Source organism: Asterias rubens, chromosome 12, assembly GCF_902459465.1.
Source record: "Asterias rubens chromosome 12, eAstRub1.3, whole genome shotgun sequence".
NCBI lineage: Eukaryota > Metazoa > Echinodermata > Asteroidea > Forcipulatida > Asteriidae > Asterias > Asterias rubens.
Window position 1 is genome coordinate 317,586 of NC_047073.1, and position 260,604 is coordinate 578,189.

General features: G+C 38.6%; 12 protein-coding genes across 16 annotated transcripts; 6 read left to right on the forward strand and 6 right to left on the reverse strand.

The window, feature by feature from the left end:
- Nucleotides 1–979: 979 nt before the first annotated feature.
- On the reverse strand, nt 980–9,191 carry LOC117297439 (myophilin-like). The gene is made up of 6 exons (XM_033780475.1): nt 8,995–9,191; nt 4,978–5,117; nt 4,800–4,869; nt 4,107–4,211; nt 3,698–3,730; nt 980–3,116 (listed from the first exon to the last, which is right to left on the reverse strand). The coding sequence occupies exons 1-6, from the start codon at nt 9,040–9,042 to the stop codon at nt 2,916–2,918; spliced, it is 597 nt and encodes a 198-aa protein (XP_033636366.1). The 5' UTR covers nt 9,043–9,191; the 3' UTR covers nt 980–2,915.
- Nucleotides 9,192–12,021: 2,830 nt separating this feature from the next.
- LOC117297661 (muscle-specific protein 20-like) lies at nt 12,022–19,843 on the reverse strand. Its single transcript, XM_033780809.1, has 6 exons — nt 19,754–19,843; nt 16,571–16,722; nt 15,884–15,950; nt 15,230–15,334; nt 13,962–13,994; nt 12,022–13,576 (listed from the first exon to the last, which is right to left on the reverse strand). The coding sequence occupies exons 1-6, from the start codon at nt 19,841–19,843 to the stop codon at nt 13,382–13,384; spliced, it is 642 nt and encodes a 213-aa protein (XP_033636700.1). The 3' UTR covers nt 12,022–13,381.
- A 1,654-nt stretch (nt 19,844–21,497) lies between these two features.
- On the forward strand, nt 21,498–29,133 carry LOC117297593 (mediator of RNA polymerase II transcription subunit 26-like). Of its 3 annotated transcripts, none has more exons than XM_033780703.1 (3): nt 21,498–21,655; nt 25,242–25,316; nt 26,483–29,133. In XM_033780703.1, the coding sequence occupies exons 1-3, from the start codon at nt 21,593–21,595 to the stop codon at nt 27,986–27,988; spliced, it is 1,644 nt and encodes a 547-aa protein (XP_033636594.1). In that variant the 5' UTR covers nt 21,498–21,592; the 3' UTR covers nt 27,989–29,133. The 3 variants fall into 3 exon arrangements, with proteins under 3 accessions (XP_033636594.1, XP_033636596.1, XP_033636595.1); XM_033780705.1 differs by lacking the exon at nt 21,498–21,655 and adding an exon at nt 22,151–22,209; XM_033780704.1 differs by lacking the exon at nt 21,498–21,655 and adding an exon at nt 22,158–22,236.
- Nucleotides 29,134–31,487: 2,354 nt separating this feature from the next.
- Nucleotides 31,488–75,280, forward strand: LOC117297662 (receptor-type tyrosine-protein phosphatase T-like). Its single transcript, XM_033780810.1, has 40 exons — nt 31,488–31,602; nt 36,728–37,087; nt 38,744–38,995; nt 39,308–39,439; nt 40,475–40,630; nt 41,508–41,669; nt 42,063–42,206; nt 43,642–43,953; nt 45,101–45,421; nt 46,321–46,388; nt 46,654–46,891; nt 48,357–48,671; nt 49,544–49,846; nt 50,375–50,683; nt 51,374–51,667; nt 52,283–52,524; nt 54,744–54,813; nt 55,247–55,353; nt 56,221–56,428; nt 56,772–56,868; nt 57,286–57,538; nt 58,904–58,943; nt 59,560–59,707; nt 60,610–60,671; nt 61,762–62,018; nt 62,506–62,593; nt 62,837–62,913; nt 63,690–63,726; nt 64,168–64,265; nt 64,797–64,913; nt 65,332–65,480; nt 66,054–66,189; nt 66,681–66,830; nt 67,324–67,423; nt 68,876–68,952; nt 69,729–69,863; nt 70,149–70,277; nt 71,471–71,625; nt 72,626–72,761; nt 73,829–75,280. Exons 1-40 carry the CDS (start codon nt 31,527–31,529, stop codon nt 73,901–73,903), a joined length of 6,585 nt encoding a protein of 2,194 aa, XP_033636701.1. The 5' UTR covers nt 31,488–31,526; the 3' UTR covers nt 73,904–75,280.
- A 12,317-nt stretch (nt 75,281–87,597) lies between these two features.
- LOC117297902 (KICSTOR complex protein SZT2-like) lies at nt 87,598–104,012 on the reverse strand. 2 transcript variants are annotated; one of them, XM_033781081.1, is made up of 15 exons: nt 103,933–104,012; nt 102,922–103,086; nt 101,642–101,909; nt 101,169–101,248; nt 100,304–100,575; nt 99,575–99,710; nt 98,405–98,476; nt 97,801–98,014; nt 97,018–97,215; nt 96,122–96,406; nt 95,228–95,433; nt 94,566–94,649; nt 93,065–93,234; nt 92,568–92,673; nt 87,598–89,364 (listed from the first exon to the last, which is right to left on the reverse strand). In XM_033781081.1, exons 1-15 carry the CDS (start codon nt 103,951–103,953, stop codon nt 89,221–89,223), a joined length of 2,421 nt encoding a protein of 806 aa, XP_033636972.1. In that variant the 5' UTR covers nt 103,954–104,012; the 3' UTR covers nt 87,598–89,220. The 2 variants fall into 2 exon arrangements, with proteins under 2 accessions (XP_033636972.1, XP_033636973.1); XM_033781082.1 differs by lacking the exon at nt 94,566–94,649.
- Nucleotides 104,013–104,020: 8 nt separating this feature from the next.
- LOC117297664 (KICSTOR complex protein SZT2-like) lies at nt 104,021–171,742 on the reverse strand. Its single transcript, XM_033780811.1, has 52 exons — nt 171,380–171,742; nt 169,832–169,957; nt 169,008–169,184; nt 168,444–168,521; nt 167,735–167,827; nt 167,094–167,193; nt 166,426–166,650; nt 165,448–165,668; nt 164,530–164,626; nt 163,716–163,764; nt 162,860–163,017; nt 161,537–161,633; nt 160,873–161,007; nt 160,073–160,228; nt 159,452–159,517; nt 158,695–158,745; nt 157,997–158,149; nt 157,339–157,453; nt 156,443–156,654; nt 155,779–156,000; nt 154,372–154,450; nt 153,140–153,363; nt 151,644–151,818; nt 150,923–151,157; nt 148,946–150,147; nt 147,605–147,717; nt 146,637–146,880; nt 145,452–145,584; nt 144,058–144,321; nt 143,511–143,778; nt 143,122–143,185; nt 142,640–142,828; nt 130,133–131,147; nt 129,126–129,270; nt 128,534–128,624; nt 127,723–127,852; nt 127,334–127,486; nt 125,631–125,730; nt 125,059–125,156; nt 124,685–124,758; nt 123,317–123,577; nt 120,543–120,804; nt 119,494–119,673; nt 118,860–119,066; nt 118,040–118,152; nt 111,866–111,928; nt 110,355–110,399; nt 106,434–106,592; nt 105,533–105,701; nt 104,744–104,913; nt 104,377–104,566; nt 104,021–104,235 (listed from the first exon to the last, which is right to left on the reverse strand). The coding sequence occupies exons 1-52, from the start codon at nt 171,410–171,412 to the stop codon at nt 104,021–104,023; spliced, it is 9,594 nt and encodes a 3,197-aa protein (XP_033636702.1). The 5' UTR covers nt 171,413–171,742.
- On the forward strand, nt 131,911–139,612 carry LOC117297903 (transmembrane protein 179B-like). Its single transcript, XM_033781083.1, has 6 exons — nt 131,911–132,009; nt 135,233–135,435; nt 136,386–136,570; nt 137,657–137,794; nt 138,183–138,264; nt 139,166–139,612. The coding sequence occupies exons 2-6, from the start codon at nt 135,334–135,336 to the stop codon at nt 139,310–139,312; spliced, it is 654 nt and encodes a 217-aa protein (XP_033636974.1). The 5' UTR covers nt 131,911–132,009; nt 135,233–135,333; the 3' UTR covers nt 139,313–139,612.
- Nucleotides 171,743–174,024: 2,282 nt separating the features above from the next.
- Nucleotides 174,025–185,665, forward strand: LOC117297405 (histone-arginine methyltransferase CARM1-like). The gene is made up of 13 exons (XM_033780422.1): nt 174,025–174,190; nt 175,581–175,712; nt 175,957–176,072; nt 176,774–176,878; nt 177,211–177,321; nt 177,746–177,923; nt 178,683–178,773; nt 179,402–179,483; nt 179,853–180,028; nt 180,776–180,830; nt 181,496–181,578; nt 182,216–182,484; nt 182,977–185,665. Exons 1-13 carry the CDS (start codon nt 174,058–174,060, stop codon nt 183,240–183,242), a joined length of 1,797 nt encoding a protein of 598 aa, XP_033636313.1. The 5' UTR covers nt 174,025–174,057; the 3' UTR covers nt 183,243–185,665.
- A 1,607-nt stretch (nt 185,666–187,272) lies between these two features.
- LOC117297406 (mediator of RNA polymerase II transcription subunit 8-like) lies at nt 187,273–193,600 on the reverse strand. Its single transcript, XM_033780424.1, has 8 exons — nt 193,504–193,600; nt 192,830–192,948; nt 192,276–192,310; nt 192,016–192,125; nt 191,221–191,361; nt 190,706–190,793; nt 190,034–190,210; nt 187,273–188,713 (listed from the first exon to the last, which is right to left on the reverse strand). The coding sequence occupies exons 1-8, from the start codon at nt 193,507–193,509 to the stop codon at nt 188,634–188,636; spliced, it is 756 nt and encodes a 251-aa protein (XP_033636315.1). The 5' UTR covers nt 193,510–193,600; the 3' UTR covers nt 187,273–188,633.
- Nucleotides 193,601–194,159: 559 nt separating this feature from the next.
- On the forward strand, nt 194,160–203,583 carry LOC117298025 (gamma-butyrobetaine dioxygenase-like). Of its 2 annotated transcripts, none has more exons than XM_033781249.1 (8): nt 194,160–194,374; nt 195,725–196,409; nt 197,684–197,853; nt 199,446–199,543; nt 199,908–200,013; nt 200,930–201,132; nt 201,591–201,757; nt 202,706–203,583. In XM_033781249.1, exons 2-8 carry the CDS (start codon nt 195,755–195,757, stop codon nt 202,864–202,866), a joined length of 1,560 nt encoding a protein of 519 aa, XP_033637140.1. In that variant the 5' UTR covers nt 194,160–194,374; nt 195,725–195,754; the 3' UTR covers nt 202,867–203,583. The 2 variants fall into 2 exon arrangements, with proteins under 2 accessions (XP_033637140.1, XP_033637141.1); XM_033781250.1 differs by having other exon boundaries at nt 194,160–194,369.
- Nucleotides 203,584–204,974: 1,391 nt separating this feature from the next.
- Nucleotides 204,975–215,546, reverse strand: LOC117297610 (Golgi-associated kinase 1A-like). The gene is made up of 5 exons (XM_033780730.1): nt 215,332–215,546; nt 213,029–213,153; nt 210,882–212,195; nt 210,464–210,708; nt 204,975–205,447 (listed from the first exon to the last, which is right to left on the reverse strand). Exons 2-5 carry the CDS (start codon nt 213,074–213,076, stop codon nt 205,258–205,260), a joined length of 1,797 nt encoding a protein of 598 aa, XP_033636621.1. The 5' UTR covers nt 213,077–213,153; nt 215,332–215,546; the 3' UTR covers nt 204,975–205,257.
- A 797-nt stretch (nt 215,547–216,343) lies between these two features.
- Nucleotides 216,344–231,446, forward strand: LOC117298023 (cell cycle checkpoint protein RAD17-like). Its single transcript, XM_033781245.1, has 16 exons — nt 216,344–216,548; nt 217,637–217,780; nt 218,279–218,524; nt 219,878–219,967; nt 220,659–220,812; nt 221,466–221,602; nt 221,971–222,149; nt 222,391–222,460; nt 222,875–222,986; nt 224,773–224,973; nt 225,813–225,895; nt 226,949–227,095; nt 227,919–228,065; nt 228,664–228,784; nt 229,963–230,020; nt 230,996–231,446. The coding sequence occupies exons 2-16, from the start codon at nt 217,736–217,738 to the stop codon at nt 231,180–231,182; spliced, it is 1,977 nt and encodes a 658-aa protein (XP_033637136.1). The 5' UTR covers nt 216,344–216,548; nt 217,637–217,735; the 3' UTR covers nt 231,183–231,446.
- Nucleotides 231,447–260,604: the final 29,158 nt, after the last annotated feature.

Here is a 260,604-nt window from a genome sequence, read left to right on the forward strand (position 1 = left end):
TTCTCCATTGTTTGTGCTGAATTATTTTACGGAAATAATGCATTCCTTCAAAAGTTGCGTACAAAAATTGTATTAGAATTTTATGAATGATACAGTTTTACTATACATGTAGCTTTTGTTATAACTCCAGACCACCAGCAACAAAAGTTTATAAAAAATATATTTCAAACAATTTGAAAGCAGAAAAATCATCTAGAAGAGCACTCGCTTATTTTTATATTATACAAAAATATTCTGTGTAATAGTCTTTAAACATTGGAAGTTTAAAAAGTTAATGAGTAAGGAGTCATTTACTGGAGGAATAAGGTTTGGATGAATTTATAATATGTTAAAAATATCCCTTTAACTCACTATCTTAGCACCACTTTCCATGTTAGCAATAAACAATATGTAATCACAGCGGACAGCGTTCATACACCAGGTAAAAGCAGATAAACTGGTTCCAGAGCGTTTACACTGTAGCAAAGGGTGGGGGCCTGGGGGTACAGTGCTCCTCCACAATTTTCCAGCGCCCCTAGGTGCCCCTCTCCTTGGAAAAAATCCCATAACATATATGTAGTGACCTCCAAAAGAAAAGGAAAAAACATACCCCTGCCCCCCCCCCCCTCCCCCCACAGGAAACCGATTCCTCCAGCTACCCAAAACTCTCTTAGTAACTCCTTTTCAAAGTGTAAACAAAGCAAATGTGTTACACCTACTTAGAAACATGGAGTGGAAATGCAATTCTTCACCATATGAAACATGTCATGAAATCAGAGTCATGGATTTGAGCATCTTGAAGATAAAACAAGAATAATCACCAACAAATATATGACATGTCATGCCCATTATTTAGGATCAATAAAGTCTACTCCCCAAACAATTCATAAATAGACAAAAGCAAAACACCAACATAAATGAATAGAAAAACAACACTACCCACATACAAAGGAAAAACAAAGTGAGCCCTACAAAATAAACATCTTTTCAGACACACACATACTATGAATGACTACTTTATGTTAATACCAAAATAGAAACTAAACTACTTCTTGCAAGCACATATTACTAAATAGTTATATTATGATAAAGTTTCCATTTAATCCCCCCAAATAGCTACCTTGATTAAAATCCTCTAAAGGGTCTAACATGGTCCTGATTGGGGGAAATTGATAATTAGTAAAACCAAGTTTATCATCAGCATTTTAATTGTACTTTGCAATCACTCTGGAATCCTTCTCTTCAAATGTGGAATCATGCAAATTCCACAACCTGATTAATAACAGCTTACTTTCCCAATTAGGAATGGAAAATGTGTTTTTTTCCAAATAGGAATATGGTCCATAATCAGGTAAAGCAAACAACTAAACTATCCCAATTGGAAAAGGAAAACTCCCTTCTCCCAAATAGGAATACAGATGGTCCATATTGAAGAAAACAACTTAACTATCCCAATTGAGAATGGAAAACTCCTTTCTCCCAAATAGGATTACAGCTGGTCCTTAGAGAAAACAATTTAACTATCCCAATTGAGAACTTCTAAATAGGAATACAGATAAATAAAACAAACCTAAACAACCCCAATTGGGAATTTGTATCTAAGTTAAAATTATCTCCTTCCAATAAGAGTATAATTTGTTCCCAGCTGGAGATGAAACCTGAAATCTAAAATGGATCCCAATTGGGATTGTGTTTCTACTATTCTTGAACTAGGGATACAAATAGCCCCAATCAGGGAACTGTACCATCCAAAATGACAATGTTTCTTTTCCTCTTGTGTAATCTTCAACCGAGAAGTACGCCGAGCAGAAAAACCCTGGGTAATACTCCCCTCCTTCCATAATAAAAATAAAAACCACGACGACATCACATGACACTTAACGAAAGTTTGGTCCAGTTTCATTTTCCTAATATTAATCTAAATAAAAAACATACACAGTGTTGGAGAAATTGTCCACATACCACTCTATAATTAAGGCATAGTTGAAATAGGCCACTTTAGTCATGCAATAATGTTTATCATTCATTATAATCAATGTCTAAACAGTTTTTCCATCATTATAGAGGCATTATACAAAGGTCCTCTTATGCCATGGTTCCTTTACCCATGGAGGTAGGAATAGACTAATAGAGCCAGTATGTGATGTCCAATGGAGTTCTGCAGGCCTTATACCAAGGAGGTAGAAACCTCCCTGCTTATACCCTGTTCTTGCAAGGGCAATCCAATTAAATGTAAATGTGGACACCCATCTACCAAATCCTTGTACAAGACAAATTTGTACTAATCTTTTCAAAGTCCAAATATTTGGGCTCCACAGAGGGGAGGCCTCAGAAGGATCTTTAGCCAAGGTCACAGTGGGTTGGGGTTCTCAAGGAAATTAGATTTGCACAAGCTCATCATAAAATACCAACATGTAGGTTTGAACTATACTCTGTAACATGGTCAAATGGCAAAATATTGTACAATGATTCTTACATAGATTCATAAGGAATGTCCATTAAAACACAAGTAAAGGTGTTCATTTTTACAATTCCAGTATATTTTCATCTCCAAATTAGAATTGTTTTAAAAATGAACACCTTTACTGAAAATTGTGCAATGATGTTTATAAGTAAATATCATCTAGAATCTTAACTTGTTTACCTCAGTTTTCTGTTATTCGGTTGAAATGAAATTTAAAAATATGCTGAAGAAAGGTATCTACAGTTTAAAATAAATAAAAACCAAATAAATGTTTCCCGCCCGCTTGAGCAAAAAACTATCAATTTAAATCCAAATGAAAATTTCTCTATTGGATGTCAACATCTTTCTCTTTGCACAGTTTTGTACAAAGCATGAACAAGCTTAACACTACACTACTAAAGTAAATGGTTATTTTGAGAAATCAACGTATGTTAAAAACTGATGGCTGCAGTTAGAGAAGAGTTCAGTGATTTTAGTTGGTCCCCGCTTTATGGTCATAGACTTGCCGTCTTGTTCCATAGGACATGCCTGATTGTGAAGCGCCTTGGTTGGTACCCATCTGTAGACCAATTACGTTCTGTCCTGCCTTGAGCTTCTCTTCTGAGAATTCACGCTTGTTTTCGCTAGATTGTTTTACTCCGAAGGTTGGACCTTGAAATTCACATTTCTGTGCCTGGATGAACAAGAAAACAGATGTGGAATTAGAGTAACTATTAATAAAAAATATGAATAGTAGACTTGCGGGTACAACCATGTGTAAAATCTCTTTTGAGGGCGGGTGTGGAATTGGGGAAAATTCTTTTTGCAGGCTTTTTTGTCTTAAAGTATGCCATCTCAGGTCTGGTATTTCAGAGAGGGGCGGGGTGGGAAGGGGGGGGGGGCAAATATGCTCATCTTATCGCTGCCTCATTTCATTTTTAAAAATGTGTTCCAGTAAACAGTTGTTACTCTAATATACGTTACACGTAGAGGTGCCACAATTCTTTGCCCTTAGTAAGGGCCCCTGACTGAGCCCCTCACAAGTATTCAGTATCACAATCAGGCATATATCTTATTCATTATAACACACTGCTTTCCCATTTTTCTACTTTTTTTTATCAATATCCCTATTAGCTATTGCTGAGTTAAGAAGCTGTAATCCACATAAATGTTGGCAATTCTGTTAAAATTTAGCTTGGTCTTCTTTTTTCAGTTGTTTCAAGAAATTAGTCTGGATCAAACAAAAATGTCTCTTTTACAAAAATTTGTACTTACCCTCCTACCAAGAGCTTCCATTCCTGTCAAAACCTTCACAGAAAACAAGAAAAAAAATATTCAACTCAAAATCACAAGAGCAATCACAATAAAATTTGTCCAGCTTACTTCAAAAGCAGAGAAGTAAGCCTCAGCAAAAGATGTTTCAAGAACAAATAAGAAGAAATGTGGACATTTAGGATAGATTTGCATTGTTGGTGCTCTAATCTGCTTACAAGAGTCACAAGTTAAAACAGCTTTGCTTTTATTATGGTAAGCAGTTAACATGAAGCATACATGTAATCTGTTATTGCAGTGCTGTCACTCTTTTGTAAGCACAAAGCATCTGCTTACAGGCTTGAATGAAAGTTCCATTGACATTTACTCTCTTCTGTATAATTGTAGACTCTGAAGATGAAAACTAACTTACCCCATTCATGTTACGTGCTTCATAGAGATCTACTGTCTGGAACAGATCTTGTTTTGGTACACCGTAAGCTTCACAAGCTGTCAAGAAATTGCCAATGTTTTCCATCTACAGAGGAACACAAACAAAGTTCAAACAACTTGAGAAGAATCTGATATTAAAAAGAACCGACTGTAACAACCGCAACGCTACAGATAGAATTTAAATACAGGATCACTGTTTTAAAAGCCAGGATTTTGTAAGCTTTGTGTGAGGGTCAAACTGAAAAAGCATTTCTTACAACTGCTTACAATTGGTATCCACTAATCATTACAGGATCCACACAGGCCTCTTGTAACATGGCAGGCCTCAGTATAGTCTTGGTTCCAAGACGCTCCAGTGATGTACAGTTTGTGGCGTGATAGCGGTTACATAATGAATGATAGCGCCACCTAGTGGCGCAATACTAGTCTCAGTAGCGTTGAGACATCAGCTCTAGAATGTATGTGTGTGGGGGGGGGGGGGGTCAGGGATTTGAATCACAACCAAGTAGACTTTTTTTTTTTTTTTTACAGTTCTTTGGAAAGCTCAGTTCACAGAGCTTATCATACGTTGCTGTAAGGGTAAAAATAAACAATACTACACTTTGTTCTTCTGAGACTGGAATTAGAGGAAACAAATCACAACAAATAATTAAAAGCTGAAATGTAATCTTACCATTTTAAAGGCCATTGTTTTGCTTTCGTTGATTTTCTTCACACTTCCTGGTTGCATGATATTAATCAATCTGTGTATGAAAATATAATGTTTTTTACCATGGAATACTTTGTGTCGTAGAGTTAGATATTAGTTTTAATAACCTGTTTCTTAGTAACAGGTGCACAGACATTCTTACCTGCATAAGACTACCCCATCTTTTAAGGCTTTAGCGAAATTAGACCATCCTAACTCGGCCGGCTCCAGATTTACGCCAACGATGGACTCAATCCAATTTCTACATTCAAGCTCTTTTTCTTCATCATACTGGCCCTTTGCCTGGATACAAAGACACAAATAAATTGGGTTGATCCATTTACAAGTCAATTAAGCAAAACCAAGCACTTAGTTCTTTACTGCCATCTGCTAGCATCAATGAGTGGTTTTTATACACACTTAATGTAAGGGCTAATTTCCAGTGTTGCAGTACTCATGTGTACTCATTGCATACGCACTAGAGTACCGTGATGGTACTCAAACTTGTACTTGGCAGTACTCAAAATTTACTAGTACTCAAAATGTACACTCAATACTGGACTGACAAACAACCAAAGCTCTCGCTTCCAACCACGAGTTCTTATCAGATCAACACTACTCAAAAGAGATTTACACATAATGGTGATACTGCAATCCTCACCTGAAGAATATTAATAGGCAACGCTTAGATGATTCTTATGAAGCCACCGATTGATTACGCTGAAAATAAATATGGTTGAGGCCAAAGGTTGATGGATACACTCAAGCTCAAAGGAAGCCATCCACCTGTACTTAATCATCCATGAGCTTTGTACTAACTGAACCTACATTTGTAGTGACACCTCAGAAGAATTTGCAAAATGCAAATGTAAATAAACAGTACAGTGTACAATCTGATTCTGATAGGAAAACAAACAATCAAAAGCTGACAAATAATTATAAATGCTCTTTTCAGATCAAATGCCATATGGGGGTTCTAAGAACAAAAGTAGGGTAATAGATTGTTTTTTTTTTGTCAACATAATGAATTTTGGCGATTCAAATATGTTGTCATACTTTTATTGACTGCTTACTCCGAAGGGTTCTTACCACAATTTCAATCTTTATATATTTATAAGAAAGTTCTGGTTAAACTAAACAATTCCTTTCAGAGTCATACCAAGTAAAAAAACAAAGCCATTGATACTTTACACATAAGTATTTTTGGATAAACCTCAATTAGTTTCAATCTGCAAAAAACAAACAAACAAACAAACAAACAAACAAACAAACAAACAAACAAACAAACAAACAAACAAACAAACATGAACAGGTTGCTTGTAACATAACTTCATAGTTCATTGGAAATACATAAATAGAGAGAAAGAGTCTGAACATCTGTTAAGATTGGTTTAGCGCATTATAAATGCCAATAATTGTTATTATATTATTATTATAGAGTCAGAAAGCACACAGAAAACAAAAAAGGGGTTTAAGGGGTCTCCCTATTCATTGTCAAATGTTAAAACATTCAACAATGAATAATACTCCAGAGAAATATGTGTAGTCTGAAATACTTACAAAGCTTCTACCATTACTAGGTCATGCCTAAATAATAGATTCAATAACACCACAGGGGTATGTGTTACACAATATCATAGGACTACTAGGGCTTGGCTGAACACCTTACAGCAAACCCCTCCATATAAAGGCCCTAATATAACAAACTTATTATTACACTTCACAATCGGTCCTACTACTTGCCGTCAACTCGCCGACTTGCCGTCAACTCACCGTCAACTCATTTTCGTGCCGTCAACTCATTAAATTTACATGAAAAATCTATAAAAAGGGGGCACGGAAGTGTTAAGTCTGGGCTAAACTACATATTTCTCATGGTTTTCGGTACAAATTCATTCACAAAAACGACTTTGTGTTGATAACAAAAAAGTACCAATCATTGACATCTTGGGCCAAGACTAATCATTGTGAAAAAGCAAGATGGCGGCCGACAGTTTTTTGGCTTTGAGAATTTTTTTTCACGAGAAAAAAAAATCAATTTTTATTCCGAAATATGACCTAAAACTTACGCGAATGCTCTTTGAGCTGATACTTTACAGTTCTATGCTTCTTTTGTGGATTTTAAATGTATATTGGAGGAGTTGACGGCGAGTTGACGGCGCAAGTGAGTTGACGGCGAGTTGACGGCAAGCAGTAGGACCCTTCACAATACATCTACCTCAGTTGTCCACGTGGATTTTGAATGGCTTCTTTTAAGATTATGCTGCTAAGAGAGAAGCCAAACAAACATACAACTCAAAGATTGGGGACAATGCTTGGATTATGTTTTTTTATAAAGAGGATCAAAGTTAGGTACCCGTGCTAAACTTACTTTTTGTGTGGAGATATTAATAGTATACAAAGCTAAAAAAAATTGAAATGCTTTTGCCCTACTGTGTTTAATAATCATCACTGATTAGGGGGTGAGTTCACTCATTCCTACCCTCAAACTTTAAAGAACCATTATTCTTCAATTTCTTTCAATAAACTTGTTGCAAAAAAAAGAAAAAAAAAGTGAAAATTTTGTCCAAATAAATGCTTAATAATTCTGAACACTAGAGTTAAGTGGGTTTTCTTCAGGAAAGTGTAAGAAATAAGACTGTAGCCGACACTTTCAGACTGTGCGTTAACCTCTTGATTCTTAATTGCAAGGAAGGAAATAATTATGGATGTTCCAATTGTCTTTATTTCCTGTCAAAGAAAAAGAGTCTATTCCAGGAAGGTAAACTCAATCAACAATACTGGCACAAAAAGAAAAAGAAAAAAACTTGGCCAGCTGAACGCAATCAACAATCCTTGCATGGCTTTCCTCCCCACAAGGACAATATTTTCACCTGGGCTTTTAATTCACTTCAACTCATGGACTATGTATGTCTCCATGTTGAAAATAACTCTTCATGCACATGTTATTTGGCTGTGGCTGCTGAAATGCACATTGCAAACCCTTATAAGGTGCTACATAATTGGGTCTTAGAATTAAATTCAATTACCTATCTTTCTGTAAACAAGTATATATACTTCTGAGTGCATTTTAGTAGAAATGTGCGCTACATTATTAAAATACTTCAATACTATTACTATTTAATTATTAATAATTTTTGGTTTTTACCCATATACACCGATGTATGAAGCACTGTATACTCAGTACTTTCCCCGAGTCCTGTCTATTTGATTATTGTTTGACAGTGTGAAATTATTCCGTCCCAACTTTAAAATTGTCCCAACTGCAGTTAGGAATGGTCCCAACTTCTAAACAGACATTATTCACAGAGCTGTTTGGGGTTATTGTCCACTGTTGACAACATTCCACATGACTGGCTGTGACAATAGCTCTGAGTAAACCATTGGCATATTTGGGAGAAAACTGGCTGTACAAAAGCCACTTCCTACCTCCATGATGCAGACAATGAGCAACAGGGAGCACTAGATGAAGGGTGGAATGTTAAGAGGCAAGACCAAGGCATCTTTGAACAGATAAAATAACCATTAATATTTATGGGGTTTAGTATCTATTTTCTTCCTCCATGGTTAATCTGATGACACATGGGTGGTTACCTCCCCATGGTGGTTACCTCCCAACCATCAAGAAGAATAGAACAAGGCTGGAGAGGGGAAAACACCCAAACTCTTGAGAGGGGAAAACACCCAAACTCTATAGACCAAACTGTATTATGTTGGTGTTTGTTTGAGACAAGCACAATGTTGTGACTCTGGACGGTCATACCATTTCCTTCCTCCATGGTCATACAGTAGAGGTTTGCTCTTAACGGGGGGGGGGGGGGGGGGGGGTAATAATATAAAAATGTAAGGCTCAAGTGCCCATTAACACACCATATCCTGATATCAGGTTAAGACAAACTTAATTTTTTTCTCTAAAGATATTCCAAATCGGTATCGTTTTTTTGTCCAATCCGAAGGCAGTCCATGCGTGGAGGGAACTCCATGATCCACCCATACCACTCAGTTTAGATCACAACGAGTGATTTACACAAAGTGAACAAAGACAGGCAGGTCATTGTATTGTCTTTCTTGGTCAATGTGTGAGGCTGAAACACAAGTAAACCTTCACATCACTGCACTAGACACCCTAGATCCCTAATCGAGGGAAGACTTATCATTACTACAGAATTTCACAACCTACCTTTCTTTCCAGTTCTGCAGACAACCCATAAGATCTACCTTTATTCATGATTATTTTTCTCGTGGACTTTACAGCAAGGTCTGGTTCAACCCAATCTAAGAATCCCAGCGATCAGTTTCAAAAGCGGTGGTTAATTCCTGTGTTCGGTAGTTAAGCAGTGTGCTTGTAAATGCTGTGCTCTCAGATCGAAATGCAGTCTCATGAAACGTGACCCATGTGTGACCCAACACACACGCCCTCTCAAGATTAAAACCAAGAAACATCGACTGTTTTATGTTCCTTCCTACATAAATAACAAAACTAAAGTGGTCTCTCCTATACATCAAAAGTAACCAAGTTTAGTGTGTTTCTTTTGATCAAACAAATGATGCCTTGTTCCATTATTTTCGTGATGTAGCGAGAGTATAATAACACCTACTATAAAGAAAAACTAAAATACACTCGTAACATAATTCCTCTATGGAGCACCATGGAGCAAGTTTATTGCTCCATGGGAGCACCCAGCCCCATTGTTGCTCATTAACTTACAATTCATGCAACAGTCGTCGTTAAAACAACACCGATTTTTGACGTATGAGGTTAGGCATTTGACCTTCGGGCCCGCCAAATACCGTTCTTTTCTTCAACTGTTTGTACAGCATTATGCAGCAATCTTCACATATTGATGCATACATTTTTGTGTTGCTAGGCTATTCTCAATGACTACTTTGAATTTTGTTCAGAGGCAGCAATAAATCGATGGGTTTGTCGCCTGAATGACACATGATGTTTTTCTCTTTCAAAATTGTTTACTTTACACAAACTAATAATATTTCATAATTGACATTTTTCTATAAGAAAAAATCTAAACATTTATTAGTGTTTTATTCTGTCTTTAGCTTCTTTAGAGAGCCACTTTATTCTTCGTGGCTCCCGGGTGGATGTTTTATATTTCCCCATCCACTTGGGCTTATCATTTGCTGTGTCGTAAACGGTGGAACAGCCCAGAGCGAGATTTGGTAAAGGGGTATTTTTGGGACGTACTTGAAGTCATGGTGCTCAATATTTGAAGAAATTGGGCGTGAAGTAAACGTTTTAAAGTAATTATTCGCTTTATGCAAATCTTTAGTCACGTGAATTTAAAAAGTGAATAATTATTTTAAAACGTTTATTTCACGTCCGATTTCCTACTTGGGGCCCACCATGATTTCAACTACGTACCCAAAATACCACCCTGCCAAATTTCAGTTTGGGTTATTATTTAGTAACAGAACACTAGGTCCAAAAGCCATATAATGTGGATGGAAATCTCTTGATAAGATACATTCACCCCGGGAGCCACGATAACGAAGTGGCTCTCTAAAGAAGCTAAAGACAGATGAAAAACGCTGAAGAAAATTGATACTTAAACTGATATGTAAATATCCATCTTCTGAAGTACGTCTAAAGAAACCATGTCATAATTAAAATCGTAGACAGACGTTTCAAACGAAACGTCACAGCGTGAATCGGTAGAACGTGGGCAACTCTGGGGAAAAAATTGAAGCGACATTCTTATTCCAATACATTGATATCTTATAATAATTACTATAACAAGCCACAATTTTCACAAATCTTATTGCCATTAATTTAGTACAGGGTCACCATGGAAATTTTAGCCATAAAATTGTTACCAATCATTTATTTTTAATGTTTATATTTAACACATCGTGTACAAAACCTTCAAGGAATTAGTAGCCACTTATTTTTTTTACCAATCGTTTATTTATTTATTTGTGTAATAACGAAGTCGTGTACAAAACGCCTTGGGAACTAGGCTACATGGGAAAGAAACACAACTAGTATAGAGACCGTTTGACTAATCACATGATATTAGTTTGTCATTTGTTCTTTGCTCCAGATTATCAATGTGACATCCATGAGGATGTTCAGGAATTTCAATATTTCTATTGATTTGAGTAGCCAGGATATAAATTGAATTTTAAAAACAATAAATAAATAAATGAAATCAATAAACAAATTATTATTTGGGCCATTTTGTACTTATGCTGGTTAATAGTGAAAATCCCAATTATTCTTTGAAACATCTTGTTTTTTGTACCTATACACCGATGTGTGTTAGCACTGTATACCCAGTACTTTCCCGAGTCCTGTGAACAAATATCGCAGGCATGTTACTCGGGTGGGATTCGAACCCACGACCCTTGCAATTCTAGAGCAGTGTCTTACCAACTAGACTACCGAGGTTGCCCAGTAGCTAGAGGCAGTTCGAATCCTTTGTTTTGGCAGCGGGTACCGCAACGATAATAAGAGATGTAAAATTTATGTTTTCAAATCCGTAACAAAAGTTAAAAACGTTGACAGGTCCCCCAGAAGAGAGCGCCAGACCCCGTGCTTTGCGTTTCTCCTCTAGGGCACAACATGCGGCAAATACAAAAAAAATGAATCAATCAACAAAATATCATTTGGGTCATTTGGTATTTAGTGAAAAATCCTTATTGTTGTTAGCATTATCTTCAATTACTAAATTTTCATTAGAATTCCGTAAAAGTAAAAACGTTGACAGGTCCCCCAAAAGAGGGCGCCATATACCCCGTGCTTCGCGTTTCTCCTTGACAGATATGAGGCAATGACCAGGGGTAACACCCCCCCCCCCCCCCCCGTTGTCTTCGAGAAGCATGTGGACCGTTGAGCTGTGCATTTTGGAGTCACTTCCATCCAAAGCACAGTGTTTCATGTTTATGTTTTCAATGTAGTATTTTGAAGGTCCAAAAAAACATTTTTTTTGTAGGCAAATGTTCGTTCGTATTTCACTTTTGATTAAGGTTTTCTACAGGTTTTATAAAAGTGTTATAGAGCTGCTTCAGCAGAAAATAATTGCTTCTAATTAATGTTCTATCTTGTATGTAATGTCTTGACTGGTAAACTTATTCTGCGGAAAAGCATATCTTTGTCAGTGCCATTTTCTGTTTGAAGCAGCTCTATATGAAATTGAAGCTCGGCGGACACAGCAGACAAGTGCAAGATACAAACTTCACAAACAAGACGGTCAGTGTAGAGTGCTTTTTAATGTCGAAAATAAGTTTGTGCATTATTATTCTACAAAAAAAAGGTCAAATAAACATTTATGGGCATACAGTCTGACTGGTATAGCGACTTCACCTGCCCGTTTTGTCCAAAGGTATAAAGGCATAGTCAACGGCAATCTTGGTCTCAAATCCTAGACTAATCCAGACCTTAACATTTAAATTGAAACTAACTGATGTCTTAACAAAAGAAGAATAGAAATAGCTGCAAACTGCCGATTTACAATGACATTTCGTGTAAATAATAATTAAAGAGTCTTTGATAACAATCTGAGGGTGACAAAGGAGTGGTATTTCCAAAACAAAACAAAACTGGAGCTTATATAAAAAACTATAACCACAAATCAGATCGATGACAAATAAATGCAAGTCAGTAGTCTTTTTGTAAAGCTTATGATTTGTGGCATGTTTTACTCCCACAGCCAACGTAATGAGAGAAGATACTGATTTGTTCCTCTCCGATGTGAATCTGTTTGGACTCTTGTTTTTATGGGAAGCCCTTTTGTAACCTTTTCGATAAAACCAAAGATAGTGACACAAGTTAAGGCTCAAACCGATAATATACATTAGCTGTATAAAAAGGTAAAGTTTTGAACAAAATATTTAACATGTTGTATGAAAACAGCTACAACTAACCCAACAAGAAAAATACTATGATATAAATATGCAAGATAATTATTTTAAGGCCAAAGTGAAATCTTTTCCTTTATTTCTAGTTTTCAATTCAAAGTCTGTTCAAAATAAAAGTGTTTGTAAAGAAAGAAACAAATTCGCCCTTTATATTCACACAATCTTGAACTTTACTTGGTGTGTGTTTTTAATAAAGAATACTTTATAAATGAATATAAATGAACCAGAATAAACATTCAAGCATCAGTTAGGTGCAATTGATTTGACCAGAAGAAACAAAATGCCAGCACCGTAGTTTTATTATGCGATTGAACATGTTAAGCTTTAATCATAGAGGGCGCTATGTATATTAATACATCTCCATCAAAATCTATTGAGTTTTGTCGCAAGTCGTTTCGTACTGGCGTGTTGTTTTACAACACAACAACATGAAGATTGTACAGTTCAGTGTATACTCAATAGCAAATAATTATTTCAATTTTATTTATAAACACTCTGAACAGTAGAAATTAAACTAAAACTAAAACAGAAAAACCCTGTTCTCTCTCAAAACTAGAATTTCTTCAACCATATTTCGTATAAACCTAAAATGCAACGCGGTTTAATTGGCTTCAAATGAAAACAAAAAACTATCCTGTTTTTTGTTGTCTCTATGCATGTTTTTTTACTTCTTCTTTTTCTTGAAACACCACTTAATGACGTGAATCTCTGACCTCTCGCGGCGCTCCATATGCCGTCATTCCAGCCTGTGATGCACCCTTATTTGTTCCCATCTGAAGACCGATTACATTTTGTCCGGCCTTTAGTTGCTCCTCTGTAAATTCCCGTTTCTCTCCTTTGGACTCCTTGGGGCCTAAAGTCGGTCCATTGAAACCCTTTGCCTGTGCCTGTTGATAAAAGTACAAAAAGCCATGACGGGGATCAGCAGAGTGCAACCCATAGTGAATTACTTTGTGGGTCATCAGTTATACACTAATTATTATGAAACACCTATATTATTGTATTTTATCATAATGAAGGGAAATGCCTAAATAATTGTTTAATTGAATTGAATTGAATTGAATTTAGGTTAAGTGAAGTTAATTTAAATTAATTTAATTTAGTTTAATTGAGCTCGGACGATTCTTGGAACAAAAATCTGCACCACAATAAACAGTCAACAACAATCCTTTTGGGAGTTTTGGGTTCTGACTTGGAGTTTCATTATAATCAAATAGGATTTGATTTAAAAATGTAAACTTATGTTTAACTGTAAATATTAATTGCACCCACCTTTCGTCCAAGAGCCATTATTCCATTGATTACCTATTTATGAAAAACAATGAAAGAAAACATCAAACAATTTTATGACAATCAATAAAACAAAACTCAAAACTCTTCCCAATCTTTACAATATTATTTGTTATTGTTTTTGAAAATAAAAGTGCAGTATCAACAACCTTGTATGCTTCGGCAGTGACTCCATCTAGGGCATTATAAGCGACTTCAGGTAGGGCATTAAAAGCGACTCCAACAAAGGCACTTAGTTTAGGGAATTATTATGTGACTTTGGTTAGGGCGTTATAAGCGACTTAGTCTAGGGAATTATAAGTGACTTCGGCTAGGGGTCATTAGTCTAGGGAATTATAAGTGACTTAGTCTAGGGAATTATAAGCGACTTAGTCTAGGGAATTATAAGTGACTTAGTCTAGGGAATTATAAGTGACTTAGTCTAGGGAATTATAAGTGACTTCGGCTAGGGTGTCATTAGTCTAGGGAATTATAAGTGACTTAGTCTAGGGAATTATAAGCGACTTCGGCTAGGTCATTATAAGCGACTTAGTCTAGGGAATTATAAGCTACTTAGTCTAGGGAATTATAAGCGACTTAGTCTAGGGAATTATAAGCGACTTAGTCTAGGGAATTATAAGTGACTTAGTCTAGGGAATTATAAGTGACTTAGTCTAGGGAATTATAAGTGACTTCGGCTAGGGTGTCATTAGTCTAGGGAATTATAAGTGACTTAGTCTAGGGAATTATAAGCGACTTCGGCTAGGTCATTATAAGCGACTTAGTCTAGGGAATTATAAGCGACTTAGTCTAGGGAATTATAAGCGACTTAGTCTAGGGAATTATAAGCGACTTAGTCTAGGGAATTATAAGTGACTTAGTCTAGGGAATTATAAGTGACTTAGTCTAGGGAATTATAAGTGACTTAGTCTAGGGAATTATAAGTGACTTAGTCTAGGGAATTATAAGTGACTTAGTCTAGGGAATTATAAGTGACTTAGTCTAGGGAATTATAAGCGACTTAGTCTAGGGAATTATAAGTGACTTAGTCTAGGGAATTATAAGTGACTTCGGCTAGGGTGTCATTAGTCTAGGGAATTATAAGTGACTTAGTCTAGGGAATTATAAGCGACTTCGGCTAGGTCATTATAAGCCACTTTGGCTAGGGCTTTGGCCTTCGTCTGCAGGGCAATGTTGAAGAACATACGAGAATAAGTGTTCTGGCTTAAAAAAACATCAATTCGGACATGACCTTTAAAGGTAATACTTACCTGTGGCATATTCTGCGCTTCATACAAGTCTACTGTCTGAAAAGAATCACTTTTTGGCAAGCCATACGTATCGGTCGCTTCCAAATACATGCCAATATTCTCCATCTAATAAAGTGACAAACGAATAAGGGGGGGGGTTAAACAACTGATCCAGTTTTCTGCAAGAATAGTTACTTGTGGTTTGATTAAATTTCGACGAATAATCAGCCCACTTATATATGCCCCTCCCCTTGTCAAAAGACTTTCCCGATGGGGTTCTAGGTGTACAATGCCAGCTGATGTGTGGAACATGCGAACAAACTAATTCGCATATACATTTATTCAAGATTAGTTTTTAGCTATAAAGTAAAGGATGAACCTATTGAAAAGAATTTGCTGTATGAAATGATCCTCGATCTTTTGAAGCATCTGTTTCTTTTACAGTCTGAATTTTTCGAAATTTACTATCTGGATGTCATAAGCTTTTCGTGTTATCCTCGACAATTCAGGTTTCTTGTCTTTAATTTTTTGTTTTTGTCTACTTGTTTTAATTAAAAGAATTCTGTGAAGATTGTCTAAATAAAAACAACAAACATAAGAAAATCTACATGATTATTTGGGTATTTCCTATATAAAGAAGGTGTATTGTTTTCAAATGAACAAAGTTTGACTCACCATTTTGAATGCCATTTTGCTTGTGTTGATTTTTTTAACACTGCCTGGTTGCAATACGTTAATCAATCTAGGAGAAGATAATAAATAATTGAGACATTTGTTTGTTATGTTTGTTTTCTTCCAATGGAGGTTAAAGATTACATGGTTAGAAACCAAATCTTATTGTTTGTCAAGCACACCATCCAACACATCTGTCCAAATGAAAGAATGATACAAAGGGTCAAATAGAGTTTGTGCAATTCAAATATTCAGCTATGTTTATATGTTCATTGCAGGAACCGAAGTAGGCAGAAAATGATATTTCGTGGTCCTCAAATTATATTGGTCTTGACTTTGAAAAATAGTTTGAATGGCAATGATTATCAGTTACTGTTAGACACAGTAAGTAACTGGGGCTCTGTACTAATTTTTTCTCTTCAAATTTTGACATTTGCTAGTTCAAAGATGCAATTGTCAAAAAGAAGAAAAAAAAGAAAAAAGAAAAAAAAAGTACAGAAGTCCAGTGTAGATTCGTATAATAGAGGATTAGTATAGAGTGACCAAGAAAGGATAAGTAGTCCCAACGGTAATATTTCTCAGTAAGATTGTAGGAACTTTATAACCGTATTGGTTTTGTTTCTCTTTGATTGTTTAAAGATTCGTATGAGATGGAAAGAGATAGAGAGAGTGACAAAGGGACATTCATACTTGCAAAGCATTGTGCCATCCTTCAATGCCTCATGGAAGTTGTCTCCTAATGGCTCGCCGACTACAGCCTTAATCCAAACCCTACACTGGCTCTCCAACTCGGGGTCATACTTCGCATCTCTCTTGAAAGGTTCAACAAAACAAAACGGAAGGTAAGTTGTGTTTAAATGTAGAAATGTGTGCCCATCCCCCCCCCCACCACCGGAGATTCTGCCCCCCCCCCTCCCAAAGCGTACTGATAGCGAGCCTGAACGCCTGAGGTCTCTCTTCGAGGCTCGTGAATAACGCCAGAGACCGGCCTAAACAAATTGCAAAACCGGCGTGTATAGTTTGACTTCTGACCTCGATCATTTCACATAGAGATACGCTGTCAACTTCAATTGCGGACGTGACAGCAGCGACTATTTGGGCATTATGTCACTGCACGTATACAAAATGATGATTGTATCCAATGGAATCACTGGAGATGACAGCGGGGACATGTCTTTATCCTTACTCATATTGCATCAATAGTCGATAAAACTGGCCCTAAAAACAACAATATTGTTTCTCTGTAAAAAAATGTTTAAACACAAAACAAAACTCAGTCAATGAGAGCTCTGGGACAAAACAATAGTATTTAGAGAATGGCCAGAGCCATGCCTAGAGAATTAATTTGCTCTCTTACTGTTTTTACAGTAAATATGCAAATTAAAAGTTGGATCCGACATATGAACGCTTAGGGCACATTCAAAAAAGGAACACAAGTCACATTTTTGAAACTATTTTCAAAACGACTCGTAATGGTAGTGTCGCGTATACGAACATATACGAATATGAACCGCCCTCTCGGAACCGGTTTAAACTGGGACTTGAGAGCCGTGATCCCAAGCGACTGGAACGGGACACCAAGCACGCTCCGTATAAGACGACACTACATGGGGATTGTATATAACCTTATCTAAATTGCACATGAAACATATCTCCTCCCCGTTCTCAACACAAATACCAACTTTTGTTCCACCAAAATATCACTTTGTAAGAAGGTAAAAAATATACAAAGAAACCTATCATCAAAGTTTCTTCAACTCTATTTAAGACACCCTTTGGGGGCTCCATGTGACCCAGTTTGGCAGACGAACACGTACAATGCTTTGAGTCAAAGATCAATCTTTGGGTTTAAATTCATGTGACGCCTAATAATAATATAAAGTATTGAACACTACAGCTTAACTTAAATATATTCTAGAGCTGACAAAATAGTCGTATATAGACAGCTAGTGTTCAATATTATTAATGAAACAACAAACAGGTTAATTTTTTTTTACCAGTTGAACGGTAAAACGTTATTTTTGAGTTTGTTTCCCAGTTATTAGTAAAGCTTTTATAGTGGTTGACCTTGAGTACAATGCAATAATGACCTTGTTCTAAGGTTAAATTGCAGAGTTATCAGATAACAAGTGGATCACCTTGGGAATCCATTGATTTTTCCACTGTCAAGCGACAAGCCACTGATTGTCAGTGTCCTCGTTATCAGTCGCCAAACAGCGTCCGTTGGCTGTCGTGTAGTATAATGAATGTCACAAAAAATAGGCACAACTTGGTGTTAGGCATAGCAGTGGTAACCTGAACTCAAACTACTAATTTTACTGCAAATGCAAGGTTGGTTGTCGATTGTTTTTGAACGTGGTGTAAACAAAAGAATGTCATAATTCAAATAAAAACAGCGATGTATTCAGAATTCATTTAAATATCAGACTCCTTGAAGTCACTTATAAGATTCACCCAATTGGAACCCAATACAGTTGTATATTTAATACCATACAATCACCCCTCTTACAATGAACTTCCCAATAGTAAAAGCAAAGCAAGCATTGTATATATATCTCTTATATTAAATTTACTAAGTTGAAGTCAAAACATTTTTTTATATATAAAATGGCAATGACCCGAAGACTCGTTATACATTTTGGGCCATAATGTGGACAGGTACTTGGTTTTACCATATCTCTCACTGGGCTGTTTCACCAAATATCATTGAACACTTCTCATTGTAACAACTAGCAAAAAGGAGAGACTATTATTACCATGACCGACCGTTCCATTGTGCTGTTGACTGTATGTGTAAGAAGGGACTGCGAAAAATAGCTGTTACTAAATGACCTGTAATAAATAGTAACAATAATAACTGGACTTGAGTCCATTCTGTTGGAATGATTGATTCACTAGTTTCAGCGACCTGCTCTTTATTTTCGGATTCTCTCACGTTGTCATGAAACGTGAATTCCTAATTTGTAAAGGTAACTATACTACATGAAAAGTGACCCAAAAAAATTGTTCGAATCTGCAAAATATTAGTTAGATTTGGAATCTACTAGCTGATTTGAACGTGTTCGCATTTTTACAACTTCAAGTTTAAAACTGTATAAAAAGAACAGACAACAACTAATTAAGCAAAACAACAACACCCGCCAGACAATTACACCAAACAGCAACCAGAAGCTCCCCCTAAAAAGAAAACCATTTATAAAAACATTTAGGAAAAAATACTTTGCGGCAGTACTGTAACATCAGCAGAAAATACTGCCGATTAATATCAACAACGATTATAAAATAACGGTCAACTTACAACTTGTTTTTTAAAACAGTCTATATACATTCCCTTAAAACATCCCCATAATTTGCAAACAAGCTTCAAGTAACAATGCACAGACAAAGTGCAAGTGCATCTTTAAACCAATGGTGAATATCTTATCTTAAACATAAAACACCGGTATCTAAATAACGGACAGCCAGAAAAACAGTTTAAATGTAGATGTATGTCACAACAAGGAAGTGGTTGCCATATAGACACACGTAAAATAACAAGTCTACTTCCTTTGGTAAGTGGTCCAACCTTTGTTTACATGGTGGGATATGTGTATTATTAAAGAGGGGGATGAACTTCAGTTTTCTGTCCGACTCCAAAATAGTCATCAAATTGGTTTATAGAATGGACCTACCTCAAAGAATAGCCCGGTGTCTTTTGGACACCCTGTTTTAAAATGCTGACACCCGTTTAATCTGCCATTTACGTGCAATTTGTAATGTAAGTGACGATTTGGACACCCAGTTTCCAGCCTCTTACCAAATTTTGCATAAAAACCTTGTCCCAATGATCATTATTAAAAGTTGAAGTTTACATCTCCATTTGAAACTACAAACCTCTGGGCAAGGGTTAAACCCTGAAGCTGGGTTCCCAAAGGTGCCCCACCCACTTGAGGGGTTGAGGGTCACAGCGGTGTCCAATGTCATGTTGTTTTTGACTTGGGTTCCTCATCAGAATATTTCGTTTAGTTCAGTCGATGCAGTGACCTTTGCTACGGTTTTTATATTTCAAGTTTTAGACATCAATGTAAACAACACAAGGGTCACGATTAATAGCACAAAATGATCCAATTTCACAGCTGCTTATAAAGCAGTAAGTGTTGCTTTAACAAATTTAAGCAGGATACCGTGCAGTCACAGACTGCACAGGACATAACATGTTGGCTGGCAACCTTATCTTGGTAAGCAAAATTAATTTGCGAAGGTTACTTTTTTTGCTTATTTTTTTATGCAGTAAATTGGACACAGGATCCAAGAGTACACTGTGACATTATCTTAAAATTCTTTGTGATTCAGGGTTGGGGGGGGGGGGTGGTACTGGTGGATATGATTGTACAACCCCTTTAAATCGGTTAAGGGTATAAACCATGCGTGCAAAGCCATGATAACAATTAGCTCCACACCACAGACATGCCAACCGGAAAGTTCTCTCTTTATCGTGCAAAGAAATTGTCGCAAATAAGCTCATCGCTTTACCGAATATCCGGTCAAAATGGGCCAAGTCTGGCTGATCATATTCAGTAAAATGATACACAGACATGACCTGGACAAAATAGGAGCAGAAAGATTCCAGTATTAAATGGACTTTAAACAAGCCAAAGGTCAAGAATCCCTCCCGCCCCCCCCCCCCCCCCAGAAAAACCAAAAAAACATGAAAGTCTTACAAAAAGAAATACACGCAGGCCGAACATGTAACTCTTGAAGATGTTATTTTTTTTAAAAGATTATGTTAGTGCTTTAGAAGCAGTACGAGATAATTAATATATGACGTCTTGGTAGTCAGGCTGGCAAATTACATTCAAATTTAATAACACGGATCACTGATCATAATAATGATCAACCAAACATACGTCCACGAATCGGGATACAAATCTTACAGAGTGACCTGATTTTTTAATTATATAATTATATAAATTAGCAGCTAAATGGACAGTATTCTAACTACTGGTGAAAACTCATGGACAAGCTGCTCAAAATGGATGAGTTGGGACCATAAGATAGTTAACACTAAGACTATATGGCCCAATTTCATAAAGCAAAACATTACGGCATGACAAATTGTTTCGCTAAGAAAATCTGAATAGGGCACTATAGCTATATCAGCAATAACCTAATGTAATTTTGGCTGGTAATCAATACTTGTCTGTGCTTAGCAAGTTTGTGTGCTAAAATGCTTTATGAAATTGGGCCATGTTTGTTAAAATAATACTGTAGCCTTATATATACAAATTTCTCATCCTTCATTACCTCCTGTCGATTGGTGACAGAGGTTTGAGCTAGCCTCATATCCCAATCACGTGTCTCTTTAAAACAACAATACACATGTATCGGCCTACAATGCATTCAAAAGGAAACGGAATTGCAACGGAACAACACTGTTATGTTATCCTCATATAATAAATAGGCGTCGCCGGATTGCCATATAAATGACGGTTTATGAGCGGCAAGCATGTTTACCTCTATCGTGGGACTCAAAATGAAGACCGTTAAATTATTATAATATTCAACCACGAAGCTAGACATTATCCTTCCATGATTTAACAATGCAACATTGGTTGCTGGTATGATTTTGCTTACATCGGGAAATAAAACGAGTTGAGTGTAATATGCCTGTGCAGTGTGTGTGCTGTGGAGGTGCTGCACCTCGGCTAAATTTGACCGGGGATAGACGGTCAAATGCCGCCAACCCCGAGCCAGATCAAGGAGCAGCTGCTCAAGGCAACAGACCAAGATGCCAAAGTAAGCCATATTTTCCATTATTTCGCTCTTCAAGTCCACAAACTGTCGAAAATCAGGATAGGTAGCGAGGCGATTTATCGATGATCACGCTGCACTGTCGCCATGCCCGTTTCAACGTGCATGCGCGCCTTCAAAATGGCCGATTTTTCCAGACGGAGACCCAAATTCGGTGCACGAATCCGCGGCGAGTCGTCACTGTCAGAACCGATTGCCATCCCGATCGGAAAGTTTAACTCCTATAGATCATTCCAGACGCAAAAAATGAAGGACAGAGAGAGGTAAAAGTGGTGAAAATCATCATTTTCCAAATTGTATCTGGAGACCGGCGAACGGTAAGGGGATCTGGACACTTGGCTGGTCCACTGCAAAATGACTGTTGACCGAGCCGGGAACCTATGAGAGGGCAGCTAGCACGCATGCGCTATACGTTTTCTACAACACGTCTAGATTTTCTGTGCATAATTTTTCTGTACATTGTAAATAAAATGGCGAGTATGGAGGAACTAGCGTTGAAGAAAGCATCATTTACTGAATGGAACATACTGTATATAACGGTAGGCTTGCTGCCTGTACAGCATCATGTACGTCTCAAAATGTGCACTGTTACTTTTGATGAAGGGAAATAACAATTGTGACATGATGTACTTTGTCCACTGATTTATGTATACTATATGCAGTTTTATTTACCGGAATTTTCGGTCAGGAATTTGTGAAAATCCTGATATAAATTTACAATTTGTTCTTGCTGTAGATTTGTAAATTGTTGTAGGCCCTGTCAGAATTCAGTCATCTCGTAGTTTTTGTAAAAGAGCGAGGGATAGATAGTCCTTGTATTGTATTTTGTATGGCCAGAGCTTGTTCCACAATCCACTCTGTGCTTGTTGAAAAAGCCTGTACATTCTAACAACCTAGTCTACCATCACTATTATAAGTTAATAACTAGTCCAATAATAAATAGAACTTCAGAATCAGAAAAACTATGGATGACTTATTGAAAAAGACATTGTGGCATTGTTTTGGGCAATTTTCGGGGCAGTTAAAAACATGACTCGAGCATGATAAGAAAGGTTGTCCAAAAGTAGTATAAACATCTACTTCAATTTATTTAACCCAAAATTTCAAAGTCCAATAGCGTGAAAAAGATGGTTTAAAACTAAAAGTAGGATTTAATTATCCACAGCAGTGTTGTAGCTAGAACATTTGTAGTGGTGGGCGCAGCTGAATTTAAACTTGGTCAGAGATTGCGAGCAGTGTGCACGTACTTTGTAGTAAGGGTTGTTTTCAGGGCTAAATATTAACATTCCAATCGTGTCAAATGCACATTATGTAAGATGCAAGATTCACAAGTATAATTACAATTATTATTACAAAAATGTGTCATTACAAAATAATTGTGATGCACTTGTGAACAGACTGTTTGTGAAATAGGTTCTGCTGTTTGCTTGTTGTAATCCCGCCGCGATGAAGTTGAGCTTGAACTTTGAAGGTGGAGTAACTGTGTCGATAGTCTCAGGTACAGTTTCATTCTCAGCACTAACTGCAAGCTGTACGAGATACTGTTATATCATCTTCCAATCTTTTCTGTTTTCCAAAAAAGTCGTCCAGCTTATGTTGCGAGGCCATCTTAAAATTTACACAGTTCTCATTCAAGTTCAAAACCCAGCGCGCTGTGGACGAAGCGAATGTGTTCTCATGCCTACATCCGGGATACGGGAACTCGTACACTAGACTTTACACACCCCTTGTACTGTTGTGTGGTGATGCTGTTTGTGTGTACATGGAATGCGTGAAATCCCTGCGAAAACCTCACGACTAGACTTGTAGTGCACTCTAGGGTCTACCACAGCGCGCGCTGGTGTACACCACATGTGCATACCATACATCGTGTACATGTGCACGGTACCAGCACTACTCAGACTGTATAGACGGTACGCCTTCTACACTGTACTATAGTTCGTTCAATAAAAACGTCGGGGCACATTTCACGAAGAAAACTTCACTAGATGGCAAGATGCAAGTTACGTGGGAAACACGTTTGAGGTTTTTATTGCTCCAAATTCTGGCAAAAAAAAAATACAAACTGCATTTAAAATGACAAAACACGAAAAAACATGACATTTTAGTCTTGCAATGTGATCAATAAAGCAGAACTTTTAATTTGGGGGGAAATTTTGTGGTAGGCGGCAGTCTATTTTTCAGCTGAATTGCCGGGCGGAAATTGTCAGTGCTGGGCGGGCCCACCAACCGCCGCCCACCGTGGCTACAACGCTGATCCAAAGTACACATTAATATGCCTTGAAATTGCACTGTTTTCCTTTTACCTTACAAACTAACACAGTCAGCCATTTTCTGGAGTCACCAATTTGACTCGACAAAATAGCGTGTCATGTTTGTTCATGAAAAAACGGGCAATTTCGAGGCATATTTGTGTGGATCATTATAATATACTTTTAAAACATCTTTCTAATCAAATAATGCATTTTAAAACAAATGGTTTTAAATGCTTTTCATAGACCAACTTGCCCAATCCAAGTCTACGTGTCCCTGTAAACTATGATGATGTTGACTAGCATGATTAGTCACTGACAGAAAAAATCAACAGTCGCTAGAGGAAATAAATTCATATTTCTGTGACGTGTTCCTGACAACAGGCAAGAATCAATCAATCACTTCACATTGTTGTGTAATGATTGCGTTACATGTTATTAATAAGTCTGGGCGAGTAGTACGACAGTTTTGTAGTTGCGACTATTGATTGCTTAGTCGAATTGCGGCTTTCGTTTTTCACCAACTTGGTTAATTATGCTGCCACGACTACTATAAAAATAGTCGCGACTACCTGCTTCGTGAACCACATGAGACAATCAAGACTATTTAATTTTATGACAACATAATTTACCTACGAAGCACAATGCATCCTGGGAATTAAAAATTAGCTGCGATTAGTATTAAAGTCATGAGTTTTTCAGGCGTGACTAGTCGAGTAGTAAATTCCACGAGTCGCCCAGGCATAGTTATATGTGCTACGTAAGGTTGCGCGTCAACATGAGATGGCTATTAATACCAAAATGTTAAGCAATTGGTCCTCATCCATGAGAGACACCAGAGCAAGACGTTGTTCGGTAGAGAGTGCAGTTTCCTCTAGAGGCGGCAGCTCACCCAAATGGCGTCGCAGAACATAGAACGTTCAACATACAACAATGTAACCTGAAAATCTGAGGTAACTCTTCGAGGCTCTTGAATAACGCTAGATAGATACCGCCCTGTCCGTATCTTGACAGAGATTTGCAGTAAATTCACACGCACACGTATAAATTACATGGTAAATAAAATACCTCAGACCAATTAAAACGCAGATATGGAAAGTTATCCAATGAAATCATTGGGCCCGTAAAACCAGTACCTGTCTCTATAAATGCTATGCGTGGTATAGGTAAACATTCTGCCCTTGAAGTCACTTCCTCAGTAAGAGTTCATGAAACTTATCAGCCAGTCCCAGCCATCTTGGATGAGACCAATGGTGCTGACTGCATTGCCGTGCTTACATAAACAATTTTAATTTAAAAATGTTTTTGTTTGATTTCAGGTTACTAACATGGTTAGTGTGTTGGCAGCAATTTCATGTCTTGAGAACACCCAGATTACCAAAGAAGCTCTTGAGGTTTGTATTAAATTCAATGTTTCCCCCTGCCCTGCCAAACCTGAGACACCCCACCTCGCTGAACAAAAATAGCAAAGTGTTTCAGTCCCATTTTTATGGAATAGGGCATGCGACATGTATAGAACTTGTATCATGTTGTCTATGGTAAAGCTACGATCAGTGTGTCTGAAAATCATTGCAAGATGAATGTTACTTTTCGCTGGATTGCTTACGCTATGTGTCTCTCATAATTAGTCTTGGAACCAAAGAGGGACTGCAATTAATAATAATATCAAAGTCTTATATGCGCAGGTATCTACCAAACAAGGTACTCAAGGTGCTGGGTATATATACAAACTTTCAGAAAGAAAGTTTATGGCAGAGATGAATTCTGAGACCCAATTATGTAGCACATTATAAGGGTTTAAGGTTGCTACGGCGATACAGGAGCCACACCCAGGAACACCGGGGCGAACCCCTTCTATACATACATACAACATACAACAAGGTATTTATATACCGCCATTCCATCTAGATCACGGCGGTTGTGATGAAGCAAAGTAAAAATAAAATAAAAATAAAACATCACTGTGTATAAAGATGCGTTTTGAGTCCTTTCTTGAAAGTGTGAATTGAAGCAGCAGAACGTAGAGAAGCAGACAAAGTGTTCTATTATCGATAAAGGCACAGGGTTCTTTTACATGTGTTACATAACACATGGGACCAACGGCTTTATGTCCCATCCGAAGGACAAAGCAATGGTCAAGTGGCTTGCTTAAGGACACAAGTGGTACGGGCTTGGGATTCGAACCCACACTCTGCTGATCAGAAACACCAGAATTTGAATTCAGTGCTCTTAACCGCTCAGCCACGACACTTCCACAAGTTGACAGCTTTTGATACATTTTTAAAACTTGTATATACCAATTCTAAATTTTGTTGAACATCTTTAGATGGGAACGGTAAAGTTTATTCAAAAAGCTGGAAAATGTCTGATCAGAACAAGAGAACAGAATTTAGTGGTAGTCAGCGAATGCTGGTTCTCGACACTCACATCTGTGGTCAGAACCCTGAGCCTCATTGTGTTAATTACTACCCACTTGATAAACAAAACTCGCATCAATTTTCCAAAGTATTTCTGTGATAAACATTCAGTGAAAGCAACTTGTACTTTTATTCAAATGCAGGAAACCCGTCTCGGTAAGATCGTCAATGATATTCGCAAGAACACGTTGGACAGTTCACTTTCCACCCGATGCAAGAAGTTGGTACGTATCTGGAGTAAGCAGTTTGTGCGTGGACCAGCCCCTTCAGGAACACCCAGTAGCACCAAGCAGCCTAGCAGCACTTCTCAAGATGACACAACGAGCCGGCAACCCACTCCACCTACCCAAGGTGTTACCTCAAAAACACCCTCAGGGGGTAAACGAACTCCTAAGCTCAAAGCCAACACATCCACCACCCCGTCATCAACGTCTACAGTGGACAAAAAAAAATCAGAAAACCACAAGCGGAGGAAGGTTGAAAGAAGTTCCCCGGGAGCTCTATCGTCTACAGGGTCAACACCGAGTATCCCTAAGAAACCACGACCGGCAGTTAATACTACACCCACCTCGAATGCAACCAAAGATAACCAACAAGATCTGGACAAAAAAAATGGTATGCCAGTTGAAAAGGATGCAAGTAAAACCAATCTTCAAAGTTCTAAATCAGCTTTTGCCAAGGTGAAACCGTCAGATTCAAAATTGTCATCGTCAAGAACTAGTTCTCCGGCTTTGAAAGCCAAGGGAGCATCATCACCGGGTCTTAGTAAATTGAACGCAAAGACTAGCAAGGTGCTTTCAAAGTCTCCTTTAACTAAGCCAGTGTTAAGTGCAGTTAATAGTAGTAGTAGTAGCAAAGGTTCTCCATTTGTTGTTGCAGCTTCTAAAGCAAGTAGGTCATCTCCGTCAGTGAAGGCAAAACAATCAACTGATTCTAATTGTGTAGATTCCAGTCATGAGGAGACGGATGAAACTAGAAAAGACAATGAGGCGTCAAAGAGTGACTCGGCATTAAGTCGACTACAAAACAAATCTCCAAAACAAAGTGTACATAAAAATCTTTCAGATTCTAATTCTAGTTCGGCGACGGTGAAGTTACGGTCGCCCTCACCGAGCATATCACAACAACAAACAAGTTTTACAATAGCCAGTTCATCAGTTGAGTACGACACTTTACGAGCGGGATCTCAGTCCAGTGAATTAGATCCTTTTATACCAGAATCATCGAAGACTTCCTTCTCGATGTTTGATGATGATTTTGATGAAGAAGGCGATAATCACAGCGATGAGAAATATAGCCAAATGTTATCCCAAATTGACACGGAGAAGGTTCTATTGAGTTTAGCACCATCTGTTGAAAGTGAGCCGACGACACCTGGAGGGAATCTTCCCATTGAAATGACTGATGAGACTGATGGTGGAGTAGATGAGGGGGAAGTTTGTGAGGAGCAAGAGGAGGAGGAGGAGGAGGTACTACCGTCCAAACCAGTTACAGTGGAAGACATCCAAAGAATCCATCAAGCAGAATGGGATGGAGTCAATGGTTGCTATAACAACAAAAGGGAATGGTTTGATTGGACGCAGTCCTTATCTAATGCTACCATAGATGACGAGGCCTTGCATATTTTACCATATATTTGCCTAGATTAGTGTTGGACAAGTGAGAGGTTTCCATTCCAATTTGTCTACAAGTGCCACTCTTTCAATAAGTTCCACAAAAAGAATTGATTTTGGGGTGTTTGAATTTCATGAAGAAACATCTCAATTCTGTCTGATTAATGTTTATAACATGGACAGATTAAGACGTTATGTGTTAATACAGGATATCTTTTACACAAGGTTTGTTAACTCGTACCCAACCAACTAGCAATGTGCAAATATAAGATGGTTTAAGGCTGGAAAATTGATATTAGCTCTGTGAGAAATTAGAAGTTGACGACGGAACTAGTTTTTTAACTGCTCTAGTTCAGGCGTTATTTTTCTGGTAAACATCGTACAAGTTGAAATTGTTCTACTCTTGCGACTGTTAACGACGACTGTGTCAGATTGTCTTAAAATCATCACAGTTACGATCAGGTCATAAATAATCGCCAACTGAAAATGGTCTGAGCTCAGGCGCAGTGTGATCCTGAAAGTCATTCGCCAACTGTTTTTTGTTGACGCTAGGTGGAACTGACGTCGGCTTTTAGGGTTTTGATTAGTATGAATGGATGGTCTCATCCAAAGATGTACAACAGGACTCAAAACTTTATCTGCAGGACCAAAATCAAAATAAGAAAAAACTGTTTTCCACAGTTTAACTTATAAACTGTTTTTATCGGAACATGTCTAAATCTGTTTTGAGCAGTGTTTTTTTCCTGAAAGCGTTTTGATCAGTCGCTCTAATCAAAATGTTTAGTTGTCAACCATTGGTTCTTTTCAGAGCCAATACTACTTTAAAGTGATTCACACATAGTGCTACCACTAACCTCACGTTGTTAGCCTTCAGCACAGTTCTAAGAACATCAGTGTCTGCTATGTACATTCAGCGATTTCCCTAAACAGTGGTCTGCTGGCCAAATGCCAGTTAAAAACACACGATGATCAGTCAAAATGCACTCCAAGTGGTCCTCTTGGCTAGTACAGTGTTGAAAAGCATCCATATTTTATAGTATACAAATATTGACTGCTTTGAGTGCTATGGTTTTAAACTACCCTCCTGAGATGATCCCCGGAATCGGCAGAAAATGGAACGGTCCGGGGATCACCGAGGGAGTCGTAGTTTTAACCATAGCACAACTTAAAGCAGGCAGTGTTTTATAACACCCCAACAGACTATTTATCATCTTAAACACGTATTGTTCGAACGCGCGTTTCAGATACACAGATTCACAATTGATTGGGTTCGAGGTGGGTAAAAAGACGTCTGGGTACTGCACGCCGTGTGATAGTCGTTGGACTATCACACTGCAATTGATGCACTATCACACGGCAAACGATGCACTATCACACGGCCGCGGTCCTGTACAACTAAGACATACCATGTGCAGCGTTTTAAACCAATGAAAAGGCAGATATTTGTAGGGGGTGTTAAAATAAGAAATATAAACCAGTGCAAAGCCGACGGACTAGTGAAACGACAAGCTACTGACAAAGTAAAGGGCAAACTCTGTATACACCAAACAAGGAGAACTATGGGAGAAATATGAATAAGACAAATTGGTTTTTGTTATATTAAAGACTACATGCTGTATTTGTTCTTTGCCGAGCAATAAATTGCGTTAAGTATGTACCGTACATTTATTGTTGAGACAGTGGTTAAATCTAATAAACATGCTAAGCAAATAAAACATGCTTAGTAGAAATGGCTTATTCACCACTATGATGTACATGTTACCTGTTTTGCTTAGGGGCCAAATTTTATGTAAGAAGAAGGTGTCATGGTGAAAACACTGCTCCAAAGGAACCAGTTTAAAAGGTTTTAAACAAATTGACGACCTATTGAATGATGATTTTGTGCTGATTCTGTGCTTATAGTAAGCAGAGTGAAGACATTGGTTTCTTACACCATGACACAATAAAACTTGCTCCCATTTGGTGAGTCAAGTTCCCCGTTTGTTACTGTGCTTGACATGCATTTTGACTGCATTTTGACTCAAAATGGCAGACGATGTGCACATTGTATGCACCTTGGTGTGATGTCAGTGCAAGGGGGCATGTTGTAGCTTTCTTTTTGAAATAATCTATAAAACTGAATATGTTTGTTTTGATTTTCACACTTTTTTTCGATAATGCCTTTCATTTACATGCGAGTGGTACAGTTCTATATAAATATAGTATATAAAATGAATTCTGTGTACAACAAGATAACTTGTTTGGGGGGAAATGTATTCAAGTTGTTGGGTAATTTACAGTCAACTGAAAGTTACTTTTTACGATGACTTGAATTTTCCTTTGGAGTTTTGTGTAATTTTCAGCTTATGTATCCTGTTTTGAAAAAAAAAATAAAACAAACTAATACCAGTGTTACTGTAACAAAAATAACATTTTGTTCTATTTTGGCTGAAGGTGTCCATTTAAATGGAAACAATACAATATAGACTCAAGATGGACTCACTTAAAGGCACTGGACACTATTGATAATTCCTAACCCTCGGAATAAGTGTTGGCATAAAAACTTAATTGGTAACTAGCAATGGAGATCTGCACTAGTACATGTACATTTATAAAACATGAGAAACTGTTCCCTCTGGAGGTAACTTCTCAGTTAAATTTTAAAACTCTTTAGACCTGAAACATTGTTTAGGAATCTTAAGCCACATCAACTTGTGCAACAAGGGTGTTTTTATCTTTCATTTTTCACTTGAAAAACTTTGATGACCAATTAAGGCAAAATTTGCACAGATTTGTTTTAAATGCGTATTTGACAATTGCCAAACGTGTCCAGTGCCTGTAACAAAAAACTAAATACATGTTAGTTAAGAGCTGTTACACGAGTTGTAAATTGAAAGTTGTAATTTTATGGAAATAAGAGAACTAAGTTAATAATGTTTGAATTTGAGCAATAATAAATTCAAAGGAATCTTTCGTTGAAATATCATTTGTATGTACATGTACTTTGTTGTTTGTTAGCCTATATCTCACTGTTCCGGTCGCAGCTTTCTTGTATCTCACACCCCCTTTAAGTAACCTATGATATTGGGGGCAACCCTTATAATACAATTAGTGGGTCTAATCACGCTTTGTGTTTATCAAGTAATCACCTTTAAACATACATAGCGCCCTCACACGACAGAATGTTTTTTACAAGCAATCTGCCCGTGGTCATGCGGTTTACAACTCCCCCCCCCCCCCCCCCAACACACACACAGGAACTTCTTAGAAAGGAAGGTGACGTCATTACAATCTCGTCTATTATATTATGGGCAAGAATTGTTTTTGTCTTTGGGTTTACATTGTTTTTAATACCAAGACCTGTCATTTAATTAATCAACATATATCAGACACTAAATAAATATACTTTTTTGTGGAGAAAATGTAAGTAAAATGTAAAATAACCTAAAAATACAGAATTATTTATCACTTTGATTTTATTTATACCCCATTGACAAAGTTGACTAGCCCTCTTCAGAAAGTTTGACAAACGAGGGGGCAGACGATAAACTGAGCACGCACAATCAACACACTTCATAATAGACGCTGTCCGACTATGGCGAAATACAAAATGAACGGTGTGCTTACTTACTTCCGGGTGGTAATTTTACTTCTTTCGAGTTCTGTAAAAGGTAAGGTTATTGTCGAAAATGATTTAGTTTTCATGACAGAGTAGTTATGGTCATTGTGGTTTATTAACTATCGGTGTTTTGAGACGGTTGTTGACCGAGATACTATCTAAGTTTAAATCACAGGTTGCTATTTTCCCCTTCTTAAAAGTTTTGGCACACACACGTATATGTAGGTACACATTGGGGACCGTCCGTTTCAGAAACGAAGTTTAGTCGGGTTAGCAGCTGCACTGCAGTGGTTTGACATTTTGACTTTAGAGACCTAGACGAGACTTTTAAAAGATTCTGTTTTTTAACTTTACCCTTACACCAATGGCAATCCGCAATGTGTATGCTAATATTACAATATTGTAATAAACACTGTTAGTGTTAGTGTTATACTAGTGTTACGTAAACTCTGTACTTTCCCAAGCCAAGGGTCCTTTCCAAGTTCTGTGAAAAACCTACTAATAAAGGTCAATCACTCGGGTAGGATTCAAACCCATGACCTTTGCATTGCTAGAGGCAGCACAAATGTCTTACCACTCTATAGATGATGCCAAGCTTGAGGCAGTTTGAATTTGCGGGTACAGCAGTTCACGCTGCTAAGGATTTCACCATGCGAACGGCCTCTAGAAAATTTGACAGTAGGACATCAGTTGTAGGTTGTTTACAAAATAATACAACTGTCTTGTTGTGTGACTCCATCTGCTTACAATACACATATACAGGAACCACCAGCAATTTAGCATGCTCTTGCCATGCAGGGCCATGAAATAGAAATTAACTGAACTTTATTTTCAAATCCAAACATAATGGAGGTGTACATGAAATGCATACAGCAAGCTTGGCAATTCTGCTGGAACTACTAAAAAGTCTGGCTTTCACTTCAGGGACTAATTTCATAAATCTGTTACAGAAAATACAATACTTTTTCTGCTTAGACAGATTTTTTATACATTACGACTTTGTGCTCATAGTCTTTATGAACCTGAAAATCTGAGAAGTTCTTTGAACACAAGAAGCATGGACTAAGATTTGAAACCAAAACTTAAGGCCGTCAAGATTCTTAGAATGAAACTGGAAAAAGATAAAACAGAACCCAAGACTGAAGCTGCCGTTTAGAGCATATTATGTTTCCAAAGACTAATTGTTTCATATTTTTATAATAATAATAAAAAAATATCATAATCAACTCATAGAAAGCAGTTAAAACTGGTTTTCATTGTGATGTGTATTACTATACCCAGGCATGCAACTTCAAAAAATGCCTACTAATACTTGTGTGAAACTGTGTAGCTTTTCACTTGTCTTTCTAGGCCACTAATGTTGAGCTACAAGCCCTACGCTCTTGTGGATTTTCCCCTTTTATTTTATAATAGCATCAACCAGGGGAGACACTGATAACTGCAGGCTGGATTTGATTCCATTGTTTTTGGTTAAATACAAAAAAAAATCTGTCTGTTCAATTTGAGACATTTTTACTAATTGAGAAATCTTAAGAAGTTAAAAGAAAACTAAATTGGCACTCTATCAAGTAGTGTTTTTACTTGACAAACTGAAACCCAAAAAATCTATGAACTTTTGCAATCAGCCAACTCCGCCACTAAACAGCAAAGTTGAATCAGTGTTTGTACAGGCTGTACAGATTGATCTCAGGCCAACTTTCCTTCCTGTCGTAAACACAGAATGGCATTGTAATCTGGAAAGAACCAACAACAACTTCCTCCACAAATGTTCTTACTCACTGAGGTTTCCTTTTTGGCCTTGCTATCATTTGCGAGGGGTGTACATGCTTGGTGGGTGTCACCATAGAGGAAGGACAGAGTGTCACCCTCAATGTTATATTGGTAGTTTTTACTATTACTGATCTGAATATAAGATAATACTTTATCAGGAAGCAGCAGCCAGCCAGACTTTGAGGTGGGGGGGGGGTAGGCACAAGTGAGGACATCTATGGAAATATCATGGTTTTTCTTTTGCCAATTTAAGTTTGATGTCTTTGTGATGCCATGTTTTTAGACTGATGTTGTCCGTCTTATGTTCTTAAGAGACTCTCTATGATTCAAAATTATATTTAGAATTAAAAAATAAGGGGCATCAAGGCAATGACCAGGTGCATTGAGGTACGCCTCTGTTACTGTCATGAACTCTCAGGTCTTAGACTAAATGCCCCACATAAAAATATAAGTGAAAATATAATAAATTATTTCACAATATTATTCTTGTTCTTTGGTGGATTTCACAAAGAGTTGAGACTAGTCTTATCTCGAGTTAAAACGAGTTTCTCATAGGACTACCCATGCGTTTTTTTTATCTCCAAGTCCTAGGAACTCTTTGTAATATCAGATACTTATCTTATAGATCTGTTTATGAAGGGCATCCTTATTGTTTCCTGCACTATCTGTATATTACCAAGTTTGTATGCTTCATTATTGAAAGGGAAGGGGCACTAAGACAATTAATTGTACATTTCTACTGAACAATTTCAAGGGCACAAGGGGGCATAAAGGCAAGTATCAGGTCTGTATTTCTGCTAAACAGGACATCACAGAAACAAGACACTAACAAAGCACTTGCGCTTTTCTCTGTCTAGCTAGTAATAGGAAACTTGCTGGTGAGCACGTGAGAAGAGAGAGCAATTTGATGTGCTATCAGTTAGTGTTGTAGCCATGATGTGCAGTGCCGGGCAGGTCTACCCAGAACTAACATCGCCCAGCACTCTGTGCAAAATATACTAAGGTGCTGCCCAGCACAGATTTTCCCCAGATTACACTTCAGCAATCTCCCTAACGTTATCTAAACATGAATAATTTTGTTGAACCGTTTACCTGACTCAATTGGATTCAGAGCCCAACATGGCCAAAATTAGTCTAGCTGCTGCTACCAGTCTTCATGTAGACCTACAAGGGCACTACCTAACAAAACGAAAGGCTAGAGTGTCACTTGGGCAAATTGGAACGAAAGGGACAAGTGCTAAGTACAGAGGTCATACAGACATTATAACTGTTGTAGCTAGTTAACATTACAGTGAATGTGGCATGGTTGGCTTGTGCATAAAGCGCTCACTTCGCACCAAGGTGCCCCGGTTTGATACCCGGCCAGGGCCATATGTGAGTTGAGTTGCGCGTTGGTTCTCTGCTGTGCTATAAGGGTTTTCCAGACCATCCAGTTTTCCTCCCTCAGGAAAAATCAAACACTTTCGATCTTTGGCTTTCGATCCTATTAGTCATTATGGGTTAATATGGCTGGCAGCCAAAGGCGCCCTTGAATGCCAGCTTCTCAAACACTTTGTAGCCGCATCCTTCGCAATTCAGCTCTTAGCTGAGAGTAAGGATGATAAGCCCCCCAAATTATTAAATACTTAGTTGCATTAATTTGATCTTGTGCCCATGGTACACACTGGTAGAATTTATTTTTATTTTTATAGAGATAATATTAATAATATCATTTGTTTGTTTACCCTTACACCAATAGGCCTAGTATCTCATTACTAGAAAAACAAACTTCATCAGTTTTCAAACTGGATGGAGCCAGATTTCGAGCAATATTGTGATTTGAGCAACTTCGGTCATGAAAGGTCACATTTCTGCAATTTCATTGTACAATTTTATTGGTTTGTGTAGGCTGTATGTATCTTCGCACCAGCAAAAAAGATTTGGTTGAATCATAGAGCTATATAAAGCTCTATTGGTTTTTAAAATACAATTATTACATCTATTGATCTAAATTGTTGTGATTCCATTATCTGCTGCTAATTAAACAATTTGACTTTGCCTCCCTTCACTGGGCAATCTGAGTAAGTAGTGGTTGATAGAACATCAGATTGGCTCAGCAGTTGATTTCTCTGTCTTTCACCTTTGTGAAATCCGGTTCGTATCCCACCTCGGACCAGAGCCTTAGCGTGTAGACTGGGTTTTCAGTTCCTACCTGATCGCGTGCGTTTTACAAGAAAATCTTTAACTAAACATTTCTTGTCATTTCCTCACCTTCCTGTTATTGACTCTTGTGCTGTTGGGTGTGTAAGTAAATAAAGAAATAACTAGTTTTGCTCAGCCATTAATACTAATGATGTACCCAGTCATGTCAGTATGCACCTCATAATTTGGCAAACAAACTATAATTGAATTCTAAGCCTACAACCTGCACCAGTGACTAATTATGGTACATGTATTTTATCCTTCATTGATGCTGTAATAGACCGATCCAGAAGGCTCCGCCCACGACGCACGTGTGAACAAGAACTAGTGGGGTTCTCCAATGCCTTTCTGCACAACTTTATCGCGCGCGCCAAGATACGCGCTCGCATGTCGGACCTTATTTGTCGGATCTTCGTTGCGTTGTGATTGGTCAATACGCAATGGGTCGGAGCTTAATGGATCGGTCCATTTTGTTTCATTCAAAGAGCAAATTCTAAAATGAACAACAGGACAAACATGTTTTTGCCAGTTAATGTACAGCATTGTATTTTGAAGCGTAAATCCAAACCCAACCCTCTAGTTTTCAATAACAAAACAAAAGGCACACCTTGTATAAAATTTTATCAATCTTAATGATCAAGTTGTATGAATAGACTAGTATAAAGTTTCAAGGGTGTTACTTTGACTTAGAAGACCTGACCTTTGAACCTTTCACGGGGTAAAAGTACAAGCTGCCACTTTCTCAATCTTAGATAAACATTGGTGTGACATACATCTTAAAGGAAAAATAGGCTATAGAATTGGTTTTTGCCAACAAAACAGTTGCTGGCAGAAGCACTTATCAAAACCCATTACATAAACTGACAAACCTGTCAAAGTTTGAGATCGATCGACCTTCTGGGTCACAAGAAAAATAATGAAAACCTACACATTTTGCATGACTTTGATTCATGTTTAAAATGAATAAAATGCTCACTAAGCGATAAACTCGAAACTGGAAGACAGTTTCATTTACCTCTCATCAAATATGAGATATCAGACAGAAATATTTCAAGGGATGTTTTCTTTTATCATCATCATTAGACCGTGTAAGTTCTATATAAATCTGTGATCTTAGACAAGTTTTTTTTTGTTACGATTCTGTAATGTTCCTTCAGTAGTGGTTTCTTATACTTGTACAATACATTTTACCTGACACATTTTTCTTTTCTTGCTTTTATTTTCAGCTGGACTTGTGGACTTCACATGCTTTAACAGATTCCCAGTGCTTTTAAGTTCTGCAAATAATGATCAATTTATTGGTGGCTACAAAGGGAACGAGGTAGTTAATGCTGATGTTACATTTGGAAGGACAATTAGAACAGGCACTGGTGGCGACCTACCACAATCATCATGTGCCTGTGCATATGTTCAGCAATATTTAAAGTACACAAGACAATATATGAAATGTCCAAGTGGCAGCTGCTCATGTGCTGATAGTCTTGGTGGTACTACAGATTGTCTTTATAGAATCGGTGCTTTCTACTGTGAGATACAAGTTGGGACAACAACTGAAATGATAACAACAATAACTCTGAATGCGGAGGGTAAGTATGTGACAATTGTCAAAATTTGCATAGTATTTTACAGGCCTGGAATTTCATCTTTGAAAAAGCAATTTGCCATTTTCATTTTGCAAGGGGCACTTCTATTTGAAAATCTTAAAGTCAATGGGAAACTTTAAATGAGGCATACCAGCATACCAGCAATTGAACCATATTGTTTATCAATTGCTGCAATTACAATAGACCTAAACTGGTTCATCAGTCATTGTTTTCACTAAAACTTGACTTCTGAAAACACTCAAATTTTTCACATGTAGGTTGCAGCTTGTATGGTGTGTTTGTTTAAAAACCAAGGGATGAGATTATAAATTTTTACTCTTTAAAAAAAACAAACTTATAAGACTCGCTATAGTTCCTCATTCCATAAATATCTCATGCTGTGAAATTATGATCCCACACCAACAATTGAACCAATATCAGAGACACACCATACATTCAACGCTGACCCTGGCATTCTTGTTAACACTTATTGAGATCTTGTTTCATTTCCTGAGTCGTTATAAACAGGAATCCAATCCCCAATCAATTTCTTTAATAAAAAAGAAAGCACAGGTCTTAGTACTAAATCATAGAACAATACACTTTTAAAACACGAAATGTTAACTTAAACAAACGTTTTGGTTTCATTTTAGAAAGTAGATTTCATCAAACCAAAAACATATAGGTCCTATATCCGGGATGTGTCCGGTTTTCCTGTGGAATTTTGTTTTCAGATTTGTAAATAGGAATTCTGGTCTGATGGTTTATGAGTCAGTTTCTGGATCAATTTCACAGTGAGTTGGTGAACTTGCCAATTCAGCAATCATCAGAAATCACATCATTGCGACCCTTCCATGGCAAGAAAACAACCCTAAAAATATGACATCTTGAGAAAACAATTGCAGAGATTTTAGCTGTTTGGCCATAAAACGAGATGATATGACATACTCAAATCCATTTGTACATGTAGTATGCCTTTGAAACTTGAAAATGGAAAAAATGACATAAATTTACCCATGAATGTGATCTATTAAGATTAAGAAAACAAAACATTTTTGGGTTAGGTTGTTTTGCCATAGTAGGGCCGATTGGCTCATGCATACTGACATCAACCATCGAGCCACTCAACTAAGGGTCCCCCATAGTGGCCGATTGGCTCATGCATACTGACATCAACCATCGAGCCACTCAACTAAGGGTGCGTTCGTTTAGCTTCCCTGGGTCGACCCGGTGTGTGGCAGTGTTTTTTTTCCAGGACGAACGTAGGTAATTATCTGCACACGTTCGTCCTGGAAAAAGAAAACGCCACACACCGGGGTTGACCCGGGGAAGCTAATCGAACGCACCCTAAGGAGGCCTCAGGATTGTTTTGAAATTGATAAAAAAAATGTCTGTTCATATTGTTGAATTTGCATCGGGGATAAAGAATTAATTTGGTTTTACCCTCACACCGATGTGTGTTAGCACTGTATACTCGTAACTTGCCCCGAGTTCTGTGGTACCTGCTGCTAAAATATAGTATTCAAACTGCCTCTAGCTACTGGGAAATCTCTGTGGTCTAGATGTAAGACACTGCTCTAGAATTACAAAGGTGGTGGGTTTGAATCCCACCTGATGCCTTTTCACACCAATGTTTATTTGTTTGTTTCACCTGCCTAGCTACCATTGTACCTGAGCGACAGACAATCACAGTTAACTTAGGAGAACCTGTCACGTTTAGCCTAAGCTTCCCATCAGGAGATATCTCAACGCTGCGATGGAGACGGTCAACAGATTTCATACACGCTTGGGACGATAACCCATCTCCCTCTATCAGTGCAGTGACAGAAGAGGATGCTGGAGTTTATGAATGCCATGAAGGTGGTAAAAGGGGTGAAGGAGTCCATGCTATTCTACGGCTTATTGTTAGAGGTGGGTTTGTTATATTTCAATTTTCTCAGTAAAATTTGAACTAAAGTGATGGTCCTCTTTACTGTTTATGTGAAAACTCATTCTTATTAAAGAATGAATCTTAATTTCATATTTCTCGTAATCAATTCCTTATATGTATATATGCAAATGTAAAACCTCTTTTGACAAAATCAAAACACATTTTGCTTTTCATGTATCTAATTTCAGATCATGACATTTGTTGGTTGAGCACTGAGACACTCTTGTGTTGAAACGCCTTTTGATTTTGCTTGGTCACATTTATACTTGTTCAGTACATTGTTTTGTTTCTAGGATGTGCAAGTGGTCGTTGGGGGCCAAGCTGCTGGTCTGTTTGCCCAGTTTGTTACAATGGCGGTATGTGTGACACTGAATCAGGTCAGTGCATATGTGCACCAGGCTTTCATGGATCATATTGTCATATTGGTAAGTACAACCTATCTAGGCCCAATTGCATGGGGCTCTGCATCGCTGAATTCTGCGCTTACGATCAGCTTTCTCTGCTAAATTTTTAATCAAATATGTAATCAAATAATGCCTAGTAAAGAAGAGTTTACACATGCTCAAGCAAAAACACCCTGCTAACCTGTGAAATACGCTTGGCGTAAGCGAGTAATTCCCGTTTTTCGTAAGTGCCAATTCTTTGCCTACTCTAAACAGAGCCATGAAATTGAGTCCTGCATCTCAGTATTGTAGCTGTGCATTGTATTCATGGCCAACTGAGTTAAATTGAGTCCTGCATCTCAGTATTGTAGCTGTGCATTGTATTCATGGCCAACTGAGTTAAATTGAGTCCTGCATCTCAGTATTGTAGCTGTGCATTGTATTCATGGCCAACTGAGTTAAATTGAGTCCTGCATCTCAGTATTGTAGCTGTGCATTGTATTCATGGCCAACTGAGTTAAATTGAGTCCTGCATCTCAGTATTGTAGCTGTGCATTGTATTCATGGCCAAATGAGTTAAATTGAGTCCTGCATCTCAGTATTGTAGCTGTGCATTGTATTCATGGCCAACTGAGTTAAATTGAGTCCTGCATCTCAGTATTGTAGCTGTGCATTGTATTCATGGCCAACTGAGTTAAATTTTGGAAAAACAATGAATGGTGAATAAATTCCAACTATTGAACAAACTGTGCAGTTGGTAGAGCTTCATTAACCAGAGGACCTTGGGTCAAGTCCTCCTCATTTTTCTTTCTTCAATCCGACTCATTAACAAAATTACCAAGTCAGTTTGGCTTGTGGTTCATGACTTAATATTTCAGTATTTTAAGCCCAAGGTTTGCTTGTTGGCTTCTTTTCAGAGTTTAGTCTTGCCCATTGCTTTTGAATATTTTTTGCATTGTGCTTGTAGATAGTGATTTGATGCCTTTTAGGAAATCTTCAGGCTTGGTTTGCTGTAAACTTGAATTTCTGTATCTAAAAAAGTAACATAAAATGAACAACTGTTTGTTTACTTTACAGCTGCTGGAAGTAATAGATGGGGGCTTAATGCAACCAGTTTATGTAGTAGTCGAGAAGATCGCCATGGACACGTCTGCAGGGGAAACCTCCTCTGCCTTCAAGATCCATTTGGCTGCGCTTGTGCCGCAGGATTCAAGGGAATTGACTGCACAGATAGTAAGATGGATTTTATCTTTAACTGTGTGGATATAAGAGAATATTAAGTGTTGCAAAAATAAATGTTGACATGCAAACTTCTTGTGCCGGCTCATTATACAGGGTACTTTGTTTATAAATTCTTTCTGTGTTCAAAATTATGTGTATTTTGTTGTTTGAAAGACACTTGACCCTTAAAGATTATAGGATCAGATACATTTTAAAACTTCAAAAACCTGTAGTTAACTGCAGTCCAATGCTGACACGCTACTTGTAATACCATTAATGTGCATGTACATAATACCTTCACATGTCCAAAGTACCAAAAGAAGAAAACAATGGGGCCCAATTTCATAAAGCTGTTATATGCAGAAAATTCTGCTAAGCAAGTTTCTTAGCTAAGCAAGAAATTACTGGGGTGCCGGTCACAGCAATTGTACACATGTAACTGTAAGGTGTTCTTGCTGGTAACCAATTTTTCATGAGCAAAGGTTTGTTGTGCTTAGCAAGTTTTGTGCTTACAGGTTTTGTTATGCATTTGTGCCAGGTCTCAGAACCTGGGGTCGATTTCACAAAGAAGAGTCCTAACTTAATAGGACCAGTCCTATGAGTTAGAACCAGTAACTCGTCATCCTAACTTGAGATTAGACTAGTCTTTACTCTTTGTAAAAATCCAGCCCTATCATAGAAGGGGAGGGTGCAGATGGACGATTTCTGAAAACAGGGATGACACTTCCAATTCTTTGAGTGCTCCTCTTGCAATGTGGACATAGGCACATTGTATGTTTCCTTAACATTGTAAAAAAAATGGACAATTCTACTCGAAAATGTGTGAGTCACTATGAAAAGGTCAGGCATTACTCTCATTAACTTTGAATGATTATGTACTTGCATCTAGGCTGTCCACCAAACACATTCGGGTCATACTGCAGCCAGACATGCCACTGTGCCACTGGCATTGCTTGCCTTACGGACACCGGTGAATGTAATGATTCATCGTGCAATGCAGACTTCTGTCCACAACAATGTGCAATAGGATGGAAGGGAAGCAACTGTCAAGGTAAAACCACAGGCATACCCGATTTAAATGACAATGCAAAAATCAGACATCAAAACGAAAAAGTTTTTTTTTAAATATTGTCGTTAAGCCTGGACGATATCAACAATTTTGACTGGCGATAAATTGTTGGGTAAATATTGTCGATATGAAGATATATCGCCAAGATTTTTAAAATTGAAAGTTCCAAAAGAATGAGATAATGGCTCAAATGAATGCAGAAAAACAGTTTCACTGCAGGGAGGAAATCACTTTAATGAGCCAAACAAACAAAACATGATTGAAAACAAAAAATTAATCCTTTGTTTTTTTAATATCAATATGCTGATAATCAAAGTGAATTATTATTTGTTCACACAGTTTTGTATTTTTGTTTGTGTGGTTTTGTTTGTTTAGTACCAATGCCATGCCCAGTTGGTTTCTATGGTGAAATCTGTGCACAAGTATGTAATTGCTTTGGCAACGAACAATGTGATGATGCTACAGGAGAATGTGCAAATGGTTGCCAAGAGGGCTTCATTGGGTTAACTTGTGTTGAAGGTAAATCTTTTAAATTCTTCCTTGTAGTCATGTTTCCTGTATAGTTAAAGACACTAAACACTATTGGTAATTGTTAAAGACCAGTCTTCTCACTTGGTGTATCTCAACATGCATAAAGTAACAAACCTGTGAAATGAGCTCAATTGGTTGTCGAAGTTGGGAGATAATAATGATAGAAAAACGACTCTTGCCAAAAGGAGTTGAATGTTTTCAGATGCTTGATTTCGAGACCTAAAAATGTAATTCTGAGGTCTCGAAATCAAATTTGTGGAAAATTTATTCTTTCTCGAAAACTCTGTTACTACAGAGGGAGCCGTTTCTCACAATGTGTTATACTATCAACCTCTCCCCATTACTCGTTACCAATAGTGTCCACTGCCTTTAATAATAACAATGACTGACTCTACACTGAATCCTCTGAATCCATAATAATAGGCCCAACTCTCACATATTTAAGAGATGTTAAATTTGCATTGGGGATAAAGAATATTAATTTTGGTTTTTACCCATACACCGATGTGTGTGAGCACTGTATACTCAGTACTTTCCCGAGTCCTGTGAAAAAAAATATTAAAAAAAATATCACAGGCATGTTACTCGGGTGGGATTCGAACCCACGACCCTTGCCATTCTAGAGCAGTGTCTTACCAACTAGACTACCGAGGTTGCCCGGTAGCTAGAGGCAGTTCAAATCCTATGTTTTGGCAGCGGGTACCGTTAAATTAATATTCTTTATCCCCGATGCAAATTTAACATCTCTTATATCGTTGCGGTACCCGCTGCCAAAACATAGGATTCTAACTGCCTCTAGCTACTGGGCAACCTCGGTAGTCTAGTTGGTAAGACACTGCTCTAGAATTGCAAGGGTCGTGGGTTCGAATCCCACCCGAGTAACATGCCTGTGATATTTGTTCACAGGACTCGGTAAAGTACTGAGTATACAGTGCTAACACACATCGGTGTATGGGTAAAAACCAAAATTAATATTCTCACATATTTATTCAGTCTCCTGACGATGACTAGAGCAAGCTAGTTGAAACGTTGAGTCTCATTTGTATCAGTTTTATTACGGTAGTCGTTGTTTACTATAAGTTTTTACTCTTTTATCATTCAACTTTTTGACATTAACTTTTAAATTGTCCCTGTGAGATTTTTTGTGGTGCACTTAAAACTACAAATGCTTAGATTAGATTAGACCAATTAAGAACTCACTTCGCGGTAGTGAAGTAATCATGATTCACTATTAGTATACTATAAGCTAAAGTAGTAGTTGCATCCAATTTTCGACCTTACGCCCAGGTAGTAGTTAAAAAAGCAGGATGGTTCTTTTCAGAATTGAGATGTCTCCCTTTTCAATCTTTTTGACAAACTCACCAGTTACTACTAATTGTTGAGTTATAAATGTATTGTTTTCGTTTGTTTTGTCTAATTAAAGATGGGACAAGAGCTATAACTGACCTCCGTCAGATGTACAAACTAAATGAAAGGCAACCTGTAACCATCACATGTGAGGCAGTTGGAAATCCGCTTCCAGATCCTTCTCATATCGTACTATTTGGCACCGATAATACACAGATTTTACATGCAAGAACCAGAATCTTTGACAACTTGAATTCCTACAAGAGGACCAACGAGTTTGAAGTGGATGGAACAATGGCAACACAGGGAGCATTGTTTACTTGTTCTGTGTTCTCTGGAACTGACGTCGACCCTGTTCACAGCCAAACACTCTCGCTGGAAGTTTACCGTAAGTTTAATTAAACTTCAGGGCCAAATTTCATAGAGCTTAAATTTCTTCCTTGACAAAAACAGGATTATTAACCAAAACTTCCTCTTGTTGCGTTGCTTGTTACTGGGTATTAGCTGTTGTTTGCTTGTCCTGAACATCACGTGGAAATTTGGTTGGTAATCCCGTTTTTATCAAGGCAAAAATTTCATGCTTAAGCAAATTTCTGTGCTTAGCAGCTCTATGAGGTTGGGCCCAGATCCCCTTACCATTGATCAATATTGTATTTTATCGTGTGACTCGCTTGGATTATATTCTAGTTGATTTCCAAAAAATGTTCTTGCTCTGAACTCCATGTAGTTGAGATTTGTTTAATTTTCCAAAGGGACTCAATAAACCCTGTTCTTATTGGTCAAATTTGATGGCTTTACTTACTGCGTACTACTGCCCTTATGGTACTCTTCTTCTTGTGTCCATGCCACTCAAGTGATACCCTCCAGTATAATGGACACACTGAAGTGTAGTGTCCATACACTCAGCTAGAAACCATTTTCTTAGAGCTGCTTAGAATTACGCTGACCAAATTCCTGCTAAGCCAAACAAGCAGGATACCAATCACAGACTGTACTTATGACACTGTAATTTGGCTGGTAACCTTATTCCGGTGAGCATATTTTTGTTCTTGTGCTTAAAAAAGTAGCTCTATGAAATTGGGCCTGTTGTCTTCTGGTGTTTACTGTTTGAGAATACTGTAGGTGAGGTATGGCGTGTCATGGCTGAGCTGTTTAGAGCACCAGGCTCAAGCTCTGGTATCCCTGATCAGCAGTGTTGGTTTGAGTCACGGATTGTTGCACTTGTGTTCCTGATGTCCCTTTGAATGGGACATTAAGTTGTGGGTCCTTGGTAAAAAAAACAAGAAGTCTTAGGAAGAGTTGGGGATTAACACCGGTGTTTCTGGTTAAGTTGACCTATGAGGCATTCTTGGTTTTATTACCACAAGCTAATGATAATAAATAATTATGATAAAAGTCTTGCATGTACTTGAACTTACTAATTTTCAACTGTTTCCTTCACGCTGTACAAGGAATTTAATGTGTGAATCATTGATTTACCAAAGTGTTCCAAAAGATGCTATACAAAATAAATGGTTCTGTTGTTCATCTTCTAGGTCTACCATATCTCACATCAGCTCCTACAGTTGATGCAAGTTTTGGAGATCCAAACCAGGTATCAATTTCTTGGGACCCCTGGTCATCAGACAGCGGTAATGGTGAAGGACCAGTTGATCGATACATAGTGTATTATCGATATGCGAGTGATGTGGATGCAGCCTATATTTTCAGTGAATCTGCTGGGACGAGTAATTCTCTGGTCATAAATGGGCTGAACATCGACACAGAATATGATTTTGTTGTCGTCGTTGCTAGGGCTGGAGTTGGGGGAGCTGGACGCCCAAGCTCCAAGACCACTGTTAGGACCGAATGTGGAAGTAAGAATTTTAATTTAGAAATTGATGAAATGATAGTTACTGAATTTATAATAATTGGCGGTCATAGGGGCATTTACAATTTGTGGGTGAAAATTGAGAATTGGTAGTTTATCTTAAATTTACCACGAGACTAACCTCTTAAAACCTGGATATGTTAGCTGGAAGAAGACCTCAAGTCTTGGCTCGGCAGCTGTGGCAATCTGTATCACATTGCATGGTTGGGCGGCTCTACGACCCCCATGATAGATACCGCAGAGCATGACGTTGTCTTTAAGTGAAATGTTGCGCTGGATCGGGTGAGTTGAACTATGAAAAGTGTTTATGTTTGGAAAGATGTTTGGAAAGATGTTTTAAAATTAGAATATAATGATCCACATAAAAATGCCTCGAAAGTGTGTGGTTTTCCTTATTTGTTGTAAGCTAACACGACACGCCATTTTGTGTTGACTCCACAAAATGGCTGACCACGTTAGTTTGCAATATAAAAGGAAAAACACACAATTTCGAGGCATATTTGTGAAGATCTTTCCAACCATTGGGATTTTATAAAAAAACAGGTTCAAACGCTTTTCGTAGACCAACTCGTCCCTTTAAATAGTGGCTAGTAAGTAAATATTAAATTTAATACCAATATCTGATATATGTCTTTTTTAATTAAGAAAGTCTTTGTAAAGACTCATCATGTTGACAGTCTTTCAATTTCCTTGACATAGAGATCAATTTCAAAATCAATAGAAGTATCATTAAATTAGCCGTGTAATTATTGAATTTTCTGCTTATTTTGTACATCCTAATCAAACCTTAAGTTGAATAATCAAACCGCTGTCAAATTTAAATGAACCATATTCTTTTTGCTGAAGTGACTAACAAACCCAACCTTTGATTTTATAATTGAGCAGCTCCTTCTACTGGTGCAGCAATATCTTTATCAACCTTAAGTGGTACAGAACTTCAGCTGAATTGGCAGGTAGGTTTAAGACGGGTCTCGGCCCAATTTCATTAAGCTGTTTTGCAGAAAATACTGTAATCAAACTACTTTGCTTAGCAAAAATGAGTTGGGCACCAACCAGTGGCCACAATTGTAAACTTAATGAGTTTTTGGCTGGTTTTGTGCTTACAGCTTACAGCTGGTTTTGTGAATTTAGAGCAAGGTTTTGTGCTTACTGGAAAATCTAAGCTTGACTCTTGATCTGATAGTCGTATTGATTTTGATTGATTTTGCCTACTCACAGCTTCCACCCCAGTCCACCTGGCAGTGCAGGTCTCTTGATAAAATCTACATCTATTCAAGGCTTGAGTCAGAGAGTAGCTACAGCTCATCAATCGCTGAATATGAGGCAGATGTTACTGAAGCCATCATTAGTTCTTTGATGCCATGTACTGGATACAGTGTTGTTGTCACCTTCACTAATCGAGATGGGAGATCCAGTCCAGGCAGTGTTACAGCAACAGAGACTACTGATGCTGCGGGTAAGTGTAGTATAAATAAAGGTTTAATGGTTGTATGGGTAAGTGTAGTATAAATAAAGGTTTAATGGTTATATGGCTTCTGACTGGCACTGTGGATCAAAGATACTGACAAAATAAGGAGACCGCAAACATAAGGCTAGTTTAGCTCAGTTGAATGAGCGCCGGCACGTTAATCCGGAGGCCGTTGGTTCAAATCCTGCTCTAGTAATTTTTTCTTTGTTCACAACCCACAATCAGCAAAGTTTGGAGTATAACTTGAATAATTGATTAATGACAAGGTCTGAACCTGCCGTGGCTTTACTATAAAGGACTGACACAAAGTTGGTATCCATTATCACTATAGGCATCAGGTTGGCTTAAAAAATAATGATAATAATAATAATGCATTTATAATGCGCCATCTATCTAGTGTACAAGACCCTATTCCCAGGCGCAGAACAAAAACCAATACATATACAACAAAAAAAGAAATATATAGAATACAATACAAAATTATACAATGAATAATCTACTGTCAAGACAAGTAACAAGCTAAGTGTATGAGGATTTAAATAAAGGAGTTTTCAGCAAGTTTCTAAACAATGGAAGAGAACTACAGCATCTGATGTTATTAGGTAAAGCGTTCCAAAGTTTAGGAGCACAAGGGGAAAAGGCCTGATCGCCATATGATGAGGAAGTTCTAGGAAAAGTTAAAAGGGACTTAGCAGAAGAACGAAGAGTGCGAGAGGGAGTGTAAGGTACAAGAAGATTTGCAATGTAAGACGGAGTTAAGCCGATCTGAGATTTAAATGCAATAAGTAAAATTGAATTGAATTCGTTGTCGAATGGGAAGCCAGTGAAGCTCCTGCAATATAGGTGTAATATGATCATGTTTTTTAGATTTTGTTAAAACACGAGCGGCAGCATTTTGTAAAAGTTGTAGTTTGTGGAGCTGGTATTCAGTAACTCCGTATAACAGTGAATTACCATTGTCAAGGCGAGAAGTGACCAAAGAATGGATGATAGTAGCAGCAGTTTTATGGGATAAGGTTTTCCGAATGGTATTTACAGTTCTTAAGTAATAATATGTATTGACAGATTCTGCTGACATGTTTATCCATGGATAAGGTGTTATCAAAAATAATTCCCAAATTACGCGCACAAGGTGAGGCGTGAAAGGAGGCACTGTCAACATGGATGTTATGATCAATGATTTTATGACGTTGATGTCTTGGAGTTATAATGGAAACTCTGGAACAATCTACCCCTTGAAATTCGTCAGTCTTCTTCATTGACTGTATTTAAATCCTGCTTAAAAACCCACCTGTTTTCCTCACGTTTTTGTGATTAATTTGTGGTTCTTTTCTTTTCTTTCTTTTCTTTATGTTAGTGCGCCATGAGCGTCAGTCATGGCGGATACCGGTGCCTTATAAATTTTCATTATTATTATTATTATTTTGTTTGTTACCGGTACCTCTATTTGCAGCTCCTGGTCCTGTGCAGTCTTTGGATGTAAGTCAGGATACAACAGGATCTGACATTCAGCTAAGGATTACTTGGTCTGCTCCAACTGAGAATAATTGCCCAGTTGATGATTACATTATTCAACATGGCCTGACCAGGGTTCTGGCCTGTGATGCAGACATTGAGTCCCCTCGTTTTGAAGTTCAGACAACTAGTATCACAAGAATGCATCTTACGAACCTGCTGGCCAATTCAAGATACTTTGTGTCTGTGATTGCTAGGAATACTATTGGAAGCTCGACATACACCCCTATATACAAAACTACAAGTAAAAAAGGTGGGTATATTCAATTATTGGTATATCCCATTGAATTTTCATGGAATATTTTAATTGTTGTACATGGAATTGTTATTCCAAAAGTTGCTGCTTGAAGAAAAAAATTAACCAAATAGTTGGGAGTGTTGTATCAATTTTATACGCCAATTAAAGCACTTTAAACAGAACTGTTTTGCACAAGTGACATCATTGGTGCAGATTGCTGTTGATAGAGCCTGAAAAGGAAAATGTCTACCTCCATAACCATTCTGGAAGTCAAATTGTACCCAAAGCTTCGTGTTCCTGCTGATAGCACCATGACCCTGGAATTCACTTTATGAAGACCTCGCACAAATTCTCTTGCTGCAGAGAAACTTAAAACACACTTGTTCATGCTTGCTTGCCATCAATTTGAGAATACTTGAATTTAACTCGTACTAGACTGGCGCCTTTGAATGTTTTTTTAAAAAGTGTGCCTCACAAATGCTGTATTATTTGTACTCAGTACAATAACACAGGAAAAATGACTTGTAAAATAATGTAAGCAAGATTCATGACCAAGTGATGACATTAGGGCCCAATTTCATAGAGCTGCTAAGCACAAAAATTTGCTTAGAATGAACTTTCTTCCTTGATAGAAACAAGATTACTAACCAAATTTCCACCTGATTTTCGGACTAAACAAACAACAGCTGTGAATACCAGTAACAAGCAATATGCAACAAATGTAAATTTGGTTGGTAATCCTGTTTATATCAAGGAAGAAATTTCATGCTAAGCATTTTTTTGTGCTTAGCAGCTCTGTTAAATTGGGCCCAGATGAATCGGGTCAATGCTTGTGATTGTTGCTTTATATCCAGTATTGATAATACTTTTCTACATTTATCTCTCAGCGCCAAGCTTCGTACCAACAGTATCTGTTGCAGCATCTGATGTCACATCATTCAGCATACGCTTTACATGGAATGATTACAACTGTACTGAACTCAATGGAGAATTTACATTTTACAATGTTATCCTGACTAAAGTTGACCAGCAGAATGGAGAGACAGCTCAAGGTTTTAACTTAAACTCTCCAAGCCTAAGACAATATGGACTGAATCCTTGTACTAGATACAGATTTAAGGTTGCTGTGAAGAATGATATAGGGCTTGGATATTACAGTGATCCCGTTGAAGTCACTACATCCTCCGTGGGTATGTATTACTATGAATACTGTAATTATAGTAATAGCCTGAGGTTTTCACTCTAGCATGGTCTTTTCAAAGGCTTTCCCGAGAAAAGTCAGACCATTAACTATTGTTTGCATGTATACCGTTGGTCCTTTTGGTTGGTAAGCAGTTTGCAACAGCTATAATTCTATTTTAGTACTATAAAAGTACTAATAATATTAGATACATTTTTATAAAGTGCATATATAACTGGAAGAAATCTCAATGCACATGACAAAACTACAAAGACTGAGAGAATGCGATTTCAAAATATTTTTTTTCATGCCTAATGTAACAATTTTAGGGTCGTGGTGTAACATTAGGGTCGAAACGGAGCAATTTTTTCTTGGCCTACCACAAGTGACATTCATTCAGTGGCTTTCTGCTTTTGTGTTTTTTTTTTGTTTAACCACAGTGGCATCTCTGCTGCAGTCAAAGCATTAAAGTGTAGAGTTTCTGTACTTTGTCATTAAACTTTGTAATGGTTTGCATTTTTCACACTCTTTTCTACAGTCCCAAACACAGTACGGAGTTTAACTGTGAATCCTGTACAAGGTTATCCTACAATTCTCAGCCTGCGATGGTCTAAGCCTGTTGGCGAATGCCCAATTGACTTCTATACAATCTCTTACAAACTGAGCTATGCATTCCAGTGTGAGTATACAACATTAGCTTCTAGAAACACATCTGGAACTACAATGGATACAATGTTTAACATCACAGGACTTCTGCCATATTCAACTTATTTTGTTTATGTGAAGGCCAGCACTCCAGCTGGAGAAGGAGCATACTCGTATACGCGTGTTGCTACTGCTGAGGCAGGTAAGGTATCCAATTTAGGATTGAATTCCAAAAGGCTTTATTGTAATTAACCTTGATCCTTCCATATCAAATCATCATGCCTCTCTCTTATTCTTTTCTTATTCTTTCTTGTAAATAGACATGTACATGTATAGATTAATGATTTTAAAGTTTCTGTTATGTATTTTGTAAGTTTTAGTATTTTTATAATGAATCCAACCGTATGTGGTTGCAAACAAAATGAACCTTACCTTCTATTTGACAAATTGAAATGATTTATTAAACCAAAATAAAGACCATTGTAGCCAAAGGATGAACTGTAGTCAAATTACAAAGAAAAGCAACATTAACAACAAAACAATGTTAAAAATCGAGATTTAACAAGATCAATATAACGGTAGTGCCTTAAGAAAGTTTCAGAGACTGTTTTGTCATTCATCATAATGATGGAAGATGTGTATACAATCAAATTTCCAAGGACAGAGGAATAGAGGCCTGATACACTCATTTAAAGTGTTCTTGGGTTCCTGATACACTCATTTAAAGTGTTCTTGGGTTACGGCAGTGGGTATGACACCCTATGTTCTGACACCCAGAACATCATTTGTTTTTGGTTGAGTTTTTGCATAAAAAACAAACTAGCCAAAATAATTTTTGTTTTGAAAGTTATCAACCGCATTCTTTGTCATTAATTGATTTTTTTCTTTACAGCACCGACTGAACCCCCATTGGATGTGGGCAATACTCACGTAGTGAAGAGATCACTTGAGTTTGACTGGAGTCCACCACCATGCCGCAGTAGACGTGGTGACATCACTGGCTACTCCTACAGACTGGTGAACTTAGATAGAGACGATAACAATATTACAGGAGACACTGAGAATATAGGAGTTACAATTGAAAACCTGGTGCCTTATACGCTGTACTCGTTTCATGTGCTTGCCCGTACTGCTGCAGGGGATGGCCCATACAGTCAGGGCTTAGAAGTACGCACTTCTGAGGCTAGTAAGTTGATTTCTTGTAATCAAAGGCCCTTTATGAATTCATGGCTTCAGCTTTGGATTCGGCTTCAGGCTCCGTTCTTTAGTCTGAAGCCCTGAGTGCATCTGCAAAGGATGCGCAATCGCCGTCCAATGTCGTAGAGCTGCTTGACCCTTTGGTGCACAGATTAATTTTTTAAAAACAAAACAAAAAAACATGTTCAACCGTGTTTTTCTCAAAATTTTTCAATAGCACTCCATGTTGAACCTCACACCAAACGAAAGCTAAACAACTGCTTTAAGCAACCAAATGAGGGCCGTATATATGGGGCTTGTAGTTTTTAAGTTATGACTGTTTATAAAAGTCCAACTTGAAGTGTTTTTGGTGGTCGCTAGTGACCGCCTTTGCACCAAAGGGTTCAGCACAAAAAATACTTAGCTTATCAAAATGATTTTTACCAGAATGAGGCTACCAGCCAAACTACTATGTTTATCTACCATTTGTAACTGGTATCCTACCAAATTCTGCTTGTTCTAAGAAATATTAACAGGTTATTTTTTATGGTGAGTTAATTGGAAATTATAAATGCAAATTAATTGTGTTTCCTAAAACCAATAATGTCTTTTTGCATTAATGTAGAACCTCCTCAAGTGATGATGGTCTCCACACCAAGTGGAGATGCGACATCAATCACAGTAGAATGGCACCGACCAGACCCACCACATGGAATAATCATAGCGTACTACGTTAGTTACTCTATGGTCACTCAAGACGGGCTTAGTGATCCTGGTCAAAGCGAGACAGTTACAGATGGCTTGGATCAGAAAGTCCTGCAGTTAGTATTGACTGGTTTAGAATCCAATGCAAATTTCTCCATTAAGGTACAGCACATTAAAGTATAATAATATTATTTGTTTTTTACCCTTACACCGATGTGTATTTAGCACTTTATCCTTTCTCCAGAAGACGATCAGAGCATATGATCGAAACGTCAAGTTGAAACCAACGGTTCTTTTCAGAACCACCCCATCTCATTTAGAGATAGTCATTACATGGTGTTACCACAAACCTTTCCATACTGTATACTTTCCCAGGTTTTGTGTGGAAAAAAAATCTTCAGGCAAATCACTCAGGTGGGATTTGAACCCACAACCCTTTCATTGCTAGAGCAGATACCCGGCGGCTAAAGACAGTTTGAATCCTATGCTATAGGAGGGGAAACCGCAATAATTTTATAGCATATGAAGAACTAGTGTGCATCTGCTCAACGCCTGTCACGGCGACCCGTTCAACACGGGAAATTCCCTTGAAGTTCACACACTCGGGAGACATATTCATCAGTTTAAGAAAAGTTATTTTGTTAAACTTACAAAGTCGCTCGGCATCGTATAGTATATATATTCCTCTTTCGAAACAGTACCCTTTTTATATAAATAAGAGCCAGTAAAGAGGGGCACTTTTTGGTTGAAAAAGATGCATTTTGACTAAAAAAATCAGTTTCCTATGGAGGTCACACCACATTTTGTCATTTTTTGTGGGGGTTGTCCCACTAAATTCAACGGCAAACTCGCTAGCAATCTCGCACCACCAGAAGTCGGATGGTTTATGAAACTAGATAAAATAAGCTTTCCATCCATGTAACATGTTTTGTGATTTGTGGACTGCAAAAAGGGGCACTTTTTGTGTCAAATCATGCAGTCCGTTAGAGAGCTTGCACCCCCAGAGTCTGGACTACGAGCCATATGGATAGTGCATTATGTGGCGGAAAGCTAGACCTCTTCAAACCGCGCGAAGCACAAACATCGTTTAATTGGAAGCAGGAAATACGTCGTTTGGCAAAGCTTTTTGCTGTTTTAATCCATCGTTCTTTATGCCTCAACAATAAATTTATATCTAAGAAGCATTTTGGTTCAATAATGTAGCGTTTTTAATGTCCAAAGGTATATTTGAATAGTGGAAATTTGTGCTTTTCTTCGCCTCGAAAAATCACTCGACGTGGCTGGATTACTACATTTAGTTAATAGGGGTGTTTTTTGCCGAATATGTGGTGGGCATGCCAAAAATGCTAATACTTCGTTAAAAAAATTGCAACATAAAATTATCATTCAACACATTAGTAGAAGGGTCCCATGTCCTTTTTTTGTTAAATGATGTACAGAAATATTGACGAATCAAGTTTGTTGTGTAACATTAAACAATTTTTGTCATTGTTTATGTAAACTATGTTCAATATTTCTGTATAATAATTGTAATCTACTCTACATATGCGACTTTCAATGAAATTGATTTATTACTCCTACTAACTGCAATGTTTTTGTTTTAATTAAACCTTGTGCTTCCTGCCACTTCTTACGAAGTCTAGAAGTTTGATCCCCTAAAATGTAAATGAATTGTTCCATTCCCGGCTGTGCACTCAAGCCGTTACACAGTCGGCTCACACACAGCGTGAGGGATTATCTGCTCAAAACGGTGCCAAAGTTCTTCATATGTGTTATTTTTGCATCGGGGATAAAGATTATACAAACAAAAATACAGTATACAGTGCTTAATACACATTAATGTAAGGGTAAAAACAATGTTTATTCTTTATTCGTGATGCAAAATATAACAATTATAAAATATAATTTTAGTTCATTTAGTCTTAAAATATTCCGTAATATCTGAGAGGCTTGAAATAGACATAGTGGTCCGTTCAAACACAAATGCTGAAGATGGTACTTATACTCAAGTGCCATCTTGGGTTTAGGCAGGTACTATAATAGTACTTTATCTCTGACTATCCACAAACAAGCCATTTGCGAGTTAGATTTTGATAATATCTAGCTCAGTCACAATGTACTGAATTTGAATTCCTCATACCCTATAGAGACAGTCGCTATGTCAAATTAATGGTTGGAGGCAAGCTTTTGTATAGCAACCTCCAGATGAGCAAACCCTGGTACTATTGTGTAATACACATCCTTTCAGATTCGTGTACGGGTTCACCGTCTCCTACGTAAGTAAGCAAAATCTTGCCCCTAATCCTGTGACATAGCAACTGTCTCAGTAGTCTGAGGAATTCAAATGGCTTATTGACAAGTCTTTCTCTGCCCACCTGTAGGTTCAAGCAGAAACTTCTGTGGCTGTTGGAGACCCCAGCACACCTATCTATCGAATTACAAAGGAGGGTAGTAAGTACTATTTTACATCAAAAATTGTTTTACTTCAAACTATTTTCCATCAAGTTACATTTTGGGAATTAAATTGAGACATATGTGAACAGTACAGTTTTGCTTTAGTTTCTTTGACAGTGTGAAGTTCTATCTATTTTGTTTATTTTTTTTTTTTTTTTCATTAAATGTTTTTACTTCAAACTATATTATACTTCTAGTACCATTTTACATTAAGTATTTTTTATGTAAGTACATAATATTTACACGAAGTACTATTTTGCAAACCATGCTATTTTCCACATTTTGCGAATTTTAAAACATAGGTGAACAGTACAGTTTGCCTTTGCTACTTGGACAGTGTGAAATTCTATCTGTTTATTGTATTTTTTATATTTCCTATGAAGGATCTTGCTTTCAGAAATTTAACCTTGAGTGTTTGATATGATTATAGTTCCAGGCCCACCATCATCTCTAAGAATTGGAAATAAAACGGAGACAGAGTTGGAGATAGAGTGGAACAAACCAATGGTACCAAATGGGAGAATTATCAACTACATTGTAAGTGTCAACAACAATAACAACAACAAACAACAACAATTATTTTTGATAAGAGACTCTTTGATAATATTTGTTTTAAATATGTTATTATAATTTGTATCTTAATTGTGATTTCTAAACTGCCATTTCTATATTTGTTGTTGCTTTTTAAAATATTGTTTTTATTTCAGGTTAAGCGCCTGGAGGCCTGGCATAAGGCGCTATATAAATACGCTTTTATTATTATTATTACAAAAAATAACTAGTTCTTATAAAGTGCAGTTTACAATTACTGTATCAATGCGCTTTACATCATTGCACTGGTCATTAGGCCAATTACATTCCCTTAATCTTTCCAAGCTCCCTGTGGAGTATACAGCCTGAGCTGCTGTGGTGCTCTATGGCTTTTTCAAGCACAATATCAACCTCTACCCTCGCAGGTACCCATTTATACCTCTGGGTGAAGAGAAGCACCCAGTAAAACAGCTTGCTCAAGAGCACTAGTGTCAGACCAGGATTCAAACCCACACTCCAATAACTTAACACCCAGGACCTGAACTTAATGCACTAAACCACTCGGCCATGACTCTTGGCTGATTGGTCCATCTCCCACAAGTTTGACAGCAAACGACTCTTGCTAAAGTTATCTCAGATTTACACACAAAACCTTTTATATTTTCATAGAGCACATTAGAAGTGTGATTCACATGTACAATACTATTACAACATCAAGATGATAGGAACAAACATGTCTCCAGCTGTGCTTATTTATAGCGCAGTCACTAGTTTTTTTCTAGATACCTGTGCTTTATGAGATTTATTATTATTATTATTGGAATCACCTTTACTTATTATCATTTCCAACAAATCTTTTCCTTTCACAAACAGATCAAATATCGGCCATCATTCAAACCCTACCAGTTGGATTTTACACCTTCAACATTTACAAGGCTACCAGTTTCCAGTCCAAATATCTACAGAAGAGTATTGCTTGGACTCGAACCCGGAACCCAATATGAAATTGAAGTGTCTGCAGAAACAAGCATTGGTCAAGGAGATCCTGTATCCATCGCTGGTTTCACAAAACCCAAAACAGGTTTAAAGTCAATTCAACTTTCTATTCAAATCACTGGAAAATCTTAAATTTTATATAAAAACTTGAACAAAGACAAATTGACTAGAGCATGGCTTGAACTTGCGATGTCTGGATTTTTGGTTGAGTGGAAGTAAGTCAAATCTTGCCGCTATTTGTGGCTGCTACTTACGTTAGGCACCATTATGTAGCACTCAATACCCAGCTATTTTGATTATCCAGGAAAGTATCAGGAATGAAGTGATATTATTGTTATGTACTGGACCAAAGCAGCGCAAAATGTATGTTAGTATTTTTATCCAACTGTCTATAAATCATATTTCAAAACTTTGTTTCCTTCGTGCAGATATTCCCAATCCTGAGTCTCCTACATTAGATTCGGCCAAGTCTACAGCTACAGCTGTTGTCATCTCAATAAGTAGAGTGGATAACCCATATATAACGTAAGTATCATCTCTCCCTCTGATCCGAAATAATGACCTCCGGTTTTACGTGCCGACACTCTACCAAATGAGCTGTAAAAACAACATTAAACCATAGGTCATTGCTTCAAATCCTGCTCTACCCAATTTCTTAGTCCAACCCCAAATCATTTCAAAATTAACGCAATCAGTTTGCCTTGTGGTTTATAAATTTAAACATTTTATCTGCTTTTTCTAATTTTCAGTTTTTCAAAAATAACTATCCTTGTCTTTTTGCCTCGTTTCCCTAGCCAAAGAATTTTATTTTTGCATGATTTTTCTCCACAGTCTTCTTGAAATTTTATGACATCAACAACTTTAACGTGGCATGTACAAGATAAAATATTTTTGTTTGTGGTCTCCGATAACTAAACTTTAAGTCTCAACTCTGACTTTTAGGTCATATATGGTGTGGGTCAAAAAGGTAGCGTCAAGAAAGAGAAGACAGTCGGGTCCCAATCAGCAAGGTGAATCTATTGGGACATTTGATGAGAACCCCGACTCCTACATTGCTGCTGATATACAGAAGGACGATTTCAAGGAGGAGTTTAAAGTTGGTGATAACGAGACGTATAATGGATATTACAATCCTCCTCTAGAGGAAGGGGCCATGTATGAGATCAGGTCAGGAGCAAGCAGCAAAGCCGATGATGTGAGTATCGTGATGTAGTTTTCCTTACCACATCAGGGCCCAATTTCATGGCTCTGCTTACCGCTGAATTTTGCTCTTACGATCACGATTCCCCGCTTACGTGCAAGCGCCGAATTTCTGTGCTAGCCTTGTAATCGTAGAATGCCTAGTAACGTGGAGTATGCACGCGAAGAAGCCAAAATTCGCTGCTAACCCGGGAAATACGATTGACGTAAGCGCATAATTCCCTGGTTTCGCATGTGTCGATTCTTTGCTTATTGTACATGTGTAAGCAGAGCCATACTTTGTTCTTACTGTAAGCAGAGCCATGAATTTGAGCCCTGGATTGCTGATACATGTTCATTTATAACTGTTCTAAAAACTCACCTTTTTGAAATAAATATTGACCAGTGATTTTCAACATACTTATTTCATACTTCTGTTCTCTTCTTTTGATATGTTTATTTGTATCATGAGCGATAACCATGAGCGCCTTTTTGTGGCAGAGACCGGTGCCTTTCAAGACTCCATTATTATTATATTAGGGTGTCATGACCGTGTGGTTAAGAGCATCAAATTCAAGTTGTGGTGGTTTAAGTCATCGGAGTGTTGGTTCGTATCCTGGTTGTGACAATTGTGCCGTTGAGCAAGATGCGTTAAGTACTATAATAACTGCTTCTCTTCACCCAGGGGTATATAAATGGGTAATTGCGAGGGTAGAGGTTGATTTGCTCAGGGCTGTATACTCCACAGGGAGCTGAGAAAGAGTAAAGGAATGTTATTGGCCCAATAACCAAGGCACTAATGTAAAGCACATTGAGACGGTTATTGTGAGATGCGCTATTATATAAGAACTTGTTTTTATTATTATTTTTATCAGTAACCGAGTCATATTGTTATGTCAGTGAAAAAAGTTTACAATCAGCGAGTTTGTAATTGTCAAAATGCTGTAACTCACTTAAAATAGCCCAGATGTGCACAAAACAAGTAAATACCAAGATTATTATTATTATTATTTTACATTGTTATTGTTAGTTCACAATATATTGCAGCCCGAAGGCTGAATTGCCCAGTGGTTACCGGTACAAGACCTTATGTCACTCTTATTATTCCACTAATATATGTAATTACCCCTTGCACGCATGTCACACGTGGCGACTGTGCCATGCTCACCATTTTGGTGGTCAAGAGGTTTACGTGTGAACACTGTATCGCCTAAAATGAGCACTTCACTGAATTGGGTCAATAAAGCAAGGAGATTTTCTGAGAAAAACTAAAGCTCAGTCAGTAAGGATAGTTCTCTCATTTTTCTGGTTAAGTACATGTACATGTATATAGATGACAATAGGATAGCAAACTAACTGTGAGGTATTTTTGTTTTGTTAGGCGTTCACTATGAGTTGGTCATCACCCCTTGGTTTGACTGGTGAGTTTCTTGTAGTTTTGTTCGCTATTCTTGTTTCTTTAAACCCCAATGCCACATGCTGTATCAATTAAGGGAGTGCAGTTCTTGCTCTGTGCATCGACTGGACGTATGCGACTTTTGTGTGAATTTATATTTCCTATGTGGTATTACCATGTGTGTATATCTACTCTGCTGGGTAGATAATGTTCTTTTTAGAACTTATCTTATTCTACTTCAGCAAAGTAGTTTTCTGGAATTCTGGAGTTTTTCTCAGTTTAACTACTACCTGGGTGGAAGGTAGAAACATTGATCAAGACTACCAATTTAGCTTTAGTGGACTGAAGAATGTGAGAGATGTGGGCTCTTTCTTAGATGTGTGAATACTATGCTAGATTCAAAGCTCTTTTGAGAGATGTCATGAACAAAAAATGCTATGAAATGTTTGTTGGGTACCAATTGAGAAAAAGTTTATTAAAACATTTAATTTAAATCTTTATCCATTAAAAAGCTGATTAGGGGCTGTCAAGGTTAAGCCAAAGTATAAAAAAAACTGTTATTGAAAGATTTGACAACCATAAAATATAAACGAATGTAATTCCAATGAACATGTAAACTGGGATCCTTCTTTTGTTTGCAGTTGGTGAATATTATGTAAGCAATTCGGGACCTGAGTCACCTACAGAAGACGAACCTAGCAGCATTGGAACTCTTGTAGCAATCCTCGTCAGTGTCTTACTGATTGTTGCTGCAGCTGGATTCTTGGCTATGGTTGTGATCAAGAAAAGGTAGGCACGGTCCAATGCAAAAAATTAATTATTTATTAATTTTAATTATAGTTCCTTTAACCTTAAAACTTTCCTTAGTATTTGAGAGGCTTGAGTTATAATTGGTCCGCTCAAGGACACAAATGCTGAAGATAGTACTTAACTCAAGTGCCATCTTGGGTTTAGGCAGGTACTAGTAGTACTTTACCTCTGACTGTATCATACAATGTTTATGCTCAAGGACACAAATGCTAAAGATGGTACTTAACTCAAGTGCCATCTTGGGTTTAGGCAGGTACTAGTAGTACTTTACCTCTGACTGTATCATACAATGTTTATGTTTCCACAAATAAGCCATTTGCGAGTTAGATTTGAATAATGTCTGGTACAATGACTTACTTAGTTGCAATGCACCGCTTACATTTGAATTCCTCAGACTATCGAGACAGTTGCTACACCATGTAGGGGCAAGCTTTTCAATAGCAACCTGCAGGATGAGCAAACCCTGGTACCATTGTTCCATACTTGTCCATTCACAATTGTGTATGGGTGTTCACCGACGTAGCTATGCCTTTCACATCCCCTCACCGTCTCTTACGTAACTACGCAAAAGCTTGCCCCTCATCACGTGGCTTAGCTACAATTTGTGCTTTAGCAGATCTTTGAAATTGGGCCCTGGTATTTTGGAGTATTTGCCTCATTTTGGTCTTGGAATTTGATACCTTTTGGATTTGAACCCCTAACCGTGTGAGTGCTTTCCATGCAGTTTAACCACCTAACCACATTTTTGGGGCAAAAGTTGATCCCTTCAAATTTGTACTTTCAAAAACTGTGAAAAATTATGAGTTCTGTTATATGTAACTTGCTTGCTGAAACGTAAGTTTAACAATACAATTTTTGAATGTTCTTTTTTACCTTTTTAGAAAATCACAGGGTACTGGAAGACCTTTTGACTCCATTGGAATGAGGAATATTGCTAAAGAAAGTAAGTACATTACTGTGGACATTCTCAAAGTCACTAAATGGTCATAATGTGCACAGACAAAAAGAACCATCAAAGAAGCTTGGTAAAACAACCCACTGCACCCACAGCAACTGCCGTGGTGCCCTGTGCTTTTGCTGTTGTGCCCTCTTCAAAGTTCCAATACAAAGCAACATTTTCTGTATAGAATTGCCCCCATTACGAGAAAGAAAATACTGCGCGCCCCTTCATGAACAGAAATCAAGGGTTGATTGTTTAGAGATAGGTTCCCAGTTGGCCTTGTGATTCGTTCAGCTACAGTTTTCACAGGGGCGTTAGGTTCCTTATCTATAGCAAACTATCATGACTGAGTGGTCTAGTTCACAGGGGCGTTAGGTTCCTTATCTATAGCAAACTATCATGACTGAGTGGTCTAGTTCACAGGGGCGTTAGGTTCCTTATCTATAGCAAACTATCATGACTGAGTGGTCTAGTTCACAGGGGCGTTAGGTTCCTTATCTATAGCAAACTATCATGACTGAATGGTCTAGTTCACCAAGCACTCTAGTGTTCAGCAGCAGAGAGCTGGTTTGCATCAGACTTTTTGTTTAAATTTTGTTTATTTTACTTTGCCTCATGATATGGAAAAGGCCAGATTTCACCTTGATTATATTGTGCGACACTGCTCTCCACTCATGTTGCATAAAGGTCATCCCTCCATCTCAGGAAAAAGTTAGCTCACCTTTTTGGCTCAAGTCCAAACCACCACAAGGGACGCCACCAAGGCAAGCCCAAAAAAAACATTGCCCAACAAGCAGCAGAGGACGTCATTATAAAAAATGTCTGAGCCTTAGACTTTTTTGTAAATACCCAATGCGCAAGCGCTAACTGTAAAATGAGATGTATGCTGGTCTAGCTAGGAATCAAACTTGATCTCCAGCTAGACCAGCATGCACCTCATTCCATGCATAAAGCATGGGTACCGGGTATTTGCAATAAGGTCTATGTATTGCAGCATGGGTCTGGTGTACTGCAGAGGATAATGTATTTTATCGTTTAAGTAATAAAATTAAATATTTGTATAACGATGGTCAATGTGTGTGTTTTGCATCAGCTCCAAGATACACACCAGCACCAACTGGTCCTACTCAGTTGAAGCCAGTAGCCTCAGAGGACGCCCTGACTAATCTAAATGATAAGAAACCCTCTGGAGCTTCAACGGTGATGCCAGAAAGCCAGTTGAAACCACGCGTCAAGAAGGTAGATCAGACTGCAACAGGGTCAGCTGGACCCATCAAGAGAGAACAACTCAAAGGGTACATTAAGAAGAAGAGAGCCAAGACCAATGAAGGATACAAACTGGATTATGGGGTGAGATACTTAGCGTAGAAGATGTCTGCATTATTCCTGATTGCAAACTTTGTTCATATTCATTTATGGCGTGTTGTAGCTGAGTGGATAAGAAAACCGGCTTTTCTAGTCAGCAGAATGAGGGTTTGAGTCAATTGTTCCCTTATTCAAGACACTTGACCACTATTGCTGCGTCCTTTGAATCCAAGGTAAAGCCGATGGTCATGTGTGTTGTGTAAAGCATGTAAAATAATCCATTGCACTTATCGAAAAGAGAAGGTTTTCGCCCTGATGTTCCTGGTTTGATTGGCAGCATATTGCGCAACAGCACCTTGTAAACCATCACATGGTTCTATGTTTAGGAATTGGTCTCATTACTTCAAGCCTCCAATTGAAAAAATACTGAATGTTAAAGTGCCTTGAGCATCACAGAGTGGCGGATGATAGCTTTATTTAAAGTCACTGTTAATATGTCATTATTTTCAAATGAAATCCTATTCCTATGTAGAGTCTTCCAGATGGTCAAATTCACTCATGGGATGTTGCCAGAAAAGAGGAGAACAAAACTAAGAACCGTTATGCTAACATTATTGCATGTAAGTAAAAGTACTCTATTTAACTTCATTTATTAATTCTGGTTGTGAAGTCGAGGAGTTTCAGAAATGCCAATTTAAAAACACTGTACTGGCCAAGAACACCATGGAGAGAAGACAACAAAGGAAGATTCAGGGGAAAACCCACACAGTCAGGCAAATTGTTGTGCTTAGCAGCTCTATGAAATTGGGCCCTTGTCTGTACTCACACCACTATATTGATGTTTTTTTATTTTATTTTTTTAGATGATCATTCTCGTGTAGTTCTTGACAAACTTGAAGGTGATGATGATTCTGATTATGTCAACGCTTGCTACATTGATGTGAGTGATTATTTAAACTAAAAGATAGAAACAGCTATCCCTTTGTCTGACCAAAGAGAAAGGTAGTGGTAGCACTTAAAGGCACTGGACACCTTTGGTAAAGACCAGTCTTTTTACTTGGTGTATCTCAACATATGCATAAATAACAAACCTTTGAAAATTTGAGCTCAATTTGTTGTCGAAGTTGTGAGAGAATAGTGGAAGAAAGCCCTTGTTGCACAAATGTGCTTTCAGATGCTTGAATTTGAGGTCTCGAATTCAATTCAAACATTTCAGAGAGAATTTAATTCTTTCTCAAAAACTACTTTACTTCAGAGGGAGTCGTTACTCACAATGTGTTATACTCTAAACAGTTATTTTGAGTAATTACCAAAATAAAACATCACTTTCCATCCTTCGCAGAAGAGTGTTGGTTTAAACCCTGGTCATGACACTTGTGCCCTGAGCAAGGCACTTGACTGTCATTTCTTCATTAAAAGTTTGAAAGGTAGTGCATGCTGCTCTACCAACCAGGCTCCTAGTTGCATGATACTCAAGCCTACATCATTACAGACTATAAAGGGGGTAGACCTATTTCAGCCCAGGAATAGGTGGCAATGTGACCCTGGTTGCAGTTGATTTAGATCGACAGCTCAAATTGGTTAGGCTCTTAGCCAATGATAACCTTGCACGCATGCACATTTCATCAAATATGGCTGTCGATGATACTTTAGTGCAATCCATCTATTCAAACTATTTTGAAATGTTTCATTTTTTTTAACATCTCTTTCTCACAGGGTTACAACCATCCTAACAAATATATTGCTTCACAAGGTATGCCAAATCTCTTCACGGAAAATTTACTAATTTTGTCCACAAAAATATTACATAAATATAATAAGTACATTAATCAAAACATGATGAGGACTATTTTACTGTGAGATGTTTTTGCCTGTATGACTTTTGATTGAAGCCCCTCCAATAAAAACAATGCATCTTAGGGCTTGCTATAGCTCAGTTGGCGGAGCACAGTGATGCAGAATATTCAAATCCCTTTCTAGTATTTATTTTTTTATTCTCCCCTAAGTTGAAAAGGAACTTGGCACGTTAAAATATTAACACTAAATAATGCGGGCCAAAATACTTTTAAAGTCAAGTTTACTCCTGTCGCAACTAACTACTTAGCTTTAAATGAAATGGGAGATGTTATGGTTTTGATCTGGTTTTTGGATGTTGTTTTGGTATAAGATGAATTGTGATTGATATTTTTCTTAGGTCCCAACCAGACTTCTACCAATGATATGTGGCGCATGGTGTGGCAAGAGAAAACCAGCATCATTGTCATGGTAACCCACTTAGTGGAAGGAGGCAAGGTAAGTTAAGGGTTCACCCTTTTTCCAGTGAATAGCAAGCAGCATGACTAGAGCAAGCTAGTCGAAACGTTTAGACCAATTTTAAGAACTGACTCCGCGGTAGTACGATCCTATAAGCTTTTAAAGTAGTAGTCCAAGCCAATTTTCTATACCTTTTGTGCGGGTAGTATTTAAAAAGCAGGACTGTTTTTTTCAGAACTGAGAAATCTCCGGAACATCCGATAAATCTACTCCGCGGTAGTAGAATAAAGAAAGACAGTTCCCTAAGAACAAACTCTACCTGGCAAGTAGATACACACATGGTGTTACCACAAAACCAATATATATTGATACCCCGCACCAAGCAATGCCTCAAATCCTATACAGCATGCAGCTGTCATTTCACTGTACATTGCTTTGTAATGGTGCAAAGACTGTCTAGCCCAAATGCTGTATTATGAGGTAATTCTTGTAATTAATATTACCATCCAAAAGGATTTTGGCATCAACTCTAACCAAATATCCCTCCTTGAATTTTGTTTATTATTTCAGAAAAAGTGTGAGCAGTATTGGCCAACAGCCTCCAAGCATTATGGTGGGATTGAAGTTAAGCTAGATTCAGAATCTAAACTCGCTGATTACGTTACACGTTCATTCACACTCAAGAAGGTCAGTGGTTTATGATGAAAATACTCTTCGAACTAAAATGTAACTAGGAGGAAAATCTCTTTAGGAGGAAAATCTCTTTAGGAGGATCTTGGATGTTCTATTTTAGAAATGTTTGGTAAAAACGGTATTGACTATTAATTTTGGTTTTTACTCTTACACCGATGTGTGTTACCAATGTATAATTAGTACTTTCCCGAGTCCTGTGAAAAAAAAAATCACAGGCATATTACTCGGGTGGGATTCGAACCCATGCCATGCAATTCTAGAGCAGTGTCATACCAACTAAACTACCGAGATTCTAAGATGGTGGCTCGATGACGTCAATCATTTTTGAGTTGTGATTCCCTCGGGCGGGAGGTATAAAGCAAAAGTTTTCCCTGAACATGACGGTCTTTATCTTGTGATCTCTGTTTTACAGGAGGGTGAGACGAGAAAGCTGAAACAGTTTCATTTCACTTCCTGGCCTGATATGGGTCTGCCTAAGTACATCAGTCCACTCCTGTACTTTGTCTACACTGTTAAGGCGTCTATCACTCCTACAACAGGACCAATCATTGTACATTGCAGGTAAGAAACATTTGGGTGGGTTCGAATCCCAGTTTAGGCACGTGTGTCCTTGAGCAGGACACCCTTGTCACACGAAGTTGTGTGCGTTTAGATGGTTGATTTCGAGACCTCAAGTTCTAAATCTGAGGTCTTGAAATCAAATTCGTGGAAAATACTTCTTTCTCGAAAACTATGGCACTTCAGAATGTTTTATACCATCAACCTCTACCCATTACTCGTCAAGAAAGGTTTTACGCTAATACTTATTTTAAATAGGTACATGACAGTTGTTGGTTGTATGGCTTCTGACTGGCACCCCTGTACAAAGATATTGACAAAATAGGGACACCGCCAACATAGGGTTTCCATTGGCTTATCTGTTACTCTGTGTGTCCATGGCAATTCTTTCTGACCCAATTGTATAACAAAATAAATGTCATCCTTTTAGCCACCATTGTCATATTATCCTAACCGATCTTTTTTATAATCCTTCAGTGCTGGTGTTGATCGTACAGGGACCTTCATTACTCGAGATGCAATGCTTGATCACCATTGTCATATTATTCTAACCGATCTTTTCTTATAATCCTTCAGTGCTGGTGTTGGTCGTACAGGGACCTTCATTACTCTAGATGCAATGCTTGATCAAGCTAAGAAAGAGGGAAAGATCGATGTTCTCAAGTTTGTTGCTGATATGCGAGACAGACGAATCAAGATGGTCCAAACACAAGTAAGTCTTGGACTGACACACCTCTTGGTGATAGTGCAGGCAAACCTGGATTGTTGATGTATTTCTGTTGTCCCCAGTCGTGTAGTACTTTACACCTAAATGTTGTCATTTATCTGCTGATTACTCTTGAATTACTGTGCATAAAATATATTTCATATCTCATGCTACTGTCTTTAATTACAACATAGTATTTGCATTCTTGTAATGAATAACAGCATTGAAATAAGTGTTACTGGTGATGATGACTTTGTTTTCTCTATTACTGCTGCCCTCCTTTTTTTGTATATTTTGATGTATTCCCCTTTTTACTGTTTTTCCATTCCAGATGTATATGTTTATGTGTAATGTTTTTAAGAGTTTTATCCTTTTTTGTATAAATTATTTGTAATTTTGTATGTGAAATTGCCAAATAAATATTAGAACTTGAAAAGTGGATTACTTTTGTTATCATTGTGTGTTTGACATTGTTTTGTTTTGACTGTTTTTTTCAGGACCAATACATGTTTATCTTTGATGCACTTCTTGAGGCCTTTGTTTTCGGTCAGACCTGGATTTCTGTCGATGATATAAGGAAGGAATATGACAGACTGAAGACACCTAGTCCCCATGGAAACTCCTCAATACTTGAAGATGAGTTCAATGTAAGTCATCCCATATAGTTTCTTGCAGAAGGAGATTCTCTTTGCAAGGGCATTTTGTATTGATGCAGTAGTAGAATATAAAGCAAGACAAGTTCTCAAAAGAACATAATCTACCTAGCTAATAGATATACACACGGCATGACCATATAAGAAACTGCAACACGATGCTGGCTGGCCAAAGGCTACTTAAAAGCTCTGCGAACGCCGCCTCAAGCTTGCTGGGCACTTTACTCGCCACTGGGAGCTTTTCGCTTGCCTAACCATCCTCTGGGAGCCCTCCCAAGGCAAGGCTTCTCATGGTAGAAGATGTATTTCTGAAACGAGACACCAGCTTGGCCAGCCCTGAGGAACTACACTCCTGCATGCTGGATCGAAACATCTGGACAAAAAATCACTGGGCAGGTTGGAGCTTCTACATGGCGCTCGACTTGATGATGATACACGTGGTGTTACCGCAAACCAAATATAACTTGGTGTCTTACCTTTGTTTCAGAAATTGACCGCACTTCAATCTCCAGCTAAAGGAGACAGATATCGAGGTGGCAAAGATCCACTTAATACAGACAAGAACAGGTTCCCTGACTGCCTCCCATGTAAGAAGTTATCCTCTACTATGGGTGCGTTCGATTAGCTTCCCCGGGTAGACCAAGCAAGCTCACCAGCCCTGACAAGAGCCAATTCAAACGACGACATGCAAAGCGGGCCAGCCCCCAATGACCCAATCCACAAGGAGGGCACTTGGGGCTGACCCAGACGTCAAATTTATTTGGGGTCAATCCGGGGAAGTTAATCGAATGTACCCTCAGTAATAACTCTAAATACAACTTGTCAAATATTGGTTGCGGGCGGTATGTGGAGTATTAGGCAGGGCGGCTGCGGATGAGTGCCAAAGGGTCCGCAGCGAAAGGGTTTTAAAATTATATCAGTAAATAAGAATAAAAGTAGTTGACTTTTGATGACTTGATACAAGAAACTTAACTAGTGACTGTGTGTTTTGGTTTAACATTCTTTAAAGGGAAGGTATCTGTTTGGTAAGCTTAATATTAGTGGCAATACAAACTTTGGTTAGAAGCCTGTAGCAGCTTCTGATAGTATAAAGAAACATTTCACTTCCAAGTTATGTAGTTAACTGAATGTAAACAAAAAAAAAAATTCTATAGTGGATTATTCTTCCTGCGCCGACATATTCACTATAGATTTTCGCCAATATCTCAAAACGTGACAACCTGGTGAAATAAAATGTTCAAAATATAGTTTTATTGAATACAATCAAATGGTTCCAAAGACCTAAGGTATATTTTGCCTAAGCATTGCTCCAGATATTTATGATGTCAGGTGTTCCTGATCAGCTGAGTGTGGGTTCGAATCCCCAGCCATGACACTTGTGTCCTTAAGGCAGACACTTTTAAGCCTTTGCTTTGTCCTTCAGATGGGACGTAAAGTTGTTGGTCCCATGTGTTGTGTCATGCATGTAAAAGAACCCAGTGAACTTATGAGGTGCTACATATTTTGGTCTTAAAATCATCACTTCTATTTTTCTGAAAGCTTGTATATACTCAGTACCTTGAGTACCTTGTTTGGTAGATACATGCCCTATAAGACTTTGATATTGTTATATTAATATTAAGGAACTAATTCCTTGTTTGGTAGAAACATGCCCTATAAGACTTTGATATTGTTATATTAATATTAAGGAACTAATTCCTTGTTTGGTAGATACATGCCCTATAAGACTTTGATATTGTTATATTAATATTAAGGAACTAATTCCTTGTTTGGTAGATACATGCCCTATAAGACTTTGATATTGTTATATTAATATTAAGGAACTAATTCCTTGTTTGGTAGAAACATGCCCTATAAGACTTTGATATTGTTATATTAATATTAAGGAACTAATTCCTTGTTTGGTAGATACATGCCCTATAAGACTTTGATATTGTTATATTAATATTAAGGAACTAATTCCTTGTTTGGTAGATACATGCCCTATAAGACTTTGATATTGTTATATTAATATTAAGGAACTAATTCTTTTATTGCAGTTGATCGATGCCGTCCTTACCTCATGACAATGGGTGCAGACCACAGTACCAACTACATCAATGCTTCATATATCAATGTAAGTTACAATTGTTTCCCTTAGCTTTGTTTCTGTACCAAGCATTCAGAACATCATCCAATTTACGTTATTTTACGTCGTGAACCAACACGGCATGCCATTTTAGGGAGTAAAATTTTTGTTTCCACAAAATGGCTGACCGTGTTGGTTCACAAGGTAAAAGGAAAACCGTGCAATTTCGAAGCACATTTGTGCAATCCTTATAATCTACTTTTAAAACATCTTTCTAACCATATAAACGGTTCCAAACGCTTTTAATAGACCAACTCGCCCGATTGTCCCTTCAACAGAGTTCCTATTTTTCTGAGCGCTAGGAGTGTCTTTGTGATGGCACACTACAAATGTCTATAATTACTTTTATTATTATTATTAGATATTAAATTTGAATCCCATACACCGGTGTGTGTTAGCACTGTATACTCCCGAGTCCTGAGAAAATATATCACCGGTATATTACTTAGTTGGGATTCAAACCCAAGACCCTTGCAATTCTAGAGCAGTGTTGATTTGCTTCAGCTACCGGGTAATCTCGGTAGTCTAGTTGGTTAGACACTGCTCTAGAATTGCATGGTCATGGGTTTGAATCCCACCCGAGTAACATGCCTGTGATATTTTGTTCACAGGAAGGACTCAGGGAAAGTACTGAGTATACAGTGCTAAAACACATCAGTGTAAGGGTAAAAAAAAAAAAACAATTTTTTTAAATGATTGTTTTATTATTATATATGTGCTGAAACCCCTGAGTGATTATTGTTATGTTGATTGTTATGTCTCAGGGTTATTGGAAGCGTGATCAGTACATAACCACCCAGCTTCCTTTGCCTAGTACTAGTATAGATTTCTGGAGCATGATCTATGATTACAAGTCACCAACTATCGTCATGCTGAATCCTTTGGATCCCGATGATCAGGTAACTTAGTTTTCTTCTTTTAATCAAAATCTAGCTTTGGGTTTGAATAAAGACAAGTTTACTGGAGTGGGACTGTGACCAATCACCTTCAGAAACATACCGTCGCTCTAACTAACTGAGCTAGTCAGCCCTATGTTGGCGTTCTCTCTATTAGTCTGTGTCAAGTCAATTTGTCTTTGTTCAAACCCAAAACTAAACTTACCCAGTCAGTTTTGGTTTGATGTACTAAACCACAAGGCCATGGCTTTTAATATTCATTAATGATTGTTTCTTATTGTTTGGTAGACTATGGATAGATACTGGCCAGAGAAGACTATGGGTGCATTTGGTCCATTGAATGTCCATTTGGTTTCTGCTGATAATGAAGAAGGAGTCCAGAGTAGAACCTTTACTATCGACAACATGAACAAACCAGTAAGTCTAACAAGATAATGTTATGAATTGACCTTTATCATGCTGCCAGTGCCTCCATCTTGGTCATGATCCTTGCGTCGAATAACAATAATGGAGGCTAACAATCATTTAGCAAATAGGACTTAGACTATTTTGTTCTTCCAGCCTCGGTTTGGTAACATTGATATCAATGGGGAAACTTCAAGATGGCTGCACCATGATAAAGGTCTATAGACCCCTTGCATAACATGAAACGCTACACGGACGCTGGGTTCACACGCAAGTTTATGAACGGCTATCATCCAATCATTTGCCTCCTTTGACCACAATGATGAGGGCAATTTTGACCCCAGTGAGGGCGCTTTTAGAGCTTGTGATGTCACATGCAAGGGGTCTATACAGGTTACCAAAAGGTCAAACAGTGGTCTTACTGACATCAATGTCTAAGGTTCACACAAAAGGGGTCTATACAGGTTACCAAATGGTCAAACAGTGCTCTTACTGACATCAATGTCTAAGGTTCACACAAAAGGGGTCTATACAGGTTACCAAATGGTCAAACAGTGGTCTTACTGACATCAATGTCTAAGGTTCACACAAAAGGGGTCTATACAGGTTACCAAATGGTCAAACAGTGCTCTTACTGACATCAATGTCTAAGGTTCACACAAAAGGGGTCTATACAGGTTACCAAATGGTCAAACAGTGCTCTTACTGACATCAATGTCTAAGGTTCACACAAAAGGGGTCTATACAGGTTACCAAATGGTCAAACAGTGCTCTTACTGACATCAATGTCTAAGGTTCACACAAAAGGAGTCTATACAGGTTACCAAATGGTCAAACAGTGCTCTTACTGACATCAATGTCTAAGGTTCTCCTTATGATCTTCCACTCCCTGAATGACACATCACCTGATTACATCAATGACTTAATCCATGTGTACAAACCTCCCAGACAGCTCCGCTCCTCCAACAACCTGCTCCTGAACGTTCCACGTTGCCTACAGCGTTCCACTTCAACTCAGAAAAGTAGTTACTTGTTCCAAATTCAAAACTCATCTCAAAACATATCTATTTCGGAAACAATAGCCTTCAAACTTTTGGTTGTCTTGTGTCATTGTGTATTAGCAGAGTTCTTGTTTTTTTCAACATTATTATTATTATTATTAATATAAGATTTGTAATGGACTTTGTGTTTATTTCTCAATACAGAATGACAAACCACACACAGTCAGACAGTTTGACTTCCAAGGATGGTCCTTAGATGAGCATTTACCGTCTTCACCCGTCTCCATCTTGAAATTGATTTACTGTGTACAGATATGGCATGAGAAATCACAAGGTGGACCTCTCACTGTACAATGCATGTAAGTTCAGAATAATCAGCTACCACAAGGGAATGGATTGCACTAACTGCCATTGACCGCCATATTTGACGATAAACAATGCAAAAGTGTGTACGCACAACGCACAGCTTTTAGCCAATGATAGCCTTGCACGCATGCACATTTCATCAAATATGGCGGACGATGACGCTTAGTGCAAATCCATCTTTTACAAATAGTCTTGGGTTGAACAAAGAAACCTTGATTAACCTTAGACCAGTAGACACTCTCTCTAGCTTCAAGACCAAATTGAAAACTCATTTGTTCGGTCTTAGCTTTATAAGTACCGCCATTAGCAGAGTTCTTTTCTATGCGCCAGGAGTGCCCCTCTGCCAGATATGGTGCATTGCGAATGTCCATTATTATTATTATTATTATTAGAGTGAGACTTAAATATGCGATCTCCAGATTAACAGTCTGGGGCTCATCCAATTGAGCTATCGAGCTCTAATATTACAGTCTCCCTATCTTATCAATAAGATCAGAAGCCATTCAACCTGTAACTGCCTTGAAGGCAGAGATCACACCCAAGTTATGATAAATTGGGAGTGGCCAACATAAGGGCAAATTAGCCAAGTTGGTCAATCACAGGCTTCTTATTCCAGAGGTACAGGTTCAAGTCCTGCTCTTGTCAATTTGTCAATGTTCAACTCAATATCACTCAACTAAATTCAGTTCTAATCAACTCACATAATTGTTTAAACATAACATTTTGTTTGCGGTAACACCATGTGTAGATCTACTTGCTTGGTATATTATGTTCTTTGTATTCTAATGCATTGAAGTAGATTTTTCAGAATTCGGGACATTTATCCACTGTCCCGGCTGATTTCATAATCAGAAACCTTCTTTATAAAACTTAGAAGTCTCCAGATTTCCAACAAAATCTTTTTCGCGACAGTAGAATATACAGCGAGACAAGTTCTCACATACACAATTTCTGTAACCATCTTAAAATACACATGTACACTTTTGCCTTCAGTGATGGTGTACGATGTTGTGGGCTTTTCTGTGCCGTTCTCACAATGCTGGACAGGATCAAAACTGAGGAAAGAGTGGACGTCTTTCAAGCTGTCCGAAGTGTCCGCAATAACAGGCCGAGCATGGTCTTATCACTGGTAAGATAATACTGAAATTGTCCATAGCGTGTCCTGGCCGAGCAGATAAGAGTACCAGACTCGAGCTTTGGTGTGTTTCTGAGTGTGGGTTTGAGTCCCGGTCTTGACACTTGTGTCCTTATGCAAGACAATTAACCATGATGATTCGTCTTCCGGATGGGACATAAAGCCAGTGGGCCCATGAGTTGTGTAGCGCACGTAGAATAACCAGTGCACTTATCGCAAATAGAAGGGGTTCACCCGTTCATCCTGGTTTGATTGGCTGCATAATGCGCCACAGCACCTTGTAAACCATTACATGGTGGTATGTGAAGGAATAGATAATAATAATATAATATCGAAGTCTTATATAGCGCACGTATCTACCAAACAAGGTACTCAAGGCGCTGAGTATATACAAACTTTCAGAAAGATAGGTTATTGCAGTGATGAATTTCGAGACCCAATTATTTAGCACCTTATAAGGGTTTACAAGGTGCTACGGCGCATTAAGCAGCCACAACCAGGAACACCGGGGCGAACCCCTTCTCTTTTCGATAAGTGCACTGGGTTCTTTTACATGCGTTACACAACACATGGGACCAACGGCTTTACGTCCCATCCGAAGGACGAAGCAATGGTTAAGTGTCTTGCTCAAGGACACAGTGTCACGGCTGGGGATTCGAACCCACACTCTGCTGATCAGAAACACCAGAGCTTGAATTCGGTGCTCTTATTTCAAAACTTATTTCCATCATACATTGCAGTAAAATACTGAATGCTGAAGCACATTAAGCGTCACTGAGTGACAGATATGAGCACTTCATAAGAAGCCACTATTAATAAAGCAATAAGATACTCTAAAAGTTAGAGTCAAAGATTGTTTTATGTCAGTGTAGTACTAATTTATAACCTGAATTGTGAAAGTTTCAGATCAATTAGCGGATGACACTGGTATCGATATTGTCTTGTATAGGCTGATTTTACATGAACAACAAACACTTGACAACATTATATATTTATAAATGGCTGTATTGTGTCTCAGCTTAAACATTTTAACCAACAAGTTGTTGTGTTTACACTTACAGGAGCAGTATGATTTCTGTTACCTGACTGCCCTTCGTCATCTACAATCCTTTGACATCTATGAGAACTTCAAGTAGAGCATCAGGACCAACAGCCAATACCCTGGACAAATTTTAACACATACATTTATAAAGTACTATAACAATTATTGAATGGATCCAAAAACCAATAGTACAAATTGCCTTTAACAAAGTACTACTGTGATAATTAAGGTATTAGATCTAATCTGGCAAGGTTCGTCATTGGGTTAACACATGTACAGTACACAGCAACCATCTTATAGACCCATGGCATGACGTCACACACTCAAATAGCGCCCTCACTGGGGGCAAAAAGCGCGCTCACTGGGTTCAAATGAGGCAAATGATTGGCCAGTAGCGGTTCTCTGTGCGTGAACAAGTACGGGTGAGCTCAGCGTCAGTGTAGTGTTTTGTGTTATGCAAGGGGTCTATTGTTTGGATTTATACCACTATAACTCTGTTATACATGTAGAAGCTTTATTTCAATCTGTACATAAACTGTAAATCTAATTTGCTTACCTTTCAAAATATAAAAAGCACAAGTAGGTGTGCAAAGTGATCACTAAACAAAAGATAAACTATATGTTTTTAAGGAGAACAGGGACCATGGACTTTCCTACGAGCAAATTACAAAAAGTCTTTCTGATAAAGTATAAGTTAATACCAATAAATTTTTATAAGGATTGTGAGTGCTAATTTAGTATAACGATTTAATGGTTGAAAAAATTAAATGTCATGTTTATTTTTGTATATTTGTAATTTAATGCATCCCACAATGATAAAAGTAACAATTTTTTGAAATAATGAAATAACAATTATTGCATAGCCAAACAAGTAATTCCATGTGGATTATCATTGGTAAAAAAAGTCGCAGTTTCTTTCCTTTTTTTTTATACAAAGCTCGCATGTTTTTTGTAACTATAAACTAAGTATCCTGTAAATATGTCTTTTATAGCAATTTATGCCTAGTATTTATTCAGTATAAATCATTTATTTTTGTTGTACTAGTTAAAGGAATTTAAGAGATTTCAATAATAGATCAGAAGATCCAGGATACAGAAGACAATGGGAGACTTTTGGGTCGCTTTGTAGCAACAGACCTACCAGGTAAACTCCATTGTTCTTGGTAATGTGCACATGCTCATAACTTCGTAAACAAAGGTAATTTACCTGGTGAGTCTGCTGCCACCTAGTGTTCCAAAGTCTCTAATTGTAAGTTTTAAATTTAATAATTGGTGCTTCAATAACTTACAAGTGAATAATTGAACTCCCTGCTCTAGTTTGTAAAGTGTGTTGGTTTTCTTTGTAAGGTTGGCTGATTTGAGGATACATTTAGATCATTCATGGCAGTGTACATGTAAGGTAATTACTCAAAGTATATATTGGCGTAAAAACTCTGTTGGTAACGAGTAACAGCGAGCTGGTGATAGTGTAAAACATTGTGAGGAAACTACTCCCTTTGAAGTAAACACTCTTTATTTGAGAAATATATTTGAATCTGAGAAAGACTTCAGGCCTGGAAGCATTTCTCAGGCATCTGAAAGCAGACAAATGTTCTAAATCTGAGGTCTCGAAATCAAATTTGTGGAACATTACTTCTTTCTCGAAAACTATGGCACTTCAGAGGGAGTCGTTTCTCACAATGTTTTGTACTATCAACCTTTCCCCATTACTCGTCACCAAGAAAGGTTTTATGCTAATAATTATTTTGAGTAATTACCAATAGTGTCCACTGCCTTTAACTATTGTGATTTAACCTTATACATTTCTGATCAAGCCAAATGTGTTATATTGTACTATTCCAATAAACAAAATTACAAAACATTGATAACAAATGCTTGACTTATGCCTTGTGATTTTATTTATTTGTATTATTTGACCACATTTTTGAAGTTCGATTTGTATGCATTAAAATGATGCTGGTTTCTTCAGTGATGGCATGGACCTTTCATTTTTTTCTAAGATTGAGATTTGATGTTGACCAATCTATATCTAAAACCATTCCTCAAGTTGAAAATATTATTTAAAAAAGTTATTCCTCAAGTTAAAAACACATCGGAGTCAGAGGTACCTATCGCATTATTTTAGAGAATAAAAACAACTCTTTGTGTTTTCTTACATTTATGGCCCAAAATTTGATAAACTGTAGGACATCTACCCCTTGTTTTGTTTGTATTTAAAAAAACAATTATTGATGTATTTATTTTGAGGCACAAGGCTCATCTCTTTCAACTTTTTCAGTAAACAAAAACGGTTTAACCCTACAAAAAATGGATGTTCAAAGCCTAGCATTTTTTGTTACAAAAATTAAAATGGTAAGCCTTGCGTTTTAGTAAAATCCTTGCAATTTTCTAACACAACAACATGCATAAGATGGCCATATTTTTTTATTAATATTTATTTATTTTTTTTTTTTTAGGGGGGGGGGGTGGTTGAAGTGTACCGAAGGCTTTAAAAGTTAGATTATTTGGTGTCGCAAATTTGAGTGAGATATTTTCAACAACGAAATAAGGTCACTTTTTAATAATCTACCTACAAGTTATTTATTCCTAAATTAAATATAAGCTGAGAAACGAAGCTGAGAATCATTTCAAGTTAAACAAACGTAAGGCTACTTGGTTTAATTACCACACTTAGTTACAGTGTAAGCGTTTATTCATCACTTTTAATATGATTCAAGCCTTCGATTCTCGCATTTCGAATCATTCCGCGAGATCTTGCGGGAGCCAGTTTGCCCCTTTGATCTTGGACAGGCACCGGTGATTGGAACCAGCTAAAGCAACCGACAGGTACCCGATTTCCACGCTACGCGAAATAAACATCAACAGGGTAGTAGAGGTCTGGGTACTCGACGGCTTGATACCGTGACGCGATATTCAAAATGGCCACCAGCCATGCTTTATTTTGTCAACACCGTGGATATACTTACGATGATTTGATGTGATTTAATGTCTATATGGGTAAGCTTTATCGTGTAGTTTATTCAAGTTCATAATGTAGAATAGGATGAAGGCCTCGTGGAAGGCGTGTAACCACCTAGTTTGTCATAAAACGGGGAATTCTTGTCGCAATTTTAGTCCACCTTCATGCTCAACATAAACAACGGCAATCCGGAAGTAGCTGTAACGTTAGAGCATAGGTCATTGCATTGTCATTGCCAATTTGCCGTCAATCAGATACTGGATGAAGAATTTCTCCATGATCTGATGAAACAATCGACTTTTCTGTGTAGTTCTTATAGATTATCTACTTCAATTCGTGTCGGCCACTCCTACGTGTTTCTATGTCAGTTTTTGTTTACATGTTATGTAACACTGAGCTGTCGTAAACTGTTTACCAACCAAAATGACCGGTGCTCTGACATTCGGAGTCGTAGGCCTACCATCCAAAAGAATTGACACATCATGTTTAAGCCTTTGCAGATTGCCTTTCTCATATCAAGTTTAAAATCTAAAACTGGTTTGCCACCTATACTGCCAAATGATAATGTAAATTTTTAAAGTCTGAACATGGTCTGAATAAAACTGGCGGGTTTTTTATTTTTATTTTTTTAATCGTCTGAAATTTCATCCAGATGTGTAATGAAGGACGAGGTGCACAGAAAAACCTTGGTCTGAGTCGTAGGCAACTTTTTGAGATATTGTCTAGTTTTCGATGCCCCCAAATCAAGATTAAAATTAATATTAATTTGAGGCCCTTCCAATTGTTCCAGCAATCTGTAATCCGTAGAGCGTCTTTTGCACATAAAGAACTTTCTTTAGTTATATTTTGAGGCAAATCTGAGAGAATTTTTTTTTTGAGGGTGAAAAAACGTCAAGTTATACCCCATGCCGTTTTCTCAAAAATCTGCCGAAAAAAAATTGTGTTTTTCAAAATCGCCTGAAAACTTGGGTTTAGTCGTCTACCTTAGTAACTTTTTGATGTAATTGTTTTTATTGCCTGATTTTCGATATAACAATGTCTCAAATAATTATTGTATCAAACTCAATAAAACCAATTGTACCATTACGGCGAGTACCCACCAAGAACACTGGTGGAAATTCAAAGAAGTTATATTCCCGCCGTCATGTTGATCCCAGCTAGCCTACTAAAGACTCAGCCACCCAACCCCAGTGTACCCCGCTACCCTTTCCACAGCGACCGACAATCCCCAATTCCCATCGAAATGCCAGACCAACTTCCCCTGTGAACTAATTTTCTATACATACATCGTGTGCCTTCGACTCAAATAATTATTTTGTAAGTCCCCTATTATGCCTATGTTTCCTTGTAAATCAATGCGCCATACTTACAGCGTGTGCCTTCCATCCACTCACAATTTTTTTTAATCACAACCAAAGAGTCCTCTGTCTACCCGTCAGTAAAGCGTATGCCTTCCACTCTCAAATTATTTACCTAGTCCTAAGCAAGGATTTCCCTATGCCATTGTACCATGCGTACCATTTCCCCATTATTTAAACTAATTGTCTATCTTTGTGCCTACAGCGTGTGCCTTCAACTCGTCGAATACTTTTTAAGTCCGAACACAAGAGTCCCCTATCTACTACCAATATCCGTCAGTAAAAGCGTGTTATGCTTTCCACTCGCAAATTATTTGAGTCCCCTATCTACTACCAATACCCGTCAGTAAAAGCGTGTTATGCTTTCCACTCGCAAATTATTTAAGTCCAAAGCAAGGATTTCCCTATGCCATAGTACCATGCGTACCCCTTTTCCCATTTTAAACTATACAGTGTGTAGATTTTAACTCAAATATGTTTTAAGTCCGAACCAATGAGTTTCCCATGCCTATGTAACCAGCCCACAACTTGTGCATTTCACTCGAAATTACTAAGTATAAAGCACTGATTTTACTATGCCATAGCATCATGTGGAAAGTGTTCCCCTCGCAAATTATATACCAAGTATAAAGTATAATATACTAAGTATAAAGCATTGATATTCCCATACCATAGTATCCTATGATGAGTATTCAATTATATACTAAGTATAAAGCACTGAAATCCCATGCCATAGCTCTCTGTGTAAAGTATGAACCGAAGGTTTATCAGGTCTAAAATGCCAATGATTTTGGGGGGGACCCAAGTGGGTGTCGTGGGTAGGTGTCGGCCTCCCAAGCAAAGGGTCCCCGGTTCGAACCCCGGTGGTGGCAGCGCGGTTGCCGTCCGAGAAGTCTCGACTCACCAGACAGTGGCACACACCGCGCAGTGGCACTCACCGCTAGCACTCGCTGAGGAAGGAAACTTTAAACTTAAAACTTAAAACGAACCTATGCTCTTTTTTATATAAGTTTAAAAAAAAAAAAAAAAAAACATTTTCAAAACGTCTCCAACTTTTCTGAAGCTAGATTCGATCCCGGGACCCTCCGGTCCAGAGACCAGAGCCCTTCCACTGGGCCACTGCTCCTTCATACTAATATGCGTTCGAGTTTTATTTTAAACCTTCGTATGACAAACTTTTAATTAAAACGTAGTAAAAGAACACCCGAGAATCGAACTCCGCACCATTGGGTGTAGAGCCCGGAGCCCTTCCATTGAGCCACGTATCCTCTTACTTTTATGGCGTTCGAGTTTAATGTTATACCTTAGAATGAACAACTTCAAATCAAAACGTAGTAAAAGAACACCCGGGAATCGAACTCCGTACCATTGGGTGTAGAGTCGGAAGCCCTTCCATTGAGCCACGTCTCCTCTTACTTTTATTGCGTTCGAGTTTAATTTTATACCTTAGAATGAACAACTTTTAATCAAAACGTAGTAAAAGAACACCCGGGAATCGAACTCCGTACCATTGTGTGTAGAGCCCGGAGCCCTTCCATTGGGCCACTACTACTCTTACTGCATTTGCGTTCGAGTTTAATGTTATACCCTAGAATGAACAATTTTAAATCAAAACGTATTATAGCTTATGCCTTCCACTCGCAAATTATTTATTAAGTGTAAAGCAAGGATTTCCCTATGCCATAGGGAACCGCGCAAACCAATGTTCTCAAGCATACTAAAAGAACACAGATCGGGAATCGAACCCCGTACCATTGGGTGTAGAGTCGGAAGCCCTTCCATTGGGCCACTACTACTCTTACTGCATTTGCGTTCTAGTTTAATCTTATACCCTAGAATGAACAATTTTAAATCAAAACGTATTATAGCTTATGCCTTCCACTCGCAAATTATTTATTAAGTGTAAAGCAAGGATTTCCCTATGCCATAGGGAACCGCGCAAACCAATGTTCTCAAGCGTAGAAAAAGAACACAGACCGGGGTTCGAACCCCGTACCATTAGGTGTAGAGCCCGGAGCCCTTCCATTGGGCCACTACTACTCTTACTGCATTTGCGTTCGAGTTTAATGTTATACCTTAGAATGAACAACTTTAAATCAAAACGTATTATAGCTTATGCCTTCCACTCGCAAATTATTTACAAGTGTAAAGCAAGGATTTCCCAAGCCATAGGGTACAGCGCAAACCAATGTTCTCAAGCATACTAAAAGAACACAGATCGGGAATCGAACCCCGTACCACTGGGTGTAGAGTCGGAAGCCCTTCCATTGGGCCACTACTACTCTTACTGCATTTGCGTTCGAGTTTAATGTTATACCTTAGAATGAACAACTTTAAATCAAAACGTATTATAGCTTATGCCTTCCATTCGCAAATTATTTATTAAGTGTAAAGCAAGGATTTCCCAAGCCATAGGGTACAGCGCAAACCAATGTTCTCAAGCATACTAAAAGAACACAGATCGGGAATCGAACCCCGTACCACTGGGTGTAGAGTCGGAAGCCCTTCCATTGGGCCACTACTACTCTTACTGCATTTGCGTTCGAGTTTAATGTTATACCTTAGAATGAACAACTTTAAATCAAAACGTATTATAGCTTATGCCTTCCACTCGCAAATTATTTACAAGTGTAAAGCAAGGATTTCTCTATGCCATAGGGTACCGCGCAAACCAATGTTCTCAAGCATACTAAAAGAACACAGATCGGGAATCGAACCCCGTACCATTGGGTGTAGAGCCGGAAGCCCTTCCATTGGGCCACTACTACTCTTTCTTCATTTGCGTTCGAGTTTAATCTTATACCCTAGAATAAACAATTTTATATCAAAACGTATTATAGCTTATGCCTTCCACTCGCAAATTATTTATTAAGTGTAAAGCAAGGATTTCCCTATGCCATAGGGAACCGCGCAAACCAATGTTCTCAAGCGTAGAAAAGTAACACAGACCGGGGTTCGAACCCCGTACCATTAGGTGTAGAGCCCGGAGCCCTTCCATTGGGCCACTACTACTCTTACTTCATTTGCGTTCGAGTTTAATCTTATACCCTAGAGTGAACAACTTTATATCAAAACATATTGTAACTTATGCCTTCCACTCGCATTAATTATTGATAAGGGGTTAAGCAAGTATTTCCCTATGCCGTAGGGTACCGCGTAAACCAATGTTCTTCAACGCAGAAAAAGAACACCCACCGGGGTTCGAACCGAGCACCTTTGGCTTCAGAGTCCAGAGCCCTACCACTGTGCCACTGTCCTTCTTCATAACAAAAGGTTCGAGTTTAAATATAAACCTTAGAATGAATTCAACTTTAAATCAAAACGTAATAGCGGGTGCCTTCCACTCGCATGTTATTTATTAGGTATAAAGCAAGGATTTCCCTATGCCATAGGGTTCCGCTTAAACCAATGTTCTTGCGCGTAGAAAAAGACACACGCCGTGGCTCGAACTCAGTACCTTTGCGCTCAGAATCCGGAGCTCTACCACTGGGCCACCGCTCTTCTTATGAACAATGGGTTCGAGTTTAATTATAAACCTTAGAGTGGACAACTTTAAATCAAAACGTATATAGCGAGTGCCTTCCACTCGCGTGTTTTACAAGTATTTCCCGATGCCATAGTACCCCAGGTAATGTAAAGATTGGGACTGGGTACAACAGAGTTGATGCATGCACAAATTCGACGGTGTTTGAGATAAATAAAATGCACGGGACTAAAACGGGTCTATCTAACTGAGAAAATATCAGCGATTGAAAAAGTCTCTAGAAGCCGGGCAAATCGGGCGAATGGGGGGGGGGGGGCATATTCAAACAAAACCATTTATTATTATATGTAATAAATATTTGATAGTCTAAGGAAATTTAACTCTAAATAAGACACGGGACGGAGTATTCTTTATGTTTTAATTCAATATTTGTTTAATGTTTGAGTTTCTACATTTCACATTATGACTGCTCTTTGAATCAATATAAAAAGAATTCAGACAATAATTGACATACACATTCAAATTTATTTTAAGCAGCAATTTTTTATTTATTTTTATTTATTTAAATAATTAAAATCATTAAACTTAAAATTTAAACGTCAAGTGTTTGTGCATCGTAAAAGAATTTTGTTTTTCTCTACAGGCGATCAGAGAATACTGACCGAAACGTCAATTGAAACCAACGGTTATTTTCAGAACCACATATTTAGAGATGATAGTCATTGCATGGTGTTACCGCAAACCTGTCCATATCGTATTTCCACCATGCAAAGTTTTAAATCCAGGGTACAACATCAAAGCATTGCCATAGATAGGCTGTACAATTGTATGCAGTGAATAATTAGATTGGAACTAATTTACGACCTCACCACCAATTTCTGGCCGTTTTGTTTTAATCTCCGAATAATCAACGGGAAAACAGCAACCTACAGGCCTACTAACTATAACAGAGAATTACATTGAGTAATAACACACCATACCCATTGTGTTGTGCACAGTTAACCAGCATACCAGCTAACGTAGTGTAGACCTATAGATAATAGAAACAAACAAATCACAAACATTGCTTTTACCATGGGTTTGAACGACTTTATATTGATTCAAAATAAACGAGTACACATTAGTCTTGCCTGAACAGTTCCCTGAAGATTAAAACTACATCAAAAAGGCTCTTAATATCGTCCACGGAGACAGCCAGAGTCAACTGCATGGTTGGAGATCATTTTGAAAACATGTATACGCGGTAAATTACTGTGTACGAAGCATGGGTTATAAGACCAACTATAGGGTACCCGACTATTCGTGTTCTTGTCGCAATGTCGCTTACTTGTTGATAAAGCAGTGCCTCCAAAAAGAGAGGTTAAAATGAATATTTGAGACCCATCCTATTGTTCCAGCAACCTGTAACTTGGAGACTGTCTTTTACACATGACGAACTTCCTTTGGTTAAATTTTGAGGCAATTCGGAGAGAAAATGTTTCCGAGGCTGAAAAAACGTCAAACTTACCCCCTTGTCGTTTTTTTCAAAAATCGGCCGAAATTTTTGTCTTCCAAATCGCCTGAAATTTCATACCTAGGTGTAATAGAGGGCGAGGAGCAGGAAAATCTTGGTTTTAGTCGTCTACGATGGCTACTTTTTGAGATAATGCCTCATTTCGGATAGTACGACGGTTTGAAATCAAGGTTAAAATGAATATTTGAGACCCATCCTATTGTTCCAGCAACCTGTAACTTGGAGACTGTCTTTTACACATGACGAACTTCCTTTGGTTAAATTTTGAGGCGATTCGGAGAGAAAATGTTTCCGAGGCTGAAAAAACGTCAAGCTTACCTACCCCCTTGTCGTTTTTTCAAAAATCGGCCGAAATTGTTGTCTTCCAAATCGCCTGAAATTTCATACCTAGGTGTAATTGGGGGCGAGGAGCAGGAAAATCTTGGTTTCAGTCGTCTACGATGGCTACTTTTTGAGATAATGCCTCATTTCGGATAGTACGACGGTTTAAAATCAAGGTTATAATGAGTGTTTGAGACCCATTCTATTGTTCCAGCAACCTGTAACTTGGAGACTGTCTTTTACACATGACGAACTTGCTTTGGTTAAATTTTGAGGCAATTCGGAGAGAAAACATTTCCGAGGTTGAAAAAACGTCAAGCTTACCCCCTTGTCGTTTTTTAAAAAATTGGCCGAAATTTTTGTCTTCCAAATCGCCTGAAATTTCATACCTAGGTGTAATAGAGGGCGAGGAGCAGGAAAATCTTGGTTTTAGTCGTCTACGATGGCTACTTTTTGAGATAATGCCTCATTTCGGATAGTACGACGGTTTAAAATCAAGGTTAAAATGAATATTTGAGACCCATCCTATTGTTCCAGCATCCCGTAACTTGGAGACTGTCTTTTACACATGACGAACTTCCTTTGGTTAAATTTTGAGGCAATTCGGAGAGAAAATGTTTCCGAGGCTGAAAAAACGTCAAGCTTACCCCCTTGTCGTTTTTTCAAAAATCGGCCGAAATTTTTGTCTTCCAAATCGCCTGAAATTTCATACCTGGGTGTAATAGAGGGCGAGGAGCAGGAAAATCTTAGTTTTAGTCGTCTACGATGGCTACTTTTTTAGATAATGCCTCATTTCGGATAGTACGACGGTTTAAAATCAAGGTTAAAATGAATATTTGAGACCCATCCTAATTCCAGCAACCTGTAACTTGGAGACTGTCTTTTACACATGACGAACTTCCTTTGGTTAAATTTTGAGGCGATTCGGAGAGAAAATGTTTCCGAGGTTGAAAAAACGTCAAGCTTACCCCCTTGTCGTTTTTTCAAAAATCGGCCGAAATTGTTGTCTTCCAAATCGCCTGAAATTTCATACCTAGGTGTAATTGGGGGCGAGGAGCAGGAAAATCTTGGTTTCAGTCGTCTACGATGGCTACTTTTTGAGATAATGCCTCATTTCGGATAGTACGACGGTTTAAAATCAAGGTTATAATGAGTGTTTGAGACCCATTCTATTGTTCCAGCAACCTGTAACTTGGAGACTGTCTTTTACACATGACGAACTTGCTTTGGTTAAATTTTGAGGCAATTCGGAGAGAAAACATTTCCGAGGTTGAAAAAACGTCAAGCTTACCCCCTTGTCGTTTTTTAAAAAATTGGCCGAAATTTTTGTCTTCCAAATCGCCTGAAATTTCATACCTAGGTGTAATAGAGGGCGAGGAGCAGGAAAATCTTGGTTTTAGTCGTCTACGATGGCTACTTTTTGAGATAATGCCTCATTTCGGATAGTACGACGGTTTAAAATCAAGGTTAAAATGAATATTTGAGACCCATCCTATTGTTCCAGCATCCCGTAACTTGGAGACTGTCTTTTACACATGACGAACTTCCTTTGGTTAAATTTTGAGGCAATTCGGAGAGAAAATGTTTCCGAGGCTGAAAAAACGTCAAGCTTACCCCCTTGTCGTTTTTTCAAAAATCGGCCGAAATTTTTGTCTTCCAAATCGCCTGAAATTTCATACCTGGGTGTAATAGAGGGCAAGGAGCAGGAAATTCTTGGTTTTAGTCGTCTACGATGGCTACTTTTTTAGATAATGCCTCATTTCGGATAGTACGACGGTTTAAAATCAAGGTTAAAATGAATATTTGAGACCCATCCTATTGTTCCAGCAACCTGTAACTTGGAGACTGTCTTTTACACATGACGAACTTCCTTTGGTTAAATTTTGAGGCGATTCGGAGAGAAAATGTTTCCGAGGCTGAAAAAACGTCAAGCTTACCCCCTTGTCGTTTTTTCAAAAATCGGCCGAAATTGTTGTCTTCCAAATCGCCTGAAATTTCATACCTAGGTGTAATAGAGGGCGAGGAGCAGGAAAATCTTGGTTTCAGTCGTCTACGATGGCTACTTTTTGAGATAATGCCTCATTTCGGATAGTACGACGGTTTAAAATCAAGGTTATAATGAGTGTTTGAGACCCATTCTATTGTTCCAGCAACCTGTAACTTGGAGACTGTCTTTTACACATGACGAACTTGCTTTGGTTAAATTTTGAGGCAATTCGGAGAGAAAACATTTCCGAGGTTGAAAAAACGTCAAGCTTACCCCCTTGTCGTTTTTTAAAAAATTGGCCGAAATTTTTGTCTTCCAAATCGCCTGAAATTTCATACCTAGGTGTAATAGAGGGCGAGGAGCAGGAAAATCTTGGTTTTAGTCGTCTACGATGGCTACTTTTTGAGATAATGCCTCATTTCGGATAGTACGACGGTTTAAAATCAAGGTTAAAATGAATATTTGAGACCCATCCTATTGTTCCAGCATCCCGTAACTTGGAGACTGTCTTTTACACATGACGAACTTCCTTTGGTTAAATTTTGAGGCAATTCGGAGAGAAAATGTTTCCGAGGCTGAAAAAACGTCAAACTTACCCCCTTGTCGTTTTTTCAAAAATCGGCCGAAATGTTTGTCTTCCAAATCGCCTGAAATTTCATACCTAGGTGTAATAGAGGGCGAGGAGCAGGAAAATCTTGGTTTTAGTCGTCTACGATGGCTACTTTTTGAGATAATGCCTTATTTCGGATAGTACGACGGTTTAAAATCCAGATTAAAATGAATATTTGAGACCCATCCTATTGTTCCAGCAACCTGTAACTTGGAGACTGTCTTTTACTCTACCACCTGGCCAAATAATCCAACCTAGTTTGGGTATGACCTACCCCAAGTTCATTCCCGCGACAAGCAGTAAAATCAAGTCTATATAATGTACGGGTACAGGATTCGAACCGGGTGTACCAGCCCTCGGTAGAACACGCATTGGAACTATCCAGTGCACCTAGGTGCCTGTTGTTGTGTCTGGGGTGATTTTTATACTACTTATAATAATCCACTGCGTCCACTCAAGCAAAAAAGAAAAGAAACATACACCCAGTAGAGTTGAACCAGGGTCTCGTGGCTCCCAGTCCCATACGTAGTTAGTGGAGCTACGGCGCCACCTATCATGCTATGAGATTTATGTAATTAATTAAATGAACCCAATTAACCACACCATTAAAGACGTAATTTTTGTTTTATTTATTTGACCTCGGAAGTTTTTTTCTTCTGGACAATTATGTGTATTCAAATCATCTTTCTTTTTATAAACTGAAAAACAAAAGTCCAGCTGCATTCTCATCAAAAATTTGCCTAAAATTGAAGAAAGGCAAGGGGTAAGTCCAGCATTTTCATCACTGAAATCATTTTAAAAAACGACTAAAATTGGCTTTTTGACCCAAAACAGGCCTTTTTAAAATCAAATTTGCATATTTTTTAATTTGCGTTTTTTTTAAAACGATGAAAAATGCTCTATTTTAAATTGACTTTAAACATCAGCTTTATTTGGGGAAATATCGTAACTTAAAAAAAAAAAAAACTTAAAGAAAAAATCATAAGGGGGCAAGCCCAGCATTTAAAAAAAAAAAAAAAAAAAAAAACTAAATTTTTGTAAACTATTTCGCTGCCATTGCGCAGCATTCAAAATTGTAAGGTATGGTTGTTGAAGGATCGTTTTTTTTATATATTGCTTTGACACTTTAAAATTAAACTCACAAAAAACGTCTCCTGACAACTCAACCTACACCTTGGAATAAATTACACAATATTGTGAAAACTCCTGTTGTGAAAAGCCCCATTTTAATACTCAAACATTGTCCTCTGAGCAAGAACAATAATCATTTAACAGATAAAATAAATTGTGGCATGCCACTAAAGTATACACATACTTAAAAGTTAATAAAGCGAGTATTTACGGCACACCATGAGTGTAACTTCATAAACCAGTTTAGTAAAACACTTTATTTCATTTTTTCCCCAAAAGTCATTATGAAAATTGATGAATGAAACGACATGTATGAAAGTACGTTTAGTTAAACAGCTTGTGTCCCAGTATTAGTCATAAATATTTCAATTTTGCCACTTTGATGTTGTTATAGGGCCTTTACACATGAGTAATTTGGAAAACAATGTCTTATGATCCTCAAGAAGAATATTGGAAATTTGTTTAATATGAATGCTTTTCTTCTTGGGGATAGTCTAGAACTGGTTGCTTGTTGGGCTACAATGCCTCATGTTTTTTTTTGCTTAACAGCTCCTTGAAGTTGGGCTCAGATCTTAAAACAGTAACATGTTGGCTGCAAGCTGCCCAATAACACAACTCTGTAATAGGTGAGGTTTGTTAACTCGATCAGTATGCTCTGATTGTCTCTAGAAGATCAATTTTAACTTTATGTGTATGATGTCAATCAATGGTACACTTTTATTTTTAAATAAAGACACCATTTTGAATAAATAAAAAACCCTACATACATGTATAACAGAACCAAACTGGCGTAGCCTTGATTGAAGCTTAACACATCATACACACTAAGAGCACTTTCATTTATTGCTGAAACTCCCAAATTTAGAAGTAAGAAAATATCCCCAAGTACTGGAGCAAGATTTAGGAAAAATTATAACTGAAAAATAACTTTTAGTATTTATATGTATACAAAGGTAGACTTAAGATATACAAAGGTAGATTTAAGTTTATCATAATACACCTGCACTTTTATTTACAAGGTCGCATGATTTATAGTTTCACATAATTAATCCAACAGAAACAAAAATTCCAGATTAGAGTCGAATATTGCTGGGGGTTTTCTGTTTATAAATAACCTCTATTAGTTTTTATGACAGGTTCATGAAGCTTTCTGCTGAAGTTTTCGCAAGACCTTGTTGAAACCAAAGAATATACTCTCTTTTAAAACTAAAACATGGAACTAATCCCTTCATATGTCCTTTAAAGTGGGCCTTCATCATAATCATAGCAGGTCAGTAGCTGTGCATGGAATTATGAACTCTCACCCAGTTTAATGCATGTATGCACTGGCCATTCATATTATACGGCCAGCGCACACTCGTGCAGTGACCAGGTCATTTTCAAAAGCCGTTATCTTTTGAAATTCTTCTTTTAAAAGTTATTTTGTGTCAAACCAACTGCAAACAGTCTACATCACATGATCAGTTTGAAACCAGACATCATGAAACAGTAGTTTACAAAGATAATCCAGCAAGTGAGGAGCACTATTTCTCTGAAGTCAGAGACTGTTTCATGACATGTTTCAATGCACTGACAGCACTTCAGACTTTACTCCTTGACTAGTTTTTGAAGCAACCATGTCTATTCACAAAACAGTTTGTTGTCAAGTCTTCAATGGTAGGGTTGGCGTAGGGATATCTTTCATTGCACTCCACATCTAGGACCTTGCTTTGAATCATGCCGGGGGCCCTGGAATCATTCTCTGGGGTTTTCCTCTCGCATTTAAAACTGAAACTTCCTTCTTTATATTCTCTCCATGGACCCATGAAATTAAAAAACATCAGTGCCCCTTGATACAGTGACTATTTCATGAAGCAATCCTGTTCATTCATATAATAGTTATCGTCATGTCGTTCATAACATCCGGTGAAAACTATCCCCTTGATACAGTGACTGTTTCATGAAGCAATCCTGTTCATTCATACAATAGTTGTCGTCATGTCATACATAACATCAGTGACACTATTCCCCTTGATACAGTGACTATTTCATGAAGCAATCCTGTTCACTCATATAATAGTAGTCCACATATAATAAGTAACAGCATCGATGACTATTTCCATCTGACGTTGAGTGGCCAAGACTTGTTGTCCCTTGGACTCTGAATCACTCGACGACCCTTGCGGCTCCTCACGAAATATCGCAACCAACTCCTAAAAAAAAGAAAACAAAACACACAAACAAATTTATCGTATCGTTCGTATAGACTTTGAGAAGAGAAAATTCATTCATCTCAACTAGCTCTATGAACTGAGTAACTTTATTCCTTTTGGACATTTGGTTTCTATTTGTGATTGACCAAATCTCAAGAAAGTGACCATTGGTTCCAAGGTAGATAGATTGTTCAGCCACTATGTCGGAATTGATGGTTTTGACAGCCGCTATGAATCGAATAATTAAAATGCCCCATTCTTTTATGTTGTCGCTGCAACCAACGGCCATTGCAATAGCTGAAGTTACTTAAGAGCACTCTGCACTACTGCTACAAATAGAAGCTCAGTATAAGGATCTTAGACACTAATCTGGTGCACCAAACCACTCGGCTACAACACATCATGTCAAGACCGGCACTCAAACCCACACTCTACTGATCAGAAACATCAGAGCTAGAGTCTAGTGCACTAAACCACTCGGCTACAACACACCATGTCAAGACCGGTCCTCAAACCAACACTCTACTGATCAGAAACATCAGAGCTAGAGTCTAGTGCACTAAACCACTCGGCTACAACACACCATGTCAAGACCGGCACTCAAACCCACACTCTACTGATCAGAAACATCAGAGCTAGAGTCTAGTGCACCAAACCACTCGGCTACAACACACCATGTCAAGACTGGCACTCAAACCCACACTCTACTGATCAGAAACATCAGAGCTAGAGTCTAGTGCACTAAACCACTTGGCTACAACACATCATGTCAAGACCGGCACTCAAACCCACACTCTACTGATCAGAAACATCAGAGCTAGAGTCTAGTGCACTAAACCACTCGGCTACAACACACCATGTCAAGACCGGCACTCAAACCCACACTCTACTGATCAGAAACATCAGAGCTAGAGTCTAGTGCACTAAACCACTCGGCTACAACACATCATGTCAAGATCGGTCCTCAAACCCACACTCTACTGATCAGAAACATCAGAGCTAGAGTCTAGTGCACTAAACCACTCGGCTACAACACATCATGTCAAGACCGGCACTCAAACCCACACTCTACTGATCAGAAACATCAGAGCTAGAGTCTAGTGCACTAAACCACTCGGCTACAACACATCATGTCAAGACCGGCACTCAAACCCACACTCTACTGATCAGAAACATCAGAGCTAGAGTCTTGTGCACTAAACCACTCGGCTACAACACACCATGTCAAGACCGGCACTCAAACCCACACTCTACTGATCAGAAACATCAGAGCTAGAGTCTAGTGCACTAAACCACTCGGCTACAACACATCATGTCAAGACCGGCACTCAAACCAACACTCTACTGATCAGAAACATCAGAGCTAGAGTCTAGTGCACCAAACCACTCGGCTACAACACACCATGTCAAGACCGGTCCTCAAACCAACACTCTACTGATCAGAAACATCAGAGCTAGAGTCTAGTGCACTAAACCACTCGGCTACAACACACCATGTCAAGACCGGCACTCAAACCCACACTCTACTGATCAGAAGCATCAGAGCTAGAGTCTAGTGCACTAAACCACTCGGCTACAACACATAATGTCAAGACCGGCACTCAAACCAACACTCTACTGATCAGAAACATCAGAGCTAGAGTCTAGTGCACTAAACCACTCGGCTACAACACATCATGTCAAGACCGGCACTCAAACCCACACTCTACTGATCAGAAACATCAGAGCTAGAGTCTAGTGCACTAAACCACTCGGCTACAACACACCATGTCAAGACCGGCACTCAAACCCACACTCTACTGATCAGAAACATCAGAGCTAGAGTCTAGTGCACTAAACCACTCGGCTACAACACACCATGTCAAGACCGGCACTCAAACCAACACTCTACTGATCAGAAACATCAGAGCTAGAGTCTAGTGCACTAAACCACTCGGCTACAACACACCATGTCAAGACCGGTACTCAAACCCACACTCTACTGATCAGAAACATCAGAGCTAGAGTCTTGTGCACTAAACCACTCGGCTACAACACATCATGTCAAGACCGGCACTCAAACCCACACTCTACTGATCAGAAACATCAGAGCTAGAGTCTAGTGCACTAAACCACTCGGCTACAACACACCATGTCAAGACCGGCACTCAAACCCACACTCTACTGATCAGAAACATCAGAGCTAGAGTCTAGTGCACTAAACCACTCGGCTACAACACACCATGTCAAGACCGGCACTCAAACCAACACTCTACTGATCAGAAACATCAGAGCTAGAGTCTAGTGCACTAAACCACTCGGCTACAACACACCATGTCAAGACCGGTACTCAAACCCACACTCTACTGATCAGAAACATCAGAGCTAGAGTCTTGTGCACTAAACCACTCGGCTACAACACATCATGTCAAGACCGGCACTCAAACCCACACTCTACTGATCAGAAGCATCAGAGCTAGAGTCTAGTGCACTAAACCACTTGGCTACAACACACCATGTCAAGACCGGCACTCAAACCCACACTCTCCTGATCAGCACTCAAGACCGGCACTCAAACCCACACTCTCCTGATCAGAAACATCAGAGCTAGAGTCTAGTGCACTAAACCACTCGGCTACAACACACCATGTCAAGACCGGTCCTCAAACCAACACTCTACTGATCAGAAACATCAGAGCTAGAGTCTAGTGCACTAAACCACTCGGCTACAACACACCATGTCAAGACCGGCACTCAAACCCACACTCTACTGATCAGAAACATCAGAGCTAGAGTCTAGTGCACTAAACCACTCGGCTACAACACACCATGTCAAGACCGGTCCTCAAACCAACACTCTACTGATCAGAAACATCAGAGCTAGAGTCTAGTGCACCAAACCACTCGGCTACAACACATCATGTCAAGACCGGCACTCAAACCCACACTCTACTGATCAGAAACATCAGAGCTAGAGTCTAGTGCACTAAACCACTTGGCTACAACACATCATGTAAAGACCGGTACTCAAACCCACACTCTCCTGATCACAAACCTTCCTAGATAATATCATTAAGGAACAGATTACAAATGCTATCTTTATTGCATTAAGGATCGAGAGCAACATTATTATAGTTTAAGATAAAGAGAAGATACACAGATCTTTTTGAGACTAAGAAGAAAGATATCAGGAGCATGTAGCCACTGTGAGGTTCGACACTTACAGACATATTTGCTTGCTTGTCGACAGTGAGTAGCACCATCATATCAGGGTGGTTGGGGTTGATTAAGGCTAAGTGAGTCACAAGGTTGTCCTCGCTAGTGAAGAATCTACATCAAGGAAAAGAATAACAATAGTTAGGGCATTGAGTATAAGCAAGATACAAACACTTGTACATAGTAAAAATTCAGCAAACTTAAACATTAATGTCTATCTTGTCTGCCATTTCTTTGGGGGGTCAAAAAGTACCCAAAGGAATTGCTTTCCAAAATGGCGGACAAGAATTGTACGGAGGGATGTTCCAGCTTGTGTGAGGGGTCAATTCTTATTTTATGTACCACAGCTGGTTCTGGAACAACTTGTGCAATATCCCTGCAAATAAAACCCAAAATGTAAGCCATTTTCTGTTGCTTTGTTCGCATAGGTTGGATGGAGGTTAAAAACATGAGGAAAAAAAAATGTAATATAACCTTAAATAAACTAGGCAATGAGGATAATTACCGAGTCATGTGGCTGAACTTTGACCTGAGAAACCTGAGTAAGCCCTCATACCAGGATATACCATTACTGAGCAGGGGTACAAGTCTCTCATCCATGTGGCTGAGGGGAACCTGGTGAACCATGTCCAAAAGAACTTTGAACTCTGGGTACGTCATGCGAAGTATGCTTGGCTGATGGACAAAGACAAGTCAAGTATTGATTATTCAAAGTTAGTTTTGAAGGATTCAAAAGTCACTAAAGTTTTTGTTCCCCCCCCCCCCATTTTTAAGCACCTTTTTTATTGCCACTCAATGGGTTTTGTGTGATGCAGTAACTAGGGTATCATGTGCTGGATGCACTAAACAATCCAGTATTCCATTCATTGACTGATGACTGATTTTCAAATAAAAAGTTTTAACAATTGATTTTCTTCTTCTGTTTTATAATCTCTTTTAAATCGTTTATGAACAGTAATAAGAGTTGGACAGTGGACTGCATTTATCAACCAATACTCTATTAAAGGCTCTGGACACTATTGGTAATTGTCAAAGACCAGTCTTCCCACTTTGTGTATCTCAACATATGCATAAAACAACCAACCTGTGAAAATTTGAGCTCAATTGGTCGTCAAAGTTGCGAGAGAATAATGATGAGAAAAACCAACCTTGTCACCAAGTTGTGTGCTTTCAGAAGCTTGAATTCGAGACCCCTTGAATTCAATTTAAATATTTGAGTGAGAAATTACTTCTTTCTCAACTACATTACTTCAGAGGGAGCCGTTTCTAACAATGTTTTATACTATCAGTAGCTCTCCATTGCTCATTACCAAGAAAGTTTTTACCTAACAATTATTGAGTAGTTACCAATAGTGTCCAGGGCCTTTAACACAAACAGTTAATATGCTTAGTTCATTTGACTAACTTGAACGCTTAATCATCACTACCACTTGGCGTAAAGATAAGTTAAGTTTTTACAGCATTCAACCAATAACGCTCCAAACAAACCTTTTTAGACAAGCATGAATAAAAGCTTTCATTATTACATTGAATACACCCGTCAGAGACAGGATCACAGGTCATTTGAATCAGGGGCCGATTTCACAAAGAGCTAAGATTGATTTAGACAGTAAATCAATCGTTGTTGCTAAGTTAAGTGTGATGTCACAATGCAAATAACTATGGTAATACTGACAGTTTGTCTTGCGACAAACTATATTTCCAAATCAAGCCACTTTGTCTTGGCTATGACTATCGGCAGAAGCGACACCATCTAGCCAAAGCCTTAGCCACTCGGCGAAGCTATCAATATTTAGACATGACTTAAGTTTCTATGATAATTCCAAAATACACTACATGAACGCATAAAATAACACCACCATTTAGCAGGTTAGACAGATCCAAACTAATCAATATAACTTGAGCAGCCCACACAACAGCACCAAAGCTTTAATTTATGTTAGCAGCATCAGTAAGCATCCAGACCCTGTTGCAAACATAACCAGTTTTAATGAATAAGAATCCACCTTTTGACAGTGGAAGATTATCTCTGGCGGTATCGGTCGATTCTGTGAAGCAAACCTGTCCAGGGGTAACCTATGAGAAAACTCCTGTCGAGTCAAGAGATTAGACGTTAAAAATAGCCATTTGGGGTTGAACAAAGAAAAACTGACTAGAGCAAGATTTGAACCAAAGACCCCTGGAGTGCGTTTTGGCGACCCCAACCAAAGCCCAACTGAGTCAAGAAGTCGGTTACCTGTTGGTCTGAACAGCATCGTCACCGCGCTCAACCGATGACCAATGTTTCTGGTTGGGTCGCCAAAGTGCTCATTTGGAGCAACGAGTCAGCGCTCTACCAACTGTGCCATTAATCCCTTTGTTGGCAGTCTCCATATTTTCTCAATATCTTTGTTCTGGGGGTGGCAGTCAGAAGCCGGACAACCTGAACCAACACCCTGAAAACACCAGAAATTGAGTCCAGTGCAATGCCCACTGCGTATTACGCACATCTAATGACCAATAAATTGATTTCAGGCCAGACTTGTTATAATAATGTTTACTGATACAGTGAAAGACTGTAGGACGCTAAGTGGCAGAAGACATCAAATATTAGGTAATTTTTTTCATTGTTCAAGAACTTTTAGCTCCTCAGGAATCCAACAAAGTTCAACAAAACCAAACCACTTACGTCTTTAGGTTCATCCCCTTCTTTTCTTCTGGTCCTTTTACTGGCAGCTGATGAAGAAGCTCCACCTTCTTCTAGTAATTCTCCCTGTCGTAGCTGATCCCATAGAGTATCTCGTCTGCAGTTATTGGCAGCCTGGCGTACAGTGGTGACGATCCTGTCCTTGGCGTGCTGTACCTCTTCCTTCAGGAGGATGTAACTACGGGTATCTACAAGACATCAAGTCAAAAAAATGGATCAAACTGGGCCCAATAGACCTTTATCATGCTGCCTCCACCTTGGTCATGTTCCTCGTATCAATTAACAATAATGAATGCTAATAATAATTTTGCAATTAGGAACCAGACTATTTTGTTCTTCCAGCCTCGGTTTGGTAACATTGACATCAATGGGAGAAATTCAAGATGGCTGCACCATGATAAAGTCTATTTCATGGCTCTGTTACCATAAGAAAAGAATCAAGGGTTGTGGAAGCAGGGAATTCTGCAAGCGTATTTCACAGGTTAGCAGGGAATTTTGCCTTGTGCGCGTGCATACTTCACGTTTCTAGGCATTCTACGCTTACACAGCTAGGGCAGAAATTCGGTGCTTCGGTGATCATTCTGCAGTTACGCTTCTCAGAAAGGCAAAGGTAAAAAAAATTCAAATTATAAAAGGTGTGCGCGTTTTTATGCGAACATAAAATAAACAAAGCTAAGTGTGACCCGTCAAACACTCCTACGAACCAAATAGATTAGGAGCGACTCTAGTCGTTCCGACCAACTGCAACAGTCAATCTTTCGACTTAACTTTTTCAGACGTCAACCTTTTCAAGTACTTAGCTTAGAATTTGGTACGGCGCGATTTTGGAGCGCCTGTCTGAAGCGGGTGATAAAGGACTTTCTCTCTCAAACTTACTTTCACTAGGAGGGATTCCACCAGTATGCGGGAAGTTCACAAAGGGCGTTTTGCTCTTCCAGCCATGTTGGATTGGATACAGATCTCTCTTACTCGTCACAATCACATAGAAGCAGAGGTTCAGCAAGTTAGGGTTGGTGTCCACAACCAAGGACTGATCCTGGGGGATGTTTGTAGTGGAAGGCTCGGGAGTCGTTGGAGTTGGAGAGTTGGGTCGGGTCTGACTCTGGCTCTCACTACGGCAGATGACCACGCTGCGATCCAGCTCATCATGGCACCATTTACCTAGCAACAATATAGATTTATATTAATTTTATTTCTCTGGCAGATAAATAATACAATAATGGACATTGGTAAACAATGTGGTGGCATTTTAAGGTCCATTCACTTATGTAAGTAAGCTCAACCAAGATTTAGAACCTCTCACTATGGTCAGCGTGCCTTTGCCAATGCTGTAAATTGCCATTTGGAATCAAACAACATCTTTGAATATCTTAAAGCCCCATTTGTTTCGCTAACTATTCCCTTCCCCTATTCAGAACATACATGTAACTATTGTGCCATGCCTTGATTGATTTTCCATGTGATGGTTTACAAGGTGCTGTGGCGCAATATGCTGCCAATCAAACCAGGAACACCGGGGCAAACCCCTTTTCATTTTGATCAGATGGATTCTTTTCAGTGTGTTACACAACACATGGGACCAAGGGCGTTACGTCCCAACCAAAGGACGAAGCATCATGGTTAAGTGTCTTGCTTAAGGACACAGGTGTCAAGACCGGGACTCAAACCCACACTCTGCTGATCAGAAACACCAGAGCTTGAATACGGTGCTACGCCATGACACGCCACAAATGGATGAAGCCACGGGTAAGTCATCATATCAATGTGGTCACCTTTATTGTCTTTATAGACAGCGGAGCGGGGGATGAGGTTAACGACTGCATATTCTTCCTCCTCGTTCTCAGAGACATCTTGGGGGTTGATGGAGCCGTTAGACATACTCAGTTTCTTCATACTTGGTGGTGGGTGATCCATGAGGTATTGATACAGGAGAGGGGCTGGAGTGTTGTGGCTCAAGAATCCCTGATGCTCTAAAAAAAAATAAAAAAAAAAAAAAAATGAAATCATTTTGGAAGAGTTTCAATGAAATACTTAACGTAGTGCATAAAGTACTGCTGACTAATAAGTTCAAGTAAATACAAAAGATTGTGTTAATTTCCTGTAAAGTGTTGTCATCTTATATAGTTTGTCAATGAGCTGCTAAGCACAACCAGTAGCTTAGCTCAACAAAACAATTTGCTTTACCAGAATATGGTTACCAGCTAATTCTTCAATGCAGCTCCTAAGCTTTGGAACCAATTGCGCTGTAACGTCAGAGAAGCAATGTCTACTTTGGTTTTCAAGCGGTCTCTCATAACGTTTTCTTTTCCCACTGAGTGCAACGTGTAGTTTTTTTTCTTCTATGTTTTCTACTTGTTTTGTTTTCTTGTGAGGTGCTGTGTTAATTGAAGAGCGCCACAGAAATGTTTATTATTATTAATATTATTATTATAATTATAATATGCCTTTTCTCATGTTGGAGTGCACAAATGTTAATAGTAATCAACACATTTTGAAATCAAAGTTTGTTTGATATAACTTTGACATGACCCTTCAGCAAACTCTCAGATACTAACCTTGGTGGATATGGTTGCGGCAGAACTTTGGCCTTGGTGTAAAGAACTTAACAAAATCAGCCAAGAACCTTGTAACATGGTAGTGTGACTTGAAGCCCATCTCAGGCCGATGGAAGTAAGATTGAATTGTACGCAGGTGGAAGTCATGAGCAAAGGAGTGCAGATGGATCAGATCCTTGTATCGGTCACAATTATCTGTGAATAACATGGCGAGCTGTAACCAGATCAAGAAATAATCAGAATTATTAGTTGAAGATTAGTTTACCTGAACAGATAATGGTCCGGTCGGTCATCATCTCAATTATCAGTGAATAACATGGCGAGCTGTAACCACATCAAGAAATAATTGGGATTGTTAGATAAAGATTAACCCCTAATAATAATAAAAATAAGAATAACCAGTTTTAGTTACTAACAATATCACGTTCTTATAAGCACAAATTGACTGCACAAATTGCATTTCTAACCCGCCCTCTCCAAGACAGCAGCAATTTTTGTGGGAGAGTACAACAATTCAAGAATCAAGATTCAAGATTCAAGATTCAAGATTCAAGACGATAGAAGGATAATCTCAGAGGAATATCTGTTAAAATTCAGCACTTACTTGTTGGTTGATGTCCACTCCTGGTACTCTGGAGCTCTCGAATGCATAGATACGTACACAGAAGTATGCATGCTGGCGTTAAGATAAGAGAAAGAAAACAAATTATTGTTAATATTCCCAAAATAAGAAAGAAAAACTAAACAGTGAAGAATTTTTGTTAATAATTTTTCAGTAGTTTCATGTTTTTATTTATATTAATTTTATATTTATATTTATTTCATTTCTCAGATAAAAAATACATGATAATACACATTAATTAAGTAAGAACATTAAAAGATACATTGAAATATAATTAACTACATGTATATGTTTTTAAGGGTTACATGAAATTCCTGGTTCTTATTACAGTTGTTTAATCATTTATGGGCATGTTTATTGGCTGCTTGTTTTACATCTTTAAAGGCAGTTGACACTATTGGTAATTGTCAAAGACTAGCCTTCACAGTTAGTGTATCTCAACATATGCATAAAACAACAAACTTGTGAAAGTTTGAGCTCAATCGGTCATCGAACTTGCGAGATAATAATGAAAGAAAAAAACATCCTTGTCACACGAAGTTGTGTGTGTTTATATGGTTGATTTCGAGACCTCAAGTTTGTTCTAAACTTGAGGTCTCAAAATCAAATTCATGGAAAATTACTTCTTTCTCAAAAACTATGTTACAGTGTTTCATACCATCAACCTCTCCCCATTACTCGTAATGAGGAAAGGTTTTATGATAATAATTATTTTAGTACTTACCAATAGTGTCCACTGCCTTTAAAGGCAAGGTCACTTTTTGTACATACTCAAAATAGTTGTTAGCATAAAAACTGACTTGGTAACAAGCAATAGAGATCTGTTAATACATGTAGTATAAACATTGTAAGAAAAGGCTCCCTCTAAAGTAAGGATGTTTTTGAGAAAGAGGTAATTTCTGACTAAAACAAGACTTCAGGTCTGAAGCCTTTTATTATGCATCTGAAAGCACACAAAGTAATAATGCAACAAGGCTGTTTTTCTATTACTCTCTTGCAAATTGGATGACCAATTTATTCCAAATTTTCACAGGTTTGTTATTTTATGTTATGTTGGGATACACCAAGTGAGAAGACTGATCTTTGACAAATACGGATCGTCTTTTTGGCAGATTTTGGCGCTGTATATAAAAACCATTTTATTATTCTTACCTGATATGACAATTCAATCAGAATGATCCCACCAGCAACAGAGATCTGCAAATATTGAGACGCGGATATCCCCAGGGATTTCCTGTGGACTGGACTATGGCTCCGAGCACCATCCTTAAGCCTCACAGTTTTTATCCTAAAAAATAATAATATAAATGTGACGGCAAGTAAAACGTATGAAAAACATATTTTGTTATGCTTTTTCAGTGACTTAATATATTAATTTATTCACACACTTCAACCCCGGATTAAGCGCCACCATTTTCAAATTTATTCAATTTGGTCATTCTACTCTATGATGCCGGGTGAAAGACATGTCTTTACGCTGCCATGTTATTTCTTAGATAGATTTTCAAATAATAAAGCCCAGAGGCATGAGATCTAGAAATGGTTTCTGCGTTCATTCTTTCTTAACTTTTCACAAAGAATAATATTAAAATGAAAATGAAAATTACTCAATGCAGTCTGCAGCACATGTGTGTCATTACAAATGACCGGTCTTGTAGCCGGTCTGCGTCAGACGACGCAGGAGCACCTAAGTAAGTAGAAAGACCTTATACCAAGGTAGTTATTTTCAAAACTAAGAAGTCTCCCGAACTTCAAAAAGTCTACTCCCCGGTAGTAGAATATATAGATAGACAAGTTCTCAAAAGAACATAATCTACCCAGCAAGTAGGTAAACACATGTTGTTACCAGAAACCAAGTATAGTTTTCTTTAGTAAATTTACGTTTGTCTCGGGGAAGACACTTTTGTCTCGATGGGAGTCAACCCCAACTTCTGTAAGAACTGGACATATTGCTGTAAGAAAGATGATCGAAGATCCATATGCCACGCCTCCTCAGCGACCATCCCTCCAGATGAATGGTTGGGGCTGTGAGAGGATGCAGTCTCCGGCATGTCACTCATGACAAAATGGCGCCAGGCGGGGCTGAATAACAGAGGGGTGGCACAGTAGTGAACAAGACGGGATGATTGCTTCAGGAGGTCCAGAGTATCAAGCTGAAAAAGAAAAGGAATAACTGATTCTAAGCCGAGGACAATAATGGGACTAAGACTTGTTGTGCTATCCTTGACATACATATTCAATTTCTTGCTGTTTTTGGGCTGTTTGTCTATTTCGTTAATACTTGCATTTGTTTTCTTTGTAGTTTGCATAATTAATCAGATCCAATCAAAATCAATCTGAATAGATTGTGTGGGGGTGCCATGGCCGAAGGGATAGTATCATCAGACTCAAGTTCTGGTGGTTAAGTCATCAGGAAGTAAGTTGAGACACTTAACCATTGCTTCTCTCCACCCAGGGTTAAAATGGGTATCTGTGAGAGCAGAGATGGTTTATGTGAATGATTAGCTTGGAGCGTTGTAACTCACAGCACCGTCTGTATACTCCCCAGGGAGCTTAGATGGTTTAAGGAATGATTTAAGGCCCAGTGACCAGGGGTAATAATGACAAAAGCACTTTCATACGCCCTTCAGGCTGTAATAAAGCGCTATATAAAAATCAAATTATTATTATTCATGCTGACAAAAACATTGATAAGATGAAAGCATTTTACCATAAATTAAAATGTATATGGCCTTTGAATACTTACACTGACTGGCTGAGTTATCTGGGCACTGCGCTTTTGCCATGTATTGTACAAATTCTCAAGCTTCTTTAAGATTTCAGTTTCTGAAACAAAAATACAAAATTACAACAATTGTCAACAACAAGTAAAAGCATAACACATCGCTCAAAACTACAAAGATTTTGTGAAGGTGACAATATTTTTGTAAAAGTAAAAAGAACACTTATATTATTAAACAAAGAGTTGATATCAGTTTTCTGAGCAAACAAGTTAAAATTTTGGGTCGAACAAAGAAAACTAGAGCGAGACTTGAACCAGCGACCTCTGGATTAAAGTGCTGGTGCTCTACTAGTTGAGCTATCTAGCCCATGTTGGCGGTGTCCCTTTTTTTCGTCAATATCTTTGAGCGAGGTACCAGTCAGAAGCCATTCAGTCAGAAGCCATTCAACCTGTATCATGGGGATGAGGGTTTGAACAAAAAACTAAAAAAGCTTCACCTTTTTTAGTGATGATGCAAACCTCTAAAGCCTGAGTTCCACTGCGCACCACTGGGTCCTTGGCAACATCATAGTTACTCTTCTGTATTGTGCGTCGTATCTTGGCATTACGTAATGTCTCATCAAATGGCGGTAGTCCTCGGTGGAGCTTGCGGGCAGACTTTGGAGCTGAGACGGTCATCCTAGAAGAGAATTCCCTCTTGGGTGGAACGGTGTATTTGATCAGAGACTCTATCTCTTCCAATGAGCGACAAAACGGATTCTCCTTCTGTTGTAGAACGGAAAATATACACAACAAAAGAAAGAATTAATTCTCACCTTCTTGTTTCCAATAAAATCACATTCCAACCAATCTGTGAAAATTTCAAGTTTAATAGTAACTCTCTGTGGTCACTTTCATTGGTAACTTTCAGTGGTCACTTTCATTGGTAACTTTCAGTGGTCACTTTCATTGGTCACTTTCAGTGGTCACTTTTAGTGGTCACTTTCATTGGTAACTTTCAGTGGTCACTGTCATTAGTCACTTTCATTGGTCACTGTCATTGGTAACTTTCAGTGGTCACTGTTTTTGGTCACTTTCATTGGCCACTTTCAGTGGTCACTGTCATTGGTCACATTTAGAGGCCACTGTCATTGGTTATTGTCATTGGCCACTGTCATTGGTCACTTCAATTGGTTACTTTCAATCGTCACATTCAGTCGTTATCGTATTGAAGTAAAGTAAACAAAAACTACTTATGTTTTGTCTGAGATTTTGTGCACATTCTTAATAAGATTACTTTGATCATGGTAACCGAAACAAGCAACATGATTTCTAACCTCATATTTGTCCCCTAAGTTTGTGTAAACTTAAAACAGTTCAAGCCAGTATTATTAAGATCTACCACAGACTGTCCAAGAGTGGCCAAATTGAATATCAGAAAAACTTAAACAGTTCAAGCCAGTATTATAAAGATCTACCACAGACTGTCCAAGATTGGCAAAATTGAATATCAGAAACTGTTAAATGTACATTTTATCAAAAGGATTTGTTCACATGTTTTAAACACAGCCCCCAAAATGTTTAAATATAATTATAACCAAATAAAATTTGTAAAGAGCAACATATCCATCTAACAAGTAGGGGCTCAAGGTGTGGCAATAACAAAAGTGTATCAAAAAAAATCAAAAGAAAGATAAAACAAAAACAAACAAACCAAGAAAGAACATAAACAAGACATTTAAATACTGAACATACATGTATGCACACAAGGTGTAATTATTTAAAAGAGAAAACTTACCAATTTGTTTGTGCCAAAGTAGGTGTGATTGAAAAGTCCCATCTTCTGACTGACGAGACAATCGAGTAGATGAGAACGAGAATTATGCCACATGACCAGACGATGAAGTGTCGTCTTAAGACTGTCCATTAACTCACTGGACCAGTTGTAGACATACAGGGTAATCTAGATTAATGTGAAGAAAGGTAAAGGCTGTGTCACACAGGGTAATTTTTAGACAACTTACACCCGTTTCAGACAGGCACTCCAGAGTCGCCCCCAAATCAAATTCTGAAATAAGTACATGAAAAGTTTGACGTCTGAAACAGTTAGGAGCGACTGAACGTGCTAGAAGTCCAAAGATTGACTTTTGAGCTTGTCATGAGTCAAACCTAATGTAAATGTTATGTTAAATTCGCCTGTATAAAACCAAAATTTAATTGGTTCGACCCAGAGTCGCTCCTAGTCTATTCAGCGCGACTCTGGAGCGCCTGTCTGAACCGGGTAGAGGCAATCACTTGCACTGTATGCCAAAGAAACACTTACATATAAGCCGCAGTGCAAGTGGCATTCTCCTAGCTGTATTACTATTCCCAAGACAATGATGAGAAAACCAAAGTTTGAATGAACTTTGTTACTGGGGATAGACTGGAGCTGGTTGTCTGTAAATTGCCTCATTGTCATGAACTTAAAAACTTCTTAAAGCATTCACACAATCTGAAAACACGCATGCAAAGGAGAGAGAAATTGACCAAAGTTACAAAAGGCATCTGAAGGAAGAACTAAGTCAACTCACTCTAACAACCCCAAATCTTCCAAAAACCTGCAATACTTTTCCTTTGATTTTGATGAACTTGAAAACTTGAAAACTTTTAACAAAGCATTGAAAATTACTCTGTACAACAGTTATGTTTAAAGTGAAGGTAGCAGGGTGACTTAAATATGCAGGATCTCAAATGGCTTGAGAGAAACTCCAGAAACTGGGTTCCAAATCTATAGGTGGTGGGGAGGGGAGGGCATGGACAATCTTACCTTCTTGTCAATGATCTGCATAAGGAACAGTCGCTGTCTGGGTACTAGATGAAGCCCCTGTGACCTTCCTATCAAGCTGGTCAGGGGTCTAAATCTCAAGGTGGTGGGGAGGGGAGGGCATGGACAATCTTACCTTCTTGTCAATGATCTGCATAAGGAACAGTCGCTGTCTGGGTACTAGATGAAGCCCCTGTGACCTTCCTATCAAGCTGGTCAGGGGGCTCACATCCCTGTCGCTGTATTTCTCTGATGACCCATAGCTGTTCACGTCAAGGGGTTTGAAGCGTTGATAACTTTTATGAGCTGCAATTGAAATTACAAATCAGTTATTATAAAATCTGAAAATATTAAAACATTTTTACATCAGAATATTGAATGATGAGAATGGAAGTATGAGAGTTTGAACTGAATCGAAAGACTGTGAGATAAAAAGATTATATTTACTTGATGGGTTGACCATTGATGGCCCATCTACCAGATCTTTTGGTGCAGGGCAATCTAAGCTATAACGCCATTGGTGGATGTTACGACCAATCAAGATGTAATTCTCTGATTTGCCTGGTAACAGCCTGCCTGGTCTATTTTTGCTTGTGGCTGTCTTGTCTTGCTGAAGTTTCTCTTGTGATTTACTCTCCTAGAGAAATGGAGGGGGAAGAAAATGGGTGATTATTGTAATATAAACTGCTAAGTGACTATGTTGACTTAAGTTTTTGTCAGCTCTACCTGTATAATAACTTTAGGATACACTAACATTGAAAAGAAACATCACAAACAATGTCCTCCTTTCCGCGTTGTGGCATCTTTAATTTACCTTGGGATCTACACTGCTCCACAATTGGTAAGCATCTCCCTCTTTCTTGTAGACTTTTGTGGTCAGGTCAGAGCAAATAGTCGTCAACTTGGTCAGGAATTCATTAATTACGGCATCAAGAGAAAAACGACTTGTAAGCTCTTCCGTCAGTTTCTGGACGGTTGACACATCTGTAATAACAAGTTATAACAATAACAATATGTCATATAACACATTCCACAATAACCGTATCAATGCGCTTTTAAAGATAGTGCCCTGGTCATTGGGCCAATAAACATCCCTTTAATGTTTCTCAGCTCCCTAGGGAGTATACTGCCCGAGCAACCGTAGCGCTCTAATGGCTTTTTTTATACACACTATCAACCTCTACCCTCGCAGGTACCCATTTAAGAGAAGTTTCTTGCTCAAGGACACAAGTGTCACGAACCCACACTCTGGTGACTTAATGACTTAACTCAAATAATACGCTCTTGAACCTTATGGCCCAATTACAATACATCTGCAAAAGAAATACAGGTGTAGCTGATTTATGCATTTTAGGGATAAGAGTATTTGCCGACAAAAAGTTTGAAACTAGGATCCAATTTTTACAAGGTATATTGAAATGATGGCATCTCCACCTTTTGGGGTTTTGATTTCACTGAGCCTTTAGAAACAGTGCAGCACTATAGAAGTAGATCAAAGAGCAGGATTTTTTTTAAATGGTGGGCAAAATAATGGCTTATATTTAACCCTAAGCTGACTTTTACAAGTCTGAAATCAGATAAAAGACTGAAATTTCTGATTTACCCAGGCTGTGTTCAAAGTCCATCCAGGTGTGGGCAACATCTTGAAAGAAGTGATGTAAGACGCCAATCTTTCCCTCTTCAGCCTCTCGCTGCCTCTCTCTCATAGCTTCATCTTGTCGTCTCTCTAACTCCTGGGCCTGCCAACCTGGCATGTGACTGCTATCCTTCCTCTGCTAAGCAGCAAAGTCAAATCATTAAAACAGGGCCACGGCACAATTGCATAGAGCTCATCAAGCAGAAAATATTGCTTAACAAATGTCTGAGAAACAGAAATGAGCAGGATACCACCAGTCACAAATTGTATGGTAATTTATTTGGTAAACATATTGTGGTTTGCATAATTTTGTTGTGCTTAGCTATTTTGTTGTGCTTAGCTATTTTGTTGTGCTTAAGCAGCTTTATGAAATTAGGCCCTGAAGTAGGCTTGGGCTTCAGCTATGGCTTTGGCAGCAGTTAAGGGACCCATTGCTTTCAGGAATTTCAACCTCCCCATGTTATCATTTTGTCTCATGAGAGTGGTGCTGTGCACATAGTCTCATAGAAGGCACAATATCCAATTAACCAATGCATTACTTTGAGATGGCAGCAACTACAAAGCTTTATGATATGAGAGTGAAACTACGCAGACTTATGTGGATATTGAGGTAGCATTCATCCAGAAAGGACAATAAAGTCCCCATGTCACAGATCTTTACCTTTAAGTCAGTGATAGTAAAAAAAGAAATACAAACCCTTGGACTCTTCCCCGGGGTGGAGGGGCAATAATTAAAACCAGATAAATCGAGTTTGAAATGAAGACTCTACAAACCCTTGGACTCGGGTCTTTATTTTTACTCTTGACCGGGGTGGAAGGGCCATAATTAAACCTCATAAATTGAGTTTGAAATGAAGACTCTACAAACCCTTGGACTCGGGTCTTTATTTTTACTCTTGACCGGGGTGGAAGGTTGAGATCCCGATGAGCAACCCCGATCCTCCTTCTGTTCCAGACTCAGCTGTTTGCGGATGCGGGAGGAACTCTCAATAGTGTTTGCTCCCGACGATGAGACAGAATGAGAACGCTGGAGTGAAGATGAAAAGATGTACATGGGATTTGAGGCATTGCATGGTAAGGTATCAATATATGTTGCATGGTGAGGTATCAATATATATTGCATGGTGAGGTATCAATATATATTGCATGGTAAGGTACTGTATCAATATATATTGCATGGTAAGGTATCAATATATATTGCATGGTAAGGTATCAATATATATTGCATGGTGAGGTATCAATATATATTGCATGGTAAGGTATCAATATATATTGCATGGTAAGGTATCAATATATATTGCATGGTAAGGAATCAATATATATTGCATGGTAAGGTATCAATATATATTGCATGGTGAGGTATCAATATATATTGCATGGTAAGGTATCAATATATATTGCATGGTGAGGTATCAATATATATTGCATGGTGAGGTATCAATATATATTTGGTTTGCGGTAACATCATGTGTGTGTCTACTTGCCAGGTAGAAGTAAAGTGGTCCCGGCAGATTTTCTACCTTCCGAAACGGTAGTTAAAAAGCAGGACAGCTCTTTTCAGAACTGAGAAATCTAAGAAAATCTGAAAATATACTCCGCGTTCGTAGACTACATGTATATAGCAAGACAATTCTCTTAAAAACAAAATCTACCTGGCAATGAGACACGCACATGCAGTTGGTATGAGGAATGGGTGTCGGAGTTTGGCGTGGTGTTGACTTGGCATGGTGTAGATACCATGGGTTATTAAGGATGGGGGCATTAAAGGCGTGGTTAAAACTGGAGCACCGAGATAAATTGATGTTAAAAGCATATTCCTAACAGTCGAGAACCTTTGATTTAAAGGCCTAGTTAGTCGTTATGTTCACACCCCAGTAATTTATGCAAATTGTGATTCTTTACAATTAGATTCATAGTGAAGTAAAACGCAGACTTTAAAATAACTCATTTTCACATCTTGTTTAGACCATGTAACCTGTGACATAAAATTATTAATAAAAGAGCAACAGAGCCTGGGCTCCTTATAAGATTTGAAGAAAAGCTGCACATATAACAACCTGCTCAGCTGTTATTTAAATAACTCTCGAATTTGTGTAGAAATTATGAAACAAAATATAGTTTCCCAGAGACCAGTGAAGTTACAGTATTTTGCCTCCTAGAAAGGTCCTGGAATGTACAAGGTCACTTGTTTTGTTAACAAAGGTTCTTCCATACTTCTTGTGAGTTTCATGTATCTGTTTGGAGATTGAACAAACTATGGAAGAACATTTTGATAGATTGTTTTGGGGTAAAATCAAAACCAAATGGAACATGAAATCCATTTGATATGCCATAACAAATAGAACAAAAAGGAAAAATAATTGGGGAGGAAAGTTAGAAGAAGTTGTTTAACAGTTTTAAAAAGATGACGGTAAAGGAATGGGGGGGAGATGGGGGAAATTAGTCAAGAAAAATGAGCAGATTCCTTTTTGGTTTGAAAGAAATATTAATAATGATTATTCACTGATGATGAAAGTAAAGAGCATAAATAAAACAGCGTTGTTGACAAGCTTGATGAGTATACAAGGATTAATAGTCTATATAGTATGGAGAAATCTTTTTTGTCAAGACAGTTTAAACAAATTTTATGTGAGAAATATCACATCGACGGTTGATAGAAAAATCTTTAAAATGTACGAAGCGGTTGTCGCTTTACATGCTGTAGCAAATATGAGTGCAGATGTGCGTAGCCAGACTCTCACCGAATCTCTTGCTAGTTTTGAAATAAAATTTTGAGGTATAAGGTATCAATCTTGCAAACTTTCCCTACACCTTCCAAACTTTAGACTCTTTCCCTTTTGTTTATGTCCAAAACAACACAATCAAGCCAAAAATACAAGGCAGTCCAATACCTTGTTGTTGCTAGGATAAACATGGACAAGTTTCATTTTGCATCTGAGTGACTACAATTTTATCTTTCGACATCATTTTATGAAACAGATCAAGGAATAAAAGTTCTGCAAGGTTTTTTCAATAGTTATTAATTCTACATAAATGAACAGGAAACTTAAGTTCTATGTCAGGTGTTTGCATTTACACTCTTATACACTTTTACAAGCTTGTATACGCTTGCAACCGTGGACCTCCTATTGTCCCTCTTTTGTGTCCCTTTTTTGCAACAGCCCCCATTGGTTTTGTACACGTTTTCCAACTGTGGACCTTTCCCAAACCCTGGACCCTATTGTCCTCTTTTGTTATAGGTCCCTGGTTTGAATGAGTATACCTACTATAGGAATTAAACAAGTCTATTTGTAGGTAAATATATGCCTATTCGTTGAACGAAATCTATACTCCAGTGAAACAACATAACTCTCCACACTTTCAAATTTGCTGCCGTCAAAAAAATGGCAGACTTTATCGCTTAACTGGTTCAGCACAGCTAATTCTTTTCTACATTGGTCATGTATAAACTAAATTAATTATGACAGATTTGTCAGTTTGTAATCAATGGTGAAAGGTACAATGGGAAAAAGAAATCCCTACGTCCCAACATGCTTTGGTGAAATTGACTCAAATGTTGAAGGTCAGAGGTTACTAAAGGTCAAAGGTTACCTGGTGGTGAGAGGACCAATAGGAGAAGAAAGCTGTAAAGGGGCTTTCTGGAGTGGGACCTGGTGACACACGCTGAGGATAACAGGTTTAAATACACATGGGATTTAATGATAGTCTGGTTTCTTGCCGATAATAAGTAATCAAAAAGAGCAAGTTCCTGAAAGAAAAAGTTCATGCTGATGGGTTGTTAATACCATGGTGATTGCAACACGTGTAAATGAGGTCGGTGATAGGGGGCCAAGATGCTGGGAATGCTTTAGGGAGAGGTTCGATGGGACAATGTTATAGTGTTTGGTGGAACGATTACATGAATGAAATAGCTTTTGTTAGCACATTGCTTCTGCTTATGGATGATGATTTGGGGTTGAACAAAGACAAATTGACTAGAGTGGGATTTGAGCCACTGACCTCTGCATTAACCTCTACAGCTCAGCTTGCTAGCCCTATGTTGTCTAGATTTTTCTTTATATGGTTGATGACATCATGTTTCAAGTAAAACTATTGAAATTAATGCAGTAGGCCTACATTCCGGTTGAACTTTATTTGTCTGAGCGCTCTTTATACTTAAAACCGAGTCGAGTTGAACCTGAACATGCTGAGTGAGTTAAATCAGCCAGCGAGGGTGGTTTAACACTAAACCACGCCGGTGTTATCTTTTAGCATAGGACATGTTGCATAACAGGCAACAGATTGTGAAAGAGTGCGTCTTTTGTACACGCATGTAGCGGATGTTGTTGTGGTTGGTGCAAGTTTATATTGATGATTTGTTTCCATCGTGCACAACTAACGTGATTATATCCAAGATGACCATGTTATGAACCTGGAACAAACCCAAGTAAAACAAAACTAAATCAATAAATCTACCCATCTACCCATGTTGTCTTTAGGAAAGGTGAGAAGTTTATGAAGTCAGTAAATTATTAATGAATTCTTCTTAGCTAATATCGCACCATTTCCTACAGACTCCTTAAAATTCAACTCAAAGAAATGCAACACTCTTTTCAAACGATGCTTATAAAGAATTATATCAAAGAGTTAGTATCCTACAAAACACTCAGTTACTAAAAGTGCTGAACAAACTGAATTGAAACTGGTGCAATTAGTACAAAGGTGACTTTATAAAGATTAAGGGTGGACAATGGTTAGGGGCACAGTGAGCTGAGGCATGCAAAAGACGAAGCATGCCTTTTCTTAATACCTTGAGCCATTTCGTCAAAGCAGGTGGAGAAAATGAGCCAGAGGACTGAAAGAAGTAACAAAATGTGGCAAACGAAAAATGGTTTATAATCAATTCAACTGAAAGCAAAGCAGGAAACATAAACTAACACAAAATATACAACAAGAATTACAAGTTGAAGAGAAATTTCAGAAGTGGAATGTTTCATTTTAGGAAAAACAAAAATGCTAATTGTCTATTTCGTTTTAATGTGCTTGAAAAGAAAAGAACAGTGCTATTAAAAATCTCTGGAACATAATTTTAGATTTCCTGTGATCTTTTGTTTAAAAGGAAATCTCCAGTATTTGTCTGTGAGTTTGCTTGTTTATTATAGTTAAAGAAACTAAAAAATACTTGCAGGAACAACCATGTGTAAAATCTCTTATTTGGAAGAGTATTGGCTCTGAGAAGAACCGTTGTGTGGTCTTGACGTTTGGAGCAGTATCAGAGTAAACTGCTCCAAACATTGAGAAGGGAGATCAGAGTAAACTGCTCCAAACATTGAGAAGGGAGATCAGAGTAAACTGCTCCAAACATTGAGAAGGGAGATCAGAGTAAACTGCTCCAAACATTGAGAAGGGAGATCAGAGTATAATGCTCAAAATGTTGCGACTGTACAACAGCACTTTTCAGAGCCGAAACTCCTCCCAAAAGAGATTTTACACATGGTTGTACCCTCAACGTTACTAGGTATAGTTGCTTTGTGTTTATCTTGTAGTGTGCCACGCAGAGATGGGTATGGAGAGATTTGGAACAACTTGCAATTAGAAGCCATTTTTTTTGCACACATGGTGCCAGACTGAACGTTGAGTTGTGCTCATAGAAATAGAACCTGGAGAACGCTGACCTCGACCAACCAGTGTGTCATCTGTGGGAGCGGCTTATCGCACCACGTGACATGCGTGTATGGTAAAATGATCATCACATGAGCGCACATAGATCATTTCTCCGTGTTTTCATTAGTCAATATTCATGACGCCTACTATACGGTAAAACAAATAGCTACGCGCATTGATAAAAGTGGTCTCACATTGAAATCACACACCTAATGTAGTGCTCGGCATTTTCGGGTTCTATTTCTATGGTTGTGCTGCACTTGGAACGTAAATGGCGTCCAGCAACCATGTGACCAAAGAAAACAGGTCCCTCCATGTCACAACTCTCTCCATATACAGCTCTTGCACCACGTACTGAGGGGGAAAAAACTTTCAAAACATTGGTAAAGATCAGGGCCCAATTTCAAAAATTTGCTTAGCATGAAATTTCTTCCTTGATAAAAACAAGATATATTGCTTGTTACTAGCATTCAGCTGTTGTTTGCTAATCCTGAAAATCAGGTGGAAATTTGTTTGGTAATCCTGTTTTTATCAAGGAAGAAATTTCATTCTAAGCATATGAAATTTGGGCCTTGCACACATAAAAACACTGCAAAGCTTTTACAACAAAAGATGGCAGCAAAAGCTCTTTAAGGGGGTGAGCAGTTTCTTCTTTACCTTTCCTTGGCTTTGGGACGATGAGGAATGCACTGGCGGAATATTAGCTGACTTTGGATAGTGCTAAAGTGCAGAATAAAAAAAGCAACAGACAAAAGACAAAAAAAAAAAAAAAAAAAAAAACTCTATTGATCAAATAAAATAAAATAAAATGTTTGTCCATATCAAAATTGAACCAAGTGCAATGAGTGAGCAAAGAGTAAGGTACATGTACTCTATGGAGTGAGAAATTGTATAGTGCAGTGTCAAGTTCTCTTTATAATGCAGATGCAAATATGAAAACAGGTAACATTCTCAAAATAATTGGAGCTAGACATTAAAAACATATCATAAGCCTTTGTGAGGTATGGCGGACGTGATAGGAGTGTACTGTTTGGTTTGGGTGTATACAGACAAATTTACCCAAACCTTATAGTGTTGTCGCATTGTGTCCGCCACATCTCTTTTCCTTCTGTTTAATTTTATTCGTCATTTCATGCAAGAACTTGATCTTAAAAAAAAAAATTGAAATCCTGTTTTACCCCAGTGTATGTAAGGTTTGTTGTATGTGAAATTTTGAAGGGTAAAAAAACAAAAACAATTTGAGTGAACAATTTGAGAAAAAAAAATCCCCAATCACAACATCACCCCAAAAATAAAAAATAAAAATCAGATTTTTGTTTGCACTTGAAGTATTTGGGTTTTAAATCATTCTTTGAAAAATACTTTTACAAAAAAGGAAAACAAAGCCAAACAAGATGCTTGCGAAAAGCACAAGATGCTTGCAAGAAGCACAGGCATAGATAGAAACAAACTTAATTCGCTGGTATAATAAGCAAAGCTTGCAGGAAATTTAGCTTACATACAAAATTATAATTCCAAGAAGTAAGCAGAGTATTGGTTTCAGCTTACAAGTTTCATGAAGATCTTGGCTTTCTCAATACACTACACCACAGACAGTGTTACACCACAGACAGTGTTACACCACAGACAGTGTTACACCACAGACAGTGTTAAGGTGGTTTTATCTTGGCTTTCTCAATACACTACACCACAGACAGTGTTAAGGTGGTTTTATCTTGGCTTTCTCAATACACTACACCACAGACAGTGTTAAGGTGGTTTTATCTTGGCTTTCTCAATACACTACACCACAGACAGTGTTAAGGTGGTTTTATCTTGGCTTTCTCAATACGCTACACCACAGACAGTGTTAAGGTGGTTTTATCTTGGCTTTCTCAATACACTACACCACAGACAGTGTTACACCACAGACAGTGTTAAGGTGGTTTTATCGTGGCTTTCTCAATACACTACACCACAGACAGTGTTACACCACAGACAGTGTTAAGGTGGTTTTGGGGTGTCACCATCAATTATTCTGTCATTCTTTCTTAATGGATCTTGCTGTTGATATTTGAAAGTTCTGATTGACACTTTCAATTAATTTGGTGGATTTTTGTTTTTCCAAGGGTTACGGAGAAATCTGATGGATGCAGTGGTGCATCTGAGAGGCATGAGGGACTCCAGCATCCTAAAATAGTAAACAATTGTATTTTCTTCCAAATCATTGATTGAGTTTGATGTTGTCAAAGTGTTTTCTGCCTCTTTGGATTAGTTGCTTTCTTGTTTAAGATAGGGGGATTTCCTATTATTAATGCGATGTAGTGCAGCACATAGCTATGTTAGTTTATGCTCTCTACTGACGCATAGATTTAAAATGTAGATCGGGGGGCTACCAGGTCCTGAAAGACCTGGGTCAATGGGAGATTTGGTAAGTAGTGTGTCATAACACACACAAAGTGCACAGAAACAATGAATTACGTAATTCATCAATGCTATAAGTTTTAAATTACAACCGCAATTAACAAAGAAAGTATTGGGAAACCTCCGTCACCACCACACAAATTAACCAGCTCATGGCTTCCACAGAACGCCCTCTATTGGTGGAATTGTTGCAACGTGTATGCAGTGTTGATGAGAGCGCTGCGCATGTTTTCCAAAACTCAACCAAAAGAACTTCTTACACCAAGACTTTCAATTAAGGTAAATTTATCATGCCAGAACAGTCTTTGAAGTCTAATAAAAACCTTCTCCACAAAGTAGACCCAAAAGTACGAAGATAAACCAAATCCATATGTCAAAATCGAGGAAGCACAAACCAGGCGAGAGGTAAATAGCCAATCAAACCAGGCGAGAGGTAAATAGCCAATAACTGATCAATTTTATTGCCTTTCACCAACTCTTGTAACCAATCTTTACTCTAAAACTAAATTGATTCAAAACGATAGTTGTGTAATAACGCCAACATATGAAGGGCTCCCTCTGCTGACCAAAGTCTGCTCTACCTACTTTTGGGTGGAAGTGTTAAAGCGCAATGGTTAAACGAGGCATAGCGTCTTGAGGAAAAGCATTGAGCAAGCTTTGACATTGCTATTGTTTGATTTATTTCAGCTAAACCCTGTTTAGTTAATGATGATTTGTCAAATTTGTTCAAATGACAGCAACCAAACTCTTGAGGACGCTTTCTTCCTTTGCTAACAGTTGGTTCTTTGTGTATGAAAACCTTGCAATGCAGGGAATTTGATAACTTGTTGATGTAATCTCTTTGGCTTTAAGTCAAGGGCATCCATATTTACTAAACCTTGTCCTTGTAGGCCTGGAAGAACATGGGGGATGTCATCCATGGTCGCCCCAGTCTTTGTGCCCCTTAACCAAATTCACATAGACTTTAACATCTTCTAGTGGAAGTGCCCTATGCAAAATGAAAATGGCCTTGCCCTCTCAAAGATGAAATTCCAGGCCTGCCCTTGTTAGGAGCCACATTCTTGCAAAAGTCTTAAACCTAAACTTCAATTAGTTGCATTCACACTGTGTGCATTGGGGCCAATTTCATGGAACTGTTTAACACAGAAATCTGAATTGTATGGGACATACATTGTAGAGCCACAGAATTGTTTTTTTTCCAGGACATGAAAGCAAATTCTACATTTTGTAAAACGTTGTGAGAGCAGAATCCAATGTGTTACTGGTACATGTGGGCACAGAATTCTAAGATTTCCCAATACATGTTAGCACAGAATTCTGCATTTTATGGTAGCACAGTAGGCACAGAATCAAATGTTTGACTGTGACAGGCAGGCATTCTGTATGGGGCGCTGTAAGAACATAACTCTGTGGCTAAGTCGAGCTGAAATAATTGGCCCTAGTTGTCAATCATAGTAGACCAATGATAGAACACGAGAGACGTGTCAGAGCTTGCTCAATAATGTTGTAGCAATGAAGCAGATGCATGCTGTCAGGCAGACTGAACACCCGTTTCAGACCAGTGCTTTAGAGTTATGCCAAACCAAATAGATTAGGAGTGACTCTAGGTCGACCCAAATATACTTTGGTTTCAGACAGGCGAACTTAACATAACATTTACTTTGGCTCGGCTGACAAGATCGACCTCTGAAACCAAGACGCTCCAAAGTCAACAGTCAATCTTTCAATTTCAAGCGCGTCCAGTTGCTGTTAACTGTTTCTGACGTCAAACTTTTCATGAACAAATTCAGAATTTGGTTCGGCGTGACTCTGGAGGACCTGTCTGACTGAAACGGGTGTAAAACGATCAAACTGCGATAAAAAAAAACAAGTCAACAAATTTTCCTTGACATGCCCCCAATACAGACAACTACAGAGTGTTGTAAGAATTTATGCCCCCAATACAGACAACTACAGAGTGGTGTAAGAATTTATGCCCCCAATACAGGCAACTACAGAGTGTTGTAAGAATTTATGCCCCCAATACAGGCAACTACAGAGTGTTGTAAGAATTTATGCCCCCAATACAGGCAACTACAGAGTGGTGTAAGAATTTATGCCCCCAATACAGACAACTACAGAGTGTTGTAAGAATTTATGCCCCCAATACAGGCAACTACAGAGTGGTGTAAGAATTTATGCCCCCAATACAGGCAACTACAGAGTGGTGTAAGAATTTATGCCCCCAATACAGGCAACTACAGAGTGTTGTAAGAATTTATGCCCCCAATACAGACAACTACAGAGTGTTGTAAGAATTTATGCCCCCAATACAGGCAACTACAGAGTGTTGTAAGAATTTATGCCCCCAATACAGGCAACTACAGAGTGTTGTAAGAATTTATGCCCCCAATACAGACAACTACAGAGTGTTGTAAGAATTTATGCCCCCAATACAGGCAACTACAGAGTGTTGTAAGAATTTATGCCCCCAATACAGGCAACTACAGAGTGTTGTAAGAATGTATGCCCCCAATACAGGCAACTACAGAGTGGTGTAAGAATTTATGCCCCCAATACAGGCAACTACAGAGTGTTGTAAGAATTTATGCCCCCAATACAGACAACTACAGAGTGTTGTAAGAATTTATGCCCCCAATACAGACAACTACAGAGTGTTGTAAGAATTTATGCCCCCAATACAGGCAACTACAGAGTGTTGTAAGAATTTATGCCCCCAATACAGACAACTACAGAGTGGTGTAAGAATTTATGCCCCCAATACAGGCAACTACAGAGTGTTGTAAGAATTTAGTCAACGAAACCAGGCTTTTGCATTTGCTCGGTAATTGCAGTAAGTTGAGCAGACCTATATCAAAATTGAATTGACTTTATTAAAATCTTCTGCCTCTAGGTACCGCGCAATATCCGAGGTCTAGCTGGTAGGATTTGCAAAAGTTGCGAATCCCACCGAGTAATATGCCTGTGATTTCTTTCACAGAGCTCGTGCAAATACTGAGTATACAGTGCTAACATACGGTGGTGTTGGGTAATACCAATATGTATATTCCTTATCCCTAATGCAAATTTCCATCTATTAAGATCATTAAAAAGAGTCTGTCATGACAGATATTCTTTGATCGCAGTTTGATCTTGTGTAACTGATAATGTCCCTTAAGTTCCAGAAGTCCCCCTTCACTAAAATTGCATTTTCTTGACAGAATTTTGTCCCCAATAATTTGATTAACCCCCCAAAAATTGGTTTCTCCATATGTTCATTATAATTGTTGTAACTCATGTATAATCAAAAAAAATTTTTGTTATCAGCTTCAGAAAATGCAAATTTGGTTATTCCCTCTGATCGAGCAATGTGGTTTTAGTACAAGGCTTGGGATGCGTTAGAGTTTGGAGGCAAACCTTTTGCATACGTCTCATGAAATGTCTAATGTCGCTAGCAAAGAACATGGGAGCTTCTCCCATAGACAAGGACCTCTGTGGTTGGAGGAAGGAAACAAGTAAGGTCAAAACAAGTCAGTCCAAATATTAATAATAATAATACTTGGTTCTTATACATGTTATAAAGCACTTTATCACACCCCTAAGGGGCGTATCAAAGCGCATAGTATTTTTTCCTGCAAGGTATTTGGAGCTACTATTTGAAATATGAGACCCACAGCTTAATGGTTTTCAAGGTGCTGTCGAGCATTATTCAGTCAATCAAACCAAGAACACCTGGGCGAACCCATTCTCTTTTCCATTAGTGCACTGGGTTCTTTTACATGCATTACACACACACAGCTTTACGTCCCATCCGAAGAACGAAGCAATGGTTTAGTGTCATGCTTAAGGACATAAGAGTCAAGACTTGGACTCGAACCCACACTCTGCTGAATAGAAACACCAGAGTTTGAATTTCTGTGTTCTTAACCGCTCGGCCACGACACTTTCAAATATTGCCACCAAAACATACATTGAATGTAGTTTTAGTTTGCTGGACCATATTTTACGGAACAATCTCCCTCTACACATCAAACAAGCAACCACCATCTCACGTTTCAAGAAGCTTTTCAGAATATTCCTTTCCAATTCATTGAATATTACTTTTGTTTTTCCGAATGCTTACAGACTTTCTTCTGGACTGGAGGTGTTAGGCGTTATTATCTACAGCTGTCAAATCTCCTAATGGATCAAAAATGATGTTAAGCAATGAATAAACTAAGCAGTTTTTTTGCGTCTAGTGCTTCATAAATTGATACAAAAGACAATTGGTAATTGGGATTTTCAAGGCAAATTGAAAGGGATGGACTTGAGCATTTTATGACCCAAGCAATCATTTAGTATAACATTCAGCATCTTTAAGCAGCTTGATCTCTACATAAAGAGAATCTAAAAACTTCACAGCAGATAAAACTACAAATAAACAACTAGCGGTCAATGTGACTGAATTACCTTGATGCTGACTGGTGATGATTGGTCTTTGTCCCTCTTCTCTTCGCTTGAATCCCTAAAGAGTTGTCTGACTCCCTTGGAAGGGACAATGTCCATTGGGTTATTCCCATTCCCTGTGACAAGTAAATACATCAAAATCATCCAATGTTACAAGAGAATTGGGCCCAATTTAATAATATTAATTATAATTATCTTTTTTATACCACGCTTTTCACACCCAAACGGCTTCTTGAAGCGCTTCAACATCATTACCCTGGTCCCTGGGCCTTAAATTCATTCCTGAAACCATCTCAGCTCCCTAGGGAGTATACAGCCTGTGCAACATATATTGAAACCATCTCAGCTCCCTAGGGAGTATACAGCCTGTGCAACATATATTGAAACCATCTCAGCTCCCTAGGGAGTATACAGCCTGTGCAACATATATTGCGCTACTCGGCTAAATCAATCACAAGAACCATCTCTGCCCTCACAGGTACCCATTGAGGTTCACAAAGATGGCTCACGAATGGCTCACGAACATCTGCTTATTTGCTGAGCAGTTCTAGAAACATGGCGCATACATGGACAAAGTAATGTTGGTTCTAAGGGTCATGTCACACAAGGCAATTTACAGGCAACCAGTTTCAGGCAATCTCCAAGAAGAGAGTCCATTCACATTTGAATTTTCACATATTATTCGTGGGATTGTAAGACATGAAAATGACTCATATGCTACCAAAGTGGTCCTGTAGCATGAACTGCAGTTGGTTGCCTCAAAGTTGCCTGTAAAAAGTGCCTTGTGCGACAAGGCCCTGTGAGCCCTGGTTGGAAAACTTACTCTCTACACCCTTAAACGGAGATGCAAATGGGGTGAGGCCTTGGATGCAATCCTGGGAGACCACACCCATGGGTGCGGTCAGGATCCTATACTCCATCATCACATCACAAAGGGAGTGTTGTACTGCCCTCATGAGGCGGTTTGTCAGGTGCGGAAGATCCACGTTACCTCGTTGCCAGATGAGGAATTGAATCAGAGCTGTGGGCCCTACAGAAATTACAAAATAATAATAATAACTGGATTTTATATTGACCCAATTCACCTGAAGTTATCACTAAAACAATTTTGGATGCTCCCTTTTGGTTGGCAATGTCACTGTGTGTTATTTAGTGAAGTGCGCATTTTAGGCAATGCGGCGTTTACACATAGAAATATTGACCACCAAAATGGTGAGCATGGCACAGTCGCCATATGTGAGGTGCGTGCAATATGTGAGGTGCGTGCAATATGTGAGGTGCGTGTTGGGAAAAAGAACAGGAAATCTGGATTAGAATGGAAAAGACAGACACTAAACAAAACTTTGGTAAAAAGTCTATAAAGGAAAATGAGAAAGTACTAGTAGAAGATATACATTTTTGTTGGTAAAAAGAGCAGGAAAGAAATGGACAACCCTTCACCATGGTTGGAATCTTACCTGGTTTCTTAGGTGACTCAAGATTTGCATAATACCTCTCAGTGTGTGTGAGGGCGACAAACTCTCCGGTGTCTAGATGATTAATATGAGCCATTGGAGAAGGTCTTGGGCAGCTGAGTATGGTGACTGGGTTACCACGGCCATCCACTAAACCCATAGAAATACAGGCAAGACCAATCCCTGTAAGAAATAACAGAAAACACTGAACACAGAACACTGAACATAGAACCCCTGTTAAGGACTGTCCTTAAAGGGTCCGTTGCCTTGGAACGGTCGTTGCCTTGGAACGGTCGTTGCCTTGGATCGGTCCAGTTGATCCATGAAAAGCGTTTGAAACTGTTTGTTATGAAATGCATACGGTTAGAAAGATGTTTTAAAAGTACAATATAATTTGATCCACACAAATATGCGTAGAAATTGCATAGTTTTCTTTATACGTCGTGAACTATTACAGCACGCCATTCAGTGGAGTCAAGTTTTTGCCTCCATAAAATGGCCGACCGTGTTACTTCGCAAAGTAAAAGAAAACCAACGCAATTTCAAGGAATACTTGTGTGGATCATTATATTCTACTTATAAAACATCTTTCTAACCAAATGCATTTCATAACAAATGGTTTCAAATGCTTTTCATGGACCAACTCGACCGATCCAAGGCAATGTGTTCCTTTAATGTTGACTGGGAACAGCGATCGACAAACGCAGAGCTGTATGAAGACTTGCCTAGATTGAGTGATAAGATCAGAGAACGATGAATGAAATGTGCTTGGCACTGTAATAGGAGCAAGGAGTCTGCATCAAAACTCATTTACTGGGAACCAAAACATGGACGCAGGAAACGTGGTAGAACAAAATTTACCAACTTACATGTAGATGCTTTGAAGAAAGACAGCGGACTGGAGACAGCAGAGCTATGGATAGCATTGCAGGACAGAACCCTACAGAGAGCCATCATAGTTCGAGAACACCACCCCAAATAAACTAAAACTTGAAGGCTTATTTTGAAATATCAAAGAATTATTTCTTTGTTAATGTTTCAGTCTTGTTTACCTGTGCGTCCTGCCCTCTGGTGACGGTTGTACAGATAAACTTCGTTATCCGGGAGCTCAATCCCTTTGTCTCTCTCGGTACCAGCCACAGTACGGTCTTGGAAATGATCTTCCGATCTGTTGCTGCTGTACTTGGGCGTGTGGAGAAACTGCCTGAGATTCTGACCGAGATAGAAGGCTAGAGAGTAGAGATGTTGCATGGCTGACTGTGGAATCTTGAAGTGTACAGTCTCTGTAGGGGGCTTCAATGGAGGCTGAATGAACTAATGAAAGACAACAACAAGAAAAAGAGGGAATCAAAAAACAGAAGATGGCGAGATGAACTAAAAACATAGGAGCATTGCTTGGCAACAGACAGCTCATATCATAATTTCATAGAGGTGCTTAAGCACAAAATCTAGCTAAGCACAAACACAACAAAATTATGCTTACCACAATAAGGTGGTAAGCCAAAATACCATGTTACTTGTGCAATTTGTCACTGGTATCCTGCTCTTTTTTGCTTAGCAGAAACTTTTTAAGCAATTTTTTTTCAGCTTAAGCGCCTCTATGAAATTTGGCTCAGGTGGGATATAACTGCCACAAGGGGATATAACTGCAAAGCTGGCAACAGCCAATCTCTGTCATACAAACTTTGATTTAACATCTATGATTATGAACTGCACAAATCAAGAAATTGTGATTCGGTAATTAGACAAAATATTTCTTCTAGTCATTGTCAAATCAGGGGTTAGCTTTGATAGGATTCAAACCAACAAGTTTGTGATTGCAAGTCCTGCAGGCTAACCACTGGACCACAGTGAAGACAATACTTATTGTAGTCATTGTGCAATCAGCGGTTAGCCTAGTAGGATTGGAACCCTAGTACGATAACAAGTCCTGCAGTCTAACCACTGGACCACAGTGAAGACAATACTTATTGTAGTCATTGTGCAATCAGCGGTTAGCCTAGTAGGATTGGAACCCTAGTAGGATAACAAGTCCTGCAGTCTAACCACTGGACCACAGTGAAGACAATACTTATTGTAGTCATTGTGCAATCAGCGGTTAGCCTAGTAGGATTGGAACCCTACTAGGATAACAAGTCCTGCAGTCTAACCACTGGACCACAGTGAAGACAATACTTATTGTAGTCATTGTGCAATCAGCGGTTAGCCTAGTAGGATTGGAACCCTAGTACGATAACAAGTCCTGCAGTCTAACCACTGGACCACAGTGAAGACAATACTTATTGTAGTCATTGTGCAATCAGCGGTTAGCCTAGTAGGATTGGAACCCTAGTACGATAACAAGTCCTGCAGTCTAACCACTGGACCACAGTGAAGACAATACTTATTGTAGTCATTGTGCAATCAGCGGTTAGCCTAGTAGGATTGGAACCCTACTAGGATAACAAGTCCTGCAGTCTAACCACTGGACCACAGTGAAGACAATACTTATTGTAGTCATTGTGCAATCAGCGGTTAGCCTAGTAGGATTGGAACCCTAGTACGATAACAAGTCCTGCAGTCTAACCACTGGACCACAGTGAAGACAATACTTATTGTAGTCATTGTGCAATCAGCGGTTAGCCTAGTAGGATTGGAACCCTAGTACGATAACAAGTCCTGCAGTCTAACCACTGGACCACAGTGAAGACAATACTTATTGTAGTCATTGTGCAATCAGCGGTTAGCCTAGTAGGATTGGAACCCTAGTACGATAACAAGTCCTGCAGGCTAACCACTGGACCACAGTGAAGACAATACTTATTGTAGTCATTGTGCAATCAGCGGTTAGCCTAGTAGGATTGGAACCCTAGTAGGATAACAAGTCCTGCAGGCTAACCACTGGACCACAGTGAAGACAATACTTATTGTAGTCATTGTGCAATCAGCGGTTAGCCTAGTAGGATTGGAACCCTAGTACGATAACAAGTCCTGCAGTCTAACCACTGGACCACAGTGAAGACAATACTTATTGTAGTCATTGTGCAATCAGCGGTTAGCCTAGTAGGATTGGAACCCTAGTACGATAACAAGTCCTGCAGTCTAACCACTGGACCACAGTGAAGACAATACTTATTGTAGTCATTGTGCAATCAGCGGTTAGCCTAGTAGGATTGGAACCCTAGTACGATAACAAGTCCTGCAGTCTAACCACTGGACCACAGTGAAGACAATACTTATTGTAGTCATTGTGCAATCAGCGGTTAGCCTAGTAGGATTGGAACCCTAGTACGATAACAAGTCCTGCAGTCTAACCACTGGACCACAGTGAAGACAATACTTATTGTAGTCATTGTGCAATCAGCGGTTAGCCTAGTAGGATTGGAACCCTAGTACGATAACAAGTCCTGCAGTCTAACCACTGGACCACAGTGAAGACAATACTTATTGTAGTCATTGTGCAATCAGCGGTTAGCCTAGTAGGATTGGAACCCTAGTACGATAACAAGTCCTGCAGTCTAACCACTGGACCACAGTGAAGACAATACTTATTGTAGTCATTGTGCAATCAGCGGTTAGCCTAGTAGGATTGGAACCCTAGTACGATAACAAGTCCTGCAGGCTAACCACTGGACCACAGTGAAGACAATACTTATTGTAGTCATTGTGCAATCAGCGGTTAGCCTAGTAGGATTGGAACCCTAGTACGATAACAAGTCCTGCAGTCTAACCACTGGACCACAGTGAAGACAATACTTATTGTAGTCATTGTGCAATCAGCGGTTAGCCTAGTAGGATTGGAACCCTACTAGGATAACAAGTCCTGCAGGCTAACCTGGTAACCTACCTGTACATCACTTGGTGTTAGCTTACACATTGGATTCCTATTCAGCATGAGTGTAATAGCATCAAGAGTAGACTCAGCGAGTCGGTTGGTGAGTAACTTCACTAAGTCTTCTCTGACCTCCAGCCCAGGAGGATCTACACCATGAACCTCTAGCTTGATGGTGTGCTCAGTCCGCCCTGGTCCAGTTGCTCTAGACAGGGTAGACATTGTATCGATACCAGAGTCTGCGACACTGTATCGTCTTGGATCGGGAGAGTGACTCTGAGTTTAACACGAAGAACAAAATACACACAAATCTAGAAGCTTTTGTAGTTTTTGTAAACAAAATAATTGAAAAGAGTTAATTCAGTGAATTAAAAAAAAACCAATAAAATATTACAAATGTATTTGGCCTTAGTTTCTTAAGTTGTATCTCTTTGAAGCGCCTTGAGTATCTTTAAGGCGAACTTAGGCAGTGTATAAGTTTACTTCATTATTATATGGGATTTGAGGCATTGCTGGTAAGGTATCAATGTGTATTTGGTTTGCGGTAACTATCTGTCAAGTAGACATAGACATGGCGTTACTGCAAACCAAATGTATATTATTTTTATTATTACTTCTACATAATTTGAGGCATTGCATGTTGAGGTATCAATATTTATTTGGTTTGTGGTAACACCATGAGTGTATCTCCTGACGATGACTAGAGCAAGCTAGTCAAAAAACTGTGAGACCAATTTAAGAACTCACCTCGTAGTGCAGTTAATAACGATCCTATAAGCTTTAGTAGTACATGTAGTCCCAGCCAATTTTCTATACCTTCCACCAAGTAGTAGTTATAGATCACGATCATCTGAGGGTCGTTTTAAACGTGCTTATAAAAGAGCTCTCCTCTCCCAGTATTTGACATAGTTTGCCTTCTCACTCTCATTTTACTTTTGCTTAGTTGTCAGCAAACCTTTTTTTATTATTACTCAATTTCGTATTATTATTATTAATATTATTGGTATTATTATTGTGCAATTAGTGTTCTCATCATTGTTGTCTTCTTCATGTCTGTCTTTGTTCTATTTGTCAGTCCGTTCATTCTTGTCCCCGTTTATTGTCTATCCCGAGGCATCCCTACATAAGCCTCGGCTTCCAGATGATGCCTCATACATGTACTCTATTTTTTTTTTCTCACCCTCATTAAATAGCTTTGTTTATTGGTTATTCCTTAACAAACGTTGTTTGTATTATGTTTTCATGAAGTATGGAAATAAATATAAGTTTGAATTGAAAGGCAGGACAGTTGAACTGAGAAGTCTGCCGAACAGTAGAATATAGAAAGCGTTCTCTGAAGAACAAACTCTATTAAACTATTACTTCTATTAAAATAAAACTTACCACTGAAGCCTCATCCTCAAACACTGATCCCATGGTCAGTGTGTTCAGAGACTGTATGGATGGAGCTCGACTCACTGATGACAAACAAACACCAAAATAACTTACTTTATTTTCAATAAATGTTTGCTGTTTGTTAAGAGTAACTATAAATATAAATATGAATAATAAACTTGCGAGAACAACCATGAGTAAAATCTCTTTTGAAGGAGTTATCATTTTTTTAAGTGGTCCTCATTCCATAGCTGTGTTTAATGCATGGAAACAATTGGAGACTTCAGAATGCTAACTGGCAGCAGACTTAACAGGTAAATTGTTTACCTAGTTCTGAGCAAGCCCAAATGACTGAGAAAGGGGGATTTATTGGGTTGACTTACTGGGTTGGGAACCAGGCTCTTGTTGGTGTCCTGTATCGGTGGTTGAACTCACTCTGGACACTGTAGACGAGTGACTTACTACAGTGCTCTCAAACAACCTACAAACAAAACAAGAACAAAATCACTATTTGTGTCACCCAACATGTGCATACAATAAGAAATCTGTGAAAATTTGGACTCAATTGTTCATTGAAGTTGCAAGAGAATAATGACAGCAAAAATACCCTTGTTGAATAAATTGGTGTGTTGTCAGATGCCTAACAAAAGGCTTCAGCGTAAGTCCACTTGCGCAATCAAGTTGAACCATAAACGTTGCGCAAGTGGACTTTCGCAGTTGCGTAAAGTTTCGTGATATCGGCTGCTGGCCAGAAGTCTTTAGTTATTTGACTGAGAAATTTCCTCTCACTTAAAAACTACGTTACTGCAGAGAGAGCCATTTCTCACAATCTTTTACATGTATACTATAGCTCTCCATTGCTCATTATACCGTTATACCAAGAAAGTTTTTATGCTAAACATTATTCTGAGTAATTACCAATAGTGTCCAGTGCCATTAAATACAAAGTCTTTACCTGAGATAGAAGACAGCCTGGGACTTCTCTCTAAAGACAAACATATTCCTACGGTTAAGAACAGCGAAGGCACTTAGTGCTGAGACTAAGGCCTGCATACCTGTGGGAAGTAAAATCACACAATAAACAGTTGTCATTAATCACTCTGCATGACCTTTTGTACATTTGCCTTTATGCCAAGTTATTATAATTAATAATAATAATAATAATAACAATAATAACAAATTTTTATTTGTTAACCAACGGTTCTTTTCAGAACCACCCCAACTCACTTAGAGATAGTCATTACATGGTGGTACCGCAAACCTTTCCATATCGTATTTCCACCATGCAAAGTTTCAAATCTTACTTAAATTTTTATATAGCGCATTTCACAATAGCCGTCTCAATGTGCTTTACATTAGTGCCCTGGTTATTGGGCCAATAACATCCCTTTAATCTTTCTCAGCTCCCTTGGGAGTAAACAACCCTTTATTGGCAACCATAGCGCTCCAAGGCTTTTTCATACACAACACCATTGTTCGTAGATGCTCTTGTACAGTGGCTTTGAAACTTTTGAAAAAAGGCGTTTCATAAATATTATTATTATTTTTGTTGGTCTTGGATTGGTTTTTCTCAACATAATGCTGATTTGTGACCAAAATTATAAATAAAGATACAATAAAAGCCACATTTGAAAGCTTCATCTGAATAAAGCATCTAGTTGCGGAGAAAAGAGCAGTAGGTCAGGAAGGGCACATCTAAAAGAGCAGTAGGTCAGGAAGGGCACATCTAAAAGAGTAGTAGGTCAGGAAGGGCACATCTAAAAGAGCAGTAGGTCAGGAAGGGCACATCTAAAAGAGTAGTAGGTCAGGAAGGGCACATCTAAAAGAGCAGTAGGTCAGGAAGGGCACATCTAAAAGAGCAGTAGGTCAGGAAGGGCACATCTAAAAGAGCAGTAGGTCAGGAAGGGCACATCTAAAAGAGTAGTAGGTCAGGAAGGGCACATCTAAAAGAGCAGTAGGTCAGGAAGGGCACATCTAAAAGAGTAGTAGGTCAGGAAGGGCACATCTAAAAGAGCAGTAGGTCAGGAAGGGCACATCTAAAAGAGCAGTAGGTCAGGAAGGGCACATCTAAAAGAGCAGTAGGTCAGGAAGGGCACATCTAAAAGAGTAGTAGGTCAGGAAGGGCACATCTAAAAGAGTAGTAGGTCAGGAAGGGCACATCTAAAAGAGTAGTAGGTCAGGAAGGGCACATCTAAAAGAGCAGTAGGTCAGGAAGGGCACATCTAAAAGAGCAGTAGGTCAGGAAGGGCACATCTAAAAGAGTAGTAGGTCAGGAAGGGCACATCTAAAAGAGTAGTAGGTCAGGAAGGGCACATCTAAAAGAGTAGTAGGTCAGGAATGGCACATCTAAAAGAGCAGTAGGTCAGGAAGGGCACATCTAAAAGAACAGTAGGTCAGGAAGGGCACATCTAAAAGAGTAGTAGGTCAGGAAGGGCACATCTAAAAGAGTAGTAGGTCAGGAAGGGCACATCTAATTTGATGACAGTTTTTTTTATTATTTTTACTTTTGCCCTTCCCTAGAAAGCCTCTGCTTGTTAGATTGTATTGTCCGAAGACATAAAATAAGTAAGTAAAATAAATATAATTTAGCAGCGAGTACCGCAATGATGTCGTTGTTAGCATTTGCATTGTTGGATTTATAATAATATAACTAAATACCTGTTGAGGCCATGCTTCCTCTATGTCCAGTGTATAGCCTAGAGTGAATAGGGAAGTGTGTATACCACACAGGATCACAGGCAAAATGGCCCGCTTCAAAGGTCATCGCAGCAAACAGGTAACCTTTCTGAGCAATGTCAACGTCATTCCCATCTGAAAAACAACAAGGAACATGTATTAGCAGTTAAACTATCTTCTTAAGAAGCATAATCAGGATGTGACGTAAAGCAGTTGGGATGTTAAGCCGTAAAGGTATCATTGGTTGTGTATCGCCTGTAAAAGAACACATCACACTTATCAAAAAGAGAAGGGGTTAAAAAAAGGTAGGACGCTAAACATTTGTTGGTTATATTTGGCCTTGGGGTCAGAATTATTTTGTCTATACTGACCATCATCCAGAGATGGCTTGTTCACCCTAGAGCGGACTGGATCATCACTTTGCCAAATGTCTTCCTCACTCTCCCCAAAGAGGATGGACTTGCAGGAGCGCGTCTTGTTAAGATCTTGCAGCAATAGCCTCTGCAAAGACAACGTAATCATTAGAGAGAACCCTCACACAGTAAGGAAAGACCAAAGTCAGACAGAAAACAATTACAAAAAAAGCTGTATTGTACAAGTAACTTTTCAAGTGAGTGACGTAACATAGAAAATTAATGGCGAATGTGCATGCAGGTAAGTTTTCAACCTAATCATTTTAAAATAAACAGGGTTACCCCCTTTACAGTCCATATGGATGTAGTTTCAACACTAGAAACATCACAAATTTGTTGTGGTAAGTCATTCCAGAAGGGTGGGTCTAGCATGCGACACTGACTTATCACCCCATGAATTCCTACTCTTTGGAATATGTAACAAGCAAGTATTAGAAGATCGAAAGAATCAAACAGGAGTATATGCTTCAGTTAACCAAAGAACTATTACAAATAAGAGTAGAAGTTTAGAGGTTATACAAGATTAAAGGATACTGGATACTAGATACAAGTTGTACAAAGGCCCAGTCACACTGGCCTCGATATCGAGAACGAAAACAAGAAAGTTAACAATGCACACCTTCGATTGGTTGAATGAGCGTGTGGGTATTATCCGTGGAGCAATTCACCAATAGAATGCATTCTCTTTGCGTCGTGATCATTATCATTTTCGTTATCGCTGCAGTGTGATTCGGCCTTAAGTGTCACGACTGGGATATTTGTTACCAACCTGATTGACGATTCTGCATGTACTTCTGATTGCCTCAATAACTCGCTGATAGAGCTGCTCACCAATCTCACCATCAGATTCACTCGGATCTCTGCCAAGAAAACAAAACAAATCATGATGTATCAGGAATTAAAAACAATTGTTTGGGCGATTTCTACTAAGACTGTGGTATGAACTTTAGGATCCGTGAGATTTCAGATGGAAACATTTCTCTGTAGAATTGGTACTGGTATGAACTTTAGAATCAGTGAGCTTTCAGATGGAAACATTTCTCTGGAGGATTGGTACTGGTATGACTTTTAGAATCAGTGAGCTTACAGATGGAAATATTTCTCTGTAGGATTGGTACTGGTATGAACTTTAGAATCAGTGAGCTTTCAGATGGAAATATTTCTCTGGAGGATTAGTACTGGCATGAAAAAAATGAGTGGGCTTTCGGATTAAAACTAAAACATGTTTATAACAACCAATCCTGTAATTTGTCAAAAGATGAACTGGGAATGACATGCAAGGATCTGGATCTTAAGATGGTTGTTTCAAGTTTGCAGATCATCTAACAAGTTGGAAACCAGTTAGATACTTGATGTCAAACCTTGAATGGAAGAATGTCTCCACTTTGTCTGTATGTATTCTTAAGATGAGCCAGAAATCAGGCATAAGATGTCGACGTCTTGTCTGCTCATTGATCAGCTCTTGGGAATCATCCGGTTCCAGGTCACTCGACCCTCCTTCATATCCTTAGAAGAAAACAAAGAGGAGTATACCCAGTTAAATATCACTCTTAGACTGGTCCCCAAAGAAAGGCACTGGCCTTACAAACCCAGTGATTTCATTGGATAAGAGTTGCAAACTCAGTGATTTCATTGCTTTGCATTTGAATACCAGGTCACTCGACCCTCCTTCATATCCTTAGAAGAAAACATGGAGAAACAGGTCAAGTTAAGTTCACTCTTAGACTGGTCCCCAAAGAAAGGCACTGACCTTACAAACCCAGTGATTTCATTGGATAAAAGTTGCAAACCAAGTAATTTCATTGGATAGGAGTTGCAAACCCAGTGACTTCATTGGATAAGAGTTGCAAACCCAGTGATTTCATTGGATAAGAGTTGCAAACCCAGTGATTTCATTGGATAAGAGTTGCAAACCCAGTGATTTCATTGGATAAGAGTTATAAACCCAGTGATTTCATTGAGTAAGAGTTGCATTTGCTTTCTAATTTGCAAAGCACATAAAGCTGTCTAGACAGATATGTTGAAACGAAAACAATATTTTTATTTTTAATATCCTTCTAGATGTACCAGGTCAACTTTTTGTCAATTCTATTCTCTTGAGAAATTTATCAGAAGTCTTGCCATGCCAAGTTGCAGATACTGCGAAAAAATGTTCTAAACTAATAACAAATTTGCTTTATAAAAACGCTCTGTTAACCATAACCTCTTCTGATTGTTTTTGACTGTTTGAAAACTAACTTAAGGTAATTTTTTTTTTCAAGTTTATTTTCTTGAGAACTTCATCAGAAGTTTTGCATCAAAAGTTTTCCAAAACTATAAAAATATTATTAAAGAAAAAATGTCTTCACAAAATTTCTACAAACCATACCTTCTTCATCATCGTTATCATTCAGACTTCCAGTGTAGCTGATCTGAGAGCTAGGAGGTCCACTTGACGCTAACGTGAATCTTTTACCCTGAACAGCAACATCAGATTCTGAACTATGACTAGATAATCTCTCCAGGCTGGTAGTAAGAGTTGAACTACCTTCTTGAGGAGCCAGTTCATCCTTGAGGTTCTCCGAGGCCTCCGTTGAGGTTGATTGAGACGTGCTGGGAATGTCTGAGGGCGGTTCAGCTTCCTCATCAAGCAGAGTTCCTGAATCTGATTTGTTTATTGTGATTGTTGTACTAGTGCTTGAAGCAGAGCTCTGACTAAGTGCTTCCTTTCCCCCGAAGACCTCACTTACTGTCTGAATGACACCATCGGCCTCGTCCAACTCTGGGATTTGTGCATCTCCTAGAGTGTTACTAGTGGACGACAAAACAACAAAGCTTGTACTGTTTCTTCGAAGGCCTTCTTCTGCATCCTCTTCCTCCTTGATTGGTGGGAATTGTTGCTCTACTCCACTTTGCACTTCAGTAGAGGCATGTGTGCTGCTTAGAACGATCTGAACAGCATTGTTTTGTTCTGGTTGTGCGTTCAGGTCAGCCGTGCTAGCGCTTGGTGTCTCTACATCATGCTCCTCTGATAGCACCTGTATGGAGCTATCACTGCTTCCAGAAACCTCCTCATCTGTTCTGCCCTCTTCTGTAACCTTTGAACTCTTACTGAGCTCACTATGACCTTTTAGACCCTGATCAGTTTGAGCTCTGACTGCTTTACATGGTGAGGGTGGAGTACAGATGACAGTCATAGATGGGAACCGCCCCTTCTTGGTGGTGAATGACGCTGACGCATCCTTCATCAATCGATGAGGCTCTTGCTCTCCGAGGTTCTCGAGGGCGCTCTGGATGGCGTGGTTGCGCATTGCATTCTCTACGTGGGTTTGATTATACATCAGATGGTAGTAATGGCCGACCTTGTTCAGTTCATATCCTGGGATATCCAACTTCTCCAGGTCCTACACACAAAATGGAGAACACAATTTTCTTAAACTTATTCACTGACTATACTCAGGCATCAAAATAAACCCACGGCAACCACAGCAAATACTGAAGTGTCTTGTGCTTTCGCTGCATCGTCTTTGCAAAGTTCCAATACAGATTTTTAGATTTACAGATAAATGTTTTTGTTTAAATGTTAAGAATTTCAAATAAGAAAAGATAAATTAATAAAAATACGTATACATGTACCAGTTACATTAATATAAAGATAAACATTTTTAGTCCGATTTAGTTTGATTTTTGATTTTGTTTGTCCTCACAAAGTTTGGTGAAATGGATAAGAAATTGGCAAGGGAACTACATAAAGTACAACCGGTATATACTGAGTGGTTTTTAAATACTTTTTTGGGAAGATACTTTTTTAATTCACAAGAGCAGGGGAAAAAAGCATCCCAATCCTCTTTCTCTTCACAATCCCCAACCCCCCCCCCCCAAAAAAAAAAAGCAAGTGTGCTTTCTTTTTAAAGTCCCCTATTTAAATCTGGATTGTTATGAATAATAAATAATCGAAATTCCAAGCTTTTGGGCCATTTTTTTTGGGCCAAAGAGGGCTTCACTCTGGTCCCGCTTGTTTGGAATTTTGTCACATACCTTTCACTTTCACTATAAAGGTTTACAACAAACATGTACATGTACATGTGCTTGAAATATGTTAATGCAAGTGAAAGGTCAAGGGTGGAATTCCATAGCTAGATAAGGTCAGTGGGCAGTGTGTGTCTAAACCCATAAAGCAAGGAATAGCCACACCTCATCAGGACACTCGGGCAGAGAGAACTCTGCGCTAATAATCCTTTGCCATCCAGATAAACATGTACTAAGGTAATATCATTTAATTGCTCTTGTATTTTTCTATTTTAGTTTGGCTTGGCAGCAGTCTGCAATTGTTTGAAAGTTAACATAACATTACGTAATTAACTATTAGTTAGTACCCTAACCGAAGGCCAACTCAAGGCGAGGCGTGCCGGGGGGGGGGGGCTTCCTTTTGGGGTTAATAAGAGGGATCAAAACTTGACGAGGCTCTACTTTAGCCTCCACAAAGCAGGAAATCATCAAACTGCAGGAAACTCCCAAGCCTGTAATATTGATTAAATTTTCCTTAAACTGTGAAATCAAAAACCATTTCCTACATTAAATGTGTTTCCGGAAATGGCGTGGAAATGGCACCATAGTGTCATTTCAGACCACTATAATGGTTTCAAATTACATGAACAATTCATATGGTACTGCAATAAATGAATTTATTTGGTCAAAGAAGTAATTAATATAGATTATGCAACTCATTGAACTATTTAACATTGGTATTTAGAAAGTATACCAATATTATTTTTTAAACCCCCCTCACTAAGTACTATTTATCAATCCATATTAATTATTATAGGTTCTGCAAAGTATAAAGCACCTACCCTGCACTACCCTCAAGTATTTTAACTAGCATTTGGCCGGCAGGCCACTGTTACATGTATGGGAGAAAGCTGATGATTTGCATATGTACAATACACATTTGCGCTGTTTGATGTTAACTTAAATAATAAATTATAAATGTAGGTTGACAGATGATGAATTGATGCACACAATATTATAATAACCTCATGCAGCTGGTAGTATCGGATGACGTGCAATTAAAGGCTCTGACCACTAATGGTATTATTCAAAATAATTATAAGTATACAGAACTTCAGTGTACAATAACATATGTACATCATTGCCTGTATTAGATTTGTTACTGTGGAAACAGATAAACCTTGAAAGTGAAACCTTGGAAACAATACATGGAGAGCTGTTGATAATATAAAACATTGTGAGAAATGGTTTCCCGAGCTTGTATGTGGGCGACCGAGTGAGTGAGTGAGTGAGTCACTAAATTCTCACTCAACTATTAATTAAGGTTTCAGGCCTGAAGCATTTTAAGGCATCTGAAAGCACACAAATTTGTGCAACAAGGGTGTTTTTTCTTTTATAATTTTCTTGCATAATATAAACAAAAATATGAGCCCAATTTTCACAGGTGTTACTTTATGCAAATGTTAGCATACACCAAGTAAGAATACTGGTCTGTTCAAAGGTGTCCAGGGGCCGATTTCACAAAGCAATAAAACTTGTCCCAAGACAAATTGTCAGTATTACCATGGTAATTTGTAATGTGACATCACAACTGCGATTGATTTGCTGCTAAATAAAATTAAACTTAGCTCTTCGTGAAATCGACCCCAGTGCCTTTAAGTTTTAGAGTGAATAACGAATCAAGCGATTGATGAACATTGCCCCTGGTATTTCTGAGTACATGTATAATAAACAAAGCATACCACACACTGTTGTCATGTACTCATGGGTTTCTAAACAGCATGCACAAAACCTTGCTTTATTGATTTCTGTGAATGCAATGAAAACTAGACATTAAGTGTTTGTGAACAAACACGAAGCTGTTCCTTGTTGTTTTGCTTGGATTATGTGCTTCATTGCCCAAGGAATATATAACTGAAAAAAAGGTTTCAAAAAAGTTGTGTAGCTCTTGGTATTAGGTCACACTTCCCGGTTGACCCGCAAGTAAAGGTAAAAATGGGTCCACAGCTACCAAAGACTAATCTGCAATGCCAAGGAGTCTATAACTGGAAAAGTTAAAGCAATCGGTTGTGAAGATCTTGATATATAGTCCCACTTCCGGTTGACCCAGAAGTAGAGGTCAACATAGGGTCACAGTTTTCCAAAGTTAATATTTATTGCCTTAGAGTCTATAACTGAAGTTTCAACATTGGTTTTGTACTTCTTGAGATATGGGCCCACTTCCGGTCGACCCGGAAGTAAAGGTCAACAGGGGGTCAAATGTGTTTCAAACTAATCTTGAATGTCCAAGGAGTCTATAACTGAAAAAAAGTTTGAAAATCGGTTGTATATTTCTTGAGATTTGTTCCCATTTCCGGTTGACCCGGAAGTAGAGGTCAACTTGAGGTCACGGTTTGTCAAAAGTTATATTTTATGCCTAAGGAGTTTATAACTGAAAATTTTTGTATAATCTGTTGTATAGTTCTTGAGATATGGTCCCACTTCCGGTCGACCCGGAAGTAGGGGTCAACTTGAGGTCACGATTTTTCAAAATTAATTTCCAATCCCCAAAGAGTCTTTAGCAACAAACAGTCTTAAAATCGGCTGTATACTTCTTGAGATATGGTGCTGCAAAGATTTTCTAATTTAATATGCAAATGAGGGTCATGTGGTTAATTAGTTACTAGTTGCCATTTTTCTAAAACAAATTAAAGATGCAAACATCACGACATCGTCTTCTCAGACTCTCCCCGAGAGTCCTCAACCCATACAGGTCCGCAGTGTGTTGCAAGAGCCATAGAGATGTTTAAACATTGCAATGAAAGTGACTGCACCCAATTTATGAAGTACTACGTTGTACCCATGATGCCAAGATTCTAATTGATTAATTAATTAATAGACGAACATTGATTGCTTTTATGGACTGAAACAAATCTTATTAGAATCAGTGTATTTTTCTACACATAATATGATATTTAGGAAACTAACAAATAAATTATTTAGAAGTTATTGTGTTTTTGACCAGTTTAAAGTATAGATTTGAAGAGCCATTGTGTTTGTGCACAGACACAAAACGTGCATTAAATGACGTCATGGTGACGTCGTCCGAAATTTTATGTCAGAAATCACCTTAACAGGACCTGACTAGTGTATAGCTGAAAAAAGTTTCAGGATCGGCGGTCTACTTTTTGAGATATGGTGTTAACTAGGTTTGCTTATTAGATATTCATAAGCTTAATTAAGGCTTATTAATTAACAATTTTATTTTTTTTTTACGATAAGAATTAAGCTTATGTTCTAAGCTTCAATTTGGTATAATAAACTCACTCTTTCATATTATGGTTTAGGAGATTAGGCTGCCACAAAAACGTGTACAAACACTATGGGATTTAGGGAGAAACAAAGAATAATAATAAAAACAATAAAAATCTAGACGAAAACAATACCTGTTCCGACGGACGGTCGGAACAGCTAATGAAACTAAACTTCCTGTTGTGCATAGATCTGTATACAGTAGGGACCTACCATGCAGACAGGGACGAATACCAGTGTATTGTAACACATACATGTACATGTAGGAGAGTGCAGTCATTACAGTTCAACATGGCCGTGTTTGGTAAAATACTGAGTGTGGTGGAGATATGTATTCTACTGGTTGCTGTTGGGTGTGGCATTACTGGTGCTATCATGATTGGTCTCACTTCGGTATGTATACTCATAGAGTAAGGACACAACTTTAATGAAAACAAATATAATCCTGTTTGGTGTAATATATAATATGTGGGTGTTGTGTAAAATGTTCAGTGCATTTGACGGTGCATTTCTGAAAGACGCTCCACACATATATATGTTTGGACATTTTTAATGTGTTTCTTTCTTGACCCTAAATAAATTCGGGAGATAGGGTTGTCAGAACTGGGTGTGGCATTACAGGCGCTATCATGATTGGTCTCACATCTGTAGTACATACATACAACTTATTGAAAACAAATATATTCCTGTTTGGTGTAACACATTATATACAGTATGTGGGTGTTGTGTGAAATATATAGTGCATTTCTGAGAGATGTTCCACACAAAATCGGACACTTTAAATGAATGTCCTTGACCCTAGCCCTAACCTACATGTATGTATAGAGTGTAAAGACTAGTAGAAGTTATCGAGGGATAGGTGTGTCAGATTATAAGAGCATTCACACTGACAGAAGCAAGAATGGTTAACTGATTGCATCTTGGATGGGTTAACCGCAACCATCACTTAACCCCAACTTCACTGAGACAGACACTATTTTGGTGAAACTGTTCTACTCTCTTCTCAAAAACTACAGTACCTCGGCTGTATATTCCCCAAGGAACTTAGATAGTTTTAAAAGCAATGATTTAATTAATAACACACCCAGTGACCAGGGGTAATAACGTTGGAAGCGCTTTGAGAAGCCCTCGGGTGTGAAAAGCGCTTTATAAACACCTGGTTATTATTATTAATAGTATTTCGCGGAAAGCTTTCTATCATCATTATCTTTAGAATCGTGTAAGTTTGTTGTGTTGTAAATCTGTGGACGTTTGTGTTTTGTGTCATACCAAAATTACCCAAACCCTTTCTCGGACTACATCTGTCTGATTTCTCATGATCACATTATTTTATTTTATTACAGAATCAATTTGGATCTCATTGTATACTAAAAGCAGGCGTTGAAGACCTTAGTGGTTTCATTTCCCTTCAGTACTCTGGGATGTCAAGATGTAACTACTGCATGCTCATTCAAATTGTGGCTTTGCTTCTAGCGTTTGTATTTGGAGCGTATCGTTTACTAGTGCTTTGCAGTGGCAAGTATGACATGTAAGCCTAACCACCCATTAAAGTACATTTTTGCTCTTCAAACAGATTATTACATTGGTTCTTCTCTTTAAAGGCATGATATTTGGTCCTTGAAAAAAATATAAACATTTTATTTAGTACAAAGAATGATCTACATGTACTGGTGTAAGCTCTCATAGACTTTCAAAGCTATTTTTTTTTAGAAGTCTGTTTAAATTTGTGTATGGGCAAAAACTCAGAAATCACACTAGGTAGGAGAAATATCATGCCTGTATTTAGCCCTTTTGATACTGGAGAAACTTCCTGGGAAGTTTGTGAGATACTTTGGCTGAGCTTTCACCCTTGAATTGCCAATCCTAGTCAATTTCTAAGAAAATAGCTATCCCTGCGGAGGCCTAGGGTTAAGAAAAAACCTAGAACACTACTTTGTATGCGGAAAATACAAGTTTACATTTTCATCAGAGAGGTACCCCTTACCAGAGGAAAATTGTCATGGGCCTTCAAGAGCGAAGTTCAAGGCACTGGACACTATTGGTAATTACTCAAAATAATTGTTAGCATAGAAACTTAATAGGAGCAAAAGTGTAAAACATGGTGAGAAACGGCTCCCTCTGAAGTAACTTAGTTTTGAGGTAATTGTTCACTCAAATATTAAAAGACTTCAGGCCTGAAGCCTTTTATAAGGCATCTAAAAGCACACAAATTTGTGCACCAAGGGTGTTTTTATTTCATTTTTCTCTAGTAACTTTTGATGACCGAAATTTTCATAGATTTTTTTTATTTTATGCATAATGTTGAGATACACCAAATAAGAATACAGGTCTTTGACAATTACCTAACGTGTCAAGCTGTCGATTTCACATAGAGTTAGGACTCGTCTTATCTCGAGTTAGGCCGAAGGATTAATCTGAAGGTCTGCATGCTACAGTGCAGGGTTGGGACTCGTCCTAAGTCCTAAGATTAATCCTAAGTTTTGTGAAATCGACAGCAGTGCTTTTAAGCTTCCACCATTTGATATAAAACTTTCTCATTGATGCTTATTTTATATGCACTTCATAATTGTATTAATGTCGTATTACTGTTTGTTTCTTCATGTATCATCTATAGAAAGACGTTTGGGCGGTTAATCGTCAGTATCGTGTTTGGGGCTCTGACATTCTTAATGCTGATTGAAGCCTGTCTTGTTAATGTTGGGCTTAACAAATTCTGTGGAAACCTCTCAGCCGTTTACACCACAGTAACAGGGTAAGTTTGAAATTATTCATAGCTCCCAATCCATCTGACCCCCACATCAGGGCCCAATTTTACTGAGAATTGACCCCTTGCATGCACGTCACACGCGACGACTGTGCCACGCTCACCATTTTGGTGGTCAATAGGTTTATACCTAAAATGCGCACTTCACTGAATAACGCACAGTAGCATTGCCCACCAGTATGGGGCATCCAAGATTATTCTGATGATGACGTCAGGTGAATTGGGTCAATACAGTGCTAACACACATCGGTGTACATGGGTAAAACCAAAATGAATATTCTTCATCCCCGGTGCAAATTTAACTTCTATTAAACGGAATAAAACTTGTTGGATAATGCTACTCATGTATTTTTTTTTTTTTTTTTTTTTTTTACAGATGCAGAACATTTCAAACGTCAATAATTTGGTTCACTGGTGAGAACGGAGCACACTTTTATGACAACATGAAAGTAGCTGAGGTGGGTAACATATTCAAGAAGAAACAAAACCAATACACCCAAGGGGTTTCTCACACAATGGGCAACCTTAACAATAGCCTTGATGAGCCCGCCAAACACACAACCAATCAGAACATTGATTGACTTACACTGGATCCTCTAAACCCCTATAAATAAGCCCACTTCTCTCATACCTCTTCAGTCTCCTGACGATGACTTGAAACGTTGAGACCAATTCAAGAACTGACTCCGCGGCAGTACAGTTAATTACGATCCTATAAGCTAAAGTATTAGTCCCAGCCTTTTTCTATACCATCCGCCCAGGTAATAGTTAATAAGCAGGACAGTTCTTTTAAGAACTGAGAAGTCTCCCGAACACCCAAACAATCTACTCCGCTGTAGTTGAATAAAGCAAGACAGTTCTCTAAGAACCAACTCTACCTGGCAAGTAGATACACACATGGTGTTACCGCAAATTAAATATATATTGATACCTCACCATGCATTGCCTCAAATCCTGTTAGAAACAAAGTGTCAGGGACTTGGATCAAAGAGCTACGATTGATCTTGACTGTGTATCAATCTTCATTTGTTTAATTTTATTTATTTATTACTTTTTTTTATGCAAGTTGTCAGACACACAAGCACTAAAGATCCCTTCAAGGTGTGAGCTACAATCAACTATTTTTTCCAGGGGTCGCTGCAACCTACTCCTGGGGCTGAAACAAGGTTACCCCCTAAACAATCCAAACAGATGTAGGCTTGGGTATCATCCATCAGAAGCCTGGCTGGTAGAGCAGAAAGCACTACCTCCCCAACTTTACGAAGCAATCATGGTTAAGTGTCTTGCTTTTAAAAGGACACAAGTGTCAGGACCGGGAAAAACAAATGTTATGAAAATATTTTGCTTTTGCTTTTGCAGAGCGTATCCTGGATTGGAGTGTTGCTGTGGCTGTCGATGACACTGCTCAGTATTGTTAGTCACTGTACCTACAAGAGACAAAGACCACATGCGCATCGCCAAGACCCCAAGGCAGTCAAGACTGTCCCAGCTCTTGGTCCAGTGTGAAATATTCTCTTAGATCCCATCGGAATGTTTGTTTTATTTTCACATATAGTGTTCGTTTTTCTATTCTCCATGTACATGTATTTAGATTGTAAAGAACAATTTCTTACAACTCAACCCAGTGTGCCTGGTTTGATCACCGGCATAGATGCGCCACAGCACCTTGTAAACCATTGGTGAGCTACAATTATGTAATAAGGGTCTCATAATTCAACCGTAGTCCGACATAACATTTGTACCTTGCAGGAAAATACTGTAAAAGCACCTTGAGTGTCACTGAGTGAAGCTATGTTGAAATAATATCAAAGTCTTATATACTCTAGTATATACAAACTCTCAGAAAGATATGTTATTACAGTGATGAATTCTGAGACCCAATTATTTAGCACCTTATAAGGGTTTACAAGGTGTTATCGGCGCATCCAGCAGCCACAGCCAGGAACACCGGGGCAAACTTCCTTCTCTTTTCGATAAGTGAACTGGGTTCTTTTACATGCGTTACACAACACATGGGACCAATGGCTTTACGTCCCATCTGAAGAACGAAGCAATGGCTAAGTGTCTTGCTTAAGGACACAAATGTCAAGGCTGGGGATCTGAACCCGAACTCTGCTGATCAGAAACACCAGAGTTTGATCTCGGTGCTCTTAACCGCTCGGCCACGACACTTCCATGATGCCATTTCTACCATTTGTTAACCCCTGGGGTTATAGGAAATTTTGAGCTTTTGAAAATAGTATACAAAGCACTAGAGAAGAAGACCAATGAGCAGGTTTTCTTTATTTGTGGACAAAATATTATCTGATTTTCTTCACCAGGAAGAAGAAAAAAAAGGAAAAAAAAGTCTGAATTCAGCCAAAAGTCTGAACAGTCTAATCCCTGAAATGAGTTGGGCTTGTTCTGAATCAGAAACCTTTCTTGTATTTAAAAAGTGGGATTTGAGGGAATCCAATATTTTAAGGAAACCCATCTCTAGAGTTATTTTGCTATCTACCGATTAACTGTTATAGTTTGTTAAAAAGTATATTTTGTATTGAACGATACCATAAAAGGGAAATGCTGCTACTATTTTTTATAACATTTTTTTTTTTCTGAAAAAAAAAACTGTTTGGGTTGTACATACACAGACTGCAGACATGAGGTTTAACTAAACAGTAGCTGCAAACAGGTTATGGGAAAATAAAGCCTTGTATAAATGCAAATATTTCAACTACAAACAAAATATTTAAAAAGGGGTATATTTTGAGGTATCCCATCCCTAGAATTATTTGATTATTAAAACAAACTTACTTTGTGAAATAAAAAGGAAATGCCTTAACTATTTTTTTTTATAAATGTCTTTCTGAAATTGAGCCAAACTTTGTTGGTTGTTGACTTTAGACAAGAGGCCAAACTTGTGTCTTGTAACTGTACAGGGTTGTAATTAAACGGGGCAAAGCTATGTGTACATGTACCATATCTCATTAAGTTCATTTAGTTTCCTAGTCTAATTTCATGGTATTTAACAAACAATTTTGTCTGTAAAACAGTACTTATGATAGTGTAGTATTATAATATGTAATCACTTGTTTAAATTTATTTATGTTTCCTTTTAGTGAATATTTTTTGTCTCCAGTTAAATAATGTAATGTATGATTGGTTATTGTCTGAAATACATGTAAACCTCAAAAGTTCAAATCTATAAAGCTCACTGATTTTTAAGTTCATACCAGTACCAATTCTCTAGAGAAATATTTTTATCTGAAAGCTGACTGATTCTAAAGTTCATACCAGTACCCCAATCCTCCAGAGAAATATTTCCATCTAAAAGCTCACTGATTGTATAGTTCATACCAGTACCAATCCTCCAGAGAAATATTTTCATCTAAAAGCTCACTGATTCTAAAGTTCATACCAGTACCAATCCTCCAGAGAAATATTGCCATCTGAAAGCTCCCTGTTTCTTAAGTTCATACCAGTGCCAATCCTCCAGAGAAATATTTCCATCTGAAAGCTCACTGTTTCTTAAGTTCATACCAGTACCAATCCTCCAGAGAAATATTTCCATCTGAAAGCTCAATGAGTGTATAGTTCATACCAGTACCAATCCTCCAGAGAAATATTTCCATCTGAAAGCTCAATGAGTGTATAGTTCATACCAGTACCAATCCTCCAGAGAAATATTTCCATCTGAAAGCTCAATGATTGTATAGTTCATAAAGTACTAATGTTCAACAGAAAATGTTTTTCCTGTTACAGTCAAAGTCAAGAAATTGGCATTTACCCACTCGTCCCTGCATCGCCCAGTTTTGGTAACAAGAGATTTAGTTTTCAGGACTCAGAAATTGAACTAAGGTAAATCAAGTTTAAAATGATACCTAACCAGCCATAAAGGCACACTTCAAAATGTTGAATACCCCATACCACTGCAAGAAATTCTTTCTCAATTGTAGCATCCAATTTCTCTCTAGTGAGGAGCTTCCTACTTGCGTAAGCCACTGGGAATTTCCCTTCATCTTCCTAATTCTTTATGTAAAAAATGTTGTAATTTCATTAACATTTTCATTGAATAACATGAATATTTCATGTCAAAAGGGAACAAAATGTTGTTTGTTTATTTTCAGACTTTGTTTTTGTTGACCTACAGAAGACAAGAACAGTCTAGGTCCCTGATTGTTGACCATTGTGCATGTTGGTTTCACTTTAGAAAAAGAAATGTCAAGACATTTGTCTTTCAAGGCTTTGAATTTGTTGTCCTTCCGCTAATATGGCTTTTGAATAATGGACTATTTCAATTTCAGCTTAATACGCCCCAAGGCAACAACATAATTTATATAATATAGTACTTGGGTTTACAATGTAATGATAATCTCTAAATGAGTTGGGGGCAACCATTGGTTAACCAATAATTTATATAGCAATCATTTTTTTTAATGGGGTTAATTTTTCTCTTAGAGGTGCCCCTTACCAAAGAAAAATTGTTGTGGGCCTTCAAGAGATATTAAGCCACTTAGCCTTTAAGGTACTGGAGACTATTGGTAATTACTGAATAAAATATTTGAAAAAAAACCCACAAAAAACAGACAGTTACCACGGTTAAAAAAATACTGAAAGCGAGAAAGGTGCTCACAAAAACCTTTATGACTTAACCAAGTGCATGAAAGCACTACCAGCCAATTTGACAGTGGGAAACTGGGGCGGTTCAGTGACTAAAAGATCAAATTTAATGTGATAAAATTGCAGTTTGGTTTTATGGTGTTAAAAAGGATCATGCGGTAAAAGGTATGAGGTAATGTATGAGGTACGATAATATTGAAATAAAATGACAGAAAGAAAAATAGAAAGACTCACCTCTGTGAATTTAGCCAAGCTCTGCTCAGGACCAAAGACAAACTGAAGAGGGATCTCGGTCGCTTTACAAGATGGCTTGTCATGAAATGAGTCCCTAACATGCCGTGCTACCATGTATAGGGTTTCCACGGTAACCGGGAAAATGTGATGCATGGCAGATGCCATCTCATCCTTGAGCAGCCATTTGATCTGTCATAAGAAAACAATTGTTTACTTAGTTGTGTTGTTGTTTCTGCTATTGAAGTTTTAAGTTTTAAACCAACATTTCTGCGCTTAGCAAACAATCTCCTCCAAAGTCCATTCCCTTCATTTACTGCTCTTGATTGATTTACAGGCAGTGGACACTTTTGGTAATTACTCAAAATAATTGTAAGCATAAAAACTAAATTAGAAATGAGCAAAGGAGAGCTGTTGATAGTATAAAACCTTGTGAGAGTGGCCCTTTATAAGCGATTTCAAGCCTGTTTTTACGTGTGCTTTACCTCATCCTCCGTTTTGTGGATGGCGTTTATCTGCTCCTCTGGGAGACTGCCGAGGATTTCACAACTAAAAATACAAATTAAAATGAGTTTTTTAATATTTAAAATAGGTGACACACATTTGGAATTCAATTTCAAAATCCGAGTTTGGAAGAGTAAGGATGGGTTCAATGCGTCCTAACGGCCGTGGATACAGAAATTATATCGTCCTAAGACTAATTCTAAGTTAGGAAGAGTTTGGTGAAATCGTCGGCCGAGCTTTTAACTTACCAGCCATTATCCATCTCATTCAATGCGTCCTAACGGCCGTGGATACAGAAATTATATCGTCCCAAGACTAATTCTAAGTTAGGAAGAGTTTGGTGAAATCGTCGGCCGAGCTTTTAACTTACCAGCCATTATCCATCTCATCCAGTCCAGAGATTTCTCCTCTACTCGTTGATGTGAACGGACTATCCTCATGTAGATCAGGAGATTGAGGAGGGGAAGACTCCGTCATGGAAACCTCTCTCCTCCTAGCGGCATAGTCATCATCTATCTCCTCTTCATCATTGTCTAGCTCAGAGGGCAACGTCAAGCAGATCAGGTCAAGGGTCACAGAGAGGTCGGCAGGGTCAATTTCTTCATCTGGCGGACTTTCAAGGCAGTCAATGAGGTGTCCTAAAGAATGTTTCAAAGAAATTAATAACCAAATTAATTAAAACTACTTTTCAAGCATTTGAAACAATTGAGTTTGAAGCGTCAGGCCAATAACTATTTATTGCATTCTTAGTTATACCATAGTTCCCTCAGCAAGGTCCTTGAGCAATGGCCATTCTTATTGGAGTCAAATTTTAGGGAATCTTCTCTGATTTTTGTAAAAATATTCTCTTCTGACAATTCCCCCTCCAAAAAAGCCCCTCACCCCCCCCCCATAAATTTCATAGAAAATTCACCCACCTAAACATGTTGGTATAGTCCTTCGTGTCATATTGCCAATAATATCCTTCAGCTTGACGGAGCATACCAAGTGAACAAAGAGGGGTGTCATCTCTTCTTCGTAGCTACCCATAATTGATTCAGTGGAGGTGCTTTGTTCATAATCACTGCCTCTGTCGGAGTCCCTTTGGCCTCTCCGTAATGACGACTGGTAGACGTCAACGATGGAATTGATTTTATTCTCTGGAATGGGGATTTCCTCTTCTCCTGTTGTATAACTAGTTACTTTGAAATGAAACACACAAATCAAATTAACATCAAAATCAATACATGTTTACACCACAAATCAAATTTTTTCAGCCAATGCTAAAAAGATAGATTGTAAGCAAGGTTAAGAACATAGGATGGGAAAAAAACAGAATTTGCTGTTGCAAAGTTGTTATCAACCAGAGTACGAATGCCAAAAATAGTTGGCCTGACGTTTCGACCCTAGCTGAGTAACTCAGAGAGACAGTATACTGGTGCAGAATTTGAACTGCCACTAACTACCAGGCAATCTCGGTTATTTACTGGTAAGACATCTACATTTTCAAAGGTTGTGGGTTCAAATCCAACCAGCGTAATATACCTGTGGATTTCTTTAATAGGACACGGGGAAGTACTGAGTACTCAGTGCTTTACACACATTGGTGTCAAACTAATTAATCAATTTATCAATAGACACATTACATATGACGTCACACTCACAAAAGGAGGCAGATCATTGGACAATAGCTGTTCTCTGAGCATAAAAACGTGCGCGTGACCTCAACGTAGCTCACACCCCACAAAATGCAATCCGAAACAATGCGCATAATTTGGGGTATCAACTCTCTTTTATGCATGTTTGTATACGCTTTTGACACACAAAATGACACCCAGAATAGGCACATGTAGGTACGCTGCGCGTATTGCAAGGGGTCTATACCATCAAGAGGGGCGGTACCAGCAATATTATATAAAAAAACCAGTTAACTAGTTAGCATGTTGCCACTGAAGTGTGCCTTTAGAAGGCTTGGATACCTTTTGTTGGTTGAGTTTTTGGCCATGACACGAATCCCAACTCACTGTGAATGAAGATGTATGTAATATAATTTAACTGCCTAATTTTCAGCCCAATTAGTCGTCAAGTTTTTGAGAACAAAAAAAGTGAAAATCAAAGACGATGTTTTCAGGAAAGTCGTGATAATCCGTTGAACATGCTTTATTAATGCTAATAAATTTTGTGAAATTGTTTTACTTGTTTCTTGCAAACTACAGCACCTCAGAAATCTTCTCAGTACCTCAGTAAGTTTATAGTAAATCTGTGATGTTTGAATTACCCAAACCCTTTAAAGCTTTGTGGGTGAATTTAGATGTCAATCATATTGCCTTACTGCTCATTTGCTCTGATGGGATTTCCTCCGACATGACTCTCAATCGTAACTTGTCTGCTTCACCCTCTGGAGCTGTTGTCACTTCAACGTCTAATTTATCATCTTCCGCTTCTTCCTCAAAGATTACATCCATCTAAACAACAATTTTCAATCATGACAAAACCAAACAAGATGTCTTATTTAAAATAGTAAGGTTTGTAGCAACACCATGTACATGTAATGACTATCTCTAAATGAGTTGGGGTGGTTCTGAAAAGAACCGTTGGTTTCAACTCAACGTTTCGATCAGTATGCTCTGATCGTCTTCTGGAGAAAGCTGGACTATGATGCTGCATGCTGCTTAAGTACTAATAATGCGGATTAGCTAGGTGATGCACGAAGGTGGTAACTGGAGCTCGTTACACATTTCATGGTGTTACCACAAACCTTACAATATTGTATTTCTACCATGCAAAGTTTCAAATCTTAACAACAAATTTGATCACTGATTTCTGTTACGCTAGTAGCATAAAACTCTTTTTCTTGTGTGGGAGAAAGCAAGGTGGTTACGTATTGGCCGAGCTAATAAGAAAACCAGACTCAAGCTCTGATATTTCTGATCAGCAAAGTGTGAGTTTCGAGTCACGATTGTGACACTTAGGCAAGACACTTAACCATTATGCTTTGTCATTCAGATGGGACGTAAAGCTGTTGGTCCTTTGTGCTGTGTAATGCTTGTAAAAGAAACCAGTGCCTTTATCATTACAAGGGTTCACCTAAATGTTCCTAGATTGATCAGCAGCATACACATTGCCCCAGAGCACCCTTGTGCCTCCTCACCCAAAAGTTTTTCCCTTAGTTTTGGCATTGAGATAACAAAACAAACCAACGTTATTTCGCAGACATGTAGCTACCAGAGGCCGGGTTCACAAAGAGCTATGATCGATCTTAACTGAAAATCAATCATAGTTGCTTAGTAAAGTGTGATGTCACAATACAAGTCACTATGGGGATACTGACAACTAACATGTACCTTACGATGAACCTTAGTGCTTTGCAAAATCGAGCCCAGGTTACATTTCTGGGGTCTAAAATTTTGGTTCAAATGTTATAGCACCCTAACAAATTTTGCAACAAAGGACTGGGACAGCCATGACTTTGACTGCAAGAATCCCCCTTCCTTTTTGAAATCCCGCTGTTACTCACTTCAATGTCATCAATGTCTTGCAGACTGTAGTACCAAATGTCTGGATTGGATGGGACCGGTTTGAAATGGTAACCCATAACCTCCGTGAACTTGTCCTGGATGATCTCGTGCAGACTGCTGGTTCCTGTAGGGCAGGGTTCGCTGGACATGAGCTCAGACAGCGGAACTTTGATGGACTGCTTTGAGAGACGAGACAGGGAAGGCTTCTGAGGTTTAGGGGAAGCTTTGACTTTTGTGCAGGTCCTGTTGGGTGTAAATTAATAGTGAGAATTATAATTGAAGATAATTATGAATGACAAGTGTATTAATACCATTGAGTTATACATGTATATAAGAACTAGAGGGCGCACTGATGATGCTGCTTGCACAAACGCGATGGGACTGCAAGGAGACAAGCGCGCTATTTTGTACACGAGTTGAATATGAAGTACATGTTGGAGTTTGTGTTTATAACGCTATGCGATGCTGTTTTGTCAACTCACAAAATGGCCGCACACCTCGTCGCGTAAACACACACTTTTCGATGCTGTTTTGTCAACTTACAAAATGGCCGCACACCGGGCCGCGAAAACACCCCTCTGCAATGCTGTTTGGTAAACTTAGAATATGGCAGCATGCGCGCATGCCGGCCGCGTATGTAGGCCAGTGCTCCCTCTGGTTTTTATATTAACTGTATGATTAATACAGTTACTTCTGTAGACGTTAGTTTGGTTGTTCACTGTGCACGTTAAGGAAAAGAAGATTTTGGAAGGAATCCCCAGACATGCCAGAGAATTGTTTCAGAGAAAACCAACGCGGTCAAGCAGGGACTGAAAACCTAATCCACAAAATGACCCTGGTGGGATTCAAACAGGGGTCCCAGAGGTGGAAGGTGAGGCAAGACACCATTACACCAACCTGAACTTTTATGTGCTTCCCTATAATCAAATAAAACTTATCATGAGTAAACACAATAAGTTCAAATAACCTGTTGATCTGGTCGTCCTTATCCACTTCATCTTCATCGACTTCAAACTCAACTTGATCAGCAAATTTAATCTTCTTGGCGAGAAGGTTGCTAGCTTGCTGCTCCAGACTCACCTTTTCAATAAAAGAATGATATTCAACAACAACGAAATGGATTAGCTTCAATTGGCTCAATGGTTCTTAAGTTCATACCATTACCAATCCTCCAGAGAAATATTTATTTATATCTGAAAGCTCACTGATTAATATATATTTCCATCTGAAAGCTCACTTATTCTAAAGTTCAGACCAGTACCAATTCTCCAGAGAAATTAAAAATGAAGCTTACAAAAGTATGTTTATATCCATTAAAAAAAAAAAAACTTTTATTTCAGAATGAAAGAGCGTGGCAGGGCCACATTTCATGGGTCTGCTGACCGTAAGCAAAGAATCGGTGCTTAGGGATGCAGTGCATTCCGCACTTACGTCAAGCGTATTTCACGAGTCAGGAAATTGTTGCCTGTGCGCATGTGTCCTCCACGCTTCTATGAATTCTTCCCTTACACGGTTGACCCAGAAATTGAGCACGTTTATTGAGTGCCAAATTAGTGGTACAGCCTGCATGGGGACTGAGACCCAATAAACATAAAATGTCCATTAGGACTTCTAAATGTTAATTTAAAAATTGAAGTTTTTCCCAGAAAAAAATAGGGACAAAAAGTTTCTACCACAGAACAGGGAATATTATTCTCATGACACACACTGTACCGATGACATAATCAATCCCAACTCTGTTGTCTTAGCAATTTTAAAGAGAAGGTTTACGTTTGGTAATCACTCTAAAATTGTGAGCATAAAACCTTACTTGGTAATGAGCAGTGGAAAGCTGTTGATAGTATAAAAACAACATTTTTGAGAAAGATATAAATTCTCCCTCAAATCATTAATAATAAAATATTTCAGCTGAAGCCTTTTATTAGGCATCTGAAAGCACACAAAGTAATGCAAAAAGGGTGTTTATTTTTATTTTTTTATTATTCTCTTGCAAATTCGATGACCAGTTGAGCCCAAATTTTCACAGAGTTGTTATTTTATGCGTATGTTGGGATACACTAAGTGAGAATACTGGTCTTTAATTACCAAAAGGTGCCCAGTGACTCAAAGGGGAAGCGGTTTCCAGCATGAAGGCAAACCATGATTTACAGGCAGAATTTTAACTTTCTTTCTTAAAAAAAATGAGCAAGTATTATTGGCTCGACAGTGTCCATCTGTAATGAAGGTTTTTGAAGGGGGAAAAATAAAAGTAAAAAAACGCTTGCTCAGATCGAATTTTAATAAAATTTTGAATTTTAATACCCCTTACCTTTTCATTGTATTTTCTGATATGTCCACAAACAGCATGTAGAAAATGTGTAATATCAATATCATGAAGTGATTCAGTGCAGATGTAGTCCAAGGCCATCTGTACATCATGACAATCCACATACTGCCCTCGTTGTAAACTCTTGAAGATGGCCATGACGAAATACTTGCTAATTTTGTCACCCAGTTGGGAGCAGAACCGTCCAAGAAGTTTACTGGGATGACCTGAGCTAAGGCATCTGTTGTGAGGAGCTCCAGGCATTGGTTCCAGATGAGATTTGGAGGAATGTCTTGAGAGAGATCCTCTTGGGGTACTGGGACGAGAACTGCTGAAGTGTTCAATCTGGGCTTCCAGGGAAGCAAAGGTCAGGTCTTGGAAGACATCTTGGAGGGGTAGATGGTCATCATGTTTCAGGAGTTGGTGCTTGATCGAGGAGAGGGAGCAATCATAGACATATATTGGCAGCGTCAGTCCATGTTTAAAGTCTGATTCACCAGGGTCCTGGTTGGAATCGGAATCAGTTGCTTCACAATTTGAGTCACTCTGAGTGTGTTCTGTAGAGTTATTAAGCTCACTTGGTTGGTTTGCTTCATGCGTCGAGGGGGATGCATTCCCAGAATGCCTTGCAGTCTTAGCAGTATCGTTACCAACTTGGTTAGGATCGTCACCTTTGACCTGTCCAACGTCCATGAGCTTTTGTAAGTCACCATAGCTTGCGGGAATGAACGTGAGCACAAGATGTGAGCTGGGTTTGGCATCCTTGTCTGGTTCCCCACCTCTCACAGTATCCTTGACATAACATGCCCACTGCGGAACCGGATTCTCTCGTAGAGCTTGGACTTCCCTCATAGCCTGGTGCCAAGCCTCTGGCTGGGTACTGGATAGAGAATCGGAGAGGTCAGTTGCTAGACTTGTTGTGCGACCTGCTTCCTCTTTTTCACATTGAGCTGCACTTTTCAAGAGGGCCTCATAGTCTGAGTCGGAGAGGTTAAAGGGAGCAGGTTGGTTGTCAAAGTCACGCTGTCTTGACAAGACCATCTTGGTGAAATTGAGACTCTCCTCTTTGGACAGTGTGAGTTCATGATTTGACATCTTGGACAGCGCATTCAACAGGAGGCAATACAGTGTGTTGTTAGGGGATGGGTAACGGGGAAACTGCGGTCTCGGTTGACTCTCAGTTGCGTTACTTTCTAGTAAATCTTCTGAAATCAAAACAACCAGACAGAGACAATTGACACAAAGACGCAGTTAATGAACAATGGTTGTAGGACAAACTTTTGGTACTTCTTTATCACTGTTTTTGTACTAAAAAAGACATCGCTGTATATGTAAAAGTGACATACTTTTTTTCATAAAAGATTGATGTGCTTTGAGGGGTGTTGGACACATTTGTTTAATGTTACTGCAGATGTGTGTGATCATGTTACATTCACAAAACACACTTTTTGTGCAAAGAGTTTGAACTCAGTGCTCTTAACCGCTCAGCCACTTCCACGAAGTCCAAATGTTTTACTAAAAGTTGTATCAGTTAAAATAATAAAAGTTTATTGGCTTCTTATTTTGAGCTAATTGAACCACTCAGTGATGCTCATGGCACTCCATCATTAGTACCACCCCCGGTCACTGGGCCATTTATTTCATTGTTTAAAACCATCTCAGCTCCCTGGGGAGTATTACAGCCTGCGCTGAGAACTATGCAGCACACTAAGCTTAATCAGTTACCAGAACCATCTCTGTCCACACAGGTACCCATTTACCCCTGGGTAGAAAGAAGCAATTATAGTTATAAGTACTTCCTTAAGGACACAAGTGTCATGACTGTGATTCGAACCCAAACCCTGATGACCCAGCTACTAGCACTAAATGGCTTGGCCACGACTCGCCAAACACCAAATCTAGAACATTTTGCTATCTAGTCTGCACTACAATTTTCACAGATGTAAATTTGTGCATGAAATGTCTGGCTATCAACCTCACCTTCAATCAGCATTGAGCATAAGATTTCAGCCTGTTGACATCTAGGTAGTAACTTCAACACTTCTAACTTGAATGGTAGGTGAGTAATGGACTCACTCAACCTCAGTGTGTCCCCTACTGCGTCTGTCGATTGCTGCGTCATAAACGGTGACAATATAGCCGGGTCGTGACACATGACCTTAAGATGCTCAAAGGTCAAGAGGGTTGAGATGACCTCCTGATCTAAAGGAAATAACTGTAAACAACCGAAAGAAAACGCTTTGTTAAATATGATTGGCAATTTGAGGCAAACAAAAGTTAAAAAAAGAAACTAAGAACCACAAATACATTTACATACGGCCAGAGATAATTTTCCAGTAGAAGTTTCAGCTTCATTAGTCTTCAAGATTTTTTAGAAAAATTGTGAAAATCAAAGAGCAATGTTTTTAAAGGAGAGTTGTGTAAATACTCTGTACATGCTAAAGCAAATGTTGTCTCACTGAGACCAAAACTATTTTTTGTAACATTGTTTTACTCGTTTCTCAAAAACTACACCACCTCAGTAAGTAATATTTTAAGGGCACCTTTCTACCATCCTTATCTTCAAGCGGTGTAAAGTTTAATGTCAATCTGTGGACATTGTTTTCTGTGTTACAAAAAGTACCCAAACCCTAAAAAGTAGGAAAATTTATCATGCCTGTCTAGAGACAGAAATTAAATGATAATAATTTTTTCAATTTACCACTTGAGGGACGTCTTTGTAGCAGCAGTTTTGGAAATAGTCCCTTTCTGCAGGAGCATCAAACACCGTTCCACTCTGTGGTTCAACCCAACATTCAGTGACCAGTTGGAGCTGGCCGTCTGCTTCCGCTGTGTCTTGGTCATCTAAGATGTCTACATCAGGATGATTAGATCCTCTAATGCAAGAAAACAAAATATATTAAATAGACTTTAAATTTTCACTTATATACTTGCGATAAATTATTTGAGGCATTGCATGGCGAGGTACCAATATATCTACTAGCCAGGTAGAGTTTGTTCTTTAGAGAAATGTCTTTCCATGTTCTACTATAAATATGCACACTTCTCTATCTCTTCAGTCTCCTGACGATGACTAGAGCAAGCTAGTCGAAACATCGAAACCAATTCAAGAACTGATACCGCGGTATTGCAGTTAATTACGATCCTATAAGCTAAAGAAGTAGTCCCAGCCAAGTTTCTACCTTCTGCCCAGGTAGTAGTTAAAAAGCAGGACAGTTCTTTTCAGAACTGAAAAGTCGCCCGAACCGTCTGACAAATCTACTCCGCGATAGTAGAATATAGAAAGACAGTTCTCTAAAGAACAAACTCTACCTGGCGAGTAGATACACACATGGTGCTACCGCAAACCAAATATATACTTGCGATAAGCTATCAAGTCTGCCAATTTCCAGAAGATTTTGATTACGCTCAACACAGTAGGGCAACATTTGCGTAATCAGGGAGATATTATACCCATTGACTGGCAATGAGGACAATAGTGCATGTCTATTCCCCCAAGGAACTTTGAGTGACCAAAAAAGATAGGTCCCTCTTCTGGTCTCTCACAGGCCCGAGGGGGAATAGATGTACACTATTGACCAATTTATGCCAGTCCATACGTGTTTTATAACACACATCGGTCTAAAATGTGAAATAAGAAAAGAATTTGTCAGGGTTTTACTAAACCCAGATTCAGTTTTTTAGTTGCTGTCCACGGTTCACATCATGAGAGGGCACTGTAACCAGTCAAAAATTGTAAGTCTAATGCCTGCTCCAGGAACTAATTCCTGCAAATCATGTGCGCGCGATGTCTTGACGCCCGTCTAGTTCACAGTGGCGCAAATCTCATGCACTAGACCATGAGTTAACCCCATGTGACAGTGTTTCAGCCAATCAGAAAACAGAACACGCAAGAGGTGTGTCATAATAAAACAAATTAACAAGAACATGGAAATATTTGTTTATTTTCAGGGAACTTTCCCCAGAATCAGAGAGAGTTGGTATCTTAGTAATTGACCCAATTCACTTGAAGTCATCATCAGAATAATCTTGGATGCACCATTTTGGTGGTCAATGTCACTGTGCATTATTCAATGAAGTGCGCATTTTAGGCGACGCGACATTTACACGTAAACCCAATGACTACCAAAATGGTGAGCGTGGCAGAGTCGCCACGTGTGATGTGCGTGCAAGGGGTCAATAGGCTGATTTCCTTACCCTACTCCTCTATCCCTACAATAGGTGGCAGTGTGAGGTGGGAATACAATGTACTGCACAAGGCAAGGGAAGACATCATCCCTACTGTTATCCGTTGACGTGTCTGTCTCCCCATGTTGCACACGGTCTGACTGCTTACTGGTACTCTCTCCACCATCTAGTTTGGCTGATGGATGTGGCTGGAAACCAGGGAAGAGATCTGTGCTTCTGGATTTGATTGGATTCTGTGAAGAATTAAGTAGAGACGTCAAGTACAATATTGACCAAGGATGTGAAAACAAACCGGAACTATAAGCGCAAAACAGAAGCTTGCTAGCGCAAAGCATGAAAGCTTGCTAGGGCGAGTGCCTGCAGGTAGATCTTTAAAGTATAACTAATTTAACTTCATTTTTGGGGGTTAGGGGTTTAAAAAACCATGATTTCCGTTGAACAACAGAAAAATCATATTCCTGAAATTTCCTTCTAATTTAAGAACTCACTCCGCAGTAGTGCAGTTAACGAGAAGTCCCCTCAATCCAATAATCAAAAGTAGTAGTAGTCCTGGCTGATTCCCTACCTTCCACCCAGGTAGAAGTTAAAAAGCAGGACAACTCTTTTATGAACTGAAAAGTCTCCTGAATTCCAAAAACTCTACCCCGCGATAATATAATATAAAGCAAGACAAGTTCTCAAAAGAATGAGCCTACTACTACTTTTGCTACAAGCCGCTTGCAGCCGCTATGGTCTCTCAAGGGTTAATAACAATACTACTATGAGTGACTTAAAGGATTTAGGTACTTTTTGTAACACAAAACACAATGTCCACAGGTTTCATTAAACTTACACCGTTTGAAGATAATGATAGTAGAAAGCGTAACTTAAAATATTAGTTGCTGAGGTGCTGTAATTTTTGATAAATACGTAAAACAATGTCATGAAAATATGTTTTACATGCTAATATAGTTTTTGATTCATGATCACCGAGACAAAAATTATTTTAATGACATTGTTTTACTCATTTCTCAAAAACTACAGCACCTCAGCAAATAATATTTTCAGGGAAGCTTTCTACTATCATTATCTTCAAACTGTGTAAGTTTAGTGTAAATCTGTGGACATTGTACTACAAAAAGTACATAGACCCTTTAATTACAGCCCAAACAAATTCCACGATTTGGTTTTATGGCAAGCAGTATAGAAAGGCAAACTCAATCTGCCCTCCCTAAGGGGGAAGTTTTAAAAAGCTAAATTACCTTCATTTTGAGCTCAGCCACAAAGCTGATGATCCCTGAGTTAGAGTAGGAGAAATGAAATCCTTCCTGCAGCCTCAAACTATACAGAAATCAACAAAACATGTCATATAATAATATTTTCTGCAAGGTATGGGACTAAGCTTGAATCATGAGATCTACTCCTTTTACATAGCATCATGTAATGGTTTCCAAGGTTTCTGTGGCCTAATATACTGCCAATCAAGCCAGGAACACCAGGGCAAACCACTTCTCTTTTACATGTGTTACACAACAAACGGGAACAGCAGCTTTGCGTCCCATTCAAAGGACGAAGCAATCATGGTTAAGTGTCTTGCTTAAGGACACATTTGTCACGACTGGGACTCAAACCCACACTCTGCTGATCAGAAAAACCAGAGTTTGAATTCCGTGCTCTTAATAACCACTCGGCCACAACACTTCAACATAACTCGGGAAGTACTGAGTATACAGAGCTAATTACACACTGGTATAAGAGTAAAAATAAACTATATGCTTTATCTCAGATGCAAAAACAACCTAGAGAAAATACATGTTTGGTAAACATTATTGCCCTGTAAGCCAATCCGATTCTTGACATTTGACCTAGGTGGTCCAAAAACAATAGGCTTCTGACAAATCCCAATAACAAATCCACACAGCATGTTTAGAGAAAATATGGCAAGTCCTTCTCGAAATATTGCTCAGACATTTCTTTTGTAGTGGTATAATGACCCTGACATTTGACCTAGGGGCGTCCACAAACGACATAACAAACAAAAAGAAAGTCATTTTTGGTAGACATAAATGCCCCACAATCCATTTCTTGCCATTTTACCGAGATGGTCCAAAGAACAATAGGCTTCTGACAGCCCCCAAGACCAAATCCTTACACTATTTTGTGAGAAGCGCTGTATAATAGCAGTGTATTATTATTATTATTATTATTATTTCTTTTTGTTTTTGGTCAAAATGACAATGACATTTCACCTAGGGGCGTCCAAAACAACAGGCTTCTGGAACTCAAGACCAATTGAAAACCAAGAGTTGACACGCCAAGTCCTTCTTGTCCTTCAGACCACATTTTGTTTTAGTGTTAATAACCTGTTTTTAAACATAAGAACTTGAATGGCAAATAACTCAAAACAAAGCAGTTTATTTTGTTGGGCAATTGATTAAATAATTTGACTTCTAGGGCCCGACTTCACAGAGCTGCTTCAGCACAAAAACTTACCAAGCACAACCAAATTTGTTACCAGAATAAGGCTTCCAGCAACAAATGTACTACCTGTGAATGGTATCCTTTTCATTTTGCTTAGCAATATTTTCTATTTAGGTAGATGCATAAATTTGTGCCCAGATCTAGAATAGAACATGAATTCCTTGAAATGAAAAAGTTAACTGACTTACTCAGTAAGCACTGATAGGACATGTGAGACTGCTTCCATGGAGATAGGTGGAGTGCTATGATCACTCTGAGCATCCCATATCCAACGATGATGGTGTAAGTAACACGCAAGACGATTCAGGTCCTTACTAGGACCTTTACTGTCCATGTAGACTGGCACCGAACCTGTGGTCACCTGGATGGATGTCTTCAAATCCGCAAAATCAGGTGGCATTCGTTCATATCTAGAACAAAAACAGGATTGGAAAAACTGAATAAATCTGGCTTGAAATTTGGTAAGTTTCAGCGAAATGAAGTTGCGCTTTAATATCTAGAACAAAAGTTAGTTGTTTGACGAATCAGGCATGAATTCCAAACCATAAAAAATAAAAAGTTTTACAAGGTGCTGTGGCACAATATGCTGCCAATCAAACTAGGAACACCGGGGCACACTCCTTCTCTTTTTGATAAGTGCACTGGGTTCTTTTACGTGTGTTACACAACACACATGACCATCGGCTTTACGTCCCATCCGAAGGACGATGCTTTCATGGTTGTGTGTCTTGCTTAAGGACACAGGTGTCACGACTAGGACTCAAACCCCACTCTGCTGATCAGAAACACCAGAGTTTGAGTCCAGGGCTCTTAACCGCTTGGCCATGACGTGCCATCATTATTTTCACTTACTTGACGAGAACAATATCTATGGGTCTAGCGAGGATGACTATGCAGGGTTTATCCTTGGTGTGTTTCTGCTCCATTTGAGATGGCTTCCCTTTGACAGCTTGAGCCATCTTAGCAATGACTGACTTGCGTTGTGTCGTCGGTGCCTTGAGGTAAGATGTCTGCTTCATTGGTACAGTCAGTTCTTGTAGTCTCTTCCGGAGCTTGTTCACAATCTGTACAGAGCCAAAGTTTATACAGCTGCTTAAAGGCATGGACACTTAAGACCTTTATCACGGTGTGGCCATCTTGATTTTACTCCATTCCAACTCATTGTAACCAAACTGAGGCTAGACGAAATAAAAGTCTGGTGCCATGTTTGCTTAATGAATGTTAGCATTCATTACTGTTATGGAAACAGGGAGCATGACCAAAATGGTGACAGCATGATAAAGGTCTATTGGTAATCACTGTTAGTATAAAAACTTAGTTGTTAACGATCAATGGAGAGTTGTTGATAGTATAACACATTCGAGAAAGAAGTGATTTTCCACTAAAATATTTGAATTTGGCTTCGAGACCTCAGAATTTGATTTTGAGGTCCCGAAAGCAACATCTGAAAGCTTACATCTTATTTATCACTCGAGACAACTGCCTCTGAGAAAGAGTTTGCTAGAATGTGATGCCATTACGACTTTTGGCATTTAGCATTTATTATGAGTTTGCACCAGGCAACAGATTACAAAAAGTAAGGTTAGAGATTTAAGTTCATTTTTCTCCAGAAAAGGTGGAAATAGTAGACACACACTTGTGTGGATTGGGTCTATAACTTGTTTGGATCATTACAAATTATGTATAATACCTTTAACACTACCAACAGTTAACTCTGTGCTCACATCTTATTGATCTCTAAACCTCACCTTATTTCTCTCATGACCTGGTGTACCGCCTAGGAAGGCTAGTCTAATGACCACACAAGGCGCCTTAGATAAGATTCGGATCAAGTAGAAAGATGTGGGAGGACTGTTGGCATCTCTAGGAAATGAAAACAAATCACTTGTAAGAAAGAGGTGAAAGGACTGTTAGCATCTCTAAAATATGAAAACAAACACCTTAAGAAAGAGGTGGAAGGACTTTTGGCATCTCTAAAATAAAATGAAACCAAACCACTTTTAAGAAAGAGGTGAAAGGACTTTAATGTCATCTCTAAAAAAAAATGAAAACAAAACACCTTTAATGAAGAGGTGGGAGGACTGTTTGCGTTTCTATGAAATTGTGTCCACTGTTTTATTTGTTTTATTTGACCTACATAATTCAGCTAAACTAGCCGACCAGCTACCTAGGCATGGTAGCGTCACTGGTTATCAATAGACGTTTTCATAGCATGATGACGACATACGTGAGTCGCCGGTCGCATTGTCATGACATATTCGCACTTCAACTTCTGTAAGCATGTCATACTATTCGAATCCAGGGCTTCAACCCCAGATTCGGCCTATTTTGACAATTGCGCGTGCTTTGCGTACGCACTCAGGTCTTCAAACGAGAGGACCGAGACCTACATGTACCTGTACTTACTTAGTAGTGAGAGTTATATAGCTGTGGTTCTCTAGCAACGTGAACGTACTGAACTCTGTTAGGAGGGAGTTAAGTTCCTTCTGAGCAACTCGACACTGGATGTTGTTATAGCGACCATTGTTGTTTGGTAGGTAGAGATGCTTTGGCAATGGCCTACAAAGTTATGATACAGGATGAAGAAATAAAGTTAGAATATTTAAAGACAAAGTACACAATTATTAATATATCCCCTCCCCCAACACCCCCCCCCTCCCCAAACAAAAATGAATAAATAAATAATTAACTGAAACTTCAAAGTTGGTACCGATCCTCCTTGAAAACAGTTTCATCTAAAGTACTTTGTAAGTCAAGAAAATAGTATTTGAAGACCTCTCCCAAAATCAGTTTCTGCTGAAATACTTCCGCCAAATAATCTCACACGAAACGTAAATACTAATTATTTTCAGATGTATCCGTAAAAATATGACTCTCAAATTGAATGCAATTTTCACAGGTTAGTTATTTGGTGTTTATTTTAAATTTCATTGTAGAGGAGGGGAATAAGTTTACACCTCCAAATAACCACGATATATTTTCCTTTTCAAATTTATCTAGCTGTAATCATTCCATACATTCATTTAATCTATATAAAATCAATTCATTCAACGCAACAAATATCTTTTAGAAAACTTCTATCAATGTATGATAGATTGACTTACATGTCTGGTACTAAGAGCAATGGAATCTTGTGCGTGTGTAACCACCTCTGCCTGAGAAGAAAAACACATCGTCTTTTAAGAACAGTTGTGCACAATTTTCAAACTGGAAACTCTTATTTTGTTTTGTTCAAGTTTCAACAGCTCTAGTTTTAACCATTAGATCATTTTGAGACGACCCAAAAATGGCAGCACAGTTTGATCTTCTGTCACTCAACAAAAAAGGTCAAGGTCAAAGGTCATATCCTGAACTGACATTATTTCAATACTTCCACATCAACACAGTATCTTCATTTGGGAACAAAAAAAAATTGTAATTTTTCCAAACATTTTTACAAAAACAAAAAAAGGTGCAAACATTCCTCTTTATCAGCAATGTCTGAGTGTAAGGTGATTTCGTCCTTCGGATGGCACGTAAAGCCGTTGGTCCCATGTGTTGTGTAAGGCATGTAAAAGAACCCGGTGCACTTATCGAAAAGAGAAGGGGTTCGCCCCGGTGTTGATGGCTGTGGCTGCTGTATGCGCCGTAGCACCTTGTAAATCCTTATAAGGTGCTACATAATTGGGTCTCAGAATTCATCACTGCAATTACCTATCTTCATGAAAGTTTGTATATATACCCAGCGCCCTGAGTACCTTGTTTGATAGATACGTGCGCTCTATAAGACTTGATATTATTATTATTACTATTTATTTCAAACATAAATGAATGGGATGAAATTACTTAAATAAGATCAAAATCCAATGGACTCAAGATTACCATTTCTTGGGCTCCATCAGAGCTATCCTCTTCCAGAAAGCTGCAAATTGTTCCAAGCTCGAGTCTCTGTTTTATAGAAATGCAGAACACAAACGATGATTACCAAGGCAACATGAATAAATTAAGGTGATCATGTAGCTGCCACTTCCCAGGTTGTGGTCTGAACTTGGGTGTGATCTCTGATTACATGGAAGTTAATGGTTGTATGGCTTCTGACAGACATCCCCGAGCAAAGATATTGACAAAATTAAGAAGATTGGCCAACATAGGACTAGACAGCTCAGTTGATAGAGCAACAGCATGTTAATCCCGAGGTCATTGGTTCAAATACCGATCTAGTAAATTTTTCTTTGTTCAACCCCCAAACGTGCTTGCGTACACTAATTTTTAACTTCCCCGTGACAATAATTCTGCTGTTCTCCATGCTCATCTAGTTGCCCTCCTGTCATCATCTTTTTTGCACTTTGCTATTATGTATGTTTCTTAGGCTAGGCTTATGTTTGTTGCTTTGTTGTTTTAATTCTACATTTTGCCTGGTATTCATTTTGTATTTGTGATGCTGTAGTTGAATAAATAATAGTAATAATAATAATACTGGGGTGATGTGTGAATTCAACTGACTTTGTGTCAAACTTCTGGGCCAGGACCGGGGTGTCCGAATACGGAGGCATGTAGAGCAGTGGGATGCCCTTCTTGATTCCTTCTGGTACTTTGTAGAAGATTGCGTTCGTTGAGAAAGACTGGAGATGAACTAAGAGCTGGTCTGTCTCTTGTAAGCTGCAAGACAAAGAGTTCAAACAAACATCCTTAAAGGCAGTGGACACTATTGGTAATTACTCAAAATAATTGTTAGCATAAAAACCTACTTGTTAGCGATCAATGGAGAGATGTTGATAGTATAAAACATTTTGAGAAACGGCTCCCTCTGAAGTAGCGTAGTTTACGAGAAAGAAGTAATTTTCCATTATAATATTTGAATTTGATTTCGAGACCTCAGAATTTGATTACACGGTAGGAGTATAACTAGGGGAAGTTTGCGGTAGCACTGTGTGTAAATCTCTTTTGAAGAACCGGTGTTGACATCTCAACGCTTCAATCAGTATGCTTTTGATCAAGCAAGACACTTAACCATTGCTTCGTCCATCGGATAGGACGTTAAGCTGTTGGTCCCATGTGTTGTGTAAAGCATGAAAAAGAACCCAGTGTACTTATCAAAAAGAAAAGGGGTTTGCCCCGATGTTCCTAGCAGTGGCAGCAGAATGCGCCGTAGCACCTTGCAAACACTTTTAAGGCGCTACATAATTGGGTCTCAGAATTCATAACTTCAATAGCCTATATTTCTGTATTGGTAGATAAGTGCGCGATATAAGGCTTTGATATTATCATTATATTTTCATTTATTGCTTTCATTCATTGCTTACCTTTGTAATGTTTGCCAGAAGTTTGTGACGACCTTAGCGCGGTAAAGGTTGTGTGGACTCTTTTTCATAGGGCAGGTCACATCAAGTAGAAACTCATAGCTCCCTTCCATTATCACATCAACATTGGTCAAATGCCTGCAATCAATCAATCAATCAATCAATCAATCAATCAATAAGTCCGTTTATTTCAACATTATCAAAACCACAATCAAATCAAAGACAATGTTAATTGGAAGTTAAGAGATAAATAGTTGTTTGATAAGATTAATTAGAATAAGCATGGACATTCATGAAATTGGGAGGGACCCCTAAAGAAGCAAAGCTTGTAAGGTTATGGGCCCCTGATGAACAAGCGCATGCAATGAGCCGATAGTTTGTTTGATGTCTTGTGGGAGATACGCTCCAGCAGCCGGTTTCATGAAACACTAGGATTGAATAACATGTCCTAACTTAGGATGGGTTCAAACGTCCTCGGAAACGGAACTGACGTCGTCCTAAGTCCTGAAATTAATCCTAAGTTAGAAAGAGTTTGGTGAAATTGACGGCAGGTAGAAATAATGTTCCTAAAAGGACAGTTGTATTCATAAAGTCTCAAGCTGCCAACAATTGCCTTATACTGCAAAACCATCTGGAAAAAGAATGTTAGTGACTACCTAATTCATACCTGTTTGGATTCAGTGGCCATGCAGATGAGGCTATGTATTCAATCCTGCCGTTGTATTTCCAGGGGAGTGCTAGTTTCACTTCTATCTGTTTGTCATCTGAAGAAAAGAAAAAAAACGTCAGTACAAATGAGTTTTAGAAACCACCGACACCCAAGGCACTGGAAATATTTGTAAGCATAAAAACTCACTTGGTAACGAGCAATGGGGAGCTGTTTCCTCTGAAGTAACGTAGTATTTGAGAAAGAAGTTATTTCTCACTAAAATATTTGAATTTAAAGAGACCTCAGCTGAGGTCTTAAATTCAAGGAATCTGAAAGCACACAACTTTTGCAACAATGATGTTTTTTCTTTCATTATTCTCTTGCAACTTTGACGACCAATTGAGTCCAGATTTCCACAGGTTAGTTATTTTATGCATATGTTGGGATACACCATGTGAGAATACTGTTTTTTTGACAATTACCAATAGTGCCCAATGCCTTTCAGCTCAATCGCTCATCAGAATCATAAGCACATAGAGAGAGAAAACAAGTTTTTATTTTCAAATGTTGGACTTTGGATTTCAAGCAAACAAACTTCAAGGCTGCAAGGGAAGTTTTCTACCATGTCCAACTTTTATACCATGTAAGTTTCAACAAACCTGTGAACATTTGTATTTTCAACCTTACCAATGTTATGTGCGCCCTTTAAACAAACTGTGCCATTTCTTTCAATTCAATTCAATATTTATTCGTCATGCCAGTGTGAAAATCATTTTGCACATATAAAAAGAAATTAAATATAAAATACACAACACAAATATATTAAAAGCAGAACAAACCTTTAAATAAGAACAAGACTCGATCAAAATATTAAAATATTAAAATATTAAATAATGAAACTAAATGACCAATACAAGACAAAAACACACAAGGGAACGGGATAAAGGATATAGTGGGGCAAAAGGGGAAACAAAGTAACATGACACAGGGAAGATACATAAGGACATAATGGGTGCGTTCGATTAGCTTCCCTGGGTCAACCCCTGCGATGCTCACCACTCGGGTGAGCCCCTGACAAGAGCTAATCGAACGATCACTCACCCTCTCGTGGTGATGTCATGCACCTCGGGCCAGCCCCAAGTGACCCACTCCACAAGCAGGGCACTGGGGGCTGACCCAGGTGAGCCCCTGGAATGACGTCAAAGCCAGCAGAACGTACCGGGGGCAGACCGGGGTCTACCCAGGGAAGCTAATAGAACGCACCCATAGAGAATGAGGAAGGGGAGGGAGGGGAAACAAACATGGTGTAAAAAAGGCCAAGGGAAACCTAAAATTGCTTACTTTTTGTAAGTGCCACATCTTTAATGGTGTATCCCTCTCGTAGTCTAACAGAGAGTACATTGGCCAGGCAGGTATGCAGCTTGTAATCTCTATGCTTCTTCCTTATCAATGGAATGGTGCACAGTCCCTGCTTGTTCAGTGCAAAGGGTGGCTGGATTCTGTGCAAGAACAAATTATATATATATATATTCTGTATGCTTCTTCCTTATCAATGGAATGGTACACAGTCCCTTCTTGTTCAGTGCAAAGGGTGGCTGGATTCTGTACAAGAACAAATTATAAATATACATTCTGTATAAAAACGTTTCAAACTTCATTGTTAATTTACTTCAAAGCAGACATCTTTGAACATCAGAGCTGCAAATCAGTTTGATATGTATAATGTCTGCTGCAATTGTCTACTGCTAAGTCTCCCAAACTACCTAGTTCAGAAGCTCTAACGGGTCCAGAATATCGTAGTCAGTCTAGTGACAAACACACTGAAATACACGAACATTACACCAGTCCTAAGAAGCCTTCACTGGTTACCAGCTGAACAGACACTTGCATACAAAGACCTCCTCATCACCTTCCTGCATTAAAGTTCTCCTCACCTGAAGACATGTGGGACTGTTTATAGTTCAAGACCAAATGACTTTCTTGTGGGATGTCGTGACTAAGCGGTCTAGGGCAGTGGACACAAATTAATCTACAGATTTTTGGTTTGAATCCTGGCCTGATCGGTGGGACACTTGTGTTCTTGTGGCAGGCACTTTAGCAGCAACATTTTTAGCAGAAAATTGAAAACTATTTCTGACAAGGCTTGTCACAAATGTCATGAGTAAAATAGAATAAAAATTGAGAACAAGTTACAAACCCCTCTGACTGAGCGCCAACTTCAGGTGAAACGACTTGATGTTGTCTGCCTGTAAATAAACATAAATTGTTGGCAAACATTAGTGAAATCTGAAACTTTTACTCTGTATCTTAGAGAGTTAAAGGGAATTGGTACTTTTTGTACAACACAAAACACAATTTCCACAGATTGACATTAAACTTACACGGTTTAAAGATGATAATAGAAAGGTTCCCTTAAAATACTACTGGCCGAGGTGCTATAGTTTTTTGTAAATGAATAAAACAATGTCGCAAACACAACTTTCGTCTCAGAGAGACACAAATTATTTTATACCATTACTGGTGAATATGTTGTACTTGTTAAAACTGAGACCAAAATTATTTTTGTGAAATTGATTTACTCATTTCTCAAAAATTACAGCAACTCAGCAAGTAAACATGAGACAAAAATTATTTTTGTGAAATTGATTTACTCATTTCTCAAAAATTACAGCAACTCAGCAAGTAAACATGAGACAAAAATTATTTTTTGAAATTGATTTACTCATTTCTCAAAAATTACAGCAACTCAGCAAGTAAACATTTTAAGGGAAACTTTCTGCTATCATTATCTTCAAACTATGTAAGTTTAATGTAAATTTGCAGACATTGTGTTTGGTGGTTGAGTAACCAAAAATGATGTTGGATTCTGACAAGCTCACGAAAATGGGGTAATAAGGATTTATGGATGGACAAGATACAACAGTCCACTTCTATCAGTATCCTTCAGTTTGAAACAACTTTATTCTTGATATAAATGCCTATCAGGAATAAAAATCAACATCACAACTTACCTTTAACGTAATCTATCTTGAAACCTTCCAGTCCTTTCTGGAAATTCCAAGACAGAAATGCTTTGTGATACTGATTCATATCTCTCCTGGATATATCCTGGACGAGAGGAAACAAATAATTTAGAATGAATCAGCCTTTTGTGTATAATAATAATATCAAAGTCTTGTATAACGCACAACAAGGTACTCAAGGCGCTTAGTATGGATATTTAAACAGAAAGATAGTTTATTGAAATATGAATTCTGAGAGCCAATTATGTAGCACCTTATTAGGGTTAACAAGGTGCTACGGCGCATTCAGCAGCCACAGCCAGGAACACCGGGGCGAACCCCTTCTCTATTCAATAAGTACACTGGGTTATTGTATGTGCATTACACAACACACAGGACTAACGGCTATACGACCTTTCCGAAGAACAAAGCAATCTTGATAAAGTGTCTTGCTTAAGGACACAAGTGTCCTGACTGGGCCTCAAACCCGCACTCTTTTGATCAGAAATACCAGAGTTTGAGTCTAGTGCTCTTAAAGACAGTGGCCACTATTGGTAATTGTCGAAAGACTAGTCTTGACAGTTCAAGTTGGTGTTTCTCAACATATGCATAAAATAACAAACCTGTAAAAATTTGAGCTCAATCGGTCACGAAGTTGCGAGATAACAATGGAAGAAAAAACACCCTCCCTCACACGAGTTTGTGTGCGTTCTGATGTTTGAAATCAAATTCGTGGAAAGTTACTTCTTTCTCGAAAACTACGTCACTTCAGAGGGAGCTGTTTCTCACAATGTTTTATACTATCAACCTCTCCCCTTTAATCATAATCAAGAAAGGTTTCATGATGATAATTATTTTGAGTAATTAACAATAGTGTCCACTGCCTTTAACCGCTCGGCAAGGACATGCCCGAAATTTCTCACTTACTATTTCCGGACACTTGCACAGAAAAGCACCGAAGGTTGCTGTGGCCATAAACTGCATGATCTCAGTGTGAGGGATATAGCCGAAGCTACAATGGGGATGGAACCCTCTGCCTACTTGGATGAATGAACAGGCTACTGTGGAATTCCTCATCTGGGTCAGGAGATGGTTTGTAGATGCTACATCAGGCATTGCTGTTACTCCATCAGTAACGCAGATAATTCCTGATTGGAAACGATAGAGGAACAAATTGCAAGCTTATATTGAGTTCATATTATGTTTAAATATTTACACATACACAATTAAATCATATGTCTGTATTAGTTACTCATCAGCAGATTTGGACCAAGATTCGTTCAAACTTTGTTGCAGAACATGCAACAGTATGTAATACGCAGGGCAAACTTTCATTTAGCAGACTAGTGTAACCAAAAAATAACAAGTAATAAGCCACTGGGTAAATCTTATATAGTGGCTTTTCACTGGCATCCCGGAACAGGGAGACCTCCAACATAAGGGTTAGATAACCCATTTGGTAGAGGATGTGCATGCTAATCCAGACTAGTAAATATTTCCAACTTCAACACCCAAAATAATGAAAAATAATAATAATAAGACTTGTAATGCGCACATATCCATTCTGCTGGGTGTTCAAGGGGCAGTAAAACCGAAAAACAAAACAAAACAAAGAAAATACAGACACAACAAAATAAGTCATTGAAAACCTGTGACATAACAAAACTTTTGAGAAGAGATTTGAATTTTGTGGTACAAGAACAAGATCTAAGATTAAGTGGTAGAGAGTTCCAGATGCGTGGCGCAGCTGAAGAAAAAGACCTGTCACCCCATAAGTGGTGAAACTTGGGTTCAATGAGGAGAAGCATGGAACTTGATCGAAGATTCCTTGAGGGAGTGTAAACGTGAAGTAGATCACAAATATAGTGGGGAGCCTTGCCATTAAGGTAAAGAGACACGGCCTACCTGCACTTGTGTTCTCTGGCAGCAACTGCAGTGCTAGAATACCACACCATAGCATGTTAACAAAGCAAGCTTCTGGAGTTGCCATCCCTTGTCCTTCAGAATTGTGTCTATGCGGTGACGACAGAGCGACACGTTCACTCTTGTCGATGATGTCATCGAATACAATGTGATGATCCCCGAGGAACGTAGAGTCTGAACTGGTATTGAATCTTGTGTCCAACATATCTGATGATCCAAATATTATACAAAAAATGAATGTTTATGAGTGCAATGGTGTGAATATTTGCATGAGTTGAAAGATGACATGTCCAATAATTATTCTTATTGGACTCCAATATTCAATTTAGGAGTGCTGCAAGGATGGCACAGGGTCTAGTTTCTGTCACAGATTGAAGCAATGTCATGGCTTTAATGGTACAATAAATGTCTGAATACACATGGGACTTGAATGGTCTGCTACCAGAAACATGCAGTCAGAATAATTATAATATTTTTTGGAAAAGACAATGTATAATAAGCCATTACTTGGCAGTAGACTGAACAAGTCTTGCACGTATTCGAACATTGGGACCTATTTAAGTGCGAAAGTTTGTTTCCTTCACAGGTGTCTCCAAATATGTTAGGATCAAGTGAGACTAGCATGATCTATCGTAAATGGTTGCACTTACTTTCAACAAGTTTATTTTCAAACTCTTCAAGTTCTTTCTGGAGTTGATCCAAGAATGCGGGCAGGTTGTGTTCCGTCAACAAACAACCTTGGAATAAAACCTGCAGAAAAAAACAGACATGAAAATCAAAGAGCCAAAGAATTCAAAATCCCACCATAGGCCAATGTACAGTCTGATTTCCTTTCTTATTAATACAGACCTTGAAATAACCCACAGCACCCACAGTTGTGCTTTTGCAGTGGCGCTATTTGCACAGTTCAAATACAAATTTAAACTTTCCTAAAAGAAGAATTATTAAAAGCCTTGAACACTTTTGCACAGTTTGACTTCAACTGCTCCACAGCCCTTTTCACACTACTTTATTCCCCAGGGGCAACCTGGGAATAATGGCTGGCCTTTTCACACTTTGATGGTTTTCACCCCGGTCTGCCCCAGGGACTAGCCACTCTTGCTCGAGAGTAGGGGTAACGGTAAAACTTTAGGGTTTTCTTCAAACGAGCAAGCAGAACCCTGTGGAATGGGGACCTAGGCGAGGACTGTGTGAACAAGTTTAGGGTAACCGTACGGTAAAAAAACAAACTTCTGGGGCGTCCCCAGGGCTGTATTTTACAGGGGATAAGAGATACAGTGTGTTTGCTCACCTGTTGTGTTGTGAGTGATGCCAGTGGTGTGTATGCAATGACTGTTACGTAGATCTTGGGTGACAGAAGTAAGGAGCTGCCAGGTACAGTAAACTGAAAGAAACAAAACACATCAAGTCAATAATCAGGACCCAATTTCATTGAGCTGCTTTAGCAAAAAATAGTGCTCAACAATTTTATGCTTAGCAGAAATGCTTAGAAGGATACCAGTCACAAATGATACATGTGACATGGTAATTTGGCAGACATGGTATTTTGGCTGGTAACCCTGTTCTAGTAAGCACGGGTTAGTTGTGCTAAGCTACTTGCTATGCTTATAAGCAGCTCTATGAAATTGGGCCTAAGTCTTACTTTATCTGCTTAAATATAGGATATAGGTGTACCAACGTAATTGTGGGTGGGCCCACACCTGTTGGCCGACCACACAAGACGTGGCAGAGCTCCATGACAAACGACGTGAAACTACTTGGAGTCAATGCAAGGGACGTGACAGACAGGGCCATGTGGAGGAGAGCCATAGGGAGACAACAGGCCAACCCAGAACAGACTGAACAACAACCTTAAAACCGTCATAATGGTACATACATACAAACATAAAAGGCATTTGTAAAGCGCCACTACGTCAAGAAGGCAGCGCATTTGGTTGGTTATAGAAAATGTTTAATAATGTTCGTTGAGAGTCAGATTCCCTGATTGAGATAATACTTACCGGTTTGATGAGTCCATTCAAGCAATTACAAATACAAGTAAATAAGTCTAGGAGACAGACACGACCAGACTGAATATCCTGCAAAATGCAACAGATGATAACATTTTGAATAATAATAATAATAAACATACATCTTTGGCAGGTGAAAGTGAAAGTAGTCCCAGCACCATTCCGAAAGCACTGGGGAAACACCTAAATGAAATAGGGATAAATAATAGCTGTTGCAGAAGGCGTAATGTTTATGTTCCTTCTTTCACAACTTTTGTTTTATTTTTTGCAAATTAATGCATAGATTATGCTCTTTTCAAACGTATAGCAAAATAAAAAATGACCTTGGTTTAAAAACGACTCATTTTTCTTGATTTTTCCGTGCCGAGAATCCCACCCGAGAAATATGCATGTGATTTTTTCTTTCCACAGAACTCGGGGAAGGTACTGAGTATACAGTGCTAACACACATTGATGTATATGGGTAAAAACAATAATTAATATTCTATCCTCGATGCAAATTCATCATCTGTTGATATGTGGTCTATTTTTTTTTACATTTTTTTTTTCACTTACCACCGTTGCCATAGACGGACTTAGATCCATTACAATAACATGCCTATAACGTCTGGCTAGGAAGGTCACATGACTGCTTGGAACCAGCTTATGCCGTATCGGAGTACCAGGTGGAATTTTATCCACGCTCACTTTGGGTATAATGGATATAACATCCAGCTCTTCATCAGAGTTGATCTGTGGAGAGGCACAAATGAAAATAACAATCAGTAGGATTTTAAACTTTGCATGGTGGAAAAGCGGTATAGAAAGATTTGCGGTAACACCATGTAATGAAAATCTCTTACTGAGTTGGTGTGGCTCTGAAAAGAACCGTTGGTTTCAACTCGACGTTTCGATCAGTATGCTCTGATCGTCTTCTGGAGAGAGCACAGAAAGATGATCAGCTTTCTGCAGAAGACGATCAGAGCATACTGAACGAAATGTAGGGTTGGAAACACCCCAACTCTTTCAGAAATTATCATTACATGGTGTTACCGCAAACCTTTCTTTAAAATAAGAATCGTTAACAAGTTCTTAGCTTAGAGACATTCAGCTCAGTGAGTGATTTCTATCATATCATATTCATTCATACACTCGATAAAAATACCATGCGCAGATTAAAATGAATGATCAGGGGTCGATTGCACAAAGAATTAGGACGAGTCCTAACTCAGAACTAGTCCTACTCCTAAGTTAGGAGAAGTAACTCATCCTCACTCGAGATAAGACTCAAGTTGAGACCAGTCTCAACTATAGTTGGGACGAGTTGGGATCAGTCTCAACTATGGTTGGGACGATTGTCAAATTGGTGCGGAACAACAGCCTTGTTGCGGTGAACTTACCAGGTCTTCTCCTGACTTAACCTTGATCTCTTTGTTGAGATTACCAAAGAACCACGAGGCGCGGATATTCCTTGAGATCCGATACTCTTCCTTCATGAGTAGATAAACCTCTCCTGCCTCACACTCCTGGATTTATTCAAATACAACATGAAAACTTCACACTGATTTTTAAAGTACAGAACATCATTTAAAGTATTTGGGTACTTTTTGTAGGATACCAAACACAAAGTCCACGAAGATAATGATGGTAGAAAGCTTCCCTTATATTCCTTGCTGAGGGGCTGCAGTTTTTGAGCTATTGAGTAAAACAAGTTGCAAAAATAATATTTGTCTCAGTGAAAATTATCTTAGCTTATAAAATAAAAACATATTAAAATCACCTGGAAGTGGTATTTTGTCAAAATATAGCTTTTGTCACGTGTTTTGATGAGTGGAATGTGAATAAATAGTTAACTTAGGTTCTAAAAAATTAGTTGTTATCTTATTTACAAATTTAAGAGTAGACCCCGAACCGAGAGGACGCTGTTCATGACGTCAAACAAGGCGCGATATTTGAAGAGAAAAAACTGCACTGCGCTGAAAAAGACGTCGGACCGGACCACTATGGGCACTATTGCTCTTGTGAGTCTGACCAGCCATGCAGACTGACCCCCATCTTTAGTTGTTTTGCTGCATCCAGCAGCAATACACTTGGTCGACATTGCCGGAAAATGCAAGCCAAGAAAATAACTTTTTTGAAACGTACAAACTCAATGACTTGGACTTGTATGTACTTTGCACGTTTGTTTACTCTATGCATCAAGGCAAAGTCTGCCTCGATTGACGCCACAAAAAGGGTAGGCGGAGTCAACCCCCTAAACAACTTTAGCTATTGTAAACATATATAAATCGTGACAAACAATTACTAACAAAATTGTTTTATTGTTACTAAACATTTACTAAACTCTTACGTTTGAACAAATTCTATTTCCAGGTGACTTTAAAGACAGTGGGCACGATTGGTAATTGTCAAAGACCAGTCTTGTCACTTGGTGTATCTCAACATAATACATAAAATAACCAACCTGTGAAAATTTGAGCTCAATCGGTCGTCAAAGTTGCGCGGTATTTAATATAAAAAAAAACACCCTTGTCACACAAAGTTGTGTGCTTTCAGATGCTTGATTTCGAGACCTCAAATTCTAAATCTGAGGTCTCAAAATCAAATTCGTAGAAAAAAATTACTTCTTTCTCAAAAACTATGTTACTTCGGAGTACGACAGAGAATGTCAAAATCTCGAAAAAAGGAGTACAGCGCCCCAGTTACTGGGCCTAGGCTTACTATACAATTATCGCAGCTCAGCTAAAGTGAGCAGCTAAGAAAAAATACACTCACCACAATTATGATTATCCCAACGGAAAAGTTTCTGTATGGCGCCACCACTTTTTCAGGCAAAATGAAATAATATATTATCTTATTTACCTCAATGAGATACCCCTTTTTGTAAAAATGAGTGAAAAAGTGGTGGCGCCATGCGGGAAGTTATCGATGTGTTTTATTAGGCTTACCACGGAACTTTGATCTCTTGTTTCAGAACCCATGTTGACTTATCTGTCACGCGTAAACTACACACTGACTGGGCTCGTCTCCTCAGGCTCAGCCGAAATATGCCGTCTGCTGCTGCTGTGACCGGACATGACCAAAGACGGCAAAGTTGAGTTGTGTCTACCAACCAAATCATTCACTGACTGCACAACAACTCAGCTGAACATGCTGACGACAGTGACAGTAATCATGCAGGACTTCTTCCTTGAGCAAATATTAACAAATAAATTCAACAGCATCCATTTTTATAAAGATTGTTTATTTCTATTTAAAAACAATTTCCACGGCCAACTTCAGCCACAAATTGCGGTACAAACTGCATTGGTACTGTGCTGTGCTTGTGTTTCATCCCAACTTTAGAATTGTCCCAATTGGGATCCGTTGGAACGGGCGGCCCAACTAACCAACTAGTCTTGATGGAAGACTTTCTCGTGTTGATTTGTCCAACGTAGAGGGCGCTATCACTCACGGACCGCTCTCACGACGACCGCTCCACGTGTAGAGTGAGCGCGGTTCGTGTGTGATTGCGCCCTCTACGCTGAATTTTTGTTGACAAGTTAACACGAGACAAGACTAGTTAGTTACAGAAAGTCGTCCCAACTAGGACCAGCCCAACTACAGTTGGGCGGAGCAGTACCGTAGACCTCAACGACGAGGCAGGAACCCATCTTTACGTGTGGAACCAGACCGAAGAGATAACTCCAAAACTAGGCTTAACACCAAATCGCATGCTAGCACTTACGCGTTTACGAGCGTCAAAGTTAGTCGTTCAGTGCCCGTCCACTGAGACAATGGAGGTAGCTGAGACATAGCGATACGATGCATCACCCTCGAGTCCTCGCCTCCCGACGGCTCTAAGTTTAAATTATTTTGTAATAGGGCTTACCTCAGCATGGAGGAAAAATTAAGCATAGCTGTTTCGATTTAATGAACAGTTTCCCGTCACTGCATAAAATACAACATTTTGTACAACATTTCTCTGTATAGTCTGTATGAATATTATGTTTAGTTTCGTTGTGCTAGGTCCAGGGGTTAAAAAGAGCATACAGATTACGGTGTAACTTTTAACAGACAAATTTAATAACTTTTCTGACCTTGGGAAATCTCAGTCTCCTCACTCGCTCGTTCCGGGTCCACCCAGAAATGTTCTCCCAGTCCCACCACCAACGTGCCATTTTTAGTTTTCAATTACAAAAAGCACACAACCGAACCGCCAAAGCCCAAACCCAGCTTTAAAAAATAGACTTACGTTTGAAGAGCTGAAGATTGAAAATAACATAGTGAGTATGTGTATAATTGTGTACAATTAATTTACATACCAGCAATGAATACGAGATTGAGACTTGAGATGCCTGAATTGAAATATCGTGGAGGTAGAACCGTCTGCTGATAAGATGGATTGTGCATTCCTAGTTGCCCGCTGAAGTGTGATGTGCCAACCTCTCAGATGTTGGAATGGCGTTCAAGTTATGATGCATCATTTTTGCTATTGGTAATCTAAAAACAATAGATTCGTATCCATATTATTTATGCTCTGAAGGCGTTTCATCACAATCATCACCAGCATTGTCAAGAATGGATCCAGACATGAATTTTTCGGGAGTTTTGGCAAATCTGTTGATGGAGCATGCAGCAAGTTACTGTGAGCGAACGCGAAGCCTTATGTTTTACGGCGCGTGGTCCGGGTCCGCTCAAGGGCCCGGGACAAGTTTTGCTTTTAGATGCTCAGTGTGGTGCGATCTTCGGCCGAACAGGCACAATGAATGAAACAGAACATAAATCCTTTAAGTGATTGGGCAGCATCTCAGGTGTTGTTCATAAGACACGAATGTTAGGGGGCAAATCTGTCAAAGATTTATGCGAGTGTGAAGCCTTTACGGCATGGGTCCTGGACCGCTTAAGGGCCCGGAAAAACTTTGCATTCTAGATGCTCTGTGGTGCAATCTTAGGCCATTTAGAGGCCAAATTGGCGAACGAAACAATACAATAAGCCTTCAAAATTTAAGAAGAAGAATTTGGACAATGGCAGACAGCGCGTCACACCAGTAAAATAATAGTAAACATCCTTGAAAAGTAAAGTATGAGATGACAGGCGCGTACCCTTCCGTTCACACGAGTTAACGCAAATTGGGGGAACATCCCATCCCCAGGAAAACAGGGAAACAGGGTTCGGTCTCCACAGTGCAAAACTTGATTCTCATGAAAATAATTTTATGGTAAAAACATGGAGGAACTGAAGTCTCCTCAAAGTGGGGACGCGTCCCCAGCCCCTTACTTCAGAAGTATGAACCAAGGTTGGTGATCGACTTTGACGGTCGAAACGGATACAGTCTAGCACCGAATTTTGTGTGGTGCTCGAAACGAAGTTAATGACCTTTAACCCACATTATCTGTAAAAAAACACCGAGCGCAAATAAAACAAACAATAAGGAAGAAGCTGAAGAGAACAATGTAAAACACGTATTTTAATACATGTATTCAATCCAATATTTACAAATACACTTTTTTCATAAACAAAAGTACACAATTCGGTGAAAAAGACAAATAATTGCCTTGAGCTATGATCAAAAGAGGGCGCTCTTTACATTATTCTGTCACGTCCGGAATTCGGGACACATTGAACAAGGGCGAAAAGCACATCATGGCAGTCGTGTTTGAGGGTGTAAGCCTCCGATCTTTGTCAGATCATGGCGATATTTTACAAAGAACGGAATCCATTCTTAGATTAGAAGTCGTTACTGAAAATGATCAGCCCGTCGTTACGATATATAATGGTAATGTTGGTTTTTGATGATTTTTCCAGTCGTGTGTGTCGTCATGTGTTTTCAATGAATAACTCCATATTGGATTGCCCATTGTTTGTACAGCAGACGGTGTATGGCGTACATTTTAATGGGGTCATTAGATTGTGCTGTTGAATTGAATGCGTGGTTTTAATATTTAAAAAGTGCGTTATTGTGTGCTGCTTCTTTGGCTTTACAATCTTTCATGGAATTAAGTTTTGAAGTTCTTTTTATTTAAACCACACACGATCAGACGATCATTCATAATAAAAGTGTCAATTTCTCCAATTGTTTAGATGATCACAGCCACACACAACCAACAACAAAGACTAAGTAAAGAACAACAGGAATTGTTTATATTACTTTTTGTTTGCATGAAAACTATCTTTTTCAGTATCTATTTTTAGGGTACTCGTTTTTTTATTTGTTTTATTTTATTTTTTGTGGCCCTTGGCTTTGCAATTGATCATTGCATTGATTTACTTGTCGTTCTATATTTAGATTAGAAACTCACAATATCAAACATTTAAAAGAACCATCTTTTTTGATATAAATCACTATATTTGTATCTTTGTAAGTTAAAAATATTGAGTCTATGTTTTTATTTTTTTTTGTCCAAATAATCCATATTCAGGATTCTGATTATTTGTCATTTTCATTGAGTATTTACATAACAATTTTTGCCCATAACAAACATGTTGACTTTTCTGAGTTTTAAACACTAGGATTTCATTGCAAACTTATGTTTTCATTTGGCAACACATTTACATTTATATAAGAGTACTATAGCATCCCATCTAATCATGTTGTATGCAAGTGATGATTGTAGAAGTGTCATGGCCAAGCAGTTAAGAGCACTGAATTAAAACTCTGGTGTTTCTGATCAGCAGAGTGTTGGTTTGAGTCCCAGTCGTGACATGTGTGTCCTTAAGCGAGACACTTAACCCATGGAGGAAGAACGTCCATGCTTAATCATTGATTTGTCCTTCGGATGGGACGTAAAGCCACTGGTCTCATGTGTTGTGTAATGCACCTAAAATAACCGAGTCCACTTATTGAAAAAAGAAGGGGGGTTCGTCCCGGTGTTCCTGGTTTGATTAACAGCATATTGCTCCACACTAAAGTGATCAGTTCCACTCTCTTTATGTTGTAGCGTGCATGAAGTTCTATTGTATATGCACTATACAAAGACTACATGTACATGTATAAACCAAACGACCACACATTCATCCTAAGGATTTGTGGCCTGATATTTTCCTTGTGATGTGATGGATCTTTGTTCATATAACTGGAAAGAAAAATGGAGGATTCCATATGGGGAATGTTCCCACTCAAAATGTTTATGGGTTAATATTATGGTCTTGTTTTCTTCCTCCTTCAGGTTCGAGCGGCCAACAGATGCTGAGGTTTTCACTTGACAGTAAAAATGTGAAATGTTGCCAGGCCAGCAAACACACATATCTTGTCAACATGCAGGGCAGATCCGTACTGCTGCATTTTGGCTCTGACTTTGGTAAGTGTACTTAAAAAGTTTTATGTGTGTGTTAAAGATGTCTGAAAATCTAACAGGTCCGAAGTGACATGTAAAATCCCATTATAAGCTGTAGCCATTTTGGTAAGTGCCCACTTACCAGAGGGGAATTACTGTGCCCCTTTAAGATTAAGGCCTATGACTATATGTATGATTGTTTGATTGACATTGTTGTTGTACATTATGAATGTATCTTGACAGGGCCTTTAATATTTCAATACCACAGAGTTATCCAGGTTCCATAACATCGTTGAGGGCGCTATACATAATGCGTCCAGCACCGCCAAGGAATCGGTGTTCACAGAAAGAACAGAAGAAGCCTCTGCATCTCAGTACTTTCAGGTAAATATGTTGCCATGGTAATTATTGAGTTTAAAAGGACAAACATACATGAACATTCTTTAAACAAGATGCAAATTTAACATCTATTACATGTATATACTTTTAGCATTTAAGTCCGAAATGACACTCTTAAAGACACTGGAAACCTTTGGTAATTGTCAAAGACCAGTCTTTTCACTTGATGTATCTCAACATATGCACAAAATAACAAACCAGTGAAAATTTGAACTCAATGGGTCTTCGAAGTTGCAAGAAAATAAAGGGAAAAAAAACACCTTTGTCACACGAAGGCGTGTGCTTTTAGAGGCTTGATTTCGGGACCTCAAAATGTAATTCTGAGGCCACGAAATCAAATTCAAATATTTTAGTTTATTTCTCGGAAACTACGTTATTTCAGAGAGGGAGCCATTTATCACAATGTTTTGTACCATCAGCAGCTCTCCATTGCTTGGTCCCAAATAAGTTTTTATACTTATAATTAGTGTCCATTGCCTTTAAGGCACTGTCCAAATTTCTTGTTTGTGCGATTCATAATCATAGACAATAACCAAAAACCAATATTTGTATTGAGAGAGATTGTAGGAGTTTGTTGAGTTCCCTTAGATGGAAAGATCATCTAAACAAACAAATAAACAGTAAGGCGCTTTCAAACATGAAAACTGTTATTCTAATGCCTATAAATTTTGCCCCTTTTTCTGTAGTTTTATGGGTACTTGTCACAACAGCAGAACATGATGCAGGATTACTTCAGGACCTCGACGTACCAAAAAGCCATGCTGCAGAATCATGAGGACTTCAGGAATAAGGTCAAACTTCTAGACCCATTGATGGTTTTTTTCCTTGTCATTTTTTGTTAGTGTTTTTAAATGTAATTTTGTTATAGTTGTTCTGGAGAGCCTGAGGTGCACTTAAATTTCTGATGTTTTGGTTTTTAATTTTAGCGTTGGCTGAATAAATAATTCTAATTCTAATTCTAAAGATGTATCCACAGCTGTTTAGACCAGAGCCCAATTTCATAGAGTTGCTCAAGCACAATTAGTAGCTAAGCACAAACAAAACTTCAAACGGAATTCATAGATGAATTGTGTACATAATTTGTACATTCATATTTGTAAAACTTGTTTGTATTTATATACAGGTTGTGCTGGATATGGGAGCCGGGTCAGCAATCTTGTCGTTTTTCGCAGTCCAAGCTGGTGCCAAGAAAGTCTATGCTGTAGAAGCCAGCTCCATCGCTCTCCAGGCACAGGTAAACACGATGCTGGCTGCTAGTTCAAATGAGGCACCCACCTTATTATTTCTTTCGTGTCTTTTCTTGGCCGAGCAGATAAGAATACTGGACTCTAGCTCTGGTGTTTCTGATCAGCAGAGTGTTGGTTTGAGTCCCAGTCTTGTCATTGTGTGTTGTGGCTGAGTGGTTTAGTGCACTAGACTCTAGCTCTGATGTTTCTGATCAGCAGAGTGTTGGTTTGAGTCCCGATCATACTCATGTATCCTTAAGCTATACACTTTACCATTATTCCTGCGTCCTTCAGATGGGGTGTAATAAGAACCATTATAATTTACATTTCACCCCTCCCCCTCCCCTGACCATCAACCTTCCCTGACCTTCGATTTTCTCGGACCTTCGACCTTCTCTGACCTTGGACTTTCTCTGACCTTCATCCCTACAGGCATTAGTAGAAGCTAACAAGTTGTCTGATCGTATCACTATTCTTGCCGGGAAAATTGAAGAGTTACAAGTGCCTGAACAGGTTGATATTATCATCTCTGAACCGATGGGCTACATGTTATTTAATGAGCGCATGCTGGAAAGTTATCTACATGCTAAGAAGTTCCTCAAACCAGGAGGTGAGTGACCGGAGATTCGGGGTCAACATTGGGGTCGATATTGGGGTCAACATTGGGATCAACATAGGGGTCAACATTGGGGTCAATATTGGATCAACATTTGCCACACTGTCGGTGTCTCCCTTCACGGGGATTTGCTGGTCCAATGCTGGTTAGAACTTCTGAGACCTTGTCAGAATTTTGTTCAAGTGGTCTGGCTGGCTAGTTGAAATATTGCTTTTTAAACAATTGTTTGCTTGTAGAAATGAGCAGCATACCAGCCACAGGTTGTATAAGTGACATGGTGGTATGGCTGGTTGTTTTGCTGGTGGCCTTATTCTGGTCAGCATCATTTTGTCACGCTTACCTTCTTTTTAAGTAGTCAAGAATTATTTGGGCCAGTTTCACAAAGAGCTAAGTATGGTCTTAACATGAGTTTTCAGTATTATTACCAAAGTGATTTGTATTGTGACGTCACACTTTGCTTAGCAATTAAGAGTGATAGACTAGCCAAGTTTGTGCAAGGACCAATGATTAACTAGTGACTGCAATTTTGCTCTGGTTAGGGGTACCTCTATTAGGAAATTGTCAATTTGTATTGGAACTTTGCACCACAGCAAAAGCACAGGACACCATAGCAAATGCTATGGGTGCCGTAGGTTAATTCAATGCCTGCATCTTCTGAACTCAGTGTCAGAAAGTAACTTTTTTATACATTTACCTTAACAAACTGATATTCTAAAATATTCTGATAAATATTTCTGAAATGTTTTCATTTAGGCAAAATGTTCCCCACCATCGGTGAGCTTCACTGTGCACCGTTCTCAGATGATGCGATCTACATGGAGCAGTTCACAAAAGCCAATTTCTGGTGAGTGATTTCTTTCTGTCCCATGTTTATGGTTTACCCTAATAAAAGTAGTGGCTTTTTATATAGTGCTCATATCCCTCAAGGCGCTCAAGGCACTTCAACATTCAGTATTTTCCTGCAAGGTATGTGGGACTACGTTTGAATTATGAAACCTACTCCTTCTACATAGCACCATGTAGTTTTTAAAATCATGTAATTTTATATGGAAAGTTCGATGCAATTTTGCCTCTGGCAACAAGATGGATTTACCCTGAATACCAAATCTTTTTTTGCAGTTTCCTTCCACACATTTCAGACAGGTGCGCCAGAGTCCTGCCGAACCAAATAGATTAGAAGCGACTCTAGGTCGACCCAAATCAGTTTTGGTTTCAGACAGGTGAACTTAACATAACATTTACATTGGCTCGCGTCATGACAAGATCGATGTCTGAAATCAAGGCGACCTAAAGTCGTTCAGAACGACTGCAACAGTTGATCTTTCAACTTCTAGCGCATCACATGTTGCTCCTAATTAAGAATTTGGTTTTTGGAATTTCTGGAGCGCCTATGTGGAATGGGTGTTAAATTCTTTGCCAAGAAGATAAAATAAATCTGTCAATAATTGTTTCTTCCTCTCTCTCTCTCCCAGGTACCAGCAATCCTTCCATGGAGTGAATCTCACCAGTCTAAGGGAAGAGGCCCTCCAGGAATATCTAAGACAACCTATCGTTGTAAGTTATCAACACCAGGGAGGGGATTAACCCTCCTACTGTTTGAATGCTTAAAATCATCCACTGTGGTTTTGAATGATAGATAAACTATGCCAGTGTGATATAATTTGTTGAATGACAACATCTGGTCAACACATTACAGAGTCAACCCTCCTACTGTCTGACCATTCAATACCATCTACTGTGGTTTTGAATGATTGATAAACTATGTCATACTGCAATATGATTATATGTGGGAAACATATCTATACAGAACAGTACACAGTCAACCCTCCTTCTGTCTGACCATTCAATACCATCCACTGCCTTATTCCAAAATCAGTTGCCTGAATTAATTCATAAATAATGTACTTTATTTCTTGTGAAAAGGACACCTTTGACATCAGAATATGTCTGGCTCGGTCCCAGAAGTACACAGTGGATTTCCTCAAGGCCCATGAGAGTGATCTACACAGAATAGAAATACCACTTCAGTTTATTGCTCATCAATCTGGCGCTGTGCATGGACTGGCTTTCTGGTTCGATGTCGCCTTCTGCGGAACAATGTAAGTACACATGAATTTGGTACACATTATAGAAATACCACTTCAGTTTATTGCTCATCAATCTGGCGCTGTGCATGGACTGGCTTTCTGGTTCGATGTCGCCTTGTGTGGAACAATGTTAGTACATACTTTGTCAGCCATTTATCTTGAAGGCACTGGACACCTTTGGTAATTGTCAAAGAAGTGTGTTCTCATGTGGCGTATCCCACTATATGCATAAAATATCAAATCCGTGAAAACTTGCCTCAATTGGTCATCGGACAGAATAATGAAAGAAAAACATCCATGTTGCCTGAAGTCTTTATGTAACTCTGTATTGCCATGGTAATGTTGGTACACTATCATCCAAACAGATCCATTGTAATGCGCTTTGGAACAGCGTTGCTTTGCCTCATTCTTGAGCTTTTGATTTTACTTGTCTCTTTTTCTAATTTTCTTGGTTGTTTTTAGAATGTTTAAACATTGTTATGTATATTTTTATTGCTGCTTCATAAGTACATGTAGTTGTTATTCTTGTTCTGCGCTTTGATCTCCATGTCAAAGCACTTTGTAAATACGTATGCTCTGGTCGTCTTCAGGAGATGTGTATTCATGTGTGTTAATAGTATTACTAATTACTATTATCAGTAATATTAGCAACCTCTTCCTACCACCTCCTACAATGGACTTGGCTGTAAATCAAACCCAAGTCCTCGGAACATTAAATATTAACATTTCTTTATTTGTTGTGATTGATTTTGTTATCAGGCAAACTGTGTGGCTGTCAACAGCACCCACAGAACCTCTCACACATTGGTATCAGGTGAGTTACACTTACAAACTGTTTTTACTTTATAATAATAGTAATAATAATCTACACTAATTATCCTTAAGGGCCATTTTGGATTGTGGGCGCCGCCGCCATATTTTCACAACGTCAAGTGGTCCCCGCACTCTGCTGTAAAGATGTGTCCTGGGGTCATTTTCGGGGTACCTGTGGGTTGGGGGTTTGTGTTGTTTGTGACGTCACAGTCAAAGTGCATTTCTATAAGAAAAATGAAAATTTTGTATTTGATCTTTGCAAAGGGCACCACATCAAAAACACAGGGCACCACAGCAACTACTGTGGGTGCTGTGGGTTATTTCAAGGTTTAGGGTACAAACATGTATACAACTATTTGGTGAAGTGTTGGTTTAAAAAGGTTTAAATAATATGATTGTACCCTAAAGCTTTTATTGTGTTTGGTACTTTGGAAATTCCTTGAATTTTGAAGTTTACTATCTTTTTTCATATTATTATCCACACCATGCAAAGCTTCAAACATAATAACTGATGACATTGTACCTGTGTACTTCATTGTTATAGTTTGCTTTTATAAACATAATCAGGGTATTTTATGCAGGTATTTTATTGTCCCCTTATAGAAAAAATACATGTTTAATGTTAATATTGAACAAAACTCATGTAATTGTGTGTTTATGTTGCAGGTACGATGTCTACTAAGGGCCCCAATCTATGTCAAGCAAGGACAGAGTCTGTCTGGAAAAGTAGTACTCATCGCTAATAAAAGGTAAGGTTACCAATGAAAGCTTACCTGGTATTCATTGCCATTAATAGGTAATTGAGGTTTGTGGAAGCACCATGGTTGACAACTCATGGGTTCTTTTCATAACCAACACTACTTTCAAGGGTGGCATGGTTGACGTGTGCGTAAAGCAATCGCCTCTCACCAAGGTGACCCCGGTTCGAGTCTCGGCCAGGGCCATATGTGAGTTGAGTTGTGCGTTGGTTCTCTGCTGTGCCACGATGGTTTTCCAGACCATCCGGTTTTCCTCCCTTGGGAAAAATCAAACACTTTCGATCTTGGCTGTGCTCTGTGGTCATAATGGGTGGATGTGGCTGGCGTGCCTGCTTTCTGAACACGTTTAGCCGCATCCTTCGCTGCAATTCAGCTCTTAGCTGTGAGTAAGGATGATTAGCACCCCCCAAATTGTTATTAGTATTATTATTATTGAAAGAGATTTACACATTGTGCTATCGCAAACATCACCTAAATACATTCCCACCACAGCCTGTGTCATCATGTTGATTCTTGCTTTACAAGTCTTTCCTCATCTTAAAGTCTGGTCAGGTAAAAAAAAAAAGATACCCCAAATTTGAGTAATCCTTCAGTTAGTTACATCAAATGGTTTCTTTCTCTGTCGCAGACAAAGTTATGATATTGACATCGAGTTGCAGTCCGACAGCAGCGGTGCCCGTTCCAACAACCGACTGGACCTGAAGAATCCGTTCTTTCATTACACGGGTCAGCAGCCGCAGCCCCCAACTGGTAGCCATGAGACATCTCCCAGTGAGAAGTATTGGGAAGGAATCCCTCAGCCTACTGCCGTTAATGGTCTTCAAGATACTAACAGCATGCAGGGGGTGTCATCTGTACAACCAAACATGTCGCAAAGTTTTAATCTTATACCATTGGGTAAGTCTAACAATTCCATGTCGCAAAGTTTTAATCTTATACCATTGGATAAGTCAAGCAATTCCATGTCGCAAAGTTTTTATTTTATGCAATTTGGACAGTCTAGCAATTCCATGTGCGCTGATTTTGAATCATTGCAGCACACAACTTTAAACCTGGTATAGTTACATGTAAATTAACAACATGGCATCCATCTTGGCAGCTCAGATATATTTTTGAACTGTACTTGGTTTTCCAAGATTCATTGCAGTGTATTTTAAAGATGGCGCTTGTTCATATGGCCTTTTGATCAGTCTCATCTGTTATAACAACAGCGTTCCCGCAAACCTTTCTTTATCGTATTTCCACCATGCCAAGTTTCAAATCCTACTTAACAGCGTTCCCCTAAGAGACACCACACCTCGGTAGGTATTGCAACGAAGCACACACAAGAAATAAAACACACATAGTAAACTGATAACAAAACATGTTGTTATTGTTGTTACCCTACAGCCAATGCAGAACCAATCAGCCATACAGGCATCCTACCAGGAGGCACGACCCAACGTCAGCAAACCATTCAGATCCCTTCATCTGTAGGTGCCCTAATGAGTAACGGTACGCTCCCCTATATGCAGAACGGACACAATACCTTTGCAACCACAAACGCCTTCCCTATGGTGGCCCCCGCTCAGTTCTCTATCGTCGGAGCGACTGATCAGCTAAGCCTCCAGCCAGGCACTGTTATTCTTCAGGGTCAGCCAGGTGTCCAAGGGTAAAAAGGATGTCAGGTAGTCAAGTAAGATTCTTTAGACATTACTATTCCATCGATTCATTAATCTTGACATGTAATTTAATCAGACCACATATATCCCATAATAGAGATTTGGTCGTCTTCTCCTCTTCTTTTTTAGCTAATAAACTGTATAAATGAGTTCACTGTGGTGATGCGTAAAGCCGTCCTCAGGTCGACCTACGATTTGTTTGCACCCGCATCAAACCATCGGCAATGTGCAGTCAATGCTCAGGTCACAATAACTGAAAAATTGTGCGCCTGCCATTGGGTCCCGACCCAAATGTGAATTTGCTTTACTCTTAGGACTGTTAATTTTACGAGCGACGATTGTGTCAGATTGTCTTAAAATCATCGCAGTTACGCTCAGGTCGTAAATAATCTCCGACTAAAAAGTTCCCGATGGTCTTAGCTCAGGCGCAGTGTGATCCTGAAAAGTCAGTCGCCGACTGTTTTTTGTTGATGCAAGGTCGATCAGAGGCCGGCTTAAAATTCACCGTGAAGATGCGTAAATTACATTGTGGTGATGCGTAAAGTTCACCATGGTGATGCATAAAGTTGACTGTGGTGATGCGTAAACTTCACCGTGGTGATGCGTAATTTGTGTGTCACCTGCTGTTTTTGTGCGGTGTATTTTTTACAATTTTTTTACATGAGCCATATTCGTGCTGTGGCCATTTTGTTAAATTTCATGTAGGCTGTAAAGAAATACGAATGCTACATGTAGGACTTCTTCCAAACCATTGTATTATGTTTGAGCCGAGGCTCAACACTCCGTATGGTATTGAATACTGTGCAAAATGTTCACTGCTTCAAAATTGATGACAGAGCCCACGTTTGCTTAGTCCAAGCTGGGAGTGGGGCCTAAGCTGGGAGCGGACTCAAGTTGGGAGTAGTGCCTTGTACCTTTTTATAGTGTTTCTAGCATCAAACGAAGCCAGAGACAACAAGCCAAGGTTTGGGAATAGGCCCCTAGTGTTCATTTTTAAGGTCACCTTGGATATAGTCTGGTACCTTTTTATGCCGAGCTGTTGGTTGATTGTACGTTGGACTGGCAAACAAGGAACCCAGCAAAACTGATTGCTGTGAGATACTCATCAGAGCAGGGAAGTTTTCAAGATCAATAAATTCACTACCATTTTGCAAATAAAAATCTTTTTACAACAAGTTGATCCTTTGTACCATGTTATGTTTACTTTCCGAGGAGGGTCTATCCTGTTTACAACACTCAGTGTGAATGTCTACACAAAGGAGCACATTTTCTAAAATTTATTTATTTGTGTTTTCTTAAAGTGATTGGTAAGAAATAAAAATAATGACTACAATGGGATTGTAATGAATTTACTCTTCAAAACATCATTGAATACTTCGTAAAAGACTGTTATTGTCAGCTTTGTCACAAAATAAATTTCCTGTAAAAATTATGAAAATGTGGCATTTGTTGTAAACAGCAAATGTACCTTTTTTGCACCCCGATATCTTTACTCTTATTGTGTTGTTAAGCTGAATTAAGACAGGAATCATTGTGCTTGCTCTTGTATACGGAGCAATTGAATATACTGTTTTCTCTCAATAATCAAATGTACATACCAGATTGTTACTTGTACCATGTTTTGGCCGTTTCCATCATTTTTAGTATAAATGAAGATCAGGGTTCTGTTTCATGGCTCTGCTTATGCTAAGCATTTATCAAGGCTTAGGTCAGTAGAAAAGAATGTGCTTAAATTAAGCATATTTGAGTAAGAAAAGTTTGCTTGTGTGTGTGCACACTTTAACGTTACTAAGCATTCTTCTCTTTCAACAGCTTGTGCAGAAATTTGGTACTAAGCTGAGAGAATGGTGACTGTAAAGTGCTTAATTTGGTACTAAGCTGAGAGAATGGTGACTGTAAAGTGCTTAATTTGGTACTAAGCTGAGAGAATGGTGACTGTAAAGTGCTTAATTTGGTACTAAGCTGAGAGAATGGTGACTGTAAAGTGCTTAATTTGGTACTAAGCTGAGAGAATGGTGACTGTAAAGTGCTTAATTTGGTACTAAGCTGAGAGAATGGTGACTGTAAAGTGCTTAATTTGGTACTAAGCTGAGAGAATGGTGACTGTAAAGTGCTTAATTTCACGGTAAGCCGAGCCATGCAATTAGGCCCTCGTAGTTGTAGATTGTTGAATATTAAATAATGGTAATAGAATCTTTCCCAGTCGTTCGTGGTGTACAAGTATTTACCTTTAGTTGTTTAAAAAGAAAACTAGCAAGTTGAGACTGTACTCAACTGGAGCTAGAGATTTTCATCAGCCATTTTTGTAGGCTGCCCTCAAATGCTTGGGGATGTTATATTGTTCTTTTATTTGTGCAAGCCCATGAGTGATGTTTGCCTGTAAACTTGAAAAATAAAGCATATCATAAGACACAATAGGCAAAGAGATCCTGCAAGGCAAGTTCCTTTCTATATCAATGTGCTATGTAGGGTTGTAATATGGGAATATTGTATTCAGATTTTTTCTTGTATTCGTTCAAACATTGTTATTAAAATAGATCAGATTTTACTTACATTTCAACTTTTCTTTTTTGTATTTTTTCTAAAAACTGGAATGTCAAACATAAAAATTTGTAGCCTTTTACAAAGCCAGTTTGTTATAGTCCAACATGACATCAGTGAAGTAACAAATTCAGAAATGCTGGCTCCAAGTTGGCCATCAAAGTTACCTCATGTGACAAGGCCCTCTAGATTGGTCCATTTAGCCCCTACCAAGTCTAGTAACACTGCTCAACTGCAATGGACATGTGCATCTCTGCCCTTTAACCTTCAGCAATAACTGCACCACGCTACTTACCTACCCTTGTGCCAGCCGACAGCGCGTGTCAATCGTGTAATGTCGCTTCCCAGGTTGTATCGTTAACTTGGGTGTGATCCCTGGCTATATGGCAGTAACAGGTTGAATGGCTTTTCTAACTGGCACCCACCGACAAAATATTGATAAAATAGGGAGACCACCCTCACAGAGCTAGATATCTCAGTTGGTGCAAGTTAAATCGGAAGTTGCAGGTTCAAGTACAGCTCTTGTCAATTTTTATTTGTTAAACCTCAAATGAGAATAATTTAACCCAGTCAGTTTCTCCTGTAGTTTATTACTAGGGATTCTACTATTTTTTACTTTTGTGCCCAATTGTTTGTTGACGAGTCCAGTTTGACATATATCTAAATTGTGATTGGTTAGTTTGATGCTTGTCCCAATTGTGATTGGTTAGTTTGACGCTTGTCTCAATTGTGATTGGTTAGTTTTAAAGGGGTGGAACTTAATGGATCGATCTACAGAGCAAGAAAATCCAGACTCTATGCTTGATTAATAATAAGAGAACAATAAAAATATCAGGCCTTTTAATTCCATAATCTTTAAGTTAAAATGTTGCACTAAATGTGTGCCATAATTGTTAATTGATTTTCCGCATCATGTGAAGATGTCGCTTGCTGTCTTGTCATATCACGCCTGTTTGACACCTTTTAGATCTATTATTTAAATGAATAAATTATGGACCTACTCTGTTTAAGTTTCCCTACAGACCATGTTTACTGGATGAATATTTGTCATGGAGCAGAGTACTGTTTTCTTGTACATTATTAAGTCCACTCAACTGAAAATAAAATTTATGTTTTAATAGATGTTAATTTTAAATTTCAATGGGAGTTAAACAATTATTCATTTTGGTTTTACCCATACACCGATGTTTGTTAGCACTGTATACCCAGTACTTTAAACTTAGTCTGGGATTTTTTTCACAGAACTTTGGGGAAAGTACTTAGTATGCAGTTGGTTGCAGAGTAGCTCCTTATCAATTTGGTTTTGCGCAACTCTGGCGCGTCTGTCTGAAACAGGTGTTTGTGCGCTTCATACTTGGCAGTACATGCTGCATTCTCTTCATAGATTGAGATGGGTTAAGGAATGAAATAAATGGCTTAGTGACAGGGATAATAACATTCATGCAACAGGAGTGCCAATAAGAATGGATTCTGGCACAGCAAAATCATTATTATTATTGTATTTATTAAATCAAAAGGTAACAGGGACATGTCTGTACTGGGGTATACCTGGAAGTCTCATATTTGTAAATGTAAAAGGAACAAGGTGGTTTTGGGGGTTTTCTGTTTAAACATTTGTTTTTGCAAAGCAAACCTTTTTAGGTTTGTTCAGTACAGTTACTCGTAATATTTGGCTGAAATTTGTTTTGGATATTAATAAACTATGATACAGGGCGATGACAACTTTCCAGAATTAAATTTACGTTTGTATTTTAGGGAAACTGAAGTTGGTTTAAGAGTTAGAGTTTTGAGATAAGGTTGCGGGGGAAAAACAGCCATTGATGTCCAGAAATACACTTTGTGGTATTTTATTTGTTATTCAGGCTGGTAAAATATTTGATTGCAAAAACGAACATTTGATACACATTTCAGTATGATTTTATTCACCAGAATGAAACTCCGAGATGACAGTAGTAAGTTAACTATGGATTGAAATGAATTAGCAAGGAAGGTGCAACCAGGAATCAAATAAATGTAACGCTTGAAATATTTGTCTCCATCAAGAAATCGATTTATTCTTTAGTTTGACGTGTATGAAGCCCTTCATTATCCCTATTCACACTACAGAACTTTAACCCCAGCAAACTCCTTGGTAATTTTGTTCACACCTTGTGTTTCGTGACCTGCTGCAAATCACTTTTCATTAACATCCCCCCAAAACAACTGTTATATAGTCAGTTTGTATGTTTTGTACTCTACTATGCACAGGTCTAACTGATGTGACTTAACCTACGCCAGGAGTGTAATAACTCATAACAGTTAAATTCTTATCTTGTTCCACCATTTTCCTTCCTGTCACTCCTGTGTTTTCATTTGTACCCTTAACCAAATTCCCTCTGTAGACTTTCTTGTTTTAAGTTCACATATTTTTCTGGTATTCCCTGCCTTCATGTCTCTTTCTTGTCATGGGCCAAATAAATAAGACATTTAGAAACTAGCTGTAGCAAACTACTGACCAACCAAAAGGAATTGTGGTATAAATGCAAAAACAAATAGGCCCTTAAGACTCTGCTAGGCTCAAAACCAACATCATGCCATAAAGTATTTTTCGGAAAGATAAAAAATAACAAAACCAAAGCCTGGTTCATACTTCCTGCGAATGCGATACAAATTTCGACGTCACAAATTTGCAACAAATAATTGGCTTCAGTTGGCTTGACATGCTTAACCCCTGTGAAACATTCAGTGCGAAAACAGCCCTGTGATGTCAAACTTCATTTCGCATTCGCAGTAACTTTGAACCGGTCTTAATGACTGCAGGATTATCTACAGTAAACTAAAACATTAAGAGATGCTTGATGAACTTCATCTATGACCGTATGGATGTGCAGTTACTCCAGCCTTGATGTTAGTTTTGATGGTACTTTGTGCTTTACCCATGGCAACTGTACAGGGGGAAAAAAGAACAAATACATTGTTACTATTTTTATGCTAAAGCTGTTAACAACAGTCCCCTAGCATTAGCTGCCATCATTGATGAAACGTGCACGCATGAAAGACTATCACTGGCTGAGTGTCGTGCGCAGTGCATACATGCGTCGACACTTACAGTGTTTGCCATCAAGGATGGTAGTCAACGACGTCATGTGTAATCCATCCATAATAATGCCCAAGCACCAAACGCAGAAAGAGAGTTCTTTGTTACTTAACATGTTTCTCGCTTAAAGTTAACGTGGTTTAAGAGCCAAAGGTCCCTGAACTTCTCAGGACCAGTCCAAAATTAATTCCAAGCAGTGTGGCTGGCTAGAGTTCAAATGAGTAAACCAGGGTTGGTCCCCCCCCCCCCCTGGACAATACTAGTAGTAACTAACCATGCTGGTCTTGTCTATGTGATTGTGATAGGGTTGGTTCCCCCCGGACAATACTAGTAGTAACTAACCATGCTGGTCTTGTCTCTGTGATTGTGATAGGGTTGGTTCCCCCCGGACAATACTAGTAGTAACTAACCATGCTGGTCTTGTCTCTGTGATTGTGATAGGGTTGGTTCCCCCCGGACAATACTAGTAGTAACTAACCATGCTGGTCTTGTCTCTGTGATTGTGATAGGGTTGGTTCCCCCCGGACAATACTAGTAGTAACTAACCATGCTGGTCTTGTCTATGTGATTGTGATAGGGTTTGTTCCCCCTGGACAATACTAGTAATAACTAACCATGCTGGTGTTGTCTCTGTGCTTGTGATAGGGTTGGTTCCCCCTGGACCATACTATTAATAACTAACCATGCTGGTCATGTCTCTATGATTGTGATAGGGCTGGTTCCCCCCAGACAATACTAGTAATAACTAACCATGCTGGTGTTGTCTCTGTGCTTGTGATAGGGTTGGTTCCCCCTGGACCATACTATTAATAACTAACCATGCTGGTTTTGTCTCTGTGATTGTGATAGGGTTGGCTCCCCTGGCCCTGGACAATACTAGTAATAACTAACCATGCTGGTCATGTATCTATGATTGTGATAGGGCTGGTTCCCCCCGGACAATACTAGTAATAACTAACCATGCTGGTCATGTCTCTGTGATTGTGATAGGGTTGGTTCCCCTGGCCCTGGACAATACTAGTAATAACTAACCATGCTGGTCATGTCTCTATGATTGTGATAGGGTTGGTTCCCCCCGGACAATACTAGTAATAACTAACCATGCTGGTCTTGTCTCTGTGGTTGTGATAGGGTTTGTTCCCCCTGGACAATACTAGTAATAACTAACCATGCTGATCTTGTCTCTGTGGTTGTGATAGGGTTGGTCCCCCTGGTTGACCCGGAATGCTATGTTGACCTTGTACAGGCATACGGATGGGCTTCAGCCCTCTACCGTTGGTTATAGCTCCAACTAATGCCGCCGTGTCTGTAGGGTTAGAGTTGCTCAGTGACGTCAGCCTCATTGCTGGCAAAATAAAAGAACACATCATGAGTACAGTTGTTCAGAAACTGTTTTCCTAATTACATTATACTCAGTTCTGTTGATTTGTATGGAAATAAAGTACAAATAACAAATCGTGACAAATCTGTGTTAAAGTCCTCTTTCAAAAGTCAATGTTTCCCTTCCTATACCAATGATTTCTTCTTTTGATTGAGGGTGAAAAATAAATTATATTCTTTATCGCAATGCAAAGTATAACATCTTTTGAGGTACCCATTGCTCAGGATTTGATCTGTCTCTAGCCATCGGGCTAGCTCGATGTTCTAGTAGCAAGAGTCGTTGGTTCGAATCCCAATCGAGTGATTTGCCTGTGGATTTTTTTTTCACAGAACTTGAGAAAGTTCCCAGTACAAAGTGCTTAAAACACAACTGTGTATGGGTAAAACCAAATTCTAGTCTTTATCCCCGATGCAAGTTAGAAATTGACTGGGTAAGTTCTAAAATAGTTTTGAGTCTTACCGGCATTATCGCCTTCCCAGTCATCCTTTGCACTGTTCACCATATCAAGGATTCGATTAACAAGTTTATTCATGCTGTTTATCTGCTTCTGTTAATCCCAAAAGAAAATTGGGGCAAAATGAAGAGAGTGAAATTAGCAATATGAGCACAGAAATGTTGTTTCTTAAATGTTATGTTCGCATTTTTGGAATTGTCAACAAGCCATAGGGAGTTATGTCCACCCAGGAAGAATAGTCGCGAATATGAATACATGTACACAATCTGAGAGGCCTTATCTCATCTGTATATATACAGATTACGAGGCATCAAAACTTATATCTTTTTATATAACCACATTGCTTCAAAGTGAAATGTTTCTCACAATGCTTTATAATATCAAAAGCTAATGTAGGCTTCTAACCAAAAGATCTTATTGCCATTAATCGAAAGAGTGATAACCAAATGTATACCTTCCCTTTAAGACTAGTTTTAGAGATTAAAAACCAATTGAATCATGACAGAGCTTTAATATTTACCTGAGCTTGTTCAGGAGATATCGTAGCTGCCTTCTGCTTTATCTGCAACTCTCTCTCCTCAACCTCTGGCTCTGCCTTGGTGCGTAGATAATTAGGTACAACCTCATGGTTGAAGGCTGGCACACGACCCTCGGTCATTTTCTAAATATCGGTAAGAACAGACGGTCATAGATTAGCTCAAATCCATTCCTGCACTAAAAACCTTGCTCAGACCATTTAGGATCACATTGTTATATGTTTTTTAGGGCTTGAGTTTCATTCTTGAAGAATTACAGTAATTTCCCTCTGGTAAGGGGGACTTCTACGAGGACCATTTTTAATTTGTATTGGAAGTTTGCAGACGGCACCAATACAAAAGCACAGGGCACCACAGCAATTGCTGTTGGTGCCACAGGTTATTTTGAGGCCTGTATGTCTGGTAATGAAACCAAGGATGCCTCTTACATGAACTTGATCACTGTAGCTCACAAGCTTGGAGAAACCTGTAAACAAGGATGCTTGCTGCTTGCTATGTGAATCAGAAACGTCATGGTTAACCCTTACTCTTCCTCGGTAAGTGTTCTGGGTTCTTGACTACCAATCCCAATTCACAGGACCAAGGGCTCAATGTCCCATGTGAAGGGGGGAAAATGGGCTGAAGCGTACTAGTGCCATGCATGATTGGACTTGGAACTAGGCCAGTGCAACCTCTAGTTCTTATAACTCTATGGTTCACACTTAGTACAATGAGGGCGCTGTTACCTCCAGTTCTTATAACTCTATGGTTCACACTTAGTACAATGAGGGCGCTGTTACCTCCAGTTCTTCATCTTTATCCTGAGACAGCTTCAGTGGCAGCAAGACCAGATTCCTTAGAGCAGGAGTCTTATCGCTCTTCAACACTTTGTTCAGTGTGTTAATCTGACCTATAGAAATTAAAGAAAAACTCATTATTTATAGTAGGGTTAAAGATTGGCAAGTACTCCATAAAATAATGACCATAAAAACTTAGCTACATGTATGTACTTTTGAGTTCCAAAAAACTGAATAATGGTCTGTAATTTTTAGTCACTTGCCTGATAGTAAAGCAAAGCTGTTGAGCACAGAGGGCCTGCAGAACAAAAAGACAAAAAAACATTTAAGTGTAAGTTCTATTATGTTTAACATCAACCTAATTCATCATGGTCGACCTTGAACATCGTTCAAACAGTTTTAGTATTTGTGTTAATAGTAGTAATCCGTTTCCACGTTGCCAATCTTAGCTCCCCTGCTAAAATCTGGGTCTGGCACTTTCGAAATTGAGTCTACTTTTAATTGCCCAATGTTCCAACACCCCAATGTTCCGACAACCCTATGTTACGACAGAACCGTTCCGACACCCCTATGTTCCGACACCCCTATGTTCCGACATTCCCCAAGTTTCTACCATGTTCCGACACCCCTATGTTCTGACACCCTATGTTCCAACACCTCTATGGGACTGAATCACACAGTGCCCTCGGCAGCATTCAAACCAATGTCCAACCAAGAGGTGCAAGGAGAGGAAAGATGTACAGTATAGGCTACACCCTCGACCGACTGGGGTGCGTGTTTTGACGATCCACGATGGATCAAGTTGTGAATTGCATACCATGTGAGTGTTGCATGTTCCAGTTCAAGCTTGGCCAAGAAGGATATTAAGGAAGTCTTCAAATCTTGGACTCGATTTGTCAGAGCCTCTAAGGAAATCTCCAATGCCTTCTCTTGATTCTGTCAAGAGAGAAAAAAAAGAGCGTTACAAACCGGTTAGATTGAGTTTTGAGGGTGTTGTTGGAGAAACAACTGTAGTGTAAATAAGTGTTTGTCTTTTTCCTTGATTTCTGCATTCAATCATACAATTACAAGAAATATAAACCAGACATCCATTCTTAGATAAGATAATAAATAGATTAGATTTTTTATTAGAATTTATGAACCTCATGTCCTCAGTCAGTGGTCAGTGTCCCTGTCCACTGCATGCAATGCAACTGCATGAACTCCAATGGCTGGCTATGGTAGTGCAGTTCCCAGTTCTGACTAGTGTCACTGTCAATGTCAGTCATGTCACTGTCAATGTCAGTATATTATTAATTATGTGCAGTCTAGTTAATGCCAATTATGGTCATACGATTATTACCAGTTTATTTACTGACAAAACAATAATAATAAACAAATGCTATTTTTATGTATTTTTAAATAAAATAAAGCCTGTATTTGTAATTATATGATGAGGGGAAAGGAAGCTATCAAAATCAACACAATTACTGTGATTATAACTGAACCAACCTGCATTTTCCGTCCGGTTTAAGGAAAGCAACAATGTTCAATATGTCGTCAGTGTCGTCACTCGGTTCACTCTCTTTTTCCTGAGCCGCGAACTGTAGTTGGGTTTGCCCAACTGTGGAATTGCAGTGAGGCCGCGGCGGGCTCGTTTTTACTTAGACTGCGCACAAGTCGTTATATGTCTGTCGCGGTGATAGCGTTCCGAATCTCCCCGCTTCCCCTCGCGGTGTATTCTCGCGAGACTGCTGGCCCCACGAGACTACTCACGACGGCTTCGGCTTTGGGTTCGGCTTTGCGTAAACGCGCTCAGGATTTCAGACGAGAGAACGGAGCGTCAAGCCGAATCCAAAGCCAAAGCCAAAGCCGTGGTTTAATAATGCGGAGTAAAAGTCAGCAACCAGCAGTTCGCGCGAGAGTAGTGATCTCGCGAGAGCACCGTCACAACTCGCCTATCTTAACGCGGCAGACTATTAACGACTTGTACACAAGCCTAGTTTTTACCATACAGCTCTATGGGAGTAACCCAACTACAGTTGGACTAAATTTATAATCGGTTATATAACGCAGGTAACCTAAAGAGGGCGCTATTTAAGAGGACCGTTAACTAAATTCAACCCGCCGCGCGACGCACGCTGAACGAAAGTTCGCAACCCCCGAGAAGCAAGTCAGAGGTCGTGGAGAGGATCGAGGGATGAAGTGACCCGATGAAAACAACAACACGATCACGCCACCCTCGATCCTTTGTTGTTTTTCGGGATAGATATAGGTTGAGGTGCACGGACTTTGAAGGCATTGCTTGACGTCGCAAGGCTGCTGTCTCTTCTACCTTTCTGATTCTTAGAGCAACACGACTGCTGTCTAAAACTAAAGTAAGGTAGGTTTTGTAATAAAAAAACGACGTTGATGAACTTGAACATGTTGAATTTTGAATGACACTGCTGTAATTGTAGTTCAATTCAATTTTTCAATTCAAGAATACATACACTAACCTGGTCCATAATTGACTAGCAATAGCATACACTGCAGCGACATACTGTCTAAGCCCTAAGTGACATACACTGCAGCATCCATGCACACTCACACTGTGTGACAAATCTGACTGACACAGTGGTGACACTGACAGCCCATGCGTGGACGTGGTGGTGGTGGGGGGCAGTGTAGAGCCCAGTGCCCAGTGGGGCTAGGGTTTGCTTTTGTTTGGTGTGGTGTCGGGTTTTTCGGGGGAGTGGCACTGGACACTCAAAAACGTGGAACAGTTTCCGTATGGCGCCACCACTTTTTCATTCGATATGAAATATTAATAGTATCTAATTTACCTCAATGAGATATCCCTTTTTGTAAAAATTTGTGAAAAAGTGGTGGCGCCATATGGAAAGTTTTCCGAAAAAACACCTCTTGTGTGCTTCAGCCAAAGTTTTATTTTAATGAGAAATTACGCTTTTCTCAAAAACTACATTACTTCAGAAAAGAAGGAGCCGTTACTCACAATTGCTTTATACCAATTGAATCAAAACTTTCACAGATTTGTTATTTTATGCATTGTCTTTCAAACACATTGTCAAGTTTGTTTTTCTATTTTACTACAGAAAGTTTGAATATCACCAAGTTGAATTACGGTTGAACGACAAATACTGTGCATGGGTTCAAAACCTGCGATCGAGCGATTGTGCACATTCTTTTTTAAATCGCGCAAGGAAACAAAGTTTGTGCAAAGTTTGTGCCTTCACAAAATGTCACACTGTGCAGAGTAAAAAAACTTATAACATTGTGTAGTTATATAATATTTGGTTTGTGGTAACACCATGTGTGTATCTACTTGCCTGGTAGAGTTTGTTCTTAGAGAACTGTCTTGCTTAATTCTACTACCGGGAAGTAGATTGTTCGGGTGTTCGGAAGACTTCTCAGTTCTGAAAAGAACTGTCCTGCTTATTTAACTATTACCTGGGCAGATGGTATAAAATGCAATGCCTCAAATCCTATACGTATTGTGTAGTTACTTTTGCATCAGCACACAATGAATTGTTCAAAACAATAGAGGTCTATCGGCACAGAATTATTCTAAACTTAGAGGTCTATGAGAGATATCCAGAAGTAGAAAAATTCCCTCTCCACATCTATCTAGGTTAAAATCCGTAGGCTGTTATATTAGTGTTACTTTGCAAATTGATATTTGTTTTTCAGAAAACAATCTAAATGTTGAGTGACGTTTTTGCTTTCTTTGCAGATTCATTTCGAAACACCCTGATCAATAAACATGGCCTTCTCGGTTGCTCAGCGTTCAAGCTCTGTCCTGAGGCTTATGCTGCGAAGTTCCAACAAAATCGGACAAGAATTAGCAGAGGGTCCTTGCCAACACCTCACAAAGAGAGTTGTGTTGCCTTCTCTTGGACCTGTTGCAATCCAAACGGCTTCACTGCACGGGCACCATGGCAGCACCAAGCCTCTGGTCCAAGCAACAGGTAGGCGAGAGGTCCACGCAGGTATCTTCAACACCAACGCAGCAGCTCCTGATATACTCCCACTACAAGGCAGCACTGTAGATGCAGCTGCAGACAAGACTACCCAAGCATCCCCTAGAGTGATGAAACGCTCACATCTCTACCGCTTCATTGCAGAGGTGAGCCAGGCTGAGATTACCAAGGGCCAAACCATCACTTCGGTTGCGCATGCCCTGGATGACATGGCCCTTAACGTCACTTGGTCCGACGGGGAGGTACAGGCCTACCCATATGCATGGCTTCGGGATAACTGCCTCTGCAAGCAGTGTTACCAGTCATCCCTTCAGTCAAGGATCTTTAGTTTCACAAGCATTGATGTGGAGATGATTCCTATTTATGCTGTGCCTGGAGATGAAGGAAAGACAGTTCGATTGACTTGGCCCGATGGTCACTTTGGAGAATATCCTTCAGGTATGAAGTAGGGATACAATCTCCCCTGCCCCCATCCACGCCCCTAATCGAACCCTCCCACCCCTTAGCTTTGGTTAATTTCCCAAACTATCCTTAGTTTGTTCCATATGAATTGGTTTTCAGTTGAGTTCATCGTTATTAGTCAGATATTTCTTCTGATAACGACATGTCAAGATTGGATATGGAGGAAAAACCCTTAGTGAGGAGAACGCTCACAATCAGGTAGAGACTAAAAACCCAGTCCACATCCTCAGGCACTGGGATTTGAACTGGGGGTCCACAGAGGTGAAAGAGGTGTGACCCTTTAGTTTGTTTCTGTGTAGTTTTATTGACATAATTTGGATGCTGACACTTAAGCATTTTGTTGTGCGCCTAAACCTTGAAGTGGACTCGCCCTGTTGTTTGTTCTTTCAGTCAAAAATTTATGATAAGATCGGTGAACTAATCCTGAAGTAGTGGTGTGTTTCGTCAGCCAACCAATAAAAAAGCAAACAAGTTTGTTGTCGCTGTTTGCACAAACCTTTTGGTGCACTCTAGTTTCTACAAACTTGTCACAGTAGGTGGCAATAGACCCTGCCCATAAAATGCTAATTTACATTCACACATCATACAGACTCTATTGGTTGGCAACCGCCATAGAGAAGTGCATCACTCAGACGCACAATCGCGTCTGCGTCACGCAGCCATTAGCCGAATACAAACCGTCGTAGTCCCTCATTTTGCCAACCAAAACGTTAGTGCGCATGCGATATGCAATTTACATATTTCATTGGAAGGGTCTATTGTGCAAAGTGCTGATTGAAGATACCTAATTCTTATGTTCATTATGACTTTTGTTGTGGGTTATTTGATTTACACTCTGATATGAAAACTTGATACTTAGGTTTGTTTTGATTTGTTGGCACAATTCCAGCCAGAGTTACACAAGTAAATATTGCCCCATTTGCATGGAGTGGAAATTCCCTCTACTCTAGATTTATAATAAAAAAAGAGGCTTGGGTGCTACATAAAAACATAATTAGAATCAATTGAAAGGATGGTTACCTTTATCTGTGTATTCTAAGGCCTGGTATTTTCATCTTTGAGAGTGCAAGGCAATTTTCATGCAAAGGACATTTGGAAGCAGAAAATGTAAACAAAAATGAGATAATGCTGAAGGGGCACCAAGGCCGAGGTTATGGGCAACACATTTAGGGTATCCTTGTGATTCAAGGCCTGAGTTATGGAATATTATTTATAGGACTTTCTTCACATTATTTTTTTGTTAATGACAGATTGGCTTCGTAAACATCGCTTTGAGAACTCCTTCACTGACCCTACCTTTGACTCTGAGCTACAGTACTGGAAGACAGACCTGATAGACAGCGGCACTCTGCGTAGGTTTAACTTCCACGACATCGTGTCTAATGATGAAGCTCTGTATGAATGGCTGATGGAAATGAAGGTATGTCTACTTTAAGGGCATGTCACACCGGGCACAGTTTACAGACAACTTTGAGGCAACCAAAACCAATTGTTAAAAGGTTTGGCTACTTTTTTTAAGACACAAAACGAAAACACAATGTCCGTGGACAGATTTACATTAAACTTAAAAGGTCCAACTATAATGAGGGTAGAAAGCTTCCCTTCAAATATTGCTTGCTGAGGTGCTGCAGTTTTTGAGAAATGAGTAAAATATTGCTTGCTGAGGTGCTGCAGTTTTTGAGAAATGAGTAAAATATTGCTTGCTGAGGTGCTGCAGTTTTTGAGAAATGATTTACAATGGCTGATGGAAATGAAGGTATGTCTACTAAAAGGTACTTTTTGTACCACACAACTTTCAGATTGGAACTCATGTATTTTTTGTCCTTACATGTTGCATAAAAGCATTTTTATATTCCCCCCATTAAGATCAGACTGCTTTGATAAAGCCAACATAGAAACTAAGATACAAAACAAACAAACAATGCATTGATACAGACCTATCATGCCTACTACAGAACTATAACAAACACATAGGGAAAGATTAAATTTAAAAAAAATCTTGATAATCACTAGTCATTTGTTGTCTTCATACCTTCGATTTTCGATCTTTGGAATCAGGTGATGTATGTGTTGATTTGTTTACCAACTGATAGTTGAAAAAGATTTTCTTTTCGAGTTGTTGATCTATCCTTGGCACAGACTTTTAAGGACTGGAGTATCAGTGATTCAGTGTATGTAAATAAAATGTGTATCTTGATGGGGCCACTTGATTCTTAAAAAGAAGATTTACATTTGGTAATCACTCTTTAAATTAATGGCAGTAATTAAAAACTTGCACCACTCCTGTTTCAGTCTATCAACTTCATTGTTTATTTAGTAATTTCTTTTACAAATTATGAGTCAACTTTGTAGCATCTACATATATAGAAAGGTTTGCGGTAACACTATGTACATGTAATGCCTATCTCTAATGAGTTGGGGTGGTTCTAAAAAGAACCGTTGGTTTCAACTCGACGTTTCGATCAGTATGCTCTGATCGTCTTCTGGAGAAAGTACAGTGTCTATAAAATCAAGCCCCCTGAAATGTTTATTTAATTCAATTCTCTAGGTTCATGTAAAGTTAATTATGCTTTCTCCAGAAGACGATCAGAGCATACTGATTGAAGCGTCGAGTTGAAACCAACGGTTCTTTTCAGAACCACCCCAACTCATTCGCAAACCTTTCTATATCGTATTTCCACCATGCAAAGTTTCAAATCCTACTTAGCATGTACATACTTAACTTTACATGAAGCTAGAAGACTGAATAAAATAAACATTTCAGGGGGCTTGATTTTATAGACATTGTACTAAACTATTTGTTTGTCATTATTGAGTAAACTCTCACAAAATCCACGACAAAACATGAAACATTTATCAAACATGATTGATGGAAATTTATAGGTTGGATTAAAAAGAAAATTTAACCGAACTATTTGGTATCATCTTTTTTTCCCTGACATTTTGTATGAAGCATAATGACGGATGAGGAGTAATAACTAACCATCTTGTTATCCTATTTGACATTTACAGCTGACTGGAATTTGCCTGGTGGAGGGAGCCGGAATGGTGGAAGGGCAGGTCAAACATCTTGGAGATAGAGTTCTGTTTCTTAGATCAACTTACTACGGGTAATTAACCGTTTGAACCATCTTAAGATAAACTATCTCGATGGCATTGAGTGCACAGTGAGACATTTTACCAATCTCTTCCTAACTTAGGATTAATCTTAGAACTTAGGATGAGTTGAGTTCCCTATCCGAAGACGTAGGGTGCATTAATCCCATTTTAAGTTAGGACGGGTTACTCGTCCTAACTCGAGATGGGATTTATCCTAGCTTATCGTGGGGTAATAATAGTGTGAGGCTCTTTAAGATACCTGCTACTTGTCTTGAAAAAGTGCATTATATTTAATTGTTATTTGTATCGTTACCCCAAGAAAGCTTATTAAACCACTGCTTCCATTTATACCTACCATTGTTTATTTCATTTCAGACCAACGTCCCATGTGGTAGTGAAATACAATGCCACCAATATTGCATTCACCGGCAAGGCTTTCCCGATGCATACTGACCTGGCATTCCTGCATAGGCCACCTGGTGTAAGTAACAATAAACCTTAGGACATGTGGCAAATTCAAAGACTAAAGGTCGAGTCACACTGCAGCGATAACGAAAACGATATTGATCACGACGCAAAAAGCAGCTTTCTATTAGTTGAATGAGTGTGTGCGTATTCTGCATGGAGCAATTCAACCAATAGAATGCATTCTCTTTGCGTCGTGATCGTTATCACGCAGTGTGCAGTGTGACTCGGCCTTAATAGACCTTTAGAATGGTGCGGCCATCTTGATTTTCTCTCATTCAAATCAATGTAACTGAACCGAGACCGGAAGGAGAAATAGTCTGGTTCCTTTTTGTACAATGAGTATTAGCAACCATTACTGTTATTGGATACAGTGAACATGACCAAGATGGTGGCAGCAAGGGTTGGTTGCTTTATGACTTGGTCGTATACCCCATTTGCTGTGTACAATGAGTTGATCAGTGTAAAGTGGATTGCCCAAACCCTAGTTAACCCGCGCTATTGGATCTTCAATTAAATATTGCAATTCCAGTCTGGGTAAGATTTGGCAAGGCATACTGGAATAGCATGGTGCTTTAAGATAATACACTTATAAGAATGAGGTTGTTAATGTGGTAACTGGGCCTAATTTTAGCAGAAACTCCTGCTTGACAAATTTTCTTTGCTAAGCAAAAAATGAGTGGGGCACTAGTCACAACAATGTGAACTGAATGTTATTTTGGCTGGTTACCTGTTTATGTTTTAAAGCAATACCAGATTGTCTGTTTTTCTTCAAAATAGGGGTTTGGATTTGAAAACATTCTTCCGATGCTCTCAAAATCTTTAGAAATAAATGTGGTCATTGGCCCAAGAAACAATCTTAAAACTTTCTTTAGAATTGACCAAGCCCTATAACTTTCTTGCTGACTCCAGACAACCGTTTGTTCTTTCAGGCCCAGATGATCCATTGCATTGAGCAGGCCAAGGGTCCAGGGGGTGAGAATTGGTTCACTGATGGGTTCAAGGTTGCCTTAGATCTGAAGAGGGAGGATCCGGAGGCCTTTGAGCTGCTTAGCACTACACTCATGGAGTATCAAGACATCGGTGAAGATGTATATGGTAGATTCCATCAGCATTCACGCCATCCAACTATCAGGTAGGATTCTACAGCATCATGGTTCAATATGTGATCAAAGGGTGTCCAAATTTGCAAGAAATTTGAAAAAATGGGTGTGCAAATTATTCACTTACGATACATCTACATGTAAATGACAGATTGAATAAGACACCAAGGACCCACTGATACCCCTCTGGCTGACACTATGTACAGAGTTTGACCAGGGGGTGGATTTCACAAAGAGTCAAGTCTTATCTTGAGTTGTTCTACCAAGTTACCTAGGACTGGCCTTCAGTTAGTAATATCCCCTAGAACTAGTATACACATTGACTGGCATAATTCGGTAACAAGTGTACGTCTATTCCCCAGAGGGACTTTGAGTGACCAGAAGAGGGAGATAGGCCCCTCTTCTGATCACCCACAGGCCTGAGGGGGAATAGACGTACACTAGTTACCGAATTATGCCAGTCCATATTTGTTTTATATTACATCTGTAGTCTTGACCGTGACGGTAATCCCGAGCATGTGTACCTGAGTGACCATGGTCGTATGCCAATGATGCGGATACCAGTGAAGAACACCCAGGCCCTCTATCGAGCCTTGAAGAAGTTCAGTAATATGTACCATCACCCTGACAACGTCTGCGCATACAAACTGCGAGAAGGTCAGTAAATGCCTTTTTTTCATTTAACTTGAAAGAACAATTTTTCTTCGTTCAGCCCACAAATCATTTAAAACATGTGCACTCAGTTTCTCGTAATAACATACTTTGATGGCTTGGATTGCTCTTATAGACCTTATGCATATGACGTCATTTCAGTAGGGCGCCCTCACCTAGAGGTCAAAAGGAGGTTGTTCATTGGCCAATCCTGTGCGCCGCGCGTACAAATCTGTGCGTTTCGATTGTTTCGTCACTGTTTTTTCCACTAAGATGGCTGCTGGATGACGTCTATACACAAGGTCTATTACAGGAAAGATATGACCCTGTGACCTCATGACCCCCATGACCCCATTACCCCATCAATACCTTAGGAAACATTGGATGCGTTCGTTTAGCTTCCCTGGGTGTACCCCGCGGTGCTCACTCGGGTGAGCCCCTGACAAGAGCTAAACGAACGACCACTCACCACTCTCGTAGTGACGTCATGCACCTGGGGACAGCCCCCAAGTGACCCACTCCACAAGCAGGGCACTGGCGGCAGACCCGGGTCAACCCAGGGAAGCTAAATGAACGCACCCATAGAGGCCTATAGAATTGATAATTCTTATTTCAAATTTTGTCATTGGGCTGAACAGAGACAAATTTATAGGAGCAGGATTTTAACCTGTGACCTCTGAATTAACGTGCCGGCGCTCTACCATCTGAGCTTTCTACCCCTTATGTTGGTGCCCCCCCCCCCCATTTTGTCTATATCTTTGTTCAGGGTACCAGTCAGAAGGCCTTATGATCCTGCATCTTGTACATCTTGGGCTTTTTCCAGAGAGAACTTGGAATCTTCATCCCTCTTATAGCTGGCAGTGTTCTCTCTGGAACACTTTTATATTTGTATTCCAATTGACATTATGACCTTTGACCTAACGCAAAACATATCACAATTTGTTTGGATTTCAGGTGACATTATGACCTTTGACAATCGACGTGTCATCCATGGTCGAGGTTCCTTTGAGGTGACCAGTAACAGTAGTCGTCATCTTGAAACGGGTTACCTGGAATGGGATGAGATCAACTCACGCTTGCGTCTGCTTCAGCACCAGTTCCAAGCAAGCATGTAAAGGTATCTGGCTGTTCTGTTTCCAGGGGATGTTAACAGCTTAACTCCCACTGGTAAACAAATAGCATCATAAGTATTAGTATAATGCCAATCAAAATAGGCATTTGTTAATGTCTTAGGACTGAAACTTATAAAACTTAATTTACAGACTAAATTCTATTTTATTTAGAACATTTTATAAACAGAGCGTTTTGATAATCATCATGATATCAGCTGCTTTTCTGGAAAGAAAAGTAAGTTTAAATGTTAAAACACTGGAGTTTTTTTTTAAACAAACAATTGGCTTTTTCTCTGAAAGTGTGTCCATATAGTCTGGTCCCACTTTTACAACTCCAGGGAGTATGACTATGATGACAGTGTGAAGATACATCCTTATTAAAGCAACCTTGTTCCCAGAGGTTATCGATCGCGCCACACCATTTTTCCCAGCATGCCTTGCTCGATCATAACCCCTGGAATTTTTATGAGCGGCTGTAATCAATCCATTTTTATGCACGCACGCCATTTTCGTCTTACAGAATGTCTTTGTTTTTCTTTTTTAAAAACGTGTTTGTGCCATAAAAAACGCGGGCATGATCAACATGCAAATACCCTAAAAAAGCGTACGCGCACTTTGCATCTAATGCATATACAATTTCGTGAGTCAATCAGCGTTGTTTCTCAGTACATCCCTTCTGGGGGTTAGTGACGAGAGGTATCGATATGGTGCGCTGCCCATGGTAGCAAGGCTGATCCTTAAAGGCACTGGACACTATTGGTAATTACTCAAAACAATTGATAACATAAAAACTTACTTTGGTAACGAGCATTGGAGAGCTGTTAGTATAAAACATTGTGAGAAACGGCTCCTTCTGGAGTAACAGTTTTTGAGAAAGAGGTAATTCTCCCTAAAATATTTGAATTGAATTCGAGACCTCAGCTGAGGTATGCATATGTTGAGGTACACCAGGTGAGAAGACTGGTCTTCGACAATTACCAAAGGTGTTCAGTGTCTTTATTAGACTGCACAATGTGAAGTGGTCTGTAGTGAAAATTAGTAAGCTTTTTTAATTCATTGTGTCTTAAAAAAAGCCAACCAAAACTGCCGAAACGCCAAAATGAACTTCTGATTTTGTCAGATGATTACGAGGAATTGCTATTTAAAATCATACCTTGTAATCCGAGAAACAAATTTAATACATACTTTACTTCCATCAACAAATTTCTCTAATCTGGTACTTACATCACATAACACTATTTAAAGGTGTTATTGCATTTTTCATTTATTGTGTATCAGATATTATTTTTGTTTATTTAAAAAAAAAAGTATAGATTTAAATTTTTTGTTTATATATTTGTTTTGAACCTGTGTGCAGAAAGAATTATTATTATTATTATTTTTTTTTTGGGGGGGGGGTCCAAGGGACTTGTTAGTATCATTTTGAATATGATATGGAATAGTTTAATTTCTTAATTATAACAAAATGCATGAAACCAAGTTTGCATGTTAGTCAATTTATTCCAGATCCTTTCTTTTAGAGCCAGCATATGTGTATCCTTTCTGAAGACTAATATTTGCCAAAATCCTACCCCAAATTACTTTATTTTGCATAATGAGTTATCCTGCACTGACTGACACCACTTCTAGTTCAGGATCTGACATTTTGGACAAAAAAAAATGAAGTTTTTATTTGCATCTAAACCACGATTTTGAGGGGATGAATGTAAGTGGAAGGGTTTCGTAATCCCATGCTTTTTAAGTGCACTTTGTGCAATGTAGATCAATTCAGTTATTTGATATAATTGCGTTATACTTGAGAAACTTGCCTCATTTTACACCTTTAAGTTGAATTGAGTTTGGACAAATACGATTTTTACCTTAATTGATTATTAATAAATCATGCTTCGATTTGAGCTGTATTCGGACGAAACACTGTTGTCCTTGAAGTTTGTATCTGCCAAAAACGTCGTAAAATGCCACAGATGATATATAAATATGTAAAACCATTTGTTCGGTAATGTTTACCCTTTGTTTGGTGATGTTATTTTCCATTTCATACATGTGTGTACATTTATTAATGCAATTTTTAAATGGAGAGCTGTTGATATTATAAAATATTGTGGGAAACAGCTCTGTAATAACATAGTTCTTGAGACACAGGTAATTTCTCACTCAATAATTATATGCATCTGAAAACACACAAAGTAGTTCAACAAGGGTTTTTCTCTCTTATTATTCACTTGCCATTTCGATGAACAATTGGGTCCAAATGTTCACTGGTTTGTTATTGTATGCATATGTTGGGACACACCAAGTGAGAAGAATGGTCTTTGGTAATTACCAAATGGTGTTGAGTGCCTTTAAAGCCAGTCAAATTACCCGCAGGCCTCGAAAACTACTTAGTGCATTTTTCTAGTCCCTTCGCGAACTACTAATATATTTAAGAAACATTCCTGCCCGTCTATCAATGACGTCAATGATGTCTTCAATGGCTGGTTGGCCTCCTTGGTTTTCCCAGTAGCTACTGTCAACTGAGAGAGATTCTAGAAGCATGGGATGGAGACGAGCTTCCTTCAGTATGGCTACAGCTCTCGCTGGGAAACTGCAATGGAACGAAAAACAACACAATTTAAAGGGTGTTGAAACCTTTTGTAGATCATCTTTTGGCCATTTTGTTTTCCCCTGACATGAATCTGTCCCTATACTCACTGTGAATGCAACCTATACATCCCAAATCGGGAGATTTCATGCAGTACTGATCCAGATCCAGATGTATTTAATTGTAATATAATTATTACATGTAGAAGTTTCAGATTCAGAATCATTAGTCGTCAAGTTTTTGAGGGGAAAAGGTGAAAATCACAGAGCAATATTTTCAGGACAATGCTAAATTGATGCTTTGTGAAATTGTTTTACTCGTTTCTCAAAAACTACTGCACCTCAGCAAGTAATATTTTGAGGGAAGCTTTCTACCACCATTATCTTTAAACCATGTTAGATTTAAATGTAATAGGATCCCCCGATGAACACCAAACCTATATTTTACCTTTAACCTGGTTATTGTCATCATGTTGTGATGATGTTTTTTGCTGAAGATGGTTAAGCGGTTAATGAAGTGATCTTCACAGATGGGTCACAGTTTAAATGCAAACAACATAGGGTTGAATACTGCAAGGACATCAACTGGAATTCAGTGAATTTTTTAAATGTCACATCTGAAAATGATGACATTTAAAGGCACTAGACACTACTGGAAGGCCTCTAATTACTCAAAATAATTGTTAGCACAAAAACTGACATGGTAACGAGCAATGGGGAGCTGTTGATAGTATAAAACATTGTGAGAAACGGCTCCCTCTGAAGTAATGTAGTTTTTTAGCAGGAGGTAATGCTCACTCAACATTAATAGTAAAAAGACTTCAGCTGAAGTCTTTTTTTATTATGTATCTGAAAGGGTGTTTTTTCTTTCAAAATTCTCTCACAAATTTGATGACAAATTGAGCCCAAATTTTCACAGGTTTGTTATTTTATACATCATGTTGGGATACACCAAGTGAGAATACTAATGATCTTTGCGATTACCAAACGTGTCCAGGGGTGGATTTCACAAAGGTAGTCCTAACGTAGGACTAGTCCTAGGCAATGCTAAGAGATAGGACCAGTCCTAAAATAGGATCAGTTCCTAGGCAATGCTAACAGATAGGACCAGTCCTAAGTTAGGATCAGTAACTGATCCTATTTTAGGACTGGTCCTATCTCTTAGCATTGCCTAGGACTATCCTAAGTTAGGACTACCTTTGTGAAATCCACCCCTGTGCCTTTAAAGTCAACATTTAAAGTTATTAGCAATAGTTGTCTTTGACGCATATTATAACTTTCATCATACCGGTTGATGAGACACCGGCGCCGACACAGATGGTATTTAGCTCAGGGATTGAGTGCGGGGAAATGTTGCCCTGGAATTTAAAGGCAGTGTTTATACTTTTTGGTATAATGTCAAAGACCAGTATCCTCACTTGTTGTGCCCCAACAAAATGCATACAATAAACAAGCTTTGGAAATATTGGCTCAATTGGTCATCGAAGTTGGAAGAGAATAATGAAAGAAAAAAACACACTTGTATGATTATGTGCTTTCAGATTTCTTTGGGTGAAAAATTTGTAATTTCTTGACATACTTGACAAAGCATTAAAGTGTTTCGTTTCTAAAGATGTTTATATAGTATCAGCAGCTCTCAAAGAGCTCTTTTTCCAAGTAAGTTTGTATGGTCATTAACTTTTGGAGTTAAAATTGACATAGTATACTCTCTCTTAAAAAAAATCAATTTGTTGCGTCGCTGCAAGTGAAAATAAAACGAGATATCTCAAAATGTACGCAACTTCAGAAAGACATGGAGTTAGAGGCGGGACACAGACATATCCATGTCGGCTAGAGCAGAGGGTGGTCTGTAGTCCCGATGGCAATCATGACACCATTGGTTTCAAGTTCCAAATTGTTGCTCCAACGACCAAAGAAACTTGTTTTTCTTTCCTTTCGGGCGAGCAAATTTGGTTTTGAAACTATAGTCGATTTGAATTTGTGTAAATTGTATCTCTCTCTCTCTCTCTCCCGTTGGGTTAGTCTCTGCAGAGAGTGCAGCCTTTGAGTATTAACTTTCTTGCAATATACTGAGGTTTGGTCTAGTTTTAAAGAATGAGTGTTAGGCCCCTCTAGTGATCGACAAAAAAACATGATAAACTTTTGACCTGACGGCTTACTTTATGCTCCAGTACCACATTTTGTATAGAGGAATATTCCATTACAAATGGTTGGCAATGTTAGCCACCCCTTTCTCGTTATTTCTCGTTATTTCTCTCTGTACGAAAAAAGACGGACCGTACTTGATATGTGACGTTATCGCACGTTTTTGGCCTATGTATTCAAAAGGTTATCAACAAATACTAGGGCATTTTACACCATTTTAAAATGAGGTTAGATACTTATAATATTTCCCCAAGGAAAGGACTCCATCTTTTGGAAAATGAGTGCATCATTAAACTGATTTTTGATCTTGGAGTTGGAGCCTCTCTGTTCAGCTACATTCTAGGAGAGCAAGTCACAAAGTGGCTATCGTACTGGTCAAGGTTATCCACCAGGGTTGTCGGGTTGGTTTATAGTGATAACTTTCCCCACCTTCCACCTCCAGGACCCGGGCTATCTGATGGCGTTTACAATTCAATAAGGAGGAAAAACCACTTGTATAAAAAATTTCTAAGAAATCCTAATAACCAAAATAAATCCATCTATACTCTGTATAAAAATAAATTGAATGCTTTGATTAAAATATCAAAGAAAAATTACTTAAACAAGAAATTTGAACAGGAAAATGGCAATATCAAAGGAACTTGGAAGCTTATAAATTCTTTGCTAAATAAGGGTAAGCCGAATTCCAACCCGTCTTATGTTGTTAAGGAAGACTGTGTTAAACTAGAGGATAACAAAGAAATTGCAGATGCATTCAATGAATACTTCGTTAGCGTCGGTGCGAAGCTTACACGTAATCTACCATTATGTAATACTTCGTGTGAGTCTTTTCTTGCAGGAAGATGTTCACACTCTATCTTTTTAACTCCAGTTACGCAAGAAGAAATTGCAGATTCTCTCAACAAACTTACATGTAGCAAGGCTCCTGGTTTTGATGGGTTAAGTCCGTTTGTAATTAAACAGGCTAGGTACATTCTTGCTAAACCACTTGCTGAAATCTTCAACAGGTCCTTATCTTCTGGTATTTTCCCCGATGCGTTAAAAATAGGTAAGGTTATACCAATACATAAAGGGGGTAATAAACATGATATTGGAAATTTTAGACCTATCTCAGTTTTGTCCACGTTCTCAAAGGTTTTTGAAAGGATAGTTTATAATAGACTAATATCATTCATTAATAAAAATAGCATTCTTGCTGAGTCGCAGTTTGGCTTTAGGGAAAACCGATCTACAGAGTTAGCAACCTCATACGTAGTAAATAAACTACTCAAGGCCATAGACGATAAAACGTTTTCCGTTGGTATATTCTTGGACCTTTCAAAGGCTTTCGATACCGTAAACCATGACATTTTAATTTCTAAATTGGAACATTATGGTGTGCGTGGAATAGCATTAGCCTGGTTTAAAAGTTATTTATCTAATAGAAAACAATTTGTATTGTTTAAGTCAACGCTGTCTAAAGAACAATATATTTCCTGTGGAGTTCCACAGGGCTCTGTGTTGGGTCCTCTATTATTTATTATTTATATAAACGACATATGTAATACTTCTGATACAATATCCTTCTCTTTATTTGCAGATGACACAAGTTTAGTGTACAGTCATAGTAACGTAGATACAGCTGTTAGTCACCTTAATTTTGAACTTTTAAAAATAAGCACTTGGCTGTTGGCAAATAAACTATGTATTAATGTACTGAAATCAAATTATATAATATTTTGTCCGAGACAGCAGAAATATACTCAAACGGTTCCTTTAATATTAAATGGTGTTAACTTGCAAAAAGTAAAAAGTACAAAATTTCTAGGCATTTATATTGACGAAAATCTTAACTGGAAGAGTCACGTTGATGTAGTGTCAAGCAAAATATCAAAAACCATCGGTATAATGAATCGTTTGAGGTTTTTCTTACCAAAGAATATCTTAATAACTCTTTACAACTCATTAGTCCTCCCATATTTAAATTACTCAATTCTCACTTGGGGTGGCTCTTCATCCTGTGATAAACTTCTTATTTTACAAAAACGAGCTGTTCGAATAATTTTCAACGCTCATTATCGGGACCATACCTCTCCTTTGTTTGCCGAACTGAAACTACTACACTTTAATGATCTCTATAACCTCAACCTTGGAAAATTCATGTACAGGTATATAAATAATTTGTTACCTTCCTGTTTTAGTTCATGTTTTACTCTCACTTCAGATGTGCATTCTTATAACACTAGAAGCAGCTCGAACAAGAACATTTATGTTAGTTTTAACAGAACGTCAATGTTTAAAAATGGCCTCGTTCAACGAGGTACACATTTTTGGAATAGTCTACCCACCCCTCTTAAAACATCATTAAGTTTATCTACATTCACCAAACAACTAAAAACACAACTGCTCCAATCATATTCTTAATCTGTAATGGAAAAATTGTCATTTAGCAATAGCTCAATTATGCTCCTATATGTCTGTCATTGTCCTTTTTTCGTTTGTCATTTGCCAGTCTGTGTTTGTCTGTCAAGGGTACGGGTACAAAAGCTTTGCTTCACCCTTTGCCCAATGTTGTTATGTGAATAATGTTTAAACTAAGCTTCGTTAAGTTAATATTGTTATAAATGATTATTTCGTCTTTTAAAATATGTTGTTATAATAGTGTTAACTTAATGGTGTATGTATTATGTATTATCATAACAATGTTGAAATAAATGTTCTATGATTGGTTTGAATCACGCCGGATTGGACTTAGTTTTCAGTCCCTATCCTCACTGCGTGGGGTTTTCACTGGATTGTCCTGTCTTCTCTCCGTTTGGGTTATTGGCTAGTATTAATTAAGTTCGCTAAGAGTCCTTCGCTTCACAACCAGAATAAAAGAAATAGGCCTCCCTACCTGTTTGGTCCTCTGAGGAGCATGAAGTCTAGCTTATCATCAGGAGCCCGTAGATCTACCAAGTTTTCCACCAGAATGAGTTTATCTGATTCTGATGCGATACGGAAACCACATCCAACCATCTGTGGGTTGATCAATGGATTGCACTGCCTTGCAGCTTGCCCCCCTGCAATAGACACACCGCACCGGCGATGCCTCTCGAACGGGTCCAGGCCGCAGCATCCCAGATCCAAGCGATGATAAATCTTTGACAAAATGTATAAAACATGGTGTGAGGGTTGCAGTCACAAGAAGTACAGTGTTGAAAAATGATACTAAGGTGCAAGACGAGTTCACTACAGACGCATGCAGCAAAGTAAACAACAATTGTGAACAAAAAAGGAAGAGAGCAGGTGAAAGAGAGATAGTAAATACTAACTTGTAAAAGAAAGTCAAATACTGCAACAGCTCCCCAGTCATCAGCCACCACACTACTACACTCTTCCATCTCATTGTTCCCGCCATTACCATCGCCCAAACAGTCACTTAACTGAGCTCTGGTGAGTTCGGCAAGTTCCGTGTCTTCGTACAGACTCGGCTCATACAGCATCAACGGGAAACTGACATCCACCGGCATCCCGATCTGCCGCCGGATCTCTCCGGGCAGTCTTCGGGAGATCGTCAGCAACGTTCGGTTGAAGCCGAGCACGCGATCCAAGTGGAAAGCGAGCACTCGGTGAATTTCGGCCGGCGGGTACAGCACGGCGCATGTAACTCCTCTGACCCCGCATAGCTCAGTAGTTCTCTTGTCGTTATTGCCATTGGCTCCAACATCCTGATCATAAATTAAAACTCCCAACCCAAGTTTTCCTGCAAATTTAGAATGAATTGCTTGAAAACTGGAGATGGAACCCTCAGCTAAGTGTCTCAATACATCAGCGTCTTTTTCACTCAACCACTTTGGGCGATTGTTGAGGTTCATTCTACCGGGCTCATTGTCTGGAGATGATCTCGCCACCCTCTCCCGGCGGTCGTGCTCCTCTTCACGGCGAGAATTCTCCCCATAATTTTTCGATAACTTGTTTTTAAGTTTAACGGGTGCGGGATAAAATCTTGATTGATTTAAGGCTACGTTAGTTTTAATATTTCCAGTGGCAATTCGTTTTTTAGTTGCAGGTGTTTTATTGCCAGCTTTGCCTTCGGCTACATTTAGTCTGAGATTCCTCGTAAAGATCAAGTTTTGTTTGGCATTACCTGCCTCTTTATAATCAACTCTGACGGTGACCTGCTTGGTGTTTGCGGTATTCCTTGCCAAACTGTCTGATCCTTGGTACAGAATCCTCTCCTTGTCATTTCTAGGATTATTAGCACCTCGTGTGATGTAGACAACCCTGGGGGAGTTTGACCTTTTTACCCCGTCCTCACCGTCACCCTTCCCCCGCTGGTTCTCAGACAGACCCCGGAACTGTCGAGGCGAGTCGATGTATAGATCCCAGCGTGTATTACCGTGGGGCTCGTCCTCGTTTTGTTGCAAAGAGTCTATGGATATGACCCTCTCCTTGATAGAGAGACTCCGGGGATCCATGGACCTACCACCGCTACCCTCAGCCCGATTGATGCCCAAGTAGAGGACGGAGTTGACGGCGATGAATGCTCCGAGGACAAGGAGCAGCAGGTAGAGACGGGATGTCAACAGAAAGCGACGCACACGGCGTGAACGCTGCAGACTGCCTCGGTAGGGCACTACTGTCATCTGCAGTGTCAATAAATCAAAGAAAATGACGATTTTAATTAATTTGTTGGAATACACTAGCTATATCCAATGAATCAAGACACAGTGAATTGGTCTTCAGTTATGGTACAATGGAAACCAAATGTATTGTTTACAAAGCTCAAACTACGAACTTGAAACAAACAAGTCAGACTTTAAAAATTAACAAATTATTTTAAACAATTTGAGGGATCAGTAAGGCATCATCCAAGTCCACCTTAGTGGACTTAGTAATAGTTAGTAAGAGCGTGTTGCCGCAACCATGCAACTTCTTCTTCAGTGACGTCACATTAATTGTTATGAATATGCAAATGCTATTTCCATAAACAGTTCAGACAAGAAGGAAGACTATCAAAGCACACGTACATAAAAAAGCAAACCAACAATATTTTGCATTCCTCTGCTCAAAAGTTCAATTGTTCAATCCAGAATCGTCTGATGATGCATTGTTTTCAAATTCCTTGCGATAGACTTTGACACGTCTTATCATAGAGACGGAACTCTAACAGTTATTAATGTTGGGTTGTGTCTCAGTCTCACGTCTTGCACATGGGTTGTGTCTCAGTCTCACGTCTTGCACATGGGTTGTGTCTCAGTCTCACGTCTTGCACATGGGTTGTGTCTCAGTCTCACGTCTTGCACATGGGTTGTGTCTCAGTCTCACGTCTTGCACATGGGTTGTGTCTCAGTCTCACGTCTTGCACATGCTTCATCTTAAAAAGGAGTATAAAGACGCGCACTTGTTCGTTCTGCCTAACCACAGCACATCTGAAATTAAAATATTTACAGTTACGCTGGGAGCAGGGTTTGCTTACCTCAAAAGTGTGAAGTTTCCCAGTTTTGAATTTGTCCTGGGCCACCATACGTTAGCTGCTACTGTCATATCCATTGCATACACTACATCCGATGACTAAGTGATCCAACACACCACTCACTCAACCTAAACGATATCACATAAAACATTCGCTAATATATGACATATTTGTTTAAACATGGAGTGGCACTCCATTAAACCATGGTCCTTCTTCCATGATTAAACCTCCTTGCTCTATGATTCAACCATGGAGGAAGAAAACACATAGTCTCGCGAAGTTATAGTTTGCATTTCCATAGGCCGTTATTCCAACCGGTGACCTCAGCTCGACAATTTAAGGGTATTACCACGGAGGAAGAAAATTCACACCGGTATAGTTTCAGTATTAATATCAGATTGTACATTCCAGTTCTCAGTAGTCCCGCAAAAGTAAATGCAAGAGAAGACCGACACTCAAGTTTCGAGTATTGTGCAGAATAACATAAATACGTTAAGACCATTACCCAGTTCTAGTACAAAGCGATTAAACCCAACCGTATCCGATATTTGGTCCGTGTCATGTACACGTGGGATTTGGTGTCCACACTATTAAGTCTCTGTCGGGGTATTGTTTTATGTTCTATTTGATTCCAATTGTCAGGTTGACCCACCCCCCCCCCCCCCCCCCCCAAGGAATGTGTTTTTGGGGTCACTGATAGCTGACAGCACTGCTCACGACTATACACTAGTGTATAGACTCCAACGTGACAGCTGCATGAGGAGAAACTAGATCTTGCTCTGGCGAATCAAATCACACACAGTGTCTTAATCTTACATACATCAGTTTAAAGACGTGGTGTGTGAACTGTTCTCCGATTATTTTATGATTCAAACCGATGTCAAGAAACGTATACAGCATCACTACATTATATGGTGCGCCTAAAATTTCGACAAATACCGGCCTTTAAAGCTGGTTTATTGTTCCCCTGCGAGAGAACAGTAAGCTGTACACCTGGATAAAGAGAAGAAACTATTATATTATCTTGTGATTCTCGACAATGTTTTGTGTTTTTAAACCGAAATAAATAAATTAAGAAATAAACAAAAACACTGTCTAAGATAAACATCTTGTAATGCCATAGAAGAAATGCGTTGTAGAAGTTGACAATGAAGGACTTTAAGAACAGCGTTTCAAATTATTTCGGAGACCGGTGACAAAAGTGTTGATTTCATGTAATTACCGGTTGTGTAGTACCAGTATGTAGTCCTTTTTAAATCCCGACCTTTAATGGTACCATACTAAACCACGAGATTGAGCCACCAACAGGCATACAAGGTTACGAGGACATAACTTAAACCAGAATTGGCTTTATTCGGTGCCCCAGGACGGGTTTTAAATTGACGAATGATGGCGTGCCGCTGATAAAATGTGTACACTGAGGTCATAGAACGACGGGGAGTCACTATTGGTGTGCGATAATAAAACCACAATTCATATAGAGTAATATTATGTGATTTATAAGAACCGCATATTGGTCAATGACTGCTGTATCACTCCATGATCATCCCAACCCAGTTGAAAGTTTTGACATGAAATGATCACACCATTTAAAAAAAAATTGTTTTGCTTCAAGTAAAGGGGTTCGGTAAAAGTAATGGAAATATAATCTCATTGGTTAGAAGCACTCTTGATAGTACAAAGCAACTTGAGAATCGTTTCACTGCAAAGTAGAGTGCGGTAAAAAAAACGTCCACATTTCAGAAGCGTTACTGCCAGAAACGTTTATTAAATTGTGTATTCCAATGGCGGACTATTGCTTTCCTGCTTGAAACAGATTTTTAAAAGTATTCTCATTTTGAGTTCAAGTATTTGTTAGCATGAAAACTTATTTGGTAACGAGCAACGAAGAGCTGTTGATAGATTTTGAGAAAGGGCTAATTTAACCCACTCACACTTCAGACTTCAGGCCTTATAATAAGGCATCTGAAAGTTCAAATTTTAACAGAGTTGTTATTTTATCCATATGTTGGGATACACCAAGTGAGAATGGTCTTTGTATGACAATTGCCGATATCCAGTGCATTTAAGGCTATCGACACATGCTCCCAAGACAATCAAAATCCAACAGGGTGCTTAACGTATGGGTTCTGAAGTGCCGGATGAATAAGAGCTTTGGATTTGTTGTCTCATCCGGAAATATTTACAAAATTCAACCACTTATTTACGTCGATTCAAGGTATTATACAACAACACAATAATGTTTGTTTTACACACTATTCACAATGGGGAGAAAGGGCATCAGAATTGATGATTGAGCCACTCACCTCATTTCTTGTATCAGATGTGATTTTCAAGATGTGGTTTTCACGATGTGAAGTCTTAAAGCCTACTGCTTCACTCTATGCGTTGTTGTGTGTGTACTCCTTGCTTGGCCTCGGCCAGCCGTGTTTGCGCACTGCGGAGCGGGTTCGCAACCATGAGTCGCTCATTTGCAATAAGGATTGGGAGAAACTTTCCCCCTTCCTGACAAAACATGTTACCTGCTGTGTACACACAAAGACGAAAACATAACACTACACCATCTATAGAGATACACACTCTGTGCTTACAATAATCCCTATGCACAAATTGGCCACACTAAGTTAAACACTTTATTCAGGATAATGATGTGTGTATCTACTGGATTACTACCGCTGTGACCAGAGAAAGTTGTTATTCCCGGAACAATACACCTCTTGAAACATCCATCTATCATGCGCAGAGACGTTACCGTAGAAAATGATATTGCCAGCGGTTGTCTCATTATGTTGCGGAGTCGAAACGTTCATTTACATTTTCAATTAGGGCAATAGGCAATTAGTATTTGGAATAACGTCATACACTGGTGAGATAAAGTGATTCTTTTATAAGGCACTGGACACTATTGGTAATTACTCACACTAGAATAACAATTACTCGGGAACAATTACTTGGAGAGCAGTTGATAGTAGGAACGTTTTTGTTCAGGCTTCAAAAACCACACAATTTAATAAAAAAAGATGGATTTTATTTTCTTCCACCTCAGACGACCGATCAAGCACTTATTTTCGCAGATTTGTTAAATCGTGTTTATGTTGGAAAGCACTGCTTTCAAAGACCACGCCCTTCAGTGAGGGGCGTGGTCTTTGACAACCCAAGGACTGAGCTACATAGTTATGGTCAAGCCGGCAAAATGATTGTGCAATGCACCTTCAAATAATGGTATGGGAATTGGCATGGTGAGATCAGAAATTGATGAGTTCTGGATCGCACAACTATCACGATAATTTATATCCTTTTCAGGAATTTTAGGCACTGCGCCCTAAATAAGAAGTTTTCATTCTGGAAAACGCCCTCTGTTGACAGAATGTGCAAAATGTAGTCAGTTTTGTTCAGTTCAAAATGGCGGCCTCCATGAACTGACATCATTTTTTGTAACAGAATTTAGTCAGAAATCAAACAGTGAGCCATTCCAACACAAATATACTGCTCGGGCTACACAACTTAAAGACAGTTCATGGTGGTAAGTTTCATTATTATTATTATTAATTAATTAACGTACATAGTCATAGCATGGACTTGGCAATTGGATAAAACCAAAATTGGAGTCCAATTTTGTTTTTTTATTTGGTCTCTCTTTTTGGATAACTTTCCGTTTGTCGCTAGGCTAGGGCCTACTACTTGTTCACTAACTTTTACAAACGGGGATGATAGTATCTCATTGTTGGGAGGTTAATTAGATACAATTATCATTTCATATCGAATGAAAAAATTGGTGGCGCATTGCGGAAACTTTTCCGTTAGGGCTCAGCCCCTTACTCCTGAGTCCTAGTTTATTGCTCCATGCTCCTAGATAGAACTATTTCGGTTTCGTCCGCAACCTCATAAATCATAGGTTTATATCTCTCACGCGTTAAACAATGATGGTTCAATCATTGTTCAATGAATTTTGGAATCAAAAATTTCTCTTCATTTTTATTTTTATCTCGCCCAAAATTAGGCTCTATGTGTCCTTTGATATCTCAATGTCCAAGGGGACGACCAGAGAACCCACTCCGCAATCTCAAAAAATGTTGAAAATTATAAATTCTTACCGTAATTCAGTCTTTACCACTACACTACAAACAAATGCTGATTGTCCCGAACTCTGCGGAACGCATCACGAAGTCACGACACGTGACGAGCGTGCGCATATTATTTTTTTCCCAGGACAAACATAGAGAATTTTCGCACAAATTTACAATTTCCTCATAGGGATGATGGGTGCCCTTTACCAAGGAGAAAATGCCTTGGTGCCCTCGCCCATTCAAAACATACAAGCCTGGTGATGGCGCTGGGGCCAAGAATACAAAATAGATTGGACCCAAATGGGGCTAACTAGTGCCCAGATTTGCCCCAATTCTACCACTTTTACAAATCATGACTCCATTCTATTTCCAAGAACATGAGATGTACAAGATTCTTTGAAGTTGATATTTTGGTTATAATTAAGGAGAATTGTTGATTCGGGTCAGGAGAAAACACATATCAATCACATTTAACTCATATACAAAACAATTTCATTTGTTCTCCAAATCACCTTTGTTTTATTGTGTGTATCACTCTCATTAGGTTTTTGAGTGGAGCTAATAGAGTCTTGAGTACTGCAGCTTGAGTACTGTGACATACATTTTGTAACCATCCACCCTAAAATACAGAACTATGTGAAGTATGTATCCACTCTCTACAATGGCAAAGAGTTCCCAGTTATCACAGGTAAATAAGTGTTTTACCATTTATAATATAAGATTTGAAATGATAATTATAAGGATATACTAGATTGCCTAATGAATTGGATTTGGGGGTAAACCAAACCAGACCCAGGCTGCAAGCGGCATGTACCAATCGATCACAATATTTGAACACCTCTTTCTCAAACAATGGAGTAAAAGAAAAGGTTTTGGGACTAAATTGACATTTTTTCAATGTTTCACATGTAAATATGGAATCTTCTTAACTCAAAATAAAAATCATGTATTTCTGTTTCTTATTAATTTTCCTGACATTTTACCTGAAAATAGCGGTGCAGAAAATGTAGATTTAACTCTTTGAAGTGTGTATTGTTATTTCTTTGTATAACCTTGACTGCAATTCAGCCTTTGGCTGCTATGGTCTTTGTTTTTAATAAATTACATCGGTAAATTGTTAATGTTAGACCCCCTAATATGAACAGATTTCACTTTGTGAACCCTTGAACATTGTTTTATAAACCAGCGCCAGCAATGGGTATCGCCCTCGTTTGATGACTTTGACAATGCACCTCATGTTAGCAGACCAACAAAACATCCATCAAAATCAACGAGTGACAAGAAAGCTGAGGACACTCTTCCACAATTACTCGGTCGAAAGAGAAGCCGCAATGATGAGAACCCTGGGAGGATTCGAACAGCAGACAAGGACAAGTATCGTAAGAGTGTGGATATTGAGGCATGGGTAGACAAACACGCACCACAGATACAAGTAGGTGTATAACCAAAATACCTCCCCCCCTTTTTTCCCTTCTTCTTTGCCTATAGACCTTATGGACATGATGTAATTTCAGTAGGGTGCCCTCATTTTACCTATAGACCCTTTGCACAACGCCGAACGCACCTCCTTAAGCAACTTTCCATCCGCCATGACAGCAGGTCAAAGTGACACTTGTTGGGGTGCTAAACACAAGTATTTTGCATGACTGTGTAAGCAATCAGTGACCTTTGGTGAAACTTTCTGATCAATTGGAGGCGCTCATATGCAAAATACGTATGTCAGCACCCCCACAAGTGCTACTGATCAATTGGAGGCGCTCATATGCAAAATACGTATGTCAGCACCCCCACAAGTGCTACTTTGTCCCCTGTCATGGCGGTCAGAAAGTTGCTCTAGGAAGTGGGTTCCGCGTTGTGCAAAGGGTCTGTGGGTCAAAAGGAGGTTGTTCATTGGCCAATCATATGCGCCGCGGGTACAAATCTGTGCGTTTCTATTGTTTCGTCACCGTTTTACCTCTAAGATGGCAGTCGGATGACATCAATGCATAAGGTCTATTTGTGTTGCTTTGTTGTTGTTTTGCTTTTTCTTCAGGGCCCCCAGGGAGAACAGTGTTTTGACACATAATTGGGCTACCTTGTATAAATAATACTAAATAATAATAATATTCCTTTCAGTGCATCAGGATTTTTGTCCTGGTCATGGGCATGTAGAGGAGCCTATCAAAGCGCTTCGACATTATTACCCCTGGTCACTGGGCCATATATTTCATTCCTTAAAACCATCTCAGCTCCCTGGGGAGTATACAATAAAGCCGGTGCTGCGAGTTACCACGCTCCAAGCTAATTATTCACAAGAACCATCTCTGCCCTCACAGGTACCAATTTACCCCTGGTTGGAGAGAGCAATTATAGTTAAGTGTCTTGCTCAGGGACACACGTGTCATGACCGGGACTTGAACCCACACTCTGCTGAACAGAAACACCAGAGCTTGAATTTGGTGCTCTTATCTGCTCGGCCACAACACCCTGTCTTGGCTTTTTTTGGATTGATTCAGTGTACAAAACAATCTCAAGCATGAACTTCTCTAGTTTTCTAAATTGCCTGTAATGTTTGCTAAATACTATTGTGCATTAGGTTTGAAAAACCACCCAAGTAACATGCCTTAAATTTTTGTTTTCACCAGGAAGTACTGAGTATACAGTGCTATCTCATATTATTGCTGTTACCGTATACCATATGAGTTTAAAAGAGAAATTTGTTAAATATTTTTTATCCTCGATGCAAATTTCCATCTATAAAATCACCGTAGTTTTATGGATTCCTTTTCCATGATTTGATTTCCAGACTGATCTAGCCGTACACAAGAAGAAAATTGCGGAAGTTGAAGAATGGTTGAAACGTCACATTCAACAGCGACAAAGAGCAAGTGGACAGGTACACATTTATTTTGAAAATATTTAAGAAAAATATTAATTTGATTTGAATCTTCTTCAGTTCGGTGCAAACAGAAGGCAAGTTACTGCATTCTTGCATACTAAATTGTCAGTGTAAATGAAGCAAATTCAAATACTATTACTAATAAGCTTGATACACCAATGAAAAGCAGTTTGTAGAGTTATCGCCTCCTTGATACTTTAGAAAATTCCCAGAAAATAAAAAAATCTTTCCATGTTTTGATGATTTTTTATTTTTATTTCCCTGATTTGTACATACTATGATGAATGTAGTTAAAAATATCTCACTGACTGTCTGACCGATTGCAAGATTTGTGCAATTGCCCCAAGAGCCATTAGTTATTGCTTTGGTGCCCTTAGAAATGTTCCAAGTACAAACTCTTACTTCCTTCATAGAGTTGCCTTTATATTTCTTAAAGAGTAATGCGCAAAACTTGACACGACACGCAGCAGGGGTCGTACAAACTGTTATTCGAATGCGCTATGGCAATCATGCTTTCTCAGTCATAGCTTCAACATTATGGAACAAGCTACCTGCCCACATTCAAGCAGCTTCATTGGACGCTTTTAAAATCTTTGCTTAAAACCCTTTTGTTTTGTCAGTCCGGTCATAGCGCCTATGTGTTTAGCGCTCTATAAATTATTATTATTCTTGACTTTTGTGTTTTTAGAAAGCCCCAATTCTGGTGTTGACTGGACCAGCTGGAGCTGGTAAGACTGCGACGATTCATGTTCTGGTTAAGGAACTACATGCTGAAGTTCAGGAATGGTCCAATCCGGATGTAGCAAGCTTTGATGTTGAACGCTTCAGGCAAGACAGACAGGGTAATTGATTGATCTATACTTTATCACCATTAGAAATTTAAAGTACCATGCTAACTTTTGACACCATTGATTTAGCTGTGTATCGCAAATTTGTTGCACAGGCTGTATACTCCCCAGGGAGCTGAGATGGTTTAAGGGTAGAATTAAGGCCCAATGACCAGGGGTAATATTAATGGATGAAGTGCTTTGAGACGCCTCCTTGGGTGTGAAATAAAACTGATTATTATTATTATAATTATAATTACTTCATCTTATCACAGCATGCAAAAGAAAGATAAAAATTACCTTTTTGCCGGTAACTCCTCGAGTCGGGCTACGTCTCGTAGTCTTAGATCTTTCTCAGGATCCTCGCTGTTCCCAAAAGCACCGCCTTCTGTATCAGATCTATCCTGACTTTATCCCTATTTCATCTAGATGTTTCCCCAGTGCTTTCGGAATGGAGCCAAGCGCTCCAATCACCGTTGGTACTAATAGTACTGCCAAATCTTACCAAGTTCCCTCGCCAGGTCTTGGTACTTTGGACCTTTTCCATCTCCTTCGAAACTACCCGTCTATCTCTCCGCACAGCTATGTCAATGAGGTGTCACATCTTCTTTGCCTTATCTAAGACTATACTTATTGTTATTATTATTGTTTTTATTATTCAATGGCAGATTTCAACTTGCTTGGAGGTCCTGTTAGCCAATCACAGACCGCTCTCTTTCAAGATTTCCTGACGAGGGCTAACCGGTATCCAGCCCTTCAACTCTTTGGTAGTGCAGTGTCATCACAGAAAGTTTGTCTGGTTGAGGTAATCATCAACATTATTAAGATAAGAATTAAAGGAACATTACAGAAATGGTTTTTGCTAACAAAACCGTTGCAAGTAGGGAAAACCAACGTTTTCTGGCTCATGATCAAAACAGTTCAGGTTCAAAGACGCACAATTTCTGGATCAATTTAAACGCCTTCTCAAATCTCATTTGTTCAGCTCTGACTAATTTTGTTGTTTGTTCTCTAGCGACTTTGTACAATGCATTAGGACTCTGTGCGTAATGCGCTTTATAATAACGGTTTACTATTATTATTAATATTGATGATATTTTGCTACGTATATTGTAATTGTAACTGCAGACAAAGAATAAACCTCCATTTAAATAGTTTTCCTTCTTATTTTAGGACATCCCCAATGCATTCTACCGGGATCCACAAAGCTTTCATAATGTCTTGCGAAAGTTCACCGTCACTGGTCGTTCGCCATTAGTATTTATCATCAGTGATACGCACGGCGGAGAATCTAGTGCCTATAAGTTATTCCCCAAAGATCTACAAAGTCATCTTGGATTTGAGAGCATAAGGTCGGTCAAGTAATTTACTGAGTTTGTTTTGGAGTCTTTGCTTCATTATTTGGAAATTGTTTCTGCAAAGTCAGAAGTTCCAAACTTTGCAAGATACTCGTGAACATGATGAAATGTGTGCTGAGCGGCTATGTACGGGGTGTGTTGTTTTTCATGCGTCCCTTTTAACAAGGCTTCTTCACTCTACCCCTTCCCCATTTGACAGTTAAGAGCTCACACTTTGATGTTTATTTTTTATCAGTTTCAATCCTGTAGCCCTAACCAGCATGGTAAAGGTGATGACAAGAATTGCAACGTCTGAATCGAATCGGGTAAGTGTGATATTTTTGATTCTACATCATCAGTTTTTCAAAAACTTAATTATCTGTCACCTTCTGATAATTGCTTTTCTTCACCCAGGGGTATAAATGCAAACTATTCGTTGCGAACTTGAGACACAAAAATTCTCTGCTAACCTGTAAATTATACTTGATGTTACCACAGAATTCCCTGCTTTTGTAAGTGCTATTTCTTTGCTTACGGCAAGCAGAGCCATATATCCATATAATAACGCCCCAAGAGTAGGGCTGTTCAAACTAAAGATAAATGTTATTAATTGGGCTTCATGCTCACAAGTTTTCCAGCTCGCATGCTTTCGCGCTTTGCGCTCAGAATTAATTTTTTTTCTGAACAGCCTATCACATCTCTGTAATAATCATGTCATATTTTTCTGTCCAAATGACCAGGGTAGGAGGAGATTTCCTGTGCCATGTAAGACTACCATTGAGGCCTTAGCCAACGCTAGTGCTGGTGATGTTCGTAGTGCAATCAATACATTACAGTTTGCATGTCTCAAAGGTATGATACAGTGCACATATCTACTAACCAGCATTCTCCCTTCAAGGCACAGTGCACATATCTACTAACCAGCATCCTCCCTTCAAGGCACAGTGCACATATCTACTAACCAGCATTGTCCCTTCAAGGCACAGTGCACATATCTACTAACCAGCATCCTCCCTTCAAGGCACAGTGCACATATCTACTAACCAGCATTCTCCCTTCAAGGCACAGTGCACATATCTACTAACCAGCATTGTCCCTTCAAGGCACAGTACACATATCTACTAACCAGCATTGTCCCTTCAAGGCACAGTGCACATATCTACTAACCAGCATTCTCCCTTCAAGGCACAGTGCACATATCTACTAACCAGCATTGTCCCTTCAAGGCACAGTGCACATATCTACTAACCAGCATTGTCCCTTCAAGGCACAGTGCACATATCTACTAACCAGCATCCTCCCTTCAAGGCACAGTGCACATATCTACTAACCAGCATCCTCCCTTCAAGGCACAGTGCACATATCTACTAACCAGCATTGTCCCTTCAAGGCACAGTGCACATATCTACTAACCAGCATCCTCCCTTCAAGGCACAGTGCACATATCTACTAACCAGCATTGTCCCTTCAAGGCACAGTGCACATATCTACTAACCAGCATTCTCCCTTCAAGGCACAGTGCACATATCTACTAACCAGCATCCTCCCTTCAAGGCACAGTGCACTTATCTACTAACCAGCATCCTCCCTTCAAGGCACTGGTCATTTTCAAAGACCAGTATTCTCACTTGCATGTATCCCAACATCATAAAATAACAACTCTGTGAAGTTGCTAGAGAATAATGAATGAAAAAAAAACCACCCTTGCTCCACAAATTTGTGTGCTTTCATCTGCCTGATAAACGGCTTCAGCTGAAGTCTTTTATTATTTGAGTGAGAAATTACCTCTTTCTCAGAAACTATGTTACTTCAGAGGGAGCTGTTTCTCACAATGTTTTATACCATCAACAGCTCACCATTGCTCTTTAAAAATTATAGCTTACATGCTATAAACTAATTATCAATAGTGTCCAGTCTCTCTAACAGTGCTTTGGGAATGGTGCCAAGTGCTCCAGCCACCATGGGTACTACTTTGACTTTCACCTGCCAAATCTTACAAAGTTCCCTGGCCAGTTCATTATTATTATTATTATTATTATTATTATTATTATTAATATTATTATTTTGGGATACTGCCAATATAGGGCTAGATAAATCAGTTGGTAGAGCGCCAGCACGTTAACCTGGAGGTCGTTGGTTCGAATCCCACTCTAGTCAATTCTTTGTTCAAGTTGGGAAGTCTGGGAGACAGACCAAAGAGAAGAAAGTTATGAAGGATAGCTTCTTGGCAGCAATCGGAGGCAGAGACACATCTATGTTTCTCTTCATTGCTGGAAAAAAACAATTTTTTTTGTTGTTGAAACGTACAAACTCACGACTTGGTCCGTACATGTACTTTGCAATTGTGTTTATTCTACGCATTACAGGCAAAGTCTGCCTCGATTGACGTCACGACACGAACAGTGCCCTCTCGGGTCGGGGTCTACTCTTAAATTAGTAAATAACATAAGAACTGATTTTTTAAAACCTTAGTTAACTGTTTATTCACATTCCACTCTAGTCAATTCTTTGTTCAACCCCAAAAATCATTTCAAAAATTACCCAGTCAGTTTCCCTTGTGGTTTATATTAATATTATTATTAATAATATTATTTTATGGTTTGGCAATTGACAAAGTATCTTCTATTTGAATCTCTAGACACGCATGATCTAGAAGAAGCACTTGCTGCCAACCCTCCTAAATCCTCCAAAGGTAAAGGTAGAAGACAACCAGTTGGGAAGTCTGGGAGACAGACCAAAGAGAAGAAAGTTACGAAGGATAGCTCCTTGGCAGCAATCGGAGGCAGAGACACATCTATGTTTCTCTTCAGAGCTCTAGGAAAGATCCTGTACTGTAAAAGTAAGACTTCTTACAACCATTTCTTTCGTTTCTTTGTGTTGAGGCAGGCGTGTAGAGCATAAACTGCAACTGGAACTAAAGATGGGTTTGAAAATAGTAATTGTTGGGTGTCATGGTCGAGGGGATAAGAGAACCGGACTCAAGTTCTGGTGGTTAAATCATCGGGATATTGGTTTGAATCCCTGTCGTTACACTTGTGTCCTTGAGCAAGACACTTTAACCATAAGCTTTTCTCCACCCAGAGGTAAAATGGGTACCTTTCAGGGCAGAGATTGTTTATGTGAATGATAAGCTTGGAGCGTTGTAACTCACAGCACCAGCAACTCCCCAGGGAGCTGAGATTGTTTACGGAATTAAATATGTTGCCTAGTGACCAGGGTTAATGATATTGGAAGCCCTTTGATACGCCTTTCGGGCTGTGATATAAAGCGATATAAAAACATTGATTATTTTTATTATAGTAATAATAACATATTACTTATTTAGCCCATCACACAGAGTTCTTGATGCGCTTTACAGTGCTTTACAAATTTATCTTCACGCAAACTTCAAGTAACACATGTGACGATCAGCGTTTTACACAAACATGCCACTTTTGAACTTACATTTACTTCCTTCTCCAAAATAACATTTCTTCAGAGGGAGCCATTTCTCACAATGTTTTATACTATCAACAGTTCTCCATTATAATAATAATAATAATAAGACTTGTAATGCGCACATATCCACCCTGCTGGGTGTTCAAATAACAAATAAGTTTTGATGCTAGTAATTATTTTGAGTAATTCCCAAAAGTGTCCAGTTCCTTTAATGTGATGTTACTTTGTCTTACTTTTTAGGGGAACCCAAAAGCCCTGAGGATCCTGTCCTTCCAGCTCATTTAGCTCATCATGAAAGAGATAGGTTAAAGGTCAATCCAGAGGTCAGTGTAACTCCCTAATAAGGCATTTCCTAGTTACCACAAATTAGTCTATGTGCAAAATTAGCCCTGGATGGGTGGGTTAAAAGGTTTGGGTACTTTTATCGGTTATCCGCAAGGAGCAGAGTAGCTGGCAACGTGCCCCTGGTGGCAGTTGATATGGGTCATCAGCCCTCACCTTGCCCCTGGTGGCAGTTGATATGGGTCATCAGCCCTCACCTTGCCCCTGGTGGCAGTTGATATGGGTCATCAGCCCTCACCTTGCCCCTGGTGGCAGTTGATATGGGTCATCAGCCCTCACCTTGCCCCTGGTGGCAGTTGATATGGGTCATCAGCCCTCACCTTGCCCCTGGTGGCAGTTGATATGGGTCATCAGCCCTCACCTTGCCCCTGGTGGCAGTTGATATGGGTCATCAGCCCTCACCTTGATGAAGTGGCCATCCGGCAATATCTCCCATGTTTTTTTAAGTGAGTTGGTACATTTCAAAAAGTGTTTTTCTGCATTCAGCAGCAATACACCTGGTCGGCATTGCTGGAAAAAAACAATTTTTGTTGTTGTTGAAACGTACAAACTCACGACTTGGTCCGTACATGTACTTTGCAATTGTGTTTATTCTACGCATTACAGGCAAAGTCTGCCTCGATTGACGTCACGACACGAACAGTGCCCTCTCGGGTCGGGGTCTACTCTTAAATTAGTAAATAACACAAGAACTGATTTTTTAAAACCTTAGTTAACTGTTTATTCACATTCCACTCATCAAAACACATATAAAAGTGACAAAAGCTTTATTTTGAAAAAATTCCACTTCCAGGTGACTTTAAGACTCTTTTGTACAGAAACACTTGACTGTTTTACTTCACTTTACATTGGAACATCTAGGGTTTGGACTTCTTTGTGGCATCTTCTGTAGTCGCTTTGTAATCTTGGGGAAAAGGTGCCTCATATAAATGCTGATATGTATGTATGTATGTATGTATGTATGTATGTATGTATGTATGTATGTATGTGTATTTGCACAATATAAGAACCAAATGTTACTTTTGTGATTTCAGGCAGTGTTAGAGCAAACTCATATGAGTAGTGATAACTTCAACCTGTACTTACATCAGAACTATCTAGACTTCTATGAGAATGTTGAAGATGTTGTCCAAGCCAGTCAGTATTTCAGCGATTCAGACTTTCTCACATGTGAATGGAGGGTAAGAACATTTATTTAAAAACACTGGACATGTTTGGTAATTGTCAAGACCAGTCACTTGGTGTAACAAACCTGTACAAAATTGGGCTCAATTGGTCATTGAAGTTGCAAGAGAATAATAAAAGAAAAAACCTTGTTCCACAAATTTGTGTGCTTTCAGATGCCTAATAAAAGGCTTTAGCTAAAATATTTTATTATTTGAGTGAGAAGAGACTTTATTACTTCAGAGGGTGCCGTTTCATACAATGTTTTACACCATCAACAGCTCACAATTTCTCGTTGCCAAGTAAGCTTTTATGCTAAAATTAATTTGAGTAAATACCAATAGTGTCCAGTGCCTTTATATTTTGAAATATTTAAAAATAATTGTTCTCCCTCTTCCCACCTTTGATCTTGTTTGTGTTTGGAACCTCTTGAGGTCAAACCAGCTCATTCCTCCAAATCCACCCCCTTGCCTCCCTACTTGTTGTTTACCTCCTGGCTTTTTTTCTGGGCGCTTGCTGCCTCTCTCTCTATTCATGTATTTCCACTGAGAGCTTTTGTTACACTTGCACACCTGTTTATGTGTTTTGTTTTGTCATTTAGCCTTCGAAAAGACTCTGCTAAGACCATTAACTATTTTTTGCATTGATACCACAGGTCCAAACGAGAAATTAGTTTTATTTATTTCTCATCAAATATGACATTTCAGACGGAAATATTTCAAGCGAAGTTTTCTATTTTTATCATCATTAGACCGTTTAGGAATATATAAATCTGTGATCTTCACGATTTTTGTTTTCTTACCATTTCTATAACATTCCTTTTCACTTTGTATGGAGCAGTCAAGATCAGCGATGACAAGCTATGGAGCTTCCCTTGCGTCACGTGCTTTAATTCACTGTAATACTGCTCGGAGTCGATGTAATTGTACGAGTAGTGTAGGATGGAAACCTCTTCACAAACCACAATGGTTTGATACTTCTAAAAAGGTAAGAAGGGGGGTCTCATGGCCTAGTGATTAAGAACATCGAATTCAAGTTCTGGTGGTTAAGTCATTAGAGTGTGGGTTTGAATCCCGGTCGTGACAAGATTACTCCTTATCACCCAGGGGTATAAATGCTTATGTCCTTGAGCAAGACACTTAACCATAAATTGCTTCTCTTACCCCAGGTGTGTTAATGGGACCTGCCAGGGATTGGAGAGTATTGTGTTGGATTTAGAGTCATATAAGCAACTTGAGATTATTTTTTCCTTTGTGAGTTAAGCCTGGTTCATACTTCCTGCGAATGGGAATGCGAAGCAAATATTGAAGTCACAAATTTGAAGCAACTCATTTTGCAGCAGTTGATATGTGCGAAACACGCCAAAACTCGCTTTGAACTCGCAGGAAGTATGAACCGGGCTTTCAGTATCGTGAAGGTTGTCTATCTGCTAAGGGCTTGTTTGTTGGTCAATATCGATGTGTCTGTTTATTTGACTTTGTTTATCTCATTCACAGTATCGTGAAGGTTGTCTATCTGCAAAGGGCTTGTTTGTTGGTCAATGTCGATGTGTCTGTTTATTTGACTTTGTTTATCTCATTCACAGTATCGTGAAGGTTGTCTATCTGCTAAGGGCTTGTTTGTTGGTCAATGCTGGACTCCGGTTGAGCTTCAGACCCAACTCTTACCCTATCTTGCCATCATCAGTGTCCCCTTAAAGAATCCAGGTATGTCCAAATGAAAGCATGAGTACCCTATCTTGCCATCATCAGTGTCCCCTTAAAGAATCCAGGTATGTGCAAATGAAAGCATGAGTACCCTATCTTGCCATCATCAGTGTCCCCTTAAAGAATCCAGGTATGTGCAAATTAAAGCATGAGTACCCTATCTTGCCATCATCAGTGTCCCCTTAAAGAATCCAGGTATGTGCAAATTAAAGCATGAGTACCCTATCTTGCCATCATCAGTGTCCCCTTAAAGAATCCAGGTATGTCCAAATGAAAGCATGAGTACCCTATCTTGCCATCATCAGTGTCCCCTTAAAGAATCCAGGTATGTGCAAATTAAAGCATTAGTACCCTATCTAGCCATCATCAGTGTCCCCTTAAATAATCCAGGTATGTGCAAATTAAAGCATGAGTACCCTATCTTGCCATCATCAGTGTCCCCTTAAAGAATCCAGGTATGTGCAAATGAAAGCATGAGTAAATACACATGTAAGTTTTCCACCCTCAAAATCCACAATTTCACACTTTCGCTTTTGGTTATCACATTATAAGCATCAGTGAAGCACAGAAAAATGTAGCAACTCTGAGTACCGTTTCCAACAAGGGTGAAGGTTAAGTTAGATACAGATGCTCTTATCATCAAGCAAACTTCAAGCGTCGCTTGTGAAGATCAACATTTGATGCAAACGCGCCACTTTTGAATTTACACTAGCTTCTGATTTAAGGTGTGTTGCGAAAAGCTTCTAAAAGCGCAACATGCAGAGTTAGAACACACTATATGCAGGGTGTGATATGGGCTGTGCAATATAAATAAGAACCAATACGAATCGACGAATCAGAATCAAGGATTCAAGTCTGCTTGAAGATAATTTTCCTTATTCCACTTGCAAACAAGTGATAACAAATGTATCTTTAAGCAAGCTTATGCTAACAATTATTTTTAGTAATACTCAATAGTGTCCAGTGCCTTTAAGTCAAGACTTTTAGGACCATTCTTTTCATTACAGCCCTCTAAACCTTCTGTTTAGAAATACTTCATTTCTGACAAGAGTTTCTTTTTCATGTTATCAGACCAAAGGGCTCTTCTAAACAAGCAAAATAAGTAAATGATTTAAAAGCTCCCTCACTGTAACTCCCTCTTCATTTGTCATTTATAACATCTGTATGTATATCTTCAGGTCAGATTAATTTTCTTCAAGAAGTGACAAGATTTACTCGATACAAACAAACATGGAGGTAAGGATTATAAATCTCATTCTTTATTATACAGCAGGCCTAGAATCTCAGTTTTTGAACATGTTGAAAGGGCAAGGCCACTTTCATTTTTGCAAAGGGCACTTCAATTGGAAAATCTTTAAGTCAATGGGAAACTTTTGAAGGGCACCAAGGCCAAGACCAGGGGGCAATGGAGGCCATGACCAGGGGGCAACGAAGGCCAAGACCAGGGGGCAACGAAGGCCAAGACCAGGGGCAACGAAGGCCAAGACCAAGGGGCAACGAAGGCCATGACCTGCGTTTAATTCCGGGCCTGATGTAGGCATGATATTCTTCCTACTTTTAGTTGTTTTCCCCAGGGTAAAATTATTATGAATTAGCCAGAAAAGACTCTCAAAACATCATGTGTACACGTAGGTCAGCTCTTGTACTTGATGAAATGTTGCCACTTTTTTCCATGGGCCAAATAGCATGCCTGATCATGGCACAGGAGCAATGTTACACAAAGCTGAAAACTTTGAAAACTAGAAATTGCCATCTTGAAACAACAAATGTTTATCCTTTCCCTTGGAAAGTCATTTGAAATTAAATGAAATGTTTGTGACTTTTATCTGAACTTTTTCACCATTATTCCCCTATCAGACTTTGGATCATCTCAACAGTCAGTGCATTCAACTACTAGAGCTTCTTCCATTTGTTATGGCCACAGATCTTTTTTCTTAAGCCGCACTGTCTCTTTGGAACAGTTTTCCTGTGCATATTCGCCCGGCTAGTTCTTTACACTGTTTTAAGTCTCTGTTAAAAACTTATTTGTTTGAAGCTGCTTATTTGTAATATGCTTATTTGCAATTGTATCTTTCACTCTTTGTATGTTGTTGTTCTCTTTATGCGCTTAGAGGCCTTTTGCATTAGGCGCTTTACAAACGTCTCAATATCATTGTTATTATTATTATTTGTCTAACTCCCTGCATTTTTCTTCCACTGTCCCCCCACCAGGCATCGACCAGAAAAGCTGGATGAGAAAGACGAAATAGAAGATGAAGCTGATGAAGATGTCCCAAGCTCACAAGGAGTTCGAATGTTACCCCAAAGAGGGCCTCACATCACTGCCGAAAGCGTTGACCCTCTCAGCAAAGTCGCATCCACAGAAGATGAGATCGTTATAGAGGATTTTGATGACTGATCATAATAGGGCAAAATTTCATAAAGTTGTTTACTGGAAAATTCTACCTATCAAATTCCTTTGCTTAGCGAGAAATGGGCAGGATGCCAGTGACTTCTTGGCATGTGGGATACAGAAGCATTGTACAGACCCCTTACAGTGCAAGATTTTGTTTAAATTTGTTTCATGCCAGACACTCAAGGCCTGAAGGCTACTTCAAGGTGTGGGCTACAAATCAACTATTTTTCAAGAGGCTGTTGCCACCTGCTCCTAGGGCTGAAACAGGGTTACCCCCTTTACAGTCCATATGGATGTAGGCTTGGGTATCATCCATCTGAAGCCTGGCTGGTAGAGCAGAAAGCACTCCACAACATGGCAACATTAATGTTGTGGGCAGAGCAATTCCGATTTTGAGCTCTGATGTCAAAGGAAGACCTATCATTGGCCCAGAGTACTTTCTAGCACATTTCCATTGTTTGACCACAGCTTTTCACAGCGATGGTGGCCTATGGAAGGTACCTTCACATAAAAGTGAACCAATTAAGAATATCTGAGTGATGTGGTTGGACACTGTCTACGTGATTTGAATGACTAATCTGGAATAAGGATGCACTCCTTTTTCTTCAAGAATGATTTCTGAATATTTATCCCCTTAATCACTCTGATTACAGCCTGATAGTCTGATTTGTGCATTAAGGTCCAGTGCTTATTGGGCATGTTAGATTGTGATTAACTATCTTGTTGTCAACTGTAAGTTGACCAGTGAAATTTGCTCTATATTTTTGTTTTATTTATCTGTATTTAAATACTGAGCCAAGAGGACTTTGGACTTTCTTTTGTTTCTGTTTTGTTTCTTCATTCTATCTATGCAACTGTGAGAATATTTAGGATTTGGGTTTTGCCATCTTGGCACAGCATTCAAATAAAACGTTTGACATTGTGATTGCGTTCATTATGTGTCCATGTTGGCCTCAAAATAAGTAATTTGCCTTCAAAGGCGCGGGAAACGTTTGATAATTTTCAAAGACCAGGATACTTACTTGGTGTATCTCAACATATGCATAAAATAACAAACTTGTGAAAACTTTGGCCCAATTGGTCACCAAATAGCAAGATAATAATGCAAGAAAAACACCTTTAATTGTTGCATGTTCGTATGCCTAATAAAAGGCTTGAGGCCTGAAGTGAAAATTTACCCCTTTCAAACTAAGTTACTTCAGAGGGAGCCGTTTCTCATAATGTTTTATACTGTCAACAGCTCTCTCCATTGCTTGTTCACAATTTTGTTTGCGAACAATTATTTTGAGTAATTACCAAATTTTTAATGACGATGCCTTTCGATCTGTCTCTAGCTGATCAACATTGACTTTGAACATTTCTTTAGGAAAAGGATCACACAAATGTGTAACACAAAAAATAGTTGCACAATAATTAAACTTGTAATAAGAAGCTATGTTTGGATGCAAGAAAAGTTACTGTCACTAAAGTTCTTATACCCCAAGCAACTTTCATTATTTTTTTGAATTCTAGATGAATTATTTATCCCTAAGAGCTTCTGGGTGCTAAAGTTAAATCAATATAATTACTACCTTAGTGAAATAGGCAAATAAGGGAAAAGTGTCTTGCCCAATTTCATAAAGCCTGTAAGCACAAAAACTTGCTAAGCACAGAAAAGTTTTGCTTAGCAGAAACAGGTGACCAGCCAAGTTTACAGTAAGCTTGCATGGTTGAGGCTGGTGCCCCACTCAAATGTTGCTTGGCAAACTCTAAAGAAATTTGTCAAGCAGTATTTTTAAACAGCTTTATGAAATTGGTCCTAGATTACCAGGGGTCGGAAAAGGCCAGCGCGCATGCGCTCAGTGGCCATAAAACCAATGAGGGACTGATGCAAGTTTAGTAGACATTGGCTTTTTTTTATGTGACGCCATTTTGTTTAGAGAGTGGAAAGGTGAAAGGTTATTTGCAGCGGGAAATCCAAACTTTGAAGGAGTTTTTAGTGACTTTAATGTTTGCTGGAGGACAAGAGAGTGTGGAATCTACTCTAAAGTGGCACAGAGGAAGTGTTTATGGCGGTTTGTCGGCTTAGTCAGAGGGAAATTACACAAATTTGCTCAATTTAACGACCGCCACCCAGATAAAGCTCGCTGTTTTGCGGACGTGTGTGCAGACGCCTGAGACGGTACCGTGCAAGAAAGGGCTTAAACTTCCGTCCAATTATGCCCTGCGAATTCCCTAGGCATGCTAGACTGCAACATTATAAAACGTAAGTACATGTACATGAATCTTTCCCACAAACGAAGACGTCAACATGGTGTCTGACGGTCATTGTCATGTCACCCATATCCTACACGTTTACATGGGGTCCATTTTTGTCGTCTGCTTTTTAGATGGGCGGGTCCCGGTTGGGTTACTACACGTGCGTTTTTTTCTGCACAAATTCGTGGAGCCAAGGTGGTTTTCTTAATGTTGATAAGAATCTTTATTAAAGTGTTCAGGCTTGGAGACTCTTGGACAAGATGTCAATCTGTCTGCATATCCAGGAGGATGTAGGTCTACTCCCTATTTATTTGTATTTTGCATTCTCGGTCTCCCAAGTCCTTTTTCGAAATTTCTGACAAAAATTTCTCGTTCGTACCGAGGAATGACAAATTCGGAAAGGGTGAGTACAGCGCCCCATTCCAGTAACTGGGTTTAATACGCCCAGAACTTTCCAAAGTGATGCTAGACTTTATTTCCTTATTCAAAATACTCTACTTTTAATAGTAACATGCAAAATATTCCGACCGCCAGAAAACTCTCGTGCACAGATTGGCTTGGGACCATCATATCACAATATTTGTTTTCCACTGTTTTTGACACTAATATTTAAAAAATTAAATAAACCATTTTATCTATCTATCTAGCCCTGTATAGGACTCTGTACACAGATACAGTAGTACAATACGAAATTGTAAGGCCGCCAGGGCTATCTATCTATCTATCTATCTATCTATCTATCGTGTGCATATGCACCCATTTGCAACACGACTATAAACATTTTCTCCCCCTTTCAAGCTCAAGTGGCAGCGCAGACCGCGCAATGAGAGCCAACATTGAAAGGGGGCACAATTTTAAAGAATCCGAGGAGCAGTCAAGTTTCCTTTGAGCCCCCTCCCAACCTTACCCCTCCCCTAGCCCGTAAACCACCCTCCCTACCCCACCCTCATACTACTCTCACTCGCCTTGTGTGACACACAAACAAATCCTTTATTTATACAATTTTCACTAGCCTTTTGTGATTTGCTAGTGGGCGCTATGTCTTGTAAATAAAATGTATATATATTGTGGTCAGTGTACTGAACTTCATTTGAGAGCAAAAACCTGTCTCACTACTAATGAAGCGTACAATCTCTCTCAATTTCTTAATGGCTAGTGAAACAGTTGCTAAGCAACGGTGCTACAAAATTCTATGCCACTTAAAGGTGTGTGGTACGACTTTTTACCGTTCCGTACATAAAGCTGCGAACAGTACTTCTTTTAATTATTACATTAATGAAAATATAATCCAGATGAAAAATACACAATGATCAAAATGCTTATTATTATGAGCGTATTTTATTTCTCCCAAATTTAAACTCTCATTTATAACAGTTGGTTGAATGTAACATCGATTTAGGTAGTAGCCTACTCTGTAACACCGAAATAAGAATTAATTTCTACAAGCCTAGTAAAAGAAATTTCAAGTGAGTAAAAAGTGGATCAGTATTTTTTCTATAATGTGAGTGTGAATTTCAATGGTTATTTTAAACAAAATAAGAATTACAACAATATAAAACCACATTTTCGTGTATAAACTCCTCATACATGCTAGCAATGATATTTTGCAAAAAGTACATGCTTTTCACTTCAGCAATCATCACGTATTCTATAGTATTATTTCAAAGGTCGCTACTTATCCACAAAGAAAGAATTCAATAAAAGTAATTTCTAAAGCAAATTATTTTTACGAGAGGCTGTATCACAAAATAGACCAAAATGTAAATTTTTCAAATGCAACTTTTGCACAGAAAGAGTCTAGCACAATCAACAACACCATTGGACAAATGAAACGTGATATTACAAGATATTATTACGTGAAGTGACAATGCAGTTGTAAACAAAATGTTGAAATAATGGTTAGTGCTTTCAACTAAGTCTGCTGTATAGGCTCTGGCTTGAAATATAGTTATAAAACGAGTCACCATTATTGGCAAATCTCTCATAAAATTCACCAACTTGCTTATCGCGTGACCCAAGAATTAAAGTTGGTTTTAGTCTCAGTAAATAACATACAGAATAATTAAGGAATGTAGTCCAATTAACATAATGGTATCCATACAGTAAGTGTAGGACTGTTGCTTTGCCCATAGAGCATGCGCGGCTTGGAAATACACGACAGAGACTTCGGCGACGCCAGCTTATTTCGGTCCTCATTTTGCATGATTACTGATTGCTTTTTGTCTGGAAAAAACCCCACCAGGCTAGTTACCTCCAGCATTTGGATTGAAGAAAAATGGTGACAGTGACAAGGAAAATATAATTTTAATTCATGTCACCACCTTGAAGGGGATGTGACAAGGTTAAACCAGGTGATACAGTATGACGTAGTTTATTGTGGTCAGGAAAAGTGACAAATTAAAGCCATGTCACTAGAAAAAAACCTTGTCAAAAAAGTTGACACTCATAAATTCAGCGCATTCCATAAATCGACGACAAAAGCAACTAATTAAATTACGTTAATACTAAATGGGTTTCTCTCATAGTGATATTAAATATTATACTTATCCATGTTCGTTTTTTTTTAAAGGATCATGTCACACAAGGAATTGTTTTCAGACGACTTGGCGGCAACTGACCGTTCTGCATAAAAAGGAACATGTAAGTAGCACAAAAAACCCATTTCATGTCAGTGTCTTCCCCAAGAAATATATGTGGCCAAAATTGTGATTTGCTTTCGAACTGCTGCTGCCTGTAAAGTGCCTTGTGTCAAATATAGCCCTTTCATTGATGTGTATGGCAATGCGCTTATTACTGTGACAATATAAATATAACTACTGGAGATTACCAACACCATTTTCTTTAAGTCCAGAATACTCACATAACGGTGCTACCATAAACTCACAAAAACTACTCAGTAATCCAGTTATGATGTCACGTGTTATGTGTCAACTCGGATCCAGAAGCCGGGTCAACTCTGACCCCGAAACCGGGTCAACTCTGACCACTCAGGAAACCGGGTAAACTCTGACAAGGAAACCGGTCAACATGGAACCGGGTTAACTCTGACCCAGACGTTTTTAGAGTGCATTCTATAACACTGACACTTTCTGCAATTCTAACTCAAGTGAATGAAACTGAAAATTAAACTATGACAGGCCTGTATGCTTCGTTTTGGAAACGGCAGGGCCACCAAGGCATTTCCTCATTGGTAAAGGGCACCCTATGAGGAAATTGTAAATTCTGGAGCGACGACCAGAGAGACAGTCACCTTCGTTGCCTCCGTGAAGTATCCATAAACATTTGCAGGCCTGCAACTGTAGCCTAATCAAAACTATCTCTAAATACTGAGGCACTGCCGGATACAACTCCGAGAACTTGAGTTAATTATACCTTGACTCAATAAACAACCTTTGTGCGAGAAAAAAAAAATGGCGAGCAAAAAAAAATTGGGTATATTTCAAATAATAATATTTTGCAAACTGAAACTAATAATCTTTGCTTGGAAATTGAACATTAAAAAATGTACAGAAGTGTAAAACGAGTACGTTGTTTTATAAAATGGTGCAGGCTTTCTTTTCCTTGAAGGGGTTGAGGTTAGGGGGAACCCCCGTAATTAGGTAATCTTCACTGGAGTTGGCTTGGCAGTAGTCCTGTAAAAAAGTGAAAAAAAGAAGAAAACAAACCATAAACATTCAGTTTTTGCAATGGATGTTAAATTTACACTTCGGGGATAAAGAATATTACATGTTACCCTTACACCGATGTCAGACCTGGAATAACACACAGACCGCGAAGGCCATGGACTCCATTGCCCCGGTCCTTGGCATTGGTGCCCCTTAAAATGTTTCAAATTGACTTTCAGTTTTTTCAAATGGAAGTGCCTTTTGTAAAATGAAAATGGCCTTGCCCTTTCTAAGATGAAATTCCAGGCCTGCGATGTGTTTATAAAGCATTACCCAGTAGGCCTACTTTCCATAGCAATGTGATGTAAGGGTAAAACCAAATAATATTCTTTATCCCCACCGCAAGTTTAACAATTATTTTAATAATTATTTTAACACTTAAATTGTTGCGGAACCTGCCGCTAAATTAAAGGATTCGAACTGTCTCTCTATAGCTCCTGGGCAATATCGCTGGTCAAGTGGGTTCGAATCCCACCCGAGATGCCTGTGGATTTTTCTCAGTATGCAGTGCTTGACACGTGTAAAAACCATCATGTAACATTCATCTTTTAAATAATAATTTTTAAATTAACAATTTGTACTTTCAAGTTTTAAAACCAGCTAAACATCACCAACTGTTTTTTATTTTGTAGAAATTATCATTATATGAATGCAAGTTATATTATTAGGGTAAAGACGACCAATGTTGTTTCGTCAGTCAATGTATATTGCAAAGAATAATTCTGAAACACATTTTATTGCAGACGTCACACTGTCCCAAAATTGACACCAACATTATGCCAAATTTGTTAAAGTGGCACGGTGCTAAATATAAAAGAAAGAATGTCTTTAACACTCGGTTTTCCCGAAAAGTAAACCATAAATAGATCATATTAGATCATAGATCATAGATCATATTGCATATGTAACTTATTCATATCTTCTTCAGCGAAGAGTAAAATGAGCCGAATGTTTATCAAATTGAAAATCTTGGAATAGTTCACCACGATGTTTCATTCCTTGTGACAGAAAGTAATCCATAATCTGAGCCCCTATAAACGTAAACACATAGCTTCATAAACATTCCCTTTAACTTGTATTATTCATCTTCAGTTCCTTATTCAGGCATATCGAATTAAACAAGAATGATAAGAAGGGGAAAGATGACGAATGAATAACAGGCAGTATTTGGTTACTTATTCAGTGCAGCTCAGCCAAACATGGAAAGCAACAAATGAAAAAAATGTTATGATGGGGTAACTGCAATTTGCTTTCAACCCTTATCAGTTATATATTTTGTTGAATGTAAAATGCATCAGATGTTTTGAATCGCAAGCTTTGTGTTATTTGCATTTTATTCCCTTGGGTATAGCTAGCATTTAGTGACAAGTGCAATGTCTTTGTGATTCAAAACAATGGGTTCAATAGACAATAACATTTATAAATAAAGAAACAATACCCATGCGCGGTTAACAAAATATAATTTTTTTTGAACATTCAAGATTTGCTTCTTGTTTTTCTTTTGACCTCAGTAAAAAAAAGAGATTTAATACTTGAAGTTAGTGCTTTAGTGCTTGAAGCTTTTAATAGTTAGACTTTTATCGAGTAAAACCGAATACAATTTTATTAAATTGGGAAGTAAACATCAAGACTTATATGATGAGGGTCTGATTTGAAAGAGGAGAAACAATTTTGGTACCAACCACTTTACTGAGTATCGTCTCATTTTAATGCGTGACCTGTATTTACTTCATTTGAATGTGATTAAGGAACAAACGACCCCAATCTATTTATAATTGCCCATGTCTAAGGAAAAGTTTGTTTACCATAAGGTCAGCCCCTGCCTTGGATATCTTGAGGCGTTCAATGCTAGCCTCCGTCCGAAGCTGTTCTACAGTCTTCCGGAGGTTTGCTACCTGTAGTAGAAACAAAAGAACAGTATTTACATTAGCATATTATTATTATAGTGTGTCACAGCGAGACCCTTATGTTTCAAAAGAAGTATCAATTTGACAGTTTTTAGTACAGACAAAGTACTGGGTGAGTCAAAAAGAAGCTGACCGGGATGGGTGATGTTTTCCACAACAAACAAATGACACTCAAAAGTTCAGTAAAGCATAATCACTCTCTCCTGCTTATTAGAAGAAACAAATGAAAGAGTTCGATCGTTTTAAAAAAGAGTTATGTCAAATTTAATCAAGGTACTCATTTCGCAAAGTGTCTGAATGACCAGTCCAAGGGTCAGTGGTGGGCATTATCATACCTCATACAATGTGCTTTTAAAATTTCGACCTACATGTGCATAATTAGGGTATTGAATGACTGCAATCATTGAAATAAATGTTTCTGAATTGAATTGAATTGAATTTAATTTAATTTAATTTAATTTAATTTAATTTAATTTAATTGATTTGACTATACATACCTGTGCAGACATGACAGGAGGCGGTATCTGTGCACGTCCCAGTTCTGCTTGTTATAAAAAAACAGACAACAGGAAAAGCACTGGAGAGAACTTGTTTACGAAGCAGCGCTGTTAAAAATAAAAGAAAGTTATTATTTAAAAATAAGCCTTATTTGTAACTATTGAGTTATCCCTGAATATAAGTTTGGAATTATAGAGCTTGATGTCCTTAGACCTAATTGACTTTGAAAAACAATCAATTTGATACTTTTTATCAAAATCAACCGAAACACCAAAAAAACACCTGCGACCAAACATTATAGGTGCATAATATGCGTTACACAATACATTGGACCAACGGCTTTACGTCCAAGAAGGACGAAGCAATGATTAAGTGCCTTGCTTAAGGACACAAGTGTCACGGCTGTGGATTCGAACCCACACTCTGCTGATCAGAAACATTAATTGTTATGTACATCAAGAACTCAGTGCGTAATAATGTATGGGTTTATGACGACTTCGGATGTCAATATCCAACCCGACTCCAAATCTCACTACGTTTCAACTTATTTGTTTAATTGATAGAACAAACAGATTACGATGTTTGGAATATTCGGGTCTTTTCCTGTTTGCGATTCACCCTATACCATCAGGAGTGGCAAAGTCTATGGATACTGTCACGTTTCCTCTATTGGGAGAACACATCAGCCGGAAAACACCCCACATTCATCAAAAAGCCTTTAACTTGATAACTCAGTATCAATTTTTCCTGGTTAATGTCAATTACGCACACACCGCCATTTAAACGGAAACCAAGAGAGCCACAATGCATATCATTTGATTCTTTTTAAAGCAGTATTAGGCCTGATGTTTATAAATCTATATAGCCCTTATAGGCACATGGACACGTTTGCTCTAACTTGGTGTATCCTAACATAATGCATAAAAAACCGAACCTGTGAGATTTTGGGCTCAATTTTGGTCATTTTAGTTGCAAGAGAACGAAACAAACAACGCTATTGTTCCACAAGTTTGTGTGCTTTCATCTGCCTTAAAAAAGGATGCAGGTGAAGTCCTTACCATTTGAGGGAGAAATTATCTCTTTCTCAAACACGTTGTTTCTCACAATGTCGTTACCATCAACAACTGCTCTCCATTGCTCGTTTCTAAGTAAGCTTTTATGCAAAAAAATTATTTTGAGTAACTAATTGCCAATAGTGTCATGTGCCTTTTTAAGATAAGTAAGGCCTGGATGTTTATAAATATATAGCACTTAAATCAAAATGAAAGAGATTTGAACATCTTAAAGACAAGCCACCGCTTTGACATTTCACTTCATTTAACCCTTCAACTGTTTGATGTATATCTAACACATCGACGTGAAACAGTCGTTCGTGTTGGAGTGTCTGGAAGTGACCATGAGCTGGTTAATTAATGTTGATAGATTATTAAGGTGCATAATTTGAACCAATTGAAATAGGATCATGGCTTGAGATGTACGATAACATCATGCAAGCTAACACACTTCAGCTTTTCAAAAATTTACCCAAACCCGTTTTATTGTTTAATCATGCCATGATGTTATTTGCTTGTATTGTTTTTCTGTTTCTGTATCATTGTATTAATTTACACCCGCTGCCAAAACATAGGATTCGAACTGCCTTCCATATTAGCTACCGGGTAATCTCGGTAGTCTAGTTGGTAAGACACTGCTCTAGAATAGCAAGGGTCGTGGGTTCAAATCCGAACCGAGTATACTATTCCTGTGATATTTATTCACAGGACTCGGGACAGTACCAGTATTGAGTGTACAGTGCTATAACACATCGGTGTAAGGGTAAACACTGGGTAAAATTAATGTTGAATTGTTTGTTTGTTTGTATCGTACGGAAGCGTATTGCCGCAACATAAATAATTGTTCCCTTCTCTTTTATGTACGTACACGATAAAGACAAACTTATCATGTATGTAAACGATAAGTCCAAAAACTTATCATGTACGTACACGATAAATCCAAAAACGTATCATGTGCGTACATGATAAGTCCAAAAACTTATCATGTTCGTACACAATAAGTCCCAAAAACATATCGTGTTCGTACACGATAAATCAGAACGTATCCATGCACGATAACTTATTATGTACGTACACGATAAATCCAAAAACTTAGTGTGTACGTACACGGTAAAGGTAAATTCTAACTTATAGTGTTCCGATCTTTGTGGGGTGCTATAACAATTACTATGTAAGGTGTGTAAACTCCGACTAGTATATCTCCCACCCGTTTAATTGGGAAGAAATGTAGAATGCCCCCCTCTGGAGTTCCGGAACGTGGGTCCGGAAATTATAATATAAGCGCCGGAGTATTATTATCACAACTCGTTATGGGACTGTGATTAAACAATGACTCAGCGCTGTTAAATCGTCAGAAGAGCAGGTGCTGGGAAAAAAACAACAGCCATTTATAAAATGTGGGAAATAATGACGTTCTTTAAACCGTTATCTGTAAGATTTCACCCAGAAGATCTCTGTGTATGATGATGGAAAATATAATCGGATAAATTTTGAAGATGGCAATCAGTATTTGCTGGATTGTATCTTTGAGTACACTCTCGGAATTGCAGTGCAACCTATTTTGTATTAGTTAAAAAAAAAAAAAATGCCCAGTACGTCAGCATTCGTAGAGTTTGCAAAAGCCTACTGTACATAATCACGTCGGAAGATTATTATCTTATAATCTCTAAGACACCTGCCACTTAGCTCCAATTTCAAGACAAGAAATTAATACGCATTTGTTTTTTTTTCTATAGCCTGGAGTCCTGTTTCGTATATTTCTACAATTGGTTTATATAAGACACAGTTGAAAGTCCACATCAGTAAAAGCTTCGTATATTATTTACAGTGACTGATATTATATGATACAAGAATTATGAAAAGGACTGCGCCTCTTTGGGGTTAAAATGTCACTGGTTGGATTATACGAAGCCTGAGGTCCTAGTGCGGAATGATACTTTACTTTAGTATACTAAACGTGCACTTAACAAGTTTAACCAGTATAGGCAGTTGATTCTTGATTAAGTATAGAATTAAATGTTACAGCACGGAGGGCCCTGATTATTTTTTACTTACTAAGTCAAATATTAGAACTTGTTACGACGGGTTTGCTCTTTACTTTGTATACACTTTGGGAATAATGGTCTCATAAAAAACATTAACAAGAGTTTGGTCATTTCAACTGAGCGAAAAATATAAATGGAAGTTGTTTAATTTCGTGTTACTCATGGCAATAATAGTACTTGAATATACAAAGATAACATTGGCCTTCATTGTTGTTTAAATATTACTTTAAATAGTGTATGGTTTGTTTTTATTCAGCAGCTTAATAAGTGGACAAAGATGTTTTTGAAGTGTATCTCGGCATGGATCTTTGATATGTTTATTTGTTGGTAAGTATAAGTTTCAATGTTTCATTTTTCTACCTATACTTCACCCGTCAACTTTGAGTGATTGTCAAAGACCAGTATCTCATCTTAAAAAATAAATCAAAATGAATACAAATCCTTAGTTTATGTACTAAAAGATTTGCGAAATGTTGAGTTTACATCTTTATGATGACGGATCCTCGCTTGACGAGTGTAAAACACTCCGTATGTTGTCTTCTCCATAAAAACAAAGTCAAATCAATAAACCACTAGGCCTACATCCAGTGCCTCCATTCAATGGGAATTCCCTGACCAATATTCCTGCTTCGCTGTCGCATAATTTGAAGCATGACATTCCCCACCTGCACAATTCGACAGAGGTTTTGGTTTATTTAATTGTCTGTCACCTCTAGGTCTAGAAAAGGTGAGAAGTGGAGGTGTACATCCACGAAATTAGGTCTGGGCATTTTTTTTTGTAATTTCAAGGACTTATATAAGGCTACGTTTGTGTTAGCTGCCGTATACACACATGGCATGGTTTGTTTGTTTGTTTTTGTTATGCTCAAGCTACTTCATGTGCTTAAGCAGCTAATGAAATTGGGCCATGGTTTCAGGTCTGATTTTGTACTAAAGTTTGGAGGTTGACATTAAATTCCTTATTATTAAGATTCTACGTGTAAACAAAATTAAAGCTATTTCTAGAAAATGGAATCGTGAAGACGAGCAGAGTATACTGTTGGAAACGTCGATACCCCACCGACTCACTCCCACAAAAGAGATTTACACATGGTTCCCGGAGGTTTACTATTGATTTATAGTTACACTATCACCATGCAAAGCTTCAAACAATAAATAAATGGAATCGTACTTTGCTCACCATTGATCGCCATTGATATCCAAGGTATGATACTCACTAACTGTAAGGACAGATTTGAAACTATTTGTCCCCATGTGTCTTGGCCGAGTAGGGTTTGTTAATCTATACCTGCTTTGGCCTTCAGCGGGCATCCCCAATGCCGGCAGACTGTTCAGTTTTCTCAAATATTTAGATAAATCAATACAAAGAATAAACATTGGAAGGGCAAGGCTGGTCGCAGCTCTCTAGTTTAAAGGAAAAGACCTTATTGACCTGATTGTGGGTTTCCCAAGGATCTAGGTTTTAGAATTCCCAGTGATGTCATTTTAAGGAATTGTTATGTACGGACCGTGACCCGATTGCACCAATAACGTGTCCCAGTTTAAGATAATGGAACCATCTAAAAGGAATTATAACTCAGTGCAGAGGGATTGTCATTATTCACTTTTATCTGAAGCCGCTAAAATTGTGTAACAGGAAATGGAAAAGAACACAATTAAAATTGAAATGAATACATCCCATTGTCCAACAAAATGAGTGAATTTACACTTATTTGAAATTAAAGATTGGTCTTTATGGATCTTTCTTGCCTCAATATTGTGCATTTATAATAATTTGTAGGAATGGACAATTATACAAGATCTTCATCAGTACCAACCCCTTCCTTTTAACAAACGTTTTTTGTTGTTAACGGTATTCTATGCGGACCCGCAAGGTACTACCGTGTGTCCTATTTTTGTTCAGGTTACATTGACCTTTGACATCACGAGCTTTCTGCACCAATATATTTATAGTTTAAACATTCCACCATATTCATCTGTGTGACTTCCGAGTGTCGTGCTGTCTCAACATTGTTGAGACTAACTCACGGTAATTGGAACAATAAAGGGTAATTTGAAGGGAAAAAATACAAACAAACCCCTTTACAACGATATAGAATTCCACCATTTATGTTCATTCGTGGTTTTGTCATCGTTTGATGTATAGACTGGTAGCCGCAAGCTGTAGGCCAATTAGTTAATTGACAATTCACCGTCCAGCGATTTTTGTGTGTACATTTTGCTATAGCTAATTAAGCGAGGCGGCGCATTGTTTGAAACATTGACCTTACATAGCCGCCAGTGTTGATGTCTTCTCTCAGCTAATTTTGCAAGGCTGTCTATTGCGTGTAATAATGGCCTTTGTACTCTGCTAATTAAACTCATCGCATGAATGCCTGACGACGGTTTCATTAAAGGACCTCATCTGTTGACGTCACACAGTCACGTGTACATTGATTGCGCGCGCAAGTGTTTTCAACTACCGTCTTCGTTGCTAAGTAACATTTAGTTTGCGTGTAATTTTTATCCACATAGGTTTAATGTGGAAGGGGTTGTTCCTGGTTTGATTGGCATCATTTTGTGAGTTTGCTTGGTCTAAATGTGAAAGGGGATTGCCCCTGTGTTCCTGGTTTGATTGGCAGCAAATTGCGCCACAGCACCTTGTAAACCACTACAATGTGGTTTATAAAAGGAGTAGATCTCATAACTCAAATATTTTACTTTATAACACCCCCTTGCAAGTATTCTGCCTGCTCATTGGTTTAGAGCGCGTCACAGGACATGTCTTAGTTTCGCTAGACGACGGCCGTGTGATAGTGCGTCGGTTTTCCATGCGCTAGTCCGAAGACTAGCACACGGCGCCGTGCGCTGGTCCGACAGACTAGCACACGGCGTGCAGTACCCAGACGTCCGTTGCGTGTACGAGGATGATAAATTAATAGTCTGTAACCATTTCGGAGTGCACGACACTACATGCAACACAGTAAGTAAAAGTGTTTGCAATCTGTATTCGCGTCGTCCGTGGATTGTAGCATTCAGGTCTGTAACTTAATAATAATAGTACAGTATTTAGAAATGTTTGGGGTGTTATAAAACAAATATTGACTGCTTTTACTCGTGCAATGGTTAAAAACTATGACTCCCTTGGTGATCCCCGGAGCGTTCTATTTTCCCTCGGCTTCGCCTCGGGAAAATAGAACGCTCCGGGGATCACCTCGGGAGTCATAGTTTTAACCATAGCACTCGAAGCAGTCAATATTTGTATACTATCACATGTACCTTGCAGGAAAATACTGCATGTTATATTAGCGCCTCGATGAGCGTCACGTCACTGAGTGACGGATGTGCGCGCTATGATAAAAAAAAATAAGAAGAGTCCCAATGCTTTTGGCCGTTGTGCTATACTGGGCGTGTTCTTAAGCAACTGCATAATGATTTAGTATGCCGTGTGAAGCCGTATCGCCATTGGCTATGGCTACGCCCTGTTGCTAAAGGTGCCACTAAGGAAGTCGTATATTTCCACGTATATGATGACGCGGTGATCCATCCGTAGCCATAGCCGAAAGCCGCCATGATTGCTTCTGTGGAGTAGACAGTCTCCCTTTAACATTTTGCGGAAATTAAGAATAGATCTAAAGGTCTAAAGGAGTAGATCTCATCAAACATAGCTTAAAATTTATCGAATTAGTTTCGCTAAATTGTTAAAATAAAGCGCTGGAAAAGGAGAATTAGAACGGACAATTTTTGGCATTCATCTTGTCCTTTTGGTTGGTAATACAGCCAATTTTGTCTGTTAGAATCGTGAGAACTTTGTTGGTAAAATATTATTTTCCCGATGTGCCTGTCGTTAAGAAGTATCAGCAACATAATCCCCTTGGTTGTTCTTCAATATTGAATACTGTTGCTTGTAATGGCTTGGTATATGCTATGCTCTATACACTATAACCTCTGCCAATCTTTGGATTTAATGTGACGAAACCCTATACATGATATACACGTTCAAATAAAACTATCCAGAATTCATGTAATTCCCTGTGATTGACAGCTTAACTCCTGCCATTCGTTGTTGCTAAGGAACCAATCAGTCACCATGGCAACGACCCATCAACATAAAGCATACTTTGAGTAGGGTACACGTCGAACGTCAGTCTGTCTGACAAACTAAACTGTCTTTCTAAGCTTGCGTCTGAGAGATAACTACCCCGAGTTCCTTGTGCTTAACTAGAGCTAAGTGAAACTGACAATGTTCATTTTTGTTTGGATATCACATCGACGATTGATAAACAACAACATCATTTTGTCTGAGTGTGTTTGGTTTATAAACATAGAGCTAAATAGCTTTTGTTGGATAGGTAACTGCTTCAAGAAGTTTGTCGGTCATTAATTTACCAATGATGCAGCCAACTATGTGAGATTAAAAAGCTTGTTTGATGTAAAAACATGAGTGTGTAAGAACCATTCAATTGGGCAAATCAGCACAATTTTATTTGAGTATGTTTGGTTATAAACAATGAGCAAAGTAGCTTTTGTTGGATAGGTAACAGCTTCAAGAATTTTGTCAGTCATTAATTTACAGATGGTGCAGATATTGTGAGATTATCCACAAGCTTGTTGATATAAAAACATTAGTGTGTAAGAGCCATTCAATTGGGCAAATCAACATCATTTTGCGTGAGTGTCTTTTGTTTATAAACTAGAGCTATACTAGGTAACAGCCTCAAGAAGTTTGTCGATCATTAATTTACAGACGATGCAGATATGTGAGATTATCCACAAGCTTGTTGACATAAAAACATTAGTGTGTATGAGCCATTCAAGTGGGCAAATCAACATCAATATTGTCTGAATGTGTTTGGTTAGAGCTGAATAACTATTGTTGGATAGTTAACTGCTTAAAAAAGTTTGACGGTCACTAGTTTACAGATTATGCAGATATGTGAGACTATAATAAGAACAAAAAATGTATAAGAGCCGTTTAATTGGGCAAACCCATTGCAGCTTTTATCTTAGTTGAATAAAACAAATATTATAACATTTATTTTCCCACGTTTTTTTTTCACGAAGCCTTGTATTTTCTTTTGGGAAGAAACGTCACGAATCTCGCTACGGATAAATTACGCAAGCAAAAAGCACCATTGACAGGTTTTTATCAGAAAAATGCCTGTTAATTTCTCTTTTTAATAGTAAACAAGAAAATAATAATTTGAAACTTTCCTATTGTAGGGTGTTTTTGTAAATATAAATGCATTTACAAACGTTTTTTTTCTTCTAACATAGACGGTGCACAAACAACCATACCTCAAGGCTATGTTATGTTTTTGAAAAACATGATTAATTAATATCTCTACTTTAAAATTGTTTAATACTGCTTCTTAATGTTAAAAATAGACGATAACAATATGTATTGTCGAAAGCTATGTGTTAAAGTTAGGAAACTTTAAAGGAAAAGTACATACACAATTTATTTTGGTTTACCCATTTCGTTTTGAAAACACAACAGCAAACCTGTAAAAATGTATACAAATAGTTGAGTGCTCATGTTTAAACAACAAACAAAGACTTGTTTGCAGTGGACTGCAGTGTTATGTTTTTGTGTATATTCGTCATCCTTATTCCAGTTGCAGCAAGCTAAATAAGCTAACAAGGTGATTTTGGGGACTAAAAATGCTATTTCTCGATTTTTGCAGGGCGTGAGAGGGAGAAACATTTCAGATTGAAATTGGTCATTTCTGTAGTTTAATTATTGCCACCCAATTGTTATAAAAAGCTAAAAACTCCTTGTAAATATTCACAAATATTACCCACCCATTTAATTATCTGGATACAGCATCTCTTTGGGGTCGCGGATAAGGCAAAAAGAAAATCATGTTTAGCGTCCTCCCTTTATGAAAAAAAGGAGGTGTGCCTTTTTTCTTCTTCAAAATGGCCACCGATACATTTTTATAAACAACCGGCTAGGCTTTTTTTAATTTTAGGTAAGAGTTATTATTTGCTTTTCATAAAAAAGGGACTCTTAAAAGAAAGCGGGCGGGGACATGTTTATTTAAATTTTGCCTAAAGCCAACAATTTCATCACCACGCTACCTTCATACTACTCTAATGACAACCGTTGAAATTTGTTTCATCAATTAACAAAGCATGACAGAATATATTTTGGGTGGTTATTCGTTTACTCAGGTGAATCTGCTGTACATTTTTCAAGGTTCGGTGAGATTACTAGTCATGTGTCACTGACCTCCGATCGTTCGCCATATTGGTTATGCAAGTCGTGCAGACTGTTGCTTAATAAGCCTTTTCCCCTATGCTCAACACGCGGCATGGATAGCTTCGGATATTTACTTAACGGACTCATTGCAGGAAAAAACACTGGTTTTTTGTTTTAACATGGACTCAATATTTTCTAGATAACTCAACAGCTACCTATTGCTCGTTACCAAGTAAGTTTTCATGCAACAGTTATTTTGAGTAATTACCAGTATTGTGTCCAGTGCCTTTAACAAAAGCAGATATTCAAATGCACGCGAGACTTGCGTGGTATATTATATGTACCTACGTTAAAAGTTACTGATCGACGCGTCCTCTGTTAACTCACCGAGCACTAAACCTTTTATTTCTTCGTGAAGCAGTTATTGATTTCGCCGTCATTTTGGTTTTTACCCCTCTTCTACAGAGACAAGCTGGGCCCAATTTCATGGCTCTGCTTACCGTAAGCACAGAGTCGGGATACGGAAGCAGGGAATTATGTGCTTGCGGCAAGGGGGTTAGCGGTGAATTTTGGCTTCTGCGCGTGCGTACTCCACTTTACTAGGCATTCTTCGCTTACACGGCTAGCACAGAAATTCGGCGCTTGCACGTAAGCGGGGTGTCGTGATCGTAAGCGCAGAATTCGGTGGTAAGCATAGCCATGAAATTGGGCCCTGGTAATCCCGCAGAAAGCAAACTACTATCCATGCGGCCACTGAACTCATGTTTTTCAAACGTTATGTCCGATGTACTCTCACTACTCTTTTGTGTATCAATATTCGAGTTATTTCACAATATTGTTAGTTTTCTATCCAATTGTGTACAGTTTTTAATGGCGTTACGTTTTGTCGTTAAGTTGTACTAAGTCCATGTTTGCTGAATGACCTAAAGAGATCGTAATGGACTTGGCTGGGTTGTTTTGTATTAGGGTATAGATTGATAGCAATACATTGTGATCATTGATGTGTTATAATCTGCTTATGAATAATGGACTTGGCAATGACTTAAACATCCCCTTTCAGGTGATGAAAGTGCAAATGTTTTGTCTGTATTTTCCTCGAAAGTCAGTTATTCGATAACATAAAACAAACAAGTCATGAAACTAAAATTAATAGACTCTAAAGTCGATGGTAGTTAGTTCCCAACTATATTTTGAAGTTTGCTTTGTTTGTGGGAAGAAGGAAAACTGCATAAAGTATAAAAAGCAGATATCAGTCATAAAATACTTATGATTTAATTTGTGCAAAGGAAGTTTGTTCCATCCTTAATAGCTTTCAACAAACACGACACAACTTTCAGCAAATATTTTGTACAAATATTTATTCGATATTTGTTTTTTCAGAGTTTTTTTGCAAGTTCATTAATATTTTCATTTCGATGTTAGCAATCAGAATACGACACCGAGTGTATCAATACTTCTTGTAAACAACTAAAACATATTCATGTTTATCTTAATACTTATTAACAATTATTTCATCCCAAACAAAGAACGCTTAAATGCATCAGACCATACTTTATAAGGAAAATAAACAGTGGCACTTTAATGACTTACTAGTAAGATTTGCATGAGCTCTAGCAACGACTACTACATCCGATGCAATAAAACAAAATCAACTTCAACCGCGGTTTGTTTTATATTGCATTACAGCAAATAAGTCTGTAATGCAGTACACTACATGTTTTATTTAGTATTATCATATAACCTTAAAGTTCAGTCTGCCAATATTTCTAAGGAGTTGGTTTCTTCTTGTGCAATGAATGGAAATGAAGGCTTTTTTGCTAAACGTGGGATTGAAGCAGTAGAAACAACTCCCTTTACCTTCAAAAACAACCAGAAGATGATTCTAAATTGCCTCTGAAATAAATTACTATGAGTACACAAAAAAAGTCCATCTGTATCGACCCAGCCATGTATAACACCTAAGTGGCGCTGTTCTCAAGGCCGATCGTTCCTTAACAGTGATCTGAATATTCCCAACAAGTCTGAAACGAATAATATTCATCCAAGGCTGCAAGGTGGCAACGGACTTGGGCATTTTATGTGTACAAGTCTTAAAGTTATATACCTTTAATAACTTGCTGCACTGAGTTATATTTGCGTCTAAAATGTGCGAGAAAATCGCTCGTTTTTAATTTTGTTTAACGCAAGCCGCCAGACGCACCAGGCCTGAAAGCCACTTTAAGGTGTGGGCTCCATCAACATTAAATCATTATGTCATACAATGAGAATGTGCAAAATGCCAGACAATACATTAACCATTATATTGGTCTAAACATCAACAAGTTTTCGGAAAATGCAATTGAAAAATTCAGCACTCTCCATGGCTTCTTAAAATGTGTCTTTGATTTATTCCATTTCGTTTGAAAAAGGGCATGAAAATCGTGTCAAAATGCTTGGTCATGCTACGAAAAATAAAATAAATTAAAATAATTTTAATAAATAAAGCCTTCTATTGGCTTAAGTTAGCCATTAATGGAGTCACTTGAAACTTTGATATTTTGTTAAGGATGATGAAACAGAAACATTAATTTCGAGTTCCAAGAAAAAAACCTTATTATTTATCACATCTTGAAAATGAATTAAACCAGGCTGACATTATGGGAAACACGAAACTCCGTATCGCACCATTAAGAGTTGAGTTATACGGGGATATTGGGCTGGAGCGACCGTATGAGATTGGTTCAGGCGATAGGTAAAATGAACATTCATGTTTCATTAAAGGCACTGGACTCTATTGGTTAATTACTCCTTTTTTCTTTTTTTCTTTTTAAATAATTATTGTTAGGCATAAAAATTTAATTAGTAACGATCAACGATGAGCTGTTGATAGTATAGAACATTGTGAGCAACGGCTCCCTCTGAAGTAACGTAGTTTTTGCGAAAGAGCTATATTCTCACCACAAAAAAAATACTTCTTCGTCTCAAAGCACACAAAGTTTCACCATGGGCGTTTTTTCGTTCATTATTCTCTTGCAAATTCGATGACCATTTGAGTTCAAACTTTCACAGATTTGTTGTTCTATGCATTGTTGGGATACACAAAGTGAGACCACTCGTGTTGGACAATTACTACATGTCCAGTGCCTTTAACGCATCATCGTCTCATATTAATGTACTCAAGTTACTAGTGTGATGTTCCCCAGACTATACTGAGCGATTGGAATACGGGATGTCTTATTGTCACATAAAACATTATTTCGGTTTGCATTGTCAAAAAAAAAGATCTGCATGCTGCTAAAAGAAACTAAATCCAGAATAATTAATATTGCCAATATTTTGTATGTCATCGTATCAACCAATACCACAGTGTATTCGTGCTATTGCCACATTAAAGCCGACACCAATACAAAGCTGAGTAAATACCAATAAATTACTCATCAAAATATATATCAGTGAATATCGACGGCTTAATTGAAAATGTTTTAAATTGCAACTGTTGATTTTTACTAATCAAGTAATGACATTTTAAATCAAGTAATGACATTTTACAGGATATTTTGGTGAAATTGTTTGAAGCTTAGTGCATGATGTACCGTTTAGTCGTTTATTGTTGAATGTATTATACACATTTTGTTTTATTGTGTATTCATTGTTTTAACAGAAACCCTTCTTTATCAACTGTTTATAGATAAGCATGTACTGCAATTGCTTCTGCATTGAGGTTGGTTTATTGATAAGTGATTCTGTCTTGCAGTTACCTTGTTTTCAAAAACACCAAATTCTTTGAAGCCCAACTTTCTGTTATAGTTCGTAACGTTATTCGATATAGGCCTATCGCTCTGCAACCAGACTATTAGTTATGTTGGCCTCCAAGGATTGTAAATAATGGCCTGGTAGCTCAGAGTGTGATTTACTGACACAAGGAACCAGCGATCGATTAAGTGGTTCGTATGAATATTATGGCCGAAATGGCAAGATGATATTTACCATTGTTTTATCACACAATGCTCACGGATACTGCGTTAGACACTACCTGCATATCATTACATATCGCATAATTTACCATGGCAGACAACATTATCAGTTTAAAGGAAACTGCAGTTTGCAGACGAGCACAGTATGGACTGACGTGATATATATATATACAGATCAATCTCAGCGTTCTCCTTTAAAAGACCAACAGACCAGTCAAACGTTATCATTTGTTCATGCTGGCTGGTTCAGTGTTGGTAACATAGAGCTCTAGTAATCATCACAATTGAACATGAAGAACCAGTGCAAATGCTGTGAAGACTATAGTGAAATCACTCACATTGTTTTTACAAACCACTGGGGTGAAACTGTGTATTTGGACTCGTTGGAAATTGTGGAGTAAAAGTTTTTTACGTGTGAAATTAAAAAGACACCTTCAGTAAAGAGAAGGGGTTCATGGCAACGATTTGTAAAGATCTTTGAAACAGGATACAGTTACAACAGGCAATACACACAACCAGTTACAGGCAATATCAAATACAGGAAAACACATTCACATTTCAACTGTCATATAATTTTGCTGAGAATTGGAGACTTTGTCAGAGAAATGTCTGTCTTGTCACTGAGTGGTTCATTTTGATGCAGTACAGTTTGGTGTCTACTGTTTGTCAATAAGCAGGGAATGATTTTGTACAGAAAATTTGCATAGCAAATAATATCGATGAACTTATTTTGTGCACACTAAATGCTAATGTTGAGTAGCAAATTGTGATTTTTGAGTAGCAACTGAATATTTTGTGTAGCATTTTGTTCTGCTACAAGGGAAATCGTTCCCTGTCAAGGCTTTTTTCTCAGGTCGCAGAATAATGTTCATACGAATTTCCGTTCAGTCAGGTGGTAGCTTATCCTGCGATATCCTCTATGCATTATATTGGACAGTGGACGAAAGCAAGATCTATTTCCTTGTATCCGGATAGGCTGTAAAGTGTGTCCAGGTGCAACGTAACTCATAGAAACAGCGATGGATAGCATGAGCAGAAAACGGAAGTTTAACAATGAGCCACAGTGAGATACAGCATGGAGGAAAGCAGCATAATACTATCTCATTGATAAGATAGGACGCCGTTAGGAGCTTGAAATGCAATATGCCTATTTATACGTGCATTCAAGTCTGTGATTATGCCTTTTAGGGTATGTCCACTATCACCATATCTAAATTGTGAAACTTATACAAATTTGTGTTTTTTGGTGATGAAACTATGACTGAATCATCAGGAGTGACATGCATCCTGTTAGTAGACGATGAGGAAAGCTACAACCCGAAGTTAGATTAAGGGGACTTGATCCCCCCCCCCCCCCAAGGCACAGTTTGCCTTTTGTAATGGTCAAATACCAGAATCGCACCTGCTGTGTTCTAACATTATGCATAAAATAAACAAAACATCAGTGAAAAGTTTGGCTAAATTGGTCATCGAAGTGGCAAGAGACTAATGAAGAAAAAAACATCCCTTGTTGTACAATGTGTGTGCTTTCAAATACCTAAGGGGCTTTAGGCATGAAGTATTTTAATATTCGAGTGAGAAACTACCCCTTTCTCAAAAACTATACGTTCGGAGGCAGCTGTTTTATTTTATAAACAGTTCTCCATTGCTTGTAAGTAGTTTTTATGCTAACAATTATTTTGAGTAATCAACAAAAGTGTCTAATAGTGCCTTTAAGTATGTTTGTAGCTACTGTATAAATCTAACGGAAGACATGACACATCTTAAATAATGACTCAACAATCTAAGACGTGAACCCTCAGTAGGATTGAAGTGATTGCAGGTCGATTAAGCCTGTACAATCACAAACTTCGAAAATCACGTGTTGATAATAGATGAAAATTGAATGTATGAACATCAATGATAATTGCTTAAACATTTTCGTCTTATCGCATTCGATTGAGTTGTGTCTACAAGAAAACGGTTTGACGGTTTTTATCGAATTAACAAAAATCGTGTCATCTTAATCCAAATTACTTTAAAATCAATTGTATTACTTATCATTAAGCCTTCGAGAAAGACTCTGCTATAAGGTCGAAACGTCAGGCCATTAACTTCAAAAACAAAACTTATCAACCAATTAGGTATTGGTTGGTATAATATCAAAGTCTGACCAAGCAAAAAATACTTGCACTGTACTTTCGTTTGATCTATAAGTTTGTGTTTGTCAATCAATATTTGCAACTGTATTTACTTTGGTTTCTGTTCATATCACTCTGGTCTGACAGCAGTAAGTTGAACTTTTCATCAGTGCTATGATCAGTGCAGTGGTCTATTTTTAGACTAACGGATGTACACCTCCTTCGCACCTCTTCCGGTTAGGAATTGTTGCAAGGTGTACTTGAATGACACAAATCATTGATTTGAAACCTACATGGCATGAAAAACCATAGAAGATGGTAAAACTACACTGCAAAAACTGGGGTGTAAAAATTGACACCATTGGTGTTGTTACATTATATGCTGAACAGAGAATCAAAGTTAACATCTTCTGGTGTTTAAATAACGCTAATTAAAAAATTATGTTTTGCAGTAAAGAGTGTTATTTGAACACCTTTTGTTGTTATTTTTAATTTTTTAATTTTTTTTTAATTTTTTGTTGTTGTTTATATTCGGAAACACATCCCATCAGCTTTTGCAGTGTACTTGTGGCTGAAAAATGTTTTTAAAAGTTGCTTTATATTTGAAATTATGGAATTTATTGGAATCTCTCATTCACCCGTTAGAAACAATGAGGCATCCCCACTTTATTTGGAGTGTCTGCTGTAACAGTACAAATTAAGCTCGATGGTATTTAGTAACAAAAACCAATTAAGAGTGGCTCTCATTGTAACCATTAAGGGAACAGCAAACAAGGAAATGGCACTTAGCCTTTTCTAAAACACAATTATCAAAAGCAAACACTTAATAATGAAGTAAATAAATGCAGATGGTATCATGGTATTTGTGGACCATTTAAATGGACTTCTACCCACTGTTTACAGTATATACACACGTCATGGAGTTTCGTTTCAAACAAGCGTTTAAATGATGGCCAAAACAAAATGTTGTTAACTTAAAAAACCCATACATGCGTTTGTTCATTGGGAGTTGTGCTTGTTTTTTATGCGTTGCTTTTTTAAAGTCTATGCAATTTTTTTATTTTCTTAAGTTCTGTTCATAGATGTTTTTTACCTACTGTAGCCACTGTGCAATCTAGCCTCCTTGGGCTGAAATATGGTGTGAAGAAACGATAATAATAGTAATATAGTATATCATTAATAATAATTATTATTATTGAACATTCGGCTCAGTATCTTGTTGATATGAGAACAGCATTCTTTGACGTGACAAGTGTTAAGTTCCATAACAATTCCGCTAACTCCCTGATGTCAAAAACGTTCTTGAATCGAACGGTGTCTGAGAAATTGTCATGGGACGTCACGAAAGAAAAAGAAGGGGAGCAAAAAACGAAATCGATACCGACAAGTCCAAGAGATGAATCTGATAATCAAGTTACAAAACATATCTTTAAAACGGAGTCTCGAATTCGCGCATTGATTTTTCTCTGCCCTCCCCCTCCCGACACACCTCACACGTTTTGAAGACGCTGCGTTGAGCGCCGTCATTATGATAAACACGGTCGCAATTTAGAGGTGGGGTTTAATGTCCCAGATGTGACTGAGTGGGGTTGGGGTTTAAAGTACCAACGCATATAACTGGGTGGGGTTTAAAGTCCTAATGTGTGTGAGGACGGGTTTAAAGTCCCAGTGAGGGTAAAGTCCTAATGAAGGTGAGGATGAGATTAAAGTCCCAATGAGTGTGAGGGGGGGGGGGTTAAAGGCAGTGGACACTATTGGTAATTGTCAAATACTAGCCTTCACACTTGGTGTATCTCAACATATGCGTAAAATAACAAACCTGTGAAAGTTTGAGCTCAATCGGTCATCGAACTTGCGAGATAATAATGAAAGAAAAAAACACCCTTGTCACAATAAGAAGGTGCGTTTAGATTAGATGGTTGATTTCGAGACCTCAAGTTCTAAATCTGAGGTCTCGAAATCAAATTCGTGGAAAATTACTTCTTTCTCGAAAACTATATGGCACTTCAGAGGAGCCGTTACTCACAATGTTTTATACCATCAACTTCTCCCCGTTACTCGTCACCAAGAAAGGTTTTATGCTAACAATTATTTTGAGTAATTACCAATAGTGTCCTCTGCCTTTAAGTCACAATGAGGGTGAGGTGGGGTTTAAAGTAAAAAGAAAAATTTCGAAAAAAACAATATTTTCGTGATAATTGTTTACTAATTTCTCAAAATCTACAGCTCCTCAGCAACTAATATTGTAAGAGAAGCTTTCTACTATCCCTATCCTTCTGAAAACCGTAAGTTTAATGTTACTCTGTGGACATTGTTTCAAGTATGTTTAATGGTTTAATCTTAGCATCGTCATCCTCGCTTGCCATACGATATAAGTCGGTATCCGAGTATAATAACTCAAAACATGTCATTATTTGTAAACGCTGTAGGAATTACTAATATACACAGTCTCACTTGCCACTTATCATGGTCTTACTAATATAAATAATAATGGACAGACTTCATACGTGTGGCCAAATATTCAAATATTAATACAGCCGGCACGCCACTGCAAAGCTAAAAACTGCTAAGTGCAATTTCTGCCGAGTACTTGGGCCAGGTCAGGCGGAAGGGCTTTGCGTGTATTATTTTACATGGCACTAATCATCGTGTACTTCAGAAAATCGCATTCTGAAGCTATCACACACCATTGGTGACACGATAGCCAAGAAAGAATCCGATATCAAACCAGTGTTTGGAAAACTGTCTGTTGTTTTGTGAATGGTTAGTTTTTGTTCTATAGGGTATTAAAATAACATCAAGGGCCGGATTCTGTGTCGTGAATAAAAAAAAACGCAATCATCATAATGGCGGATTGGGGAAGCTTGTGCGGGTAGGGCCCGCAGAAACGAATACGAACACAGAAAAAAATCCATGAAAAATGAATCCATTCGCCCCTCCATTTCTTTACCCATGTTATTATTCACACTCTTTAGAATCTAACTTCAGTATCTATCCTGGGCTCCCCCTTTTCGCAATGCAGATAGTATCCTGTCCCGCGCATAAGAATTCAGTGTGTCTCTATATATTCACAGTAAATATATCAATCAATTCACCATCTATTTCTTTACTCATGTTATTTTCACACCTTAAACGTCTAACTTCAGTCGCTATCTAGGGCTCTCCCCTTTTTCGTAATGCAGAAATAGTATCTTTTCCCACGCATAATAATTCAGTATGTCTATACATTTCAAAATAAATATATTGCACACACAGGCGCGCGATCATTAACATTTCTGTCTTTAGTCTGCATCAAATCATTTCTACCTCTGATCAAATAAATTGAAGGTTTATGACTCCAAGTCTGTGTATCAAACCCATAGTAAAATTACAATTTTTACGGGTAAAGGTTGTCAAAAAACATAAAAATCAGTAGTCGCGTCACAGTATAAAGACAATTTTGTGAATGGTATTTCCTTATCCGCATTGTGCTATTTAATTTCACCGGATGGGATAGGCTTGTATTAAAAAACCGTTTAAGTCTATGACAACAGGAGAAACATGAATTGCTTACCTTTTGGAGGCGCTGTTAGAATGTGGTCTGAATCCTCACGGTTTGGGTTGTAGAACCACGCCTAGTTATCATGCTTTAGTATCAGTACACGTACAATTCAAGGGGTCGATGTTATACGTGAGATCTTCAATGTGCACATCTACATTGCAGCCAGTGGCAACGCGGGTGCGTAGAGTGTACATGTATACATCAAAAATTCATACAGCGGCCAGTCATCATCAGCGGGCAAACGACTAGCAGCTGGGTTTGGTCGGGGAAATGTAGCCAATGCGCATGTGTACATCTGGCCAGGACATATTAAAAATTTGTTTCTATCTAAAAATAGAAACAGACAAAATGAGTTATTCAAAAAGGAAGACGCGCAGAGCGCACTTATTATCAGCGTTGCGAATGTACCTTATCTTGATTCTACTTCTGCTCATCAGAACCCGAACGCTTCTCCCAAAATATATTTTGTTTACAAGGTTTTAACAAAGGTATGGTATGGTTTTCGTTGCTGTCAGTTTGTGAATCGGGGCAAGGACTTAATAAACACAGACCGACAACAATATAAATGCATAGTCTGCCACCATGTGGTTCAAACAATTTCATCATTCTTGAACAAGTTATTAACGTTTCACCTTGCAAGATTTGTACTTTTTTATCCAAACAAAACAGTTATATGGATGTGGCATTAATTATTAATCCAGTTAGAATAATTTTTACTTAGTATACACAAAAACATGACCCATAGTAATATTTCCATCGGTCATATGTCAGACTATTATAAACAAGAAAGAAACATGGGACCATTGAAACTGATACATTACATTGTGACTTTTGTTCTGATGTACATGACCATAGTCGAGAAGAATACAGTGATGGTAGAATGAAGTGATAAAATTATGGTTTGAAATGCAAACTCATCATTCAGCCAACCCATAGAGCAAGTAACCACGCCTAGAATGAATCCTCCTACGCGATCTGATCCTTGCCCTACCCACTTTCACCACCGTGACCCTTGACAAGTAGTACTATAAGTATACTGGTACCCGTATTCTAGTACCGTTTCTAGTACCCGTATTCTTGTACCCATGTTAGTACCGTATTCTAGTACCGTATTCTAGTACCGTATTCTAGTACCGTATTCTAGTACCGTTTTCTAGGACCCGTATTCAAAGCAAAAACAATACGTTTTTTTTACTTCATGCTGCAGTAATTGTATTAAGTATTGGTACTCGTATGTCGTAGTATACTCATACTCGTATGTATATACTCGTTTATACTTGTGGATAGTATAATACAAATTCGAAGTATATTCGCAGTTTACTATACTCGTAGTACTCGTAGTATACTCAATGTATTGTTACTCGTAGATACTCAAGGTATACTCGTATATACTCGTTAGCCTATACTCCTCGTATTACTCACTACTCAAAGTTTACTCATACTCGTTGTAGTATACGTATTGTACTGAGTCATGGTTTTACAGCATACTTGTAAGTATTCTCGCAGTTTACTCATACTCGTAGTCGTAGTCAGTATTTCATGAAACACGTAGTCTTACAATTTATAGTATTGCCTCTACTTCGAAAAACAAACCCTTCTATTTGCCCTCTAAGCGGCTAATTGTGATCATGATGCTTGAATTGTTGAGGTTCGATGAACAAAGTAACCAGACCCTCAACTAATTAATGGCTTGGTCGCATCAATAAATTGCTACGGTAGGATAGATCTAGCCAAGGACACTATATTGCATATATTATAGTAAGACCGTGGTATAATAAAACGTTCGTCTGTCATGGAGTGTGCAGCTTTAATTATTCAGAATTTCAGCGTGTTTTATGTATACCACCATGGTATGTTTATTTGCGCATCTGTGAAAGAAACAAAGAAAACTACCATAATGCCAGTGCTGTCTGTCCTTAATCTATGGTCAGACTGCCTGTGTGGACACCTGTAGTTGTACCTCATCCTAGCATTGTCATCGAATAGAAACGTTATTTGCTTTACTTCATTATGGTCATGCTATAGAAGTAGAAGTGTAAAACAAAACAATAAAATCCAGAAAGGATGACAATAAAATAATTCCCTTTTTTTAAACTTAAAAGAACAAATCTATCATGACCGTATTTCGGTTGCAGCTATCGAAATAGGCTTTAGTGGTTTGGGGGTCTCCAAATAGTCATTCGGATTTAAGCAGCCTTTAGAAAGAAACATATAATGTATTT

What these genes read in the sequence shown, in the direction of transcription:
- LOC117297406 (XM_033780424.1), bottom strand. An exon ending in CAGCTTTGCTTTACTATCAG is followed by an intron (nt 192,126 to 192,275) that starts GCAAGTGACTAA and finishes TAATTTCTATAG; the next exon opens with GTCAGATTAACACACTGAAC. An exon ending in CTGGGAAGGCGATAATGCCG is followed by an intron (nt 190,211 to 190,705) that starts GTAAGACTCAAA and finishes TTATTTTGCCAG; the next exon opens with CAATGAGGCTGACGTCACTG.
- LOC117297610 (XM_033780730.1), bottom strand. Translation starts at nt 213,076, where the DNA reads ATGGTGGCCCAGGACAAATTCAAAACTGGGAAACTTCACACTTTTGAG. An exon ending in TATTTGACTTTCTTTTACAA is followed by an intron (nt 210,709 to 210,881) that starts GTTAGTATTTAC and finishes ATTTTGTCAAAG; the next exon opens with ATTTATCATCGCTTGGATCT. An exon ending in CTCCTCAGAGGACCAAACAG is followed by an intron (nt 205,448 to 210,463) that starts GTAGGGAGGCCT and finishes GTTCCATTGCAG; the next exon opens with TTTCCCAGCGAGAGCTGTAG.
- LOC117298023 (XM_033781245.1), top strand. Translation starts at nt 217,736, where the DNA reads ATGTATCCACTCTCTACAATGGCAAAGAGTTCCCAGTTATCACAG. An exon ending in TGTCCCCTTAAAGAATCCAG is followed by an intron (nt 228,785 to 229,962) that starts GTATGTCCAAAT and finishes GTATATCTTCAG; the next exon opens with GTCAGATTAATTTTCTTCAA. An exon ending in CGATACAAACAAACATGGAG is followed by an intron (nt 230,021 to 230,995) that starts GTAAGGATTATA and finishes TCCCCCCACCAG; the next exon opens with GCATCGACCAGAAAAGCTGG.
- LOC117297405 (XM_033780422.1), top strand. Translation starts at nt 174,058, where the DNA reads ATGGCAGTCGTGTTTGAGGGTGTAAGCCTCCGATCTTTGTCAGATCAT. An exon ending in GCATTTTGGCTCTGACTTTG is followed by an intron (nt 175,713 to 175,956) that starts GTAAGTGTACTT and finishes TCAATACCACAG; the next exon opens with AGTTATCCAGGTTCCATAAC. An exon ending in CCATCGCTCTCCAGGCACAG is followed by an intron (nt 177,322 to 177,745) that starts GTAAACACGATG and finishes TCATCCCTACAG; the next exon opens with GCATTAGTAGAAGCTAACAA.
- LOC117297662 (XM_033780810.1), top strand. Translation starts at nt 31,527, where the DNA reads ATGGCGAAATACAAAATGAACGGTGTGCTTACTTACTTCCGGGTGGTA. An exon ending in TGGGTTAACTTGTGTTGAAG is followed by an intron (nt 42,207 to 43,641) that starts GTAAATCTTTTA and finishes GTCTAATTAAAG; the next exon opens with ATGGGACAAGAGCTATAACT. An exon ending in TTATGCTAACATTATTGCAT is followed by an intron (nt 62,594 to 62,836) that starts GTAAGTAAAAGT and finishes TTATTTTTTTAG; the next exon opens with ATGATCATTCTCGTGTAGTT.
- LOC117297902 (XM_033781081.1), bottom strand. Translation starts at nt 103,953, where the DNA reads ATGCAGATCATTGACAAGAAG. An exon ending in TGCAGATCATTGACAAGAAG is followed by an intron (nt 103,087 to 103,932) that starts GTAAGATTGTCC and finishes ACATTAATCTAG; the next exon opens with ATTACCCTGTATGTCTACAA. An exon ending in AAGTTCAGCCACATGACTCG is followed by an intron (nt 92,674 to 93,064) that starts GTAATTATCCTC and finishes TCCTTGATGTAG; the next exon opens with ATTCTTCACTAGCGAGGACA.
- LOC117297593 (XM_033780703.1), top strand. Translation starts at nt 21,593, where the DNA reads ATGCCGCCAACCCCGAGCCAGATCAAGGAGCAGCTGCTCAAGGCAACA. An exon ending in CAACAGACCAAGATGCCAAA is followed by an intron (nt 21,656 to 25,241) that starts GTAAGCCATATT and finishes GTTTGATTTCAG; the next exon opens with GTTACTAACATGGTTAGTGT. An exon ending in TTACCAAAGAAGCTCTTGAG is followed by an intron (nt 25,317 to 26,482) that starts GTTTGTATTAAA and finishes ATTCAAATGCAG; the next exon opens with GAAACCCGTCTCGGTAAGAT.
- LOC117297664 (XM_033780811.1), bottom strand. Translation starts at nt 171,412, where the DNA reads ATGGGTTCTGAAACAAGAGATCAAAGTTCCGTG. An exon ending in GACTATACCAACATGTTTAG is followed by an intron (nt 143,779 to 144,057) that starts GTGGGTGAATTT and finishes AACATTCTTTAG; the next exon opens with GACACCTCATTGACTGCCTT. An exon ending in CGTCCCAAAGCCAAGGAAAG is followed by an intron (nt 110,400 to 111,865) that starts GTAAAGAAGAAA and finishes TACTTCTTTCAG; the next exon opens with TCCTCTGGCTCATTTTCTCC.
- LOC117297439 (XM_033780475.1), bottom strand. Translation starts at nt 9,042, where the DNA reads ATGAATAAAGGTAGATCTTATGGGTTGTCTGCAGAACTGGAAAGAAAG. An exon ending in GATGGGGTAGTCTTATGCAG is followed by an intron (nt 4,870 to 4,977) that starts GTAAGAATGTCT and finishes TTTCATACACAG; the next exon opens with ATTGATTAATATCATGCAAC. An exon ending in AAGCACGTAACATGAATGGG is followed by an intron (nt 3,731 to 4,106) that starts GTAAGTTAGTTT and finishes TTTTCTGTGAAG; the next exon opens with GTTTTGACAGGAATGGAAGC.
- LOC117297903 (XM_033781083.1), top strand. Translation starts at nt 135,334, where the DNA reads ATGGCCGTGTTTGGTAAAATACTGAGTGTGGTGGAGATATGTATTCTA. An exon ending in GTTTACACCACAGTAACAGG is followed by an intron (nt 137,795 to 138,182) that starts GTAAGTTTGAAA and finishes TTTTTTTTACAG; the next exon opens with ATGCAGAACATTTCAAACGT. An exon ending in ACAACATGAAAGTAGCTGAG is followed by an intron (nt 138,265 to 139,165) that starts GTGGGTAACATA and finishes TTGCTTTTGCAG; the next exon opens with AGCGTATCCTGGATTGGAGT.
- LOC117297661 (XM_033780809.1), bottom strand. Translation starts at nt 19,843, where the DNA reads ATGACATTGGACACCGCTGTGACCCTCAACCCCTCAAGTGGGTGGGGC. An exon ending in GGTTTAACCCTTGCCCAGAG is followed by an intron (nt 16,723 to 19,753) that starts GTTTGTAGTTTC and finishes AACACAACTTAC; the next exon opens with CTTCCGTTTTGTTTTGTTGA. An exon ending in GATGGCACAATGCTTTGCAA is followed by an intron (nt 15,951 to 16,570) that starts GTATGAATGTCC and finishes ATCTTCTCCTAG; the next exon opens with ATTGATTAACGTATTGCAAC.
- LOC117298025 (XM_033781249.1), top strand. Translation starts at nt 195,755, where the DNA reads ATGGCCTTCTCGGTTGCTCAGCGTTCAAGCTCTGTCCTGAGGCTTATG. An exon ending in AATGGCTGATGGAAATGAAG is followed by an intron (nt 197,854 to 199,445) that starts GTATGTCTACTT and finishes TGACATTTACAG; the next exon opens with CTGACTGGAATTTGCCTGGT. An exon ending in CGCATACAAACTGCGAGAAG is followed by an intron (nt 201,758 to 202,705) that starts GTCAGTAAATGC and finishes TTTGGATTTCAG; the next exon opens with GTGACATTATGACCTTTGAC.